At 47.0% G+C, this 288,358-nt stretch overlaps 4 protein-coding genes across 4 annotated transcripts in view; 2 read left to right on the top strand and 2 right to left on the bottom strand.

Annotated features, from left to right (window-relative positions):
* The first annotated feature begins 10,914 nt into the window (after window positions 1-10,914).
* TAF11 (TATA-box binding protein associated factor 11) lies at window positions 10,915-15,911 on the top strand. Its single transcript, XM_038749166.1, has 4 exons — window positions 10,915-11,264; window positions 13,507-13,594; window positions 14,767-14,863; window positions 15,273-15,911. The coding sequence occupies exons 1-4, from the start codon at window positions 11,194-11,196 to the stop codon at window positions 15,401-15,403; spliced, it is 387 nt and encodes a 128-aa protein (XP_038605094.1). The 5' UTR covers window positions 10,915-11,193; the 3' UTR covers window positions 15,404-15,911.
* A 3,371-nt stretch (window positions 15,912-19,282) lies between these two features.
* Window positions 19,283-123,256, bottom strand: UHRF1BP1 (UHRF1 binding protein 1). Its single transcript, XM_038749684.1, has 21 exons — window positions 123,213-123,256; window positions 86,657-86,819; window positions 85,016-85,054; window positions 81,253-81,344; window positions 79,505-79,694; window positions 78,158-78,298; window positions 70,848-71,018; window positions 61,781-61,982; window positions 57,239-57,325; window positions 54,089-54,265; window positions 51,614-51,786; window positions 50,278-50,419; window positions 47,060-47,253; window positions 40,174-41,516; window positions 35,364-35,560; window positions 32,314-32,468; window positions 32,091-32,241; window positions 26,779-27,044; window positions 24,673-24,781; window positions 24,466-24,581; window positions 19,283-19,507 (listed from the first exon to the last, which is right to left on the bottom strand). Exons 1-21 carry the CDS (start codon window positions 123,254-123,256, stop codon window positions 19,382-19,384), a joined length of 4,278 nt encoding a protein of 1,425 aa, XP_038605612.1. The 3' UTR covers window positions 19,283-19,381.
* A 2,464-nt stretch (window positions 123,257-125,720) lies between these two features.
* On the bottom strand, window positions 125,721-157,150 carry SNRPC (small nuclear ribonucleoprotein polypeptide C). Its single transcript, XM_038749358.1, has 6 exons — window positions 157,087-157,150; window positions 150,965-151,007; window positions 137,803-137,911; window positions 136,248-136,337; window positions 129,395-129,544; window positions 125,721-126,055 (listed from the first exon to the last, which is right to left on the bottom strand). The coding sequence occupies exons 1-6, from the start codon at window positions 157,092-157,094 to the stop codon at window positions 125,931-125,933; spliced, it is 525 nt and encodes a 174-aa protein (XP_038605286.1). The 5' UTR covers window positions 157,095-157,150; the 3' UTR covers window positions 125,721-125,930.
* Window positions 157,151-182,666: 25,516 nt separating this feature from the next.
* The window catches only part of ILRUN (inflammation and lipid regulator with UBA-like and NBR1-like domains), a 138,712-nt gene continuing 33,020 nt past the window's right edge, over window positions 182,667-288,358 (top strand). Inside the window, exons 1-4 of the mRNA XM_038749356.1 lie at window positions 182,667-182,824; window positions 241,896-242,050; window positions 249,465-249,662; window positions 267,952-268,283. Of these exons, the coding sequence (XP_038605284.1) occupies window positions 182,667-182,824; window positions 241,896-242,050; window positions 249,465-249,662; window positions 267,952-268,283 (843 nt within the window). The remainder of the gene's footprint in view (window positions 182,825-241,895; window positions 242,051-249,464; window positions 249,663-267,951; window positions 268,284-288,358) is intronic.

Raw genomic sequence — 288,358 nt, forward strand, 5'->3', positions numbered from 1 at the left:
CAAGCCGCTTGACTTCTCTGAGCCTCAGTTCCCTCATCTGTAAAATGGGGATTAAGACTGTGAGGCAACCTGATCGCTTTGTATCTCCCCAAGCGCTTAGAACGGTGCTTTGCACATAGTGAACGCTTAACAAATGCCAACATTATTATTATTATTATTTATTGAGCGCCTCCTGTGTGCAGAGCGCTGGACTGAGCACTTGGGAAGGACAAGTTCATTCATTCAATCGTATTTATTGAGCGCCTCCTGTGTGCAGGGCGCTGGACTGAGCGCTTGGGAAGGACAAGTTCATTCATTCAATCGTATTTATTGAGCGCCTCCTGGGTGCAGAGCGCTGGACTAAACACTTGGATAGTACAATTCATTCATTCAGTTGTATTTATTGAGCGCCTCCTGGGTGCAGAGCGCTGCGCTGAGCGCTTGGACAGTACAATTCATTCATTCAAAGCGTGGCTCGGTGGGAAGAGCCCGGGCTTTGGAGTCAGAGGCCATGGGTTCGAATCCCAGCTCTGCCCCCTGTCTGCTGTGTGACCTTGGGCAAGTCACTTGACTTCTCTGAGCCTCGGTTCCCTCATCTGTAAAATGGGGATTAAGACTGTGAGGCAACCTGATGGCTTTGTATCTCCCCAAGCGCTTAGAACGGTGCTTTGCACGTAGTAAATGCTTAACAAATGCCAACATTATTATTATTGTTATTTATTGAGCGCCTCCTGTGTGCAGAGCGCTGGACTGAGCACTTGGGAAGGACAAGTTCATTCATTCAATCGTATTTATTGAGCGCCTCCTGTGTGCAGGGCGCTGGACTGAGCGCTTGGGAAGGACAAGTTCATTCATTCAATCGTATTTATTGAGCGCCTCCTGGGTGCAGAGCGCTGGACTAAACACTTGGATAGTACAATTCATTCATTCAGTTGTATTTATTGAGCGCCTCCTGGGTGCAGAGCGCTGCGCTGAGCGCTTGGACAGTACAATTCATTCATTCAAAGCGTGGCTCGGTGGAAAGAGCCCGGGCTTTGGAGTCAGAGGCCATGGGTTCGAATCCCAGCTCTGCCCCATGTCTGCTGTGTGACCTTGGGCAAGCCGCTTGACTTCTCTGAGCCTCGGTTCCCTCATCTGTAAAATGGGGATTAAGACTGTGAGGCAACCTGATCGCTTTGTATCTCCCCAAGCGCTTAGAACGGTGCTTTGCACATAGTAAACGCTTAACAAATGCCAACATTATTATTATTATTTATTGAGCGCCTCCTGTGTGCAGAGCGCTGGACTGAGCACTTGGGAAGGACAAGTTCATTCATTCAATCGTATTTATTGAGCACCTCCTGTGTGCAGGGTGCTGGACTAAGTGCTTGGGAAGGACAAGTTCATTCATTCAATCATATTTATTGAGCACCTCCTGTGTGCAGAGCGCTGGACTAAGCGCTTGGATAGTACAATTCATTCATTCAGTTGTATTTATTGAGCGCCTCCTGGGTCCAGAGTGCTGGACCAAGCGCTTGGGAAGGACAAGTTCATTCATTCAATTGCATTTATTGAGCACCTCCTGTGTGCAGAGTGCTAGACTAAGCGCTTGGATAGTACAAGTCATTCATTCAGTTGTATTTATTGAGCGCCTCCTGGGTGCAGGGCGCTGGGCTAGGCGCTTGGATAGTACAATTCATTCATTCAGTTGTATTTATTGAGCGCCTCCTGTGTGCAGGGCACTGGACTAAGCGCTTGGGAAGGACAAGTTCATTCATTCAATCATATTTATTGAGCGCCTCCTGTGTGCAGAGCACTGGACTAAGCGCTTGGATAGTACAATTCATTCATTCAGTTGTATTTATTGAGCACCTCCTGGGTGCAGAGTGCTGGACTGAGCACTTGGGAAGGACAAGTTCATTCATTCAATCGTATTTATTGAGCGCCTCCTGTGTGCAGGGCGCTGGACTAAGCGCTTGGGAAGGACAAGTTCATTCATTCAATCATATTTATTGAGCGCCTCCTGTGTGAAGAGCGCTGGACTAAGCGCTTGGATAGTACAATTCATTCATTCAGTTGTATTTATTGAGCGCCTCCTGGGTGCAGAGCACTGGGCTAAGCGCTTGGGAAGGACAAGTTGGCAACATCTAGAGACGGTCCCTACCCAACATTCATTCATTCATTCATTCATTCATATTTATTAAGTGCCTCCTGTGTGCAAAGCACTGGACTAAGCACTTTGGAAGGACAAGTTGGCAACATCTAGAGACGGTCCCTACCCAACATTCATTCATTCAATCGTATTGAGCGCCTCCTGTGTGCAGAGCACTGGACTAAGCGCTTGGGAAGGACAAGTTCATTCATTCAATCGTATTTATTGAGCACCTACCGTGTGCAGGGCGCTGGACTAAGCGCTTGGGAAGGACAAGTTCATTCATTCAATCGTATTTATTGAGCGCCTCCGGTGTGCAGAGCGCTGGGCTAAGCGCTTGAGAAGGACAGGTTCATTCATTCATTCAATCGTATTTATTGAGCGCCTCCTGGGTGCAGAGTGCTGGACTAAGCGCTTGGGAAGGACAGGTTCATTTATTCATTCAATTGTATTTATTGAGCACCTCCTGTGTGCAGAGCACTGTACTAAGCGCTTGGGAAGGACAAGCTGGCAACATCTAGAGACAGTCCCTACCCAACAGCAGGCTCACAGTCTAGAAGAATCATCATCATCATTAGTCATAACTATTTATTGAGCGCCAACCGGGTGCAGAGCACTGGACTAAGCGCTTGGATAGTACAATTCATTCATTCAATTGTATTCATTCATTCATTCAATCGTATTTATTGAGCACCTCCTGTGTGCAGAGCACTGTACTAAGCGCTTGGGAAGGACAAGTTGGCAACATATAGAGATGGTCCCTACCCAACTAGGGGCTCACCAATACTATTCATTCATTCATTCATTCATTCAATTGTATTTATTGAGCACCTCCTGTGTGCACAGCGCTGGACTAAGCGCTTGGGAAGGACAAGTTGGCAACATACAGAGACGGTCTCTACCCAACAACGGGCTCACCAACATTATTCATTCATTCATTCAATCGTATTTATTGAGCACCTCCTGTGTGCAGAGCACTGTACTAAGCGCTTGGGAAGGACAAGTTGGCAACATAAAGAGACGGTCCCTACCCAACAGCGGGCTCACAGTCTAGAAGAATCATCATCATCATTATTAGTCATAACTATTTACTGAGCGCTGACCGGGTGCAGAACACTGGACTAAGCGCTTGGATAGTACAATTCATTCATTCAATTGTATTTATTCATTCATTCAATCGTATTTATTGAGCGCTTACTGTGTGCAGAGCACTGTACTAAGCGCTTGGGAAGGACAAGTTGGCAACATATAGAGACGGTCCCAACCCAACAGCGGGCTCACAGTCTAGAAGAATCATCATCATCATTATTAGTCATAACTATTTATTGAGCGCTGACCGGGTGCAGAACACTGGACTAAGCGCTTGGATAGTACAATTCATTCATTCATCATCAATTGTATTTATTGAGCACTTACTATGTGCAGAGCACTGTACTAAGCGCTTGGGAAGTACAAGCTGGCAACATATAGAGACAGTCCCTACCCAACAGCGGGCTCACAGTCTAAAAGGGGGAGACAGAGAACAAAACCAAACATACTAACAAAATAAAATAAATAGAATAGATATGTACAAGTAAAATAAATAGAGTAATAAATATGTACAAACAATTAATTAATGAGGTGCAAGGGACGGAAAGAAGTTCAGGTAACACCACAATACATCACCACCAACTGATACCACTGGGCTGACACCTTTCCTTTTTTTTTCAAAGAAGTGAAAAAAAAAATCAGATGTCTGAACATCTTAAAATCCTTAATTACCATTTTACAATATACTGTGATCATGAAATTGAAGCGCACACTCACACATTTCGCAGGTTTTTGTGTGAAAGTCACAAGACTATGTTGATGACTTTAAGGTTCATACGTCTCACACTTTTATTCTTTACAAATGTAAACAGAAAATAGGATTCAACACGGTTAACATGAATTGAAATCTCTAAGATAAATCACGTTTGAAACCCTGGTTCATTCAAAGGCACGGCACTGGATGCAGTCATTCAATTGTATTTATTCATTCATTCAATCGTATTTATTGAGCACCTTCTGTGTGCAGAGCACTGTACTAAGCGCTTGGGAAGGACAAGTTGGCAACATTCAGAGATGGTCCCTACCCAACAGCAGGCTCACCAATACTATTCCCACTGTTGGGTAGGGACTGTCTCTATATGTTGCCAATTTGTACTTCCCAAGCGCTTAGTACAGTGCTCTGCACATAGTAAGCGCTCAATAAATACGATTGATGATGATGATGATTTATTCATCCAATCGTATTTATTGAGCGGTCACTGTGTGCAGAGCACTGGACTAAGCGCTTGGGAAGTCCAAGTTGGCAACATACAGAGACGGTCCCTTCCTAACAACGGCCTACCAATACTATTCATTCATTCATATTTATTGAGCGCTTACTGTGTGCAGAGCACTGTACTAAGCGCTTGGGAAGTACAAGTTGGCAACATCATATAGAGATGGTCCCTACCCAACAACGGGCTCACAGTCTGGAAATTGTATTTATTGAGCGCTTCCTGTGTGCAGAGCACTGTACTAAACGCTTGGGAAGGACAATTTGGCAACAGAGAGAGACGGTCCCTACCCAACAGCGGGCTCACCAATACTATTCATTCATAATAATAATAATGGTATTTGTTAAGCGCTTACTATTCTAAGCGCTGGGGAGGTTACAAGACGATCAGGTTGTCCCACGGGGGGGGGCTCACAGTTTTAATCCCCATTTTACAGATGAGGGAACTGAGGCCCAGAGAAGTTAAGTGACTTTCCCAAAGTCGCACAGTTGGTGGAGCAAGGATTTGAACCCATGACCTCTGACTCCAAAGCCTGTGATCTTTCCACTGAGCCACACTACTTCGTATTCAATAATTCCTTCAATTGTATTTATTGAGCGCTTCCTGTGTGCAGAGCACTGTACTAAACGCTTGGGAAGGACAATTCGGCAACAGAGAGAGACGGTCCCTACCCAACAACGGGCTTACCAATGCTATTCATTCAATCGTATTCATTCATTCAATCGTATTCATTCATTCAATCATATTTATTGAGCACTTCCTGTGTCCAGAGCACTGGACTAAACGCTTGGGAAGGACAATTCAGCAACAGGGAGAAAGGTCCCTACCCAACAACGGGCTCAACAATGCCATTCATTCATTAATAATAATAATAATAGTAATAATAATTTTGGTATTTGCTTAGCGCTTACTATGTGCAAAACAATGAATGAATGAATGAAATGAATGAATGAACTTGTCCTTCCTAAACGCTTAATCCAGTGCTCTGCACACAGTAAGCACTCAATCAATACGATTGAATGAAAGAATGAAATGAATGAATGAACTTGTCCTTCTCAAGCGCTTAGCCCAGTGCTCTGCACACAGTAAGCGCTCAGTAAATATGATTGAATGAATGAATGAATAAACTTGTCCTTCCCAAGCGTTTAGCCCAGTGCTCTGCACACAGTAAGCGCTCAGTATATACAATTGAATGAATGAATGAATGAATGAATGAACTTGTCCTTCCCAAGCGCTTAGTCCAGTGCTCTGCGCACTGTAAGCGCTCGATGCGATTGAATGAATGAATGAAATGAATGAATGAACTTGGACTTCCCAAGCACTTAGTCCAGTGCTCTGCACACATTTAGCGCTCAGTAAATACGATTGAATGAATGAATGAATGAATGAATAAATGAAATGAATGAATGAACTTGGACTTCCCAAGCGCTTAGTCCAGTGCTCTGCACACAGTAAATGCTCAACAAATACGATTGAATGAATGAATGAACTTGTCCTTCCCAAGCGCTTAGTCCAGCGCTCTGCACACAATAAACGCTCAGTAAATACGATTGAATGAATGAATGAATAAATGAGAGGAATGAATGAACTTGTCCTTCCCAAGCGCTTAGTCCAGTGCTCTGCACATAGTAAGTGCTTAGTAAATACGATTGAATGAATAAATGAACTTGTCCTTCCCAAGCACTTAGCCCAGTGCTCTGCACACAGTAAGTGCTTAGTAAATACGATTGAATGAATGAATGAATGAATGAACTTGTCCTTCCCAAGCGCTTAGTCCTTCCCAAGCGCTCAATAAAGCAGCGTGGCTCAGTGGAAAGAGCCCGGGCTTTGGAGTCTGAACTGTCAGCTGTGTGACTTTGGGCAAGTCACTTCACTTCTCTGGGCCTCAGTTCCCTCATCTGTAAAATGGGGATGAAGCCTGTAAGCCCCCCCGTGGGACAACCTGATCACCCTGCAACCTCCCCAGCGCTCAGAACAGTGCTTTGCACATAGTAAGCGCTTAATAAAAATGCCATTATTATTATTATTAGTCCAGTGCTCTGCACACAGTAAGCACTCAGTAAATACGATTAAATGAATGAATGAATGAATGAATGAATGATCTTGTCCTCCCCAAGCGCTTAGTCCAGTGCTCGGCACACAGTAAGCGCTCAATAAATACGATTGAATGAATAATAATAATAGCATTTATTAAGCGCTTACTATGTGCAAAGCGCTGTTCTAAGCGCTGGGGAGGTTACAAGGTGATCAGGTTGTCCCACGGGGGGGCTTACAGGCTTCATCCCCATTTTACAGATGAGGGAACTGAGGCCCAGAGAAGTGAAGCGACTTGCCCAAAGTCACCCAGCTGACAATTGGCGGAGCAGGGATTCGAACCCACGACCTCCAACTCCAAAGCCCGGGCTCTTTCCACTGAGCCACGCTGCTTCTCTGAATGACTGACTGAATGAATGAATGAACTTGTCCTTCCCAAGCGCTCAGTCCAGTGCTCTGCAATCAATCAATCAATCAATCAATCAATATTTATTGAGCGCTTACTGTGTGCAGAGCACTGGACTAAGCGCTTGGGAAGTACAAATTGGCAACATAGAGAGACGGTCCCTACCCCACAGTGGGCTCACAGTCTAAAAGGGGAAGACAGAGAACAAAACCAAACATACTAACAAAATAAAATAAATAGAATAGATATTTCAATAAATACGATTGAAAGAATTTACACCGGTGGTTCGAGGCGATCTATGACTCGTTCTAGATCCGATTGAATGAATGAATGAATGCACCATAAGCGCCCAGTAAATGTGACTGATTGAATGAGTGCGTGAGGGAATGGGTTGGTTCGTTGATCCCCAGCTCCGCCCGCACCCCCCCAGCGGAGCTCGGCGGCTCCGCCAACTGCGCGACAGGGCCCGGGCGGGGACCCGTCGCTGACGTCATCTCCCGGCGCCGGGCGGGGGCGCGCGGCACTTCCGGGGGGCGCGGAGCTTCCGGCGGCGGGCCCTGAGGTGAGGAGAGGAGAAGAGAGGAGGGCTCGTCGTCCTCTTCCTCCTCTCCTCCTCGTCGTCGTCGTCCTCCTCGTCGTCGTCGTCCTCCTCGTCGTCGTCGTCCTCCTCGTCGTCGTCGTCCTCCTCGTCGTCGTCCTCCTCCTCGTCGTCGTCCTCCTCCTCGTCGTCGTCCTCCTCCTCGTCGTCGTCCTCCTCCTCGTCGTCGTCCTCCTCCTCGTCGTCGTCCTCCTCCTCGTCGTCGTCCTCCTCCTCGTCGTCGTCCTCCTCCTCGTCGTCGTCCTCCTCCTCGTCGTCGTCCTCCTCCTCGTCGTCGTCCTCCTCCTCGTCGTCGTCGTCCTCCTCGTCGTCGTCGTCCTCCTCGTCGTCGTCGTCCTCCCCCTCCTCCTCGTCCTCCTCGTCGTCGTCGTCCTCCTCGTCGTCGTCGTCGTCCTCCTCCTCCTCGTCCTCCTCCTCCTCGTCGTCGTCGTCCTCCTTGTCGTCGTCGTCGTCCTCCTCGTCGTCGTCCTCCTCCTCGTCGTCGTCCTCCTCGTCGTCGTCCTCCTCCTCGTCGTCGTCGTCCTCCTCGTCGTCGTCGTCCTCCTCCTCGTCGTCCTCCTTCTCGTCGTCGTCGTCCTCCTCGTCCTCCTCGTCGTCGTCGTCCTCCTCGTCGTCGTCGTCCTCCTCGTCGTCGTCGTCCTCCTCGTCGTCGTCGTCCTCCTCCTCCTCGTCGTCGTCCTCCTCCTCCTCGTCGTCCTCCTCCTCCTCGTCGTCCTCTTCTTCCTCCTCGTCGTCCTCTTCTTCCTCCTCGTCGTCCTCTTCTTCCTCCTCGTCGTCGTCGTCGTCCTCCTCGTCGTCCTCTTCCTCCTCGTCGTCCTCTTCCTCCTCGTCGTCCTCTTCTTCCTCGTCGTCCTCTTCCTCCTCCTCGTCCTCTTCCTCGTCGTCGTCCTCCTCCTCCTCGTCCTCCTCCTCCTCGTCGTCCTCTTCCTCCTCCCCCTCCCCCCCCCCCCCCCCCGCCGCCATGTCGTCTTCCCGCCCGTCGCCCCCCGAGCCCTCCGCGGCCCCCGGCCCGGCCCCCGCCGCCAACCCGGCCCCGGACCCCGGCCCCGACAAGGCGCCCCCCGCCCCGCCCGAGCCGACCCCGCACCAAGGGCAGGTCCGTAAGCACACATCATCATCATCATCATCATAATGATGGCATTTGTTAAGCGCTTACTACGTGCAAAGCACTGTTCTAAGCGCTGGGGGAGATACAAGGTGATCAGGTTGTCATCATCATCGATCGTATTTATTGAGCGCTTACTATGTGCAGAGCACTGGACTAAGCGCTTGGGGGCCCACAGTCTTCATCCCCATTCTACAGATGAGGGAACTGAGGCCCGGAGAAGTGAAGTGACTTGCCCAAAGTCCACAGCTGACTTCATTCATTCTGCCATTCTCCCTCCTCCCCGCCCTTGTACTCATTCATTCGTTCATTCTCCCCCCCCCCCCTTTCATCCATTCATTCTTCCCCTCTCCCCTCTTTTCATTCATTCGTTCAGTCGTATTTATTGAGCGCTTCCTGTGTGCAGAGCACTGGACTGAGCACGTGGGAAGGACAAGTTGGCAATATATAGAGACGGTTCCTACCCAACAGTAGGCTCACAGTCTTTCATTCATTCATTCATTCTACACCCCCCTTCCTCGTCTTTTCATTTATTCGTTCTCCCCCTCCCTCCTCCCCCCTCCATTCATTCATTCTCCCCTCCCCCTCTTTTCATTCATTCTTCCTCCTCCCCCCTTGTACTCATTCATTTATTCTCTCCCCTTCCTCCTCCCCCTCTTTTTATTCATTCATTCATTCATTCTCCCCCTCCCCCCTTCTTTTCTTTCATTCATTCTCCCCCCTTTTATTCATTCATTCTCCCCCTCTCTCATTCATTCATTCTCCCTCCCCCTCTCTCATTCATTCATTCTCCCTCCCCCTCTCTCATTCATTCATTCATTCTCCCCCTTTTCATTCATTCATTCTACCCCCTTCCTCCTCCCCCTCTTTTCATTCATTCATTCATTCATTCATTCTACCCCTTTCCTCCTTCCCCTTTTCATTTATTTATTCTATCCCTTTTCTCCTCCCTGGTTTTCATTTATTCATCCCCCTTCCTCCCCCCTCCTTTCATTCACTCAGTCATTCTCTCCCCTCTTTTCATTTATTCATTCATTCTATTCCCTTCCTCCTCCCCCCTCTTTTCATTCATTCATTCTATTCCCTTCCTCCTCCTCCCCCTCTTTTCATTCATTCATTCATTCATTCTATTCCCTTCCTCCTCCCCCTCTTTTCATTCATTCATTCTATTCCCTTCCTCCTCTCCCCATTTTCATTCATTCATTCATTCTCCCTCCTCCTCTCCTTTCTCCTCTTCCCCCCTTTCCCTTCCTCCACCTCTCACCACCCTCCTCCCTCCAACTCCCCTCCATCCTCACAATCCTCTCTCCTCACCCTGGGCTTCAAGGCTGTCCTTCCCCTCGCCCCCTCCTCCCTCACCTCCCTTCTGTCCTTCTCCAGCCCAGCCCGCACCCTCCGCTCCTTTGCCGCTAACCTCCTCACTGGGCCTCGTTCTCGCCCGTCCCGCCGTCGACCCCCGGCCCACATCATCCCCCGGGCCTGGAATGCCCTCCCTCCGCCCATCCGCCAAGCTCGCTCTCTTCCTCCCTTCAAGGCCCTACTGAGAGCTCACCTCCTCCAGGAGGCCTTCTCACGCTCAGCCCCCTTTTTCCTCTGCTCCTCCTCCTCTCACCAACCTCCTGGCCCCCTCCACCGCCCTCCTCGCCCTGCCCACTGGGGCCTCTGCTAGTCCCCAATTTCCTCCTTCCTCACTGCCAATCTGTCACTCTCTAATATTTATTGAGCCCTTCCTTTGTGCGAAGCACTGTACTAAGCGCTTGGGAGAGTCCAACAGCATGGCACAGTGGCTACAGCACAAGACTGGAAGTCAGAAGGTTGTGGGTTCTCATCCTGGCCCCGCCACTTAGTAGTAATAATGATAATAATGATGGTATTTGTTAAGCGCTTACTGTGTGCCAAGCACTGCTCTAAGCACTGGGGTAGATACAATGTAATCAGGTTGTCCCTCAGTCTTCACACAGTCTTCATCCCCATTTTACAGGTGAGGTCATCGAGGCACAGAGAAGTTAAGTGGCTTGCCTAAAGTCACACAGCTGACAAGTGGCAGAGCTGAGATTAGAACCCATGACCTCTGACTCCCAAGCCCAGGCTCTTGCCACCGAGCCGCTTGTCAGCCGTGTGGCTTTGGGCAAGTCACTTCACTTCTCCAGGCCTCAGTTACCTCATCCGTCAAATGGGGATTGAGACTGGGAGCCCCCACGTGGGACGGGGATTGGGTCCAACCCGATTTGCTTGTCTCTACCCCAGCGCTTAGTACATGCCTGGCACAAAGCAGTTAACAAATAACAAAATCATTATCATTAATTACGAGAGGAGCAAGGATAAGTTGGGGGAGAGAGAGCCGATCGCCTTAAAGCTGATGAAAAATCACCCCATGGCCGTGGATCTCGGGCACACAGAAGCTTTTTCGGTTCTGTGGATTTCATTTTCTCTCCGCGTGCCCCTCCTTGCCCCCTTAGCGCATATACGTGACGTAGGACTGGGTTTTCCCTGGCTCTTCTAATTCGACCTGATCCCCCCCGTCCCCTCGGACCGGATCGTCTTCCTCTGTCTTGGCAGCTTAATAACGAGGAAGGGTCGGAATCCGCCACGGCCGGCGGGGAGGACGCTTCCCTCGAGACTCCTGCCGCCAAGAAGATGAAGATAGACCCCAAAGAGAAGAAAGAGAAAAAGCACAAAGTCGATGAGGATGAGATTCAGAAAATGCAGTGAGTGTTGATTTTCACGTTCGTTTCAGCCTGGCCCAGTGGCCTGGGAGCCAGAGGACCTGGGTTCTAATCCCAGCTCCGCCGCTTGACTGCTGGGTGACCTTGGGGCAAGTCATTTCCTCCGTGCCTCAGTTCCCTCTTCTGTAAAATGGGGATTAAAACTAGGAGCCCCATGGGGGACGGGGACTGGGTATAACCTACCCAGCTTGGGTCTACCTCAGTGCTTCGTACAAAGCTTGGCACATAGTAAGCGCTTAACAAATGCCATCATTATTACGATTATTATTATAGTAAGCACTTGGCAAACACCACTTTAAAAGAAAAGTCTTGATTTGCCTGTAGGAAACTGTTACTCTTGAATAACAATTTTCGTGATGATTTTTAGTTACTGATTTGGCTGCACAAGTCTCCAACTCTTTGCAAGTGCCTAAACGGTTAAGGTGTAAATAGGTATAATTATTCAGCTTTTTATTATTATTTTTTTTTATTCCATCCTTCTTCTTGTCCTTCCACAAGCCAGGAAAGTCTGATTCTACGACAGGTGGCCCAAGCATCCAACAGAAAGTCCCCGTCTAGACTGTGAGCCCGTTGTTGGGTAGGGGCCGTCTGTATATGTCGCCGACTTGGACTTCCCAAGCGCTTAATCCAGTGCTCCGCACACAGTAAGCGCTCAATAAATACGATTGAATGAATTAATTAATGATTGTCAATCTGCAGGAAGCAGCAAGTGGTATTTAACAGGGATTAGTTCTATTCATTATCTTTACTGGTGCACTAATAGCAACTGTGGTATTTAAGTGTTTACTATGTGCTAAGCACTGAGATTGAGAGTTCAGTCAGCCCAGTGCCTGACCCACATAGGGCTCACAAACTAGAGAAGCGGCGTGGCTTACTGGAAAGAGCCTGGGCTGGAGAGTCAGAGGTCGTGGGTTCTAATCCTGGTTCCGCCACTTACCAGCTGTGTGACTTTGGGCAAGCCACTTCACTTCTCTGGGCCTCTGTTCCCTCATCTGTAAAATGGGGATGAAGACTGTGAGCCTCACGTGGGACAATCCGATCACCTTGTATCCCCCCCAGCACTTAGAACAGTGCTTGGCACATAGTAAGCGCTTAACAAATGCCATCCTTATTATTATTACGATTGAATGAATGAATATATTTGTACAGATTTATTACTCTATTTTACTTGTACATATTTACCATAAGCGCTTAACAAATACCAACATTATTATTATTATTATTAATCCCAGTTCCGCCACTTACCAGCTCTGTGACTTTGGGCAAGCCACTTCACCTCTCTGTGCCTCTGTTCCCTCATCTGTAAAATGGGGATGAAGACTGAGCCCCACGTGGGACAACGTGATCACCTTGTATCTCCCTCCAGCGCTCAGAACAGCTTAACAAATACCAAAATTATTATTATAAAGATGGAAGTAGCGTGGCCCAGTGGGGAGAGCCTAGGCTTGGGTGCCAGAGGAAACTGAGGCCCAGAGAAGTTAAGCGACTTGCCCAAGTTTTGACTTGAAAAGCAAATCAAGACTTTAAAAAAAAAAAATGGTGTTTGCCAAGCGCTTCCTGCGTGCCACCCAGCAGGCAAGTGATGGAAGCAGGATTAGAACCCGGGTCCTCCTGTTTCCCAGTCCTGAGTTTTTGTCACTAGGCCACCCTGCTGGGCGGAAGACTTGAACGCAGTCATTCAGTCAGTCGTATTTTTTGAGCGCTTACTGTGTGCAGAGCACTGTACTAAGCGCTCGGGAAGTACAGGTTGGCAACATACGGAGATGGTCCCTACCCAACAACGGCCTTCCTGGGGGAGACCTATCTGACCCAGAAGCTTAGTTGTTTACCTGTCCACGGGTAGGGGCTGGGCAAGGTGTGCTCTGCACACAGTAAGTGCTCAATAAATGCGATCGATGATGATGATGATCTCTCAAGATCCCTTCCAGCTGGATGAATCGGTGACTTGAACTAAGGCGGAGGCCAAGAGGCCTGCTGAGCTGTGGACACGAAGGGTTTTTAACAGGGCTGGCAATCTGTAGCGTGGCTTCAGTCTCACTAGCTCATATCCCCACCTTCCCGCCTGGAGAACCCGATTCCCGACCCCCTCTCTCGATCAGATCGTAAGCCTTTCAAGGGCAGGGTCTAACGTGCCTCCATTGCAGTGCACCCGGAGGATGGAGAGGGCTATAAAGTCGCAATTCATCCGGATTTGCTTTCTCTTCCCCCCAACCTCGCCACCCAGGATCCTCGTTTCCTCCTTCTCCGAGGAGCAGCTAAACCGCTATGAAATGTACCGTCGCTCCGCGTTCCCCAAAGCAGCCATTAAGCGGGTAAGGACGGCCCTCGGGACTTTCCCCCCACTCCGTCTTTGGCTTGGGCTTGACTCCAGAGCCGAGTCTCCGGGAGACAGAGAGTTGAACAGAAAGTAGGGAAGCAGCGTGGCTTAACGGGAAGAACACGGGCTTGGGAGTCAGAGGATGTGGGTTCTAATCCCTGCTCCTCCACTTGTTTGCTGTGTGACCTTGGGCAAGTCATTTAACTTCTCTGAGCCTCAGTTACCTGGAAAATGGGGATGAAGGCTGTGAGCCCCGTGTGGGACAACCTGATTAGCTTGTAATAACGATAGCATTTATTAAGCGCTTACTATGTGCAAAGCACTGTTCTAAGCGCTGGGGAGGTTACAAGGTGATCAGGTTGTCTCACGGGGGGCTCACAGTCTCTATCCTCATTTTCCAGATGAGGGAACTGAGGCACAGAGAAGTTAAGCGACTTGCCCAAAGTCACACAGCTGACAATTGGCGGAGCTGGGATTTGAACCCATGACCTCTGACTCCAGAGCCCGGGCTTGTACCTGCCTCAGCGCTTAGAACAGCGCTTGGCACTTAGTAAGCGCTTAGCAAATACCATAATTACTATTTTGATCGAACAGGTATCTTTGGAGAAATCCACCTCCGGAAAACCCAGTTTCTTCCATTCAGGCAGTTGCGGTTGTGAGGGTCATTTCAACTGTTGCCAACTCGTACTTCCCAAGCGCTTAGTACAGTGCTCTGCACACAGTAAGCGCTCAATAAATACGATTGAGTGAATGAATGAACTGCTGACGTTTTTCATGGCCTCAGAGGAGGTGAACTAAGTCCCTGACAGTGGGCTAAGACAAGAACGTCCTCGATAGGTGCTTAGAGATCCGTTAGCTGGCAGTCCGGCGGGCTTCCGGAAGACGGCAGAGGACCTGCTAAATATAAAGCATCGAACTGGGGGCCGGTGGGGCGGGGTTATATCTCATAGTAACGGGTGGCTTTGCAGATCCCTGAAACGTCTACAAAATCACCCTCATCTAAACCTAACGACCTCAAGTTTGGGGACGTACTTATAATTTTTGAAAAGAACGTGTGACTCTCCACCGGGTGTAGGACTCGAGGGAATCCCTCAATTTCAAAGTGCCCTTAACTGCACAAATCAAGCTAATCTCAAATTTCTGTCTTTTCCTCCCCCCCGCCACAAGTTAATCCAGTCCATCACCGGGACGTCCGTCTCTCAGAACGTCGTCATTGCCATGTCGGGCATTTCCAAAGTCTTTGTCGGGGAGGTGGTAGAGGAAGGTGAGTGAAGGCCTGATGATAAATGTTCACCCCTGTACGCAGTTCCTTTCAAAACGATTAAATTGACCCGAAGCCATGACCCATCTAAAGTTGACCGCGGCAACTGAAGCCCCCCCGAGTCCCTGTGTTTCAGACCTGGCCGGAGGTGGGTTAATTATAAATTGTCCTCTGTTCCCAGAGGTTGCGGTTAACCTGTTGCCTCCTCCGCAAGTTAGTTCCTCAAGAAGTGGCAACGTTCAGCGTGGTTTGAGGGCTCGAAAGAGAATCTGTCGCTCCCCTCGGGGGTACGAATTGAGCACTTACCGCGTGCAGAGCACTGTACTAAGCCCCCGGGGGAGCTTCATACAACGGAGTTGGTAGACACCGTTCCCTGCCCACAAGGAGCTCACCACCTGTCCGTTCTTTTCAGCCCTGGATGTCTGTGAGAAATGGGGAGAACTGCCTCCCCTCCAGCCCAAACACATGCGGGAGGCTGTGCGGAGGCTCAAGTCCCAGGGGCAGATCCCCAACTCCAAACACAAAAAGATCATCTTCCATTAAGCAGACGGCCCAAGGGGACGGACGACAGGCGGACACCGGTGGAGGCGGGAGAGGGTGGGATTTCCTCGGACAGCGGCCCGTCACGGCCCTCCCGGGCTCCCGTTGTCCTAGAATCCGAGCCGGCCCTAGGAGAGGGCAGCCCGTTTCGGACCAGCCGGCCGGCCGAGAGCCACCACCCCGGGTTGCCACTGCGGCCGGACCAAGCTCTGGCAACCTCGGAAACGGAGGCCTCTCTTTCTCGTGGAAAAAGGACTCCCCCGTGGGGCTGTACCTCGTTCGATCTCGTGCCCGCGGGGGACCGAGGCCGGGACCTCGCGTTTCCGATCCCCCCAGGCAATGGGCCCAGGAACACCTCAATGTATGACGTCGGGTAAATGCATTGTGAAATGGCTTCACTGAAGGCGCAAGTAGAGTGAAAAACTATTTTAGTGAAAACCAAGGGTTTTCAGTGTTTGCCCTTCCTGTTCCTAATGCCTATTAAAGTGTTCTCCGACTTGTTCGCGCCGTATTTCGAACGCCCACAGCCTGCCCGTTCCTTGCTGCGCTCGGGTGAGACCGTTTCCCAGGGGGTCCAGAGTGAAAAGAGTAGCCTGGTCGGTTTTCCATGGTTTAAACCACTCTGACTTTTTAAAGGAGGACGGAAGGACTTTAACATTACCCACAGCCAGACCTGCGTTTGGTGTCACTTGATAAATTTAATTTACCGTTTTCCAGGAGGTTCACAGAACCAGTAACAGTAGTGGAACAGACAGTGCAACCTTTAAAAACCTCAAGCCCGACGAGGATGCCATTTCGGGAGGTGTTTTCCATCCTGCCTTGACAATAGACAATAGATGGGCGGGTTTCACGCTCATTAGTCCAACGGGCACTAGCTGGGAGGAGTTTCCCCTCTAGTGTTTAGTGTCCTTGACGGAGGGGCAGTTGCCCCTGCCCAGTCCCAATCCACCACCCAGAGTGGTTCCCCTAACTTCTGACGGTCGTTCTAACAAACATCGAGAGCCAGAAGACAATTGAGCTGGAGAGACACTTAAGTTGACAGCCTGGTTCTCACTGCTCATCACAGCCTCAATGCTTACACCTCTTCAGGAGAGAGGGGCACAGCGTTGGCCTCTTAATCGAAAACAATTCTAGCTGAACCCACGTATTGCAGAAACGGGTAGCCACCATCCCAGAAACGTTCCTCAACGGGGCTGTGCCCCCTTCCCTCTCCTTTAAAGCTTCCAGGAACTAAGTAAGCCAGGAGGGGAGGGAACACCAAGTCTCTCCCAAGTTAGGAAAATGCCTGCCGTCGCAGCGTGAAGTCCAAAAGGGCCGGGCCCAGCGGACAGGTGGAGCTCCGGTGTTCCACCGTTTCGGAGGCAGTAACGCAATCCTGGGCTGCTCCTGGCCCAGTGAGGTGTGAGGAGGAGACGGCACGCAATGCATGAGTCCTCCACCCTTTCCTGACGATTTAGAGAATACCCTGTGGGCCTTGATTTCCCAAGAGGCAGAAAGGAGCCTCTCCCCTGGCCCTGCCCCTCTGAAAGCAGGATGGTAGTTAGCACCTTTGGGCCCAGCCCTCTAATAGCGACCAAGGTGACTGACAGAGAGCAAGGGGCATTATCTCTACCGGGTATCTGGCTCCGGCCCCCGCCCTGCGAGGGAAAAGCAGAACGTGGCCCGATTTAACTTGGGCATTCGAAGCAGCCCCCCTACCCCCTCACCAGGCTTCCCTCTTCAATTAGTCCCCCCTGGGGCACCTGATCTCAAATTGTCTCAAAACACCTGACAACAGAAACCACCCCCTACTTTATGGAGGGGTGAGGCTCTCCAGGGAAGTCTCGTGTGGAGCCAGAAATGACACCAGAAGTCGTTTGCGCCGATCACCCTCCCACTCCGGCAGCATCCAACCGAGCTGCCTAGCAAGAGTCATTCATCACGGCGGTGCGAATTCAGATCTTCACAGCGTTAGAAGCGGGAGAAAAATGTCCGTACCGTTAGCTCCGGGGAGGGTGGCACGTTCCATTTCTCGTTCATTAGGAAGTGAGCCCGGTAGGTCGCCGCAAATCCCAAAAAGAGTCTCAAATTCCAGGCCGTGGCGATAGCAAAGGGCCGGACGTGGGCACCGTGACGGAGGAGCTTTCAGGCTGGTTTTCAGGTTACTCCTTCATAGATGCTGGCATTTCTCACCTTTGGGGTTGTGTTGCTCTGAGGCAGAGTTCCCCAACCCCTAGAAGGAAAGGGAAGGGGAGGAAGCAGGCCGATGGGCGGACGTGGCTCTTTTCTCCGTCTACCTCCTTTCTGAGGAGGCCAGGTGTCTAGCCGGCCCTTCCTATTCCTCCAACACGGCCTTCTTTCTCCCCTTATCCGGGGAGCTGGAGAAGTCGGGGGAGATGGCGGTTCTCCTCAAAGATCTTTCGGCAGAGCTCTTGGAAGGGAAAAAGGGATCTAGACCCCGCCTACACCCCAGATCAAAGGCCAGATCTCTCAAGATCTCTCAAGGATGCCAGGATGAAATCCTGGAGGAGGGTCAGGATTCTGGAAAAGGCCAGGAATAGGAGCCAAGGGAGTCACCCACCTTGCCCTTCCTCCGTCCTCTACACTTCAACCACATCCCCGTGGCCAGGGTGCTCTCCTCCCTGCTGGGACAGTTTCTGGCTCAAGGTAAAGCCTCCTATTGCTTCCTTGGAGGAGAAAGGTGAGGAAAACCCCAGATACGAAAATTCCTCAGAATTGGGAAGAGGGCGCCCGGCCAGGAGAGGCCTCCTAGGCATGGTTAACTTTCCTTTCTACTCCCCAAGGTTACAGGTAAGCGCCGTGCTCCCTGAACAGCAAGGGCTACTGCTTCTCCTGCACTGTTGGGAGGAAGGCTTGGTCTCTGTAGACCGTGGCCGGGGGGTTGGACCTAGTCCAAACGGTGCCAGAAAGAAGCCAGTCACGGTGACCATGTTGTGTTATCAGGGTCGACAGACCAAAACCGAGGATCCGGCCTTCCAAGAGTTGGGCGGGCCAAGGGACGGGACCCGGAAAAAGAGATTAAAGTGCCCGGGAGAAGGAGCAGGCCGAGGGGGTATGGATGTGGGGGCGGTGCGGGGTGATAAGGATGCCAGGATGAAATCCTGGAGGAGGGTCAGGATTCTGGAAAAGGCCAGGAATAGGAGCCAAGGGAGTCACCCACCTTGCCCTTCCTCCATCCTCTACACTTCAACCACATCAGACCCCCGGAATGCTCTGGTTGATCTTGTTCAGTCTGAAAACGCAGAACCGGGTCTGATACTAGAGAAGGGAGGGCATTACCGGGTGGCTACTGCATCCCCGTCGACTCCTCCGGCACCGGGGTACCCAGACGTGGCCCTCGCTCTTCCCGAATCTAATAGCAAAGCGGGCGGTTTGGGCCTTCCCGAGGAAGCCGTTGTTGGGACCAAAGTCGGCCACCCTCCTCAGAGAGGCGGGCGCGGGCTCCCTTTCCCACCGCCCCTTTCCCCGAAGGGCTTCCCGAGCCCCTCCTACGGGGAACTCCACACCCCCCTCCCTGAGGTACCGCTTCCTGGGTAGATCTGCCCGCTCAGCTGGGACGGGTTGCCAGCTCCGCTTGGGCTGGTTTGCGGGAAACTCTGGGTCACGGGATCTTTGGCAGATCTCTCTGGGGAGAAAAACAAGGGTGCAGGAAAGAGGGGATGGTCCCTGCACACCCTCGAGTGACAAGAAAAGAGCGGTTTCTGCGGTGAGACCGAAGGGATGGGTGGGAAGGTAGCCCCACTGTCCAGGGGGATAGAAAACGCTGCCAACAGGTCGAGGAGGAAAACGAAAAGCGCCCGCATGCCCTGTTCGGGACAGCTCCACTCCAAGGCCCTCAGCGCTAGGAGGGAGCGCAATCTGGAGGGGTTGGATCCGTTGTCTCTTGCCAAGAGGCGTCGAATGGGGCCCGCCACACAACGAGCTACCGGTGCTCCGTCCTTCCTCATGTGCCGACGGCTGGAGCTCCCGCTGTCACCCCCGTCAGAGCTGGAAGAGGGGGTTGTACTTCCTGACTTCCTGCAGGAGCTTCTCCTTGTCCTGGTTGGCAGCGGCTAAGGCGTGCTTCGTGGCTTCCAGCTCTTTCCGCAGGGACGGTGGTTCCCTCGCCTGAGAAGAGATCGCCCCAAACGGAAGGTCAGTACGCTTGCCTCTCGGCCCGCCTCACCTCACTCACTCAATCGCATTTATTGGGCGCTTACTGTGTGCAGAGCACTGGACGAAGCGCTTGGGAAGTCCAAGTTGGCAACATCTAGAGACGGTCCCTACCCAACAACGGGCTCACAGTCTAGAAGGGGGAGACGGACAACAAAAGAAAACATGTGGACGGGTGTCAAGTCGTCAGGATAAATAGAAGCTAGATGCACATCATGAACAAAATAAATAGAATAGTAAATATGTACAAGTCAAATAAATGGAGTAACAAATCTATACAGTCAGTCAATCGTATTTATTGAGCGCTGTGTGCAGAGCACTGTACTAAGCGCTTGGGAAGTACAAGTTGGCAACATATAGAGCCAGTCCCTACCCAACAGTGGGCTCACAGTCTAAAAGGGGGAGACAGAGAAAAAAAAAACCAAACATACTAACAAAATAAAATAAATAGAATAGATATGCACAAATAAAATAGAGTAATAAATGTGTACAAACATATATACAGGTGCTGTGGGGAAGGGAAGGAGGTAAGATGGGGAGGATGGAGAGGGGGATGAGGAGCAGAGGAAGGAAGGGGCTCGGTCTGGGAAGGCCTCCTGGAGGAGGTGAGCTCTCAGTAGGACCCTCTCAGGAACAGCAGGGAGCTGAGGACGCTTGAAAGAGACATGGGCTGAGGAAATCCCTCTCCCATCCATCAGTGGTATTCACTGAGTGCTTCCTGTGTGCACAGCACTGTCCTTTGCGCTTGGGAGAGTAATAATTATGGTACTTGTTAAAGCACTTACTCTGTGCCAAGCACTGCTCTACAGTGGGGTACATAAAGGTTAATCAGCTTGGACACAGTCCCTGTCTCACTTGCGGCTCACAGTCTCAATCCCTCAGATGAAGGAACTGAGGCACAGAAAAGCAAAGCAACTTGCCCAAGGTCACACAGCAGACGAGTGGCGGAGCCGGAATTAGAACCCAGGTCCTTCCGACTCCCAGGGCCAGGTTCTTTCAACTAAGCGACACTGCTTCTCCAATATACGAAGCTTTCTCCGATATACAAAGTTGGCAGACAAGTCCTCTGCTTACAAGAGTGGCTACCAATCAACCGACGCATCAGGCAAAAACTCCTCACTCGGCTTCAAGGCTGTCCATCCCCTCGCCCCCTCCTACCTCACCTCCCTTCTCTCCTCCTCCAGCCCAGCCCGCACCCTCCGCTCCTCTGCCACCGCTAACCTCCTCACTCTATTTTATTTGTACATATTCTATTTATTTTATTTTGTTAATATGTTTTGTTTTGTTGTCTGTCTCCCCCTTCTAGACTGTGAGCCCGCTGTTGGGTAGGGACCATCTCTATATGTTGCCAACTTGTACTTCCCAAGTACTTAGTGCAGTGCTCTGCACACAGTAAGCGCTCAATAAATACAATTGAATGAATGAATGGGCCTCGTTCTCGCCCGTCCCGCTGTCGACCCCCGGCCCACGTCCTCCCCCTGGGCCCAGAAAGCCCTCCCTCCGCACATCCTCCAAGCTAGCTCTCTTCCTCCCTTCAAAGCCCTACTGAGAGCTCACCTCCTCCAGGAGGCTTTCCCAGACTGTGCCCCCTCCTTCCTCTCCCCCTCCTTCCCCTCCCCACAGCACCTGTACAGATGTCTGTACAGATTTATTACTCTATTTTACTTGTACATACTTACTATTCTACTTATTTTATTTTGTTAATATGTTTTGTTTTGTTGTCTGTCTCCCCCTTCTAGACTGTGAGCTCGTTGTTGGGTAGGGACCGTCTCTATATGTTGCCAACTTGTACTTCCCAAGCGCTTAGTACAGTGCTCTGCACACAGTAAGCGCTCAATAAATACGATTGAATGAATGAATGAATGAATGAAGAGCCCCGACCAAGCCCTGGTTTCCTCTTCTCCCACTCCCTTCTGTGTCGCCCTTCACGCCTCCCTCAGCCCCGCGGTCCTTATGTACATTGCTGTAATTTATCTGTTTCTAGTCATGCCTGTCTCTCCCTGTAGACTCTACACTCACCATGGGCAGGGGACATGCCTACCGACTGCTACGTTGATATTAATAAAATGAAATAAATTACATGCATGAGTTCTGTGGGGTTGAGGGTGGGGTGACTAAAGGGTACAAATCCAAGGGCAAAGGCGACGTGGAAGGGAGAAGGAGTAGAGGAAATGAGGGTTTTGTCGGGGAAGGCTAAAGATCGGCTTAAACTAATGTCCTGGGGCACATGGTAAGCACTTAACAAGTACCATAATAATAATAATAATAATAATAATATTATATACATAGTTTTGTGTATATATCTATATATGTGTGTGTATATATGATATATATATAGAGAGAGATAGATGTAGATAGATGATAGATAGATAGATAGATGATAGATAGATGATAGGTAGATAGATAGATAGATAGATAGATAGATAATCTCACCCTCTAGTCTATAAATTCACTGTGGGCAGGGAATGTGTGTTATACTGTTGTGTTGTACTCTCCCAAGTACAGTGCCCTGCACACAGTAAGTGCTAAATAAACATGAATGATTGATATATATAATATATATATATATAATATATATGTTTATAGATATATACATGTATGTATTATAGGTGTGTAGCACCTCTATATTATAATATGTAATATATATTATATAGTGCTTGGCACACAGGAAGTGTTTAACAAATACCATCATTATTATATATGATTTTAATATATATACAATAACCAGTCATACAACCACACACATATATGTTTACATACACACACACCCACCCACCCCCACACACATACATTCATTCATTCAATCATATGTATTAAGCACTTACTGTGTGCAGAGCACTGTACTAAGCGCTTGGGAAGTACAAGTAGGCATCATATAGAGACGGTCCCTACCCAACAGCGGGCTCACAGTCGTGTGTGTATGTGTGTGTATATGTATACACACACACACATACACACACACACACACACACACACACATACACATACATACATATATGTATATTGTCTTATTTTATATTTCTTGTCGGTTTTTGTCGCGATAACAGGAAAGCGCCCCCAACCAGTACTGAGTCATTTTGAGCACCACACTGAAAGAGAGTTTACGAAACGGGTGTGAGGACCCAAACGCGTCCACCAATGCCGCCGCTGCCAAGGTCCCGTGTTCCGTGACCAGAGACTGTGCCCATTCTCCCTGCCGGCTGAGTGTGGGCCGCTGGGCCCGGGGCAGGCGGGGCAGTGGGCGAGAGAGCGGGGCCGGCTCGGGGCAAACCATGGCCGCGCCCGCAGAGCAACTCCAGCGCACCTGCTGCCGGCCGTGAGACGACCCTTTCCCCTCGGCCGTGGAGGGGAACGCTCACCCCAAAGTCAGGGGGCCAGAAACGGCGCACTATTTGCATTTTCATGGACGAAAATGCATTTTCAGGGTTCTCAGGTCCACCTCTGGGGACCACGCCAACAAGCGCAGTTTGTTGGAATCCTCTTTTAGCCTGTGAGCCCACTGTTGGGTAGGGACCGTCTCTCTATGTTGCCAACTTGGACTTCCCAAGCGCTTAGTACAGTGCTCTGCACACAGTAAGCGCTCAATAAATACGATTGATGATGATGATGATCCCTTAACAGCGGCTTTCTCCAGGAGGGGGAAGGAGGGCGAATTAAGAGCTGCCCACTGCCCTGCGGAAGAAAGCCGTTCTTCCCAGGACGGTCCTCGGCTGAGTCTCCTTCATTCAGTCACTCATTCAATCAGTCGTATTTATGGAGCGCTTACTGTGTGCAAAGCACTGTAATAATAATAATAATGATGATGACGGCGTTTGTTAAGCGCTTACTATGTGCCCAGCACTGTTCTAAGCGCTGGGGGGACTACAAGGTAATCACAGTCTTAATCCCCATTTTCCAGATGAGGTAACCGAGGTACAGAGAAGTGAAGCGACTTGCCCAAAGTCACACAGCTAAGTGGCGGAGCCGGGATTAGAACCCATGACCTCCGACTCCCAAGCCCGGGCTCGTTCCACTGAACTGAGCGCTTGGGAGAGTACAATAGAAAGACAGGCACATTCCAGCCCACAATCAGCTCACAGTCTAGAGGGGGGAGACAGGCATTAATATAAATGAAGAAATAGATAAATAAATTACAGCTCTCTACATATGTGCTGTGGGGATGAGAGGGAGGATCATCATCATCATCATCATCATCAATCGTATTTATTGAGCGCTTACTATGTGCAGAGCACTGTACTAAGCGCTTGGATGAATGAAGGAGCGAGTGAGAGTTTTCCCAGAGGTCTCCCTCCTTGCCCACCCCCTAGTAATAATAATAATAATAATAATAATGATGGCATTTTTTAAGCGCTTACTATGTGCAAAGCACTGTTCTAAGCGCTGGGGAGGTTACAAGGTGATCAGGTTGCCCCACGGGGGGCTCACAGTCTTCATCCCCATTTTACAGATGAGGGAACTGAGGTACAGAGAAGGGAAGTGACTGGCCCAAAGTCACCCAGCTGACAAGTGGCGGAGCCGGCATTTGAACCCATGACCTCTGACTCCAAAGCCCTTGCTCTTTTCCACTGAGCCACGCTGCTTCTCGTAGTAAGAGAAGTTACTAAGAGAAGTCTCTTAGTAACGAGCTTCCCTAGTAGGCTCGTTATCATCATCATCATCATCAATCGTATTTATTAAGCGCTTACTATGTGCAGAGCACTGTACTAAGCGCTTGGGAAGTACAAATTGGCAACATATAGGGACAGTCCCTACCCAACAGTGGGCTCACATGGGCAGGGAACGGCTCTGCTAACTCGGTTGTATCGCGCTCGCCCGAGCGCCTAGTACAGTGCTCTGCACATGGTAGGCGCTTGATAAATACCACTGATTGGCTGGCTCAGGTGGTCAGCACCTACCCTTCAGGGGTCACCTACCTGAAGCCCGCAATCCACCCCCGCAGACGTCTGGGCCGTCTGTTCCCCGGGGTCTCGGGTCCGCTCCTCTTGGCGCTGACGCCTCTCCGCCGACGACGGCCCGGCCCCGGCAGCGGCTGGAAAACAGCAAGGATTCAGCCGGAAAATTCCCTGGAGGCCCCCGGAGCCCTCGGAAGGAGGAGGGGAAGAGAGGCCGGTTTCACTCACCGGCTAGGTGGAAGACCCCTTCGTCGTCTCGCTCCACCACGATGTGCTCCACGGCCAGGGTGACGGGGACGGGTCCTGGGGATGTGGGATAAATCGGGGGGCCGTCGTCCTGAAAATGCCAAGAGAGCGTGCCGGTTCGATGGGGAAGGAGAACGATTCCTTAGATTTTTACAGCTCCTTTTTCCCTCGGGGTTCAGGCCGCCTCGGTTAATTCCCGTTATCCGAGGTGGCGAGGAGCAGGAACTATTCTCTCCGGAGGCAGGGTGGCCTAGTGGCAAGGACGCAGGCCTGGGATTCGAGGCCCTGGGTTCCCAATCCAGCTCTTCCCCCTGCCTGCTCTGGGACCCTGGGCTTCTCGGTGCCTCAGTTCCCTCCTCTGTAAAATGGGGATGAAATGCCTCTTCATTCATTCATTCATTCAATCGTATTTATTGAGCGCTTACTGTGTGCAGAGCACTGTAGTAAGCGCTTGGGAAGTACAAGTTGGCAACATATAAAGACGGTCCCTACCCAACAGCAGGCTAGAACGGGGAGACAGGACCTGTTCTCCCTTTCCTTTAGACCGTGAGCCCTGTGTGGGACAGGGCTGGTATCCGACCGGATTTTCCCGAATCTGCCCCAGGGCTTAATGCGGTGCTCAGCACGTAGTCAGTACCCGACAGATATCACGATGATTTTTATCGTTATCCTTCTCCGGCGAAACGTGACTGGCCTCCAAATCTCCAAGTCAATGGCAGAGGCTGGGCTAGGATCCGGTTCTCCCAACATCTCAGCCAGGACTCTCGCTCCCGGCCCTTCCCTGCCCCATTCCACCTCACGACCTCCTCTGCGGGCCAAATCTCTCCCCGCCCCAGCAATTCTGTTCTTCCTTTAGGGTGTATTTCCTAATCAAAGCAGAATAGGTACCTTGAATATTCCTCGGAGAACTGGCCCGTTTTAGCATCTGTGCGCTGGGGCACTGACATCCATCGAGAAAATCAAGTTTACTGCCGCTGCACCCTTGGAAAATTTGCCTGCCTTAGCATCTGTGCTCTGGGGCACTGACATCCATCGAGAAAATCAAGTTTACTGCCACTGCACCCTTGGAAAATTTGCCTGCCTTAGCATCTGTGCTCTGGGGCACTGACATCAATAGAGAAAATCAAGTTTACCGCCACTGCACCCGTGGAAAATTTGCCTGCCTTAGCATCTGTGCTCTGGGGCACTGACATCCATCGAGAAAATCAAGTTTACTGCCACTGCACCCGTGGAAAATTTGCCTGCCTTAACATCTGTGTGCTGGGGCACTGACATCGATTGAGAAAATCAAGTTTACTGCCACTGCACCCTTGGAAAATTTGCCTGCCTTAGCATCTGTGCTCTGGGGCACTGACATTGATAGAGAAAATCAAGTTTACTGCCACTGCCCCTGTGGAAAATTTGCCTGCCTCAGCATCTGTGCTCTGGGGCACTGACATCGATCGAGAAAATCAAGTTTACTGCCACTGCACCCGTGGAAAATTTGCCTGCCTTAGCATCTGTGCACTGGGGCACTGACATGGATCGAGAAAATCAAGTTTACTGCCGCTGCACCCTTGGAAAATTTGCCTGCCTTAGCATCTGTGCTCTGGGGCACTGACATCCATCAAGAAAATCAAGTTTACTGCCATTGCACCCGTGGGAAATTTGCCTGTCTTAGCATCTGAGCTCTGGGGCACTGCCTTAGATGGAGAAAACCCAAAGTTTATTGCCAAAATGATGGCTTTGGACCCCTTTTAGACTGTGAGCCCAGTGTTGGGTAGGGACTGTCTCTATATGCTGCCAACTTGTACTTCCCAAGCGCTTAGTACAGTGCTCTGCACACAGTAAGCGCTCAATACGATTGATTGATTTTTCTATTTGTTCATTCAAATGTATTTATTGCGTGTGTCCTGTGTGCAACTATTAAGCGATTGGGAGAGTACGATATAACACTAAACGGACCCATTCCCTACCCACGAGCGTACAGCCTAGAGGGGCGAAGTACAGATATCTAAATAAATTAGAGACATTTGGGCTGTTCGAATCAACCTAGTGTTAATTAGCCAGGGGTAAGGGCTGTGAGAACGGCGGCGGCGGCGTCCTCACCTTCAGGGTGACCCGGGCGTCCAGCAACTCAATGTGCATGGGGATGACCACGGGGATTTCTTCGTCTTCCAGGAAGGGCCCCAGCCCATTGAGGACGGAGGTGAGCAGCTCCACGTCGCAGCCGCGGAGGACCAAGCGTAAGAAGCCGTTCTGGGCAGCCAGGGGCGAGCGGAGGGAGGCCCGGGACCCCACCTCAAATCGCAGGGACACGGACGGTTGGGTCGCGGGGCCCTCCGAGCCTGGGTCTTTCGCCGAGCTTCCATCACCTGCGGGGAAGACGGGAAGGGCTTGGGAAGCGGTCGACCTTGCCGCGGACCTTGCCTAGTGCAGGCCTTAAGCAGCAGGGCGTAGTGGATGGAGGCCTAGGATTCAAAAGGTCACGGGTTCTAATCCCAGCTCCACCTCTTGTCTGCTGTGTGGACTTGGGCAAGTCACTTCTCTGGGCCTCAGTTACCTCATTTGTGAAATAATAATAATAATGATGGCCCACGTCATCCTCCGGTCCTGGAATGCCCTCCCTCTGCCCATCCGCCAAGCTAGCTCTCTTCCTCCCTTCAAAGCCCTACTGAGAGCTCACCTCCTCCAGGAGGCCTTCCCACACTGAGCCCCTTCCTTCCTCCCCCCCTCGTCCCCCTCTCCATCCCCCCATCTTACCTCCTTCCCTTCGCCACAGCACCTGTATATATGTTTATATGTTTGTACGTATTTATTACTCTATTTATTTATTTATTTATTTTGCCTGCTCATATCTATTCTATTTATTTTATTTTTTTGTATGTTTGGTTTTGTTCTCTGTCTCCCCCTTTTAGACTGTGAGCCCACTGTTGGGTAGGGACTGTCTCTATATGTTGACAACTTGTACTTCCCAAGCGCTTAGTACAGTGCTCTGCACACAGTAAGCGCTCAATAAATACGATTGACTGATTGATTGTTAAGCACTTACTATATGCAAAGCACTGTTCTAAGCGCTGGGGGGATACAGGGTGATCAGGTTGTCCCACGTGGGGCTCACAGTCTTCATCCCCATTTTCCAGATGAGGGGACTGAGGCCCAGAGAAGTCAAGTGGCTCGCCCAAGGTCACACAGCTGACAAGTGGCAGAGCTGGGATTCAAACCCATTACCTGTGACTCCCAAGCCCGCGCTCTTTCCACTGAGCCACGCTGCTTCTCTAATGATGATGATGATGATGATGGTATCTGTTAAATGCTTAATGTGCAAAGCACTGTTCTAAGCGCTGGGGAGGGATACAAGGTGATCAGGTGATCAGCCCTTGTGGGGCTCACAGTCTTCATCCCCATTTTCCAGATGAGGTAACTGAGGCCCAGAGAAGTCAAGTGGCTTGCCCAAGGTCACAAAGCTGACAAGTGGCAGGGCCGGGATTAGAACCCATGACCTCCGGCTCCCAAACCCGGGCTATTTCCACTGAGCCACGCTGCTTCTCTAATGGGGACTGAGACTGTGAGCGCCACGTGGGATAGGGATGGGTGTCCAATTCAGTTTGCTTGCATCCACCCCAGCTCTTAGTACAGTGCCTGGCACGTAGCAAGCGCTTAACAAATACCACAAATATTTATTTTATTTTGTTAATATGTTTTGTTTTGTTGTCTGTCTCCCCCTTCTAGACTGTGAGCCCGCTGTTGGGTAGGGACCGTCTCTATATGTTGCCAACTTGGACTTCCCAAGCGCTTAGTCCAGTGCTCTGCACACAGTAAGCGCTCAATAAATACGATTGAATGAATGAATTAATTAATATTAAGTGCGGAAAGTATTTGTGGGGCGCCCCCTGGTGGGCCCAGGCAGTCAAAACAGCTCTGGAAACCCAGGAACCTTGCTTTCCGCAACTCCATAATAATAATAATAATGATGGCGTTTATTAAGCGCTTACTATGTGCCAAGCACTGTTCTAAGCACTGGGGAGGTTATAAGGTGATCAGGTTGTCCCACGTGGGGCTCACAGTCTTCATTCCCGAACCCCGCCTTCAGCTCCAGCAGTCTTGGTCAACAGTCAGTAAGTTAGTCAGTAATAATAATAATAATAATAGCATTTTTTGAGCACTTACTATGTGCAAAGCACTGTTCTAAGCACTGGGAGGATACAAGGTAATCAGGCTGTCCCACGGGGGGCTCACAGTCTTCATCCCCATTTTACAGATGAGGTCACTGAGGCCCAGAGAAGTTAAGTGACTTACCTAGTCAGCCAATCGTATATATTGAGTGCTTACTGTGTGCACAGCACTGTTCTAAGCACTTGGAAAGTACATTTGTTCATTCATTCAATCGTATTTATTATTATTAATAATAATAATAATAATGAGGGTATTTGTTAAGTGCTTACTATGTGCAAGGCACTGTTCTAAGCCCTGGGGGGATACAAGGTGATCAGGTTGTCTCACGGGGGGCTCACAGTCCTCATCCCCATTTTACAGTTGAGGGAACTGAGGCCCAGAGAAGTGGAGTGACTTGCCCAAAGTCACCCAGCTGACAAGTGGCAGTCGGAATTTGAACCCACAACCTCTGACTCCCAAGCCTGAGCTCTTTCCACTGAGCCACGCTGCTTCCCTAACGTGTATTTAAATAGAAGAAATAATAGAATAGAATACTCTATATAAATAGAATAAATAGAATTATACCTAAATAGACATCATTAATTAAATAGAGTGATAAATCTGGCCTGGAATCCCCTCCCTCCACACGTCCGCCAAGCTTGCTCTCTTCCTCCCTTCAAAGCCCTACTGAGAGCTCACCTCCTCCAGGAGGCCTTTCCACACTTAGCCCCCTTTTTCCTCTCCCCCTCCCCATCCCCCCGCCTTACCTCCTCCCCCTCCCCACAGCACCTGTATATTTGTTTGTACAGATTTATTACTCTATTTTACTTGTACATATTTACTATTCTATTTATTTTATTCTGTTAATATGTTTTGTTTTGTCATCTGTCTCCCCCTTCTAGACCGTGAGCCCACTGTTGGGTAGGGACCGTCTCTATATGGTACCAACTTGGACTTCCCAAGCGCTTAGTACAGTGCTCTGCACACAGTAAGCGCTCAATAAATACGATTGAGTGAATCCCCATTTTACAGATGAGGTCACTGAGGCACAGAGAAGTGAAGTGAGGAAGGGCGCAGCGCTAGTTACTGAGGACAGCAGCAACGAGTCACGGCCGCAGAACGGGAAGTGACTTTCCCTTTCGGGGGAGGCCGGGGAAAACCCCCAGGAAACCCCACTTGCCAAAACGGTCACCGAAAGCCACATCCTCCATCTGAGTTTCATTCATTCAATCGTATTTATTGAGCGCTTACTGTGTGCAGAGCACTGGACTAAGCGCTGGGGAAGTCCAAGTTAGCAACATCTAGAGACGGTCCCTACCCAACAGCGGGCTCACGGTCTAGAAGAGGGAGACTGACAACAAAACAAAACACATTGACAAAACAAAATAAATAGAATGAATATGTGCAAGTAAAATAGAGTAATAAATATGTACAAACATATATACATATATATATATATATATATATATATATACAGATACATATATAGATGCACATCATTAACCAAATAGGATAGTAAATATGTTTATTCCATTTGTACATATTTATTCTATTTATTGTACATATTTATTCTATTTATTTTATTTTGTTAATGTTTTGATAGACAAAACAAATTAAAACAAAATAAATAGAATGAATATGTACAAACATATATACATACATATATACAGATATATATAGATGCACATCATTAACCAAATAGGATAGTAAATATGTTTATTCCATTTGTACATATTTATTCTATTTAATTTTGTTAATGTTTTGATAGACAAAACAAAATAAATAGAATGAATATGTACAAGTAAACTAGAGTAATAAATATGTACAAACATATATACATATATATATGCAGATATATATATAGATGCACATCATTAACCAAATAAATAGGATAGTAAATATGTTTATTCCATTTGTACATATTTATTCTATTTATTGTACATATTTATTCTATTTATTTTATTTTGTTAATGTTTTGAGATAGACAAAACAAATTAAAATAAAATAGATAGAATATGTACAAGTAGAATAGAGTAATAAATATGTACAAACATATATACATATATATATATACACAGATATATATATAGACGCACATCATTAACAAAATAAATAGGATGGTAAATATGTTTACTTGTACCTATTTACTATCCTATTTATTTTACTTATATTCATTCATTCAATGGTATTTTTGAGCGCTTCCTGTGTGCCGAGCACTGTACTAAGTGCTTGGGAAATCAATTTGTATGTATTTACTCTATTTATTTTATTTTGTTAATGTTTTGAGGCAGACAACAAAACATATTAAAATAAAATAGAATACGTACAAGTAAAATAGAGTAATAAATATGTGCAAACATATATACATATATATACACAGATATATATATATATATAGACGCACATCATTAACAAAATAAATAGGATAGTAAATATGTTTACTTGTACCTATTTACTATCCTATTTATTTTACTTATATTTATTCATTCATTCATTCAATGGTATTTATTGAGGGGAGAAGAAGGAGGGGGCTCAGTCTGGGAAGGCCTCCTAACCTGGGAAGGTTGTCACATAGGGCTCACCGTTTTAATCCCCTTTTACAGATGAGGTAACTGAGGCACAGAGAAGTGAAGTGACTTGCCCAGTGTCACACAACTGAGAAGTGGCAGAGCTGGGATTAGAACCCACGACCTCTGACTCCCAAGCCCGGGCTCTTTCCACTGAGCCACGCTGACCTAATAATAGTGATGGCATTTATTAAGTGCTTACTTGAGAAGCAGCGTCGCTCAGTGGAAAGAGCCCGGGCTTTGGAGTCAGAGGTCGTGGGTTCGAATCCCGACTCCGCCACATGTCTGCTGTGTGACCTTGGGCAACTCACTTCACTGCTCTGAGCCTCAGTTCCCTCATCTGCAAAATGAGGAGGAAGACTGTGAGCCCCACGTGGGACAACTTGATCCCATTATATCCCCCCAGCGCTTAGAACAGTGCTTGGCACATAGCAAGCGCTTAACAAACGCCACCGTTATTATTATCATTACTACGTGCCAAGCACTGTTCTCAGCGCTGGGGAGGTTACAAGGTGATCAGGTTGTCCCAAAGGGGGGCTCACAGTCTTGATCCCCATTTTCCAGATGAGGGAACTGAGGGCCAGAGAAGTGAAGCGGTGGAGCCGGGATCGGAACTCCAAAGCCCGGGCTCTTTCCACCGAGCCACGCTGCTTCTCAGCGTGTTCCCCGCGTGTTCCTTACGTGTTCCCCGCGTCTCACCCGGGCCTTCTCGCCGCAGGAGCTGCCACAGTCCCACGTTGCCCGGCTGCTCGAGAGCCAGCTCCTCCGCCTGCAGGGCCACAGCTAGGTCCTCGCCTTGGGCGTCGATCGCACAGGTCACTCCCGTTACCTTCAACACCAGCCCCGACACCTGCCGACGACGGGTCACGGTCTGAGCGCTCCCGGCCGGCGCGGAGGCCGAGAGGGGGACGGAGATACTGACCAGCTGAAGGGCGGGATCCTTTCCGCCGCAAGACGCCAGGCTGTCGCCCGCGGGCGACCCTCGGGCCTCGCCGTCCGCCCCGGGGCTCCCTCGGCTCCCGGCGTCGTCCGCCGTCTGATGGAGGATCCCCGAGGGGACGGACTCCAGCCCAGGCTCTGTTAACGGGAGAGAAAAGCCAAGAAATCCAGTCTTTAAGGGCAGCGCCTGAGGTCAGCACCTGTATATATGTTTGTACATATTTGTTACTCTATTTATTCCGGCTGACCTGTATATATGTTTGTACATATTGGTTACTCTATCTATTTATTTCTTTATTCCGGCTGACCTGTGTATATGTTTGTACATATTTGTTACTCTATTATTTATTCCACTTGTACGCATCTATTCTATTTATTTTGTTTTGTTAGTACGTTTGGTTTTGTTCTCTGTCTCCCCCTTTTAGACGGTGAGCCCACTGGTGGGTAGGGGCTGTCTCTGGATGTTGCCAATTTGTACTTCCCAAGCGCTTCGTACGGTGCTCCGCACATAGTAAGCGCTCGATAAATACGACTGATGATGATGATGATGATGAGAAGCAGCGGGGCCTAATAATAATCATTCATTCATTCACTCAATCGAATTTATTGAGCGCTTACTGTGTGCGGAGCACCGGACTAAGCGCTTGGGAAGGACAAGCCGGTAACAGATAGAGCCCAACAATGGGCTCACAGTCTAGAAGGGGGAGACGGACAACAAAACAAGACAGGTAGACAGGTGTCGAAATCGTCAGAACAAATAGAATTATTCGTTATTACTGGAGAAGCAGCGTGGCTCAGTGGGAAGAGCCCGGGCTTTGGAGTCAGGGGTCGTGGGTTCCAATCCCGGCTCCACCCACTGTCATAATAATGATGGTATTTGTTAAGCACTTACTATGTGCAAAGCACTGTTCTAAGTGCTGGGGGGTTACGAGGTGATCCGGTTGTCCCACAGGGGGCTCACAGTTTTAATCCCCATTTTCCAGATGAGGTAACTGAGGCCCTGAGAAGTGAAGTGACTGGCCCAAAGTCACCCAGCTGATGGATGGTGGAGCCGGGATTTGAACCCGTGACCTCTGACTCCAAAGCCCGGGTTCTTTCCGCTGAGCCACGTTGCTTCTCTAGTGGATAGAGCCCGGGCCTGGACGTCGGAAGGACCTGCGTTCTCATCCCGGCTCCGCCGCTCGTCTGCTGCGTGACCCTGGGGAAGTCGCTTCACTTCTTAGTTCCCTCATCTGGAAAATGGGGATTAAGGCTGGGAGCCCCACGTGGGACAGGGACTGCGTCCAACCTGATTAGCTTGGATCTGTCCCAGCGCTTCGTAGAGAGTGTGACACGGAGTAAGCGCTTAACAAATACCACAAAAAAGAGGGGACCCACCCTAGATTCCATCGGGACCCCGCAGGACCCCAGAGAGGGCCGCCACAAGAAATGGACCTCATTCGTGTTTAGCTTTGAGACATTCCCACTCCCCAAATCCTGCCAGGCTGACATCGGAAACTGGGGTCCAGAAGCTGTGCAGGGCATCGACGAGGACCAACCCTCCCTCTCCCCTTCTGTCCCATTCATCCCCCTTCTAGACTGTGAGCCCACTGTTGGATAGGGACTGTCTCTATATGTTGCCAACTTGTACTTCCCAAGTGCTTAGTACAGTGCTCTGCACACAGTAAGCGCCCAATAAATATGATTGAATGAATGAATGAATTCAATTGTATTTCATTCATTTGATCGTATTTGTAATAATAATGGCATTTATTAATAATAATAATAATGGCATTTATTAAGCGCTTACTATGTGCAAAGCACTGTCCTAAGCGCTGGAAAGGTTGCCAGGTGATCAGGTTGTCCCACGGGGCCTCACCGTCTCAATCCCTATTTTCCAGATGAGGGAACGGAGGCCCAGAGAAGTGAAGTGACTTGCCCAAAGTCACCCAGCTGACAGTGGTGGAGCCGGAATTTCAACCCATGACCTCTGACTCCAAAGCCCGGGCTCTTTCCACTGAGCCACGCTGCTTCCAATCAATCAATCAATCGTATTTATTGAGCGCTTACTGTGTGCAGAACACTGTACTTAGCGCTTGGGAAGTACAAGTTGGCAACATTATAGAGACAGTCCCTACCCAACAGTGGGCTCACAGTCTAAAAGCAGCATGGCTCAGTGGAAAGAGCCCGGGCTTTGGAGTCAGAGGTCATGGGTTCAAATCCCAGCTCCGCCAGTTGTCAGCTGTGTGACTTTGGGCAAGTCACTTGACTTCTCTGTGCCTCAGTTCCCTCATCTGTAAAATGGGGATTAAAACTGTGAGCCCCCCGTGGGACAACCTGACCACCTTGTAACCTCCCCAGCGCTTAGAACAGTGCTTTGCATATAGTAAGCACTTAATAAATGCCATTATTATTATTATTATTATTATAAAAGGGGGAGACAGAGAACAAAACCAAACATACTAACAAAATAAAATAAGTAGAATAGATATGTACAAGTAAAATAAATAGAGTAATACATCTGTACAAACATATATACATATATACAGGTGCTGTGGGGAAGGGAAGGAGGTAGAGCGCTTACTGTGTGCAAAGCACTGTACTACGCGCTTGGGAGAGGAACAATGTGACAACAGGCAGACACATTCCTAACAAGCTCACAGTCTAGAGGGGGAGACAGATGTTAATATATTTGTACTTCCCAAGCGCTTAGTACAGTGCTCTGCACATAGTAAGCGCTCAATAAATACGATTGATGATGATGATAAATAAGTAGCTAGATAAAAAAATAATAAATAAAATCTCCCTCCCTCTCCATTACTCCTCCTATCCCCTCCCTCTCTCTCCTTCTCTGTCCCCCCTGCCTCTTCCTCTCTGTCCTTCTCCCCTTCTGTCCATCCTCTGCCTCTCCCTTTCTTTCCTCCTCCTTTTCCCGTTGTGTCCTTCTCCCTCCCTCCCTCTCCTCCCCTCCATCCCATTCTGCTTCTCCCTGTCCCTGCTTCCCTCTCCCCCCCATCTCACTCTACCAACTGTGATTCCCCGAGACGGGATTACCCGCATCCAGCAGCATGACGAAGCCGTCGCTGCCGTCACTGTCCACTGATATCTGGTCTTCGAGGCCACTGCCGTCCAGGGAGAGCCCGTCGAAGGATTGCTGGGACGTCGTCCTCTTTAGGGAGAAAAAGCGGAGCCGGGCCGATCCTCCGATCGCCGGGGCCGCGGCTCCCTCATCCGCCTTGGCCAAAGGGTCCCTGCCGAAAGAAGAGACGGTCCGCCCCGGCTCCCCACGTGGCCCTGGGCTCTACCGGCTGCCAACACCACTGGAACGGCCAACGGACTCCGCCGCGTGTCAGGCTGTGTGACTTTGGGCAAGCCACTTCACTTCTCTGGGCCTCAGTTCCCTCATCTGGAAAATGGGGATTGAGACTGCGAGCCCCACGTGGGACAAGATCACCTTGTATCCTCCCCAGCACTTAGAATAATAATAATAATAATGATGGCATTTGTTAAGCGCTTACTATGTGCAAAGCACTGTTCTAAGCGCCGGGGGGGATACAGTGTGATCAAGTTGTCCCACGTGGGGCTCACAGTCTTAATCCCCATTTTTACAGATGAGGTAACTGAGGCTCAGAGAAGTTAAGTGACTTGCCCAAGGTCACACAGCAGACTTGTGGTGGAACCGGGATTCGAACCCATGACCTCTGTCTGACTCCAAAGCCCGTGCTCTTTCCACTGAGCCACGCTGCTTCTCTATGCAGAGAACAGTGCTTGGCATATACTAAGCACTTAACAAAATGCCATTATTATTATTATTATTATTATTATTACTGGGAACAACACTGAAGCAGTGTGTGGCCTAGCAGATAGAACCCAGGCCCGGGAGTCAGAAGGACCTGTGTTCTAATCCCGTTTCTGCCACTTTTCATTCATTCATTCATTCAATTGTATTTATTGAGCACTTACTGTGTGCAGAGCACTGTACTAAGCGCTTGGGCGGAGAAGCAGCGTGGCTCAGTGGAAAGAGCCCGGGCTTTGGAGTCAGAGGTCATGGGTTCAAATCCTGACTCTGCCAACTGTCAGCTGTGTGACTTTGGGCAAGTCACTTCACTTCTCTGGACCTCTGTTACCTCATCTGAACAATGGGGATTAAAAACTGTGAGCCCCCTGTGGGACAACCTGATCACAAGGTAACCTCCCCAGCACTTAGAACAGTGCTTTGCACTTAGTAAGCACTTAACAAATACCACTATTATTATTATTACAAGTCGGCAACATCTAGAGACGGTCCCTAACCAATAACGGGCTCACAGTCTAGAAGGGGGAGAAAGACAACAAAACAGAACATGGGTGACCATGGGCAAGTCACTTCACTTTTCTGGGCCTCAGTGCCCTCATCCCTAACGTGGGGATGAAGACTGTGAGCCCCCCGTGGGGCGTGGACTGGGTCCAACCTGATTAGCTCATACCCACCCCAGCGCTTAATATGGTGCCTGGCACATAGTAAGTGCTTAACAAATACCATTTTTAAAAACCCATCATTTACTACTGTTTCCTTTCCCCGGTTTCCGAGTTCTTCTTTTCCTACCTCCCAGAGCCTTAAGAGTTCCCATCCACCAGCCTCCCTGCCTCCTCAACTCCCCCACCCCCGGGATCAACATCACCCCTTGAAATCTATTCCTAGCGGAGGCCACACTGAGACTTTGGAGGGGGTCACTCGGGCTCCATCCTATTGGTATGAATAATAAAATAATAATAATAATAATGGCATGTATTAAGCTCTTTCTATGTGCAAAGCACTGTTCTAAGCGCTGGGGAGGTTACAAGGTGATCAGGTTGTCCCACGTGGGGCTCACAGTCTTCATCCCCATTTGACAGATGAGGGAACTGAGGCCCAGAGAAGTGAAGTGACTTGCCCAAAGTCACACAGCTGACAATTGGTGGGGCCAGGATTTGAACCCAAGACCTATGACTCCAAAGCCCAGGCTCTTGCCACTGAGCCACGCTGCTTCTCAAATAATAATGGCATTTATTAAGCACTTACTATGAGCAAAGCACCGTTCTAAGCACTAAGGAGGTTAGAAGGTGATCAGGTTGTCCTAGGGGGGGCTCACAGTTTTCATCCCCATTTTACAGATGAGGTAACCAAGGCACAGAGAAGTTAAGTGGCTTGCCCAACGTCACACAGCTGACAATGTGTGGAGCTGGGATTTGAACCCATGACCTCTGACTCCATTCATTCATTCATTCATTCATTCAATCATATTTACTGAGCGCTTACTGTGTGCAGAGCACTGTACTAAGCGCTTGGGAAGTCCAAGTTGGCAACATATCGAGATGCTCCCTACCCAACGGTGGGCTCACAGTCTAGACGGGGGAGACAGAGAACAAAACAAAACATATTAACAAAATAAAATAAATAGAATAAATATGTACAAGTAAAATAAATAGAGTAATAAAAACGTACAAACATATATACATATAGACAGGTGCTGTGGGGAGGGGAAAGAGGTAAGTGAGGGGGGACTCCAAAGCCCGGGCTCTTTCCACTGAGCCACGCTGCTTCTCTAATACTACTGCATTATAATAATAATAATAATAATGGCATTTGTTAAGCGCTTACTATGTGCAGAGCACTGTTCTAAGCGCTGGGGGGGATACAAGGTGATCAAGTTGCCCCATGTGGGGCTCACAATCTTAATCCCCATTTTACAGATGAGGTAACTGAGGCTCAGAGAAGTCATTATCCTACTGAGATGCTCCGACGCCCTTTCAGGCGAGGATCTGCCCAAACCGTGATCCAGCAAAATCTTCGGGTGGCCTCCGCCCGCTCCCCAAAACCCAAGATCCACCGAGAAGTACCAAAGATGCCCAGAGGCGCTCCTGCATCTCACGCTTGACAATAAGGCAAGACTGTGGATCGAAAAGAAGCAGGAGACAAGCAGCATGGCCTGCTGGACAGAGCCCAAGCTTGGGAGTCGGAAGGACCTGGGCTCTAATTCCCAGCTCCGCCAACTTGGGGACCTTGGGGAAGTCACTTCACTTCTCTGGGCCTCAGTTACCTCATTTGTAAAACTGTGAGCCCCACGTGGACTAACCCGAATGGCTTAGTACAGCGCCTGGCACACAGTAAGCGCTTCACAAATACCACGATTATTACCGTCATGATTATTATTATAGAGGGGCTGGCCCAGTCCCCTGGAGAGGGGCGGACCTATTGGTCCTAAATCGATCCACGCCTGAGCCTCTCCTCAGTTCCCCACTCTCGCCTCTTCTTGCCCGGGAGGAGGACAGGTGGGGCGGTGAGATGACCGGCTTTTGGCCCACGTGTCCTCGTCCCGGCGGACTGCCGGAACCTCCGGAAAATCGGAATGGGTTGCCGGGACATCCGGGCAATCAGAGCCATGCAGAGACCAAGGTACCATACGCACCCCGGCCTGTCACCTCTCTAGACTGTGAGCTCGTTGTGGGTGGAAAACGTGTCCACCGACTGTAATACTGCATCCTCCAAGAGCTTAGCATAGTAAGAGCTCAATAAAGACCACTGACTGATGGATGTGAAATCCAAATTCATTTTTATGGCTATTTGTTAAGTGCTTACTTTGTGCCAGGTATCATACTAGGCTCTGAGGTAGGTACAAGATAACTGGGTTGGACACAATCCCTGTCCTGCTAGGGATCACCGTCAAATCCCCATTTTGCAGGGGAGTTAAGTGAAGCCCAGAGAAGTGAAGTGACTTGCCCCGGGTCACACAGCAGACAAGTGGCGGAGCCGGGATCCGAACCCAGGTCCTCTGGTTCCTGGGCCCGGGCTCTTCCACTGAGTCATGCGGTTTCTCTATCCTCGCTTCTGGGCGGATCCAGACCTCTCAGCAATTATTATTATTACGGCCACTACGGTATTCCTTACTCCGCTTTAAGCACTGGGATAAATACAAGTTAATCCAGCAGATCCAGACCCTGCATAGGGCTCAAAGTCTACATAAGAGTGAGAACAGGCGCTGAATCCCCATTTTACAGGTGAGGAAAGTGAGGCATGGAGAAGTGAAATAATAATGATAATAATAATAATAATGGCATTTGTTAAGCGCTTACTATGTGCAGAGCACTGTTCAAAGCGCTGGCACTGTTCTAAGCGCTGATGGCATTTGTTAAGCGCTTACTATGTGCCGAGGACTGTTCTAAGCGCTGGGGTAGATACAAGGTAATCAGGTTGTCCTACGTGGGGCTCACAGTCCACCCCCATTTTCCAGATGAGGTAACTGAGGCCCAGAGAAGTCAAGTGACTGCCCCGAGTCACACAGCTGATCAGCAGCAGAGTCGGGATTAGAACCCGCGACCTCTAACTCCCAAGCCCGGGCTCTTTCCACTAAGCCACACTGCTTCTCAAGGACTTGCCCAAGGGCACCGAGCAGGCAAGAGAAGGAGCCGGGATCAGAAGCCAGGCCCGGGCTCTTTCCACTAAGGGGAGCAGCGTGGCTCAGTGGAAGGGGCCCGGGCTTTGGAGCCAGAGGTCACGGGTTCAAATCCCAGCTCGGCCAATTGTCAGCTGTGTGACTATGGGCAAGTCACTTCACTTCTCTGGGCCTCAGTTACCTCGTCTGTAAAATGGAGACTAAGACTGTGAGCCCCCCGTGGGACAACCTGATCACCCTGTAACCTCCCCAGCGCTCAGAACAGTGCTTGGCACATAGTAAGCGCTTAATAAATGCCGTCATCAACATCAGCATCACCGGGCCGTGCGCTCCTCGGTTCTCGGGCTCCGCTCGGCCAGATCGGGGTCGGAGGCGGGGCGAGCTACGCCGGGCCGGGTTACCCGACTTGGGCCCGAGAAGGGCTCCGGGGAGTCCGGGGAGGAGCCGCTCACTTGGCCGGAGGCAGCGACAGCATCTTCTGCACGGTGGAGGTCATCCGATCCCTGCTCAGGCTGAAGGCGTCCTTGGTCAGCGACACCGCCTCTCGGGTGAGGTCCACGGTGGCGTGGAAGGCCTCCTTCGTCGCATCCTTAATGTGCAGGGCGCCGGGCAGTTCCGCCTCCAGGTTCTTCAAGGGCCCGGGCTCCGCCTGGCCGTTGGGGACTCGCTCCTTGCCAACGGGAGGGTGGGGGCCGCCGGCCGGGCTGGGGGGCCCCTTCGCCTCCACCGCCCCGGGGCCCCCCCCGGCCAGTCCGTTTTTCTCGGGGGACGGCGGCTTCCCCCGCGAGAGGTCCGGGTTTTCGCCGCCGCCGTCCTCCGGGCGCCTCCCGGGGCTGCCGCCCGAGCCCCGGTCCGAGGAGACGTCGGACTTGGGGTCGCGCTCCTCCGGAGGGGAGAATTCCGAGTCGACGAGGCTGGTGGTCTCCGAGTCCGCGGAGCCGGGCTCGGGGGTCGGGGGCATGAGCAGGGCCACCTCGGCCCCGGGGAACAGGACCCCCAGGCAGGCCGAGCGGGCCTGCGGGGGCTCCCCCGTCACGGCCCGGGTGTCCTGGGCCAGCTGGTCCTGCAGGCTCTGCAGGGCTTCCTTCAGGCGGAGCAGGGCCAGGTACTGATAGTGGTCCAGGTGTCCCCGCACCGCAGCCGGGGAGTGCAGGAGCACGTGGACATCCGCGGCCCGTTCCGCCTCCCCGCCGGTGTCCCCTTCGCCCGGCACGCTCCGGCCCTCCGGAGCTCCCGAGAGGCTCTTCAGGTCCCACTCCGTCTTTGACCTTTGCCGGGGCCCGGGTCCCCGGGCCCGGACGCAGCCGTCCAAGCTGGCCGAGGACGTCAGCCTCCCCTCCGAGGCCGGCGGGGACCGCCGGGCCCGGTCCCAGCGGGTGGGCAGGCAGGCCCACACGGACAGGGGGAACGGAGCCACGAAGTTGACGGCTCGGCTCCCCGCCCCCTCGAAATCCAGGGAGACCCGGGCGAAGCGGACCGACCACAGGTCTTGGGAGGCCGCGGGCCTCGTCGGGGGGAGGGGGCGAGGATGCTGGGCCAGGAGGTCCATCTGGAAGGCGTGGTGCAGGAAGAGCGGGTGAAGGAGGCCGAAGCCGCCCGCCGCCTTGGGGAAGCGGGTGTGGGTGGGGTGGAAGAACTCGACCGCCGCGAAACGGCGGAAGAGGTTCTGGAGCTCCAGGTGGCTGCAGTGTGGGGCGTGGCGGGTGTTGGTGGCCGTCACGGCGGAAGTGGACACGGCCAGGGCCTGGGGACGCTGAGGCCCCGCTTGGGCTCTCTTCTCTAAAGGGATGCTCACCTGCGGGACAGACAGACGGAAACAGTGTGCACACTAGCCATGGGGTGTGGGGGGGAGAGGAAGACAGGAGAGAGAGAGAGAGAGATGAGAGAAAGAGGACAGAAGAAACAGGAGAGAAAGACCACCTTCACAACATCGCTAAAATCCGCCCTTTCCTCTCCATCCAGATCGCTACCATAGTAATACAATCATTCATCCTCTCCCGCCCCGATTACTGCACCCGCCTCCTTGCTGACCGCCCGGCCTCCTGCCTCTCCCCCCCTCCAGTCCATACTTCACTCTGCTGCCTGGATCATTTTTCTACAAAAACATTCAAGACACGTCACCCCACTCCTCAAAAACTCCAGGGGTTGCCCATCCACCTCCACATCAAACTCCTCACCACTGGCTTTAAAGCAGTCCAACACCTTGCCCCCTCTACCTCACCTTGCTACTCTCTTTTTACAACCCAGCCTGCACACTTGGCTCCTCTAATGCCAACCTTCTCACTGGGCCTCGATCCCACCGTCTCGCCGCAGAATGTGAGCCCACTGTTGGGTAGGGACTGTCTCTATATGTTGCCAACTTGGACTTCCCAAGCGCTTAGTACAGTGCTCTGCACACAGTAAGCGCTCAATAAATACAACTGATGATGATGATGATGATGATGACCCCTCGCCCGCATCCTGCCTCTGGCCTGGAATGCCCTCCCTCCTCAAAGCAGACAGTCAGTCTTCCCTCCTTCAAAGCCTTATTGAAGGCACACCTCCTCCAGGAGGCCTTCCCTAAGGCCGCCCCCCCTTCTTTAATAATAATAATAATAATGATGGTATTTATTAAGCGCTTACTATGTGCCAAGCACTGTTCTAAGCGCTGGGGAAGTTACAGGGTGATCCGGTTGTTCCATGGGGGGCTCACAGTTTTAATCCCCATTTTACTGAGGCCCAGAGAAGTGGAGTGACTTGCCCAAAGTCACCCAGCTGACAGTTGGCGGAGCCGGGATTTGAACCCATGACCTCTGACTCCAAAGCCCGGGCTCTTTCCACTGAGCCACGCTGCTTCTTTCACTCCCTTCTGTCACCTCAACTTGTTCCCTCTGTTCTTGCCCCATCCCAGCCCCACAGCACTTATGTCCTTATCTGTCATTTTTTTTATATTAATATCTGTTTCCCCCCCCCAGACTGTAAGATCATTGTGGGCAGGGAATGTGTCTGTTGTTGCATTGTACTCTCCCAAGCATGTAGTCCAGTGCTCTGCACACAGTAAGCGCTCAATAAATATGACTGAATGAATGAATGAAGTAGGAGAGTCCTTTCTGTCCTTCAAAAACTTGGTTGCTTTCCACCAGGCAGAAGCTGAACCCTTGATGTCTGGCAAGAGCGAAACACACAATAATAATAATAATAATATTCAATATATAATGATATACATAATATTCATTCATTCATTCAATTGTATTTATTGAGCGCTTACTGTGTGCAGAGCCCTGTACTAAGCGCTTGGGAAGTCCAAGTTGGCAACATATGGAGACGGTCCCTACCCAACAGTGGGCTCACAGTCTAGAAGGGGGAGACAGACAACAAAACAAAACATATTAACAAAATAAAATAAATAGAATATGTACAAATAAAATAAATACGTACAAATATATATACATATATACAGGTGCTGTGGGGAGGGGAAGGAGGTAAGGTGGGGGAATGGGGATGGAGAGGAGGGGGAGAGGAAGGAGGGACAATATATATAACAATACATAATAATTTATTGTTTATTATTATTATTATTATTGTTAGTTATTATTATTATTAAGGTGTTTGTTAAGCGCTTACTCTGTTCCAGGCACTGTACTAAGCGCTGGATGTGGTGGCTAAAATGCCACCACTAGACTCTAAGCTCATTGTGGGCAAAGACTGTGTCCTTTTTTATGGTATTTGCTCAGGACTTCATTCAACCGTATTTACTGAGCGCTTACTATGTGCAAAGCACGGCCCACAGTGAGCTCACAGTCTTACTATATGCCAGGCACTGTACTAAGCGCTGGGGTAGATACAAGTTAATCAGGGTGGACACAGTCCACGTCCCACCTGGGGCTCCCAGTCTTCACCCCCATTTCACAGATGAGGGAACTGAGGCACAGAGAAGCCAAGTGGCTTGCCCAAGGTCACCCAGCAGACAAGTGGCGGAGCCAGGATTAGAACCCTGGTCCTTTGGACTCCCAAGCCTGTGCTCTATTCATTAGGCCACACTCCTTCTCTGTTACCTTGTCCTCCCCAAAGGGCTTAGCACGGTTCTCTGAGAAGCAGCGTGGCTTAGTGGATCAAGCCAGAGGCACCCACTCAGAAGGACCTGGGTTCTAATCCTGGCTCCGTCACTTCTCTACTGTGTGACATGGGCTAGTCACTTCACTTCTCTGGGCCTCAGTTCCCTCATCTGGAAAATGGTGATTAAGAGTGTGAGCCCCATGTGGGACAGGGACTGCGTCCAACCTAATTAACCTGTATCTATCCCAGTGCTTAGAACACTGTTTGGCACCTAATAAGCGCTTAACAAGTACCCTAATTACAATTCTTATTAATACCCTGCACTACGCCACTGATAACTGGTAGGCCTCCGTTCCCTCATCTGTAAAATGAGGATTAAGACTGTGAGCCCCACGGGGACAACCTTGATTACCTTGTACTCCCCTCAGAGTTTAGAACAGTGCCTTGCATATAGTAAGCACTTAATAAATGCTATCATTATTATTATTATTATTATTAACCTGTATCTATCCCAGTGCTTAGAACACTGTTTGGCACTTAATAATCACTTAACAAGTACCCTAATTATAATTCTTATTATTACCCTGCACTACGCCACTGATAACTGGTAGGCCTCGGTTACCTCATCTGTAAAATGAGGATTAAGACGGTGAGCCCCACGTGGGACAACCTTGATTACCTTGTATCCCCCCCAGTGCTTAGAACAGTGCTTTGCACATAGTAAGCGCTTAATAAATGCTATTATTATTATTATTATTATTAACCTGTATCTATCCCAGCGCTTAGAACACTGTTTGGCACCTAATCAGTGTTTAACAAGTACCCTAATTATAATTCTTATTATTACCCTGCACTACACCACTGATAACTGGTAGGCCTCAGTTGCCTCATCTGTAAAATGAGGATTAAGACTGTGAGCCCCACGTGGGACAACCCTGATTACCTTGTATTCCCCCCCAGCGCTTAGAACAGTGCTTTGCACATAGTAAGTGCTTAATAAATGCTATCATTATTATTATTATTATTATTATTAACCTGTATCTATCCCAGCGCTTAGAACACTGATTGGCACCTAATAAGAACTTAACAAGTACCCCAATTATAATTCTTATTATTACCCTGCACTACCCCACCGATAACTGGTAGGCCTCAGTTACCTCATCTGTAAAATGGGGATTAAGACTGTGAGCCCCATGTGGGACAGGAACTGCGTCCAACCTGATTAACCTGTATCTATCCCAGCGCTTAGAACACTGTTTGGCACCCAATAATCACTTAACAAGTACCCTAATTATAATTCTTATTATTACCCTGCACTACGCCACCGATAACTGGTAGGCCTCCGTTACCTCATCTGTAAAATGAGGATTAAGACTGTGAGCCCCATGTGGGACAACCTTGATGACCTTGTATCCCCACCAGCGCTTAGAACAGTGCTTTGCACATAGTAAGCGCTTAATAAATGCTATTATTATTATTATTAACCTGTATCTATCCCAGTGCTTAGAACACTGTTTGGCACCTAAGAAGCAATTAACAAGTACCCCAATTATAATTCTTATTATTAACCTGCACTACGCCACTGATAACTGGTAGGCCTCACTTGTCTCATCTGTAAAATGAAGATTAAGACTGTGAGCCCCATGTGGGACAGGAACTGCGTCCAACCTGATTAACCTGCATCTATCCCAGCACTTAGAACACTGTTTGGCACCTAATAAGCGCTTAACAAGTACCCTAATTACAATTCTTATTATTACCCTGCACTACGCCACTGATAACTGGTAGGCCTCCGTTACCTCATCTGTAAAATGGGGATTAAGATTGTGAGCCCCACGTGGGACAACCTGATCACCTTGTAAGCTCTCCAGCGCTTAGAACAGTGCTTTGCACATAGTAAGCGCTTAATAAATGCTATCATTTTTATTATTATTGACCTGTATCTATCCCAGTGCTTAGAACACTGTCTGGCACCTAATAAGCACTTAACAAGTACCCTAATTATAAGTCTTATTATTATCCTGCACTACGCCACTGATAACTGGTAGGCCTCCGTTACCTCATCTGTAAAATGGGGATTAAGACTGTGAGCCCCACGTGGGACAACCTGATGGCCTTGCAAGCTCCCCAGAACTTAGAACAGGGCCTTTGCACATAGTAAGCGCTTAATAAATGCTATTATTTATTATTATTATTATTATTATTATTAACCTGTATCTATCCCAGCACTTAGAACACTGTTTGGCACCTAATAAGTGCTTAACAAGAACCCTAATTATAATTCTTATTATAACCCTGCACTACGCCACTGATAACTGGTAGGCCTCCGTTACCTCATCTGTAAAATGGGGATTAAGACTGTGAGCCCCACGTGGGACAACCTGATGGCCTTGTAAGCTCCCCTGAACTTAGAACAGTGCCTTTGCACATAGTAAGCGCTTAATAAATGCTATTATTTATTATTATTATTATTATTAACCTGTATCTATCCCAGCACTTAGAACAGTTTGGCACCTAATAAGTGCTTAACAAGAACCCTAATTATAATTCTTATTATTACCCTGCACTACGCCACTGATAACTGGTAGGCCTCTGTTACCTCATCTGTAAAATGGGGATTAAGACTGTGAGCCCCACGTGGGACAACCTGATGGCCTTGTAAGCTCCCCAGCACTTAGAACAGTGCCTTTGCACATAGTAAGCACTTAATAAATGCTATCATTGTTACTATTATTAACCTGTATCTATCCCAGTGCTTAGAACACTGTTTGGCACCTAATCAGTGTTTAACAAGTACCCTAATTATAATTCTTATTATTACCCTGCACTACGCCACTGATAACTGGTAGGCCTCCGTTACCTCATCTGTAAAATGGGGATTAAGACTGTGAGCCCCATGTGGGACAACCTGATGGCCTTGCAAGCTCCCCAGAACTTAGAACAGGGCCTTTGCACATAGTAAGCGCTTAATAAATGCTATTATTTATTATTATTATTATTATTTTTAACCTGTCTCTATCCCAGCACTTAGAACAGTTTGGCACCTAATAAGTGCTTAACAAGTACCCTAATTATAATTCTTATTATTACCCTGCACTACGCCACTGATAACTGGTAGGGCTCCGTTACCTCATCTGTAAAATGAGGATTAAGATTGTGAGCCCCACGTGGGACAACCTGATCACCTTGTAAGCTCCCCAGCATTTAGAACAGTGCCTTTGCACATAGTAAGAGCTTAATAAATACCATTATTATTATTATTATAAATAAATACCGCCGATGGATTGCTTGAGCCCGTCTTACCTTCACCTGGAAAGCATCCAACCGGGTGTCAAGATGCTCATCCTGCTGGCTTGAGTCCTCCAGCTTGTAAATGGCTTTGAAATGCCTCAGGCTGCGGTAGAGGTCCAAAGAGAAGAGGTTCCCCCAAAGGAGGCTAACGGGGTGCAGGGTGAAGGTTAGGCCGTTCAGCTGCACATACAGGTTGGGGCAGGGAACTAGAAGGCGGGAAAGGGAATACGGAGAGTTCAGAGAGCGAGGAGAGGGGCTGAGCATAGCTGCTTACGGTCATCCTGGTCACCATGCCAAGGGGCTGGACCCTCCCAGGCCTCCCACAGCACCATCAGCCATAAAATCAATCAATCGATCGTATTTACGGAGCACTTACTGCGTGCAGAGCACTGTACTAAGTGCTTGGGAGAGTACCATATAACAATATTATATTCCCTGCCCACAGTGAGCTCACAGTCTAGAGGGGTGGACACACATTAATACACATAAATAAATGACAGATATGTCCATGAGTGCTGAGGGGCTGGGAATGTGTGGGTAGACACACATTAATACACATAAATAAATGACAGATATGTCCATGAGTGCTGAGGGGCTGGGAAGGGGGAACAAATCAATCAATCAATTGTATTTATTGAGCGCTTACTGTGTGCAGAGCACTGTACTAAGCGCTTGGGAAGTACAAGTTGGCAATATATAGAGACAGTCCCTACCCAACAGTGGGCTCACAGTCTAAAAGGGGGAGACAGAGAACAAAACCAAACATACTAACAAAATAAAATAAATAGAATAGATATGTACAAGTAAAATAAATAAATAGAGTAATAAATATGTCAAGTATATATACATATACACAGGTGCTGTGGGGAAGGGAGGGAGGTAAGATGGGAAGGATGGAGAGGGGGACGAGGGGGAGAGGAAGGAAGGGGCTCAGTGTGGGAAGGCCTCCTGGAGGAGGTGAGCTCTCAGTAAGGCCTTGAAGGGAGGAAGAGAGCTAGCTTGGCGGATGGGCAGAGGGAGGGCATTCCAGGCCCGGGGGATGACATGGGCCGGGGGTCGACGTTGGGACAGGCGAGAACGAGGTACGGTGAGGAGATTAGCGGCGGAGGAGCGGAGGGTGCGGGCTGGGCTAGAGAAGGAGAGAAGGGAGGTGAGGTAGGAGGGGGCGAGGGGATGGATGGACAGCCTTGAAGCCCAGGGTGAGGAGTTTCTGCCTGATGCGCAGATTGAAAAAATATGGAACGCTTCACGAATTTGCATGTCAACCTTGCAGCAAGTCTGGGTGACACAGAGGGGAGTGGGAGAAGAAGAAAGGAGGGCTTAGTCAGGGAAGGCCTCTAGACTGGGAGCCCGTTGTTGGGTAGGGACCGTCTCTATATGTTGCCAACTTGTACTTCCCAAGCACTTAGTACAGTGCTCTGCACACAGTAAGCTCAATAAATATGATTGAATGAATGAATAAATGAACAAGCGCTTAGTACAGTGCTCTGCACACAGTAAGTGCTCAACAAATATGACTGAATGAATGAATAAGGCTTTGAAGGTTCCAAATAACCCCTTCAAGAATAGCTTTGTCATTTGTCTGCTTAAAACAATGAACAGGTTTCCAATGATGATGATGGCATTTATTAAGCGCTTACTATGTGCAAAGCAGTGTTCTCAGCGCTGATGAGGTTACATGGTGGTCAGGTTGTCCCACGGGGGGCTCACAGTCTTAGTCCCCATTTTACAGATGAGGTAACTGAGGAGAACTGAAGCGACTTGCCCAAAGTCACACAGCTGACAATTGGCGGAGCTGGGATTTGAACCCATGACTTCTGACTCCAAAGCCTCTTTCCACTGAGCCACGCTGCTTCTCAAGTACCACCCCTCTACCCCCCGCCCCGCAACCACCACCATAGATTCCTGTGCATGGGTTTAAGGCCTATCAACTGACACCTCGCTTCCCACCTCCGTGTTCTTTCCCTCCTTCATCCAAGCATTTGCTCTCCAACTTGTCTAGTCGGATATGAAGAGGGAAGATTTTCCAGGCCAGAGGCAGGACGTGGGTGAAAGGTCAGCGGTGAGATACAGTGAGGACGTTGGTTGACCAAAGTGTGAGGGCTGGGTTGTAACAGGAGAGTAGCGAGGTGGGGTAAGAGGGGGCAAGGAGATGGAGTGATTTAAAGCCGACGAGGACGAGTTTCTGTTTGATGCAGAGGTGGATGGGTAACCAATGGAGGTTCATGAGGAGTGGGGTAAGACGGGCTGAACATTTTTGTAGAAAAATGATCCGGGCAGCAGAGTGAAGTATGGAAGTGAAGTACGTCTCTCCAGTGGGGAGAGACAGGAGGCTGGGAGGTCAGCAAGGAGGATGGGACCATCCTCAAGGTGGGATAGACGAAGTGCGTGGATTAACGTGGTGGCAGTTTGAATGGAAAGGAAAGGGCAGATTTTAGCAATGTAGTGAAAGCTGAACTGATAGGATTTAATGATGGATTGAATAAGTGGGTTGAACGAGAGAGAGGAGTCAAGGATAACGCCAAGGTTACGGGCTTGTGAGACGGGATGGATGGTGGTGCCGTCTACACTGATGGGAAAGGCCGGGGTGGAAAGATAAGGAGTTCTGTTTTAGACACAGCCAGTTTGAGGTGACAGGAGGACATCCGAGTAGGGAAGTCTTGAAGGCAGGAGGGAATGAGAGACTGGAAAGAGGGAGAGAGATCGGGGCTGGAGACGTAGATTTGGGGATCATCCACATAGAGGTGGTAATAATAATGATGGTATTTGTTAAGCGCGTACTATGTGCAAAGCATTTGAAGTCATGTGAGCAAATGAGTTCTCCAAGGGAGTGGGTGAAGATGGAGAATAGGAGGGGACCTAGGACTGAACCTTGAGGGACCCCCACAGTGAGGGGGTGGGAGGCAGAGGAGGAGTCCGTGAAAGAGCCTGAGAATGAGCAGCCAGAGAGATATAGTAGGAGAACCAGGAGAGGACGGTGTCAGGGAAGCCGAGGTTGGATAATGTTTCCTGGAGAAGGGGGTGGTCGACGGTGTCGAAGGCAACCGAGAGGTTGGGGCGGATTAGGACGGAGTAGAGGCCGTTGGATTTGGCAACATGGAGAACATGCCCTCCAGGAGAGTCGTAGCCAGGGCCGTGGGGGTGAAACAGGACGTCACTTGGGACCGCCAGAACCTCGTCGCTCAGAGGGCAGGGTCTGTGAGGCCCCCAACGGCCTCCGCCCCGCTTACCTGGAAATTCCTGATTATCTGGAAAATAATACTCCGTGAACTCGATGTGGATCGCAGAGACCTGGGGAGGAAGGTTGTGGAGTTTTCGGCTGCAGGAGAGGAGGGTGGAGGGCTTCCTGGTGGACTGGCCGGCTGTAGACACCTAAGAGACCGAGAGCCCATTAGCGTGAGGCTCAGGGGGAGAATTCAGTTCCGTTCTGAGAAAGAAAAATGTCCGCCCCTTCCACCTCAGGAGTCTCCTTGTTTAACCTTCCTCGGGACTAGTATAGTGCTTTTGACGATGATGATATGGCAGAGGAGAGAGCAGAGTGGTAGATGAGCAAACTACTAACACCCTACAACCGACGGGGTTGGGAGGGGAGCAGAAACCAGACATCCCGATGCCCGGAAAACCCCAAGCGTGTGCGGAGGGGGCCCCATCTGCCATCCCTCAGGCCCTATTGTCAATCGACCCCTCAGCTGAGTCAACCTCAGAATTCAACAGAAGGGGAACGGGGACCAAAATCTCCACGAGATTCAATCAATCACATTTATTCTGGACTGTGAGCCCACTTTCCAGACTGTGAGTCCACTGTTGGGTATGGACTAGTCTCTATATGTTGCCAACTTGTACTTCCCAAGCGCTTAGTACAGTGCTCTGCACACAGTAAGCGCTCAATAAATACGATTGATTGATTGATTGAGTGCTTACTGCGTGCAGGACGATATACTAAGCGCTTGGGAGAGTACAACGTAACAATCTAACAGACACATTCCCTGCCCATAAGGAGAGCCAGGAATAAGGAAGGCTGTTCTAGAAAAACACCATGAATCCCTAAAGCCTTCCTCAGAATGTCGTTCATTCATTTAGTCATATTTATTGAGCACTTACTGTGTGCAGAGCAATATACTAGGCGCTTGGAAAGTACAATTTGGCACACTTCCCCTCCCAGAGTCCGCCTGGATTTCTCTAGGACTGCTTTAGCCGATCGCTAGCCTCCTCCCCACAGTAATAATAATGGTGGTATTTTTTTCAATCAATCGTATTTATTGAGCGCTTACTGTGTGCAGAGCACTGTACTAAGCGCTTGGGAAGTACAAGTTGGCAACATATAGAGACAGTCCCTACCCAACAGTGGGCTCACAGACTAGAAGACTATATTTGTTAAGTGCTTATGTGCCTAGCACTGTTCTAAGCACTAGGGTAGATACAAGGTAATCAGTTTGTCCCACGGGAGGCTCGCAGTCTTCAACCCCATTTCCCAGATGAGGTGGCGGAGGCGGAATTAGAACCCACGACCTCTGGCTCCCAAGCCCGAGCCCTTTCCACTGAGCCACGCCCTATCCCGCGGCTCACCTGGTAGATGTCCAGGTCGTCCACCCGTACCACGACGCAGCTGGAGCGCAGGCGGCTCCATGCCGGGAGTCGGAGCGGGCCGGGGCCGGGGCCGGGGGCCGGGGCCGGGGCAGCCAGCTGGCTTGTCGGGGGGCTCTTTTCTGGAGGACTCCTCAGCGGGCTGGAGGGAGGGTCTGCCAACAAAATTGGCAGGAGGGAGGAAGAGAGAAAGGGCACGCAGTAAGCCACGTTTCATCATCAATCGTATTTATTGAGCGCTTACTGTGTGCAGAGCACTGTACTAAGCGTTTCAGCATACAGACGCTTTGGAATGGACGCTTCCGGACCGTGAGCCCACTGTTGGGTAGGGACCGTCTCTATATGTCGCCAACTTGGACTTCCCAAGCGCTTAGTACAGTGCTCGGCACACAGTAAGTGCTCAATAAATACGATTGAATGAATGACACACACTCACCCACGCCCCTGTCACCTCAAACTTGCCCTGTCTAAAACGGACCTCCTTATCTTTCCACCCAAACCCCGTCCTCCCCCGGCCTTTTCCATCACTGTAGACGGCACCACCATCTTGTGAGACAGCTTGTGAGAGGCAGCATGGCTCAGTGGCAAGAGCCCGGGCTTTGGAGCCAGGGGTCATGGGTTCGAATCCCGACTCAGCCACATGCCTGCTGTGTGACCTTGGGCAAGTCACTTAAATTCTCAGAGCCTCAGTTCCCCTATCTGTAAAATGGGGATGAGGACTGTAAGCCCCACGTGGGACACCTTGATCACCTTGTATCCCCCCCGGCGCTCAGAACAGTGCTTTGCACATAGTAAGCGCTTAACAAATACCATCAGCATCATCATCACCATCCTTCCCGTCTCACAGCCCCGTAACCGCGGCGTTATCCTCGACGCCTCGCTCTCATTCAATCCACGGATTCTATCCATCATTAAATCCAGTTAGTTCAGTCTTCACAACATTGCTAAAATCTGCCCTTTCCTCTCCATTCAAACTGCCGCCACGTTAATCCAAGCACTTATCCTATCCCCCCACCCCCTCTAGCCTGCTGGAAAAAAGTAAGGAACCTCTTCTCCCGATCCTGGGGAAAAATGGAGCAGGTTAGGACAGGGCGTCAAGCAAAACGGCACCACCGACTAGACCTCCACCGGGCTTGGGCGAACCATCACGGCCCAGTGGAAAGAGCCCGGGCAGAGGGATTCTAATCCCGGCTCTGCCCACCTCTTGCGGTGTGACCCTGGGCACGTCACTCGACCTTTCCGTGCCTCAGTTACCTCATCTGTAAAATGGGGATTAAGACTGGGAGCCCCAGGGGGGACACGGACTGGGTCCAACCTGATTATCTCCTGTCTACCTCAGGACCCGGCACAGAATAAAGGGCTTTAACAAACACCACAATTAAAATTATCAGGTTCTGTGTCCAACCCTCTAATACCAACCCCAGCGCTTAGAACAGTGCTTGACACATAGCAAGCGCTTAATGAATACCATTTAAAAAAAAAACATTACAGGGACTCTCCCCAAGGAGAGTTTATTTATTTATTACTCTATTTTACTTGTACATATCTATTCTATTTATTTTATTTTGTTAATATGTTTGGTTTTGTTCTCTGTCTCCCCCTTCTAGACTGTGAGCCCACTGTTGCCTAGGGACCGTCTCTATATGTTGCCAACTTGTACTTCCCAAGCGCTTAGTACAGTGCTCTGCACACAGTAAGTGCTCAATAAATATGATTGATTGATTGATTGAACACCACAATTAAAATTATTAGGTTCTGTGTCCAACCTTCTAAACTTGTATCGACCCCAGCGCTTAGAACAGTGCTTGACACATAGCAAGCGCTTAATGAATACCATTAAAAAAAACCATTACAGGGACTCTCCCCAAGGAGAGTTTATTTATTTATTACTCTATTTATTTTACTTGTACATATCTATTCTATTTATTTTATTTTGTTAATATGTTTTGTTTCGTTCTCTGTCTCCCCCTTCTAGACTGTGAGCCCACTGCTGGGTAGGGGCCGTCTCTATATGCTGCCAACTTGTACTTCCCAAGTGCTTAGTACAGTGCTCTGCACGCAGTAAGCGCTCAATAAATACGATTGATTGATTGATTGATTGAGCCAGGCAATGTCCTGGTGAGCGTAGAAGCAGCACGGCAGAGTGGCTAGAGCTCGGGCTTGGGAATCAGAAGGTCAAGGGTTCTAATCCCGGCTCGGCCACTTGTCTGCTGTGTGACCTTGGGCAAGTCACCGCACTTCTCTAGGCCTCAGTTACCGCCTCTGGAAAATGGGGATTGAGACTGCGAGCCCCACTTGGGACAGCGGCTGTGTCCAACCCGATTTGCCTGGATCCGTCCCAACGCTCAGTACAGTCCGTGGCACATAGTGCTTAACAAATACCGTAATTATTAGAAATAGTAGCACTGAAGAGAGCTCCTGAGCTGAAGGGAGCTTGCATCGTTCTCTTAGCTGTACCTCGCTTTCTCATGAAAGAGGAATCCAACCCCGGGGGCCAAGCAGTGGGGTGGGTCCTTGCCGCCTCCTCGCTCCACTTCTCCATCCGCTTCTGAAAGTCCAGAACCAACTTCTGGGCCCACTGGGCCCGAGTCTCCATGGCTTCACAGTGTCGCACCCAGTGCTTGCAGCTATCTCCTGCGCAACAAAACGAGGAGCAGCTTTCAGGCCCGGGTCAGGATTCATTCAGTCGTATTTATTGAGCGCTTTATAGTGTGCACAGCACTGTACTACGCGCTTGGGAAAGAATGATATAGCAATAAATAGACACATTCCCTGCCCACAACGAGCTTACGGTCTAGGCCAGCTTTCCCCCATCCCGAGGAAAAGCCCAGAACCCAAGTGCTGGTGGCCTTTCCAGACTCTCCTCCTCCCCATTTCCCCTGCCCTACCTCCTTCCCCTCCCCACAGCACCTGTATATATGTTTGTACAGATTTATTACTCGATTTATTTTACTTGTACATATGTACTGTTCTATTTATCTTGTTAATGATGTGCGTCTAGCTCTACTTCTATTTATTCTGATGACTTGACACCTGTCCGCATGTTTTGTTTTGTTGTCTGTCTCCCCCTTCCAGATGATGAGCCCGTTGTTGGGCAGGAGCCATCTCTATGTGTTGCCAACTTGTACTACTCAAGCGCTTAGTCCAGTGCTCTGCACACAGTAAGCGCTCAATAAATACAACTGAATGAATGAACGAAGGCTGTTGCTCTACTGGAAGCTCATTGTGGGCAGGGAATGTGTCTGTTACCTTGTACTCTCCCACACGCTTAGTACAGCCCTCTGCACACAGTAAGAGCTCAACAAATATGATTAACTGACTCCCCCCTCTAGATTGTAAACCCACCGTGGGCAGGGAATTCTGTTATAATCTACTCACCCAAGCACTTAGTACAGTGTTCTTTACACAGTAAGTGCTCAGTAAATACCAGCGATTGATTGATTGATGGATACTTCACTTCTATTCCACTCCACTCCTCTAGACCGTAAGCTCTGTGTGGGTAAGGTACGTGTCTACCCACTCTGTTATACCTGTACTCTCCAAAGCACTTAATACAGTGAGTCCATTGTTGGGTAGGGACCATCTCTATATGTTGCCAATTTGTACTTCCCAAGCGCTTAGTACAGTGCTCTGCACACAGTAAGCGCTCAATAAATACGATTGAATGAATGAATGAATGAATACAGTGATCTGCACACAGTAAAGTGCTTAATAAATACCACTGATTGACTGATTAATACTTTATTTCTACTCCACTCCACTCCTCTAGACTCAAGGTCCTTGTGGGCTGGGGACATGTCCACCAACTGTATTATACTATACTCTCCCAAGGGCTTCGTACAGTGCTCTGCACAGAGTAAGTGCTCAATAAATAGCACTGATGGATTGATTGATTCATGCTCCCTCGTGCCAGAGCACTGCCAGCCTGTATAAGTTACCCCCTCGTTGCCTGTTGTCCTGTGTGACTTTCCAGACTAACCCCGCCGCTTCACCCCCGCGCACCAGGTCCTCCCAAGGCTCCCTGAAAGTCACGTTACTCCTATCTGGGAGTCAGACCTAGAGCCTTACTCTATTTTACTTGTACATATTTATTGTATTTGTCTTATTTTGTTAATATGTTTGGTTTTGTTGTCTGTCTCCCCCTTCTAGACTGTGAGCCCGCTGGTGGGTAGGGACCATCTCTAGATGTTGCCAACTTGTACTTCCCAAGTGCTTAGTACAGTGCTCTGCACACAGTAAGCGCTCAATAAAAACGATTGAATGAATGAATGAATGACGTTAGCCCTGCCGGAAAACGAATCTAGAACAAGCTGGCTCTCTTCCTCCCTTCAAAGCCCTACTGAGAGCTCACCTCCTCCAGGAGGCCTTCCCACACTGAGCCCCCTTTTCCCATCCCCCCAGCCCTACCTCCATCCCTCCCCACAGCACCTGTATATATGTTTGTACAGATTTATCACTCTATTTATTTTACCTGCACATACTTACTATTCCATTTATTTTGTTAATGATGTGCATTCAGCTTTAATTCTACCTGTTCTGACGACTTGACACCTGTCCACATGTTTTTTGTTGTCTGTCTCCCCCTTCTAGACTGTGCGCCCGTTGTTGGGTAGGGACCGTCTCTCTTATGTTGCCGACTTGGACTTCCCAAGTGCTTAGTACAGTGCTCTGCACACAGTAAGTGCTCAATAAATATGATTGAATCAGTCAATCAATCAATCGTATTCACTGAATGAATGAATGAATGACTGAATCAAACCCAGACAAGCCACTCTCCTCCTGCCTAACCTTAACCCCAGTCATTCTGTGCCCTTCCCAGAAACACCTGCACTGAAACGTCAATCAATCAATCAATCAATCGTATTTATTGAGCGCTTACTGTGTGCAGAGCACTGTACTAAGCACTTGGGAAGTACAAGTTGGCAACATATAGAGACGGTCCCTACCCAACAGCGGGCTCACAGTCTAACTTCCACCTAACCACACAAGGTACCTTCTCGAAAGATAGAGATCCATGACCCTATAGACTTTTCCGAGATAGGGGGACTATCTTTTCTATCCAGCCACGTCTCCGAGCACTGAGTTACGGCGCTTTGCGTCCGTGACGCCTGGAAAACCGTATCTTCCCTTCTGGGTGGGAACTTAACACGTGGCCCACCTCCCTTCGTAGGTTCCTCCCAACTTCTACCGTCTTGGGTGGGTTAGGACCGAGCCCAGAGACTCGACTCTTCCTTCCTCTCCCCCTCGCCCCCCTCTCCATCCCCCGCATCTTACCTCCTTCCCTTCCCCACAGCACCTGTATATATGTCTGTACATATTTATTACTCTATTTATTTATTTATTTTACTTGTACCTATCTATTCTATTTTATTTTGTTAGTATGTTTGCTTTCGTCGTCCGTCTCCCCCTTCTAGACTGTGAGCCCACTGTTGGGTAGGGACTGTCTCGATATGTTGCCAGCTTGTACTTCCCAAGTGCTTAGTCCAGTGCTCTGCACACAGTAAGCGCTCAATAAATACTATTGATTGATTGATTGATTGACTCCATCCCTCCGGGGCCTCCGGCGGGGTCTGATGGGGCTCCTTACCCGTTAAGGCGTCCCCCTACCTGCCCGGTGGAAAGGATAGTAGTCAAAGTCCATCTTCCGGAAGGTGAGCTGCATGGCGCCGCCCGTCACTCGGTTTGCGGAGACACCTGAGGAAAAGAGGCAGGGTGGCGGTTGAGGCCCGGAAAGTTACCCAACCCCTCCTTGCCCCAAATTGAGGTTCTCCCAGGGGCAGACCCAAAGGCCCGGAGTTCAAAGCCGGGAGAGGGAGAGATTTATGGGGGGCAGACAGAACGGCAGCCCTTGATCCTTCTAATAGGGAAGCAGCGTGGCTCAGTGGAAAGAGCCCGGGCTTCGGAGCCAGAGGACATCGGTTCAAATCCCGGCTCCTCCACTTAGCTGGGTGACTTCGGGCACGTCACTTCACTTCTCTGGGCCTCAGTTCCCTCGTCTGGAAAATGGGGATTAAGACTGTGAGCCCCGCGTGGGACAACCTGATCGCTCTGTAAACTCCCCAGTGCTTAGAACAGTGCTTTGCACATAGTAAGCGCTTAATAAATGCCATTATTATTATAATAATAATAATGATGATGGTATCGGTTAAGCACTTACTATGTGTCAGGCACTGTACTAAGCTTTGGGGTGGGCACAAGCAGAGTTGGACACAGTCCCCGTCCCACGAGAAGCTCACCGTCTCAATCCCCATTTTCCAGATGAGGTAACTGAGGCCCAGAGAGGTGAAGTGATTTGCCCAGGGTAACACAGCAGACAACCAATCAATCAATCAATCGTATTTATTGAGCGCTTACTGTGTGCAGAGCACTGTACTAAGCGCTTGGGAAGTCCAAGTTGGCAACATATAGAGACGGTCCCTACCCAACAGTGGGCTCACAGTCTAGCAGAGCTGGAATTAGAACCCATGACCTATGTTATGTTGCCAACCTGTACGTCCCAAGTGCTTAGTACAGTGCTCTGCACACAGTAAGCGCTCAATGAATACGATTGAAAAAAAGAATGACCTTCTAACTCCCCGCCCCGGGCTCTACCCACTGTGCTACGCTGCTGCTAGTGATCCTTAGGACCTCTGGGCTGTAAGTTCCTTGAGGGCAGTAATCGGGTCGGCTAACTCTATTCTACTCAATCAATCAATTGTATTTATTGAGTGCTTACTGTGTGCAGAGCACTGTACTAAGCGCTTGGGAAGTACAAGTTGGCAACATATACTCTACCCAGTACTGAGGACAGTGCTCTGCGCAGAGTAAGTTGTCAATAAATACCAGATTGATCGATAGTAGCCTTGGCACTTGGGTCCGCAATCTGCACCCAGTAAGCCCTCGGGTACTTCCAGGGGTCAGAAGGACCCGGGTTCTAATCCCGGTTCTGCCACGTGTCTGCTGTGCGCCCTTGGGCAAGTCACTTTACTTCTCTGTGCTTCAGTTCCCTCATCTGTACAACGGGGATGAAGATGGGGAGCCCCATGTGGGAAACGGACTGTGCCCAGCCTCATTATCTTGTATCCACCCCAGTGCTTAGAACAGTACCTGGCACATAGTAAGCACTTAACAAATACCATAAAAGTAAATAAATACATAAATAAATAAGAACCACTGATTGACTGAACACAATGATTGTGGGGCTTGTTAAGCACTTATTAAGCAAGCACTTAAGCACTTACTATAATAATAATAATAATAATGATGGCATTTATTAAGCGCTTACTATGTGCAAAGCACTGTTCTAAGTGCTGGGGAGGTTACAAGGTGATCAGGTTGTCCCGTGGGGGGCTCACAGTCTTCACCCCCATTTTCCAGATGAGGGAACTGAGGCCCAGAGAAGTGAAGTGACTTGCCCAAAGTCACTCAGCTGACAAGTGGCGGAGCCGGGATTTGAACCCATGACCTCTGACTCCAAAGCCCGGGCTCTTTCCACTGAGCCACGCTGCTTCTCTACTATACTACTCTCTACTCTACAGTCAGCACTTAGAACAGTGCTTTGCACATAGTAAGCGCTTAACAAATGCCATTATTATTATTATTATTATTACCACATGCCAAGAACTGTACTGAACACTTGAGTAGGTATAAGAGAATCAGGATGGACACGGTTCCTGACCATGTGGGGCCTATAGCCTAAGTAGAAAAGAGTAGGATTTGCTCTCCATTTTACAGATGAGGAAACCAAGGCCCAGAGAAGTTAAGTGACCGGCCTAAGGTTATACAGCAGAAATACGGAGGAGCTGGGATTAGAACCCAAGTCCTCTGATTCCCAGGCCACTGCGCTTTCCCCCATCTTACCTCCTTCCCTTCCCCACAGCACCTGTATATATGTATATATGCTTGTACATATTTATTATTCTATTTATTTATTTTACTTGTACATATCTATTCTATTTATTTTGTTTTGTTAGTATGTTTGGTTTTGTTCTCTGTCTCCCCCTTTTAGACTGTGAGCCCACTGTTGGGTAGGGACTGTCTCTATACGTTGCCAACTTGCACTTCCCAAGCGCTTAGTACAGTGCTCTGCACACAGTAAGCGCTCAATAAATACGATTGAATGGATGAACGAATTTGCTTGTATCCACCCCAGTGCATAGTACAGTTCCTGGTGCAAAGTAAGCGCTGAACAAATACCACTGTTGTTATTATTAAAGTGCCTGGTGCATAGTAAGTGTTTAATCCATCTTTATTTCTATTTATTCCGATGACTAGACTGTGAGCCCACTGTTGGGTAGGGACCGTCTCTATATGTTGCCAACTTGTACGTCCCAAGTGCTTAGTACAGTGCTCTGCACACAGTAAGCGCTCCATAAATACGATTGATTGATTGATTGATTGATTGATTGAACAAATACCACAATTATCACTCAGGAGGCTCAGTCAAATTATTAGAGAAGCAGCGCGGCTTAGTGGAAAGAGCCCGGGCTTTGGAGTCAGAGGTCGTGGGTTCTAATTCCAACTCTGCCACTTGTCTGCTGTGTGACCTTGGGCAAGGCGCTTAACTTCTCTGGGCCTCAGTGACCTCATCTGTAAAATGGAGATTAAGACTGTGAGCCCCACGTGAGACAACCCGCTTACCTTGTATCTACCCCAGCGCTTAGAACAGTGCTCGGCACATAGTAAGCGCTTAACAAATACCATCATTATTAATTATTATAATCAGCCAGATTATTTTGTATCTACCTCAGCATTTAGTACAGCGCTTGGCATATATTCATTCACTCAGGCTCAGGCTCAGTCAAATTATTAGAGAAGCAGCGTGGCTCAGTGGAAAGAAGCTGGGCTTGGGAGTCAGAGGTCGTGGGTTCTAATCCCACCTCGGCCACTTGTCAGCTGTGTGACTTTGGGCAAGTCACTTCACTTCTCTGAGCCTCAGTTCCCTCATCTGTAAAATGGGGATTAAGACTGTGAGCCCCTGGTGGGACAACCTGATCACCTTGTAACCTCCCCAGCGCTTAGAACAGTGCTTTGCGCATAGTAAGCTATTAATAAATGCCATTATTATTATTGTAACCTCCCCAGTGCTTAGAACAGTGCTTTGCACATAGCAAGTGCTTAATAAATGCCATTATTATTATTATTATTATTCTCTGAGCCTCAGTTCCTTCATCTGTAAAATGGGGATTAAGACTGTGAGCCCCAACTGGGGCAACCTGATCAACTTGTAACCTCCCCAGCGCTTAGAACAGTGCTTTGCACACAGTAAGCACTTAATAAATGCCATTATTATTATTGTAACCTCCCCAGTGCTTAGAACAGTGCTTTGCACATAGTAAGCGCTTAATAAATGCCATTATCATTATTATTATTCTCTGAGCCTCAGTTCCTTCATCTGTAAAATGGGGATTAAGACTGTGAGCCCCAACTGGGGCAACCTGATCACCCTGTAACCTCCCCAGCACTTAGAACAGTGCTTTGCACATAGTAAGCGCTTAATAAATGCCATTATTATTATTATTCTTCTCTGAGCCTCAGTTCCTTCATCTATAAAATGGAGATTAAGACTGTGAGCCCTAAGTGGGACAACCTGATCACCTTGTATCCCCCCCAGCGCTTAGAAGAGTGCTTTGCACATAGTAAGCGCTTAACAAATGCCATCATTATTATTATTATTCACTCATACAACCATCATTATTATTATTCACTCATACAACCATCATCATTATTATTATTATTGTTATTCGCTCATACAATCATATTTACTAAGCACTTACTGCATGCACAGCATGAAACTAAGCGCTTGGGCACGTACAATACGGCAATAAAGAGGGACAATCCCTGCCCACAACGAGCTCACAGTCTAGAGGGGACAGCAAGTGCTTAACAAATACCCGCGCTCAACAACCCCACAACCATCTTCATCAATCATATTTATTGAGCACTTACTGTGCACAGAGCACTGCACTAAGCGCTTGGGAAGTACAAGTTGGCAACATATAGAGACGGTCCCTACCCAACAGTGGGCTCAGGCGCTCAGTCAGTCGGCGGCATTTATTTCTTCCCGCGTTTATTTTTACGGTCTTTGGCAGGCGCTCCCACGGACAGCGCTCCCGGGGAGGATTCCTCCCCATCCCAATCCCCGGCGAGACGTCTCGCCCGCTGGCGCACCTGCCTCCTGCGCCTGGCTGTCGTCGCAGATGTGCAGGTCCAGACGGGAGATGATGAGGTGGTAGGAGGACTCCTTCACGTCGAACTTCTCGAAATACTGGCCGAGGCTGCTGCCGGGGCCGCCGCCACCACCACCGCCGCTCTGCCCGCCGGCGAACGCCTGTGCCCAGGACTGCTGGGCACTGGGGGCCGGTGGGGTGAGCTGTAAAGGACGACAGTCTCAGTTCTCACCTCCCTCGTGTGTCTACCGCCCGCCGCCTCGGCGCCCGCCCGGCCTCGAAGGCCAGGGACCCGGTCCTTCCCTTCCCCACAGCACCTGTATATATGTATATATGCTATTACTCTGTTTACTTATTTATTTTACTTGGACATATCTATTTATTTTATTTTGTTAATATGTTTTGGTTTTGTTCCCCACGGCACCCGTATGTATGTATAGATGTTATTCCTCTCTTTATTTATTTATTTATTTTACTTGTACATACCTATTCTATTTATTTTATTTTGTTAGTACGTTTTGGTTTTGTTCCCCACAGCACCCGTATATATGTACAGATGTTATTCCTCTCTTTATTTATTTATTGTACTTGGACATGTCTATCCTATTCAGTTTATTTTGTTAGTATGTTTTGGTTTTGTTCCCCACGGCACCCGTATGTATGTATAGATGTTATTCCTCTCTTTATTTATTTACTTATTTTACTTGTACATATCTATTCTATTTATTTTATTTTGTTAGTATGTTTTGGTTTTGTTCCCCACAGCACCCGTATATATGTACAGACGTTATTTCTCTCTTTATTTATTTATTGTACTTGGACATGTCTATCCTATTCATTTTATTTTGTTAGTATGTTTTGGTTTTGTTCCCCACGGCACCCGTATATATGTACAGATGTTATTCCTCTCTTTATTTATTTATTTATTTTACTTGTACATATCTATTCTATTCATTTTATTTTGTTAGTATGTTTTGGTTTTGTTCCCCACAGCACCCGCATATATGTATAGATGTTATTACTCTATTTATTTATTTATTTATTTATTTTACTTGGACATATCTATCCTATTTATTTTATTTTGTTAGTATGTTTTGGTTTTGTTCCCCACAGCACCCGTATATATGTGTAGATGTTATTCCTCTCTTTATTTATTTATTTATTTATTTTACTTGTACATATCTATTCATTTTATTTTGTTAGTATGTTTTGGTTTTGTTCCCCACAGCACCTGTATATATGTTTGTACATATTTATTACTATATTTATTTATTTTACTTGTACATATCTATTCTATTCATTTTATTTTGTTAGTATGTTTTGGTTTTGTTCCCCACAGCACCCGTATATATGTACAGATGTTATTCCTCTCTTTATTTACTTATTTATTTTACTTGTACATATCTATTCTACTCATTTTATTTTGTTAGTATGTTTTGGTTTTGTTCCCCACAGTACCTGTATATATGTTTGTACAGATTTATTACTATATTTATTTATTTTACTTGGACATATCTATCCTATTTATTTTATTTTGTTAGTACGTTTTGGTTTGTGTTCCCCACAGCACCCGTATATATGTACAGATGTTATTCCTCTCTTTATTTATTTATTTATTTTACTTGTACATATCTATTCTATTGATTTTATTATGTTAGTATGTTTTGGTTTTGTTCCCCACAGCACCTGTATATATGTTTGTACAGATTTATTACTATATTTATTTATTTTACTTGGACATATCTATTCTATTTATTTTATTTTGTTAGTATGTTTTGGTTTTGTTCCCCACAGCACCCGTATATATGTACAGATGTTATTACTCTCATTTATTTATTTATTTTACTTGGACATATCTATTCTATTTATTTTATTTTGTTAGTATGTTTTGGTTTTGTTCCCCACAGCACCCGTATATATGTATAGATGTCATTACTCTATTTATTTATTTTACTTGGACATATCTATCCTATTTATTTTATTTTGTTAGTATGTTTTGGTTTTGTTCCCCACAGCACCCGTATATATGTACAGATGTTATTCCTCTCTTTATTTATTTATTTATTTTACTTGTACATATCTATTCTATTGATTTTATTATGTTAGTATGTTTTGGTTTTGTTCCCCACAGCAACTGTATATGTGTTTGTACATATTTATTACTATATTCATTTATTTTACTTGGACATATCTATCCTATTTATTTTATTTTGTTAGTATGTTTTGCTTTTGTTCCCCACAGCACCCGTATATATGTACAGATGTTATTACTCACTTTATTTATTTTACTTGTACATATCTATTCTACTCATTTTATTTTGTTAGTATGTTTTGGTTTTGTTCCCCACAGCACCTGTATATATGTTTGTACATATTTATTACTCTATTTATTTATTTTACTTGGACATATCTATCCTATTTATTTTATTTTGTTAGTATGTTTTGGTTTTGTTCCCCACAGCACCCGTATATATGTACAGATGTTATTCCTCTCTTTATTTATTTATTTATTTTACTTGTACATATCTATTCTATTCATTTTATTTTGTTAGTATGTTTTGGTTTTGTTCCCCACAGCACCTGTATATGTGTTTGTACATATTTATTACTCTATTTATTTATTTATTTATTTATTTTACTTGGACATATCTATCCTATTTATTTTATTTTGTTAGTATGTTTTGGTTTTGTTCCCCACAGCACCCGTATATATGTACAGATGTTATTCCTCTCTTTATTTATTTGTTTATTTTACTTGTACATATCTATTCTATTCATTTTATTTTGTTAGTATGTTTTGGTTTTGTTCCCCACAGCACCTGTATATGTGTTTGTACATATTTATTACTCTATTTATTTATTTATTTTACTTGGACATATCTATCCTATTTATTTTATTTTGTTAGTATGTTTTGGTTTTGTTCCCCACAGCACCCGTATATATGTACAGATGTTATTCCTCTCTTTATTTATTTGTTTATTTTACTTGTACATATCTATTCTATTGATTTTATTATGTTAGTATGTTTTGGTTTTGTTCCCCACAGCACCCGTATATATGTACAGATGTTATTCCTCTCTTTATTTATTTATTTATTTTACTTGTACATATCTATTCTATTCATTTTATTATGTTAGTATGTTTTGGTTTTGTTCCCCACAGCACCTGTATATATGTTTGTACATATTTATTACTCTATTTATTTATTTATTTATTTTACTTGGACATCTCTATCCTATTTATTTTATTTTGTTAGTATGTTTTGGTTTTGTTCCCCACAGCACCCGTATATATGTACAGATGTTATTCCTCTCTTTATTTATTTGTTTATTTTACTTGTACATATCTATTCTATTCATTTTATTTTGTTAGTATGTTTTGGTTTTGTTCCCCACAGCACCTGTATATATGTTTGTACATATTTATTACTATATTTATTTATTTTACTTGGACATATCTATCCTATTTATTTTATTTTGTTAGTGTGTTTTGGTTTTGTTCCCCACAGCACCCGTATATATGTACAGACGTTATTCCTCTCTTTATTTATTTATTTATTTTACTTGTACATACCTATTCTATTTATTTTATTTTGTTAGTATGTTTTGGTTTTGTTCCCCACAGCACCCGTATATATGTATAGATGTTATTACTCTATTTATTTATTTATTTATTTTACTTGGACATATCTATCCTATTTATTTTATTTCGTTAGTATGTTTTGGTTTTGTTCCCCACAGCACCCGTATATCTGTACAGATGTTATTCCTCTCTTTATTTATCTATTTTACTTGTACATATCTATTCTATTCATTTTATTTTGTTAGTATGTTTTGGTTTTGTTCCCCACAGCGCCTGTATATATGTTTGTACATATTTATTACTATATTCATTTATTTTACTTGGACATATCTATCCTATTTATTTTATTTTGTTAGTACGTTTTGGTTTGTGTTCCCCACAGCACCCGTATATATGTACAGATGTCATTCCTCTCTTTATTTATTTATTTCTTTTACTTATACATATCTATTCTATTCATTTTATTTTGTTAGTATGTTTCGGTTTTGTTCCCCACAGCACCTGTATATATGTTTGTACATATTTATTACTCTATCTATTTATTTATTTATTTTACTTGGACATATCTATTCTATTTATTTTATTTTGTTAGTATGTTTCGGTTTTGTTCCCCACAGCACCCGTATATATGTATAGATGTTATTAGTCTCTTTATTTACTTATTTATTTTACTTGTACATATCTATTCTATTCATTTTATTTTGTTAGTATGTTTTGGTTTTGTTCCCCACAGCACCTGTATATATGTTTGTACATATTTATTACTCTATTTATTTATTTATTTATTTTGCTTGTACATATCCATTCTATTTATTTTATTTTGTTAGTATGTTTTGGTTTTGTTCTCTGTCTCCCCCTTTTTAGACTGTGAGCCCGCTTTTGGGTAGGGACTGTCTCTATATGTTGCCAACTTGGACTTCCCAAGCGCTTAGTACAGTGCTCTGCCCACGGTAAGCGCTCAATAAATACAATTGATTGATTGATTCATTCATTCAATCGTATTTATGGAGCGCTTACTGTGTGCAGAGCACTGTACTAAGCGCTTGGGAAGTACAAGTTGGCAACATATACAGACGGTCCCTGCCCCACAATGGACTCACAGTCTAGAAGGGAGTGATAGGCAACAAAACAATCAATCAATCAATCAATTGTATTTATTGAGTGCTTACTGTGTGCAGAGTCTATTTCCAATCCATTTCAATCTATCTTTATTTCTATTTATTCTGATGACTTGACACCTGTCCACAGGTTTTTTTTGTCGTCTGTCTCCCCCTTCTAGCCTGTGAGCCCGTTGTTGGGTAAGGACCGTCTCTAGATGTTGCCGACTTGTACTTCCCAAGCGCTTAGTAATAATAATAATAATAATAATAATGGCATTTATTAAGCGCTTACTATGTGCAAAGCACTGTTCTAAGCGCTGGGGAGGTTACAAGGTGATCAGGTTGTCCCATGGGGGGCTCACAGTCTTAATCCCCATTTGACAGATGAGGGAACTGAGGCACAGAGAAGTTAAGGGACTTGCCCAAAGTCACACAGCTGACAATTGGCGGAGCCGGGATTTGAACCCATGACCTCTGACTCCAAAGCCCGGGCTCTTTCCACTGAGCCATGCTGCTTCTGTGTGCTCTGCAGAACAGGACAGTGCTCTGCACACCATAAGTGCTCAATAAAAAAAACAGCATGGCTCAGTGGAAAGAGCATGGGCTTTGGAGTCAGAGGCCGTGGGTTCAAATCCCGGCTCCGCCACTTGTCAGCTGTGTGACTTTGGGCAAGTCACTTCACTTCTCTGGGTCTCAGTTCCCTCATCTGTAAAATGGGGATGAAGACTGTGAGCCCCTCGTGGGACAACCTGATTACCTTGTATCTACCCCAGCGCTTAGTGTTCTAAGTGCTTTGCACATAGTAAGCGCTTAACAAATACCAACATTATTATTATTATTATTAATTGAATGAATCCAGGTGCTCTCTCCCTAAAGCTTAGTACCCTGCTTAATATATCCTATTTTGGGACGTCAATCTCGTCTATCTCACTGCCGACCCCTCACCCATGTCCTGCCTCGGACTTGTAACACTCTCCCTCCTCAGATCGCTTTTGATGGTAGAAGCAGCGTAGCTCAGTGGAAAGAGCCCGGGCTTAGGAGTCAGAGGTCATGGGTTCGAATCCCAGCTCCACCAACTGTCAGCTGGGTGACTTTGGGCAAGTCACTTCACTTCTCTGGGCCTCAGTTACCTCATCTGGAAAATGGGGATGAAGACTGGGAGCCCTCCGTGGGACAACCTGATCACCTTGTTACCTCCCCAGCGCTTAGAACAGGGCTTTGTATATAGTAAGCGCTTAATAAATGCCATCATCATCTTCTAGACTGTGAGCCCACTGTTGGGTAGGGACCATCTCTATATGTTGCCAACTTGTACTTCCCAAGCGCTTAGTACAGTGCTCTGCACACAGTAAGCGCCCAACAAATACAACTGAATGAAATACGACAGAATGAATTATTATTATTATTATGGTATTGACACCTGTCTACTTGTTTTGTTTTGCTCTGTCTCCCCCTTTCTAGATTGTGAGCCCGTTGAGGAAGAGGAAAGGAGGGCTTAGTCAGGGAAGGCCTCTTGGAGGAGACGGGCCTTCAATAAGGCTTTGAGGGTGGGGAGAGTCATTTTCTGTCCGATATTCATTCATTCAGTCAGTCAGTCGTATTTATTGAGCGCTTACTGTGTGCAGAGCACTGGACTAAGCGCTTGAGAAGTACAAGTTGGCAACATATAGAGACAGTCCCTACCCAACAGTGGGCTCACAGTCTAAAAGCGTAATAAGTTCTTTATTTATATTAATATCTGCCTCCCCCTCTAGGCTGTAAGCTCATTATGGGCAGGGAAAGTGTCCGTTTAATGTTATACTGTAATGATAATAATGATAATGGCATTTATTAAGCACTTACAATGTGCAAAGCACTGTTCTAAGCACCTGGAGGGGGTACAAGGTAATCAGGTTGTCCCACGGGGGGGCTCACAGGCTTCATCCCCATCTTACAGAGGGGGGAACTGAGGCCCGGAGAAGTGAAGTGACTTGCCCAAAGTCACCCAGCTGACAATTGGCAGAGTGGGATTTGAACCCATGACCTCTGACTCCAAAGCCCGGGCTCTTTCCACTGAGCCACGCTGCTTCTCCCAAGAACTTAATACAGTGCTCTGCACATAGTAAGCACTCAATAAATACAAATGAATGAATTAATTAATGAATCTATCTCCCCCTCTAGGCTGTGAGCTCATTTATGGGCAGGGAAAGTGTCCGTTTAATGTTATACTGTATTCTCCCAAGCGCTCAATACAGTGCTCTGCACACAGTAAGTGCTCAATGAATACAAATAAATGAATGCATTAATGAATTTGTCTCCCCTTCTAGGCTGTAAGCTCATTATGGGCAGGGAAAGTGTCTGTTTAATGTTATACTCTCCCAAGCGCTTAATATAGTGCTCTGCACACAGTAAGCGCTCAATAAACATAAATGAATTGATGAATTAATGAATGTCTCCCTCTCTAGGCTGTAAGCTCATTATGGGCAGGGAAAGTGTCCGTTTAATGTTATACTGTACTCTCCCAAGTGCTTAATACAGTGCTCTGCCCACGGTGAGTGCTCAATAAATACATATGAATTGACAAATTAATTAATCTGTCTCCCCCCTCTAGGCTGTAAGCTCATTATGGGCAGGGAAAGTGTCCGTTTAATGTTATACTGTCCTCTCCCAAGCGCTCAATACAGTGCTCTGCACACAGTGAGCGCTCAATACAAATGAATTGATGAATTAATGAATCTGTCTTCCCCCTCTAGGCTGTAAGCTCATTATGGGCAGGGAAAGTGTCTGTTTAATGTTATAAATACATTTAAAATATATATACGCATATTTATATAAATACATTAATACATTTGTCAATAAATACAAATGAATGAATGAATTAATGAATCTGTCTCTCCCTCTAGACTGTAGCAAGCTCATTATGGGCAGGGAACGTGCCTACCAACCCTGTTATGCTGTATTCTCCCAAGCGCTCAATACAGTGCTCTGCACACAGTGAGCGCTCAATCAATACAAATGAATTGATGAATTAATGAATCTGTCTCCCCCCTCTAGGCTGTAAGCTCATTACGGGCAGGGAAAGTGTCCATTTAATGTTATAAATACATTTAAAATATATATACATATATATATATATATAAATACATTAATACATTTGTCAATAAATACAAATGAATGAATGAATTAATGAATCTGTCTCTCCCTCTAGACTGTAGCAAGCTCATTATGGGCAGGGAAAGTAAGGTCATTATGGGCAGGGAAAGTGTCCGTTCAATATTATAAATACTAATTATATAATTAAATATATAATATATATATAATAATTATATAATTAAATATATAATATATGATATATATTTGTAATTTTTATATTTATAATTAAATATAAATTATAAATACATTCATACATTTGTCAATAAATACAAATGAATGAATGAATGAATCTGTCTCTCCCTCTAGACTGTAGCAAGCTCATTATGGGCAGGGAAAGTAAGCTCATTATGGGCAGGGAAAGTGTCCATTTAATGTTATAAATACATTAAAATATATATTATACATAATATAATATATTATATATTTATAATTTTTATATTTATAATTATATATATATAAATTATAAATACATTAATACATTTGTCAATAAATACAAATGAATGAATGAATGAATCTGTCTCTCCCTCTAGACTGTAGCAAGCTCATTATGGGCAGGGAAAGTAAGCTCATTATGGGCAGGGAAAGTGTCCATTTAATGTTATAAATACATTAAAATATATATTATACATAATATAATATATTATATATTTATAATTTTTATATTTATAATTATATATATATAAATTATAAATACATGAATACATTTGTCAATAAATACAAATGAATGAATGAATGAATCTGTCTCTCCCTCTAGACTGTAGCAAGCTCATTATGGGCAGGGAATGTGCCTACCAACTCTGTTACGCTGTATTCTCCCAAGTGCTTTGTACGTGGTCTGCACCCATTAAGCACTCAATAAATACAATTAATTGATTGATTACTACTACTTCATCATCATCATCATCATCAATCGTATTTATTGAGTGCTTACTGTGTGCAGAGCACTGTACTGAGCGCTTGGGAAGTCCAAGTTGGCAACATATAGAGACGGTCCCTACCCAGCAGTGGGCTCACAGTCTAAAAGGGGGAGACAGAGAACAAAACCAAACATACTAACAAAATAAAATAAATAGAATAGATGCTCCCAGTGAAAACTGGGCCCCCGGGAGCAGGCTGGTGCTGGTTCCAGATGCCAGGCTCCTTTTGGGCTGGGCCAAGCTTAAAGGCGGATGGGGCCGGGTGGCTCTGTCCCTCTGGTCCGGGCCCGGTGACCACCCGCCTCGCGCGGAATCGGCCCGGCAACCTCTACTTACCTGCACGGGTTCCGGGGCCAGGCTCTTCCTCTGCTGGGCGGCTTTCTCCATGGCTTCGCTCAGGGACTCGGCGTACTTCATCATCGCCTTCAGCTGGGAGTCGGTCAGCACCCAAAGGAGGTCATCCAGAAGAAACATCAGCTTGGAAGCCATCACGTTGCAGTCCTTGGTCTGTATTCGTACAGATTCAGTACTCTATTGGACTTGGACCTATTGACTATTCTATTTATTTTTGTTAATGATAATAATAATAATGGCGGCATTTATTAAGCGCTTACTATGGGCAAAGCACTGTTCTAAGCGCTGGGAAGGTTACAAGGTGATCAGGTTGTCGTTCGGGGGGCTCACAGTCTTAATCCCCATTTTACAGGTGAGGGAACTGAGGCACAGAGAAGTGAAGTGACTTGCCCAAAGTCACACAGCTGACAATTGGGGGAGCCGGGGTTTGAACCCATGACCTCGGACTCCAAAGCCCGGGCTCTTTCCACTGAGCCACGCTGTGCACAGAGCTTTAATCCTATTTGTTCTGACGACTTTTGACACCTGTCTACATGTTTTGTTTTGTTGTCTGTCTCCCCCTTCTAGACTGTGAGCCCGTTATTGGGTAGGGACCATCTCTATATGTTGCCGACCTGTACTTCCCAAGCGCTTAGTCCAGTGCTCTGCACACAGTAAGCGCTCAATAAATACGATTGAATGAATGGTCTGTATTTGTACAGATTTAGTACTCTACTTATTTGCCTTGTACCTATTGACTATTCTATTTATTTTGTTAATGATGTGCACAGAGCTTTAATTCTATTTGTTCTGACGACTTTGACACCTGTCTACATGTTTTGTTTTGTTGTCTGTCTCCCCCTTCTAGACTGTGAGCCCACTGTTGGGTAGGGACCGTCTCTATATGTTGCCAACTTGGACTTCCCAAGTGCTTAGTACAGTGCTCTGCACACAGTAAGCGCTCAATACGACTGAATGAATGAATGGTCTGTATTTGTACAGATTCAGTATTCTATTTGACTTGTACCTACTGAATATTCTACTTATTTTGTTCATGATGTGCATAGAGCTTTAATTCGATTTGTTCTGACGATTTTGACACCTGTCTCCACGTTTTGTTTTGTTGTCTGTCTCCCCCTTCTAGACCGGGAGCCCATTGCTGGGTAGGGACCGTGTCTATGTGTTGCCGACTTGTTCATTCATTCATTCATTCATTCAATCGTATTTATTGAGCATTTACTGTGTGCAGAGCACTGTACTAAGCGCTTGGGAAGTACAAGTTGGCAACATATAGAGACAGTCCTTACCCAACAGTGGGCTAACACTCAGTACTTCCCAAGTGCTTAGTACAGTGCTCTGCACATAGTAAGCGCTCAATAAATACGACTGAATGAATGGTCTGTGGAAGCCATGGAGAATGTGGGACCGCCCAGTTCGATTAATAATTAATAATTATGGTACTTTATTATTAGTATTATTATATTTGTTAAGCACTTACTCTGTGCCAGGCACTGTACTAAGCGCTGGGATGGACATGAGCAAATTGGGTTGGACACAGTCCCTTATCCCATGCGGGGCTCACAGTCTCAATCCCCATTTTACAGATGAGGTAATTGAGGCACAAAGGAAGTGAAATGACTTGCCCAGGGTCACACGGCAGGCAAGTGGCTTGTTACGCACTTACTATGTGCCAAGCACTGTTCTAAAACACTGGGGTAGATACAAGCTCATCAGGTTGCCCCACGTGGGGCTCATAGTCATCATCATCATCATCATCAATCGTATTTATTGAGCGCTTACTATGTGCAGAGCACTGTACTAAGCGCTTGGGAAGTACAAATTGGCAACATATAGAGACGGTCCCTACCCAACAGTGGGCTCACAGTCTAAAAGGGGGAGACAGAGAACAAAACCAAACATACTAACAAAATAAAACAAATAGAATAGATATGTACAAGTAAAATAAATAAATAGAGTAATAAATATGTACAAACTTATATACATATATACAGGTGCTGTGGGGAAGGGAAGGAGGTAAGGCGGGGGGGATGGAGAGGGGGACAAGGGGGAGAGGAAGGAAGGGGCTCAGTCTGGGAAGGCCTCCTGGAGGAGGTGAGCTCTCAGTAGGGCCTTGAAGGGAGGAAGAGAGCTAGCTTGGCGGATGGGCAGAGGGAGGAAGGCATTCCAGGCCCGGGGGATGATAGTCTTAATCCCCATTTTACAGAGGAGGTCACTGAGTCCCAGAGAAATTAAGTGACTTGCCCAAGATCACAGAGCAGACAGGTGGCGGAGCCAGGATTAGAACCCAGGTCCTTCTGACTCCCAAGCCCGTGTTCTATCCACTGAGTCACTGTCCCAACTTGTACTTCCCAAGCACTTAGTCCAGTGCTCTGCACACAGTAAGCGCTCAATAAATACGATTGATTGATTGATTGTCCCAGTCCACCAAGGGGTTACTCCTTCCCAACTGGTCTCAGGGCAGAACCCCCATGGGAACCGGTGAAGCCTGGATCCTCCCTTCTTCAAACGTTTAATTCCCTCCTCGCGTCCCCCATCTTTTGTCCCTAATGACCCGGCCATCTACTTTAGTGAAACAACTGAAACCACGAGGTGTGAGCTCCCTAAAATCTCCCCGGCTCCTCTGCGGCCCCTCCATCCTCCTGCCGCTTCTTCAACTCTCCCATCCTTCCCGGCAGTATGTCGAGAGATCTCTTGCCTTCTCTCAAAATCCCCCCCTTCCACCCGCGCGTCCGACACCATCCCTTCGCACCTTATCATCATCATCAATCGTATTTATTGAGCGCTTACTATGTGCAGAGCACTGTACTAAGCGCTTAGCACTGTACAAGCACTTGCCCCCTCCCTTCCTTCCCTGACCGCCGTCTCCAACTGTTCGCTCTCCAATGGCTTCTTCCCCACTGCGTTCGAACGTGCTCATTAATTCTGATGGCATTGTTTAAGCGCTTACTATGTGCCAAGCACTGTTCTAAGCGCTGGGGTAGATAAAAGGTAATCGGGTTGCCCCACGTGGGGTTCACAGTCTTAATCTCCATTTTTCGGATGAGGTAACGGAAGCTTGCCCAAGGTCACACAGCAGAGAAGTGGCAGAGTAGGGATTATTCACTCATTCATTCATTCAATTGTATTTATTGAGCGCTTACTGTGTGCAGAGCACTGTCCTAAGCGCTTGGGAAGTCCAAGTTGGCAACCTATAGAGACAGTCCCTACCCAGCAGCGGGTTCACAGTCTAGAAGCAGCACAGTCTAGAGAAGCAGTGTGGCTCAGTGGAAAGAGCCCGGGCTTTGGAGTCAGAGGTCAGGGGTTCGAATCCCGCCTCTGCCAATTGTCAGCTGTGTGACTTTGGGCAAGTCACTTCACTTCTCTGGGCCTCAGTTCCCTCATCTGTAAAATGGGGATTAAGACTGAGAGCACCCCGTGGGACAACCTGATCACCTTGTAACCTCCCCAGTGCTTAGAACAGTGCTTTGCACATAGTAAGCACTTAATAAATGTCATTATTAGAAGGGGAAGACAGACAACAGAACAAAACCTATGAACTAAATAGAATAAATATGTACAAATAAAATAGAGTAATAAATACAAACATATAGAACCCACATCCTCCCGTATTCTTTCCACTAAGCTATGCTGCTTCTCTAAGCCATGCTGCTCATCAATCAATCAATCAATTGTATTTATTGAGCGCTTACTGTGTGCAGAGCACTGTCCTAATCAATCAATCAATCGTATTTATTGAGTGCTTACTGTGTGCAGAGCACTGTACTAAGCGCTTGGGAAGTACAAGTTGGCAACATATAGAGACAGTCCCTACCCAACAGTGGGCTCACAGTCTAAAAGGGGCTCTAAAAGGGCTCAGAGTCTAAAAGACTGTCCTAAGCGCTTGGGAAGTCCAGGTTGGCAACATCTAGAGACGGTCCCTACCCAACAGTGGGCTCACAGTCTAGAAGGGGGAGACAGAGAACAAAACAAAGCATATTAACAAAATAAAATAAATAGAATAAATATGTACAAGTAAAATAAATAGAGTAATAAATAGGGGTCATGTCTCCTATATCCTAGAAAGACTCTCCCTTGAGCCCACAGCTCCCTCCAGTTATCACCCCATCTCCCTCCTGCCACGCCTCTCCAAGCTCCTTGAGCGAGTTGTCTGCACCTGCTGTCTCCAGTTCCATCCCTCCTCCGATTGTCTCCTTGACCCCCTCCAATCTGGCTTCCATCCCCTTCCCGCCACAGGAACCACCCTCACAAATTTCACCAATGGTCTCCTTCTAACGCCATCTTTATCCTCCTCAACCTCTCTTACCTCCTTCCCTTCCCCACGGCACCTGTATATATGTATATATGTTTGTACATATTTATTACTCTATTTATTTTACTTGTACATATCTATTCTATTTATTTTATTTTGTTGGTATGTTTGGTTTTGTCCTCTGTCTCCCCCTTTTAGACTGTGAGCCCACTGTTGGGTAGGGACTGTCTCTAGATGTTGCCAACTTGGACTTCCCAAGCGCTTAGTACAGTGCTCTGCACACAGTAAGTGCTCAATAAATACGATTGATTGATTGATTGATTGACATTCTCAGCCGCCCCCTTCTCCTGGAAACCTTGGTTTCTTCTCCTATCTCTCCGTTCGTTCATTCTCAGTTTCTTTCTCAGCCTCCTCCTCTGCCTTCCACTCCCTCATTGTGGGAGTCTCTCAACGTTCAGTTCTGGGTCCCCTTCTAGTCTCCATCTTCTAGAATGTAAGCCCGCTGTTGGGTAGGAACCATCTCTATTTTTTGCCAACTTGTACTTCCCAAGCGCTTAGTCCAGTGCTCTGCGCACAGTAAGCGCTCAATAAATACGATCGAATGAATGAATCTACACCCACTCCCTTGGAGAACTCATTCACTCCCATGGCTTCAGCTACCATTTCTATGAGGGTGATTCCCAAATCTATACCTGCAGCGTAAGCAATCAATCAATCAATCGTATTTATTGAGAACTTACTGTGTGCAGAGCACTGTACTAAGCGCTTGGGAAGTACAAGTTGGCAACATATAGAGACAGTCCCTACCCAACAGTGGGCTCACAGTCTAAAAGCAGAGAACTAAGCTCTTGGCAGAGTACAGTATAACACTATAACAGACACGTTCCCTGCCCACAGCGAGCTCTCAGTCTAGAGTTTGAGCTCACAGTCACAAGCAGCATCACTTAGTGGATAATAATAATAATAATAATGGCATTTATTAAGTGCTTATTCTATGCAAAGCACTATTCTAAGTGCTGGGGAGGTTACAAGGTGATCAGGTTGTCCCACGGGGGGGCTCACAGTCCTCATCCCCATTTTACAGATGAGGGAACTGAGGCACAGAGAAGTGAAGTGACTTGCCCAAAGTCACACAGCTCACAATTGGTGGAGCCCGAGTTTGAACCCATGACTTCTGACTCCAAAGCCCGGGCTCTTTCCACTGAGCCACGCTGCTTCTCGGTCCTGGGAGTCAGGTCCACCTGGGTTCTAATCCTGGCTCTGCCACGGGTCTGCCGTGTGGTCTTGGGTGAGTCTCTTAACTTCTCCGGGCCTCAGCTACCTCATCTGGAAAATGGGGATTAAGACTGTGAGCCCACTATTGGGTAGGGACCGTCTCTATATGTTGCCAACTTGTACCTCCCAAGCGCTTAGTCCAGTGCTCTGCACACAGTAAGCGCTCAATAAATACGATTGAATGAATGAATGTGGGACAACCTGATTACCTTGTATCTCCCCCAGCGCTTAGAACAGTGCTCGGCACGTAGTAAGTGCTCACAAATACAATAATAATAATATATTATTATATATTATCGTATATTATATATTATTATTAATAATGATATTAGTAATAATATATTAATTATTAATAATAATGATAATAGTCAGCACTGCCAAAGAGGAGGGAGAGAGATGCCGCAGGCTGCGAGCTCCATGTGGGACAGGAACTGTGTCTGACCTGATCTGGATATCGACCCCAGTGCTCAATACAGCGCTTGGCACATCTCTTCTTCAAACGCCGTCATTTCTGACCCCCAGCGACTCCAGGGTCACCCCTTCTTCAGAAAAACCCCATCTTCTGTCAAAAGGTCGTTCTGGTATGCGTAACCGTGGAGTTTTCTTCAATTCCCCTATTTCCCCCAGGCCTCGCTACTTCCTCAATTTGGGGAGATGGGTTCTCTTTCTCGGTGCTGCTGGCCTTTCAACTCCCTGGTGGCCCTCAGAAAATACTTGAGAAAGATGGTAGCCACATCTTTAAACAGAAAGTCGCTTCTTACTGACCGTCATTGCGGTGCCTATGTAAGTTGGAGGTGGAGATACGGACATGCGAGGAACCTCGGCCCCTTAAAGGTCAGCCTCCCGTTGCCCTGGCTACTGGACTGAGGTCAGTTGCTCTGAGATGCACTCATCTCTTTTTTATGGTATTTGTTAAGCGCTTACTATGTGCCGAGCACTGTTCTAAGCGCTGGGGGGATACAAGGTGATCAGGTTGTCCCACAAGGGGCTCACAGTCTTAATCCCCATCTTACAGATGAGGGAACTAAGGCCCGGAGGAGTGAAGTGACTTGCCCAAGGTCACACAGCAGATAAGTGGAAGAGCTAGGATTAGAACCCAGTTCCTTCTAACTCCCAGGCTCTATCCATTAGGCCACGCAGCTTCACTATCATTATTGTTATGATTACTAAACTTATTAGTATTATAAGAGAAGCAGCGTGGTTCAGTGGAAAGGGCCCGGGCTTTGGAGTCAGAGGTCATGGGTTCAAATCCCAGCTCCGCCAATTGTCAGCTGTGTGACTTTGGGCAAGTCACTTCTCTTTGTAACCTCCCCAGCACTTAGAACAATGCTTTGCACACAGTAAGTGCTTAATAAATGCCATTATTATTATTATTATTATTATTCTCTGTGCCTCAGTTACCTTTTACTCTCAGTTACCCTCAGGTACCCTCAGTTACCCTCAGGTTACCCTCTAAAAGGGTAACCTGAGTTACCCTTTTAGACTGTGAGCCCACTGTTGGGTAGGGACTTTCTCTATACGTTGCCAACTTGTACTTCCCAAGCGCTTAGTACCGTGCTCTGCACACAGTAAGCGCTCAATAAATACGATTGATTGATTGATTGATTGATTGATTACCTCATCTGTAAAATGGGGATTAAGACTGTGAGCCCCCCGAAGGACAACCTGATCACCTTGTAACCTCCCCAGCACTTAGAACAGTGCTTTGCACATAGTAAGCGCTTAATAAATGCCATCGTTATTATTATTATCATTATTAGATACTCACTCTTCTCTTGAGAGCTATCTGGATCCTGCCCTGGTTGGTGATGAGTCTCAAAGGGGTGGTTATTGGCTCCTGATCACCATTGTCCGTGGCATCCGCCTCGATCCGAAGAGTCTGCCACGTTAGTTCCTTAAATGTCAAAACCTACCCAGCGAGAGAGAAAGAGAGAGAAACAGAGAGAGAGAGAGAGAGAGAGAGAGAGAAGGGGGTGGGTGGGGAAGGGAAGAAAACACATTTAATTTTGAGTATATGCCACTGACACCCCGGATGATTAGTCAAGCTGAGATTTAGAACCCCGCCATCACAAGAAAAGAGGATCCTACCCCCTTTCCAATATAAAGAGAAACTGCCTGGAGAAGGCAGGTAGAGGACACTTGAACCCAGAATTAGAGAATCACCAGGGCTCAGTGGAAAGAGCCCGGGCTTTGGAGTCAGAGGTCAGGGGTTCAAATCCCGGCTCCGCCAATTGTCAGCTGTGTGACTTTGGGCAAGTCACCTCACTTCTCTGGGCCTCAGTTACCTCATCTGGAAATTGGGGATGAAGACTGTGAGCCCCCCCGTGGGACAACCGTATCACTTTGTAACATCCCCAGTGCTTAGAACAGTGTTTTGCACATAGTAAGCGCTTAATAAATGCCATCATCAATTATAGAACGGTAACATTGGTGGTGGTGGTCGGGAGGCGGGGGGCGATTTCAATCAATCAATCAATCAATTGTATTTATAGAGCGCTTACTGTGTGCAGAGCACTGTACTAAGCGCTTGGGAAGTCCAAGTTGGCAACATATAGAGACAGTCCCTACCCAACAGTGGGCTCACAGTCTCGAAGGGGGAGACAGAGAACAAAACCGAACATATTAACAAAATAAAATAAATAGAATAGATATGTACAAGTAAAATAAATAGAGTAATAAATATGTACAAACATATATACATATATACAGGTGCTGTGGGGAAGGGAAGGAGGTAAGACGGTGGGGATGGAGAGGGGGACGAGGGGGAGAGGAAGGAGGGGGCTCAGTCTGGGTTTCCTGGAGATGGCGGATCTTAGGGAAAAGAGGGAACAATATCACTACCCCTTCACTGTCGCCTCTACCGCTCTCCCGTACGTCTTTCTACGTCCACACCCGTCCCTCTCCTGGGTGGAATCGAGCCCTTCCCTCTGCGTTCAAATCCCTCTCCTCACAAATACCTCAGTGGATTCACATCCTGCCCTGTCCCCGCAACGCCCGGACTGTCCCCTCTCTTCAGTGGACTCCCCTGTGCCCCCCAAAGCCCCGGCTAGCCCCTCTCCTCGGTAGACTCAGACCCCCCGCCGCCCCCCACCCCCCCGAACGCCCGGGCCGTCACCTCTCCTCGGTGGGGGTCGGTGATGCGCGTGAAGCGGAGGTCACTCTGCTGCCAGCTGGGGTTGACGCTGTAGCCCTGGAGCTGCCAGAGCTCAAAGGAAGCATGGAATGCCTTGGAGTGAATCTTGATGGTGATGGAGTTGACGACGATAAACATGCCCTCCACTACTTTCTCGGCAAAGCCATACTCGCTGCAGGGAGAGAAGGGATGGGGATAACATAGCAAATCATCATCAATCGCATTTATTGAGCGCTTACTGTGTGCACAGCACTGTACTAAGCGCTTGGGAAGTACAAGTTGGCAACACATAGAGACAGTCCCTACCCAACAGTGGGCTCACAGTCTAAAATGCCTAACCAATGCTATTATCACATCATCATTAATCAATCAATCGTATTTATTGAGCGCTTTTACTGTGTGCAGAGCACTGTACTAAGCGCTTGGGAAGTACAAATTGGCAACATATAGAGACAGTCCCTACCCAACAGTGGGCTCACAGTCTAAAAGGGGACATCATTAGTATTATTATTCTTATTATCACCTCGTATATGTTGCCAACTTGTACTTCCCAAGCGCTTAGTACAGTGCTCTGCACACAGTAAGTGCTCAATAAATACAATTGATGATGATGATGATGATCCTCTGGTCTCATCCTCATCCCCACAGCACCTGTATATATGTATACATGTTTGTACATATTTATTACTCTATTTATTTTACTTGTACATATCTATTCTATTTATTTTATTTTGTTAATAGGTTTTGTTTTGTTTTCTGTCTCCCCCTTCTAGACTGTGAGCCCACTATTGGGTAGGGACCGTCTCTATATGTTGCCTACTTGTACTTCCCAAGTGCTTAGTACAGTGCTCTGCACACAGTAATCGCTCAATAAATACGATTGATTGATTGATTGGTCTGTAAGCTCAGTATGGGCAAGAAACATGCCTGCTAATTCTGTTGTACCGAATTCTCCCAAGCGCTTAGTACAGTGCTCTGTACATAGTAAGCATTCATTCATTTGTTCAGATTTACTGAGCGCTTACTGTGTGCAGAGCACTGTACCAAGTGCTCGGAAAGTACAATTTGGCAACAGATAGAGGCGATCCCTACTCAACAATGGGCTCACAGTCTAGATGGGGGAGATAGACAACAAAACCAAACAAGTAGACAGACATCAATAGCATCAAAAGAGATAAATAGAATTATAAATACATATCATTAATAAAATAAATAGAATAATAAATATGTACAAATATGCACAAGTGCTATGGGGAGGGGAAGGGGGTAGAGCAGATGGAGGGAGTCGGGGCGATGGGGAGGGGAGGAGGAGCAGAGGTAAAGGGGGGGCTCAGTCTAGGAAGGCCTCCTGGAGGAGGTGAGCGCTCGGTGGGGCTTTGGAGGGGGGAAGAGAGCTAGTTTGGCGGATGTGCGGAGGGAGGGCATTCCGGGCCAGGGGGAGGACGTGGGCCGGGGGTCGACGGCGGGACGGGCCAGAACGAGGCACGGTGAGGAGGTGAGCGGTGGCAGAGGAGCGGAGGGTGCGGGCTGGGCTGGAGAAGGAGAGAAGGGAGGGGAGGGAGGAGGGGGTGAGGGGATGGATGGACAGCCTTGAAGCCAAAGCTTCCAAGCCTTGAAGCATTCAATTAATACCATGGATTGATTGATCACAGAGAAATCTCCGGAGACGAACAACAAGAAGGCGCAAAGAGAAGGTTAGGTATAACTGGTTGGATATCAGGTCAACTGACCTCTGTCCGGCAGCCAGGGCAATGGGAGACTGCCCATTAGGGGGCCGAGGTTCCTCGCACGTCCTCATCTCCACCTCCACCTTGTCCAGGCACTGCAAAGGACGGTCAGTAAGAAGTGACTAGGTGGGCGACGATTTGCCTACCGCCTCTATCACGTATTTTCTGAGGGCCATCAAGAGGCGGGGCGATGAAGGGCCAGCAGCAACACGAAAGGGAACCCATCTCTCCGAATTGGGGAAGCGGCGCGGCCTGGTGGGAAAGGCCCCGGCCCGGGAATCAGAGGACCTGGGTTCTAATCCCGCCTCCAATTACCTGCCGTGTATTCTCGGGAGAGTCACAACTTCACTGTTCCAGGCTGTAAGCTTGTTGTGGGCAGGGAATGTGTCTGTTATATTATAATAATAATGATGATGATGGTATTTGTTAAGCGCTTACTATGTGCAAAGCACTGTTCTAAGCACTGGGGTAGATATGAGGTGATCAGGTTGTCCCATGTGGGGCTCACAGTCTTAGTCCCTGTTTTCCAGATGAGGTAACTGAGGCCCAGAGAAGTGAAGTGACTTGCCCAAATTCACACAGCTAAGTGGCAGAGCTGGGATTCGAACCCATGACGTCTGACTCCAAAGCCCGTGCTCTTTCCACTGAGCCACAGCTGCTTCTCTACTCTCCCAAGCACTCAGTACAGTGCTCTGCACACAGTAAGCACTCAATAAATACAACTGACTGACTGACTCGGTTCCCTCATTTGTAAAACATCTGTTCTCCCTCTTACTTAGGCTGTGAGCCCTCTGTGGGAACTGATTATCCTGTATCTACCCCAGCGCTTAGTACAGTGCCAGCATTTAGAACAGTGCTTTGCACATAGTAAGCGCTTAATAAATGCCATTATTACTATTATTATTACAGTGGGTTTTTTATGGCATTTAAGTGCTTTCTATGTGTAAAGCACTGTTCTAAGCGCTGGGGAGGATACAGGGTGATCAGGTTGTCCCCTATGGGGCTCACAGTCCCAATCCCCATCACACAGATGAGGTAACTGAGGCACAGAGAAGTGAAGTGACTTGCCCAAGGTCACACAGCTAATAATTGGCAGAGCCGGGATTTGAACCCATGACCTCTGACTCCCAAGCCCATGCTCTTTCCATTGAGCCACACTTCTTCTCTAAATGTTTCCCAGACTGAATCCCCTCCTTCCTCTCCCCCTCTTCCCCTTCCCCCTCCCCCCGCCTTACCTCCTTCCCCTCCCCACAGCACCTGTATATATGTTTGTACGGATTTATTACTCTATTTATTTATTTTATTTGTACATATTTATTCTATTTATTTTATTTTGTTAATATGTTTTCTTTTGTTGTCTGTCTCCCCCTTCTAGACTGTGAGCCCACTGTTGGGTAGGGACCATCTCTATACGTTGCCAACTTGTACTTCCCAAGCACTTAGTCCAGTGCTCTGCACACAGTAAGCGCTTAATAAATACGATTGAATGAATGAATGATTCACCCCTCTGACCCCTTCCAGTTTTCCTGGTAGCGGGGAAGGCTGCCACATGTCTGTTGTGTGACCTTGGGCAAGTCACTTCACTTCTCTGCGCCTCAGTTCCCTCATCTGCAAAATGGGGATTAAGCCTGTGAGCCCCACGTGGGACAACCTGATTACCTTGTATCTCCCCCAGCGCTTAGAACAGTGCTTGGCACACAGTAAGCGCTTAACAAATACCATCATTACTATTATTATGATTACTCAATGTGGTTTTCCTTCATGGGGGGTTGTGTAATGATGCAACCCCCATGTCAGAAGAGAACTGGGACACACAACCTCCCTCGGCCAGGACCGACAATCATTCTCTCCACCTTCAAAGTCTTCCTGAAGGCCCGTCTCCTCCAAGAGACCTGCCCCGACTAAGTCCTCCTTTCCTCTTCTCCCACTTCCTTCTGCGTCGCCCTTGCACTTGGAGACTGTGAGCCCGTTGTTGAATAGGGACCGTCTCTCTATGTTGCCGACTTGTACTTCCCAAGCGCTTAGTACAGTGCTCTGCACACAGTAAGCGCTCAATAAATACGACTGAATGAATGAATTTGCTCTCTTCACTCACCCTTCCCTCAGCCCCACAACACTTACATCCATGTCCGCCACTTATTTATTTATATTAATGTCCGCCTTCCTCTCTAGACTGTAAGCTCATTGTGTGTAGGGAATGCGTCTGCCAATTTTGTTATATTGTTCTCTTCCAAGCGCTTAGTACAGTGCTCTGCACACAGTAAGCGCTCAATAAATACGACTGAATGAATGAATTTGCTCTCTTCACTCACCCTTCCCTCAGCCCCACAACACTTACATCCATGTCCGCCACTTATTTATTTATATTAATGTCCGCCTTCCTCTCTAGACTGTAAGCTCATTGTGTGGAGGGAATGTGTCTGCCCAGTTTGTTATACTGTTCTCTTCCAAGCGCTTAGTACAGTGCTCTACACACAGTAAGCGCTCAATAAATACAACTGAATGAATGAATTTGCTCTCTTCACTCACCCTTCCCTCAGCCCCACAACACTTACGTCCATGTCTGCCACTTATTTATTTATATTAACGTCCGCCTTCCTCTCTAGACTGTAAGCTCATTGTGTGGAGGGAATGTGTCTGCCAATTTTGTGATATTGTTCTCTTCCAAGCACTTAGTACAGTGCTCTTCACACAGTAAGCGCTCAATAAATACGACTGAATGAATGAATTTGCTCTCTTCACTCACCCCCCGTCAGCCCCACAACACTTACGTCCATGTCCGCCACTTATTTATTTATATTAATGTCCGCCTTCCTCTTTAGACTGTAAGCTCATTGTGTGGAGGGAATGTGTCTGCCAATTTTGTCATATTGTTCTCTTCCAAGCACTCAGTACAGTGCTCTTCACACAGTAAGCGCTCAATAAATACGACTGAATGAATGAATTTGCTCTCTTCACTCACCCCTCCCTCAGCCCCACAACACTTACGTCCATGTCCGCCACTTATTTATTTATATTAATGTCCGCCTTCCTCTCTAGACTGTAAGCTCATTGTGTGGAGGGAATGTGTCTGCCAATTTTGTTAGATTGTTCTCTTCCAAGCGCTTAGTCCAGTGCCCTGCACACACTAAGCGCTCAAGAAGTGCCATTGATTGACTGATTAACAGAATCCCAGGGTGAGCATACCATTATAGAGACAGGAACTCTGTGAAGGAAACAGGCCACAGAGGTATTCTCAGAGGCCAGACTTTTCCACTGGCTTCCGGAGGAAAACTACATTTTTCCCTCAGGGCTACATTCTCCTACGCGTGCACAGAATAGCCGAGGCTTGTAAAGTGCACTAGGATTTTCTCAGGATCAAACAGCGGGTCCGAGAACCGGTAAGAGAAGACAGAGTCCTCACTTTCAGACCCTCAGCTCTAAACCCCACGCCAGCCCAGGAAAGTTACACTGGATCCCATCAAACTGGAAGCGGCAACTCTCCCCCATCGCCCAAATCTGACATCCGCGGTCTCGCATTTCCACCGGCCTACAGGACATCTCTACTAGGATTTACTACCGACATCTCAAACTTAACGTGTCCAAAAGCCAGAAATCAGGAAAGATATCCGGGGAGAGAACCGGTTTGGGAGGTGTGTGTGTGGCAATAGAGGGGGGACTGTGGCATCCTTAAAATCCCCCTGCATCTGCCTCTTCCTCCTCCTCCAGTCCTTTCAGGAAACCATTTGTGACTCCCCTTCATCCACCGAGTAAAGGGAACCGTTACCAGGTAAATCGGGTGGGTCTTCAGCTTTGTCCATTGGATCTGAAAAGAAGAAAAAGAGGGATGATCAGCTCTTCTCTAGACTCTGTGCTCGTTGTGGGCCGGGAATGAGGCTGGTATGCTGTTCTACTGTACTGCCACTTGTCAGCTGTGTGACTTTGGGGAAGTCACTTAACTTCTCTGTGCCTCAGTTACCTCATCTGTAAAATGGGGATTGACTGTGAGCCCCCTGTGGGACAACCCGATCACCTTGTAACCTCCCCAGCGCTTAGAACAGTGCTTTGCGCATAGTAAGCGCTTAATAAATATCATTATTACTCTCCCAAACGCTAAGTACTGTGCTCTTCACCCAGTCTTGTCTTGTCTTATGCCGTTGAGTCATTTCCGACCCATAGAGACAGCACGGACACGTCTCTCCCGGAACGCCCGCCCCCCCCCTCTGCAATCGCTCTGGTAGTGGATCCATAGAGTTTTCTTGGTCAAAATCCAGAAGTGATTTACCACTGCAGCCTTCCGCGCAGTAAACTCGAGTCTCCGCCCTCGGCTCTTTCCCAGGCCGCAGCTGCCCAGCACGGGTGAGTCTTGACTTGGAGCAGGTTGCCTTCCGCTCGCTAGCCACTGGCCAAGCAAGGAATGGAGTGGGAAGGCCTCTGCTTGACTCTCCCTCCCCTAGCCGAGACTGGTAGAGGGCTGGAAACTCTCCAGGTGCAACCCTACTTCCTTTTTAGTACAGTGCTAAGTGCTTAGTACAGTGCTCTGCACATAGTAAGCGCTCAATAAATACGACTGATTGATTTCAAATCCCTACTGAGAGCTCACCTCCTCCAAGAGGCCTGTGAGCCCACTGATGGGTAGGGTACTTGTACATATCTATTCTATTTATTTTATTTTGTTAATATGTTTTGTTTTGTTGTCTGTCTCCCCTTCTAGACTGTGAGCCCACTGTTGGGTAGGGACCGTCTCTATATGTTGCCAACTTGTACTTCCCAAGCGCTTAGTACAGTGCTCTGCACACAGTAAGTGCTCAATAAATACGATTGACTGATTCCCAGACTGAGCCCCCTTTTTTCCTCTCCCCCTCCCCATCCTCCCCGCCCTACCTTCTTCCCCTCTCCACAGCACCTGTATAGATGTCTGTACAGATTTATCACTCTATTTATTTTACTTGTACATATTTACTATTATATTTATTTTGTTAATGTTGTGCATTTAGCCTTAATTCTATTTATTCCGATGACTTGACACCTGCCCACGTGTTTTGTTTTGTTGTCCGTCTCCCCCTTCTAGACTGTGAGCCCGTTGTTGAGTAGGGAACCGTCTCTACGTGTCGCCGACTTGTACTTCCCAAGCGCTTAGTGCAGTGCTCTGCACACAGTCGGCGCTCAATAAATACGATTGAATGAATGAATGAACCCTGAGAGGGGATTCCCCCGGTTAAGCACTCAGTAAATATCACTGATTGACTGATCATCAGGGATGCCCTTTGGAAAGGTGACCTGTCTGATTGAGGGCGACTGTGCTGCATTGTATTTGCGCTGTACTCTCCCAAGCGTTTAGTACAGTGCTTGGCACACAGTAAGCGCTCGATAAATACGACTGAGTGAATGAGGGTGACAGAGCCGGCCTGCTGGTCCCCAGACTCACCCGGATGGAGGCCTTGTTGCAGTAAACCCGAGTGATGGCTAACCAGGTGGGCAGCTCTAACACGTTCTGTAGGACCTCTTCATCCAGCTCCAGGTTGGTCAGTTGACCCTCCCCTTTGAGGGTACTCAAGTTAATTTTGTCCGGGGAGAGGTTCTTCGTGAACCTGGAGAAAGGGAAAATCCAGCCATTACGGAAAGGAAGTCTCTGGTGTGGCTTGGTGGATGGCAGATTCCTCATAATAAAAATAATAATAGCATTTATTAAGCACTTACTATGTGCAAAGAACTGGTCTGAGCACTGGGGAGGTTACAAGGCGATCAGGTTGTCCCACAGGGGGCTCACAGTCTTCACCCCCATTTTACAGATGAGGGAACGGAGGCACAGAGAAGTTAAGTGACTTTGCCCAGCGTCACACAAGCTGGCACTTGGTGGAGTCGGGATTTGAACCCACGGCCTCTGACTCCAAAGCCCGGGCTCTTTCCACTGAGCCACGCTGCTTCTCCTCGTGGGGAGGGATTAGGTCTCCTGCTTCTGAGAAACAGTGTGGCCTAGGAGTAGCAGCGCGGCTCAGTGGAAAGAGCCCGGGCTTTGGAGTCAGAGGTCATGGGTTCAAATCCTGGCTCCACCAATGCCAGCTGTGTGATTTTGGGCAAGTCACTTCACTTCTCTGGGCCTCAGTTACCTCATCTGTAAAATGGGGATGATGACTGTGAGCCCCCCGTGGGACAACCTCATCACCTTGTAACCTCCCCAGCGCTTAGAACAGTGCTTTGCACACAGTAAGCGCTTAATAAATGCCATCAAAAGAAAAAAAAAGAGCACGGGCTAGGGGGTCAGGGGAGGTGGGTTCTAATCCCGGCTCCGCCACTCGTCTACCTTGGGCAAGTTGCTTAATTTCTCTGTGTCTCAGTCTCCTCACCTGTAAAATGGGGATTAAGACTGGGAGCCCTATGGGGGACAGGGACTGTGACCAACCTGATTATCTTGTATCCATCCCACCGCTTAGTACAATGCCTGGCACATAGTAAGCACTTAACAAATACCATTACGATGATTATTACCCAACCCACATTCATTCATTCATTCAACTGATTTATTGAGCACTTTCTGTGTGCAAATCACTGTACTAAACGCTTGGGAAGTACAATTCAGCAACAAATAGAGACAATCCCAGCCCACATCATCATCATCATCAATCGTATTTATTGAGCGCTTACTATGTGCAGAGCACTGTACTAAGCGCTTGGGAAGTACAAATTGGCAACATATAGAGACAGTCCCTACCCAACAGTGGGCTCACAGTCTAAAAGGGGGAGACAGAGAACAAAACCAAACATACTAACAAAATAAAATACATACAATAGATATGTACAAATAAAATAAATAGAGTAAAAAATATGTACAAACATATATACATATATATATACAGGTGCTGTGGGGAAGGGAAGGAGGTAAGATGGGGGGGATGGAGAGGGGGACGAGGGGGAGAGGAAGGAAGGGGCTCAGTCTGGGAAGGCCTCCTGGAGGAGGTGAGCTCTCAGCAGGGCAACAACGGGCTCACAGTCTATAAGGGGGAGGCAGACATCAGAACAAGTAAACGGGTAAACACATGATCATTCTGTCATGAAATCAATCAGTCATTGGCATTTTTTGAGCTCTGTACTATATGCTTGGGAGAGTACAACTCCACAGAGTCGGCAGCCACATGCCCTGACCACAGCGAGCTTACGGTCCGTTGTACCTTCACAACGCCTCTAGAACCCGGCCCTTCCCCTCCTTCCAAATGGGCGCCAACCTAGCGTAATCCGCCTTGACTTCTGCCTCAGTTTCCTTGCTGTCCTCCCTGCCTTCTGTCTGTCCCGACTCCAGCCCATGTTTCACTCTGCTGTCTGGATTGTTTATGAAACCCCCCCCTCCAACCACGTCTGCCCCTTCTCAAAAACCTCTGATGGTTTCCGTCTCCGCAGCAAACAGAAAATCCTGTCTCAATGATGTCCCGTTAAAACTCAAGCCACACATTTTCCTCCGCTAATGCCAACCTATTCACCGTACCTCGATCTTGCCAGTTTTGCTGCTGATCCCTTGCCCACGTGGTCCCTCTAGCCTAGAATCATCATTATGGTATTCGTTAAGCGCTTACTATGTGCCAGGAACTGTACTAGGCGCTGACTCACTCCTCCCTCATACCGGACAGACCAACTCTCCACCTTCAAAAGACGCAGAGCTCGGGCCCAGGAGTCAGAAGGACCTGGGTTCATCCATTCATCCATTCAATCGTATTTATTGAGCGCTTACTGTGTGCAGGGCACTGTACTAAGCACTGGCTCCACCACTTGTCTGCTGGGTGACCTGGGGCAAGCCACTTCACCTCTTTGGGCCTCCTTTACCTCATCTGGAAAATGGGGACTAAGTCTGTGAGCCCTATGTGGGACATGGACTGTGTCCAACCTGATCAGAGAAGCAGTGTAGCTCAGTGGGAAGAGCCCGGGCTTTGGAGTCAGAGGTCATGGGTTCAAATCCCGGCTCCGCCAACTGTCAGCTGTGTGACTTTGGGCAAGTCACTTCTCTGTGCCTCAGTTACCTCATCTGTCAAATGGGGATGAAGACTGTGAGCCCCCTGTGGGACAACCTGATCACCTTGTAACCTTCCCAGCGCTTAGAACAGTGCTTTGCACATAGTAAGCGCTTAATAAATGCCATTATTACTATTATTCATTCATTCCATCATATTTATTGAGGGTTTTCTGTGTGCAGGGTTTTATAGCATGAGTTTTCTAGTCCCCGAGCTCACTCTAGCAGAAACATTCCTTTCCCCGGGATCCTCGTGTTACCCTCGCCCTTTCCCTAATAATAATAATAATAATGGCATTTGTTAAGCGCTTACTATGTGCAAAGCACTGTTCTAAGCGCTGAGGGGATACAATGGGATCAAGTTGTCCCACGTGGGGCTCACAGTCTTAATCCTCATTTTACAGATGAGGTAACTGAGGCTCAGAGAAGTTAAGTGACTTGCCCGGGGTCACACAGCAGACATGTGGCGGAGCCGGAATTCGAACCCATGACCTCTGACTCCAAAGCCCGGGCTCTTTCCACTGAGCCACGCTGCTTCGCTGCAGGCCAACCAGGCAAAGGATTGAGAGTGAGCCCCATGTGGGACAGAGACTGCGTCCAACCGGACTGATTTCGTTCATTCATTCAATCAATCGTATTTATTGAGCGCTTACCGTGTGCAGAGCACCGTACTAAGCGCTCGGGAAGTCCAAGTTGGCAAAATATAGAGACGGTCCCTACCCAACAACGGGCTCACAGTCTAGAAGGGGGAGACAGACAACAAAACATGTGGACAGGTGTCGTCAGACTCTACCCCAGTGCTTGGCACAGAGTAATCGCTTAACAAGTACCGTAAGTATTACTGGCCACATTCCCGTCCCAAAATAGACGTGACGAGTTGGCCAACGGAATAGGAATGAGGCCCAAATGGGAGGAGACTGGCAGAGCCACCTAAAGTGTCTTGTTTCCGAAAAGGAGAGACGAAGAGCGGAATGAGAACAGGAGTGGACGACCCGTTCGCCCCGCTGCTCAGACTGTGAGCTCCAAGCGGGACAGGGACTGTGTCCAACCTAACCAATCTGTACCTTCCCCAGCGCTTCGAACAGTTCTTGACACATAATACGCGCTTAACAAATACTGTAAAGAGAAAAAAAAAGCCCAGAGTTTCCGTCAGCTACCCCTCCGTCGAGTAGAGGGGCTTCTCAATCAATCAATCAATCAATCGTATTTATTGAGCGCTTACTATGTGCAGAGCACTGGACTAAGCGCTTGGGAAGTACAAATTGGCATCACATAGAGACAGTCCCTACCCAACAGGGGGCTCACAGTCTAAAAGGGGGAGACAGAGAACAGAACCAAACATACCAACAAAATAAAATAAATAGGATAGAAATGTACAAGTAAAATAAATAAATAAATAAATAAATAGAGTAATGAATATGTACAACCATATATACATATATACAGGTGCTGTGGGGAAGGGAAGGAGGTAAGATGGGGGGATGGAGAGGGGGACGAGGGGGAGAGGAAGGAAGGGGCTCAGTCTGGGAAGGCCTCCTGGAGGAGGTGAGCTCTCAGCAGGGCCTTGAAGGGAGGAAGAGAGCTAGCTTGGCGGATGGGCAGAGGGAGGGCATTCCAGGCCCTGGATTCTCGTTCTCCAGTGTAGGAAAAGTCCTGTTTTAGCCCCCCAAATACGTGCCGGGTCGTTTCGCTAGATTCCTGCTGCCGAAGTCTTCTAGACTGTGAGCCCACTGTTGGGTAGGGACCGTCTCTATATGTCGCCAACTTGTACTTCCCAAGCGCTTAGTACAGTGCTCCGCACACAGTAAGCGCTCAAGAAATACGATTGACTGATTGATTGAAGAACAGAAAGAGCAAAACGCTTCTAATCGGTTTGGATCCAGTTAGGTGAGCAATACAGAATCCTAGCACGTGGCGGGAACTCAATCCAACTTAAAACATCTCCTTCACAGCCAAAGCCGGAGCATCCCACTCTTTTTTTTACGGTATTTGTTAAGCCCTTATACTATGTGCCAAACAATGTCCTAAGCGCTGGGGAAGGTACGAGTGGATTAGGTCGGACACAGTCCCTGGCCCACATGGAGCTCACGGTCTAAGAAGCAGAGTGAACGGGCATTCCCATTTTACAGATGAGGAAGAAGCGCGAGAAGCAGCGTGGCTTAATGGGAAGAGCCCGGGCTTGGGAGTCCGAGGCGTAGGTTCTCATCCCGGCTCCGCCACTTGTCTGCTGTGTGACCTTGGGTAAGCCACTTCACTTCTCTGGGCCTCAGTTCCCTCATCTGGAGAATGGCCATTAATACCGCGAGCCCCCACGTGGGATAACCTGATTATCTCGTATCTACCCCAGCGCTTAGAACAGTGCTTGGTATATAATAATAATAATGATGGCATTTAGTAAGGGCTTACTATGTGCAAAGCACTGCTCTAAGCGCTGGGGAGGTTACAAGATGATCACCTTTTAGACGGTGAGCCCACTGTTCGGTAAGGAATGTCTCTATATGTTGCCAATCTGTACTTCCCAAGCGCTTAGTACAGTGCTCTGCACACAGTAAGCGCTCAATAAATACGATTGATGATGATCAGGTTGTCCCACGGGGGGGCTCACAGTCTTAACAGAAGCAGCGTAGCTCAGTGGAAAGAGCACGGGCTTTGGAGTCAGAGGTCATGGGTTCGAATTCCGGCTCCGCCACGTCTGTTGTGTGACCTTGGGCAAGTCGCTTCACACTTCTCTGAGCCTCAGTTCCCTCATCTGTAAAATAGGGATGAAGACTGTGAGCCCCACGTGGGACAACCTGATCACCTTGTATTCCCCCCCCCCCGCAGTTAAAACAGTGCTTTGCACATAGTAAGTGCTTAACAAATGCCATTATTATTATTAGTATTAATCCCCATTTTCCAGATGAGGTAACTGAGGCCCAGAGAAGTGAAGTGACTTGCCCAAAGTCACCCAGCTGACAGTTGGCAGAGCCGGGATTTGAACCCACGAACTCTGACTCCAAAGCCCGGGCTCTTTCCACTGAGCCACGCTGCTTCTCTTACATAGTAAGCACTTAGAAAATACCATAATTATTATTATTTTTATAAAGAAACTGAGGCACAGAGAAGCTTAGTGACTGGCTCAAGGTCACACAGCAAGCAACTGGCAGGGCTGGGATTAGAATCCAGGTCCTTCCGACTGCGAGGCCCATGCTCTCTCCTCACACCCACGCTGCTTCTCGTTCTGCTCTTCATCTCTCCTTTTTGGAAACAAGACACATTAGTGGCTCTAACAGTCTCCCCCCATTTGGGCCTCACTCCTATTCCATTCGCGAGCTCGTCACATCTATTTTGGGACGGAAATATGTCTAATAATAACCATGGCCCTTGTTAAGCGCTTACTATGCACCAAACACCGTCCTAAGCGCTGGGGGTAGCTACAAGTTAATCAGGTTGGACGCAGTCTCTGCCCCACGTGGAGCTCACAGTCTAAATCTTCATTTTACAGAGGAGGTAACCGAGGCACGGAGAAGTGATGTGACTCGTCCAAGGTCACACAGCAGACACGCGGTAGAGCCGGGGTCAGAGCACAGGTCCTTCTGACTCCGGGCCCACGCCCTATCCACTATCATCTCTATTGTAGTGTATCAATCAATGGTATTTATTAAGCGCTTACTGATTTACTATTCTATTTATTTTGTTAATGATGTGCATATAGCTTTATTTCTATTTGTTCTGACGATTTTGACACCTGTCTCCATGTTTTGTTTTGTCGTCCGTCTCCCCCCTTCTAGACTGTGAGCCCGTTGTTGGGTAGGGACCGTCTCTATACGTTGCCGACTTGGACTTCCCAAGCGCTTAGTACAGTGCTCTGCACACAGCAAGCGCTCAATAAATATGAATGAATGAATGCAGAGCACTGGGCTAAGCGCTTAGGAGAGTACAATACAACAGAATCAGCAGGTACGTTCCCTCTCCACAATGAGCTTACAGTCTAGAATAAGCCTCGTGTATGGAGAAGCAGCGGGGCTCAGTGGAAAGAGCCCGGGCTTTGCAGTCAGAGGTCATGGGTTCAAATCCCGGCTCCGCCAACTGTCAGCTGGGTGACTTTGGGCAAGTCACTTCATTTCTCTGGGCCTCAGTGACCTCATCTGGAAAACGGGGATTAAGACTGTGAGCCCCACATGGGACAACCTGATTACCTTGTAAGCTCCCCAGTGCTTGGAACAGGGCTTTGCACATAGTAAGCGCTTAATAAATGCCATCATTATTATTATTACTCTCCCAAACGCTCTGCACACAATAAGCGCTCAGTAAATATCACTGATTGACTGCAATGGCTTTCTGCCTGGCAAAAGGAAGTCAACTGGATAAAACAGCGGCCAAACTAAGCGAGGAGGACCAGCTTGGGGGGGAAAGCATTACCCATAACTGGGACTGCCGGGGTTATACATAAACAGGTCTCCCTGGGGGATGGGAGGTAACACTCAATCAATCAATCAATCAATTAATCGTATTTATTGAGTGCTTACTGTGTGCAGAGCACTGTACTAAGCGCTTGGGAAGTCCAAGTTGGCAACATCTAGAGACGGTCCCTACCCAACAGTGGGCTCACAGGTTAGAACACTCCTGGGAACATTCCAAACAGTAAAGGGGAAAATGGAAATACACCCTCAAATTTGCTCGGAATCGACCCCTCTGAGGAAACCTATGGCCTCAAACGCAATGGCACATGTATATGGGAGTCAAAATAATAATAACAATAATGATGGCATTTATTAAGTGCTTACTATGTGTTATTTTTTCTCCTTTAATTGGAATCACATGCTCCCTAGAACTAATTGCATCTCCATCTCAATCAATAAATCAGTAGGATTTATTGAGGGACTCCTGTGCGGAGCATTGCATCAAACGCTTGGGAAAGTCTCCAGACTAGAAGCTCGTCTCTGACTGTGAGCCCACTGTTGGGTAGGGACTGTCTCTATATGTTGCCAATTTGTACTTCCCAAGCGCTTAGTACAGTGCTCTGCACATAGTAAGCGCTCAATAAATACGATTGATGATAATAACAATAATAATAATGATAATGGCATTTATTAAGCGCTTACTACATGCAAAGCACTGTTTTAAGCGCTGGGGAGGTTACAAGGAGATCAAGTTGTCCCATGGGGGGGCTCACAGTTGCAATCCCCATTTTATAGGTGAGGTAACTGAGGCACAGAGAGACTGTGAGCCCACTGTTGGGTAGGGACTGTCTCTATATGTTGCCAACTTGTAGTTCCCAAGTGCTTAGTACAGTGCTCTGCACACAGTAAGCGCTCAATAAATACGATTGATTGATTGATTGAAGTGACTTGCCACCTCCGCCATTTGTCTGCTGTGGGACCGTGGGCAAGTCACTTCACTCTCTGTGCCTCGGTTTCCTCATGTCCTTCTAGACTGTGAGCCCGCTGTTGGGTAGGGACCGTCTCTAGATGTTGCCAACTTGGACTTCCCAAGGGTTTGGTACAGTGCTCGGCACACAGTAAGCGCTCAATAAATATGATTGAATGAATGCATGAATGAATTTATAAAATGGGGATTGAGACTGTGAGCCCCATGTGGGACAGAGACTGTGTCCAACCCAATATGCCTGTATTCACCCCAGAGTGTGGTTCAGTGCCTGGTGCATAGAAAGTGCTTAACAAACACTACTGTTATTATTATTATTATTATTATTATTATTATTATTATTATTATTATTATTATTATTATTCTCAGTCTGCCATGGAGAAATGGAAGGCAATGAGCCCAAAACAAAGGTGGTTTGTTTAAATCAATCAATCAATCAATCAATCGTATTTATTGAGCGCTTACTGTGTGCAGAGCACTGGACTAAGCGCTTGGGAATTTCATGTTGGCAACATATAGAGACGGTCCCTACCCAACAGTGGGCTCACAGTCTAAAAGGGGGAGACAGAGAACAAAACCAAACGTACTAACAAAATAAAATAAATAGAATAGATATGTACAAGTAAAATAAATAAATAAATAGAGTAATAAATATGTACAACCATATATACTAACAAAATAAAATAAATAGAATAGATGCGTACAAGTAAAATAAATAAATAAATAAATAAATAGAGTAATAATTATGTACAAACATATATACAGGTGCTGTGGGGAAGGGAAGGAGGTAAGATGGGGGGGAATCCTCAGGTACATTCATTCATTCAGTCGTATTTATTGAGCGCTTACTGTGTGCAGAGCACTGGACTAAGCGCTTGGGAAGTACAAGTTGGCAACATATAGAGACAGTCCCTACCCACCAGTGGGCTCACAGTCTAAAAGGGGGAGACAGAGAACAAAACCAAACATACCAACAAAATAAAATAAATAAATATCTATTGAGCACTTACTGTTCGTTCATCCATTCAGTTGTATTTATTGAGCATTTACTGTGTGCTGAGCACTGACCCAAGTGGTTGGGAGAGTACAATACGACACTAAACAGTGTGCAGAGCACTGTACTAAGCACTTGGGAGAGTACAATATAACAGAGTTGGTACAATATATTCCCTGCCCACAACGAGAAGAATGACCAATTATTATTATGTATATTAATGTCTGTCTCCCCTTCTGATAACAATAATAATAATGATGGTATTTGTTATGCAGTTACTATGTGCCAACCACTGTTTTAAGCACTGGGGAGGTTACAAGGTGATCAGGTTGTCCCACGTGGGGCTCACAGTCTTAATCCCCATTTTACAGATGAGGGAACTGAGGCCCAGACAAGTTAAGTGGCTCGCCCATAGGCCCCCAGCAGACGAGTGGCGGAGGCAGGATTAGAACCCACGTCCTCCGACTCCCAAGCCCGTGCTCTTTCCACTGAGCCACACTGCTTCTCTAGACTCTAGGCTTGCTGTGGGCCGTGAACCAATTAATTAATTTTGAGAGCAGTCACTATACTAAGTGCTTGGCACAATACGATCAGTCAATCAAGCATTCTTATTCAATCGTATTTATTGAGCGCTCACTGTGTGCAGAGCACTGTACTAAGTGCTTATTGAGTGCTTACTGTTTGCAGGGCGCAATATAACAACGAACATTCATTCATTCAATCGTATTTATTAAGCGCTTACTGTGTGCAGAGCACTGAACAGACACATTCCAGCGCTTAGAACAATGCTTGGCACGTAGTAAGCGCTTAACAAATACCGTCATCATCATCGTCATTATTCCCTGCCCACAGCAAGCTTACAGTCTAGAGGGAATGTGTCTACCATCGCTGTTATCATCATCATCATCAATCGCATTTATTGAGCGCTTACTGTGTGCAGAGCACTGTACTAAGCGCTTGGGAAGTACAAGTTTGCAACACATAGAGACAGTCCCTACCCAACAGTGGGCTCACAGTCCATTCTCCTGAGCACTTAGTACAGTGCTCTGCACACAATAATCTTTTCAGTTCTCCCAAGCATACTTTCTAGCTAGGCCCTATTCAGTCAATCAATCAATCAATCAATCGTATTTATTGAGCGCTTACTGTGTGCAGAGCACTGTACTAAGCGCTTGGGAAGTCCAAGTTGGCAACATATAGAGACAGTCCCTACCCAACAGTATATTTATTGAATGCTTATTGTATGCAGAGCACTGTATTAAGCGCTTGGGAGAGTACAATATAATAGAGATGGTATTTTACAATTTTTATGGCATTTTTCAAATGCTTACTATGTGCCAGGCACTGTACTACGTTCTGGGGTCGATACAAGCTAATCAAGTTGGACATGATCCATGACCCACGGGGGGCTCACAGCCTTAATCCCCATTTTAGCAGCGTGGCTCAGTGGAAAGAGCCCGGGCTTTGGAGTCAGAGGTCATGGGTTCGAATCCCGGCTCCTCCAATCGTCAGCTGTGTGACCTCGGGCGAGTCACTTAACTTCTCTGGGCCTCAGTTACCTCATCTGAAAATGGGGATTAAGACTGTGAGCCCCCGTGGGACAACCTGATCACCTTGTAACCTCCCCAGTGCTTAGAACAGCGCTTTGCACATAGTAAGCGCTTAATAAATGCCATCATTATTATTATTATTATTTTACAGATGAAGGAACTGAGGCCCAGAGAAGCGAAGTGACTTGCCTAGGGTCACCCAGCAGACAAGTGGCAGAGCCGGGATTGGGATCCAGTTCGTTCTGAGGCTTAGGCCCGTGCTCTAATAATAATTATGGTATTTGTTAATCAATCAATCAATCATATTTATTGAGCGCTTACTGTGTGCAGAGCACTGTACTAAGCGCTTGGGAAGTACAAGTCGGCAACACATAGAGACGGTCACTACCCAACAGCGGGCTCAGCGTGGCTCAGTGGAAAGAGCCCGGGCTTTGGAGTCAGAGGTGATGAGTTCGAGTCCCAGCTCTGCCAATTGTCAGCTTTGGGTAAGTCACTTCACTTCTCTGTGCCTCAGTTCCCTCATCTGTAAAATGGGGATTAAGACTGTGAGCCCCATGTGGGACAACCTGATCACCTTGTCACCTCCCCAGTGCTTAGAACTGTGCTTTGCACATAGTAAGTGCTTAATAAATGCCATCATTATTATTATAGAGAAGCAGCGTGGCTCAGTGGAAAGAGCCCGGGCTTTGGAGTCAGAGGTTGTGGGTTCAAATCCCGGTTCCGCCACTTGTCAGCCGTGTGACTTTGGGCAAGTCACCTCACTTCTCTGGGCCTCAGTTCCCTCATCTGTCAAATGGGGATGAAGACTGTGAGCCACCCGTGGGCCAACCTGATCACCTTGTATCTTCCCCAGCGCTTAGAACAGTGCATTGCACATAGTGAGCGCTTAATAAATGCCATTATTATTGAGAAGCAGTGTGGCTCAGTGGAAAGAGCCCGGGCTTTGGAGTCAGAGGTCATGGGTTCAAATCCCGGCTCCGCTACTTGTCAGCTGTGTGACTTTGGGCAAGTCACTTCACTTCTCTGGGCCTCAGTTATCTCATCTGTAAAATGGGGCTTAAGACTGTGAGCCCCATGTGGGACAACCTGATCACCTTGGAATCTCCCCAGCGCTTAGAACAGTGCTTTGCAAATAGTAAGCGCTTAATAAATGCCATTAAAAGAAAAATAGAATGGGGAGACAGAGAACAAAACCAAACATACTAACAAAATAAAATAAATAGATAAATAAATAAATAAATAAATGTTAAGCGCTTACTATGTGCCAAGCACTGTTCTAAGCACTGAAAATAATAATAATAATAATGATGATGGCATTTGTTAAGCACTTACTGCGTGCCAAGCACTGTTTTTTAAGCGCTGGGGTAGGTACAAGGTTATCCCTCATGGGGCTCACAGTCTCAATCACATTTATTGAGTGCTTTCTACGTGCAGAGCACTGTACTAAGCGCTTGGAAGAGTTCAGTACCAAAGAATTAGGGGAAACGGTCCCTGCCCAAAAGGGGCACCTTCAAAGTCCTCCTAAAAAGCCACTTCCAAGTTGAAGTCAATCAATCAATCAATCAATCGCATTTATTGAGCGCTTACTGGGTGCAGAGCACTGGACTAAGCGCCTGGGAAGTCCAAGTTGGCAACATAGAGGGACAGGCCCTACCCAACAGTGGGCTCACAGTCTAGAAGCCAAGATCCGCCCTTTCCTCTCCATCCAAACCGCTACCCTGCTAATTCAAGCTCTCATCCTATCCCGTCTGGACTACTGCACTAGCCTTCTCTCTGATCTCCCATCCTCGTGTCTCTCTCCACTTCAATCCATACTTCATGCTGCTGCCCGGATTATCTTTGTCCAGAAACGCTCTGGACATATTACTCCCCTCCTCAAAAACCTCCAATGGCTACCGATCAATCTGCGCATCAGGCAGAAACTCCTCACCCTGGGCTTCAAGGCTGTCCATCCATCCCCTCGCCCCCTCCTACCTCCCCTCCCTTCTCTCCTTCTCCAGCCCAGCCCGCACCCTCCGCTCCTCCACCGCTGATCTCCTCAGCGTACCTCGCTCTCGCCTGTCCCGCCATCGACCCCCGGCCCACGTCATCCCCCGGGCCTGGAATGCCCTCCCTCTGCCCATCCGCCAAGCTAGCTCTCTTCCTCCCTTCAAGGCCCTGCTGAGAGCTCACCTCCTCCAGGAGGCCTTCCCAGATTGAGCCCCTTCTTTCCTCTCCCCCTCGTCCCCCTCTCCATCCCCCCGCCTTACCGCCTTCCCCTCCCCACAGCACCTGTATATATGTATATATGGTTGTACATATTTATTACTCTATTTATTTATTTATTTATTTATTTTACTTGTACATTTCTATCCTACTTATTTTATTTTGTTGGTATGTTTGGTTCTGTTCTCTGTCTCCCCCTTTTAGACTGTGAGCCCACTGTTGGGTAGGGACTGTCTCTATGTGATGCCAATTTGTACTTCCCAAGCGCTTAGTACAGTGCTCTGCACATAGTAAGCGCTCAATAAATACGATTGATTGATTGATTGATAGAAGCCCGAAGTCACCCAGCTGACTATAATATAATCAGTCAATCGTATTTATTGAGCGCTTACCCTCAACAACACCTAACTGCTCTCCATTCAGCAATTTACGTCAACGGTCTCCACAACTGAGAAGGTCAGGGGTTCATGGCTTTTTCAGTCACAGGTAAATATTTTCTAATAGGGTGCATTGGTTCTGTAGACTGTAAGCTCGTTGTGGGCAGGCAATGTGTCTGTTATGGGCCTGGAATGGCCTCCCTCTGCCCATCCGCCAAGCTAGCTCTCTTCCTCCCTTCAAGGCCCTACTGAGAGCTCACCTCCTCCAGGAGGCCTTCCCAGACTGAGCCCCTTCCTTCCTCTCCCCCTCGTTCCCCTCTCCATCCCCCCCATCTTACCTCCTTCCCTTCCCCACAGCACCTGTATATATGGATATATGTTTGTACATATTTGTTACTCTATTTATTTATTTTATTTGTACATATCTATTCTATTTATTTTATTTTGTTAGTATGTTTGGTTTTGTTCTCTGTCTCCCCCTTTTAGACTGTGAGCCCACTGTTGGGTAGGGACTGTCTCTATATGTTGTCAATTTGTACTTCCCAAGCGCTTAGTAGAGTGCTCTGCACATAGTAAGCGCTCAATAAATACGATTGATGATGATATTATTATATTGTACTCTCCCAAGTGCTTCGTACAGTGCTCTGCATGCCGCAAACGCTCAATAAATACTACTGACTGACTGACTGTTGAAAGGGAAATTGATACTAAGGCAATTGTTGTTGTTTTTTTTCTCCCGGCTTCATGTCCTGAATGAGAAGCAGAAGAGGGCACGTGGAAAAGCTAGGTAGAACTAGGTGGGGATAATCATTATATTTGTTATGGTCTTAATAATAATAATAATAATAATGGTATTTGTTAAAAGCTTACTGTGCCAAGCACTGTTCTAAGCACCACGGTAGGTTCAAGGTGATCAGGTTGTCCCAGGTGGGGCGCACAGTCTTAATCCCCGTTTTCCAGATGAGGTAACTGAGACCCAGAGAAGTTAAATGACTTGCCCAAAGTCACACGGCTGATGAGTGGCAGAGCCGGGATTAGAACCCACAACTTCTGACTCCCAAGCCCGGGCTCTTTCCACTAAGCCACGCGGCTTCTCTGTGCTTGTTTTTTTTGAATGGCATTTATTAAGCGCTTACTATGTGCAAAGCGCTGTTCTAAGCACTGGGGAGGTTACAAGGTGATCAGGTTGTCCCACGGGGGGCTCACGGTCTTAATCCCCATTTTCCAGGTGAGGTCACTGAGGCCCAGAGAAGTGAAGTGACTGGCCCAAAGTCACCCAGCTGACAACTGGCAGAGCTGGGATTTGAACCCATGACCTCTGACTCCAAAGCCCACGCTCTTTCCCACTGAGCCACACCACTTCTCCTGTTGTTGTTGGGTAGGAACCATCTCTATGCGTTGACAACTTGGACTTCCCGAGCGCTTAGTACAGTGCTCTGCACACAGTAAGCGCTCAATACAATTGAATGAATGAATGAATGAATGCTTACTATGTCTTTACTATGTGCTAAGCCCTGCATTATGCCCTGGCATAGATCCAAGGTCATCATGTCCCACATAGGGCTCACAATCTAAGTAGGAGAGAGAACAGGCAGTAATAATAATAATAATAATAATAATAATAATAATAATGGCATTTATTAAGCACTTACTATGTGCAAAGCACTGTTCTAAGCACTGGGGAGGTTACAAGGTGATCAGGTTGTCCCACGCGGGGCTCACAGTCTTAATCCCCATTTTACAGATGAGGTAACTGAGGCCCGGAGAAGTGAAGTGACTTGCCCAGAGTCACACAGCTGACAACTGGCAGAGCCAGGATTCGAACCCGTGACCTCTGACTCCAAAGCCCGGGCTCTTTCCACTGAGCCACGCGGCTTCTCTAATGAGCCCCCATTTTACAGATGGGGACTCTGAGGTAGAGAGAAGTGAAGTGACTGGCAAAGGGTCACACAGCAGACAAGGGGCTGAGGCGGGATTAGAACCCAGGTCTTCGGGCTCCTTGGCCGCGCCTCTTTTCACTGGGCCGCACTGCTTCAAGGCCGATCGAGGCCCACCTCCAACTGGTTGTGGGGTGGGATGTCTACTTCTGAGATTCAACGGGGAAGAGAAGCAGCGTGGCTCAGTAGAAAAAGCACGGCCCTGGGTTCTAATCCCGTCAATTGCCCGCTTTTTTCCTTTTTAATGGTATTTATTAAGCATTTGCTATCGGTCAGGCACTGTACTAAGCGCGAGGGTAGACACAAGTTATTTAGGTTGGACACAGGCCATGTCCCATATGGGACTCACAGTCTTAACCCCCATCTAACTGATGAGGTAACTGAGGCCCAGAGAAGTGAAGTGGCTTGCCCAAGGTCACACAGCAGGCAAGACTGTGAGCCCACTGCTGGGTAGGGACCGTCTCTATATGTTGCCAACTTGGACTTCCCAAGCGCTTAGTACAGTGCTCTGCACACAGTAAGCGCTCAATAAATACGATTGATTGATTGAATACGATTGAATGAAGTGGTGGAACCAGGATGATAATAACAATAATAATAATAATGGTGGTATTTATCAAGCGCTTACTATATGCAAAGCACTGTTCTAAGCGCTGGGGGGGATATAAGGTGATCAGGTTGTCCCATGGTTGCTCACAGTCTTAATCCCCATTTTACAGATGAGGCAACTGAGGCACAGAGAAGTTAAGCGGTTTGCCCAAGGTCACACAGCTGACAAGTGGTGGAGCCAGAATTCGAACCCATGACCTCTGACTCCCAAGCCCGCGCTCTTTCCACTGAGCCACGCTGCTTCACCCACATCCTTCTGACACTCAGGGCTATGCTCTAACCACTAGGACACGCTGCTTTTCTGCTGTGTGACCTTGGGCAAGTCACCTGGCTTCCCTGAGCTTGTTTTCTCAGCTGTAAAATGGGCATTAAAACCTGTTTTCCTTCCATGAAGTCATTCACTCAATCGTATTTATTGAGCTCTTACTGTGTGCAGAGCACTGTACTAAGCGCTTGGGAAGTACAAATCGGCAACATATAGAGACGGTCCCTACCCAACAACGGGTTCACAGTCTAGAAGGGGGGAGACAGACAACAAAACAAAACAAGTAGACAGGTACCGTCAAAATAAATAGAATTATAGCTATATACACAGGGATTGTGTCCATCCTGATTAACGCAGATCCACCGCAGACCTTGGAATAATGTTTATCACATAGCAAGCGCTTAACAACTACCACAGTCTTTATTACTTTTACTATTATACCTTAAAAAGCAAGTCAGAAGCAATTTTTTTAAAAAAATAGGCCAACTGACGACTACTACGAAATCATCATAACCACTATTAGAGAAGCAGCGTGGCTCAGTGGACGGAGCCCGGCCTCTGGAGCCAGAGGTCGTGGGTTCAAATCCCGGCTCCGCCACTTGTCAGCTGGGTGGCTTTGGGCAGGTCACTGCACTTCTCTGGGCCTCAGTTCCCTCATCTGGAAAATGGGGATTAAGACTGGGAGCCCCAGAGAAGTGAAGTGACTTGCCCGCGGCCATGCAGCCGGCAAGCGGCGGGGTTGGGATTAGAACCCAGGTCCTTCTTACCCCCAGGTCTGTGTTGCACCCACTGACGCTGCAGGAGATCTCTCCGTGTAGATACAAGTTAGAAGAATTAGAACAGTGCTTTGCACATAGTAAGCGCTTAATAAATGCCATTATTATTATTATTATTAAGAAGGCAGGAAATATTTCTATTCATCATGCAACCGAGCCAGCACCTTTCTTTCCTTTTTTTTTTCATTCCTTCATTCAATCGTACTTATTGAGCGCTTACTGTGTGCAGAGCACTGTACTAAGCGCTTGGGAAGTACAAGTTGGCAACATATAGAGACAGTCCCTACCCAACAATGGGCTCACCAACTAGAAGTATTTGTTAAGTGCTTACTCTGTGCCAGGCACTATTCGAAGCGCTGGGGTAGATACGAGTTAATTTTTTTTTTTTTTTTTTATAATGGTATTTATTAAGCGCTTACTATGTGCAAAGCACTGTTCTAAGCGCTGAGGGGGTTACAAGGTGATCAGGTTGTCCCACAGGGGGCTCACAGTCTTCATCCCCATTTTTACAGATGAGGTAACTGAGGCACAGAGAAGTTAAGTGACTTGCCCAAAGTCACACAGCTGACAATTGGCAGAGCCGGGATTTGAACCCATGACCTCTGACTCCAAAGCCCGCGCTCTTTTCCACTGAGCCATGCTGCTTCTCTGGACCCAATCCATGTCATTCTTTCATTCATTCAATCGTATTTATTGAGCGCTTACTGTGTGCAGAGCACTGTACTAAGCGCTTGGGAAGTACAAGTCGGCAACATAGAGAGATGGTCCCTAATAATAATAATAATTTTGGTATTTGTTAAGCGCTTACTACATGCAAAACACTGTTCTAAGCACTGGGGATGATACAATGATGATGATGATGATGGCATTTGTTAAGCGCTTACTATGTGCAAAGCACTGTTCTAAGTGCTGGTACAGGTGATCAGCCTGTCCCATGTGAGGCTCACAGTCTTAATCCCCATTTTACAGATGAGGTAAATGAGGCACAGAGAAGTGAAGTGACTTGCCCAAAGTCACACAGCTGACAAGCGGCGGAGCCGGGATTTGAACCCATGACCTCTGACTCCCAAGCCCGGGCTCTTTCCACTGAGCCACGCTGCTTCTCTATCTAACGCTGCTTCCCTACCCAACAATGGACTCACAGTCTAGTTGAAGAAGCAGCGTGGCTCAGTGGAAAGAGCCCAGGCTTGGGAGTCAGAGGTCATGGGTTCAAAAGCCCGCTCTGCCAACTGTCAGCTGTGTGACTTTGGGCAAGTCTCTCTGCACATAGTAAGCGCTTAATAAATGCCATTAAAAAAAAAAAAGTCACAACTTCTCTGGGCCTCAGTTACCTTATCTGTAAAATGGGGATGAAGACTGAGAGCCCCCCGTGGGACAACCTGATCACCTTGTAACCTCCCCAGCGCTTAGAACAGTGCTTTGCACAGAGTAAACGCTTAACAAATACCATCATCATCATTATTATTATTATTATTAGAAGGGGGAGACAGACAACAAAAGAAAACAAGGAGGGAGGTGTCAAAACTGTCAGAACAAATAGAATTAAAGCTATATGCACATAATAATAATAATAATAATAATAATAATGATGGCATTTGTTAAGCGCTTACTATGTGCAAAGCACTCTTCTAAGCGCTGGGGGGATACAATGGGATCAAGTTGTCCCACGTGGGGCTCACAGTCTTAATCCTCATTTTACAGATGAGGTAACTGAGGCTCAGAGAAGTGAAGTGACTTGCCCAAGGTCACACAGCAGACATGTGGCAGAGTCAGGATTAGAACCCATGATCTCTGACTCCAAAGCCCGGGCTCTTTCTGCTGAGCCACAGGAAGAGGGCTCAGTTAACATCCTTAACAAAATAAATAGAAGAGTAAATATGTACACTGTGAGCCCATTTTAGACTGTGAGCCCACTGTTGGGTAGGGACTGTCTCTCTATGTTGCCAACTTGTACTTCCCAAGCGCTTAGTACAGTGCTCTGCACACAGTAAGCGCTCAATAAATACGATTGATTGATTGATTGATGTACAAGTAAAATAAATAGAGTGATAAATCTGTACAAATATATGCAAGTGCTGCGGGGAGGGGGGGCTCACAGTCTTCATCCCGATTATACAGATGAGGCAACTGAGGCACAGAGAAGTGAACTAACTTGCCCAAGGTCACCCAAGTCCTTCCGATTCACTAGGCCACGCTCACATTCGGGACCTCTGGTCTCCACGTGCCGAGGGGGACGGACTGCTCAGCTCGGTAGCAGCTCGTGTAAACTTTGCTGCAAAGATATCTCAAAGAGGAACTTCCATTTCTCCGAAAAAGAGGCAAATAGGCATGCCCACCTAGAGTGATGAGGAACCGATTCGAGACCGTCGAGGATTTTATTTTGTTAGTACGTTTGGTTTTGTTCTCTGTCTCCCCCTTTTAGACTGTGAGCCCACTGTTGGGTAGGGACCGTCTCTAGATGTTGCCAACTTGGACTTCCCAAGCGCTTAGTACAGTGCTCTGCACACAGTAAGCGCTCAATAAATACGACGGATGATGATGATCACAGATCAGCCGTGCTTTGGGCCTGTCCTACCAGCCTAAAAGAAGAGAAGCAGCGTGGCTCAGTGGAGAAGAGCACGGGCTTTGGAGTCAGAGGTCATGGGTTCAAACCCCGGCTCCGCCAATTGTCAGCTGTGTGACTTTGGGCAAGTCACTTAACTTCTCTGGGCCTCAGTTACCGCATCTGTAAAATGGGGATTGAGACTGTGAGCCCCACGTGGGACAACCTGATCACCTTGTAACATCCCCAGCGCTTAGAACAGTGCTTTGCACGTAGTAAGCGCTTAATAAATGCCATCATTATTATTATTATTATTATTAAAAGCGAAAAACCCTGTCTGGACTCAGACTGGACGCTCGTTGTTATGTTTTGTTTCGTTGTCTGTCTCCCCCGTCTAGACTGCGAGCCCGCTGTTGGGTAGGGACCGTCTCTAGATGTTGCAAACTTGGACTTCCCAAGCGCTTAGTACAGTGCTCTGCGCATAGTAAGCGCTCAGTAAATACGATTGAATGAATGAATGAAATACTGTCCTCTCCCCAGTGCTTAGTACAGCGCTCTGCACACAGTAAGCGCTCCATAAATACCACTGATTGACAGGTTGTGCATCCACCCAGCCAACACACTGCTAACTTGCAAATGTCAACCCTGCCACGATACTGCTTGGAATCTAAATTAGTCTGCCTCAATACGAACAAACCCAAACCCAAATCGAGAAGTATTTCGCAAGCTGCCTTCCGAGGAAGGGCGGGGGCAGAAAAAGTGATATATTTGGGGAAATAAATCACCAGCTTTCCCACATCCCGCCTCAAAACGATTCTCCATCTATCCATATTTGCAAAGACTTCTACTTGCGGTGATGAAGTCGACCTATCCAAATCTGCTTCTCCCCTTCTCCTCGGCCTCGCGTTTCCTCCTGACTTTGCTGCAAAGATATCTCAAAGAGGAACTTTCATTTCTCTGAAAAAGAGGCAAATCGGCATGCCCGCCCAGAGTAATGAGGAACCGATTCTAGACCGTCGAGGAGCACAGATCAGCGGTGTTTTGGGCCTGTCCTACCAGCCTAAAAGCGAAAAACCCTGTTTGGACTCAGACTGGAAGCTCGTTGTTCTGTTTTGTTTTGTTGTCTGTCTCCCCCTTCTAGCCTGTGAGCCCGCTGTTGGGTAGGGACCGTCTCTAGATGTTGCCGACTTGATATTCACCCTATCTACGGCCCTACAGCATTTACGTATATACTAGTAATTTATTTGAATTTCTGTCTCCCCTTCTAAGCTCGTGGTAGGCCAGGAACCTATCAACTCAGTTGTACTTGCACTCTCCCAAGCGCTTAGTACGGCGCTCTGCAAACAGTAAGCGCTCAATACATTCCCTGATTTATTGATGAATTTATTGATTGATCATCATCATCAATCGTATTTATTGAGCGCTTACTATGTGCAGAGCACTGTACTAAGCGCTTGGGAAGTACAAATTGGCAGCATATAGAGACAGTCCCTACCCAACAGTGGGCTCACAGTCTAAAAGGGGGAGACAGAGAACAAAACCAAACATACTAACAAAATAAAATAAATAGAATAGATATGTACAAATAAAATAAATAGAGTAATAAATATGTACAAACATATTGATGGCACCAGACTCTGCCGCAATGTTCATTCTTGAATAAAGGGAAATTTTTAGAGTTTAAGGTCTCGCGTTTCCTCCTGACTTCAGGCCATCTCTAGTTGGATGACCCGCTGACGCCCCACCCTTAACATGTCCAAAACACAACTCCTCATCTTCCCATCCAAATCCTCTCCTACACCGCTGTTTTTCCCATCACTGTAGAAAACATCACCACCCTAACCCCTCTCCCAAAGCCCGTAACGCTGGCCTTGCCCTCGACTCATCTCATTCAATCTGCCACCAAATCCTGTCAGTTTAGCCTCCACGGCATAATTAAAAATCTGCCCTTTCCTCACCATCCAGACTGTTACCACGTTAAATCCAAGCACTTATCCTTATCCCACCTCTATTATTGCATCAGACTCCTCGCTGACTTTCCTGTCTCCTCTCTTTCCCCCCGCCTATTTTTTATTTTATGGTATTTGTTAAGCGCTTACTCTTTGCCAAGTCCTGGTACTAAATGCTGGGGTAAATACAAGCTAACCGGGTTGGACACATCTCTCTCCTGTCTATACTTTATCCTGCTGCCCGGATTGATTTTCTCAAAAACTATTCAGTGCATGTTTCCCCACTCCTCAAGAACCTTCGATGGTTGCCCATCCACCTCCGCATCAAAAAGAAACTCCTCACCCTCAGCTGGGGGGGACACTCAACCAGCTTGCTTCTTTTCTACCTTATCTTCCTGATTTTCCACGACAACCCAGTCCGCTCACTTTGCTCCTCCAATGATGATGATTTTGCTATTTGTTAAGCGCTTACTAGGTGTCAAGCACAGTTTTATGTGCTGGGGTAGACATAAGGTCATCAGGTTGTCCCCTGTGAGGAACTTGATATTCACCCTAACTTCAGCCCTACAGCATTTACGTATATACTAGTAATTTATTTGAATTTCTGTCTCCCCTTCTAAGCTCGTGGTGGGCCTGGAACCTATCAACTCAGTTGTACTGGACTCTCCCAAGTGCTTAGTACAGCGCTCTGCACACAGTAAGCGCTCAATAAATTCCCTGATTTATTGATGAATTTATTGACTGACGGGCGAAATCGATGGCACCAGACTCTGCCGCAATGTTCATTCATTCATTCAATTCATTCATTCAATCGTATTTATTGAGCGCTTACTGCGTGCAGAGCACTGTACTAAGCGCTTGGGAAGTCCAAGTTGGCAGCATCTAGAGACGGTCCCTACCCAACAGTGGGCTCACAGTCTAGAAGGGGGAGACAGACAACAAAACAAAACAAAACATATTAACAAAATAAAATAAATAGAATATGTACAACTAAAGTAAATAGAGTAATAATAGAGTAGTGTTCATTCTTGAATAAATGGAAATTTTTAGAGTTAAAGAGAGGCACTTGCTTATTCCTCATATAACGTGATAACACCGAGCCCTGTTTGACTTGGTCCTCCTGTAATTCCCGACTGAAAGACACCTTTGGAAGTTGTTCCGTAAAATTAAGTTAAATTTGTGGGCACGAATCCACAGGCAAGAGTTAAATCGATCAGAGGAATGCAGACAAAAAGTAAAAATCTCCAACCAGACACATTAAACCTTCTTACAGGCCCATGTGATAAATTCACGTGATACAGCTGATCCTGACAGGGAGCTTCCTCAATGAACTCTCAGTGTTTTCTTTATTTATTTTTTATTTATTTTATTATTATTATTTTTTTTTTTTTAAGATTTTTTTTGTGTGGTACTTGTTAAGCGCTGACTATGTACCAAGAACTGTACTAAACGCTGGGGTAGATACAAGATAATCAGGTTGGACACAGTCTCTGAACCACGTGAGGTTCACAGTCTAAGATGGAGGGAGGAGGATTGAATCCCCATTTCACAGATGAGGTCACGGAGACACAGAGAAGTTGGGTGACTTGCCCAAGGTCACACAGCAGGCAAAATGTGGAAAGATCGTGGTCTTGGGAGTCAGAGGGCCTGGATTCGAATCCCAGCTCTGCCAAATGCTTGCTGTGTGACCTTGGGCAAGTCACGTAACTTCTCTGTGTCTCAGTTCTCCTGGTCTCTCTCCTACTCAGACTGTGAGCCCCACGTGGGACAGGGACTGTGTCATCATCATCATCAATCGTATTTATTGAGCGCTTACTATGTGCAGAGCACTGTACTAAGCGCTTGGGAAGTACAAATTGGCAACATATAGAGACAGTCCCTACCCAACAGGGGGCTCAGTCTAAAATTGGTGTCAAACCCAATTCACTTGTACCTACCCCAGTGTTTAAAACAATGTTTGTCACATAGAAAGCGCTTAATCTCCCCCTTCTAGACTGTGAGCCCGTTTTTGGGTACGGACCGTCTCTATTTGTTGCCGAATTGTACTTTCCAAGCTCTTAGCGCAGCGCTCTGCACACGGTAAGCGCTCAATAAATACGGTCGAATGAATGAATAAATACCATAAAATAAATAAGAATAAAAAAGTCAAATTACAGATGAGCAATCTAACATATTCAGTCAGAGGGGTTCCATAACTGGACAGCCGACTTCCATGTCATCAGACGTACGATGGTCATGTCTGCTAATTCATTCATTCAATCGTATTTATTGAGCGCTTACTGTGTGCAGAGCACTGTACTAAGCGCTTGGGAAGTACGAGTTGGCAACATATAGAGACGGTCCCTACCTGACAGTGGGCTCACAGTCTAGAAGGGGGAGACGGAGAAACAATGGCATTTACTGAGCGTCTGCGTGCGGCGCATCGCACTAAGCTTTTGGGAAAGTACAACGTGACAGAGTTGGTACACGCTTCCTGCCGACAAGGGGCTTACAGTTGAAAGGGGAAGACAGACCTCAATATAAATAAATTACGGATACGTAAATAAGTGCTGGGGGGGCTGACGGTGAGATGAACATTGGATGCTCCCTGCGACTCGGCCTGGCGATACGATAACATCTCAGAGAAGCAGCGTGACTCAATGGAAAAGAGCCCGGGCTTTGGAGTCAGAGGTCATGGGTTCAAATCCCGGCTCCGCCAAGTGTCAGCTGTGCGCACCCTCCGCTCCTCCACCGCTAATCTCCTCACCGTACCTCGCTCTCGCCCGTCCCGCCATCGACCCCCGGCCCACGTCCTCCCCCGGGCCCGGAATGCCCTCCCTCTGCCCCTCCACCAAGCTAGCTCTCTTCCTCCCTTCAAGGCCCTGCTGAGAGCTCACCTCCTCCAGGAGGCCTTCCCAGACTGAGCCCCTTCCTTCCTCTCCCCCCTCGTCCCCCTCTCCATCCCCCCATCTTACCTCCTTCCCTTCCCCCACAGCACCTGTATATATGTATATATGTTTGTACATATTTATTACTCTATTTATTTATTTATTTTACTTGTACATATCTGTTCTATTTATTTTATTTTGTTAGTATGTTTGGTTTTGTTCTCTGTCTCCCCCTTTTAGACTGTGAGCCCACTGTTGGGTAGGGACTGTCTCTATATGTTGCCAATTTGTACTTCCCAAGTGCTTAGTACAGTGCTCTGCACATAGTAAGCGCTCAATAAATACGATTGATGATGATGATGATGACTTTGGGCAAATCACTTAACTTCTCTGAGCCTCAGTTCCCTCAACTGTAAAATGGGGATGAAGACTGTGAGCCCCCCGTGGGACAATCTGATCACCTTGTACCTCCCCAGCGCTTAGAACAGTGCATTGCACATAGTAAGCGCTTAATAAATGCCATCATTATTATCATTATTATTATTATCTCCCTCTCTCTTAATTTTCCCTTCTTCCCCCACCCACGTGGTGCTTTTGATGACCTTTTCCGTATTTCCCCAGGGGTCCTGGGAGAGTCCCCACCTCTCAACTCTACCCAGGCGCCCAGAGATAGTGTCAAAAGGAGAAGATGTGGCAAAATTGAAAGCGATCTCTTATAAAGTCAAAGCCGGGTAGAAATTTAGCAGTCGATCTCTCGTCGCTTGAAACGCCTTACGTTTGGAAGGGCCTGTGACTATTTCTGGGGGCCAACAGACATAATTACGCGAAGGAAATTGTACTTCCCCACTTAGTAAAGTGCTCTGCACAGCGGCGTGGCTCAGTGGAAAGAGCACAGGCTTGGGAGTCAGAGGTCATTGGTTCGAATCCCGACTCCGCCAATTGTCAGCTGCGTGACCTTGGGCAAGGCACTTAATTTCTCTGGGCCTCAGTTACCTTGTCTGTAAAATGGGGGTTCATTCATTCATTCAATCGTATTTATCATCATCATCATCATCAATCGTATTTATTGAGCGCTTAATATGTGCAGAGCACTGTACTAAGCGCTTGGGAAGTACAAATTGGCAACATATAGAGACAGTCCCTACCCAACATTGGGCTCACAGTCTAGAAGGGGGAGACAGAGAACAAAACCAAACATACTAACAAGATAAAATAAATAGAATAGATATGTACAAGTAAAATAAATAAATAAATAGAGTAATAAATATGAACAAACATATATACATATATACAGGTGCTGTGGGGATGGGAAGGAGGTGGGATGGGGGAGATGGAGAGGGGGACGAGGGGGAGAGAAAGGAAGGGGCTCAGTCTGGGAAGGCCTCCTGGAGGAGGTGAGCTCTCAGCAGGGCCTTACTGTGTGCAGAGCACTGTACTAAGCGCTTGGGAAGTCCAAGTTGGCAACATATAGAGACGGTCCCTACCCAAAAGCGGACTCACAGCCTAGAAGAGTAGGCTCACAGTCTAGTCCAGTCGCCTCTGCCTGGGCCGTATATAGTTCCTTTCTTCCCCTTCCCAAGCCTCAGTTCCCCAAGAGACAGAGGGCCACCTCACCTGGTGCTTTCTGGCTGTAGAGAAGCAGTGTGGCTCAGTGGAAAGAGCCCGGGCTTGGGAGTCAGAAGTCATGGGTTCTAATCCCGACTCCGCCACATGTATTTATTTATTTATTTTATTTGCACAGATTTATTCTATTTATTTTATTTTGTTAATACGTTTTGTTTTGTTCTCTGTCTCCCCCTTCTAGACTGTTGGGTAGGGACTGTCTCTAGATGTTGCCAACTTGGACTTCCCAAGCGCTTAGTACAGTGCTCTGCACACAGTAGGCGCTCAACAGATATGACTGAATGAATGAATGAATGTCTGCTGTGTGACCTTGGGCAAGTCGCTTAACTTCTCTGAGCCACCGTTCCCTCATCCGTAAAATGGGGATTAAGACTGTGAGCCCCACGTGGGACAACCTGATCACCTTGTATCCCCGCAGCGCTTAGAACAGTGCTTTGCACATAGTAAATGCTTAACAAATACTATTATTATTATAGTAAGCGCTCAATCATTACCACGGATTGACTGATTGATTCTTGCCACTGAATGCCCGATCAACTGCTGGGCATATTTTGGTTTTCAATAATTACCCCAGCTCTCACAAACAAAAGCCTGGATTTTTAGCCGCGTGGCCCAGTGGAAAGAGCACGGGCTTGGGAGCCAGAGTTCATGGGTTCTAATCCCTGCTCTGCCACTGGTAAGCTGGGTGACTATGGGCAAGTCACTTCACTTCTCTGGGCCTCAGTAACCTCATCTGGAAAATGGGGATTAAGACTGTGAGCCTCACACGGGACAATCTGATTACCTTGTATCTACCCCACTGCTTAGAACAGTGCTTGGCATATAGCAAGCGCTTAACAAATACCATTATTATTATTACTATTAACTTCTCTGTGCCTCAGTTCCCTCATCTGTAAAATGGGGATTAAGACTGTGAGCCCCATGTGGGACAGTAACTGTGTCCAACTTGACTGACCTATATCTACCCCGGCGCTTAAAACAGTGCTTGTCCCACAGTAACTGCTTAACAAGTACAATAATAATAATCATAATTACGATAAGAACAACAAAGCACTTAGTACAGTGCTCTGCACACAGTTTTACAAAAACCATCATTATTATTAACTTCTCTGTGCCTCAGTTCCCTCATCTGTAAAACGGGGATTAAGACTGTGAACCCCACGTGGGACAACCTGATTATCTTGTCTCTACCCCACCGCTTAGAATGCGTGGCACGTAGCATGAGCTTAACAAATACCATCATTATTATTACTATTAACTTCTCTGTGCCTCAGTTCCCTCATCTGTAAAATGGGGATTAAGACTGTGAGCCCCATGTGGGACAGTAACTGTGTCCAACTTGACTGACCTATATCTACCCCGGCGCTTAAAACAGTGCTTGTCCCACAGTAACTGCTTAACAAGTACAATAATAATAATCATAATTACAGTAAGAACAACAAAGCGCTTAGTACAGTGCTCTGCACACAGTTTTACAAAAACCATCATTATTATTAACTTCTCTGTGCCTCAGTTCCCTCATCTGTAAAACGGGGATTAAGACTGTGAACCCCACGTGGGACAACCTGATTATCTTGTCCCTACTCTACCGCTTAGAACAGTGCTTGGCACGTAGCATGAGCTTAACAAATACCATCATTATTATTATTACTATTAACTTCTCTGTGCCTCAGTTCCCTCATCTGTAAAATGGGGATTAAGACTGTGAGCCCCATGTGGGACAGTAACTGTGTCCAACTTGACTGACCTATCTCTACCCCGGCGCTTAAAACAGTGCTTGTCCCATAGTAACTGCTTAACAAGTACAATAATAATAATCATAATTACAATAAGAACAACAAAGCGCTTAGTCCAGTGCTCTGCACACAGTAAGCGCTCAACAAATACGACTGAATGAATGAACATTATGAAAGAGAGACTCAAGGGAACCACCTCTGGAGATGGAAACTGGGTGTCCCCTCCCATGCTCTAATCAAAATTTTGTGGTAGGTTTTCCCTGCTGTTAGGACTTCCCCTCTCTAGACTGTAAACTTGTTGTGGGCAGGGAATGTGTCTGTTGGTATATTGGATTCTCCCAAGCGCTTAGTACAGTGCTCTGCACACAGTAAGCGCTCAATAAATACGATTGATGATGATGATGCTTTGCACACAGTAAGTGCTCAATAAATATGACTGAATGAATGAATGGGGCATCAGACTTTTGCATATTACTTTCACCCCTGCACTGCGAGTGCAAAGGGACACTTGGAAGTTTGCTTAAAATGCCTTTCTATTTAAACATAAAATGAAGTGGCATTTACGCCACTCGGCCTCTCCAATAACCGTGATGAATCACTTTGAGAAACAGAGATCGTTTCCCAAGTACTGAAAGAAAAAAAGGGCCGCTTGGAAGTTTGCTTAAAATGCCTTTCTATTAAACATGAAATGAAGTGGCATTTACGCCACTCAGCCTCTCCAATAACCGTGATGAATCGCTTTGAGAAACAGAGATCGTTTCCCAAGTACTGAAAGAAAAGAGTCGCTCAATCTTCTGTGCCAGGATTGCTGGGGCCCAGCCAATGCGATGTTAAAAGTCCAGAGCACAGTAAATGACCTTATTCAGGGTTGTAGGGAAGGAAACTCATCAAAATCGATAGCGAACAACTTTTGCTTAACGGCCAGAAATCCCAACTCGACATCACTCGACAACAATACTCAACAACAATCACTCAAGCGCTTAGTACAGTGCTCTGCACATAGTAAGCGCTCAATAAATACGATTGATGAGCAATAAGCATCGGAATCATAAGATTTGAAAGTGGGTATCCAATCTAGCACTCAGAACAGTGCCTGGCACATAGTAAGCACTCGACAAATACCATTTAAAAAAAATGAATAACCTCACCAAGACACCAGCATGTTCTTGGATTTTAAAAACTGCAACATGAACTTGGAATTTAAACATCTGCACCTAATGCCTTCAAATTTACAGGCACAGGGGATAATAATAATAATAATGGCATTTATTAAGCGCTTACTATGTGCAAAGCACTGTTCTAAGCGCTGGGGAGGTTACAAGGTGATCAGGTTGTCCCACGTGGGGCTCACAGTCTTAATCCCCATTTTACAGATGAGGATGAGAACCAAAACGTGGAAGTTAATAGTAGCAAAAACTCCAAACCATCCGATTTAGTTTTCTACTCAACAAACGCAAAATCTCACCCATATAAATGATTGGGAGTCCAATTATGTAAAGCAACCCCATGTGAACAATCTTTGGTGATGCGCACGAAACGTAAAAGGAGCTTTAATATATGGTTTTACTTAACCGGAAATGTTAGAAATTTGGGAAATGACGAGATTTCAAAAACCGGGAGACTGGAAAATGAGACCAGCCCTGGCTGTAGGGCTCACCCATTTAAGGCAATCTGAAAGTCTCCAACCCTTGATCCAATTTGTTTTATTTATCGCTGGCAGACAATAAACAGGCTCTGTCTGTGTCCCTCTCATTCTAGTTCTAATTCCCTATTTGCCTCTGATTAAATGACAGACTTAGTTTCCTTTGGTTTCTTTAATGGACACTCAGCCATTGGCATTATCCAAGCTGCAAAGCCCCACCGTGTTCTCCAATTCTACGGGACAAAGTTTGTCCCAGCCCGGTTTATCGATCGATGGTATTTGTTGAGCACTTACTCTGTGCAGAGCTCTGTACTAAACGCTTGGGAGAGGACACTCGTCCCCCTCTGCATCCCCCCCATCTTACCTCCTTCCCTTCCCCACAGCACCTGTAGATATGTATATATGTTTGTACATATTTATTACTCTATTTATTTCGCTTGTACATATCTATTCTATTTATTTTATTTTGTTAGTATGTATGGTTTTGTTCTCTGGTCTCCCCCTTTTAGACTGTGAGCCCACTGTTGGGTAGGGACTGTCTCTATATGTTGCCAATTTGTACTTCCCAAGTGCTTAGTACAGTGCTCTGCACACAGTAAGCGCTCAATAAATACGATTGATGATGATGAGGAGGACACTACAAAAGACACATTCTCCGCATGCGACGAGTTTCCGGTTTAGAGACGAGCTTACAGTCTGGTTCCTGAATTGTTCGCCCACTTTACTCAATCCTACTTTTCTATCCCATTCCAATAGTTGGTTTCCCCAATCCTTACAACCTAAAAGGATAATCCAGATAAAACTCACGGGGTAGACGGGTTGGCTTTAGTGTAGAAGCCCAGCGTATAAGGAAGGGAAAGATTCTTACTATAACATAGGTGAGAGACTTCTTTTCAGCCTTGCACTTGGATTTGCATCCTTTATTCACCCCTCCCCTAGCTCCACAGCACTAAGTACATATCTGTAATTTACTTCTATTAATATCTGTCTCCCTCTCTAGACTGTAAGCTCACTGGGGGCAGGGAGCATGTCTACCAACTCTGTTATGTTGCATTCTCCCACACAGTAAGCACTCAGTAAATTCAATTGATGGATTGATTTCAGTACAACAGAGTTGGTAGACTCATTTCCCGCCCATAAGGACCTTACGGTTTAGAGGACAAGACAGGCATTAATATAAATAAATAAATTACGGATATGTACGGGCTGAGGGTGAGTTAAAAATCAGGTGCATCAAGGGTGCAGATTCAAGTAGCCCACTGTTGGGTAGGGACTGTCTCTATATGTTGCCAATTTGTACTTCCCAAGCACTTAGTACAGTGCTCTGCACACAGTAAGCGCTCAATAAATACGAATGATGATGAAGTACGTAGGTGATGCAGTTATTTTACCTGTACATATCTATTCTATTTATTTTATTTTGTTAATATATTTGGTTTTGTTCTCTGTCTCCCCCTTCTAGACTGTGAGCCCACTGTTGGGTAGGGACTGTCTCTAAATGTTGCCAACTTAGACTTCCCAAGCGCTTAGTACAGTGCTCTGCACACAGTAAGCGCTCAATAAATACGATTGATTGATTGATTCCCAACTCTCTCATTTTGACAATTTGATGCTTGGAAGGAGTGTGGCCTAGCGGCAAGAGCACAGGCCTTAGAGTCAAAGGAAATGGGTTCAAATCCCGGCTCCGCCGCTTGCCCGCTGGGTGACTTTGGGCAAGTCGCTTCACTTCTCTGGGCCTCCGTTCCCTTACCTGTAAAATGGGGATTCGATACCTGGTCTCTCCTTCCTACTCTGTTGGGTAGGGACCGTCTCTGTATATTACTGTGTGCAGAGCACTGTACTAAGCACTTGGAAAGGACAACTGAGCAACAAATAGAGACAATCACTGCCCAACAACGGGCTCACAGTCTAGAAGGGGGGAGACAGACTTCAAAACAAGTAAACAGGCATCAGTAGCATCGATATAAATAGAATTATAGATACATACACATCATTAATAAAACAAATAGTATAATTCATTCATTCAATCGTAGTTATTGAGTGCTTACGGTGCGCAGAGCACTGTACTAAGCGCTTGGGAAGTACAAGTTGGCAACATATAGAGATGGTCCCTACCCAACAACGGGCTCACAGTAAATATATACATATATTTACTGGGGGGGGGAAAAGAGCACGGGCCTGGGTTCTAAACCCGGCTCTGCCACTGGTCTGCCGTGTGTGACCTCGGGCAAATCACTTCACTTCTCTGGGCTTCAGTTTCCTCATCTGCAAACTGGGGATTAAATCCCAGTCCCGCCTACACCATGTGGGTCGGGAACTGGGACCGACCCGTTTATCCTACTTCCACACCAGCGTTTTGAACAGTTCTTGACACATAGTAAGCGCCTAACGAGTGTCATTATTACTAGTACTACAATATAACAAAGTTGGTAGACACATTCCCAGCCTGAGCCCCCTCCTTCCTCTCCCCCTCCTTCCCCTCCACACCTCCTTCCCTTCCCCACAGCACCTGTACATATGTATACATGTTTGTACGTATTTATTACTCTATTTATTGATTTATTTTACTTGTACCTATTTATTCTGTTAATAAGTTTTGTTTTGTTCTCTGTCTCCCCCTTCTAGACTGTGAGCCCACTGTTGGGTAGGGACCGTCTCTAGATGTTGCCAACTTGGACTTATTTTGTTAGTACGTTTGGTTTTGTTGTCTGTCTCCCCCTTCTAGACTGTGAGCCCACTGTTGGGTAGGGACTGTCTCTCTATGTTGCCAACTTGGACTTCCCAAGCGCTTAGTACAGTGCTCTGCACACAGTAAGCGCTCAATAAATACAATTGATTGGTTGATTGACCTCCCAGACTGAGCCTCTTCCTTCCTCTCCCCCTCCCCATCCCCGCCTTACCTCCTTCCCCTCCCCACAGCACCTGTATATATGTTTGCACATATTTATTACTCTATTTTACTTGTACATATTTATTCTATTCACCTGTATATATGTATATATGGTTGTACATATTTATTACTCTATTTATTTATTTATTTATTTTACTTGTACATATCTATCCTATTTATTTTATTTTGTTGGTATGTTTGGTTTTGTTCTCTGTCTCCCCCTTTTAGACTGTGAGCCCACTGTTGGGTAGGGACTGTATCTATGTGTTGCCAATTTGTACTTCCCAAGCGCTTACTACAGTGCTCTGCACATAGTAAGCGCTCAATAAATACGATTGATGATGATGATGATTTATTTTATTTTGTTAATATGTCTTGCTGTGTTGTCTGTCTCCCCCTTCTAGACCGTGAGCCCGCTGTTGGGTAGGGACCGTCTCTCTATGTTGCCAACTTGTACTTCCCAAGCGCTTAGTACACTGCTCTGCACACAGTAAGCGCTCAATACAAATGAATGAATGAAGGACTGAAAAAAAAAACCAACCACAGGACTTTGCCTGCTCTTTTCGTAGCCTGAAAATTGTTGAACTGCCCCGTGTCATAAAACCCACTTCCCGACAGCCCCCTGGCACCTGGATGATAGGGAGGAGAGCAGCAGTGGGGACAAGGAGACTAGGAGAAGAGTGGGAATGATGCAACCAAAAAGCCAGGGTGGAGTCGTGGAATTTTCAGTGGAGAGACTCTGGGAGTCAGCCTGAAGGATAAACCTGTGGGAAAAGGAGTCTACCGGGCAGCGGTGGCTCACAACTTGCCTACCAGGAAGAGCACGGGCCTGAGTGTCAAAGAAAATGGGTTCTAATCAATCAGATTTATTGAGCGCTTACTGTGTGCAGAGCACTGTACTAAGCGCTTGGGAAGTACAAGTTGGCAACATATAGAGACAGTCCCTACCAGGCAGCATTTTTTGGGAAGGAGGCATCATCCAGAGTAGGTGAGGTATCAAATATTTGAAAAGAAGGGTGGGAGGAGTCCGGGATCCAAAAAGCCAAGAAAGTAGAGGTCTGTAGGGGAAGGGGGGTGATGGAAGCAGAGAAATCTCTAGGCTCAATGTAAAGAGCGTGGGCTTGGGAGTCAGGGGTCATGGGTTCGAATCCCCGCTCAGCCACCTGTCAGCTGCGTGACCCTGGGCAAGCCACTTGACTTCTCTGGGCCTCACCTATTTATTTTATTTTGTTAATATGTTTTGTTTTGTTCCCTGTCACCCCCTTCTAGACTGTGAGCCCACTGTTGGGTAGGGACCGTCTCTATATGTCGCCAACTTGGACTTCCCAAGCGCTTAGTCCAGTGCTCTGCACACAGTAAGCGCTCAATAAATACGATTGAATGAATGAATGAATCAGTAAAATGGGGATTAAGACTGTGTCCCACGTGGGACAACCTGATCACCTTGTATCCTCCCCAGGGCTTAGAACAGTGCTTTGCACATAGTAAGCGCTTAACAAATACCAACATTATTATTAAATCTAAGGCAAAGGGGGTCACAGATGCGGGGGCAACACCTGAGGGGGGTTGAGGTGGAGTTGGAATTTGAGAGGGTGAGGCTGGGGATTGAGGGAGGTGAGAAGGGAGGCTGGGGCCTGAGGGATGGTGATTCATTCATTACTGAGCGCTTACTGTGGGCAGAGCACTGTCCTAAGTGCGTGGGAGAGGAAAGTACAACAACAGACAGTCACAGTCCCTGCCCAAAAGGAGCTTAGTACAAGCGCTTAGTACAGTGCTCTACACATAGTAAGCGCTCAATAAATATGATTGATTGATTGAGCTGATGTGAGGCAGTTGGAGGCTGTGGGGCAGCCAAGTTGGGTGGCTGGGCCTTGAGGGGCAGTGGTGGAGGCTCCTGAGGGGCAGTGGATGGGGGAGGATGCGACCTGGAGCCCATTGTTGGGTAGGGACCGTCTCTTTGTGTTGCCAATTTGTACTTCCCAAGCGCTTAGTCCAGTGCTCTGCACACAGTAAGCGCTCAATAAATACGATTGAATGAATGAATGAATGGAGAGAAGGGAAGGGCGAGGCTGGGCACTGGCAGAGAGGGGAGGCCAGGTCTTGAGGGACGGTGAAGGAGGTCTCTGGGGCCTGAGGGGTGGCCAAGGGAGTCTCCGAGGCATGAAGAGGTGCTGTAAAGGGGGCTCGGGAGCCTGAGGGGTGGCAAATGTGGAAGGGTGGGCTCTGAGGGGCATCAAAAGGGACCGGTGAAAGGGTAAGCCAGGAGTTGAGGGGCGACCGGGCCCTGGGGATGGCCAAACGAGGAGGCTGGGACCTGGGGTAGCGGAGGGAGGAGGCCGGGGCAAGAGGAGTTCAGAAGGAGTCCCTGGGACCTGGGGGATGGCGGAGGAGGAAGGCTTGGCCCTGAGGGGCAGCCAAAGGGTAGGCCGGAGAAGGGGTGGCCAGGCCCTGGGGGCAGCAAAGCGGGGAGGCCAAAGGGGAAGGCTTTGAATAATAATAATAATAATAATAATAATAGTATTTGTTAAGCGCCTATTATGTGCAAAGCACTGTTCTAAGCGCTGGGAGGATACAAGGTGACCAGGTTGTCCCACTTGGGGCTCACAGTCTTAATCTCAATTTTACAGATGAGGGAACTGAGGCCCAGAGAAGTGAATCAATCAATCGTATTTATTGAGTGCTTACTGTGTGCAGAGCACTGTACTAAGCGCTTGGGAAGTCCAAGTCGGCAACATCTAGAGACAGTCCCTACCCAACAGTGGGCTCACAGTCTAAAAGGGGGAGACAGAGAACAAAACCGAACATACTAACAAGATAAAATAAATAGAATAGATATGTACAAGTAAAATAAATAAATAAATGGAGTAATAAAGTGAAGTGAAGTGACTTGCCCAAAGTCACACCGCTGACAATGGGCAGAGCCGGGATTTGAACCCATGACCGCAGCGTGGCTCAGTGAGAAGAGCCCGGGCTTGGGAGTCAGAGGTCGTGGGTTCGAATCCCGGCTCCGCCCCTTGTCAGCTGTGTGACTTGGGCAAGTCGCTTCACTTCTCTGGGCCTCAAGTTCCCTCACCTGTCAAATGGGGTGAGCCCCACGGGGGACAACCTGATCACCTTGTATCTACCCCAGCTCTCAGCACAGTGCTTGGCACATAGTAAGCGCTTAACAAATGCCAACATGATTATTATCATAAAGGCTGGGGCAGCAAACGGAGAGGCCAGACTTTGGGGGACAGAAAAGAGGGGAGGCCGGGGACTGGAGGACGGGTGGAGACGGGGGAGGCTGGGATCTGGGGGATGGATGGAGAAGGGGGGAGGCTGGGATCTGGGAGATGGTCAACGGGGGAGGCTGGGATCTGAGAGACAGAGGGACTGTCTCTGAGAGATCTGAGAGACAGAAGTGGGTGGGGGAGCTCAGGGTCCGGGGGACGGGAAACGGGGGAGGGATGGGGAAGGGGGAGGCTGGGGGATGGCCAAGCGGGGAGGCTGGGGGATGGCAAGGCCGGGAGGCTGGGGGATGGCAAGGCGGGGAGGCTGGGGGATGGCAAGGTGGGGAGGCTGGGGCCTGGGGGATAGCAAAGTGGGGAGGCTGGGGGATGGCAAAGTGGGGAGGCTGGGGCCTGGGGGATGGCAAAGTGGGGAGGCTGGGGGATGGCAAAGCGGGGAGGTTGGGGGATGGCAAAGTGGGGAGGCTGGGGCCTGGGGAATGGTAAAGCGGGGAGGCTGGGGCCTGGAGGATGGCAAAGTGGGGAGGCTGGGGGATGGCAAAGTGGGGAGGCTGGGGCCTGCGGGATGGCAAAATGGGGAGGCTGGGGGATGGCAAAGCCGGGAGGCTGGGGCCTGGGGGATGGTAAAGTGGGGAAGCTGGGGGATGGCAAAGTGGGGACGCTGGGGGATGGCAAATTGGGGACGCTGGGGGATGGCAAAGCAGGGAGGCTGGGGGATGGCAAAGCAGGGAGGCTGGGGGATGGCAAAGCAGGGAGGCTGGGGGATGGCAAAGCGGGGAGGCTGGGGGATGGCAAAGCGGGAGACTTGAGCCTGGGGGATGGTAAAGCGGGGAGGCTGGGACCTGGGGGATGGCAAAGTGGGGAGGCTGGGGGATGGCAAAGCCGGGAGGCTGGGGCCTGGGGGATGGCAAAGCGGGGAGGCTGGGGGCTGAGGGGCAAGGAAGGAGGGAGGCCAGGGTCTGCGGGACGGTAAAGGGGGAGGCCGAGAGCAGGGGGGTGGGGAGGGAGGGAAAGGGGCAGAGAGAGAGAGAGAGAGAGAGGGAGGGAGGGAGGAAGGGAGGAAGAGAGAGAGAGAGGGAGAGGGAGGGAGAGGGACGGGGGAGAGAGAGGAAGAGGGAAGGAGGAAGAGATGAAGGGCAGGAGGGAGGGAGAGAGAGAGAGAGGCCCCTGGGGTCAGAGGGCAGAGAGGAAGAAGTCTCTGGTCAGAGAAGGGAGGGAGGGAGGGAGGGAGGGAGGAAAGACCCCCCCACACACCCCCCGGGCCAGAGGGAGGCCCCTGGGGTCAGAGGGCAGAGGAGGTTGGCAGGAAAGACCCCCGGGGTCAGAGGTCAGAGAAGGGAGGACCCCGGGGCCAGAGGGCAGAGCGGGGGGGAGGGGGTCAGGGGTCAGGGGTCGGGGGTCAGGGCGGGTCGGGCCGGGCCGCTCTCACCGGGACAAGTGCTTGAGGATCTGCTTCTTGATGAGGCCGGCCATGCCGGCTCCGGGACTGCAGGCGCGTGCGCCCCGTGCGCGTGCCCCCCCGTGCGCGCGTGCCCCCCCGTGCGCGCGTGCCCCGCGCTCCGCTCCGGGCTCCGGGCTCCGGGCCTTAGGTCCGCCCCCTCCCGGCGGGGAGCCCCGGTCCTCCACCATCCCAGGCACCCGCGCGGCGCCCCCCGGCGGACACGCGGACACGCCGCCGCCCCACCCACCGCGCCTGTGCCTGCGCCTGAGCCTGCTACTGCGCCAGGCCGCCCCCTAGCGGCCCCTCGGACACGGGCGCGCGGGACGCGGGTGCGCGGGCGCCCCCTCCTGGCTCAGCCCAGCGACGCAGCCCGGACGCCAACGCCCGAGGCCTTCTCACTCATTCGTCCGTTCATTCGTTCGTTCATTCATTCACTTGTTCGTTCGTTCATTCATTCATTCGTTCGTTCGTTCATTCATTCGCTGCCTTAAAAACGTTTTGTCAGGATGCGTTGAGTTCCCTAAAACGTAGGTCATCCCATTAGCTGCCTTAAAAACTTTTTGTCAGGGTAATAATAATAATGATGGCATTTGTTAAGCACTTACTATGTGCAGAGCACTGTTCTAAGCGCTGGGGGGGATACAAGGTGATCAAGTTGTCCCATGTGGGGCTCGCAGTCTTAATCCCCATTTTACAGATGAGGGAACTGAGGCTCAGAGAAGTTAAGTGACTTGCCCTAGGTCACACAGCAGACATGTGGCAGAGTCAGCATTTGAACCCATGACCTCTGACTCCAAAGCCCGGGCTCTTTCCAATGAGCCACGCTGCTTCAGGATGTGTTGAGTTCCCTAAAACGTAGGTCATCCCATTAGCTGCCTCAAAAACTTTTTGTCAGGATGCGTTGAGTTCCCAAAAACCGTAGGCCATCCCATTAGCTGCCTTAAAAACTTTTTGTCAGGATGCGTTGAGTTCCCTAAAACGTAGGTCATCCCATTAGCTGCCTTAAAAACTTTTTTGTCAGGAAGCGTTGAGTTCCCAAAAACGTAGTTCATCCCATTAGCTGCCTTAAAAACTTTTTGTCAGGATGCGTTGAGTTCCCTAAAACGTAGGTCATCCCATTAGCTGCCTTAAAAACGTTTTGTGGGGGTTCCCCAAGGTTCAGTGCTTGGTCCCCTTCTGTTCTCCATCTACACGCACTCCCTTGGTGACCTCATTCGCTCCCACGGCTTCAACTATCATCTCTACGCTGATGACACCCAGATCTACATCTCTGCCCCTGCTCTCTGCCCCTCCCTCCGGGCTCACATCTCCTCCTGCCTTCAGGACATCTCCCTCTGGATGTCCGCCCGCCACCTAAAGCTCAACATGTCGAAGACTGAGCTCCTTGTCTTCCCTCCCAAACCTTGTCCTCTCCCTGACTTTCCCATCTCTGTTGACGGCACTACCATCCTTCCCGTCTCACAAGCCCGCAACCTTGGTGTCATCCTCGACTCCGCTCTCTCGTTCACCCCTTACATCCAAGCCGTCACCAAAACCTGCCGGTCTCAGCTCTGCAACACTGCCAAGATCCACCCTTTCCTCTCCATCCAAACCGCTCCCCTGCTCATTCAAGCTCTCATCCTATCCCGTCTGGACTACAGCATCAGCCTTCTCTCTGATCTCCCATCCTCGTGTCTCTCCCCACTTCAATCCATACTTCACGCTGCTGCCCGGATTATCTTTGTCCAGAAACGCTCTGGGCATGTTACTCCCCTCCTCAAAAATCTCCAGTGGCTACCAATCAATCTGCGCATCAGGCAGAAACTCCTCACCCTGGGCTTCAAGGCTGTCCATCCCCTCCTCGCCCCCTCCTACCTCACCTCCCTTCTGTCCTTCTCCAGCCCAGCCCGCACCCTCAGCTCCTCTGCTGCTAATCTCCTCACCGTACCTCGTTCTCGCCTGTCCCGCCATCGACCCCCGGCCCACGTCATCCCCCGGGCCTGGAATGGCCTCCCTCTGCCCCTCCGCCAAGCTAGCTCTCTTCCTCCCTTCAAGGCCCTGCTGAGAGCTCACCTCCTCCAGGAGGCCTTCCCAGACTGAGCCCCTTCCCTCCTCTCCCCCTCGTCCCCCTCTCCATCCCCCCATCTTACCTCCTTCCCTTCCCCACAGCACCTGTATATATGTATATATGGTTGTACATATTTCTCTGTTTATTTATTTTACTTGTACATTTCTATCCTATTTATTTTATTTTGTTGGTATGTTTGATTCTGTTCTCTGTCTCCCCCTTTTAGACTGTGAGCCCACTGTTGGGTAGGGACTGTCTCTATGTGTTGCCAATTTGTACTTCCCAAGCGCTTAGTACAGTGCTCTGCACATAGTAAGCGCTCAATAAATACGATTGATTGATTGATTGATTGAATAAATACGATTGATTGATTGATTGACATTGAAGTCGGAGAGTTCCCTACTCAGCGTTCCTCGTTCCCCTCGGAGGCCACAAACCAGAATGTCATGTTTTCAGTAGCTAAGCCATTGCTGACACCTTTATTTGGACACCCCCCGGTACAAGTGGGGGTTTTTGGGTTTTTATCCCGCTATTCCCCTTCGACGGGGAAGGGTGGCGGACTCAGCATCCGGGCTGTCGGACCAAACCCCTGCCCCGGGGCGCGGTGGTGGAGAAAAACGAGACGCATAAAAGGGAGACGGACGGGCCGCGCTCTCTTCTTATCTGTCCGGGCGGGTCATTCCCGGCCGGGCGGGCACCATCATGGGCCGGGCTGGAGGTCTCATCATCGGGGGTCCGGGCATCATCGGCATGTGTCCGCCCATGGGTGGCCTCATGCCAGGCGCTGGGAAATCCAAAATAGACGCCGGGTTAGAAAGCTTTCCCTCTTCACACCCCATTTCCCCCCATCTGTCCCCCCCACCGTCAGCTCGTAGTGGGCGGGGGACGTGGTTACCCACTCTGTTCTCCTGTACTCTTCCAAGCGCTTAGTACAGTGCTCTGCACACGGAAAGCACCCATGATGGACCACTTAGTGACTGACATCCTAGGGGACTTGAAGACCCGGGGGGAAAAGTCATCTAGACATCCTGAATCCAAAGGGAGAAGGAGGAAGGAGGAGGGAAGAGTGAGGATCATAAATCTCCAACGGCAGCTTTTTAGAAGGCGCGGGTAACAGCTGCCCCTCGGTCTTCCTTCTCCCATCTTTACCCAGGGGAAAATAATAAATAATAACAATAATTACACCCCCCATCTTACCTCCTTCCCTTCCCCACAGCACCTGTATATATGTTTGTACATATTTGTTACTCTATTTTACTTGTACATATCTATTCTATTTATTTTATTTTGCTAGTATGTTTGGTTTTGTTCTCTGTCTCCCCCTTTTAGACTGTGAGCCCACTGTTGGGTAGGGACCGTCTCTATATGTTGCCAACTTGGACTTCCCAAGCGCTTAGTACAGTGCTCTGCACACAGTAAACGCTCAATAAATACGATTGATGATGATTGATCATTATGGCGTTTGTTAAGGGCTCACACTGTTCTAAGCTTGGGGTGGAAACAAGTTAATCAGGTAGGATACGGTCCCGGACCCACACGGGGCTCAAACTCCCAGTACGAGGAAGATTGGGATTTAATAATAATCACTGTGGTATTTCATTCATTCATTCAATCGTATTTATTGAGCGCTTACTGTGTGCAGAGCACTGTACTAAGCGCTTGGGAAGTCCAAGTTGGCAACATAAAGAGACGGTTCCTACCGAACAGCGGGCTCACAGTCTAGAAGGGTCTAGAAGGTTTTTGTTAAGCACTTACTCTGTGCCAGGCACTGTGCTAAGCACTAGGGTAAATATGAGATAATCGGGTTGGACTCAGTCCATGTCCCACGTGGGGCTCACAGTCTTAATCCCCATTTTACAGACGAGGGAACCGAGGCACACAGAAGGGAAGCGACTTGCCCTCAAGCATACAGAAGACAAGCGGCAGAGCCGGGACTAGAACTCGGATCCTTCTCATTCCCAGACCCAAATGAATCCCCCATTTTATGGATGACGAAACGCAGGCACAGAGAGGTTAAGTGCCTTGCCCAAGGTCACACAGCAGGCAAGGGCCAGAGACGGGACTGGACTCCGATACTAGTAGAGAAGCAGCGTGGCTCAGTGGAAAGAGCCCGGGCTTTGGAGTCAGAAGTCATGGGTTCAAATCCCGACTCCGCCAATTATCAGCTGTGTGACTTTGGGCAAGTCACTTCACTTCTCTGGGCCTCAGTGACCTCATCTGTAAAATGGGGATGAAGACTGTGAGCCCCCCGTGGGACAACCTGATCAGCTTGTAACCTCCCCAGTGCTTAGAACAGTGCTTTGCACACAGTAAGCGCTTAATAAATGCCATCATATACCTGTATATTTGTATCTATGTTTGTACATATTTATTACTCTATTTATTTTACTTGTACATATCTATTCTATTTTATTTTGTTAATATGTTTGGTTTTGTTCCGTCTCCCCCTTCTAGACCGTGAGCCCACTGTTGGGTAGGGACAGTCTCTATATGTTGCCAATTTGTACTTCCCAAGTGCTTAGTGCAGTGCTCTGCACACAGTAAGCGCTCAATAAATACAACTGATTGATTGATCATTATTACCTCTGACTTTCAGGCCCGCCTTCTTTCAACTATGCCCTGGCTGCTCCCGATACATCCCACATCATCATCATCAGTGGGGTTTATTGAGCACTTACTATCATCAATCGTATTTATTGAGCGCTTACTATGTGCAGAGCACTGTACTAAGTGCTTATAATAATGGCATTTATTAAGCGCTATGTGCAGAGCACTGTTCTGAGCGCCGGGGAATTTACAAGGTGATCAGGTTGTCCCCCGTGGGGCTCACAGTGTTAATCCCCATTTTACAGATGAGGTAACTGAGGCCCAGAGAAGTTAAGTGACTTGCCCAGCAGAGGCGGAATTCGAACCCACGACCTCTGCCTCCAAAGCCCGGGCTCTTTCCACTGAGCCACACTGCTGCCGAGCACTGTATTAAGCACTTGGGAGAGGACTGAGGGCTGCCTGGCTCCTCCTGGACTCTCCCAGGTGTTTAACGCGCCGCTTGAGATTCAGTAGGTGTTCACTAAAATGGTGATGGCGATCATGTTTGTTGTGACTCTTCGGATATGGGCAAAAAACAGAATTTTTGGGAGTTCCACGTCTTTAACCCCCAGGTGAAGACTGGCCCCGTCCCCCGTGGGGATCACAGTCTCAATCCCCATTTTATAGATCCGAGAAATGAGGCCCAGAGAAGTGAAGTGACTTGCCTGAAGTCACACGGCAGACGAGTGGCGGAGCTAAGATTAGAACCCATGCTCTATCCACTACGCCACGCTGCTTCCCAGATTGTGGTATTTGTTAAGTGTTTACTATGTGCCAGGCACTGTACTAAACGCTGATACGAGCAGATCGAATTGGACACCGCCAAGTTAGCTCTCTTCCTCCCTTCAAAGCCCGACTGAGAGTTCACCTCCTCCAGAAGGCCTTCCCACACTGAGCCCCCTCCTTCCCCTCCCCACAGCACCTGGATATATGTATGTACATATTTATTACTCTATTTATTTATTCTTTTATTTGTCCACATTTATTCTATTTATTTTATTTTGTTAATATGTCTTGTTTTGTTGGCTGTCTCCCCCTTCTAGACCGTGAGCCCGCTGTTGGGTACGGACCGTCTCTATATGTTGCCGACTTGTACTTCCCAAGCGCTTAGTACAGTGCTCTGCACACAGGAAGCGCTCAATAAATACGATTGAATGAATGAATGAATGACACAGTCCCTGTCCCATGTGGGGCTCACAGTCTCAATCCCCATTTGACTGATGAGGTAACTGAGGCCCAGAGAATCAATCGAATTTATCGAGCGCTTCCTGTGTGCAGAGCACTGTACTAAGCGCTTGGGAAGTACAAGTTAAGTGAGGTGACTCGCCCACAAAGTCACTCGGCTGACAGGTGGTGGAGGCGAAATTAGAACCCGTGACCTTCCGACTCATTCATTCATTCATTCAGTCGTTATTTACTGAGCGCTTACAGTGTGCAGAGCACTGCACTAAGCGCTTGGGAAGTAGATTCCCAGGCCCAGGCTCTATTCGCTACATGACACAGCCACTCGACAGACACTTAAGACAACTGATAATACCTCTTTTGACGATGTGGAGGTTGGCGGGAGTGACGACAAACTTACCAGGCCCCACGGGCATCATTCCAGGAGGGGGGGGACCCATCATTGGCATCATAGGGGGGCCCCCCATATGGGGTGCTGGCATCATACCAGGGCGAGGAGGACCAGCTGAAAGACAAGATTGAGCTTCAGGTTAAACGTCGGACTAATAACAACGGTAATAATCACGACGGGACTTAAGCACTTACTACGTGCCAAGCACTGTTCTAAGCCCTGGGGTAGATTCGTGTTAGTCAGGTGGGACACGGTCCCTGGCCCGCACAGGGTTCACTCGCTTAATCCCTGTTTTAGAGATGAGGGAACTGAGGCCCAGAAGTCACACAGGTCACACAGCAGACAAGCGGCGGAGCTGGCATTAGAACCCATGACCTACTGTCACCCAGGCCCGGGCTCTATCCCCACGGCCGGCTTCCGTCCCCTTCATTCCACGGAAACTGCCCTCTCAAAGGTCACCAATGACCTCCTGCTTGCCAAATCCAACGGCTCCTACTCTGTCCTAATACTCCTCGACCTCTCAGCTGCCTTTGACACTGTGGCCCACCCCCTTCTCCTCAACATGCTATCTGACCTTGGCTTCACAGACTCTGTCCTCTCCTGGTTCTCCTCTTATCTCTCCGGTCGTTCTTTCTCAGTCTCTTTTGCGGGCTCCTCCTCCCCCTCCCATCCCCTTACTGTGGGGGTTCCCCAAGGTTCAGTGCTTGGTCCCCTTCTGTTCTCGATCTACACGCACTCCCTTGGTGACCTCATTCGCTCCCACGGCTTCAACTATCACCTCTACGCTGATGACACCCAGATCTCCATCTCTGCCCCTGCTCTCTCCCCCTCCCTCCGGGCTCGCATCTCCTCCTGCCTTCAGGACATCTCCGTCTGGATGTCCGCCCGCCACCTAAAGCTCAACATGTCGAAGACTGAACTCCTTGTCTTCCCTCCCAAACCTTGTCCTCTCCCTGACTTTCCCATCTCTGTTGACGGCACTACCATCCTTCCCGTCTCACAGGGACTTGGTGTCGTCCTCGACTCCGCTCTCTCGTTCACCCCTCACATCCAAGCCGTCACCAAAACCTGCCGGTCTCAGCTGCGCAACATTGCCAAGATCCGCCCTTTCCTCTCCATCCAAACTGCTACCCTCCTCATTCAAGCTCTCATCCTATCCCGTCTGGACTACTGCACCAGCCTTCTCTCTGATCTCCCATCCTCGTGTCTCTCTCCACTTCAATCCATACTTCACGCTGCTGCCCGGATTATCTTTGTCCAGAAACGCTCTGGACATATTACTCCCCTCCTCAAAAATCTCCAGTGGCTACCAATCAATCTGCGCATCAGGCAGAAACTCCTCACCCTGGGCTTCAAGGCTGTCCATCCATCCCCTCGCCCCCTCCTACCTCACCTCCCTTCTGTCCTTCTCCAGCCCAGCCCGCACCCTCCGCTCCTCCGCCGCTAATCTCCTCACTGTACCTCGCTCTCGCCTGTCCCGCCATCAACCCCCAGCCCACGTCATCCCCCGGGCCTGGAATGGCCTCCCTCTGCCCATCCGCCAAGCACGCTCTCTTCGTCCCTTCAAGGCCCTGCTGAGAGCTCACCTCCTCCAGGAGGCCTTCCCAGACTGAGCCCCTTCCTTCCTCTCCCCCTCGTCCCCCTCTCCATCCCCATCTTACCTCCTTCCCTTCCCCACAGCACCTGTATATATATATGGTTGTACATTTTATTACTCTATTTATTTATTTATTTTACTTGTACATATCTATCCTATTTATTTTATTTTGTTAGTATGTTTGGTTTTGTTCTCTGTCTCCCCCTTTTAGACTGTGAGCCCACTGTTGGGTAGGGACTGTCTCTATATGTTGCCAATTTGTACTTCCCAAGCGCTTAGTACAGTGCTCTGCACATAGTAAGCGCTCAATAAATACGATTGATGATGATGATGATGATGACAGCAGACAAGCGGCAGGGCCGGGATTAGAACCCAGGACCTTCTGTCACCCAGGCCCGGGCTCTATCCCCTCGGCCGAGCTGATGGACCACAACAGCGCTTTCTACTAAGACCTCAGTCTGCCTCAGTGGCATGCCTCTCCACCACCATTGATTCTGGTGCTCTATTTAGAAACAGCGTGGCTCAGTGGAAAGAGCCCGGGCTTTGGAGTCAGAGGTCATGGGTTCAAATCCCGGCTCCGACACATGTCTGCTGTGTGACCTTGGGCAAGTCACTCTACTTCTCTGAGCCTCAGTTCCCTCATCTGGAAAATGGGGATGAAGACTGTGAGCCCCCCGTGGGACAACCTGATCACCTCGTATCCCCCCCCAGCGCTTAGAACAGTGCTTTGCACTTAGTAAGCGCTTAACAAATGCCATTATTATCATTATCTCTTACTCCCCATTATAATCATTAATAATAATAATAATAATAATGGCATTTAAGCGCTTACTATGTGCAAAGCACTGTTCCGAGCGCCGAGACGCCACCGGCTATCGTGGGGCTGAAACGTCAGCCGGAAAACCAGATCCGAGTGAGTTCCCGGCTATCGGAGTGGTGACCGGCGCAGATGATTCATGGCACCAGGAAGTCGTGCGTGCTGACGGAGCCAAGTGGGTCAAGAGAGGTTCGAACGTGCTTAGTACGGTGCTCTGCACATAGTAAGCGCTCAATAAATATCACCGATTTAATGAATTCGCGGTAAGGGGGTTATCAGGGGTTCCGAGGGGGAAGATACAAGCAGGGGCTTCGGGACAGAACAGCTGAAGCTTGAGGATGGATGTCAGGAAGGGCAACCATCAACCAGTTCTTCCAACTCCCCCCATTTCCAGCGTCCGAGACAAAACACTGGACTGCAACGGATCGCTGTCCTGACACGTTATTTAAATTTAAATAAATAATAATATTTAATAAATAATGAATAAATCACACCTACATACTTCTTCCCACGGAGTTTCAGGCCACGAGATACTTAGCCGTTGACTCAATTTAGATGGAAAACTACACCCTTGCCCCCCCCACCGCCTTTTTAAAAATGGTAATTGTGAAGTGCTTACTCTGTGCCAGACACTGTGCCACGCACTGGGGTAGCTAATCAGTCCAAGTCCCACACGGAGCTCACAGTCTTAATCCCCATTTTCCAGATGAGGAACCAGAAGTGGAGAAGGTCACACAGCAGCCTTCTCTTCTATAACTACTTGAAGGCTCTACTTACAGATGCTGTTTTTTTAAAAAATGGTATTTCTTAAGCACTTACTACGTGCCAGGTACTGTACTAAGCGCCGCGGGTAGACATAAGGTAATCGGGTTGGTCGCTTTCCATGTCCCACAGGGGCTCACGTCTTTAACCCCCATTTTCCAGATGAGGAACCAGAAGTGGAGAAGGTCACACAGCAGCCTTCTCTTCTATTACTACTTGGACGCTCTACTTACAGATGCTGTTTTTTTTAAAAATGGTATCTGTTAAGCACCTACTACGTGTCAGGTACTGTACTAAGCGCCAAGGGTAGACATAAGGTAATCGGGTTGGACGCTTTCCGTGTCCCACAAGGGCTCACGTCTTTAATCGCCATTTTACAGATGAGGAACCAGAAGTGGAGAAGGTCACACAGCAGCCTTCTCTTCTATTACTACTTGAACGCTCTACTCACAGATGCTGTTTTTTAAAAAATGGCACGTTAATCAATCAATAGTATTTATTGAGCACTTACTGTGTGCAGAGCACTGGACTAAGCGCTTGGGAAGTACAAGTTGGCAACATATAGAGACAGTCCCTACCCAACAGTGGGCTCACAGTCTAAAAGGGGGAGACAGAGAACAAAACCAAACATACTAACAAAATAAAATAAATAGAATAGATATGTACAGGTAAAATAAATAGAGTAATAAATATGTACAAACATATATACATACATACAGGTGCTGTGGGGAAGGGAAGGAGGTAAGGTGGGGGGGATTGAGAGGGGGAGGAGGGGGAGAGGAAGGAAGGGGCTGAGTGTGGGAAGGCCTCCTGGAGGAGGTGAGCTCTCAGCAGGGCCTTGAAGGGAGGAAGAGAACTAGCTTGGCGGATGGGCAGAGGGATTGGGGGCATTCCAGGCCCGGGGGATGACGTGGGCCGGGGGTCGACGGCGGGACAGGCGAGAACGAGGCCCGGTGAGGAGATTAGCGGCAGAGGAGCAGAGGGTGCGGGCTGGGCAGGAGAAGGAGAGAAGGGAGGTGAGGTAGGAGGGGGCGAGGGGATGGACAGCCTGGAAGCCCAGGGTGAGGAGTTCCTGCCTGATGCGCAGATTGACTGGTAGCCACTGGAGATTTTTGAGGAGGGGAGTAACATGCCCAGAGTGTTTCTGGACAAAGACAATCCGGGCAGCGGCGTGAAGCATGGATTGAAGTAGGGAGAGACAGGAGGATGGGAGATTGGAGAGGAGGCTGATACAGTAATCTAGACGGGATAGGATGAGAGCTTGAATGAGCAGGGGAGCGGTTTGGATGGAGAGGAAAGGGCAGATCTTGGCAATGTTGCGGAGCTGAGACCGGCAGGTTTTGGTGACGGATTGGATGTGAGGGGTGAACGAGAGAGCGGAGTCGAGGATGACACCGAGGTTGCGGGCCTGTGAGGCGGGAAGGATGGTAGTGCCGTCAACAGAGATGGGAAAGTCAGGGAGAGGGCAGGGTTTGGGAGGGAAGACAAGGAGTTCAGTCTTCGACATGTTGAGCTTTAGGTGGCGGGCAGACATCCAGATGGAGATGTCCTGAAGGCAGGAGGAGATGCGAGCCGAGGGTGGGGGAGAGAGCAGGGGCAGAGATGGAGATCTGGGTGTCATCAGCGTAGAGATGATAATGGAAGCCGTGGGAGCGAATGAGGTCACCAAGGGAGTGCGTGTAGATCGAGAACAGAAGGGGACCAAGCACTGAACCTTGGGGAACCCCCACAGTAAGAGGATGGGAGGGGGAGGAGGAGCCTGCAAAAGAGACTGAGAAAGAACGACAGGAGAGATAAGAGGAGAACCAGGAGAGGACGGACAGAGTCTGTGAAGCCAAGGTCAGATAGCGTGTTGAGGAGAAGGGGGTGGTCCACAGTGTCAAAGGCAGCTGAGAGGTCAAGGAGGATTAGGACAGAGTAGGAGCCGTTGGATTTGGCAAGCAGGAGGTCATTGGTGACCTTTGAGAGCGCAGTTTCCGTGGACTGTAGGGGACGGAAGCCAGACTGGAGGGGGTCGAGGAGAGAGTTGGTGTTGAGGAATTCGAGGCAGCGCGTGTAGACGACTCGTTCAAGGAGTTTGGAAAGGAATGGTAGGAGGGAGATGGGGCAATAACTAGAAGGTGAGGTGAGGTCAAGAGAGGTTTTTTTTAGGATGGGAGAGACGTGGGCATGTTTGAAGGCAGAGGGGAAGGAACCAGTGGAGAGTGAGCGGTTGAAGATGGAAGTTAAGGAGGGGAGAAGGGACGGAGCGAGAGATTTCATGAGATGAGAGGGAATGAGGTCAGAAGCACAGGTGGCCGGAGTAGCACTTGAGAGGAGGGAGGACAGCTCCTCTGAGGACACTGCTGGGAAGGATGGGAGAGTAGCAGAGAGTGTTGACAGCCGGGGGGTTGGGGGAGGGGGGGGAGTGACTTTGGGGAGGTCGGACCTGATGGATTTGATTTTGTTAATGAAGTAGGAGGCCAGATCGTTGGGGGTGAGGGAAGGAGGAGGGGAGGAACCAGGGGCCTGAGAAGGGAGTTGAATGTACGGAACAGCAGGCGGGGATGATGGGCATGGGTGTCAATAAGGTGGGTGTCAATGTTAAGCACTTACTACGTGCCAGGTACTGTACTAAGCGCCGAGGGTAGACATAAGGTAATCGGGTTGGACACTTTCCACGTCCCACAAGGGCTCACGTCTTTAATCCCCATTTTACAGATGAGGTAACTGAGGCCCAGAGAAGCGAAGAGACCTGCGCGAGCTGCTCACAGTGGGCACGCGACGGAGCCGGGATTAGAACCCAGGTCCTTTGACTCCCATGCTCTCCCCACTGGGCCACACCGCTTCCAAACTGTCAGTTCGCACACAGGCTCCGCTCTCGTGAGCATATCCTTCCCTCAGCCCTCAGGTGGCCCGGCCGCTGACCGGCAATCGGGCAGGTCCCCTCCATCCGGACGGTTCTGGGTCAATTCACTCATTCAATCGTATTTATTGAGCGCTTACTGTGTGCAGAGCACTGGACTAAGCACTCGGGAAGTCCAAGTTGGCAACATCTAGAGCTGGTCCCTACCCAACAACGGGCTCACAGTCTAGAAGGGGGAGACAGACAACAAAGCATATTACCAAAATAAAATAAATAGAATAAATATGTACAAGTAAAATAGAGTAATAAATATTCATTCATTCATTCAATCGGATTTGTTGAGCGCTTACTGTGTGCAGAGCACTGTACTAAGCACTCGGGAAGTCCAAGTTGGCAACATCTAGAGCCGGTCCCTACCCAACAACGGGCTCACAGTCTAGAAGGGGGAGACAGACAACAAAGCATATTACCAAAATAAAATAAATAGAATAAATATGTACAAGTAAAATAGAGTAATAAATATTCATTCATTCATTCAATCGGATTTGTTGAGCGCTTACTGTGTGCAGAGCACTGTACTAAGCGCTTGGAATGGATCTGAGCAACTCATCCATTTTACCTTCCACCTGTCTGGTGATTCAAAAAGTGACCTCCGTCGGATTCGGAGACGGCTGAACCCAGAGCAAGGCTGCGTGAGCATCTCCGGGAAGATCTTTGGTGGCAAAAGGCACACGGAAGGCGACCACGTCACGCGGTCGAAAAACGGAAAAAGACACAAACGCCAAAGCAAACTTACGGAGACTTGGGGGAGGGGGGATCATGGCCCCGCCTGGAGGAGGAGCAGAGAACGGTGTGGGAGGGATTTTTCCTTGTTGAAATGCAGCCGCTTTGGGGAAAGAGAAGATCAGCGTGTTAATTTAGCATTTCGACCGTGGTTTCTCAATTCCCTTTGTCGCTAACTCCTTTGTAAGACGGTAACCGACACACAGAGCCGAAATCCACACTAATCCTCTACCAACGTTTGGCTCGACTTACTTTAGGGCAATCTCTTGGTTAAGATCAAATCAACTGTGCATCTCAGCACAGGAACACTCTAACTTAGAGCAATTCTTCCTAGAGTAGTAGAAGGTGGCCGACGGATGGAGAAGCGGTTACAACACCTCGTGGGGTGAAAAAAAATGTATAATCCAGGCATATCAACATCAAAGAGTCAACGGTTCCCTCTCTCCCCACACCAAACCCTGTCGCCTACAACTCCCGGCCTTAGGGCTCGGCAAACTCTTTGGCATCGTGAGGGTTTTCTTGCTTCCAACTCCCTGACCCCAGTTTTTAATGGGATCTTCCCAAAGCTGGGACAATTCCTCTTCTCCCCTGGAGATAGTGTGCGAAACACTGAACTCCTGCTCCTTGGAGTTGATCAAAACTCTCTTTGTCTTATGCCGTCGAGTCGTTTCCGACACAAAGCGACAGCACGGACGCCTCTCTCCCAGAACGCCCCGCTCTCCATCGGCAGTCGTTCGATCCATAGTTTTCTTGGGAAAAATTCGGAAGCGGCCATCCGCGCGGTAAACTCGAGTCTCCGCCCTCGAGTCTCTCCCGTGCCGCGGCTGCCCAGCACGGATGAGTTTTGACTTGCTGCGGATTGCTTTCTGCTCGCCGGCCGCTGCCCAAGCTAGGGTTGGAAAGGCCTCTGCTTGACTCTCCCCCCCGTAACCGAGATATGGGTGCGACGCTGAGAGGGGGGAATCAAAACTCACCCGTTTCGGGGGAGAAGAGGAAAATCAGGTGATGGTGAAATGGTAAGGATTACGCCTTCGGTGGGGCGTTACTACGGCCCTCTGGCTTAAGGTCACCGCTCTCAAACTAAAACCCAAATTCCCTGCTCCACCCCCTAAATCAAGCACCGGCGACGTCCTACAAATCTGCAATACTAGAAAGTAGATTCGGAGCCACTGCCAAAGCGACGGTCGCCTGGCTCCTTTGTTCGTAAACTAGGTAGAGGGCACGGTGAACCCGGATGAAAATCTCAATTCTTCCATTTGGAGGGAATTACAGATCTCTTCTTTCGGAGCCTCCCGCGTGACCGGAGGGGAGTTCTCCAGCTTGGAAGGGGTCAGCACAACGGGGGCTTTGTGCCGTTTATAAATCTCGGAGCCATTACCGTGCCAAGATTACGTGACCCTTTGGGCTTCCACAGTACCTGTCTTCAGGCCAAAGAAGCCTACTCACGTAACCCGGACGGTCGAAACGATCCCCGGCCCGACACAAAGGCGGGTTTCTCCTTTGAGCAAATGATCCGGGAGCCCTCCCCGCCTCCGTCGGATCAGCTGAAAAGGAGGAATTCTGCTTACTCGTTTTGTCAATCAGGCTCTGGGCTTGCTCCTCCATCCATTTCTGATAATAGTCCTTCACATTCTCCTTGTGCTTCCGACCGCTGCAGTGGGTCTTCCTCACAGATGGCTGGGGGAATAAACGGACGGCAGAGCATTGGAAAAGAATATTCATTCATTCAGTCATATTTGTTGAGCGCTTACTGTGTGCAGAGCACTGTACTAAGCGCTTGGGAAGTCCAAGTTGGCACCATATAGAGACGGTCCCTACCCAACAGTGGGATCACAGTCTAGAAGGGGGAGACAGACAACAAAGCATATTAACAAAATAAGATCAATAGAATAAATATGTACAAGTAAAATAGAGTAATGGATCAATCAATCAATCAATCGTATGTATTGAGCGCTTACTGTGTGCAGAGCACTGTACTAAGCGCTTGGGAAGTCCAAGTTGGCAACATATAGAGATGGTCCCTACCCAACAGCGGGCTCACAGGCTAGAAGTGGGAGGCACAACAAAGCATATTAACAAAATAAGATCAATAGAATAAATATGTACAAGTAAAATAGAGTAATGGATCAATCAATCAATCGTATTTATTGAGCGCTTACTGTGTGCAGAGCACTGTACTAAGCGCTTGGGAAGTCCAAGTTGGCAACATATAGAGACGGTCCCTACCCAACAGTGGGCTCACAGTAATGAACATGTACTAAGCGCTTGGGAAGTCCAAGTTGGCACCTTATAGAGACGGTCCCTACCCAACAGCGGGCTCACAGTCTAGAAGGGGGAGACAGAGAACAAAACATATTAACAAAATAAAATGAATAGAATAAATATGTACAAGTAAAATAAATAGAGAAATAAATATTAATTAATTAATTCATTCAATCATTTGCTGAGAGCTTACTGTGTGCAGAGCACTGTACTAAGCGCTTGGAAAGTACAAGTTGGCAACATAATAGAGACAGTCCCTACCCAACAGCGGGCTCACAGTCTAGAAGGGGGAGACAGACAACAAAACATATTAACAAAATAAAATGAATAGAATAAATATGTACAAGTAAAATAGAGCAATAAATATTAATTAATTCATTCATTCAATCATATTTGTTGAGCGCTTACTGTGTGCAGAGCACTGTACTAAGCGCTTGGAAAGTACAAGTTGGCAACATAATAGAGACAGCCCCTACCCAACAGCGGGCTCACAGTCTAGAAGGGGGAGACAGACAACAAAACATATTAACAAAATAAAATAAATTCAATAAATATGTACAAGTAAAATAGAGTAATAAATGCGTACAAACATATATACAGGTGCTGTGGGGAGGGGAAGGAGGTAAGGCACGGGGGATGAGGAGGGGGAGAGGATAAATAGAATTACAGCTATATGCACATCATTAATAAAATAGAGTAGTAAATAGGTACAAATAAATATGTAGAAATATCCACCAGGGCTGTGGGGAAGGCAGAAGGAGGTGAGGAAAAGGGGGGCTCAGTCTGGGAAGGCCTCCTGGAGGAGGTGAAGGCTCCCAGTGCTTAGAACGGTGCTTGGCACATAGTAAGTACTTAAGAAATACCGTCTTTATTATTATTAATAATTATTAATTAATATTAATAATTGGAAGCCATGAGGAGCGTATTTGTTGAGCGCTTACTGTATGCAGAGCACTGTACTAAGCGCTTGGGAAGTACTAGTTGACAACATATAGAGACGGTCCCTCCCCAACAACGGGCTCACGCTTAGTACAGTACACAGTAAGTCTACTAAACACAGTAAGTGCTCAATAAATATCACTGACTGACTGACTGTGAGTCCCCTGTTGGGTAGGGACCGTCTCTATATGTTGCCAATTTGGACTTCCCAAGCGCTTAGTACAGTGCTGTGCACATAGTAAGCGCTCAATAAATACGATTGATGATGATTGATGATGACTGATTTAGACACCTTCCCTGTCCATTGGGTGGTTCACAATCTACTACCCACTGAGATACTGGGCCTCAGTTCCCTTCTGGGCCTCAGTTCCCTCACCTGGAAAATGGGGATGAAGACTGTGAGCCCCCCATGGGACACCCTGATCACCCTGGAACCTCCCCAGCGCTTAGAACAGTGCTTTGCACATAGTAAGCGCTTAATAAATGCCATTATTATTATTATCCAAGAATATACTCACACCTGATCCTGAACCTAACCTCCTTTGGTAACGGACCCTATATTCTGTCTATTTTTAGACTGCACTCTCCCAAGCGCTTAGTACAGTGCTCGGGCCACAGTAAGCGCTCAATAAATACCACTGACTGACCGTAGAGTCGCCAGCCCCCTCCCGCCCTGGAAAACGCTCCCTTTAGTTTGCTTTGACCGTTCTAGTCTCAAGCTTAAATAGGCATGCTTTGTCCGGGAGCTTTTCTGGGTATTTTGTTTATTTTTTAATGGTGTTTGCTAAGCACTTACTAGGTGCCGAGCCAGTGCTAAGCGCCAGGGAAGATACCAGTTAATCAGGTTGGACCCAATTCCTGAATCACACGGCGCTCAGTCTTAATTCCCGTTTTTACCCATGAGGTCACTGAGGACCGGCAGAGAAGCGGCGGAGCCGAGATACGTTCATCCGTTCATTCAATCGTATTTATGGAGCGCTTGCTATAATAATAATGGCATTTATTAAGCGCTTACTATGTGCCAAGCACTGCTCTAAGCGCTGGGGAGGTTACAAGGCGATCAGGTTGTCCCACAGGGGGCTCACAGTCTTCATCCCCATTTGACAGATGAGGGAACTGAGGCCCAGAGAAGTGAAGTGACTTTTTTTTTTTAATGGCATTTATTAAGCGCTTACTATGTGCAAAGCACTGTTCTAAGTGCAGGGGAGGTTACAAGGTGATCAGGTTGTCCCACGGGGGGCTCACAGTCTTCATCGCCATTTGACAGATAAGGTAACTGAGGCCCAGAGAAGTGAAGTGACTTGCCCAAAGTCACACAGCTGACAAGTGGTGGAGCCAGGATTTGAACCCATGACCTCTGACTCCAAAGCCCGGGCTCTTTCCACTGAGCCACGCTGCTTCTCTTGAGCCACGCTGCTTCTCTCATACTGTTCTAAGCGCTGGGGAGGTTACAAGGTGATCAGGTTGTCCCCCATGGGGCTCACAGTCTTAATCCCCATTTTACAGATGAGGGAACTGAGGCCCAGAGAAGTGAAGTGACTTGCCCAAAGTCACACAGCTGACAAGTGGCGGAGCCAGGATTTGAACCCACGACCTCTGACTCCAAAGCCCAGGCTCTTTCCACTGAGCCGCTGCTTCTTCTTACTGTGTGCAGAGCACTGTACTAAGCGCTTGGGAAATACAAGTCGGCAACATTCATTCACTCAATCGTATTTATTGAGCGCTTGCAGTGTGCAGAGCACTGTACTAAGCGCTTGGGAAATACAAGTCGGCAACGTTCATTCAATCGTATTCATTAAGCGCTTGCAGTGTGCAGAGCACTGTACTAAGCGCTTGGGAAGTACAAGTCGGCAACATCAGGGACCGTCTCTATATGTTGCCAACTTGTACTTCCCAAGCGCTTAGTACAGTGCTCTGCACACAGTAAGCGCTCAATAAATACGACTGATGATGATGATCTAGAGACGGTCCCTACCCAACAACGGGCTCACGGTCTAGAAGGGGGAGAAAGGCAACAAGACATGGGGGCAGGTGTCATCAGAATAAATAAAAGTAGAGCTACATGCACATCATTAACAAAATAAATAGAACAGTAAATATGTACAAGTCAAATACAGCAATAAATCTGTACAAACGTCTATACAGGTTTTGTGGGGAGGGGAAGGAGGTAGGGCGGGGGGGATGGGGAGGAGGAGAGGAAAAAGGAAAAAGAGGCCTTCCTGGAGGAGGTGAGCTCTCAGTAGGGCTTTGAAGGGAGGAAGAGAGCTAGCTTGGCGGATTTGAGGAGGGAGGGCATTCATTCATTCATTCATTCGTATTTATTGAGCGCTTACTGTGTGCAGAGCACTGGACTAAGCACTTGGGAAGGGAGGAAGAGAGCTAGTTTGGCGGATGGGCGGAGGGAGGGCATTCCATGGGTGCTGAGGAGAGAACAGGGGCCCTGAGGGAAGGGAGGGAGGAAGGGGAGGAGGTGGGGGCCGCCCCTCGTGCCTTCCAATTATTAATATTAATTAATAAATAATAATAATAATAATAATAATAATGAAGATGGTATTCCTTCAGCGCTTACTATATGCCAAGCACCGTTCTAAGCGCTGGGGGCCTTCACCTCCTCTAGGAGGCCTTCCCAGACTGAGGCCCCCTTTTCCTCTCCTCCTCCTGCCCTCCCCACAGCACTTCTGTATATTTCTACATATTTATTACTCTATTTTATTTGTACACATATTTACTACTCTATTTTATTAATGATGTGCATATAGCTATAATTCTATTTATTCTATTTATCCTCTCCCCCTCCCCATCCCCCCCAATTATCCTCTCCCCCTCCCCGCCTTACCTCCTTCCCCTCCCCACAGCACCTGTATATATGTACATATTTATTACTCTATTTATTATAATAATAATGATAATAATGGTATTTGTTAAGCGCTTACTATGTGCAAAGCACTGTTCTAAGCACTGGGGAGGTTACAAGGTGATCAGGTTGTCCCATGGGGGGCTCACATTTTTAATGCCCATTTTACAGATGAGGTAACTGAGGCACAGAGAAGTTAAGTGACTTGCTCAAAGTCACACAGCTGACAGTTGGCAGAGCCAGGATTTGAACCCATGACCTCTGACTCCAAAGCCCATGCTCTTTCCACTGAGCCACGCTGCTTCTCTGTACAAGTATTTTACTTGTACACATTTATTCTATTTATTTTATTTTGTTAATATGTTTTGTTGTCTGTCTCCCCCTTCTAGCCTGTGAGCCCGCTGTTGGGTAGGGACCGTCTCTAGATGCTGCCAACTTGGACTTCCCAAGTGCTCCGTCCAGTGCTCTGCACACAGTAAGCGCTCAACAAATACGATTGAATGAATGAATGAATGAATATTTATTATTCTATTTTACTTGTACATATTTATTCTATTTATTTTATTTTGTTAATATGTTTTGTTTTGTTCTCTGTCTCCCCCTTCTAGACTGTGAGCCGCCGTTGTTGGGTAGGGACCGTCTCTAGATGATGCCAACTTGGCCTTCCCAAGCGCTCCATCCAGTGCTCTGCACACAGTAAGCGCTCAACAAATACGATTGAATGAATGAATGAATAAATACGATTGAATGAATGAATTCCAGGCCAGGGGAAGGACGTGGGCCGGGGGTCGACGGCGGGACAGGCGAGAATGAGGCCCAGTGAGGAGGTGAGCGGCGGCAGAGGAGCGGAAGGTGGATTGATTGATTGATTGATTGATTGATTAAGACCCAGGACTCAATAACAGAGAGTTGGTAGCCCCAAACCCTGTCCACGAGGCTGTCCCACTATACTCCAGCTCACACTTTTCGCTCCCTAAAAGTCCATTTATTCACTGTGCTCATTATCCTCTCTCTTTCCATGTCCACCTGTTGCTCAGTCCCTCCCTGGTAACTCCCCTCCTCCTTCCCATCCTGCATTCATTCATTCATTCAATCGTATTTATTGAGCGCTTACTGCGTGCAGAGCACTGGACTAAGCGCTTGGGAAGGACAAATCAGCACTTGCAGACCCCCGGCTTTCCCCCTTTTCCAAAGGCTTCTCTGCCCACCAGCAGTATCTGAGCGCCGTCTTCGAGGAAACCTTCCCCGAGGAAGCTCTCATCTCCGCCGCCAACGCGAACCCATTTCTCCTCCATCTCCCAGGTGCAATTCCATGCAAGTCTTTAAATCAATCAATCAATCAATCGTATTTATTGAGCGCTTACTGTGTGCAGAACACTGTACTAAGCGCTCGGGAAGTACAAATTGGCAACATATAGAGACAGTCCCTACCCAACAGTGGGCTCACAGTCACAGTCCATTGTTTAGTGCTCATCTCCCTTGGAAGCTCCTTGAGGGCAGGGATTATTTCATTTTACCTCCTTCCCTCCCCCACAGCACGTGTATATATGTATATATATATATCTTTTAGACTGTGAGCCCACTGTTGGGTAGGGACTGCCTCTATATGTTGCCAACTTGTACTTCCCAAGCGCTTACTACAGTGCTCTGCACACAGTAAGTGCTCAATAAATACGATTGATGATGATATATGTTTGCACATATTTATTACTCTATTTATTTTACTTGTACATATTTATTTATTTTATTTTGTCAGTATGTTTGGTTTTGTTCTCTGTCTCCCCCTTTTAGACTGTGAGCCCACTGTTGGGTAGGGACCGTCTCTATATGTTGCCAACCTGTACTTCCCAAGCGCTTAGTACAGTGCTCTGCACACAGTAAACGCTCAATAAATACGATTGATGATGATATATGTTTGTACATATTTATTACTCTATTTATTTTACTTGTACATATCTATTCTATTTATTTTATTTTGTTAGTATGTTTGGTTTTGTTCTCTATCTCCCCCTTCTAGACTGTGAGCCCGCTGGTGGGTAGGGACCGTCTCTATATGTTGCCAACTTGTACTTCCCAAGCGCTTAGTACAGTGCTCTGCACACAGTAAGCGCTCAATAAATACGATTGATTGGATTCTACTAACTCTACCAAACACTTAATTCGTTCACTCATTCCTTCACTCGATCCTATTTACTGAGCAGCTCACCGAGGGCACGGCACTATACTAAGCGCTTGGAAAGCACAGTTCAGCAACAAATAGATTCATTCATTCATTCAATCGTATTTATTGAGCGCTTACTGTGTGCAGAGCACTGGACTAAGTGCTTGGGAAGGACAAGCTGGCCACATATACAGGGCTCTGCACAGAATAAAACCCTCAAATACTATTGAATCAATCAATCAATCAATCGTATTTATTGAGCACTTACTATGTGCAGAGCACTGTACTAAGTGCTTGGGAAGTACAAATTGGCAACACATAGAGACAGTCCCTACCCAACAGTGGGCTCACGGTCTAAAAGGGGGAGACAGAGAACAGAACCAAACATACCAACAAAATAAAATAAATAGGATAGAAATGTACAAGTAAAATAAATAAATAAATAAATAAATAAATAAATAAATAGAGAATAAATATGTACAACCATATATACATATATACAGGTGCCGTGGGGAAGGGAAGGAGGTAAGATGGGGGGATGGAGAGGGGGACGAGGGGGAGCCCATATTGAATGGGCTTTTGGTATGCTCTTACGTTGGCCCAATGACTTATAAGAACCATCAAAGATATTTTTTGAGTGTATACTGTGTGCAGAACGCTAAACTCTTGGAATAGTGGGTAACAGTAATAATAAAAATAATTGTATTTGTTAAGTGCTTACTATGTGTACATAGGTATATACGTTTGTACAGATTTATTACTCTGACTTGTACGTATTTATTCTATTCATTTTATTTCGTTAATATGTTTTGTTTTGTTGTCTGTCTCTCCCTTCTAGACCGTGAGCCCGCTGTTGGGTAGGGACCGTCTCTATATGTTCATCACCTTGTAACCTCCCCAGCGCTTAGAACGGTGCTTTGCACATAGTAAGCGCTTAATAAATGCTATCATTATTATTACTATTATTATTATGTTGCCAACTTGGACTTCCCAAGCGCTTAGTCCAGTGCTCTGCACACAGTAAGCGCTCAATAAATACGACTGAATGAATGAATATGTGCCACGCACTGTTCTAAGCACTGGGGGACACACAAGGTAATCAGGTTGCCCCATGTGGGGCTCACAGTCTTCATCCCCATTTTCCAGATGAGGTAACTGAGGCCCAGAGAAATGAAGGGACTTGCCCAAAGTCACACAGCTAATAATAATAATAATAATAATAATGTTGGTATTTATTAAGCATTTACTATGTGACAAGCACTGTTCTAAGAGCTGGGGTAGATACAAGGTGATCAGGTTGTCCCACGTGGGGCTCACAGTCTTCATCCCCATTTTCCAGATGAGGGAACTGAGGCCCAGAGAAGTGAAGGGACTTGCCCAAAGTCACACAGCTGACAATAATAATAATAATGTTGGTATTTATTAAGCATTTACTATGTGCCAAGCACTGTTCTAAGCGCTGGGATAGATACAAGGTGATCAGGTTGTCCCACGTGGGGCTCACAATCTTAATCCCCATTTTACAGATGGGGTAACTGAGGCCCAGAGAAATGAAGGGAAGTGCCCAAACTCACACAGCTGACAATAATAATAATAATAATGATGTTGGTATTTATTAAGCATTTACTATGTGCCAAGCACTGTTCTAAGCACTGGGGTAGAAACAAGGTGATCAGGTTGTCCCATGTGGGGCTCAGTCTTAATCCCCATTTTACAGATAGGGTAATTGAGGCACAGAGAAGTGAAGAGACTTGCCCAAAGTCACACAGCTGACAATAATAATAATAATAATGTTGGTATTTATTAAAAATTTACTATGTGCCAAGCACTGTTCTAAGCGCTGGGGTAGATACAGGGTGATCAGGTTGTCCCACGTGGGGCTCACAGTCTTCATCCCCATTTTACAGATGGGGTAACTGAGGCCCAGAGAAATGAAGGGACTTGCCCAAAGTCACACAGCTGACAATAACAATAATAATAATGCTGGTATTTATTAAACATTTACTATGTGCCAAGCACTGTTCTAAGCACTGGGGTAGATACAAGGTGATCAGGTTGCCCCACGTGGGGCTCACAGTCTTAATCCCCATTTTACAGACGGGGTAACTGAGGCCCAGAGAAGTGAAGTGACTTGTCCAAAGTCACACAGCCGATAAGTGGCGGGGCCGGGATTAGAACCCATGACCTCGGACTCCCAAGCCCGGGCTCTTTCCACTGAGCCACGCGGCTTCTGCCCACTGCTAGTTTGGAGGGGTTTGTTTACCCCTCTTGTTTAAGCGAAAGAGCCCGGGCTTCTCTAAACAAGTAAACAGGCATCAATACAAATAAAGAGAATTATCATTATTATTATTATTAATCATTTTAATTAATATTGAATATATTATATTACATATCAATAATAAGTAGCATTGCTCAGTGGAAAGAGCCCGGGCTTGGGAGCCAGAGGACATGGGTTCAAATCCTGGCTCCCTCACATGTCACCTGTATATATGTTTGTACATATTTATTACTCTATTTTACTTGTCCATATTTATTCTATTTATTTTATTTTGTTAATATGTTTCGTTTTGTTGTCTGCCTCCCCCTTCTAGACTGTGGGCCCGCTGTTGGGTAGGGACCGTCTTAATCCCCATTTTACAGACGGGGTAACTGAGGCCCAGAGAAGTGAAGTGACTTGCCCAAAGTCACACAGCCGATAAGCGGCGGGGCCGGGATTAGAACCCATGACCTCGGACTCCCAAGCCCGGGCTCCTTCCACTGAGCCACGCGGCTTCTGCCCACTGCTAGTTTGGAGGGGATTGTTTAACCCTCTTGTTTAAGCGATCAGTAGTCCAGATCTCCTAATCCTCAGCCCGACTACGCTTGCACGGCCGGAGGAATAAATATAGTCAATTGAAAGATAATCCTGGGAGGATCCCGCAGCTCTAGTGAATTCCATTTACAAACATCCATTCCGGAACCTATCCCCCACAAAAAACTGGCGTTACTGCTGGAAAAGAAAAAAATAATCACATTTCTTCGGTCTCCCCAAGAAAACTGGAGAAAATTAAAGATTACCGTGGCTAAGCAGCGTGGCTCGGTGGGAAAAGCCCGGGCTTGGGAGTCAGAGGTCGTGGGTTCTAGTCCCGGCTCCGCCACTTATGAGCTGTGTGCCTTTGGGCAAGTCACTTCACTTCTCTGGGCCTCAGTTCCCTCATCTGGAAAATGGGGATGAGGACTGTGAGCCCCACGTGGGACCACCTGATTACCTTGGATCTACCCCAGTGCTTAAAATGGTGCTTGGCACATAGTAAGTGTTTAACAAATATCGTCATTATTATTACTCTGCACATAGTAAGCGCTCAATAAATACGATTGATGATGATGATGATTACTCATCATTTCAAAGGGAAATGGGGACTGCAACGTAGCTAATTATCCTTCCAGATGACTTTCAAAAGAAAGAGTGAAACAATAAGTGATTGCGCGGCACTAGGGATGTAAGTCGAATTTATTGAGGGCTTAACAAATATCGTTATTATTATTACTCATCATCTCAAAGGGAAATGGCGGCTAATTATCATCATCATCATCAATCGTATTTATTGGGCACTTACTGTGTGCGGAGCACTGTACTAAGCGCTTGGGAAGTACAAGTTGGCAACATAATTATCCTTCCAGATGACTTTTAAAAGAAAGAGTGAAACAATACGTGATTGCGCGGCACTAGGGATGTAAGTTGAATTTATTGAGGGCTTACTATGTGCCGAGCACAACGGTGCTCGGCACATAGTAAGCGCTTAATGGCACATAGTAAGCGCTTGACAAATATCGTCATTATTATTACTCATCATCTCAAAGGGAAATGGGGACTGCAGTGTAGCTAATTATCCTTCCAGATGACTTTTAAAAGAAAGAGTGAAACAATAAGTGATTGCGCGGCACTAGGGATGTAAGTCGAATTTATTGAGGGCTTACAATGTGCTGAGCACAACGGTGCTCGGCACATAGTAAGCGCTTAATGGCACATAATAAGCGCTTAAAAAATATCGTCATTATTATTACTCATCATCTCAAAGGGAAATGGGGACTGAAGGGTAGCTAATTATCCTTCCAGATGACTTTTAAAAGAAACAGTGAAACAATACGTGATTGTGCGACACTAGGGATGTAAGCTGAATTTACTGAGGGCTTAACAAATATCGTCATTATTATTCCTCATCATCTCAAATTGGGTAGGGACTGTCTCTATATGTTGCCAACTTGTACTTCCCAAGCGCTTAGTACAGTGCTCTGCCCACAGTAAGTGCTCAATAAATACGATTGATGATGATGATGGGGACTGCAATGTAGCTAATTATCCTTCCAGATGACTTTTAAAAGAAAGTGAAACAATAAGTGATTGCGCGGCACTAGGGATGTAAGTCGAATTTATTGAGGGCTTACTATGTGCTGAGCACAATGGTGCTTGGCACATAGTAAGCGCTGAACAAATATCGTCACTATTATTACTCATCTCAAAGGGAAATGGGGACTGCAATGTAGCTAATTATCCTTCCAGATGACTTTTAAAAGAAAGAGTGAAACAGTAAGTGATTGCACGGCACTAGGGATGTAAGTCAAATTTATTGAGGACTTACAATGTGCCGAGCACAACGGTGTTTGGCACATAGTGAGCGCTTAACAAATATCGTCATTATTATTACTCATCATCTCAAAGGGAAATGGGGACTGCAATGTAGCTAATTAACCTTCCAGATGACTTTTAAAAGAAAGAGTGAAACAGTAAGTGATTGCACGGCACTAGGGATGTAAGTCAAATTTATTGAGGACTTACAATGTGCCGAGCACAACGGTGTTTGGCACATAGTGAGCGCTTAACAAATATCGTCATTATTATTACTCATCATCTCAAAGGGAAATGGGGACTGCAGTGTAGCTAATTATCCTTCCAGATGACTTTTAAAAGAAAGAGTGAAACAATAAGTGATTGCGCGGCACTAGGGATGTACGTCGAATTTATTGAGGGCTTACTATGTGCTGAGCACAACGGTGCTTCACACATAGTAAGCGCTTAATGGCACATAGTAAGCGCTTAACAAAGATCGTCATTATTATTACTCATCATCTCAAAGGGAAATGGGGACTGCAGTGTAGCTAATTATCCTTCCAGATGACTTTTAAAAGAAAGAGTGAAACAATAAGTGATTGCGCGGCACTAGGGATGTAAGTCGAATTTATTGAGGGCTTACAATGTGCTGAGCACAACAGTGTTTGGCACATAGTAAGCGCTTAACAAATATCGCCATTATTTTTACTCATCACCTCAAAGGGAAATGGGGACTGCAATGTAGCTAATTATCCTTCCAGAGGACTTTTAAAAGAGTGAAACAATAAGTGATTGCGCAGCACTAGGGATGTAAGTCGAATTTATTGAGGGCTTACAATGTGCCGAGCACAACAGTGTTCGGCACGTAGTAAGCGCTTAACAAATATCGTCATTATTATTACTCATCATCTCAAAGGGAAATGGGGACTGCAATGTAGCTAATTATCCTTCCAGATGACTTTGAAAAGAAAGAGTGAAACAGTAAGTGATTGCACGGCACTAGGGATGTAAGTCGAACTTATCGAGGGCTTAACAAATATAGTCACTATTATTACTCATCCTCTCAAAGGGAAATGGTGGCTAATTATCCTTCCAGATGACTTTTAAAAGAAAGAGTGAAACAATAAGTGATTGCGTGGCACTAGGGATGTAAGTCGAATTTATGGAGGGCTTGCTATGTGCTGCGCACAACGGTGCTTGGCACATAGTAAGCACTTAACAAATATCGTCATTATTATTACTCATCACCTCAAAGGGAAATGGGGACTGAAGGGTAGCTAATTATCCTTCCAGATGACTTTTAAAAGAAAGTGAAACAATAAGTGATTGCGCGGCACTAGGGATGCAAGTCGAATTTATTGAGGGCTTACTATGTGCAGGGCACAACAGTGCTTGGCACATAGTAAGCGCTTAATGGCACATAGTAAGCGCTTAACAAATATCGTCATTATTATTACTCATCATCTCAAAGGGAAACGGGGACAGCAATGTAGCTAATTATCCTTCCAGATGACTTTTAAAAGAAAGTGAAACAATAAGTGATTGCGCGGCACTAGGGATGTAAGTCAAATTTATTGAGGGCTTAATGGCTTATAGTAAGCGCTTAACAAATATCATCATTATTATTACTCATCATCTCAAAGGGAAATGGGGACTGCAATGTAGCTAATTATCCTTCCAGATGACTTTTAAAAGAAAGAGTGAAACAATAAGTGATTGCGCGGCACTAGGAATATAAATCGAGTTTATTGAGGGCTTACTATGTGCAGAGCAGTGTACTAAGGACTTGGGAGAGTTTCAATACAACAGAATGAGGAGATTCGCTCCCTGCCCACAACGAGCTTACTCTAGATGGGGAGACACCAAGACAGTAACAAAATCAACGATCACTTTGTGTCCCGGAACAAGCGGGAGTCCAATACTTACCGAGTCATGGGTAAGATACGTATCACAGTAGTCACAGTAAAACCTGGGGGAGTGGAAAAAAGAATAATACAACATTAGCAATATCAAGGTGCTACAGTGGTCACCATCGTGTGGTAAACGCTCATTCATTCATTCATAGTTATTGAGCGCTTACTGTGTGCAGAGCACTGTACTAAGCGCTTGGGAAGTCCAAGTTGGCAACATATAGAGATGGTCCTTACCCAACAGCGGGCTCACAGTCTAGAAGACCTAAACTCCAATTAGGAAAGCTCCAAGCTCGTCTTGCCATTCCCCCGGCTCTTTTCGATGCCGGTTTGGAAAAGAGAATTAAGTCCTATTTTGCATAGCGGGCCGCGGAACAACCTGGATAACCTGTATCTACGCAGCGAAGCAGCGTGGCTCAGTGGAAAGAGCCCGGGCTTTGGAGTCAGAGGTCGTGGGTTCAAATCCCGGCTCCGCCACTTGTCAGCTGGGTGACTTTGGGCAAGTCACTTCACTTCTCTGGGCCTCAGTTCCCTCATCTGGAAAATGGGGATGAAGACTGTGAGCCCCCTGTGAGACAACGTGATCACCTTGTAACCTCCCCAGTGCTTAGAACGGTGCTTGGCACATAGTAAGCGCTTAATAAATGCCATTATTATTATTATTATTATTATTATTATTAATAAATCCCGGCTCCACCACTTATCTGCTGAGTGACCTGGGGCAAGTCACTTCTCCGGGCCCCAGGTATCTCATCTGTAAAATGGGGATTAAGACTGGGAGCCCCATGTGGGATGGGAAGCAGTGTGGCTCAGTGGAAAAGAGCCCGGGCTTTGGAGTCAGAGGTCATGGGTTCAAATCCCGGCTCCGCCACTTAGCTGTGTGACTTTGGGCAAGTCACTTCACTTCTGTGGGCCTCAGTTCCCTCATCTGTAAAATGTGGATTAAGACTGTGAGCCCCCCGTGGGACAACCTGATCATCCTGTAACCTCCCCAGCGCTTAGAAGAGTGCTTTGCACATAGTAAGCGCTTAATCAATGCCATTATTATTATTATTGTTATTATTATTATTCTCTGGGCCTCAGTTACCTCATCTGTAAAATGGGGGATTACGACTGTGAGCCCCCCGTGGGACAACCTGATCACCTTGTAACCTCCCCAGCACTTAGAACAGCCCTTTGCACATAGTAAGCGCTTAATAAATGATATTATTATTATTATCACCCCAGCGCTCGGAACAGTGCTTGGCCCATGTAAGCACAAATATAATCACCATTATCAATATTTTAATTATTATTATTGACATATCCCACCAGACGGGCTGCCCATACCCCGCCCCTGGGTGAATTCTCCACCTCCCCCAGACTCATTCATTCATTCAATCATATTTATTGAGCGCTTACTGTGTGCAGAGCACTGTACTAAGCACTTGGGAAGTACAATTCGGCAACAAATAGAGACAATCCCTGCCCACAAAGGATTCACAGTCTAGAAGGGGGGAGACAGACATTAAAAAAAGTAAACAGGCATCAGTAGCATTATTATAAGTAAAAAGAATTATAGATATATACACATCATTAATACAAACGAATAGAATTGTGATAAATTATGAACAGAATTATGATAAATATGTAGATCAGAGGGGGCACGTTCCCTGCCAAAAAGGATTTACAGTCTACAGTGTCAGGCATTAATATAAATAAATTACGGATATGTTCGTTAAGTGCTTTGAGCACAAACCATAACTGACCCCAAACTCCTCACCTGCTTTCTCTCTCATACAATCCCTTTCAGCAATCAATCAATCGTATTTATTGAGCGCTTACTGTGTGCAGGGCACTGTACTAAGCAAACGTGTCCTGTCCTCCCCAGAATCTTCCAATCTTTTGACTCCCCCCCAAATATTCTCAGTTCATCACGCCCCATTTATTCTCCATTCATTCAATCGTATTTATTGAGCGCTGACTGTGCGCCGAGCACTGTACTGAGCGCGTGGGAAGTCCAAGCCGGCAAAATCTAGAGACGGTCCCTACCCAACAACGGGCTCACAGTCTAGAAGGGGGGAGACAGGCAACAAAACAAGTAAACAGGCATCAGTAGCATTATGATAAATAAAAAGAATTATAGATATCATCATCATCATCAATCGTATTTATTGAGCGCTTACTGTGTGCAGAGCACTGTACTAAGCGCTTGGGAAGTACAAATTGGCAACATATAGAGACAGTCCCTACCCAACAGTGGGCTCACAGTCCAAAAGATATATACACATCATTAATACAAACGAATAGAATTATGATTAATGATGAATAGAATTATGACAAATATGTAGATCAGAGGGGGCACGTTCCCTGCCAAAAAGGATTTACAGTCTACAGTGTCAGGCATTAATATAAATAAATTACGGATAAGTTCGTTAAGTGCTTTGAGCACAAACCATAACTGACCCCAAACTCCTCACCTGCCTTCTCTCTCATACCCTCCCTCTCTGCAAACCTGTCCTCCCCTCCCCAGGATCTCCCCATCTTTTGACCCCCCCCCAATATTCACAGTTCATCACGCATCATTAATATAAATGAATAGAATTATGATTAATGATGAATAGGATTATGACAAATATGTAGATCAGAGGGGGCCCGTTCCCTGCCAAAAAGGATTTACAGTCTACAGTGTCAGGCATTAATATAAATAAATTACGGATAAGTTCGTTAAGTGCTTTGAGCACAAACCATAACTGACCCCAAACTCCTCACCTGCCTTCTCTCTCATACCCTCCCTCTCTGCAAACCTGTCCTCCCCTCCCCAGGATCTCCCCATCTTTTGACCCCCCCCAATATTCACAGTTCATCACGCATCATTAATATAAATGAATAGAATTATGATTAATGATGAATAGGATTATGATAAACATGTAGATCAGAGGGGGCCCGTTGCCTGCCAAAAAGAATTTACAGTCTATAGTGTCAGACATTAATATAAATAATATTGTATAGAATAAATATCGCATAATATTTAATATTAAATATACAATAAATACTTAATAAATATATTTTAATAAATATATAATACATATAAAATAAATATATAATAAATGTTATGTAATATAAATATTATATTATATTGTACGGATATGTTAAGTGCTTTGAGCACAAACCATAACTGACCCCAAACTCCTCACCTGCCTTTTCTCTCCTACAATCCCGTTCAGCAAACCTGTCCCGTCCTCCCCAGAATCTTCCGATCTATTGGACCCCCGCTCCAATGGTCTCAGTTCATCACGCTCCATTTATTCTCCATTCGTTCAATCGTATTTATCTGCACACGCGAGGCGTTCAATAAATACGACTGATGGAGGACCCAGTGGATGCACTGAGCACCTCCCTGTGTACTGAGTGCAACCCACCGGCTCCCCCATCCCCAAACCCACTCCTTCATTCCCCCCAGCGCTCAGTACAGTGCTCTGCACATGTGAGGCGTTCAATAAATACGACTGATGGAAAACCAAACGGACGCACTGAGAACCTCCCTGTGTACTGAGCGCAACCCACCGGCTCCCCCGTCCCCAAACGCACTCCTTCCCTCCCCCAGCGCTTAGTACAGTGCTCTGCACACGTGAGGCGTTCAATAAATACGAATGATGGAGGACCAAACGGATGCACTGAGCACCTCCCTGTGTACTGAGCGCAACCCACCGGCTCCCGCGTCCCCAAACCCACTCCTTCATTCCCCCCAGCGCTCAGTACAGTGCTCTGCACACGTGAGGTGTTCAATAAGTACGACTGAGGAAGGACCAAATGGATGCACTGAGCACCTCCCTGTGTATTGAGCGCAACCCACCGGCTCTCCCATCCCCAAACACACTCCTTCCCTCCCCCAGCGCTTAGTACAGTGCTCTGCACACGTGAGGTGTTCAATAAGTACGACTGAGGAAGGACCAAATGGATGCACTGAGCACCTCCCTGTGTACTGAGTGCAACCCACCGGCTCCCCCATCCCCAAACCCACTCCTTCATTCCCCCCAGCGCTTAGTACAGTGCTCTGCACACGTTAGGTGTCCAATAAATACGACTGCTGGAGGACCCAATGGATGCACTGAGCACCTCCCTGTGTACTGAGCGCAACCCACAGGCTCCCCCATCCCCAAACCCACTCCTTCCCTCCCCCAGCGCTTAGTACAGTGCTCTGCACACGTGAGGCATTCAATAAGTACGACTGAGGAAGGACCAAATGGATGCACTGAGCACCTCCCTGTGTACCGGGCGCAACCCACCGGCTCCCCCATCCCCAAACCCACTCCTTTTCTCCCCCTGCGCTTGATACAGTGCTCCGCACACATTAGGCGTTCAATAAATACGACTGATGGAAAACCAGAGGAACTCACTGAGAACCTCCCTGTGTACTGAGCGCAACCCACCGGTTCCCCCATCCCCAAATCCACTCCTTCCCTCCCCCAGCGCTTAGTACAGGGCTCTGCACACGTGAGGTGTTCAATAAGTACGACTGAGGAAGGACCCAATGGATGCACTGAGCACCTCCCTGTGTACTGAGCGCAACCCACCGGCTCCCCCGTCCCCAAACCCACTCCTTCCCTCCCCCAGCGCTTAGTACAGTACTCTGCACACGTGAGGCGTTCAATAAGTACGACTGAGGAAGGACCAAATGGATGCACTTGAGCACCTTCCTGTGTGCTGAGCGCAACCCACCGGCTCCCGCCTCCCCAAACGCACTCCTTCCCTCCCCCAGCGCTTAGTACATTGCTCTGCACACGTAGGCATTCAATAAATACGACTGCTGGAGGACCCAATGGATGCACTGCGCACCTCCCTGTGTATTGAGCGCAACCCACCGGCTCCCCCATCCCCAAACCCACTCCTTCCCTCCCCCAGCGCTTAGTACAGTGCTCTGCACACGTGAGGCGTTCAATAAGTACGACTGAGGAAGGACCCAATGGATGCACTAGGCACCTCCCTGTGTACTGAGTGCAACCCACCGGCTCCCCCATCCCCAAACCCACTCCTTCATTCCCCCCAGCGCTTAGTACAGTGCTCTGCACGCGTTAGGCGTTCAATAAATACGACTGATGTAGGACCCAGTGGATGCACTGAGCACCTCCCTGTGTACTGAGCGCAACCCACCGGCTCCCCCGTCCCCAAGCCCACTCCTCCCCTCCCCCAGCGCTTAGTACAGTGCTCTGCACACGTGAGGCGTTCAATAAGTACGACTGAGGAAGGACCCAATGGATGCACTGAGCACCTGCCTGTGTATTGAGCGCAACCCACCGGCTCCCCCGTCCCCAAACCCACTCCTTCCCTCCCCCAGCGCTTAGTACATTGCTCTGCACACGTAGGCATTCAATAAATACGACTGATGGAGGACCCAATGGATGCACTGAGCACCTCCCTGGGTACTGAGCGCAACCCACCGGCTCCCCCGTCCCCAAACCCACTCCTTCCCTCCCCCAGCGCTTAGTACAGTGCTCTGCACGCGTTAGGCGTTCAATAAATACGACTGATGTAGGACCCAGTGGATGCACTGAGCACCTCCCTGTGTACTGAGCGCAACCCACCGGCTCCCCCGTCCCCAAGCCCACTCCTCCCCTCCCCCAGCGCTTAGTACAGTGCTCTGCACACGTGAGGCGTTCAATAAGTACGACTGAGGAAGGACCCAATGGATGCACTGAGCACCTGCCTGTGTATTGAGCGCAACCCACCGGCTCCCCCGTCCCCAAACCCACTCCTTCCCTCCCCCAGCGCTTAGTACAGTGCTCTGCACACGTTAGGTGTCCAATAAATACGACCGATGGAGGACCCAATGGATGCACTGAGCACCTCCCTGGGTACTGAGCGCAACCCACCGGCTCCCCCGTCCCCAAACCCACTCCTTCCCTCCCCCAGCGCTCAGTACAGTGCTCTGCACACGTGAGGCGTTCAATAAGTACGACTGAGGAAGGACCCAATGGATGCACTGAGCACCTCCTCCCTGTGTACTGAGCGCAACCCCCCGGCTCCCCCATGCCCAGACCCCCTCCCTTCCTCCCCGCAGCGCTTAGCGCAGCGCAGCTCCCGCCGTGGGCGCTCAGTACGTAGGGCAGATTGGATAGGGGGTGATGGCCGCCTCCCTCCCGCTCTAACGGCGCTCACTTGGGCATGGTGCTCTCCGCGGTCCGTCCCCTCCGCTCCTCTCCGCCGGAAGTGACGCACGGACGCAACGTCGCAGGACTTCCAACGACGCCGTCGCGCGTCCCCTGACGTCACCGAGGTTCCCCCCCCCTCCCGGTCCAATCAGGAGGCGACGTCCGCGCTGGCTACGGGGGCCGGCGGGGCTCAGTTGGCGGCGTTCACCCTCCGCTTCGCCGGAATTGGTTTCCGGGCCGATTTGAACGGCCCGGAAGTGACGTCAGCAGCTGCAAAAAGGGGGCGAGGGCCTGGGAATTGCGACTTGTAAACGGCTTCACTCATTCATTCATTCATTCAATCATTCATTCAATCGTATTTATTGAGCGCCTACTGTGTGCAGAGCACTGTACTAAGCGCTTGGCAACATATACAGACGGTCCCTACCCAACAGCGGGCTCACAATCGAGAAGCTTTTATTATTCAGTCATTCCTTATCATCTTCCCTCCTTCCCTTCCCCACAGCCCCTGTATATATGTTTGCACCTATTTATTACTCTATTTATTTTACTTGTACCTATCTATTCTATTTATTTTATTTTGTTAATATGTTCGGTTTTGTTCTCTGCCTCCCCCTTCTAGACTGGGAGCCCATTATTTTAAGTGCTCAGTACAGAGCGGACTAGTGGACAGGGCACAGGTTTAGGAGACGGAAGGACCTGGGTTCTAATCCTGCCGCTTGTCACTTGACTTCTCTGTGCCTCAGTTATCTCACCTGTAAAATGGGGATTAAGACTGTGAGCCCCGTGTGGGACAGGGACTTTGTCCACCTGATTAATTTTCACCTCCTCCAGGAGGCCTTCCCAGACTGAGCCCCTTCCTTCCTCTCCCCCTCGTCCCCCTCTCCATCCCCGCATCTTACCTCCTTCCCTTCCCCACAGCACCTGTATATATGGACATATGTTTGTACATATTTATTACTCTATTCATTTTACTTGTACATATCTATTCTATTTATTTTATTTTGTTAATATATTTGGTTTGGTTCTCTGTCTCCCCTTTTTAGACTGTGAGCCCACTGTTGGGTAGGGACCGTCTCTATATGTTGCCAACTTGGACTTCTCAAGCGCTTAGTACAGTGCTCTGCACACAGTAAACGCTCAATAAATACGATTGACTGATTGATTATTATTCATATTATTCAGTCATTCATTCAGTCGTTCAATCGTATTTATTGAGCGCTTACTGTGTGCAGAGCACTGGACTAAGCGCTTGGAAAGGACAAGTTGGCAACATATACAGACGATCCCTACCCAACAGTGGGCTCACGGTCTAGAAGCTTTTATTATTCAGTCATTCATTATCATTATTATTCATTATTATTCAGTCGTTCATTCAGTCTTTCAATCGTGTTTATTGAGCGCTTACTGTGTGCAGAGCACTGTACAAAGCGCTTGGGAAGGACAAGTTGGAAATATATACAGACGGTCCCTACCGAACAGTGGGCTCACAGTCTAGAAGCTTTTATTATTCAGTCATTCATTATCATTATTATTCATTATTATCCAGTCATTCATTCAGTCGTTCAATCGTATTTATTGAGCGCTTACTGTGTGCAGAGCACTGTACAAAGCGCTTGGGAAGTACATTCAGTCGTTCAATCGTATTTATTGAGCACTTACTGTGTGCAGAGCACTGGACTAAGCGCTTGGGAAGTACATTAAGTCATTCAATCGTATTTATTGAGCGCTTATTGTGTGCAGAGCACTGTACTAAGCGCTTGGGAACTACATTCAGTCGTTCAATCGTATTTATTGAGCGCTTATTGTGTGCAGAGCACTGGACTAAGCGCTTGGGAGAGGACAATTCAGCAATAGAGACAATCCCTGCCCACCCTAGGCAAACAGTCTAGAAGTGAGGAGACAGACATAAGAATAATAATAATGGCATTTATTAAACGCTTACTATGTGCAAAGCACTGTTCTAAGCGCTGGGGAGGATACGAGGTGATCAGGTTGTCCCACTTGGGGCTCCTGGTCTTCATCCCCATTTTCCAGATGAGGTCACTGAGGCCCAGAGAAGTGAAGTGACTTGCCCAAAGTCACCCAACTGACACGTGAGGGAGCCGGGATTAGAACCCATGACCTCTGACTCCAAAGCCCGGGCTCTTTCCACTGAGCCACGTTGCTTATCTAAACAAGTAAACAGGCATCAATACAAAATAAGAGAATTATCATTATTGTTATTATTAATCATTTTAATTGATAATGAATATCTTATATTATATAACAGTAATAAGCAGCGTGGCTCAGTGGAAAGAGCCCGGGCTTCTCTGAACAAGTAAACAGGCATCAATACAAATAAAGAGAATTATCATTATTGTTATTATTATTAATCATTTAATTAATATTGAATATATTATATTATATATCAATAATAAGTAGCGTTGCTCAGTGGAAAGAGCCCGGGCTTGGGAGCCAGAGGACATGGGTTCAAATCCCGGCTCCCTCACATGTCACCTGTATATATGTATATATATTTGTACATATTTATTACTCTATTTTACTTGTACATATTTATTCTATTTATTTTATTTTGTTAATATGCTTTGTTTTGTTGTCTGTCTCCCCCTTCTAGACTGTGAGCCCACTCTTGGGTAGGGACCGTCTCTTTATCTTGCCAACTTGTCCTTCCCAAGCGCTTAGTACAGTGCTCTGCATACAGTAAGCACTCAATAAATACGATTGAATGTTACTGTGTGACCTTGGGCAAGTCACCTCACTTTTCTGGGCCTCAGTTCTCTCATCTGTAAAATGGGGATTAAAAACTGTGGGCCTCCCCACCCCCCGTGGGAAAACCTGGTAACCTCCCCAGCGCTTAGAACAGTGCTTTGCACATAGTAAGCGCTTAACAAATACCATTATTATTAGCAGTATTATTAATATATTATATATACTAACATACTATATAACAAAACATGAATAGCATATTATATTATTCATTATTAATGATAATAGTTAACGATAGCAATAATAATGGTATTTGTTAATAATAACAATAATGATGGTACTTGTTAAGCGCTTACTAAGTGCCAAGCACTGGGGTAGATACAAGGTTATCAGGTTGTCCCACGTGGGGTTCACACTTTTAATCCCCATTTTACAGATGAGGGAACTGAGGCCCAGAGAAGTCAAGTGACTCACCCAAGGTCACACAGCAGACAAGTGGAGGAGGCGGGATTAGAATCCAGGTCCTCTGAGTCCCAAGCCCGGGCTCTTTCCACTGAGCCACGCTGCTTCTCTACTCATGTGATTTAATAATAATAATAATAATAATAATAATAATGGCATTTGTTAAGCGCTTACTACGTGCAAAGCACTGTTCTAAGCACTGGGGAGGGGAAACAAGGTAATGAGGTTGTCCCATGTGGGGCTCACAGTCTTCATCCCCATTTTCCAGATGAGGGAACTGAGGCTCAGAGAAGTTAAGTGACTTGCCCAAGGTCACACAGCAGACTTGTGGCGGAGCCGGGATTCGAACCCATGACCTCTGACTCTAAAGCCCGGGCTCTTTCCACTGAGCCACGCTGCTTCTCTAATTTCTAATTAGATATTAGACTGTGATTTCTAATGCCAGTTCAAGTGGAAGAAAATTCATTCATTCAACCGTATTTATTGAAAGCTTTGCAAAGCACTGTATTAAGCACTTGGGAGAGAAGCAGTGTGGCACCACTTCATTCATTCATTCATTCAATCGTATTTATTGAGCGCTTACTGTGTGCAGCGCATTGTACTAAGCGCTTGGGAAGTCCAAGTGGGCAACATATAGAGACGGTCCCTACCCAACAGTGGGCTCACAGTCTAAAAGGGGGAGACGGAGAATAAAACAAAACATATTAACAAAATAAAACAAATAGAATAAATATGTACAAATAAAATAAATAGAGTAATAAATACGTACAAACATATATACATATATACAGGTGCTCACTTAGCTGGGTGACTTTGGGCAAGTCACTTCACTTCTCTGGGCCTCAGTTACCTCATCTGGAAAATGGGGGTGAAGACTGTGAGCCCCACGTGGGACAACCTAATCACCTTGTATCCCCCCAGCAGTGCTTCGCACATAGTAAGTGCTTAACAAATGCCATTATTATTATTAAAATATAACAATAAACAGAAATTCCCTGCCCACACGAGCTTACAGTCTAGAGCGGAGGAAAAATTCCTGTGAATTTCCGATTTGGAAATGAAAAGCCACCCAAATCTGCGGAAAAAAAAAAAAGACCTGAACTTGTTCTGATCGATCTGATGGCCATTTCACACTTAGTGATCAACTTGTTTACCAGCCAGCAGTTTGTTAGAGGTCTGTTAGACTCCCCCGGCCCCACCCGATGGTGTCAGCTGGATAGTAATGATAATAATAATAATAATACTAATGATGGTAAGGGTGAGTCCCTTTTTTCTGAAATGCTACTACTAATAATACCTGTTAAGTGTTTGCTATGTGCCATTCATTCATTCAATCGTATTTATTGAGCGCTTACTGTGTGCAGAGCACTGGACTAAGCGCTTGGGAAGCCCAAGTTGGCAACATACAGAGACAGTCCCTTCCCAACAGCGGGCTCACAGTGTCTAGGAGTCTAGAGCGGAGGAAAAATTCCCTTTTATTTCCGATTTGGAAATGAAGAGCCACCCAAATCTGCTGAAAAAAAAAGACCTGAACTTGTTCTGATCGATCTGATGGCCATTTCACACTCAGTGATCAACTTGTTTACCAGCCAGCAGTTTGTTAGTGGTCTGTTAGACTCCCCCCGCCCCACCCTATGGTGTCAGCTGGATAGTAATAATAATAATAATAATAATAATAATAATAATAATAATGGTAAGGGTGAGTCCCTTTTTTCTGAAATGCTACTACTAATAATACCTGTTAAGTGTTTGCTATGTGCCATTCATTCATTCAATCGTATTTATTGAGCGCTTACTGTGTGCAGAGCACTGTACTAAGCGCTTGGGAAATCCAAGTTGGCAACATATAGAGACGGTCCCTACCCAACAGCGGGCTCACAGTCTAGAAGGAGAAGACAGAGAACAGAACAAAACATATTAACAGAATAAAATAAATAGAATAAATATGTACAAATAAAATAAATAAATAGATAGAGTAATAAATTCGTACAGACATATATACAGGTGCTCACTTAGCTGGGTGACTTTGGGCAAGTCACTCCACTTCTCTGGGCCTCAGTTACCTCATCTGGAAAATGGGGGTGAAGACTGTGAGCCCCATGTGGGACAACCTAATCACCTTGTATCCCCCCCGCGCTTAGAACAACGCTTCGCACATAGTAAGTGCTTAACAAATGCCATTATTATTATTAAAATATAACAATAAACAGACATTCCCTGCCCACACGAGCTTACAGTCTAGAGCGGAGGAAAAATTCCCTTTTATTTCCGATTTGGAAATGAAGAGCCACCCAAATCTGCTGAAAAAAAAAAAGACCTGAACTTGTTCTGATCGATCTGATGGCCATTTCACACTCAGTGATCAACTTGTTTACCAGCCAACAGTTTGTTAGTGGTCTGTTAGACTCCCCCCGCCCCACCCTATGGTGTCGGCTGGATAGTAATAATAATAATAATAATAATAATAATAATAATAATAATAATAATAATAATAATGGTAAGGGTGAGTCCCTTTTTTCTGAAATGCTACTTACTACTAATAATACCTGTTAAGTGTTTGCTATGTGCCATTCATTCATTCAATCGTATTTATTGAGCGCTTACTGTGTGCAGAGCACTGGACTAAGCGCTTGGGAAGTCCAAGTTGGCACCATATAGAGACGGTCCCTACCCAACAGCGGGCTCACAGTCTAAAAGGGGGAGACAGGGAACAAAACAAAACATATTAACAAAATAAAATAAATAGAATAAATACGTACAAGTATAATAAACAGAGTAATAAATCTGTACAAACATATATACAGGGGCTGTGGGGAGGGGAAGGAGGTAGGGCGGGGGGGGATGAGGAGGGGGAGAGGAAGGAGGGGGTTCAGTCTGAGTTTGGCACTTAATACAGTGCCAAACACTGTATTAAGCTCTGGGGTGGGTGGTAATAATTTTAGTCAATACCACTGCTGATACTTTGAGCCCCTTCTAGACTGTGAGCCCGCTGTTGGGTAGGGACCGTCTCTCTATGTTGCCAACTTGGACTTCCCAAGCGCTTAGTACAGTGCTCTGCACACAGTAGGCGCTCAATAAATACGATTGAATGAATACTTACTCTCTGCCGCCCAAAGAACAGCCCTGAACTTGCCGGAGACCAGATGTCACCGAGTCACGGCGGCAATTCCAGAAGGGAAGCCGCGTGGCCTAGTGGAAAGAGCACGGTCCTAGGAGACAGAGGATCTGGGTTTTAATTCATTCCTTCAATCATATTTATTGAGCGCTTACTGTGTGCAGAGCACTGTACTAAGCACTTTGGAAGTACAAGTTGGCCACATATAGAGACGGTCCGTACCCAACAGCGGGCTCACAGTCTAGAAGGGGGAGATGGACGACAAAATAAAACATGTGGCCAGGTGTCGTCGTCAGAACAAATAGGATTAAAAAGCTAAATTCATTCATTCAATTGTATTTATTGAGCACTTACTGTGTGCAGAGCACTGTACTAAGGGCTTGGGAAGCACAAGTTGGCAACATATAGAGATGGTCCCTACCCAACAGCGGGCTCACAGTCTAGAAGGGGGGGACGGATGACAAAATAAAACATGTGGACAGGTGTCAAGTCGTCAGAACAAATAATTAAAGCTAAAGTCATTCATTCAATCGTATTTACTGAGCGCTTACTGTGTGCAGAGCACTGGACTAAGTGTTTGGGAAGTATAAGTTGGCAACAAATAGAGACGGTCCCTACCCAACAACGGGCTCACAGTCTAGAAGGGGGAGACGGACAACAAAACAAAACGTATTAACAAACTAAAATAAATAGAATAAATATGTACAAATAAGTAAATAGAGTAATAAATACGTACAAATATATATACATATACAGGTGCTGTGGGGAGGGGAAGGAGGTAGGGCGGGGGGATTCATTCAATCAATCGTATTTATTGAGCGCTTACTGTGTGCAGAGCACTGGACTAAGCGCTTGGGAAGCACAAGTTGGCAACATATAGAGACGGTCCCTACCCAACAGTGGGCTCACAGTCTAGAAGGGGGAGACAGACAACAAAACAAAACATATTAACAAAATAAAATAAATAGAATAAATATGTACAAATAAAATAAGTAAATAGAGTAATAAATATGTACAAACATATATACATATATACAGGTGCTGTGGGGAGGGGAAGGAGGTAGGGCGGGGGTATTCATTCATTCAATCATATTTATTGAGCGCTTACTGTGTTCAGAGCACTGTACTAAGCGCTTGGGAAGTCCAAGTTGGCAACATCTAGAGACGGTCCCTACCCAACAATGGGCTCACAGTCCGCAGTGTGGTTCAGTGGAAAGAGCCCAGGCTTTGGAGTCAGAGGTCAGAGGTTCGAATACCGGTTCCGCCATTTGCCAGCTGTGTGACTCTGGGCAAGTCACTTCACTTCTCTGTGCCTCAGTTACCCCATCTGAAAAATGGGGATTAAGACTGCGAGCCCCCCGTGGGACAACCTGCTCACCTTGTAACCTCCCCAGCGCTTAGAACAGTGCTTTGCACATAGTAAGCGCTTAATAAATGCCATTATTATTAGAAGGGGGAGATGGACAACAAAATAAAACACGTGGCCAGGTGTCAAGTCGTCAGAACAAATAGAATTAAAGCTAAGTGCACATCATTAACAAAATAAATCCTGCTCTGCCTCTTGTCTGCTGTGTGACCTTGGGCAAGCCACTTAACCTCCCTGTGCCTCAGTTCTTCAACTGCAAAATGGAAATTCAAGGCCTCTTACTTAGACTGTGAGCCCCGTGGGGGACATGGACCGTGTCCGACCTAATTAGCTTGGATCTACCCTTGGGCTTAGCACAGTGCCTGGCACAAAGTAAGCGCTTAACAGATACCAAAAAAAATTAAATTAATTAAAAATTAAATTAAATTAAATTAGGAAAAGGACAGATTCTCGGTGGAGGTGTCTCTCCTCAAGCCCCTATTCCCTGCCGTTCACAACAGTTGGGATGGTTGAGCGTGGTCGGCCTGCTTTACAAGTCTGCAAACTTCCCTGTCTCTCTGTGGGTGGGAGGAGCCGTCCTGGAAGGCTGAGAGAATAATCATGTTGGTATTTGTTAAGCGCTTACTATGTGCCAAGCACTGTTCTAAGCGCTGGGGTAGATACAAGGTCATCAGGTTGTCCCACATGGGGCACACGGTCCTAATCCCCATTTTACAGAGGAGGTAACTGAGACCCAGACAAGTGAAGTGACTTGCCCAAAGTCACCCAGCTGACAATCAATCAATCAATTGTATTTATTGAGCGCTTACTGTGTGCAGAGCACTGTACTAAGCACTTGGGAAGTACAAGTTGGCAACATAAGTGCTTGGCTCAGTGGAAAAGAGCCCGAGCTTTGGAGTCAGAGGTCAGGGGTTCAAACCCCGGCCCTGCCAATTGTCATTCATTCATTCATTCAATCGTATTTGTTGAGCGCTTACTGTGTGCAGAGCACTGGACTAAGCGCTTGGGAAGTACAAGTTGGCAGCTGTGTGACTTTGGGCAAGTCACTTCACTTCTCTGGGCCTCAGTTCCCTCATCTGTAAAATGGGGATTAAGACTGTGAGCCCCCCGTGGGACAACCTGATTACCTTGTAACCTCCCCAGTGCTTAGAACAATGTTTTGCACATAGTAAGCACTTAATAAATGCCATTATTATTATTATTATAAAGTGGAGGAGCGGGACTAGAACCCATGACCTCTGACTCTCAAGCCCGAGCTCTTTCTACTAAGCCACACTGCTTCTCAAGAGAATAATAATAATGACATTTGTTAAGCGCTTACTATGTGCCAAGCACTGTTCTAAGCACTGGGATAGATACAAGGTGATCAGGTTGTCCCACGGGGGGCTCACGGTCTTCATCCCCATTTTACAGAGGAGGGAACTGAGGCCCAGAGAAGTGAAGTGACTTGCTCAAAGTCACCCAGCTGACAAGTGGCGGAGCCGGGATTAGAACCCATGGCCTCTGAGTCCCAAGCCTGGGCTCTTTCCACTGAGCCACACTGCTTCTCAAGAGATGTGAAGTGAAGCCGAAGATCAATCAATCAATCAATCAATCGTATTGAGCGCTTACTGTGTGCAGAGCACTGTACTAAGCGCTTGGGAAGTCCAAGTCGGCAACATATAGAGACGGTCCCTACCCAACAGTGGGCTCACAGTCTAGAATGGGGAGACAGAGAACAAAACATAACATGTGGACAGGTGTCAAGTCATCCCCAGCGCTTAGAACAGTGCTTTGCACACAGTAAGCACTTAATAAATGCCATCATTATTATTATTATTATATGTTGCCAACTTGCACTTCCCAAGCGCTTAGTACAGTGCTCTGCACATAGCAAGTGCTCAATAAATGTGATTGAATGAATGAATGAATCAATCCAAGCCGCTCCATTCTCAGTCCACGTATCCGCCTTCCGACCTGCCTGGCAGGTATTTCCTAACTGCTGGGACAGACCCAAAGCCTTGATTTGGGTACATATTTACTTGTACATATTTTCTTGTACACATTTACTATCCTATTTATTTTATTTTGTTAATCTGTTTTGTTTTGTTCTCTGCCTCCCCCTTCTAGCCTGTGAGCCCGTTGTTGGGTAGGGACCGTCTCTATATGTGGCCAAGTTGTACTTCCCAAGCGCTTAGTACAGTGCTCTGCACACAGTAAGCGTTCAATAAATATGATTGAATGAATGAATGAATGAATGACCTCAGCCTGGATATGTGGCCAATTTGTACTTCCCAAGTGCTTAGTACAGTGCTCTGCACACAGTAAGCATTCAATAAATACGATTGAATGAATGAATGAATGAATGACCTCAGCCTGGATATGTGGCCAATTTGTACTTCCCAAGCGCTTAGTACAGTGCTCTGCATACAGTAAGCGTTCAATAAATACTATTGAATGAATGAATGAATGAATGACCTCAGCCTGGATATGTGGCCAATTTGTACTTCCCAAGTGCTTAGTACAGTGCTCTGCACACAGTAAGCGCTCAATAAATACGATTGAATGAATGAATGAATGAATGACCTCAGCCTGGAAGATGGCCAGCAGAGGAAATCCCCTTTTTTCTGCCCCTGCTGGGTTGAGGAGAACACAGGGCCTAGTTCCACATGCGCTGATTCCTTGGCCATCCTGTTGTTTCCTTCCAGGGAAGCAGAGGGATCACCCTCGGGAATAGAAAAGATAATAATAATAATAATAATAATAATAATAATAATAATAATAATAATAATAATAATGCAGTAAGCGCTCAATAAATACGATTGAATGAAATGAATGAATGAATAACGGCATTTATTAAGTGCTTACTATGTGCAGAGCACTGTTCTAAGCGCTGGGGGGGATACAAGGTGATCAAGTTGTCCCACGTGGGGCTCACAGTCTTAGTCTTCTAGACTGTGAGCCCACTGTTGGGTAGGGACTGTCTCTATATGTTGCCAACTTGTACTTCCCAAGTGGTCTGCACACAGTAAGCGCTCAATAAATACGATTGATTAATCCCCATTTTACAGATGAGGGAACTGAGGTGCCGAGAAGTGAAGTGACTTACCCAAGGTCACACAGCAGACATGCGGCGGAGTCGGGATACGAACCCCTGACCTTTGACTCCAAAGCCCGGGCTCTTTCCGCTGAGCCGGGGGAAACCCGGGGACTCTGGCGTTCATCCTTTCCTGCGCCGCTTAATTAGGTAGAGTCGTGTGGGCAGCAGCTGGTTTCGCTGCGGCTTCGAGAATCAATCAATCAATCAATCAATCATATTTATTGAGCGCTTACTGTACTAAGCACTTGGGAAGTCCAAGTTGGCAACATATAGAGAGGGTCCCTACCCAACAGCGGGCTCACAGGCTAGAAGGGGGAGACAGACAACAAAACAAAACTTATAAACAAAATGAAATAAATAGGATAGTAAATGTGTACAAGAAAATATGTACAAGTAAATATTCATTCATTCATTCCTTCAGTCGTATTTACCCAACAGTGGGCTCATAGTCTAAAAGGGGGAGACAGAGAACAGAACCAAACATACTAACAAAATAAAATGAATATTAATCAACCAGGGGGCCGCCCAGTCGAGGCAGAAGAACTGGTTTTGTCGGCGAGGCCACAGCGAGCCTGGTTTTGAACGCACGATCGTCCACCCCGCGCTTGACTTTGCCGGGAACACGGTGCCCACGGCCAGTTCCGGGCCATCGCGGGCCTGGGGGTCTCTGCCCACCGTGACGGCTCAGACGGTTCCCCGCCTGGACCGGAACCTCGTTGTGGGCAGAGAACGTGCCCAGCCAACCTTGCTATTATGTAATAACAATAATAAATGATAAGGATGGCATTTGTTAAGCGCTTACTAGGTACCAAGCACTGTTCTAAGCGCTGGGGTAGACACAAGGTCATCAGGGGACTCACGGTCTTCATCCCCTTTTGACGGATGAGGTGACTGGGGCACAATCCCAAATGTCCAACCAACCCTGTTATTTTGTAATAATAACAATAAATGATAGGGATGGCATTTGTTAAGCGCTTACTATGGGCCAAGCACTGTTCTAAGCGCTGGGGTAGACACAAGGTCATCAGGGGACTCACGGTCTTCATCCCCTTTTGACGGATGAGCTGACTGGGGCACAATCCCAAATGTCCAACGAACCCTGTTATTTTGTAATAATAATAATAAATGATAAGGATGGCATTTGTTAAGCACTTACTATGTGCCAAGCACTGTTCTAAGCACTGGGGTAGACACAAGGACATCAGGTTGTCCCACGTGGGGCTCACGGTCTTCGTCCCCATTTGACGGATGAGGTGACTGGGGCACAATCCCAAATGTCCAACCAACCCTGTTAATTTGTAATAATAATAATAAATGGTAAGGATGGCATTTGTTAAGCGCTTACTATGTGCCAAGCACTGTTCTAAGCGCTGGGGTAAACACAAGGTCATCGGGGACTCACGGTCTTCATCCCCTTTTGACGGATGAGGTGACTGGGGCACAACCCCAAATGTCCAACCAACCCTGTTATTTTGTAATAATAACAATAAATGATAAGGGTGGCATTTGTTAAGCGCTTACTATGTGCCAAGCACTGTTCTAAGCGCTGGGGTAAACACAAGGTCATCAGGGGACTCACGGTCTTCATCCCCTTTTGACGGATGAGCTGACTGGGGCACAATCCCAAATGTCCAACCAACCCTGTTATTTTGTAATAATAACAATAAATGATAAGGATGGCATTTGTTAAGCGCTTACTATGTGCCAAGCACTGTTCTAAGCGCTGGGGTAGACACAAGGTCATCAGGGGACTCACGGTCTTCATCCCCTTTTGACAGATGAGGTGACTGGGGCACAATCCCAAATGTCCAACCAACCCTGTTATTTTGTAATAATAATAGTAAATGATAAGGATGGCATTTGTTAAGCGCTTACTATGTGCCAAGCACTGTTCTAAGCGCTGGGGTAAACACAAGGTCATCAGGGGACTCACGGTCTTCATCCCCTTTTGACGGATGAGGTGACTGGGGCACAATCCCAAATGTCCAACCAACCCTGTTATTTTGTAATAATAATAATAAATGATAAGGATGGCATTTGTTAAGCGCTTACTATGTGCCAAGCACTGTTCTAAGCGCTGGGGTAGACACAAGGTCATCAGGGGACTCACGGTCTTCATCCCCTTTTGACGGATGAGGTGACTGGGGCACAATCCCAAATGTCCAACCAACCCTGTTATTTTGTAATAATAATAACAAATGATAAGGATGGCATTTGTTAAGCACTTACTATGTGCCAAGCACTGTTCTAAGCGCTGGGGTAGACACAAGGACATCAGGTTGTCCCACGTGGGGCTCACGGTCTTCGTCCCCATTTGACGGATGAGGTGACTTCATTCTTCCTTCAATCGTATTTATTGAGTGCTTACTGTGTGCAGAGCACTGTACTAAGCGCTTGGGAAGTACAAGTTGGCAACATATAGAGACGGTCCCTACCCAACAGCGGGCTCACAGGCTAGAAGGGGGAGACAGACAACAAAACAAAACGTATTAACAAAATAAATAGGATGGTAAATATGTACAAGTAAATTCATTCATTCATTCAATCGTATTTATTGAGCGCTTACTGTGTGCAGAACACTGGACTAAGCGCTTGGGAAGTCCAAGTTGGCAACATATAGAGATGGTCCCTACCCAACAGCGGGCTCACAGGCTAGAAGGGGGAGACAGACAACAAAACAAAACTTATAAACAAAATAAAATAGAATAGTAAATATGTACAAGAAAATATGTACCAGTAAATATTCATTCATTCATTCCTTCAATCATATTTATTGAGCGCTTACTGTGTGCAGAGCACTGTACTAAGCGCTTGGGAAGTACAAGTTGGCCACATATAGAGACGGTCCCTACCCAACAGCGGGCTCACAGGCTAGAAGGGGGAGACAGGCAACAAAACAAAACATACAAACAAAATAAAATAAATAGGATAGTAAATGTGTACAAGAAAATATGTACAAGTAAATATTCATTCATTCATTCATTCAATCGTATTTATTGAGCACTTACTGTGTGCAGAGCACTGTACTAAGCGCTTGGGAAGTACAAGTGGGCCACATATAGAGATGGTCCCTACCCAACAGTGGGCTCACAGGCTAGAAGGGGGAGACAGACAACAAAACAAAACATATTAACAAAATAAAATAAATAGGATAGTAAATCTGTACAAGAAAATATGTACAAGTAAATATGTACCCAAATCAAGGCTTTGGGTCTGTCCCAGCAGTTAGGAAATACCTGTCAGGCAGGTCGGAAGGCGGATATGTGGACTGAGAATGGAGCGGCTTGGATTGATTCATTCATTCATTCAATCGTATTTATTGAGCGCTTGCTATGTGCAGAGCAATGTACTAAGCGCCTGGGAAGTCCAAGTTGGCAACGTATAGAGACGGTCCCTACCCCAAAACGGGCTCACAGTCTAGAAGAGGGAGACAGACAACAAAACAAAACATATAAACAAAATAAAATAAATAGGATAGTAAATATGCACAAGAAAATATGTACAAGTAAATATTCATTCATTCATTCATTCAATCGTATTTACTGAACGCTTGCTGTGTGCAGATCACTGTACTAAGCGCTTGGGAAGTACAAGTTGGCAACATATAGAGACGGTCCCTACCCAACAGCGGGCTCACAGTCTAGAAGGGGGAGACAGACAACAAAACATAACATGTGGACAGGTGTCAAGTCATCAGAACAAAAAGAATGAAAGCTAAACGCACATCATTAACAAACTAAGTGGAACAGTACATAAGTACAAGTAAATAATAATAATAATAATGGTATTTATTAAGCGCCTACTATGTGCAAAGCACTGTTCTAAGTGCTGGGGGGGGGTTACAAGGTGATCAGGTTGTCCCACAGTCTTACTCCCCATTTTACAGATGAGGTAACTGAGGCCCAGAAAAGTGAAGTGACTTGCCCAAAGTCACACGGCTGACAATGGGCAGAGCGGGGATTTGAACCCATGACCTCTGACTCCAAAACCCGGGCTCTTTCCGCTGAGCCACGCTGCTTCTCCTAAGTAAAACAAATAGAGTAATAAATCTGTACCAACATATATGCAGGGGAATGAATTGATGCGCCCAGGCCTGGGCGAATTCATTCATTCAGTCGTATTTATTGAGCGCTTCCTGTGTGCAGAGCACTGTACTAAGCGCTTGGGAAGTCCAAGTTGGCAACATCTAGAGACGGTCCCTACCCAACAGCGGGCTCGCGGTCTAGAAGCAGCGTGGCTCAGAGGAAAGAGCCCGGGCTTTGGAGTCAGAGGTCATGGGTTCAGATCCCGGCTCCGCCAACGGTCAGCTGTGTGACTTTGGGCAAGTCACTTCACTTCTCTGGGCCTCAGTGACCTCATCTGTAAAATGGGGATTAAAACTGTGAGCTCCCCCTGGGACAACCTGATCACTTTGTATCTCCCCCAGCGCTTAGTACAGTGCTCGGCACACAGTAAGCGCTTAACAAATACCATCATCATCAATCATCAGTCGTATTTATTGAGCGCTTACTGTGTGCAGAGCACTGTCCTGAGCGCTTGGGAAGTACAAATTGGCAACATCTAGAGACAGTCCTTACCCAACAGTGGGCTCACGGTCTAAAAGATTACCTTGTTACCTCCCCAGCGCTTAGAACAGTGCTTTGCACATAGTAAGCGCTTAAATATCGTCATTATTATTATTATTATTATTAGAATGGGGGGCCGGGGGAGGTTGTTTCCGTTCCCGCTCTCCTGATGTCACCCCGGTTGACCCTGTACCTTGGATGGCAAACACCAGTGACTGTTCCATGTTTGAAGACTGAAGTCGGGCAGGGCGGGAGTCCGGCCGCGGTTAACCTTTAATATTCTCTTCACTTGCAGAACCGGGCAGAAACTTTGTCCCCCTCAAAAGCAAGACAAGGACCCCTCTCGCCTTTCCAAAAAGAAAACCACCAAGAATGATTCCTGGAGAGAGGACTTCTTACCTCCTTCCCTTCCCCACAGCACCTGTATATATGTTTGTACATATTTATTACTCTATTTATTTATTTAACTTGTACATATTTATTCTATTTATTTGATTTTGTTAATATGTTTTGTTTTGTTCTCTGTCTCCCCCTTCTACACTGTGAGCCCACTGTTGGGTAGGGACTGTATATGTTGCCGACTTGTACTTTCCAAGCGCTTAGTACAGTGCTCTGCACACAGTAAGCGCTCAATACGATTGATTGATTGATTGATCCATTCCCCTCCCCACAGCACCTGTGTATATGTTTGTACATATTTATTACTCTAGTTATTTATTTGTTTTACTTGTACATATTTATTCTATTTGTTTTATTTTGTTAATATGTTTTGTTTTGTTGTCTGTCTCCCACTTCTAGACTGTGAGCCCACTGTTGGGTAGGGACCGTCTCTATATGTACTTCCCAACTTGTACTTCCCAAGCGCGTAGTACAGTGCTCTGCACACAGTAAGCGCTCAATAAATATGATTGATTGATTGATCCATTCCCCCCCCCACAGCACCTGTATATATGTTTGTACGTAGTTATTACTCTATTTATTTGTTCTCTCTTCCTCCCTTCAAGACCCTACTGAGAGCTCACCTCCTCCAGGAGGCCTTCCCAGACTGAGCCCCTTCCTTCCTCTCCCCCTCGTCCCCCTCTCCATCCCCCCCATCTTACCCCCTTCCCTTCCCCACAGCACCTGTATATATGTACATATGTTTGTACATATTTATTACTCTATTTATTTATTTTACTTGTACATATCTATTCTATTTATTTTATTTTGTTAGTATGTTTGGTTTTGTTCTCTGTCTCCCCCTTTTAGACTGTGAGCCCACTGTTGGATAGGGACTGTCTCTATATGTTGCCAACTTGGACTTCCCAAGCGCTTAGTACAGTGCTCTGCACACAGTAAGTGCTCAATAAATACGATTGATTGATTGTTTTACTTGTACATATTTATTCTATTTGTTTTATTTTGTTAATATGTTTTGTTTTGTTCTCTGCCTCCCCCTTCTAGACTGTGAGCCCACTGTTGGGTAGGGACCGTCTCTATATGTTGCCGACTTGTGCTTCCCAAGCGCTTAGTCCAGTGCTCTGCACACAGTAAGCGCTCAATAAATACGATTGAATGAATGAAGTACAAGTTGGCAACATATAGAGACGGTCCCTACCCAACAGTGGGCTCACATGGGTTCAAATCCCGGTTCTACCGCTTGTCAGCCGTGTGACTTTGGGCAGGTCACTTCACGTCTCCGTGCCTCAGTTACCTCATCTGTAAAATGGGGTTTAAGATTGTGAGCCCCACATGGGACAACCTGATCACCTCTCCAGCGCTTAGAACAGTGCTTTGCACATAGTAAGCGCTTAACAAATACCAAAATTATTATTATTCTTATTATCAGCCCAGGATCTTCCAAAGCAGAGTGGCCTAGTGGATAGAGTATGGACCTGGGAATTGGATTCTAACCCCTGCTGTACCACCTGTCTGCTCTGTGACCTTGCACGTGGCAGAGGTGGGATTTGAACCCAGGTCCACGATCTTTCCACTAGGCCACGTCGTTTCTCTCGCTTTTCCTTTTCCAGCTAGTGACTTCCAAGTCTGTGTTGAGAACAGGAAACGCCAGAAGAAAGTCAGACTGGTTTGTCTCCTTTTCTATTTGATCAAATAAAATCAAGAGAATCAATAAAATCAGGAGAAGCAGCCTGGCTCAGTGGAACGAGTCCGGGCTTTGAAGTCAGAGGTCATGGGTTCAAATCCCGGCTCCACCACTTGTCAGCTGTGTGACTTTGGGCAAGTCACTTCACTTCTCTGGGCCTCAGTTCCCTCAACTGTAAAATGGGGATGAAGACTGTGGGCCCCCCGTGGGACAACCTGATCACCTTGTAACCTCCCCAGCGCTTAGAACAGTGCTTTGCACATAGTAAGCGCTTAATAAATGCCATCATTATTACGATTATTATTATTCTCTGGGCCTCAGTTCCCTCATCTGTCAAATGGGGATTAAGACCGTGAGCCCCACGTGGGACAACCTGATTACCTTGTAACCTCCCAAGCGCTTAGAACAGTGCTTTGCATATAGTAAGTGCTTAATAAATGTCATCATTATCATTATTATTATAAATAAATCAATCTATAGTATTTACTGAGGGCCACTGCGTGCAGAACATTTTTGCTTAGTAATTCTGGGTAGCGGAGTATCTGTCTCTCTGAGTTAAATCTCAGAATTAAATCTCAGAACGGGGCAGCAAGCTACAATCTTTCATTCCCAGGCTACCGATGGGGAAATAGAGATTTCGAGAAGACGATCAATCGATCAATCAATCAATTAATGGTATTTATTGATGGTATTTATTGAGTGCTTACTATGTGCAGGGCACTGTACGAAAGACCAAAGTATAATCGCTTCCAATCCTGATGACAGGTGGATTTTGGAGGACCCAGAATGCTCTGATCTTGCATTCAGGTCACTAGGCCACACTATCAAAAAGCAGCGTGGCTCAGTGGAAAGAGCCCGGGCTTTGGAGTCTGAGGTCATGGGTTCAAATCCCATCTCCCTCACATGTCAGCTGTGTGACTTTGGGCAAATCACTTCACTTCTCTGGGCCTCCAAGTCACCTCATTTGTAAAATGGGGATTAAGACTGTGAGCCCCCCCACAGTGGGACAACCTTATCACCTTGTAACCTCCCCAGCGCTGAGAACAGTGCTTTGCACACACTTAGCGCTTAATAAATGTCATTATTATTATTATTATTAATTCAATCGTGTTTATTGAGTGCTTAGTGCGTGCAGAACACTGTACTAAGCGCTTGGAAATTTCAAATCCAGCGATTAGAACAGTGCTTTGCACATAGTAAGCGCTTAGTAAATGCCATCATTATTAGTATTACAAATCGGCAACAGATAGAGACGGTCCCTACCCAACAACGGGCTCACGGTTTGGAAGGGGGAGACAGACAAAAAACAAAACATATGGACAGGTGTCAAGTCGTCAGAATATATAGAATTACAGCTATATGCACGTCATTAATAAAATAGAGTAGTAAATATGGACAAATAAATATGTAGAAATATCCACAAGTGCTGTGGGGAGGGCAGGAAGAGGTGAGAAAAAGGGGGGCTCAGTCTGGGAAGGCTTCCTAGAGGAGGTGAAGGCCCCCAGCGCTTAGAATGGTGCTTGGCACATAGTAAGCGCTGAAGAAATACCGTCTTTATTATTATTATTATTATTATTATTATTATTAAAACCTCACTCTCGCCTGTCCCGCCGTCGACCCCCGGCCCATGTCCTCCCCCTGGCCTGGAATGCCCTCCCTCCACACATCCACCAAGCTAGCTCTCTTCCTCCCTTCAAAGCCCTACTGAGAGCTCACCTCCTCCAGGAGGCCTTCCCACACTGAGCCCCCTTTTTCCTCTCCTCCTTCCCCTCCCCACAGCATCTGTATGTATGTTTGTACAGATTTATTACGCTATTTATTATACTTGTACATATTTTCTATTCTATTTATTTTATTTGGTCAATATGTTTCGTTTTGTTGTCTGTCTCCCCCTTCTAGACTGTGAGCCCGCTGTTGGGTAGGGGCCGTCTCTATATGTTGCCGACTTGTACTTCCCAAGCGCTTAGTACAGTGCTCTGCACACAGTAAGTGCTCAATAAATACGATTGAATGGGTTCAAATCCCATCTGCCTCACATGTCAGCTGTGTGACTTTGGGCAAATCACTTCACTTTTCTGGGCCTCCAAGTCGCCTCATCTGTAAAATGGCGATTAAGACTGTGATCCCCCCCCCTGCCCCCGTGGGACAACCTGATCACCTTGTAGCCTCCCCAGCGCTTAGAACAGTGTTTTGCACATAGTAAGCCCTTAATAAATGCCATTATTATTATTATTAATTCAATCGTGTTTATTGAGTGCTTACTGTGTGCAGAGCACTGTACTAAGCGCTTGGAAAGTACAAATCCAGCGCTCAGAGCAGTGCTTTGCACATAGTAAGCGCTTAATAAATGCCATCATCATTATTAATAGAATTATTAGATAGAAATGGTCCCTACCCAACAATGGGCTCACGGTCTAGAAGGGGGAGACAGACAACAAAACCAAACGTGTGGACAAGTGTCAAGTCATCAGAATATATAGAATTATAGCTATGTGCACATCATTAATAAAATAGAGTAGTAAATATGTACAAATAAAAGAGAAATAAATATGTAATAATAATAATGGCATTTGTAGAAATATCCACAAGGGTTGTGGGGAGGGCAGGAGGAGGAGAGGAAAAGGGGGGCTCAGTCTGGGAAGGCCTCCTGAAGGAGGTGAAGGCCCAGGAGAGGATAAATAGAATAAATAGAATTATAGCTATATGCACATCATTAAGAAAGTAGAGTAGTAAATATGAACAAATAAAATAGAGTAATAAATACGTAGAAATATACACAAGTGCTGTGGGGAGGGCAGGAGGAGGTGAGGAAAAGGGGGGCTCAGCCTGGGAAGGCCTCCTGGAGGGAGGTGAAGGCCCAGGAGAGGATAAATAGAATAAAAAGAATTATAGCTATATGCACATCATTAAGAAAATAGAGTAGTAAATATGTACAAATAAATATTTAGAAATATACACAAGTGCTGTGGGGAGGGGAGGAGGAGATGAGGAAAAGGGGGGCTCAGTCTGGGAAGGCCTCCTGGAGGATACATAGAATAAACAGAATTATAGCTATATGCACATCATTAATAAAACAGAGTAGTAAATATGAACAAATAAATATGTAGAAATATGTGCACATCATTAATAAAATTGAGTAGTAAATATGTAAACATAAATATGTAGAAATATACACAAGTGCTGTGGGGAGGGCAGGAGGTGGTGAGGAAAAGGGGGGGGGGCTCAGTCTGGGAAGGCCTCCTGGAGGATAAATAGAATAAATAGAATTATAGCTACATGCACATCATTAATAAAATAAAGTGGTAAATATGTACAAATAAATATGTAGAAATGTGTGCACATCATTAATAAAATAGAGTAGTAAATATGTACACATAAATATGTAGAAATATCCGCAAGTGCTGTGGGGAGGGCAGGAGGAGGTGAGGAAAAGGGGGGCTCAGTTTGGGAAGGCCTCCTGAGGGAGGATACATAGAATAAATAGAATTATAGCTATATCATTATCAATCGTATTTATTGAGCGCTTACTATGTGCAGAGCACTGTACTAAGCGCTTGGGAAGTACAAATTGGCAACATATAGAGACAGTCCCTACTCAACAGTGGGCTCACAGTCTAAAAGGAATGATATGCACATCATTCATAAAATAGAGTAGCAAATATGTACAAATAAATATGTAGAACTATGTGCACACCATTAATAAAATAAAGTAGTACATATGTACACATAAATATGTAGAAATATCCCCAAGTGCTGTGGCGAGGGCAGGAGGAGGTGAGGAAAAAGGGGGCTCAGTCTGGGAAGGCCTCCTGAGGGAGGATACATAGAATAAACAGAATTATAGCTATATGCACATCATTAATAAAATAGAGTAGTAAATATGTACAAATGAATATGTAGAAATATGTGCACATCATTAATAAAATAAAGTAGTAAATATGTACAAATAAATATGTAGAAATATACACAAGTGCTGTGGGGAGGGCAGGAGGAGGTGAGGAAAAGGGGGGCTCAATCTGGGAAGGCCTCCTGAGGGAGGATACATAGAATAAATAGAATTATAGCTATATGCACATCATTCCTAAAATAGAGAGGTAAATATGTACAAATAAATATGTAGAACTATTTGCACATCATTAATAAAATAGAGTAGTAAATATGTACACATAAATATGTAGAAATATCCCCACATGCTGTGGGGAGGGCAGGAAGAGGTGAGGAAAAGGGGGGCTCAGTCTGGGAAAGCCTCCTGGAGGATAGATTAAATAGAATTATAGCTATATGCACATCATTAATAAAATAGAGTAGTAAATATGTACAAATATGTAGAAATGTGTGCACATCATTAATAAAATAGAGTAGTAAATATGTACACATAAATATGTAGAAATATCCCCAAGTGCTGTGGGGAGGGCAGGAGGAGGTGAGGAAAAGGGGGGGCTCAGTCTGGGAAGGCCTCCTGAGGGAGGATACATAGAATAAATAGAATTACAGCTATATGCACATCATTAATAAAATATGTACAAATAAATATGTAGAAATATCCCCAAGTGCTGTGGGGAGGGCAGGAGGAGGTGAGGAAAAGGGGGGCTCAGCCTGGGAAGGCCTCCTGAGGGAGGATACATAGAATAAATAGAATTATAGCTATATGCACATTATTAATAAAATATGTACAAATAAATATGTAGAAATATCCCCAAGTGCTGTGGGGAGGGCAGGAGGAGGTGAGGAAAAGGGGGGCTCAGTTTGGGAAGACCTCCTGGAGGATACATAGAATAAATAGAATTATAGCTATATGCACATCACTAATAAAATAGAGTAGTAAATATGTACAAATATGTAGAAATGTGTGCACATCATTAATAAAATAGAGTAGTAAATATGTACACATAAAAATGTAGAAATATCCACAAGTGCTGTGGGGAGGGCAGGAGGAGGTGAGGAAAAGGGGGGGCCTGGGAAGGCCTCCTGAGGGAGGATACATAGAATAAATAGAATTATAGCTATATGCACATCACTAATAAAATATGTACAAATAAATATGTAGAAATATACATAAGTGCTGTGGGGAGGGCAGGAGGAGGTGAGGAAAAGGGGGGCTCAGTCTGGGAAGGTCTCCTGGAGGATACATAGAATAAATAGAATTATAGCTATATGCACATCATTAAGAAAATAAAGTGGTAAATATGTACAAATAAATATATAGAAATATCCACAAGTGCTGTGGGGAGGGCAGGAGGAGGTGAGGAAAAGGTGGGCTCAGTCTGGGAAGGCCTCCTGGAGGATACATAGAATAAATAGAATTATAGCTATATGCACATTATTAATAAAATAGAGTAGTAAATATGTAGAAATAAATATGTAGAAATGTGCGCACATTAATAAAATATAGTAAATATGTACACATAAATATGTAGAAATATCCACAAGTGCTGTGGGAAGGGCAGGAGGAGGTGAGGAAAAGGGGGGGGCTCAGTCTGGGAAGGCCTCCGGGAGGATAAATAGAATAAATAGAATTATAGCTATATGCACATCATTAATAAAAAAGAGTAGTAAATATGTACAAATAAATATGTAGAAATATCCACAAGTGCTGTGGGGAGGGCAGGAGGAGGTGAGGAAAAGGGGGGCTCAGTCTGGGAAGGCCTCCTGAGGGAGGATACATAGAATGAATAGAATTATAACTATATGCACATTATTAATAGAGTAGTAAATATGTAGAAATGTGTGCACATCATTAATAAAATAGAGTAGTAAATATGTACACATAAATATGTAGAAACATCCCCAAGTGCTGTGGGGAGGGCAGGAGGAGGTGAGGAAAAGGGGGGCTCAGTCTGGGAAGGCCTCCTGAGGGAGGATACATAGAATAAATAGAATTACAGCTATATGCACATCACTAATAAAATAAAGTGGTAAATATGCACAAATAAATATATAGAAATATACAGAAGTGCTGTGGGGAGGGCAGGAGGAGGTGAAGAAACGGGGGGCTCAGTCTGGGAAAGCCTCCTGGAGAATAAATAGATTAAATAGAATTATAGCTATATGCACATCATTAATAAAATTGTGTAGTAAATATGTACAAATATGTAGAAATGTGTGCACATCGTTAATAAAATAGAGTAGCAAATATGTACACATAAATATGTAGAAATATCCCCAAGTGCTGTGGGGAGGGCAGGAGGAGGTGAGGAAAAGGGGGGCTCAGTCTGGGAAGGCCTCCTGAAGGAGGATATATAGAATAAATAGAATTATAGCTATGTGCATATCATTAATAAAATAGAGTGGTAAATATGTACACATAAATATGTAGAAATATCCACAAGTGCTGTGGGGAGGGCAGGAGGAGGTGAGGAAAAGGGGGGCTCAGTCTGGGAAGGCCTCCTGAGGGAGGATACATAGAATAAATAGAATTACAGCTATATGCACATCATTAATAAAATAAAGTGGTAAATATGTACAAATAAATATATAGAAATATACAGAAGTGCTTTGGGGAGGGCAGGAGGAGGTGAGGAAAAGGGGGGCTCAGTCTGGGAAAGCCTCCTGGAGGATAAATAGATTAAATAGAATTATAGCTATAAGCATATCATTAATAAAATTGAGTAGTAACTACGTACAAATAGATATGTAGAAATATGTGCTCATCATTAATAAAATAAAGTAGTAAATATGTACAAATAAATATGTAGACGTATACAGAAGTGCTGTGGGGAGGGCAGGAGGAGGTGAGGAAAAGGGGGGCTCAGTGTGGGAAGGCCTCCTGGAGGATACATAGAATAAATAGAATTATAGCTACATGCACATCATCAATTAGAGTAGTAAATATGTACAAATGTGTGCACATCATTAATAAAATAGAGTAGTAAATATGTACACATAAATATGTAGAAATATCCACAAGTGCTGTGGGGAGGGCAGGAGGAGGTGAGGAAAAAGGGGGGCTCAGTCTGGGAAGGCCTCCTGAAGGAGGATACATAGAATAAATAGAATTATCGCTACATGCACATTATTAATAGAGTAGTAAATATGTAGAAATGTGTGCACATCATTAATAAAATCGAGTAGTAAATATGTACACATAAATATGTAGAAATATCCCCAAGTGCTGTGGGGAGGGCAGGAGGTGAGGAAAAGGGGGGCTCAGTCTGGGAAGGCCTCCTGAAGGAGGATACATAGAATAAATAGAATTATCGCTACATGCACATTATTAACAGAGTAGTAAATATGTAGAAATGTGTGCACATCATTAATAAAATAGAGTAGTAAATATGTATACATAAATATGTAGAAATATTCACAAGTGCTGTGGGGAGGGCAGGAGGAGGTGAGGGAAAGGGGGGCTCAGTCTGGGAAGGCCTCCTGAGGGAGGATACATAGAATAAATAGAATTATACCTATATGCACATTATTAATAGAGTAGTAAATAAGTAGAAATGTGTGCACATCATTAATAAAATCGAGTAGTAAATATGTATACATAAATATGTAGAAATATCCCCAAGTGCTGTGGGGAGGGCAGGAGGAAGTGAGGAAAAGGGGGGCTCAGTTTGGGAAGGCCTCCTGAGGGAGGATACATAGAATAAATAGAATTACAGCTATATGCACATCATCAATAAAATAGACAAGTATGTAGAAATGTGTTTACATCATTAATAAAATAGAGTAGTAAATATGTACACATAAATATGTAGAAATATCCCCAAGTGCTGTGGGGAGGGCAGGAGGAGGTGAGGAAAAGGGGGGGCTCAGTCTGGGAAGCGCTGGAATTGCTGAAGAAATACCGTCTTCATCAAACTTATGAATAATGTTATTAATGAATATTAATAATTTAAGCCACGAGGCCCCTCCCTTTTCCTCAGGGCCCCTGTTCTCCTCAGGGCCGCCCGCCGCGGTGACGTCACGCGCCGCCCGGCCGCGCGCCCCGTGACGTCACTGAGGGGGGCGGGGCCGGCGGGCGGCGCCTGCGCAGTGGGGGCGGTGAGTTCTTCCCCGCCCCTCTCTCTCCCCCCCCCCATTCTCTCTGTCTCTCTCTCTGTCTGTGTCTCTCTCTGCCTGTCTCTGTCTCTGTCTCTTCCCTCCCTTTCCCCCCCCAACCCCACGCCAAGGCGAGGCCCGGGGCCTGCCTCCCAGCAGCAGCAGCATCAGGAGGAGGAGGAGGAGGAGGAGGAAGAAGGGGTCGGGGGGTCGACCCGTCCCCCCGCCATGGAGGGGATGGACGTCGACCTGGACCCGGAGCTGATGCAGAAGTTCAGCTGCCTGGGCACCACCGACAAGGACGTGCTCATCTCCGAGTTCCAGCGGCTGCTGGGCTTCCAACTCAACCCGGCCGGCTGCGCCTTCTTCCTGGACATGACCAACTGGTGAGCCCATCTCCCAGAAGCCTCCGGGGCCCTCCCAGAGGCCCTTGCGGCCCCCCGCGGCCTAGGCCTGGGCCCGACCTGCTGAGGCGGGGGGCAGCCGAAAAATGGAGGGTGGGGGGCAGACCCAATTCGGTGGTGAATCCGAATCGTGAGGCAAAAGGGGCAGGGAAGTCAAGTCAACCTCCCCCCCTGCCCTCTCCCTGCCAGTTGCCCCCTGGAGAGAGGGGGCATGGGTCATCAGCAGGAGGGCAACCGAAAAATGGAGAGTGGGGGGCAGACCCAGCCACAACTTACCCCGCCTTACCTCCTTCCCTTCCCCACAGCACCTGTATATATGTTTGCACATATTTACTACTCTATTTTGCTTGTACGTATTTAGTCTATTTTATTCTGTTAATATGTTTTGTTCTCCGTCTCCCCCCTCCTCGACTGTGAGCCCACTGTCGGGTAGGGACTGTCTCTAGATGTTGCCAACTTGGACTTCCCAAGCGCTTAGTACAATGCTCTGCACACAGTAAGCGCTCAGTAATCTCCCCCTTTTACTGTCTCTGTATGTTGCCTGCTTGTCCTTCCCAAGCGCTTAGTACAGTGCTCTGCACACAGGAAGCACTCAATAAATACGATTGATTGATTGATTGATTGAATGAATGAGTGAACTGGACGGTGAATCCGAATCATGAGGCAAAAGAGGCGGGAAAGTCAAGTCAACCTCCCCCCCTGCCCTCTCCCTGCCAGTTGCCCCCTGAAGAGAGGGGGCATGGGGCGTCAGCAGGAGGGCAACCGAAAAATGGAGAGTGGGGGGCAGACCCAGCTACAACCTACCCCCGCCTTACCTCCTTCCCTTCCCCACAGCACCTGTATATATGTTTGCACATATTTACTACTCTATTTTGCTTGTACATACTTAGTCTATTTTATTCTGTTAATATGTTTTGTTCTCTGTCCCCCCCCTTCTAGACTGTGAGCCCACTGTCGGGTAGGGACCGTCTCTAGATGTTGCCAACTTGGACTTCCCAAGCGCTTAGTACAATGCTCTGCACACAGTAAGCGCTCAGTAATCCCCCCCCTTTTAGACTGTGAGCCCACTGTTGGGTAGGGATTGTCTCTATATGTTGCCTACTTGTCCTTCCCAAGCGCTTAGTATAGTGCTCTGCACACAGTAAGCGCTCAATAAATACGATTGATTGATTGAATGAATGAGTGAACTGGACGGTGAATCCGAATCATGAGGCAAAAGAGGCGGGAAAGTCAAGTCAACCTCCCCCCCTGCCCTCTCCCTGCCAGTTGCCCCCTGGAGAGAGGGGGCATGGGCCGTCAGCAGGAGGGCAACCGAAAAATGGAGAGTGGGGGGCAGACCCAGCCACAACCTACCCCCGCCTTACCTCCTTCCCTTCCCCACAGCCCCTGTATATATGTTTGCACATATTTACTACTCTATTTTGCTTGTACATATTTAGTCTATTTATTTTATTCTGTTAATATATTTTGTTTTGTTCTCTGTTCCCCCCCCCCCCCCCTTCTAGCCTGTGAGCCCACTGTTGGGTAGGGACCGTCTCTAGATGTTGCCAACTTGGACTTCCCAAGTGCTTAGTCCAGTGCCTTCCCCACAGCACCTGTATATATGTTTGTACATATTTATTACTCTATTCATTTGCCTTGTACATATTTAGTCCATTTATTTTATTCTGTTAATATGTTTTGTTCTCTGTCTCCCCCCTTCTAGACTGTGAGCCCGCTGTTGGGTAGGGACTGTCTCTAGATGTTGCCAACTTGGACTTCCCAAGCGCTTAGTACAATGCTCTGCACACAGTAAGCGCTCAGTAATCTCCCCCTTTTAGACTGTGAGCCCACTGTTGGGTAGGGATTGTCTCTGTATGTTGCCTACTTGTCCTTCCCAAGCGCTTAGTACAGTGCTCTGCACACAGGAAGCGCTCAATAAATACGATTGATTGATTGATTGATTGATTGAATGAATGTGTGAACTGGACGGTGAATCCGAATCATGAGGCAAAAGAGGCGGGAAAGTCAAGTCAACTTCACCCCCTGCCCTCTCCCTGCCAGTTGCCCCCTGGAGAGAGGGGGCATGGGCCGTCAGCAGGGGTGAGGGGAAGGACAGACTGCCTTGGAATAATAATAATAATAATAATGATGGCATTTATTAAGCACTTACTCTGTGCAAAGCACCGTTCTAAGCACTAGCGTGGTTACAAGACTGTTTATTGATGGCATTTATTAAGCACTTACTATGTGCAAGGAACTGTTCTAAGCGCTGGGGAGTTTACAAGGTGATCAGGTTGTCCCACGGGGGCTCACAGTCTTCATCCCCATTTGACAGATGAGGTAACCGAGGCCCAGAATAGTGAAGTGACTTGCCCAGAGTCACACAGCTGACAATTGGCAGAGCTGGGATTTGAACCCATGACCTCTGACTCCAAAGCCCGGGCTCTTTCCACTGAGCCACGCTAGACTGTTTATTTTGTTAATATATTTTGTTTTGTTCTCTGGCCCCCCCTTCTAGACTGTGAGCCCGCTGTTGGGTAGGGACCGTCTCTAGATGTTGCCAACTTGGACTTCCCAAGTGCTTAGTCCAGTGCTCCGCACACAGTAAGCGCTCAGTAAATACGATTGAATGAATGAGTGAACTGGATGGTGAATCCGAATCATGAGGCAAAAGAGGCGGGAAAGTCAAGTCAACTTCACCCCCTGCCCTCTCCCTGCCAGTTGCCCCCTGGAGAGAGGGGGCATGGGCCGTCAGCAGGGGTGAGGGGAAGGACAGACTGCCTTGGAATAATAATAATAATAATAATAATGGCATTTATTAAGTACTTACTATGTGCAAAGCACCGTTCTAAGCGCTAGGGTGGTTACAAGACTGTTTAATGATGGTATTTATTAAGCACTTACTATGCGCAAAGCACCGTTCTAAGCGCTAGGGTGGTTACAAGAGTGTTTAATGATGGCATTTATTAAGCGCTTACTATGTGCAAAGCACCATTCTAAGTGCTAGGGTGGTTACAAGACTGTTTAATGATGGCATTTAATAAGCACTTACTATGTGCAAAGCACTGTTTTAAGCGCTGGGGAGTTTACAAGGTGATCAGGTTGTCCCACGGGGGCTCACAGTCTTCCTCCCCATTTTATAGATGGGGTAACTGAGGCACAGAGATGTTAAGTGACTTGCCCAAAGTCACACAGCTGACAATTGGCAGAGCTGGGATTCGAACCCATGACCTCTGACTCCAAAGCCCAGGCTCTTTCCACTGAGCCACGCTAGACTGTTTATTTTGTTAGTATATTTTGTTTTGTTCTCTGTCTCCCCCTTCTAGACTGTGAGCCCACTGTTGGATAGGCACCGTCTCTATATGTTGCCAGCTTGGACTTCCCAAGCGCTTAGTACAGTGCCCTGCACACAGTAAGCACTCAATAAGTATGATTGAATGAAGGAATGAATACAAGCAACGTGGCTCAGTGGAAAAAGCACCGGCGTTGGAGTCAGAGGTCATGGGTTCAAATCCTGGCTCCGCCACTTGTCAGCTGGGTGACTTTGGGCAAGTCACTTCACTTCTCTGGGCCTCAGTTACCTCATCTGGAAAATGGGGATTAAAACTGTGTGCCCCCTGTTGGGACAGCCTGGTCACCTTGTAACCTCCCCAGCGCTTAGAACAGTGCTTTGCACATAGTAAGTGCTTAATAAATGCCATCATCATCATCTGTAAAATGGGGATTAAAACTGTGAGCCCCCTGTTGGGACACCCTGATCACCTTGTAACCTCCCCAGCGCTTAAAACAGTGCTTTGCACATAGTAAGCGCTTAATAAATGCCATTATTATTATTATTACAAGGAGATCAGGTTGTCCCAACGGGGGGCTCACAGTCTTCATCCCCATTTGACAGATGAGGGAACTGAGGCCCAGAGGAGTGAAGTGACTTGCCCAAAGTCACCCAGCTGACAAGTGGTGGAGCCGGGATTTGAACCCATGACCTCTGACTCCAAAGCCCGGGCTCTTTTCCACTGAGCCACGCTGCTTCTCAAAGTTTATGGAGTTGGCTTCCTCCTTAGCCAAACTCCATAGCCCAGCTTTGTGAGCCCGCTGTTGGGTAGGGACCGTCTCTAGATGTTGCCAACTTGTACTTCCCAAGCGCCTAGTACAGTGCCCTGCACACAATAAGCGCTCAATAAATACGATTGAATGAATGAAGGCTCCCCCTCCCCGTCCCCTGCTTTGTTTCCTTTGGCATCACTCCCACCCTTCACGTCCCACCCCCCTTCCCTTCGAAGGATTTTGTGGGTTTTTTTGTGGGGGGGAATGTTATTTCATTCAGTCGCATTTATTGAGCGCTTATACTATGTGCAGAGCGCTTAAGTATGGTTTTTGCTAAGCGCTTACTAGGTGCCAACCGCTGTTCTAAGCGCCGGGGGAGAGACAAGGTCATCAGGCTGTCCCACGTGGGGCTCCCAGTCTTCATCCCCATTTGCAGGTGAGGGAACTGAGGCCCAGAGAAGTGGAGTGGGTTGCCCAAGGTCACACAGCAGACAAGTGGCTCAGTGGAAAGAGCACAGGCTTTGGAGTCAGGGGTCATGGGTTCAAATGCCGGCTCCGCCACTTGTCAGCTGTGTGACTTTGGGCAAGTCACTTCTCTGGGCCTCAGTTCCCTCATCTGGAAAATGGGGATGAAGACTGTGAGCCCTCCGTGGGACAATCTGATCGCCTTGTAACCTCCCCAGTGCTTAGAGCAGTGCTTTGCACATAGTAAGCGCTTAATAAATGCCATCATCATCATCATCATCATTATTATTATTATTATTATTAAGTGGCAGAGTTGGGATTGGAACCCATGTCCTCTGACTCCCAAGCCAGTGCTCTTTCCACTAAGCCACGCTGCTTCTCCATGTTATTTGTTAAGCGCTTACCACGTACCAGGCACTGTACTAAACGCTGGAGTCCGAGGACGTGGGTTCTAATCCCAGCTCCGCCACCTGTCTGCTGGGTGACCTTGGGCAAGCCACTCAGCTTCTCTGAACCTCAGTGATCTCATCTGGAAAGTGGGGATTAAGACCGTGAGCCCCACGGGGGGCAACCCGATTACCTTGGATCCACCACAGCGCTTAGAACAGTGCTTGGCACATAGTAAGCACTTAATAGATGCCATAGTTGTTATAGAAGCTACTCAGGTTGGTCGCAGACCACGTCTCACCTGGGGCTCATGGTCTTAAGCCTCATTTTACAGATGAGGGAACTGAGGCACGGACGAGAGAAGCAGTGCGGCCTTGTGGTTAGAGCACGGCCCTGGGAGTCAGAAGGACCTGGGTTCTAATCCTGGCTCTGCCATTTGTTGGCGGCGTAAGCTTGGGCAAGTCACCTTTTCCGTGGGCCTCAGTTCCCACATCTGTAAAGTGGGGATTAAATAATAATAGTAATGAAATAAGACTGAGAGTCCCATGTGGGCATGGGTTCAAATCCCGGCCCCGCCAGCTGTCAGCTGTGTGACTTCGGGCAAGTCACTTCACTTTTCTGTGCCTCAGTTCCCTCATCTGTAAAATGAGGATTGACTGTGAGACCCCCGTGGGACAACCTGATCACCTTGTAACCTCCCCAGCGCTTAGAACAGTGCTTTGCACATAGTAAGCGCTTAATAAATGTCATCATTATTATTGTCACATTATTATTATTCTCTGTGCCTCAGTTACCTCATCTGTAAAATGGGGATTAAGACTGTGAGCCCCTTGTGGGACAACCTGACCCCATGTAACCTCCCCAGCGCTTAGAACAGTGCTTTGCACATAGTAAGCGCTTAATAAATGCCATCATTATTATTATTATTATTATTGTCACATTATTATTATTCTCTGTGCCTCAGTTACCTCATCTGTGAAATGGGGATTAAGACTGTGAGCCCCCAGTGGGACAACCTGATCCCCTTGTAACCTCCCCAGTGCTTAGAGCAGTGCTTTGCACATAGTAAGTGCTTAATAAATGCCATCATCATTATTATTATTATTGTCACATTATTATTATTCTCTGTGCCTCAGTTCCCTCATCTGTAAAATGGGGATTAAGACTGTGAGCCCCTTGTGGGACAACCTGATCCCCATGTAACCTCCCCAGCACTTAGAACCGTGCTTTGCACATAGTAAGCGCTTAATAAATGCCATCATTATTATTATTATTGTCACATTATTATTATTCTCTGTGCCTCAGTTACCTCATCTGTAAAATGGGGATTAAGACTGTGAGCCCCCAGTGGGACAACCTGATCACCTTGTAACCTCGCCAGCGCTTAGAACAGTGCTTTGCACATAGTAAGCGCTTAATAAATGCCATTATTATAATAAACACCATCATTATTATTATTATTATATATCTTAAAGTCACATCTGCTCATTTTACTCTCTAGGGCCCGCGTGTCCTCTGCGCGGGCATCGGGCAGCTGAGGCGCGTCACCAAGCCCGAATATTTTTATTTTTCCCCCCGGCCCGTCTCGTTCATTATCCGAAATATCTCCAGTTGCCACCGCTCGATCCGAAGAACCGGGAGTTTTTGCAGAAAGGGGAAGGAACGCCCGCTGCTTCGGATCCCGACCCAACGCTGCCCTTTTAGAAATTCCTGGCCTTGGGAATAGCGTTAAATGGGAAGATCCCGCTTTTTAGACCGTAGAGACCCGCCTTGCGCCCGGATGCGTGAGAGCCATTTTTGAGAGCGAATGGTCCCCAATTCCACGGACGGCCGGTCCCAGGAACATCAAAACAGCAGCTAGTTGTACAGTAATCATCATCATCAATCGTATTTATTGAGCGCTTACTGTGTGCAGAGCACTGTACTAATTGTGGCATTTGTTAAGCGCTTACTCTGTGCGCCAAGTACTGTATTAAGCACCCTCATCATCATCATCAATCGTATTTATTGAGCGCTTACTGTGTACAACCATGTACTGTACTACTTAGTTGTACAGTAATAATTGTGGCATTTGTTAAGCACTTACTGTGTGCGCCAAATACTGTACTAAGCACCATCATCATCAATCGTATTTATTGAGTGCTTACTGTGTGCAACCATGTATTGTACTACTTAGTTGTACAGTAATAATTGTGGCATTTGTTAAGCACTTACTGTGTGCGCCAAGTACTGTACTAAGCACCATCATCGTCATCATCAATTGCATTTGTTGAGCGCTTACTGTGTGCAACCATGTACTGTACTACTTAGTTGTACAGTAATAATTGTGGTATTTGTTAAGCGCTTACTCTGTGCGCCAAGTACTGTACTAAGCACCATCATCATCAGCATCAATTGTATTTATTGAGCACTTACTGTGTGCAACCATGTACTGTACTGTTTAGTTGTACAGTAATAATTGTGGCATTTGTTAAGCGCTTACTGTGTGTGCCAAGTACTGTACTAAGCACCATTATCATCAATCATATTTATTGAGCGCTTAACTGTGTGCAACCATGTACTGTACTACTTAGTTGTACAGTAATAATTGTCGCATTTGTTAAGCGTTTACTCTGTGCGCCAAGTACTGTACTAAGCACCATCATCATCATCATCAATCGTATTTATTGAGCGCTTACTGTGTGCAACCATGTACTGTACTACTTAGTTGTACAGTAATAATTGTGGTATTTGTTAAGCGCTTACTGTGTGCGCCAAGTACTGTACTAAGCACCATGTACTGTACTACTTAGTTGTACAGTAATAATTGTGGTATTTGTTAAGTGCTTACTGTGTGCACCAAATACTGTACTAAGCACCATGTACTGTACTACTTAGTTGTACAGTAATAACTGTGGTATTAAGTAATTACTCTGTGCGCCAAGTACTGTACTAAGCACATATACTGTACTACTTAGTTGTACAGTAATAATTGTGGTATTTGTTAAGTGCTTACTGCGTGCGCCCAGTACTGTACTAAGCACCATGTACTGTACTACTTAGTTGTACAGTAATAATTGTGATATTTGTTAAGCACTTACTCTGTGCGCCAAGTATTGTACTAAGCACCATGTACTGTTCTACTTAGTTGTACAGTAATAATTGTGGTACTTGTTAAGCGCTTACTCTGTGCGCCAAGTACTCTACTAAGCGCCACGTACTGTACTAAGTACTACTGTACTGAGTCATTTGCTTGGCTCAGTGGAAAGAGCCCGGGCTTTGGAGTCCGAGGTGAGGGATTCAAATCCCGGCTCCGCCAATTGTCAGCTGGGTGACTTTGGGCAAGTCACTTGTACTAAGTCCTACTGTACTTAGCTTTACAGTAATAATTGTGGTATTTTTTAAGCGCTTATTGTGTGCGCCAAGTACTGTACTAAGCACCATGTACTGTACTACTTTAGTTGTACAGTAATAATCGTGGTATTTGTTAAGCGCTTAATCTGTGCGCCAAGTACTGCACTAAGCACCATGTACTGTACTAATTAGTTGTACAGTAATAATTGTGGTATTTGTTAAGCACTTACTCTGTGCGCCAAGTACTGGACTAAGCACCATGTACTGTACTACTTAGTTGTACAGTAATAATTGTGGTATTTGTTAAGCACTTACTATATGCGCCAAGTACTGTACTAAGCATCACGTACTGTACTAAGTACTACTGTACTGAGTCATTTGCTTGGCTCGGTGGAAAGAGCCCGGGCTTTGGAGTCCGAGGTGAGGGATTCAAATCCCGGCTCCGCCAATTGTCAGCTGGGTGACTTTGGGCAAGTCACTTGTACTAGGTCCTACTGTACTTAGCTTTACAGTAATAATTGTGGTATTTGTTAAGCACTTACTCTGTGCACCAAGTACTGTACTAAGCACCAGATACTGTACTAAGTACTACTGTACTGAGTCATTTGCTTGGGTCAGTGGAAAGAGCCTGGGCTTTGGAGTCCGAGGTGAGGGATTCAAATCCCGGCTCCGCCAATTGTCAGCTGGGTGACTTTGGGCAAGTCACTTGTACTAAGTCCTACTGTACTTAGCTTTACAGTAATAATTGTGGTATTTGTTAAGCGCTTACTCTGTGCACCAAGTACTGTACTAAGCACCACGTACTGTACTAAGTACTACTGTACTGAGTCAGTTGCTTGGGTCAGTGGAAAGAGCCCGGGCTTTGGAGTCCGAGGTGAGGGATTCAAATCCCGGCTCCGCCAATTGTCAGCTGGGTGACTTTGGGCAAGTCACTTGTACTAAGTCCTACTGTACTTAGCTTTACAGTAATAATTGTATTTTTTAAGCGCTTACTCTGTGTGCCAAGTACTGTACTAAGCGCCACGTACTGTACTAAGTACTACTGTACTGAGTCATTTGCTTGGCTCGGTGGAAAGAGCCCGGGCTTTGGAGTCCGAGGTGAGGGATTCAAATCCCGGCTCCGCCAATTGTCAGCTGGGTGACTTTGGACAAGTCACTTGTACTAGGTCCTACTGTACTTAGCTTTACAGTAATAATTGTGGTATTTGTTAAGCGCTTACTCTGTGCGCCAAGTACTGTACTAAGCGCCACGTACTGTACTAAGTACTACTGGACTGAGTCATTTGCTTGGGTCAGTGGAAAGAGCCCGGGCTCTGGAGTCCGAGGTGAGGGATTCAAATCCCGGCTCCGCCAATTGTCAGCTGGATGACTTTGGGCAAGTCACTTCTCTGTGACTCAGTTACCTCATCTGGAAAACGGGGGTTAAAACTGTGAGCCCCCCCGTGGGACAACCCGATCACCTTGTAACCTCCCCAGCAAAGCACATAGTAAGCGCTTAATAAATGCCATTATTACTATTACTAAGTGCCAGAATAGATACAAGATCAGGTCTCGCAGGAGGGAGAACAGGTATTGAACCCCCGTTTGGCCGGTGAGGAAACCGAGGCTCAGAGAGGTTGAAGTGATTTGCCCAAGGTCTCTCAGCAAACAGGACGTGAAGTCGGGATTAGAACCCGGGTCCTCTGACTCCCAAGTCCGGGCTCTTTCCACTGGGCCACGCTGCTTCTTGCGGAGGGGGGGGGAAAAAGGGACAAGAAGGGGAGAAGGTGGCGTTGTCATCACCTGGAGTGTTTGTGATCGGTAGAAATTCCCGTGGTCACAGCTTAGAGGATGTTAAAAGTTTTGAAGAAGAGTTGTTTGGTGTGTGGTGTTGCCAACTTGTACTTCCCAAGCGCTTAGTACGGTGCTCTGCACACAGTAAGCGCTCAATAAATACGATTGATGATGATGATGATGATGGTGTTTCCCTTCTTCCCCTCCCCATAAGCAGTGCTGCTACTTGTTTCTCTTGAACAGACTAGTTCGGCAAAAGAGTAGCCAGGCAAATTGTTGACTTGTTGACTTATAACAAGTAATATATTATAGACTTATATTAGACTTATAGACTTATATTAGACTTATAGACTTATATTAGACATATAACAGCGCTTAGAACAGTGCCCCAGCGCTTAGAACAGTGCTCCAGCGCTTAGAACAGTGCTTTGCACATAGTAAGCGCTTAACAAATACCAACATTATTTATAATGTGACTTGTTTCACAGAGATCTTTCCTCTGGACCGTAAGCTCGTTGAGGGCAGGGAGCGTGCCTGACAACTCTGGATCATACTCTCCCGAGTGCTCTGCACGTAGCATGCACTCAATAAATACGATTAATTGCTTTTCCTGCCCCATCTCTCCCCTACCCGTGTTAATAATATCCTTTAAGCCCTTTAGAAAGTCCTTATGGTTCATTCATTCATTCAATCGTGTTTATTGAGCGCTTACTGTGTGCAGAGCACTGGACTAAGCGCTTGGGAAGTACAAGTTGGCACCATATAGAGATGGTCCCGTAATATCCTTTAAGCCCTTTAGAAAGTCCTTATGGTTCATTCATTCATTCAGGCGTATTTATTGAGCGCTTACAGTGTGCAGAGCACCGTACTAAGCGCTTGGGAAGTCCAAGTTGGCAACATCTAGAGACGGTCCCTACCCAACAGTGGGCTCACAGTCTAGAAGTCTTCCGCAATAGTCATTATTACTATAAAGCCTTATTTTCCAGTGCGTTTTATGAGCTTGCAGTGTGTGTGTGTATTTATCAACGAGGATTTTGTTTAGATATTACGAAAGATGACTAGGTTGGGTTCTAAAATTCTTATACGCTTGGGTGGGTTTTTTTTAATTCCACAAACACTTCTGTGTGTAGTATTTTGAACCCAGGATTGTCTTGAGGGTGAGCATTTTTTTGCCAGTGTTTAAACCTATCCGGGCGGCTGGATATTCCCGCTCAAGGATGGTAGAGTCCAAACCAGGTCTAAATTCTGAGTATCCCAGGAGACGTGCACAAAATAAACAGCAGAAACGGTGACAAGTCAGCCCAAATCTTGGAATCTGTAGTGATTTTTTTAAAGTAGCAGTGGATCTCTAGGAGTGACTAGGGTTTCTCAGAAATTGGTTTTTTTTTAAAAAAAAAATAGCACTACTGAGGTGTTACACTTCTTAGAATTGTAGAATTTAAAGCTGGAAGGGGATTTAGAAGGTCATCTAATAGTCGGAGTAATAATGGTATTAATTGAGGAAAGCAGCCTGGGCCCGGGAGTTAGAGGACCTGGGTTCTAATTCTGCCTCTGACACGTGCCTGCTGTGTGACCTCGGGTAAGTCACGTAACTTCTTGGTGCCTCAGTTTCCTCACGTGTAAAATGGGGATTCAGTTCTGAGACTGGGAGCCCCGTGTGGAACAGGAATGGCGTCCTACCCAACTATCGCGTTTCTTCCCCAGTGCTTAGAAGAGTCCTTGACATACGTGGAAAAGTACAACAGAAATCAAGTCTGATGTGGTTTCCATCAATCAATCAATCAATCGTATTTATTGAGCGCTTACTGTGTGCAGAGCACTGTACTAAGCGCTTGGGAAGTACAAGTTGGCAGCATATCATCATCATCATCATCAATCGTATTTATTGAGCGCTTACTATGTGCAGAGCACTGTACTAAGCGCTTGGGAAGTACAAGTTGGCAACATATCATCATCATTATCATCAATCGTACTTATTGAGCGCTTACTATTTGCAGAGCACTGTACTAAGCGCTTGGGAAGTACAAATTGGCAACATATAGAGACAGTCCCTACCCAACAGTGGGCTCACAGTCTAAAAGGGGAAGACAGAGAACAAAACCGAACATACTAACAAAATAAAATAAATAGGATAGATATGTACAAGTAAAATAACATATATTTTACTTGTGTATATATATATATATTTTTTTTTTATTTATATATAAAATAACATATAGAGACAACGGATCTCCTCCTAGAGGCCTTCCCTGCTTAAGCCCTCATTTCCTCTTCTCCCTCTCCCTTTAACGTCACTCTTTCGCATAGATTTTCACCCTCTATTCACCCCTCCCTCAGCCCCAAAACACTTATGTACCTATTGTACATATCTTACATACATTAGAGAAGCAGCGTGGCTCAGTGGACAGAGCCCGGGCTTGGCAGTCCGAGGTCATGGGTTCTAATCCCGGCTCCGTCACTTATCAGCTGTGTGACTTTGGGCATGTCACTTCACTTCCCTGGGCCTCAGTCACCTCATCTGGAAAATGGGGATTCAGTCCGTGAGCCCCACGTGGGACAATTGGATTACCTTGTATCTCCCCCAGCGCTTAGAACAGTGCTTGGCACGTAGTAAGCGCTTAAATACCAAAATAATTATTGTGTCTTTAATTTACATTAATGTCTCCCCCCATAGACTGCTCATTGTGAGCAGGGACCATGGGTGCCGATTCTGTTATAGCGATCCTTCCCAAGGGTTTAGTACAGTGCTCTGCACACAGTAAGCGCTCAATAAATACTACTGATCAATTGTTTGGTCGCTCACAAGGCTCTTTCCCTCAAATGGCCAAGGAATGAAAAGGACTGAAAGTCAGGAGCCTGGTGTGATAATCCCGGCTCTGCCACTGGCCTACTGGGTGACCGGCTGGGCAACTTCTTTGCGCTTTGGTCTCCTCATCTGTAACACGGGAATAAAATACCCATTCTCCTTTCCTTTTATCATCATCATCATCATCAATCGTATTTATTGATTTAGTCTCTTTTAGTCTCTGAGCCCCTTGGGGGACAAGGACTGTGGCCAGACTGGGTTATTTTATATCTACCCCAAGCTAAATACGGTAATCTCCACAAAGTAAGTGCCCAATAAATACCAGTGATTGATTAATAAGTAGCATAATGATTATATATAAAATATTTACAAATAGTGTGAGCAGGCGGGAGATCAAGAACTGGCTAGGAAACAGAGCGAATATGCCGGGATAAAAATTACAGTTAATGGAATTTATTGAATATACAAAGGTGCCGAGGCTTGTCTGTTGGGTTGATATGACTCAGGGGGCTGGGAATTAATTGAGAGGGCTTAAATAAATAATCATAATGGCATTTATTAGGCGCTTACTATATGCAAAGCACTATTCTAAGCGTTGGGGAGGTTACAAGGTGATCAGGTTGTCCCACGGTGGGGGGCTCACAGTCTTAATCCCCATTTTACAGATGAGGGAACTGAGGTACAGAGAAGTGAAGTGACTTGCCCAAGGTCACACAGCAGACATGTGGCGGAGCCGGAATTCGAACCCATGACCTCGGACTCCAAAGCCCGGGCTCTTTCCACTGAGCCACGCTGCTTCTCTTACTGGAAGAGGTGGACTTTTGGCTGTGGAGATGGGGAGGACCGACGTTTGGTGGGGGGTTTCCCGAATGGGAGCGTAGAGATACGAGCAAGGGAATCGGTGTGAGAGAAAGTTATTTTGCTAGTACATATTTATTCTATTTATTTTATTTTGTTAATATGATTTGGTGTCTGTCTCCCCCTTCTAGACTGTGAGCCCGCTGCTGGGTAGGGACCGTCTCTAGATGTTGCCAACTTGGACTTCCCAAGGGCTTAGTCCAGTGCTCTGCACACAGTAAGCGCTCAATAAATACGATTGAATGAATGAATGAAGCGAGTTGGGAGTGGAGTACAATTATTCATTCAACCGTATATTTTGTGTGATTACTGTGTGCAGAGCACAGTACTAAACTCTTGGGAGAGTACGATATAACAATAAACAGGCCTTCCCAGACTGAGCCCCCTCCTTCCTCTCCCTCTCCTCCTCCCCCCGGCTTTACCTCCTTCCCCTCCCCACAGTATCTGTATATATGTTTGTACGTATTTATTACTCTATTTTATTTGTACATATTTATTCTATTTATTTTATTTTGTTAATATGTTCTGTTTTGTTCTCTGTCTCCCCCTTCTAGACTGTGAGCCCACTGTTTTGTAGGGACCGTCTCTATATGTTGCCGACTTGTACTTCCCAAGCGCTTAGTCCAGTGCTCTGCACACAGTAAGCGCTCAATAAATACGATTGAATGAATGAATAAACAGACCCATTCCCTGCCCACAACGGGCTTCTATTGTCAATTATAGGCATGCCATAGAATTTTTTGAAGTAAAGATAAACAAAATGTGTGACACACTTCCATGTTGACTATACTATGTTGACAGTGGATTGAGATATTATATAGCCATTTCCAAATGGATAATCAGACATCCCTCCACTGGAGAAGAGGGAGAAATTGGAGCTTGGCTTGGGAGGAGCAGAAGAGTGCAAACTGGGAAGCAGTGGTTAAATCAATCAATCAATCGTATTTATTGAGCGCTTACTGTGTGCAGAGCACTGTACTAAGCGCTTGGGAAGTACAAGTTGGCAACATTTAGAGACAGTCCCTACCCAACAGTGGGCTCACAGTCTAAAAGTGGGCTCACAGTCTAAAAGAGACCTGATATATTCATTCATCCATTCAATCGTATTTATTGAGCGCTTACTGTGTGCAGAGCACTGTACTAAGCGCTTGGGAAGTCCAAGTTGGCAACATCTAGAGACGGTCCCTACCCAACAGTGGGCTCACAGTCTAGAAGGGGGAGATTTCCTTGGTCTTGGAAATTCCTATTAAGGACCTAGCCAACTCTTTAAAATAAACACAATTTTCAGCTACATGATTTTAGTTCCAATATGAGATCAATCAGTCATATTTATTGAGCACTTACTGCACGCAGAGCACTGTACTGAGCGCTTGGGAGAGTGCATTCTGACGGAGGTGAATGTTCCCTGCCCACAGGGAACTTGGATTCTAGACGGGAAGACAGACAATAATATAAATAAATTACAGATGTGTACATAAGTGCCTTGGGGCTGAGCGGGAGGGATGAGTACAGCGTGCAAATCCTAGCGCCGAGGCGACGCAGAAGGGAGTGGGAGAAGAGGAAAGAGGAGAGTCTGGCAGATGTGAAGAGGGAAGGCGTCAACGGCCAGATAAATGAGATCGGGGTACAGTGAGTAGGTTGGCATTAGAGTATATATGTATATATGTTTGTACATATTTATTACTCTATTTATTTATTTTACTTGTACGTATTTATTCTATTTATTTTATTTTGTTAGTATGATTGGTTTTATTCTCTGTCTCCCCCTTTTAGACTGTGAGCCCACTGTTGGGTAGGGACCGTCTCTATATGTTGCCAATTTGTACTTCCCAAGCGCTTAGTACAGTGCTCTGCACACAGTAAGCGCTCAATAAATGCGATTGATGATGATGATGATGATCAGAGGCGGGCTGGCTTGTAGTAGAAAATCAGAGAGGCAAGGTAGGAGGGGGCGAAGTGATTCTGTGCTTTAAGGCCGACGGTAAGGAGTTTCTGTTGGACGCGGAGGTGGAACGGAGAAATCTAGCGGAGAGCCCTGAAACCATAAGCGAGGAATTTTTGTTCGATGCGAAGGGCGATGGCCAACCATTTGAGGTTCTGAAGGAGTGGGAAGTTGCGGGCCGAGCGATGCTGCGAGAAGATAATTTGTTCGGAAGTACCTGCGTGGAGCGTGGACTGAAGCAGGAAAAGGCCGGTGGCAGGAAACTAGCGAGGAGGCTCCAACTGGCTTGAGCCAGGGTGGTGACGTTGTTAAGTGCTTACGGCGAGTCCAGCACCGTCCTAAGCGCTGGGGCAGATGCAAGAAAATCGGGTTGGGCGAACCCCCTGGCCCACATGGGGCTCACAGTCTAGAAGGGAGGGAGAACGGATATTTATTTATTTATTTTACTTGTGCATATCTATTCTATTTATTTTATTTTGTTAGTATGTTCGGTTTTGTTCTCTGTCTCCCCCTTTTAGACTGTGAGCCCACTGTTGGGTAGGGACTGTCTCTATATGTTGCCAATTTGTACCTCCCAAGCGCTTAGTACAGTGCTCTGCGCACAGTAAGCGCTCAATAAATACGATTGATGATGATGATGATGATTAGAGGCGGGCTGGCTTGTAGTAGAAAATCAGAGAGGCATGTTAGGAGGGGGCGAAGTGATTTTGTGCTTTAAGGCCGATGGTAAGGAGTTTCTGTTGGACGCGGAGGTGGAATGGAGAAATCTAGCGGAGAGCCCTGAAACCATAAGCGAGAAATTTTTGTTCGATGCGAAGGGCGATGGCTAACCATTTGAGGTTCTGAAGGAGTGGGAAGTTGCGGGCCGAGCGATGCGGCGAGAAGATAATTTGTTCGGAAGTACCTGCGTGGAGCGTGGACTGAAGCAGGAAAAGGCCGGTGGCAGGAAACTAGCGAGGAGGCTCCAACTGGCTTGAGCCAGGGTGGTGGTGGTGTTAAGTGCTTACGGCGAGTCAAGCACCGTCCTAAGCGCTGGGGCAGATGCAAGAAAATCGGGTTGGGCGAACCCCCTGGCCCACATGGGGCTCACAGTCTAGAAGGGAGGGAGAACGGATATTTATTTATTTATTTTACTTGTGCATATCTATTCTATTTATTTTATTTTGTTAGTATGTTCGGTTTTGTTCTCTGTCTCCCCCTTTTAGACTGTGAGCCCACTGTTGGGTAGGGACTGTCTCTATATGTTGCCAATTTGTACCTCCCAAGCGCTTAGTACAGTGCTCTGCACATAGTAAGCGCTCAATAAATACAATTGATGATGATGATGATGATTAGAGAGGGGCTGGCTTGTAGTAGAAAATCAGAGAGGCAAGGTAGGAGGGGGCGAAGTGGTTCTGTGCTTTAAGGCCGACGGTAAGGAGTTTCTGTGGACGCGGAGGTGGAACGGAGAAATCCAGTGGAGAGCCCTGAAACCATTAGCGAGGAATTTTTGTTCGATGCGAAGGGCGATGGCTAACCATTTGAGGTTCTGAAGGAGTGGGAAGTTGCAGGTCAAGCGATGCTGCGAGAAGATAATTTGTTCGGAAGTACCTGCGTGGAGCGTGGACTGAAGCAGGAAAAGGCCGGTGGCAGGAAACTAGCGAGGAGGCTCCAACTGGCTTGAGCCACGGTGGTGATGTTGTTAAGTGCTTACGACGAGTCCAGCACCGTCCTAAGCGCTGGGGCAGATGCAAGAAAATCGGGTTGGGCGAACCCCCTGTCCCAAGTGGGGCTCACAGTCTAGAAGGGAGGGAGAACGGATATTTATTTATTTATTTTACTTGTACATATCTATTCTATTTATTTTATTTTGTTAGTATGTTTGGTTTTGTTCTCTGTCTCCCCCTTTTAGACTGTGAGCCCACTGTTGGGTAGGGACTGTCTCTAGATGTTGCCAATTTGTACTTCCCAAGCGCTTAGTTCGGTGCTCTGCACACAGTAAGCGCTCAATAAATACGATTGATTGATTAGTACAGTGCTCTGCACATAGTAAGTGCTCAATAAATACGATTGATGATGATGATGATGATGATATTCGGTCCCCATTTTGCAGAGGAAGAAAGTGAGGCACAGATAAATTGATTGGCCCAAAGTTGCACAGAAAGAGGCCGACTGGGGCAAAGTTTTGGACGAAGAATTGGCTCGGGTGACTTTCTCCGGACATAGCTAGGCCTGCCTTCAAGTCTGGCGTCTAACCTATTCTTAGGGCAGTAAGGGGTGAACGATTTGTAAGGCCTGCCTTCAAGTCCGTCATCTAACCTGTTTTTAAGGCAGTAAGGAGTGAACGATTTGTAAGGCCTGCCTTCAAGTCCATCGTCTAATCTGTCAATCAACCAACCAATCAATCATATTTATTGAGCGCTTACTATGTGCAGAGGCAGTAAGGAGTGAACGATTTGTAAGATCGAGTCCCGCACAGGCAGAAATCCCCGGGGCCTTGGCCAGCTCCATTGAGACTCCGGAGTCTAGACTGTAAGCTCACTGTGAGCAGGGGATGTACCTATGTTGTACTCTCCCAAGTACTAAGTACAGAGCTCTGCACACAGTTGGCGCTCAGTAAATCCGATTGATGGAGTGGAAGGGAGCCAACACCTGCTCTTTTTCCTGGGACTTGGAATAATTAATAATTGCGGCATTGGTTAGGTGCTTACAATGTGCCAGGCACTGTACTAAGCGCTGGGGTAGCTGCAAGATAATTGGGTTGGACACAGTCCCTGTCCCACTTGGGACTCACTGGCTTAAACCCCATTTTTACAGGTGAGGGAGCCCAGAGGAGTGAAGTGATTTGCCCAAGGTCACACAGCAGACAAGGGGCAGAGCTGGGCCAGCGCTTAGAACAGTGCTTTGCACATAGTAAGCGCTTAATAAATGCCATTATTATTATTATTAGAAGGTTGGCAACCTACAAGGAACAGCCATGTGCCACCATCATCAATCGTATTTATTGAGCGCTTACTATGTGCAGAGCACTGTACTAAGCGCTTAGGAGCCTCTGCTCACCAGCCTAAGACCAGCCTGAACCCGGGCCCCGCCATTCTGTGGCCAGTCCTTTATCCTGTGGTTTTATTTTCGTTTAGTTATCCTCAATATGAGAATTCTTCTTTATATCTAGCTGAAGTCTCCTGTTGCAATTTAAACGGATTCCCCCCGCGCGACGGCCGCCCACCCCCCAAATTTTTTTCCCGGAGAGTAATATTTTCTTTGTGATGTAGTTGGAGAATGTTTATCATCCCATAATGGATGCTTTCTGACACGCCTGGACACATTCGATATAGAATTTCGTCAATTTTAGGATCGTCTATTTCGTGGCTCAGTGGAAAGAGCCCGGGCTTTGGAGTCCGAGGTCATGGGTTCAAATCCCGGCTCTGCCAATTGTCAGCTGTGTGACTTGGGCAAGTCACTTCACTTCTCTGTGCCTCAGTTACCTCACCTGTAAAATGGGGATGAAGACTGTGAGCCCCATGTGGGACAACCTGATCACCTGGTAACCTCCCCAGCGCTTAGAACAGTGCTTTGCACACAGTAAGTGCTTAATCATCATCAATCTTATTTATTGAGCGCTTACTGTGTGCAGAGCACTGTACTAAGCGCTTGGGAAGTACAAATTGGCAACGTATAGAGACAGTCCCTACCCAACAGTGGGCTCACAGTCTAAAAGGGGGAGACAGAGAACAAAACCAAACATATTAACAAAATAAAATAAATAGAATAGATGCCCATAATAAGTGCCATTATTATTATTATTATTTGTCTCTGTTTCTTAGCAACCTCCCCCTCCCCAGAGTATATAAGGGCTAAGTCTTTATTATTCATTCATTCAGTCAGTCATATTTATTGAGCGCTTACTGTGTGCATAGCACCGGACGAAGTGCTTGGCAAAGTTCAGTACAACAGTAAACAGTGACATTCCCTGCCCACAACGAGCTTACAGTCTAGAGAGGGAGGGGGAAACAGACCTCAATACAAATAAATAAAATCACAGATATATGAATGTAAGTGTTTATTAGGGTTCTGCACTCATTCATTCAATCAGTCATATTTATTGAGCACTTACTGTGTGCAGAGCACTGTACTAAGCGCTTGGGAAGTACAAGTTGGCAACATATAGAGACGGTCCCTACCCAACAGTGGGCTCATGCTCCTTTTGGTCCCCTCAAATTCTTTTAGCTGCTCTTCCTTTAGGCAAAAATGAGTTGTAGCGTGGCTCAGTGGAAAAAGCCCGGGCTTTGGAGGCAGAGGGCGTGGATTTGAATCTCGGCTCCACCACAAGTCTGCTGTGTGACCTTGGGCAAGTCACTTAACTTCTCTGAGCCTCAGTTACCTCATCTGTAAAAATGGGGATTAAGACTGTGGGACAACTTGATCTTGTATCCCCCCCCAGCGCCTAGAACAGTGCTTTGCACGTAGTAAGCGCTTAACAAATGCCATGATTATTATTATTATTATTATTGTAAGCCTGTTTGAAAAGCATCAATCAATCAATGGTATTTATTGAGCACCTCCTGGGTGCAGAGCACTGTACTAAGCGCTCCGGAGAGTACAGTACAGCAGTTTGAAGACAAGTTCCCTGCCCATGATAAGCTGGCGGGCTGGAGAGAGACAAGTCATTCAGCTTCATTGAGAAGCAGCGCGGCTCAGTGGAAAGAGCCCGGGCTTGGGTCATGGGTTCAAATCCCAGCTCCACCGCTTGTCAGCTGTGTGACTTTGGGCAAGTCACTTCACTTCTCCACGCCGCAGTTACCTCATCTGGAAAATGGGGCTGAAGACTGTGAGCCCCACTGGACAACATTCATTCATTCATTCATTCATTCAGTCGCATTTATTGAGCGCTTACTGTGTGCAGAGCACCGTACTAAGCGCTTGGGAAGTACAATTTGGCAACATATAGAGACGGTCCCTACCCAACAGCGGGCTCACAGTCTAGAAGGGGGAGACAATTGGTAGCTGTGCTGTGCCCAGTCAGTATTTTACTGAGCTGGCCGCCAGGAAGTTGTGACCACTGAACTGCCTGACTCGCACACCCTTAGTAGTAATAATAATAATAATAATAATAATAATAATAATAATAATGGCATTTGTTAAGCACCTACTATGTGCACAGCACTGTTCTAAGCGCTGGACAGAGGCAGGAACTTCCTGGAGCCCCAGAGCAGTGAAGAAGCCATGGCCCAAGATCTCCGCGTCCATGGCCCAACATTCAGCTTTCTTAAATTTCTCTTCCTTTCCCGCCACGGGGTTTCACTGTTTCCCTTAACACTTGAAGCCGTAGGGGCAGAGCTAATTAATAATCTTTTTTTCTGGTATCTATTAAGCACTTACTATGTGCCAGGGACTGTACTAAACGCTGGAGTAGATAGCAGCGAGGCTGAGTGGAAAGAGCACGTTATTGGGAGTCAGAGAGGCCATGGGTTCTAATCCCGGCTCCGCCACATGGCTGCTGTGTGACCTTGGGCAAGTCACTTCAGTTCTCTGAGCCTCAGTTACCTCATCTGTAAAATGAGGATTAAGACTGTGAGCCCCACGTGGGACAACCTGATCACCTTGCAACCCCCCCCCCCCAGTGCTTAGAACAGTGCTTTGCACATAGTAAGCATTTAACAAATGCCATCATTATTATTATTATTATCATACAAGCTAATCAAGTCGGACACAGTCCCTGCCCCACATGGGACTCATAATTTTAATCTCCTTTTTACGGGTGAGGGAACTGAGACACTGGGAACTGAGATAAGTTAAGTGGCTTGCCCGAGGTCACACAGCAGTGTGGCTCAGTGGAAAGAGCCTGGGCTTTGGAGTCAGAGGTCATGGGTTCAAATACTCGCTCTGCTACTTGTCAGCTGTGTGACTTTGGGCAAGTCACTTCACTTCTCTGTACCTCAGTTACCTCGTCTGTAAAATGGGGATGAAGACTGTGAGCCCCCCGTGGGACAACCTGATCACCTTGTAACCTCCCCAGCGCTTAGAACAGTGCTTTTCGCATAGTAAGCGCTTAATAAATGCTATTATTATTATTATTAAAATGGGGATGAAGACTGTGAGCTCCCTGTGGGACAACCTGATCACCTTGTAACCTTCCCAGCGCTTGAAACAGTGCTTTGCACATAGTAAGTGCTTAATAAATGCCATTATTATTAATATAATTATAATCAATCAGTGGTATTTATTGAGCACCTACTAGGTGCAGAGCATTGTTCCGGACTATAATAATAGTAATAATAATTGCATTTATTAAGTGCTTACTGTGTGCAAAGCACTGTTCTAAGCTCTGGGGAGGTTACAAGGTGATCAGGTTGTCCCACGGGGGAGCTCACAGTCTTCGTCCCCATTTTCCAGATGAGGGAACTGAGGCCCAGAGAAGTGAAGTGACTTGCCCAAAGTCACACAGCTGACAGTCGGCGGAGGCGGGATTTGAACCCAAGACCTCTGACTCCGAACAGGGCAGACGAGCAGAGGAGCGGGGATCAGAACCTAAGTCCTTCCGATCCCCAGGCTCGTGCTCTATCCACTAGGCTTCACTGCTCCTGGCTGATTCTGGCCAGAATAAAGGCGCAGCATTCAGCTGACTTAAATTTCCCTTCCTTTTCTCTCCAAGGTGTCATCACAGATGCAGCATGCCCATCTGCCACTGGTTTGTTTTGTGACCCTGGGCGAGTCACGTCACTTCTCGATGTCTCAGTCACCTCGTCTGTGAAATGGGGATTAAGACTGTGAGCCCCACTGGGTTTAAGAGTGCTGCTTCTAAATGACATTTCCCAAACTCAAAGGGCATATCCACTCCGAAGAGGAGAATTAAAAATGGGCTGCCTAGCAGCTAACTGTATAGTGTTTATGTTCCTGGTTTGAATCAGAAGCTTAAAAATATTACCGTCAGGCATGCCGGCGTTACAAAATTTCCCTTATAACTCAAAAACAGGGTCATTTGGGTTCTTTGGCAAAGTCCCACTGGACTGCGTCCAACCTGATTAGTTTGTATCTATCCCAGTGGCACATAATAAGTACTTAACGAATACCGTAAAAAAAAAAAAAGTGTTTTTCTCAAAACACTTGAAGCCCTAGGGACAGCCAATTAACCAATCAATTGTACGCATTGAGGGCCTATTGAGTGCAAAGTCCGAGAGAACCACAAAAACAAGATTCAAGTTCACTGCCCTTAAACCTACCAGTGGGGAAGGGACAAAAAAATTACAAATAACGGGAGCACTAAGAAGAGCATAAATGTTGAGAATGGCTTAGAAGGAGCCTTTGAAATCATCGTAGTAGCATTTATAGTATTATAATTTATAGCATTTATAGCAATTATAGCATTTATAGCGTAGTCTTTTAGACTGTGAGCCCACTGTTGGGTAGGGACTGTCTCTATACGTTGCCAACTTGTACTTCCCAAGCGCTTAGTACAGTGCTCTGCACACAGTAAGCGCTCAATAAATACGATTGATTATTGAGAGCCCAAGAAGTGCAATACACTGAAATACTGCCCGGTTCTGTACCATTTCCACAGTTAAAACCCGCGTGGGTTCATTTTCAGTTTGGCTCATCAAACCTATCTTATTAGGTGCTTACAGAGCAGTGTGGCTTAGTGGAAAGAGCCCGGGTTTAGGAGTCGGTGGTCATGAATTCTAATCCTGACTCCACCACAGGTCAGCTGTGTGACTCTGGGCAAATCACTTCACTTCTCTGTGCCTCAGTTCCCTCATCTGTTAAGTGGGGATTAAGACTGTGACCTCCACGTGGGACAACCTGATGACCTCGTCTCCACCCCGGCGCTTAGAACAGTGCCAGTAAGCGCTTCGTGGCTCAGTGGAAAGAGCTCGGACTTTGGAGTCAGAGGTCGCGGGTTCAGATCCCAGCTCCGCCACTTGTCAGCTGCGTGGCTTTGGGCAAGTCACTTCACTTCTCTGGGCCTCAGTTCCCTCATCTGGAAAATGGGGATAAGACTGTGAGCCCCCCGTGGGACAATCTGTTCACCTTGTAACCTCCCCAGCGCTTAGAAAAGTGCTTTTACAGCGCAGTGCTTTGCACATAGTAAGTGCCATTAAAAAAAAACCAAATGCCACCATTATTATTATTATTATTGTTAGACCTATCATTTCCCCAGGGTTTGGTAGGTACATCCCATATTTGGGGAAATTGATTTCTTCTGACTGTAAGCTCCTTGTGGGCAGGGAACATGTCTCCCACATTTGTTGTATTGTATTATTGTAATAATAACATTATTATTATTATTATTATTATTATTATTATTACTCTCCCAAGTGTCTAGTACAGTGCTGTGCACATAGTAAGTGTGATGGATTGAGTGATTCCGAAGTTACATGAGAGTTTACTGTGGTTTCAACCTTCTCCCCCCGACATTTTAAGAAAGCCAGCAGAAAACAATGAGATCCCCCTCCTTCCTTTCTGAAGGCGCTGAGTGGATTGACCAAAAGAAAAGTTGGGAGGAGACACGGGAAAGCCTTAATAATCCGAGAATTGGTTGTACGTAACGTTAGCCCGGAGATCTAAGATCTATGTGAGTCACGTCAGTACATAATAATAATAATGATAGCATTTATTAAGCGCTTACTATGCGCAAAGCACTGTTCTAAGCGCTGGGGAGCTTACAAGGTGATGAGGTTGTCCCACGGAGGGGTCACAGTGTTAATCCCCATTTTACAGCTGAGGGAACTGAGGCCCAGAGAAGTGAAGTGACTTGCCCAAAGTCACCCAGCTGACAAGTGGGATTCGAACCCATGCCTTCTGACTCCAAAGCCCGGGCTCTGTCCACTGAGCCATGCTGCTTCCCTGCACTCTTGTAGTGGTGTAGGATATTTCTAAAAGAAGATGTGGTCCTCGTTTGCTTTCAGTCAGTCCATGTATGGTATTTATTGAGCACTTACTATGCGCTGAGCACTGTAATAGGCGCTTGGGAGAGAACAATGCAACAGACGTGTTCCCTGGCCACAAGAAGCTCACAGTCTAGAAGGGGAGGTAGATATTGAAATAAAGTACTTATAGGGGCATGGGAAACTGTAAGCGCTTAGCGCTTTGCATCATCATCATCATCAATCGTATTGAGCGCTTACTATGTGCAGAGCACTGTACTAAGTGCTTCGGAAGTACAAATTGGCAACATATAGAGACAGTCCCTACCCAACATTGGGCTCACAGTCTAAAAGCACACGGTAAGCCCTCAATAAATACGATTGATTGATTGTAAGGATACGTACATAAATGCTGTGGGCCCTGGGGGGGGAATATAATAATAATAATAGTAATGTTGGCATTTGTTAAGCGCTTACTATGTGCAAAGCACTGTTCTAAGCGCTTGGGGGGATACAAAGTGATCAGGTTGTCCCACGTGGGGCTCACAGTCTTAATCCCCATTTTCCAGATGAGGTAATCTGAGGCTCAGAGAAGTTAAGTGACTTGCCCAAGGTCACACAGCAGACACGTGGCGGAGCCGGGATTCGAACCCATGCCCTCCGACTCCAAAGCCCGGGCTCTTCCCACTGAGCCACGCTGAATATCATCATCAATCGTATTTATTGAGCGCTTACTATGTGCAGAGCAGAGGAGTTTATGATCCAGTAGAGATGAGCAAACACACATGATTATATAATCATCTAAAAATACCACAGTGTAAGTCACCTCGTAAGGAGGCACGGGAGTTGAGTGAGTTTGCAGCCGAGAAAGTCTCTCGGGGGAGGAGATGATGCGGGCAGATTTCAAGCCGGCAAACCAGCAGTCGTCCAGTTGCCAGGCGTCGAGGGTCTAGAAATAGAAAATGCTGCCGAGAGGAAGAGGCAGGAGGCAGGTGAGAGGGTGAAAGATGACTCGAAGGTTGTGAGGGTGGCGGCGGCCGAAAGGAAAGTTGAGGGGGGTGGGGTTGGAGGGAAGATTCATTCATTCACTCAATCGTATTTATTCATTCAATCGTATTCATTCATTCAATCGTATTTATTGAGCGCCTACTGTGTGCAGAGCACTGGACTAAGCGCTTGGGAAGGACAAGTTGGTGACATCTAGAGACGGTCCCTGCCCAACATTCATTCATCCATTCAGTCTTATTGAGCGCTTACCGTGTGCAGAGCACCGTACTAAGCGCTTGGGAAGTAGAAGTTGGCAACACATAGAGACGGTCCCTACCCTACAGCGGGCTGAGTTGATTTTTTTTTGACATTTTAAGTGCGAGGTGGCAGAAGGGGGTGGTGTGGATCTGTGTGGGCCGGCGGACAAATCATGAATCCTCACCGTACCTCGTTCTCGCCTGTCCCGCCATCGACCCCCAGCCCACGTCATCCCCCGGGCCTGGAACGCCCTCCCTCTGCCCATCCGCCAAGCTAGCTCTCTTCCTCCCTTCAAGGCCCTACTGAGAGCTCACCTCCTCCAGGAGGCCTTCCCACACTCAGCCCCTTCCTTCCTCTCCCGCTCGTCCCCCTCTCCATCCCCCCCATCTTACCTCCTTCCCTTCCCCACAGCACCTGTATATATGTATATATGTTTGTACATATTTATTACTCTATTTTACTTGTACCTATCTATTCTATTTATTTTATTTTGTTAGTATGTTTGGTTTTGTCTCCCCCTTTTAGACGGTGAGTCCACTGTTGGGTAGGGACTGTCTCTATATGTTGCCAATTTGTACTTCCCAAGCACTTAGTACAGTGCTCTGCACACAGTAAGCGCTCAATAAATACGATTGATGATGATAATGATGATGAACCCCGTCAGATGGATTCGTGTCCTGGTGTGGCCTGTGTGGGACTTAAAGACACGACAACCACTTTCTGATTATCATATACTGGGAAATCAGTTAATTGATGGTATTTATTGAGTGCATATTATAATAATAATAATAATAATGATGGCATTTATTAAGCGCTTACTATGTGCAGAGCACTTTTCTCAGCACTGGGGAGGTTACAAGGTGATCAGGTTGTCCCATGGGGGCGTTCACAATCTTAATCCCCATTTTACAGATGAGGCCCAGAGAAGTGAAGTGACTTCCCCAAAGTCAATCAATCAATCAATGGTATTTATTGAGCGCTTACTGTGTGCAGAGCACTGTACTAAGCGCTTGGGAAGTACAAGTTGGCAGCATATAGAGACAGTCCCTACCCAACAGTGGGCTCACAGTCTAGAAGGGGGAGACAGAGAACAAAACCAAACATATTAACAAAATATAATAAATAGAATAGATATGTACAAGTAATAGTAATAATAATAATAATAATGTTGGCATTTGTTAAGCGCTTACTATGTGCAAAGCACTGTTCTAAGCACTTGGGGGATACAAAGTGATCAGGTTGTCCCATGTGGGGCTCACAGTCTTAATCCCCATTTTACAGATGAGGTAACTGAGGCTCAGAGAAGTTAAGTGACTTGCCCAAGGTGTCACAGCAGACATGTGGCGGAGCCGGGATTCGAACCCATGACCTCTGAATCCAAAGCCCGTGCTCTTTCCACTGAGCCACGCTGCTTTCTAAGTAAAATAGAGTAATAAATATATACAAACATATATACATCTGACACAGCTGACAATTGGCAGAGGCAGGATTTGAACCCATGACCTCTGACTCCAAAGCCCGGGCTCTTTTCACGGAGCCACGCTGCTTCTCTAGTGCAGCACACTGAACTAAGCACTTGGGAAAGTACAATATAACGGTATTTATAACAGCGTGGGCCTCGGAGTCAGAGGACCTGGGATCTATTCCCGGCTACACGACTGTATCTGCTGTGTGACCTTGGGCAAATCAATCGATCGATCATATTTATTGAGCGCTTACTGTGTGCAAAGCACTGTACTAAGCGCTTGGGAAGTACAAGTTGGCAACATATAGAGACAGTCCCTACCCAACAGTGGGCTCACAGTCTAAAAGGGGGAACTGCTCTGTGCCTCAGTTACCTCATTGGTAAAATGGGGATTAAAGGTTTGCGCCGCATGCGGGACATGGACTGTGTATCTTGTATCTTCTCCTGTGCTTAGTACAGTATCTGGCACTGTAATCGATACCGTTTAAAAAAAAAAAAAGAGAGAAGAGTCGGTAGACGTGATCCCTGCCCACAAGGAACTTACAGTCTGCGTGTGGAGACGGACGTTAAAATCAATTATACGTTGGGGTAGTCAGTAGAGTGTGAGGACATTTACATAAATCAATCAATCATATTTATTGAGCGCTTACTGTGTGCAGAGCATTGTACTAAGCGCTTGGGAAGTACAAGTTGGCAACATAAATGCTATGGAGCTGGGGTATCAAAGTGCTTAATAATAATAATAATAATGATGGCATTTATTAAGCGCTTACTATGTGCATAGCACTGTTCTAAGCGCTGGGGAGGTTACAAGGTGATCGGGTTGTCCCACGGGGGGCTCACAGTCTTAATCCCCATTTGACAGATGAGGGAACTGAGGCCCGGAGAAGTGAAGTGACTTGCCCAAAGTCACATAGCTGACAATTGGCGGAGCCAGGATTTGAACCCATGACCTCCGACTCCAAGAAAGAAAAGAAAAGACAGAGAGGCATTTGTTAAGCACTTACTATGTGCAAAGCACTGTGCAAAGCACTGTGGGGTGATACAAGGTGATCAAGTTGCCCCGTGTGGGGCTCACAGTCTTCATCCCCATTTTACAGATGAGGGAACTGAGGCTCAGAGAAGTTAAGTGACTTGCCCAAGGTCACACAGCAGACGTGGTGGAGCCAGGATTCGAACCCGTGACCTCTGACTCCAAAGCCCGGGCTCTTTCCACCGAGCCTCGCTGCTTAAGGGAAAGAATAATATGTAAGGTCCACGAAGGCAGCGATCGTGCCTGCTAACTCTGTTGAACTCTCCCAGGTGTTTAGTACAGTGCTCTGCAGCGTGAGCGCTCAGTAAATGCCGTTGGTATGCTTGGAGGGGAGCTTGGCCTAAACCATCCTAGGTGAATGTAAATTCAGTAATTTGGTTGTGTAAAATCATCCCCAGGTTGTAAAGGCTACTTCGAAAAGCAAGTTAAAAGGGAATAGATCTCAGTTCTCGTCATCTTACTTTTCAGCGTTTAATATTGTAATATATTTATAGGCAAATTTAATGAAGGGTATGAGATTTAGGATTGCTAATAGGTTTTGTGCTATCAAAAGGTAATGCAATTTTCAGTTCTATCAAGAATGAAATGCTATTTGCAGTATAAATGGCATTATTGTGGTTTCTGATACTAAAGTTGTGGAATTTACCGTGTTCTCTTGCCTTGTGATGGGTCTTTTTATTACACAATTCTCATTTAAATGAATTTTGGTGGTGGTGGTGGGGGGGGATAGAATTCGACTCTTATTTTCTGTGCAAAGTTGGCTTCAATTTATATGGATTCAGACTGGCATTTCTCAAAAGTGTCCCCCCCGCCACTCGGCTACATCTCCGAAGCTTTGCCTTCCTACTGTATTTCCTTGAGGAAGAGAGTGAAGGAGTGTCGGACTAGTAATAATAATAATGATGGCTTTTATTAAGCGCTTACTATGTGCAAAGCACTGTTCTAAGCGCTGGGGAGGTCACGAGGTGATCAGGTTGTCCCACGGGGGGCTCACAGTCTTCATCCCCATTTTACAGGTGAGGGAACTGAGGCACAGAGAAGTGAAGTGAGCCCACTGTTGGGTAGGGACTGTCTCTATGTGATGCCAATTTGTACTTCCCAAGCGCTTAGTACAGTGCTCTGCACATAGTAAGCGCTCAATAAATACGATTGATTGATTGATTGATTGAAGTGACGTGCCCAAAGTCACACAGCTGACAATTGGCGGAGCCGGGATTTGAACCCCTGACCTCTGACTCCATCGTTCAGCTTATCAACATAACCAAGCATATCAACAGCATTTACTGAGCGCTCACACTGCAGGGCACTGTACTAAACACCTGGGAGAGTTCAGTAGAGTTAGTAGGCACGACCGCTGCCTGACCTTGTAACAATAATAATAATGATGACATTTATTAAGCGCTTACTATGTGCAAAGCCCTGTTCTAAGCACTGGGGAGGTTACAAGGGGATCCGGTTGTCCCACGGGGAGCTCACAGTTTTAATCCCCATTCTACAGATGAGGTAACTGAGGCACAGAGCAGTTAAGCGAGTTGTCCAGAGTCACACAGCTGACAATTGGCAGAGCCGGGATTTGAACCCATGACCTCTCATTCCAAAGCCCGGGCTCTTTCCACTGAGCCACGCTGCTTCGATTACTTTGAAGACGCACTCACCCGACTCCTTGGATTCATTCATTCATTGATTCAATCGTATTTATTGAGCGCTTACTGTGTGCAGAGCACTGTACTAAGCGCTTGGGAAGTACAAGTCGGCAACATAGAGAGACGGTCCCTACCCAACAGCGGGCTCACAGTCTAGAAGATTCTGCCCTTTGCTCCTTCCTTGTGAATTCATTCAGCTCACTACTTTTGACTTGCACCTCGAAACGTATCCCCGGCTTTTACTGGGTAGAATGGCGTTCAGTCCATTCAGTCGTATTTATTGAGCGCTTACTGTGTGCAGAGCGCTGCACTAAGCGCTTGGGCCCACTGTTGGGTAGGGACTGTCTCTATATGTTGCCAACTTGTACTTCCCAAGCACTTAGTACAGTGCTCTGCACACAGTCAGCGTTGAATAAATACGATTGATTGATTGATTGAGAGTACAGCGTTTAGAACAGTGCTTTGCACTTAGTAAGCGCTTAATAAATGCCATTATTATTATTATTATTATTTTTAGAATGAATGAATTCCCCCCTGCCTTACCTCCTTCCCCTCTCCACAGCATCTGTATATATGTATATATCATCATCAATCGTATTTATTGAGCGCTTACTATGTGCAGAGTACTGTACTAAGCGCTTGGGAAGTATGTATATATGTATATATGTTTGTACATATTTATTACTCTATTTTACTTGTACATATTTATTGTATTTGTCTTATTTTGTTAATATGTTTGGTTTTGTTCTCTGTCTCCCCCTTCTAGACTGTGAGCCCGCTGTTGGGTAGGGACCGTCTCTATATGTTGCCAACTTGGACTTCCCAAGCGCTTAGTACAGTGCTCTGCACGCAGTCAGCGCTCAATAAATACGATTGATTGATTGATTGAGAGTACAGCGCTTAGAACAGTGCTTTGCACATAGTAAGCGCTTAATAAATGCCATTATTATTATTAGAATGAATGACTCCCCCCTGCCTTACCTCCTTCCCCTCTCCACAGCACCTGTATATATGTATATGTGCTTGTACATATTTATCACTCTATTTTACTTGTACATATTTATTGTATTTGTCTTATTTTGTTAATATGTTTTGTTTTGCTGTCTGTCTCCTCCTTCTAGACTGTGAGCCCGCTGTTGGGTAGGGACCGTCTCTATCTGTTGCCAACTTGGACTTCCCAAGCGCTTAGTACAGTGCTCTGCACACAGTAAGCGCTCAATAAATACGATTGAATGAATGAATGAATGAGAAATTATATTCGTTAGACTTTCACCTACTGTAAATAGTCTGAGCTGGAGTCACACCTACTTATATGTATTCTGAGCCAAGTAATTGGCATGGTATCATAATAAAATAAGTCATTTTGCTAAAGCCTGATTTCATGCCTCATGGGATCAAGGTAATGATGATTCTGTGGTAAATGTTAATATGATCTGTAATTCTATTTATTTTGATGCTATTGACGCCTGTCTACTTGTTTTGTTTCGTTGTCCGTCTCCCCCTTCTCGACTGTGAGCCTATTGTTGGGTAGGGATTGTCTCTATCTGTTGCCGAGTTGGACTTTCCAAGCGCTTAGTCCAGTGCTCTGCACACAGTAAGCGCTCAATGAATACGATTGAATGAATGAATGTATTCTGAGCCAAGTAATTGGCATGGTATCATAATAAAATAAGTCATTTTGCTAAAGCCTGATTTCATCCCTCATGGGATCACGGTAATGATGATTCTGCGGTAAATGTTAATATGATCTGTAATTCCATTTATTTTGATGCTATTGACGCCTGTCTACTTGTTTTGTTTGGTTGTCTGCCTCCCCCTTCTCGACTGTGAGCCCGTTGTTGGGTAGGGATTGTCTCTGTCTGTTGCCGAATTGGACTTTCCAAGCGCTTAGTCCAGTGCTCTGCACACAGTAAGCGCTCAATAAATACAATTGAACGAACGAATGAATAAATACAGCGATAAACACATCCCCTGCCCACAACGAGCTCAGCGTCTAGAGGATGGGTTTAGACACAGTAGAGAGGCGGGTGAATTCATCACTGTTTAGAGCAAGGTGACCCTGTCTTCAGGAAAGTGAGGCGTCATTGATTGTCGTATTTATTGAGCGCTTACTGTGTGCAGAGCACCGTACTAAGCGCTTGGGAAGTCCAAGTTGGCAACATATAGAGATGGTCCCCACCCGACAGCGGGCTCACAGTCTAGAAGGGGGAGACAGACAACAAAACAAAACAAGTGGACAGGCGTCAGTAGCATCAAAATAAGTAGAATTACAGATCATATTAACATGGTCATCTCGCCATCTGGTTCTGAATCCCCAGGACTTTCCTCACCCTCTCCCATCTCCGCCAGGCCACTTGAATTCCACAGTTAATAATAATAATAATAATAACGATGGCATTTATTAAGCGCTTACTATGTGCAAAGCACTGTTCTAAGCGCTGGGGAGGTTACAAGGTGATCAGGCTGCCCCACGGGGGGCTCCCAGTCTTCATCCCCATTTTCCAGATGAGGGAACTGAGGCCCAGAGAAGTGAAGACTTGCTTCACTTCACTTCACTTCTCTGGGCCTCATCTGGAAAACGGGGATTAGGACTGTGAGCCCCTTGGGACAACCTGATCACTTTGTAACCTCCCCAGCGTTTAGAACACAGCTTTAGAAAGTCACACGGCTGGCAATTGGCAGAGTTGGGATTTGAACCCACGACCTCCGACTCCAAAGCCCGGGCTCTTTCCACGGAGACGCCCCGGATTTGCAGTTTGCCGTCGGTGCCGCCCTTCAGTGTTGCCAGCTCAATTTTTGGAAACCTGGCTGGTCGCGGTGACGCTGCGGCGACGCCGACTTCCTGCCCTTCTGTTCGATGACAGGAAACTCCGGGAAGGCACTCGGCCCGGCGTGAGCTCATCTAAACCGTTTCCCTGATGTCTCTGGGTTCTGTAAATCGAGCTTCCCTGGGGATCCTCGAAGGCGACCAACTATGTTTGTACTTATTTATTTATTTTACCTGTACTTATCTATTCTATTCCTTTTACTTTGTAAAATAAAGGTCGCCCAGCAGAGAAGTGGGAGAGCTGGGATTAGAACCCAAGTCCTTCCGACTCCGAGGCCTGTTCTCTATCCCCTAGGCCATGCTGCTTCTCAATCAATCAATCAATCAATCATATTTATTGAGCGCTTACTGTGTGCAGAGCACTGTACTAAGCGCTCAGGAAGTCCAAGTTGGCAACATATAGAGACAGTCCCTACCCAGCAGTGGGCTCACAGTCTAAAAGAGCACATCCCCTCCACGAGGCCTTCCGTGCCCTCCACTCTTCTCCCATTCCCTTCCCGAGTTATTCACCCCTCCCTCCACCCCACATCACTCGTGGCTCAGTGGAAAGAGCCCGGGCTTTGGAGTCGGAGGTCATGGGTTCAAATCCCAGCTCCACCAATTGTCAGCTGTGTGGCTTTGGGCAAGTCACTTCACTTCTCTGAGCCTCAGTTCCCTCATCTGTCAAATGGGGATGAAGACTGTGAGCCCCACGTGGGACAACCTGATCACCTTGTATCACCCCAGTGCTTAGAACAGTGCTTGTCACATAGTAAGCGCTTAACAAATGCCATCGTTATTATTATTATATCCATAATTTATTTATTTATGCTAATGTCTGGTCCCTCTCTAGACTTTAAGCTCCTTGTGGGCAGATAATGTGGCTGCCAACTCTGTTGTAGTGTACTCTCCCAAGCACTGAGAATGGTATTCTGCTCACAGTAAGTGCTTAACAGAAAATAATAATGACGGCATTTGTTAAGTGCTTACTATAGAGAAGCAGCGTGGCTCAGTGGAAAGAGCCCGGGCTTTGGAGTCGGAGGTCATGGGTTCAAATCCCGGCTCCTCCAACTGTCGGCTGTGTGACTTTGGGCAAGTCACTTCACTTCTCTGTGCCTCAGTTATCTCATCTGCCAAATGGGGATTAAGACTGTGAGCCCCCCGTGGGTCAACCTGATCAGCTTGTAACCTCCCCAGCGCTTAGAACAGTGCTTTGCACATAGTAAGCGCTTAATAAATGCCATTATTATTATTATTATTATTATAAGTGAAGCATTGTTCTAAGTACTGTGGGGGGATACACGGTGATCAGGTTGTCCCACGTGGGGCTCACAGTCCTACTCCCCATTTTACAGATGAGGTAACTGAGGCTCAGATAAGTTAAGTGACTTGCCCAAGGTCTCACAGCACTGATTGACAGGAGGCCAGTAATTAATGCACCGGATTGGCATTCAAAAGCATCTAATGACCGTAGAGTTAGTGAACTTCGAAAATGGTTCGGAGCTTTTTGGAGTATGGTAAAAAAAAAAAAAAATTGATTAGACCATAGGGTTAGGAGTCTAGGCTTCTCTGGGCTGCAGACACTCTCCCAAGCGCTTAGTACAGTGCTCGGTACACAGTAAGTGCTCAGTAAATACGATTGAATGAATGAATGAATTACTCTATTTTACTTGTACATATTTATTCTATTTATTTTACTTTAATATGTTTTGTTGTCTGTCTCCCCCTTCTAGACTGTGAGCCCGCTGTTGGGTAGGGACTGTCTCTATACGTTACCAACTTGTACTTCCCAAGCGCCTAGTACAGTGCTCTGCACACAGTAAGCGCTTAATACTTCTGTGGGCCTCAGTTACCTCCTCTGTAAAATGGGGATGAAGGCTGTGAGCCCCGCGTGGGACAACCTGATCACCTTGTATCCACCCCAGCTCTTAGAACAGCGCTTTGCGCACAGCAAGCGCTTAAGAAATGCCATTATTATTATTATTACTGTTATAACTTTTATCTACCCCAACGCTTAGAATGGCGTTTGACACATAATAAGCACTTAACAAATACCAGCAAAAGTATCGTAATAAAATAAGTCATTTTGCTAAAGCCCGATTTCATGCCTCATGGGATCAAGGTAATGATGATTCTGCGGTAAATGTTAATATGATCTGTAATTCTATTTATTTTGATGCTATTGACGCCTGTCTACTTGTTTTGTTTTGTTGTCTGTCTCCCCCTTCAAGACTGTGAGCCCATTGTTGGGTAGGGATTGTCTCTATCTGTTGCCGAATTGGACTTTCCAAGCGCTTAGTACAGTGCTTTGCACACAGTAAGTGCTCAATAAATATGATTGAATGAATGAAATACGATTGAATGAATGAATGAATGTGGCTGAATGAATGAAAGCACGGTTCTTGTTGTTGTGATTTAGCCAACCCATTCTAGCAGTGAAGCTTTTCCACTTTTGTTGTTCTTCCCCTTTTTTTTTTTTTCCCAATTGGAAGCTGTTGAAGAGAGAGATTATCTAATTCGTTGTTTGGTAGTTTCCCAAGTGCCATGTGGACGGCTTCACACTTAGGTACATATCTGTAATTTATTTATATTAATGTCTTCCTCTCTAGACTGTAAGCTCATTGTGGCCAGGGAATGTGTGTTGTGTTGTTATATTGTACTCTCCCATGTGCTTAATATAGTGCTCTGCACACAGTAAGCGTTCAGTAAATACAGAGCAGCAGCGTGGCTCAGTGGAAAGAGCCCGGGCTTTGGAGTTAGAGGTCATGGGTTCAAATCCCGGCTCCGCCAATTGTCAGCTGGGTGACTTGGGGCAAGTCACTTCTTCTCTGGGCCTCAGTGACCTCATCTGTAAAATGGGGATTTAGACTGTGAGCCCCCCGTGGGACAACCTGATCACCTTGTAACCTCCCCAGCGCTTACAACGGTGTTTTGCACATAGTGAGCGCTTAATAAATGCCATCATTATTATTGCTGTTATTCTCTGTGCCTCAGTTACCTCATCTGTAAAATGGGGATTTAGACTGTGAGCCCCCCGTGGGACAACCTGATCACCTTGTAACCTCCCCAGAGCTTACAACGGTGTTTTGCACATAGTGAGCGCTTAATAAATGCCATCATTATTATTGCTATTATTCTCTGTGCCTCAGTTACCTCATCTGTAAACTGGGGATTAAGACTGTGAGCCCCCTGTGGGACAACCTGATCACCTTGTAACCTCCCTAGTGCTTAGAACAGTGCTTTGCACATAGGAAGCGCTTAATAAATGCCATTATTATTATTATTATTATTACGGACTCATTAGTGGCCACTCAGCAAATAAGAAATAATGACCATGTCAGTCTTTTTTTTAATTTTAATTCTATTTTGCGGTGATCCTGAGTCCCACAGACACCGTTGAGCACACCCCATTTCTACACCTTCTATCAATCATTAGGCTTTGCTCATTTCCTGCTCTGTTGGTTGTAATTTCTCCGTCCTGCCCTTTGAACTGTCAAAGCGAAGGACACAGCACTCCAATTTTACACCGCTCCGGGTCTAAGTCCTAAGCCTTTATCGTCGGTAGATTTCGAGAGCAAACATTTTGTAAGGAAAGTTTTTAGTCGCTGAAAGAATTAAAGTCGAGGAAAACCCCTCTGCGTTCCTGAAGGAAAGTTGTAGGAAATAATATTCTAGACTGTGAGCCCGCTGTTGGGTAGGGACCGTCTCTATGTGGTGCCGACTTGTACTTCCCAAGCGCTTAGTACAGTGCTCTGCACACAGTAAGCGCTCAATAAATACGATTGATTGATTGATTTAGCACGTAATATGGGGTAAGCAGTGGGTTAGATGCAATTTCATCTGGCTAAACACCGTCCCTGTTCCAGTGGGGCTCCCATCTAAGTAGGAGGGAGAACAGGTATCGACCCCCCGTGCATGCTGTTGGGGGAACTGAGGCCCAGAGAAGTTAGGTGACTTACCCAGGGTCACACAGCAAGCAAGTGGCAGAGCGGGGATTAGCACCCAGGTCCTCCGACTCCCAGGCGTCCTCATTCCACTAGCCACGCTGCTTCTCCAAGAATAAGTACAATTATTAAAGGGATAATTTTTCCAGGAGAAGGCAAGGAAGGTCAGTAGCCGTGGGTGGGCATCCTCCTCCCCATCCCCCCCACCCTACCTCCTTCCCCTCCCCACAGCACTTGTATATATTTGTACAGATTGATTGCTCTATTTTACTTGTACATATTTACTATTCCATTAATTTTGTTAATGATGTGCTCATAGCTTTAATTCGATCTGTTCTATTTTGACACCTGTCCTTACAGTTAGTATGTTTGATTTTGTTCTCCGTCTCCCCCTTCTAGACTGTGAGCCCACTGTTGGGTAGGGACCGTCTCTATATGGTGCCAACTTGTACTTCCCAGTCGCTTAGTCCAGTGCTCTGCACAAAGTAAGCGCTCAATAAATACGATTGATTGATTGATTGATTGATCTGTTCTGACGATTTTGACCCCTGTCTCCATGTTTTGTTTAGTCGTCCGTCTCCCCCTTAGAGACTGCGAGCCCGTTGTTGGGTAGGGACCGTCCCTAGACATTGCTGACTTGTCCTTCCCAAGCGCTTAGTGCAGTGCTCTGCACACCGTAAGCGCTCAATAAATGCGACTGAATGAATGAATGGGCTGCGGCGTAAAATGGAAAGGAAACATTTATTTTCCCCAGCTTTTTAGAGCCCTTCAGCTCTTCACGCGCCCGAAAGAGACAAATGCAATTTTTTGCTGTGTCTGCTCCCCAATCGGCATTGTGGAAAACACAAGAGCTCGATTTGGTGATTCATTCATTGATTCTTTCAATCGTATTTGTTGAGAGCTTAATGTGTGCGGAGCACTGTACTACTACTACTAATAATAATAATGGTATTTGTTCAGCGCTTACTATGTGCAAAGCACTGTTCTAAGCGCTGGGGGCTTATAGGGTGATCAAGTGGCGGAGTCGGGATTTGAAGCCATAAGAATAATAATAATGGCATATATTAAGCACTTACTATGTGCAAATCACCGTTCTAAGTGCTGGAGAGGTTACAAGGTGATCAGGTTGTCCCAAGGGGGGCTCACAATCTTAATCCCCATTTTCCAGATGAGGGAACTGAGGCCCAGAGAAGTGAAGTGACTTGCCCAAGGTTACACAGCTGACAATTGGCAGAGCAGGGATTTGAACCCACGACCTCTGACTCCAAAGCCCGGGCTCTTTCCACTGAGCCACGCTGCTTCTGAAGTGCTTGGGGGAGTGTAATATAACAATAAACAGTCACATTCCCTGCCCACAACGAGTTTACAGTCTAGAGGCGGGGAGACAGATATCAATAAAAATAAATCAATGATAGCTATGCACATCAAGCGCTTAGTACAGTGCTCAAGCGCTTAGTACAGTGCTCAAGCGCTTAGTACAGTGCTCTGCACATAGTAAGCGCTCAATAAATACGATTGATGATGATAAGTTGCTGTGGGGCTGGGAAGGGGGATGAACAAAGGAAGCAAGGCACGGAGATGTAGAAGGTAGTGGGAGAATCGGAGAAAGACAGAGGGGCTGAGGTTCTTCTTAAAAAAAAAAAAGAGAAGCAGCGTGGCTCAGTGGAAAGAGCCCGGGCTTTGGAGTCAGAGGTCATGGGTTCAAATCCCGGCTCCGCCACTTGTCGGCTGTGTGGCTTTGGGCAAGTCACTTCACTTCTCTGGGCCTCAGTGACCTCATCTGTAAAATGGGGATTAAGACTGTGAGCCCCCTGTGGGACAACCTGATCACCTTGTAACCTCTCCAGCGCTTAGAACAGTGATTTGCACATAGTAAGTGCTTAATATATGCCATTATTATCATTATTATTATTATGGCTTCAAATCCCAGCTCCGCTACCTGTCAGCTTGTGACTTTGGGCAAGTCACTTCACTTCTCTGTGCCTCAGTGACCTCATCTGTAAAATGGGGATTAAGACTGTGAGCCCCCTGTGGGACAACCTGATCACCGTGTAACCTCTCCAGCGCTTAGAACGGTGATTTGCACTTAGTAAGTGCTTAATATATGCCATTATCATTATTATTATTATGGCTTCAAATCCCGGCTCCGCCGCTTGTCAGCTGTGTGACTTTGGGCAAGTCACTTCACTTCTCTGGGCCTCAGTGACCTCATCTGTAAAATGGGGGTTAAGACTGTGAGCCCCCCGTGGGACAACCTGATCACCTTGTAACCACCCCAGCGCTTATAGTAAGCGCTTAATAGATGCCATCATTATTATTATATTATTATTATTATTCCCCCACCTCTCCCGATGACAGATGGCCCCGGATCCGGCGGGATTTCGGGGCCAGGGCGGCAAGACCGCCAGCTCGCCGGCCGGGCTGCTGGGGACCCTGAGGGGCCGTGGCTTTTCCTGGCTCTTTCTCCTACTCCTCTTCCCCGTTTTCCTCACCATTGCCAAGGAAAACCTCATACGGTTCCAGGAAGTGTGGTCAAGCGCGAGGAATTGCCCTTTTCTCGGATAGGAAATCGGTCTGTGAAGGATTGGTCGGAAGCGCTCGTACTTTCCATGGGCTTAGTACCTCATCGTCATCATCAATCGTATTTATTGAGCGCTTACTGTGTGCAGAGCACTGTACTAAGCGCTTGGGAAGTACAAATTGGCAACATATAGAGACAGTCCCTACCCAACAGTGGGCTCACAGTCTAAAAGGGGGAGACAGAGAACAAAACCAAACATACTAACAAAATAAAATAAATAGAATAGATATGTACAAGTAAAATAAATAGAGTAATAAATCTGTACAAACATATATAGATATATACAGGTGCTGTGGGGAAGGGAAGGAGGTAAGATGGGGGGGATGGAGAGGGGGACGAGGGGGAGAGGAGGGAAGGGGCTCAGTCTGGGAAGGCCTCCTGGAGGTACAGTGCTCTGCACACGGTAAGCGCTCACTAAATACGACTGAATGAATGAATCTCTGGTGTTTTCATTCATTCAGTCGTATTTAGTGAGCGCTTACCGTGTGCAGAGCACTGTACTAAGCGCTTGGAAAGGACAGTTCAAGCAACAGACTGTCTCTATTTGAGCCCACAGCAGGCTCACAGCAGCGTGGCTCAGCAACAGATCGTCTCTCTTTGAGCCCACAACAGGCTCACAGCAGCGCGGCTCAGTGGGAAGGGCACGGGCTTTGGAGTCAGAGGTCGTGGGTTCGAATCCCGGCTCCATCTGCCGCGTGACCTTGGGCAAGTCACTTCACTTCTCTGGGCCTCAGCTCCCTCATCTGTAAAATGAGGATTAAGACTGTGAGCCCCACGTGGGACAACCTGAACACCTTGCATCACCCCAGCGCTTAGAACAGTGCTTTGCACATAGTAAGTGCTTAACAAATGCCATTATTATTATTATAGCAAGATAGAGATTTTCCATCATTATAATAATGATAATGATAGCATTTATTAAGCGCTTACTATGTGCAAAGCACATGGTTCTAACCGTTGTCATTCACCCGAGGGCCGTAACTGTGCAAATTCAAGGCTAAAGTTCAGCACCACAAGATACTGTATTTATGGGAGAAGAATTTACTTTATCAGCATCGTCATCATTAATGGTGTTTGAGTACCTTATTGTGTGCAAGAGCACTGTACTGAGCGCTTGGGACAGTACAATACAAAAGAGTTGGTAGACACTCTCCCTGCCCACAATGACCTTACAGTCTAGCGGGGGAGACAGGCATTAATAGAGAGAACTATTCCAGCTCGTGACCTTGGGCAAATCCCTTCACTTCTCTGTGCCTCGGTTCCCTCATCTGTCAAATGGGGATTAAGACTGTGAGGCCCACGTGGGATAGGGACCGTGTCCAACCCAATCACCTTATATCTATCCCAGAGCGTAGTACGGTGTCTGGCACATAGTAAGCGCTTAACAAATACCACAGTTATGCAAGGTGATACAAGGTGATCAGGTTGTCCCACGTGGGGCTCACAGTCTTCATCCCCATTTTCCAGATGAGGGAACTGAGGCCCAGAGAAGTGAAGCGACTTGCCCAGAGTCGCCCAGCTGACAAGTGGCGGAGCCAGGATTTGAACCCACGACCTCTGACTCCAAAGCCTGGGCTCTTTCCACTGAGCCACGCTGCTTCTCTGAACAAGTTGTGATCAAGCTCTAAAGTAATAGCACCGTTTCCTGTCCTTCGATGGCTTTTTGTCAGTCAATCAGTCAATCAATCGTATTTATTGAACGCTTACTGTGTGCAGAGCACTGTACTAAGCGCTTGGGAAGTCCAAGTTGGCAGCGTATAGAGACGGTCCCGACCCAACAGTGGGCTCACAGTCTAGTTTACGTTTCCTTGTTTTCCCCATTGCCTTGTGATCTCTAAGACGAGAGAGTGGATTTTATACTTTGAGTTCCTCAAGTGCCCAGGACGGTGGTTTTCACACAAAGGCCGCCCACCCGATAGGACGTCAGCTGGGCTCTCCTTCCTCTGCCTCCCCACCAGAAGAAGGGGCAGTGTCCCCATTCATTGAATTCAGTCATATTTATTGAGCGCCTACTGTGTGCAGAGCACTGTACTAAGCGCTTGGGTAGTATAAGTCGGCAACAGACAGAGACGGTCCCTACCCAACAGCGGGTTCACAGTCTAGAAGCGGGGAGACAGACAACAAAACAAAACATATTAACAAAATAAAATAAATAGAATAAATATGCACAAATAAAATAAATAGAGTAATGAATACGTACACACATAAGTGCTTAACAAATACCATAAAGCAAAGTGTGGGAGAATTGAAGGAACACGGGTAAAGTAAAATGCTAGCAGAGAAGTGAAAACCAACCATCATAGGAATAGTGAGAAAGTGACACCACCCAAAAAAACACCCCACCCCGCAATGAGAGAGAAGCAGCGTGGCTCAGTGGAAAGAGCCCGGGCTTTGGAGTCAGAGGTCATGGGTTCAAATCCCGCCTCTGCCAATTGTCAGCTGGGTGATTTTGGGCAAGTCACTTCACTTCTCTGGGCCTGAGTTACCTCATCTGGAAAATGGAGATTAAGACTGTGAGCCCCGTGGGACAACCCGACCACCTTGTAACCTTCCCAGCACTTTGAACAGTGCTGGGCACATAGTAATCGCTTAATAAATGCCATTATTATTATTATTATTATTATTCTGACTCCCAGGACTACGCTTTCCATGTGGCTTCTGCTGCTTCCCTCCCTTCGGAGGCTCTTTGTTCCTGGTCCCTAAGCACTGCAGAATCAATCAATCAATCCATCGTATTTATTGAGCGCTTACTGTGTGCAAAGCACTGTACTAAGCGCTTGGGAAGTCCAAGTTGGCAACATATAGAGACAGTCCCTACCCAACAGTGGGTTCACAGTCTAAAAGAATCTAGCTAACCTCCTGCTTTGGAGTTCTTTCTGTTTTCTTCGTGGACATTTTTGTGTCGTTTTCCTCCCTTCTCCTTAATCCCCTCCTCCTCCTCCCTGTTGGTCTTTCCTTCTCTTAGACTGTGAGCCCACTGTCGGGTAGGGACCGTCTCTAGATGTTGCCAACTTGGACTTCCCAAGCGCGTAGTACGGTGCTCTGCACACAGTAAGCGCTCAATCAATACGATTGATTGATTGATTGATTGGTTCCCCCCTCCCCAGGCTTGCTGCTGCTAACCCATCTGCCCCTTTCCCCCTTCCATGCGGTAACTGGCTTCGGCGGAGCCTTATCGATGGGCCGGGACCGAAGCCCAGGGCAGGGCCTTTCCTTCTCCGTTCGGAGAACTGAGGAGAACGGAGAACGGAGGAGAACGAAGGTGCCGGAGGAGGGTGACCCGTGACACTGCCGGTTTGCGATCCGAATGGAACCGGCAGGGAAGAGCCAAATAATCAGAGGGAGAGGGGCGTTATTCAACCCACGGAGGCAATCCGTCCCCAGGTCCTGTTGCCTGGACCTTCACAGCATCGCTAAAGTCCGCCCTTTCCTCACCTTCCAAACTGCTTGTTTTCGGGACCAAGCACGTAGCCTAGCCTGCCTTGATTTGTGAAGCGGCGTGGTTTAATCAATCAATCAATCAATCAATCAATCAATCGTATTTATTGAGCGCTTACAGTGTGCAGAGAACTGTGCTAAGCGCTTGGGAAGTCCAAGTTGGCAACATATAAAGACGGTCCCTACCCAACAAATGCCATCATTACCTATTTATTTGCTGTTTATTTATTATTTGTGCATCAGACTACCTGCTGACCTCCCCGTTTCCTGTCTCTCCCCACTCCAGTCCATACTTCACTCTGCTGCCCACATCGTTTTTCTAAAAATGCACCCCTCAGCAGCCTCCAGTGGTTGCCCACCCAACCTCACATCAACCCGAAACTCCTTACCGTTCATTTATTCATTCAGTCGTATTTATTGAGCTCTTACTGTGTGCAGAGCACTGTACTAAGCGCTTGGGAAGGACAAATTGACTTTAAAGCACTGTCCGCTTACCCCCTCCCGTCACCCAGCTGATTTCCCACTACAACCCAGCCCGCTCACTTCACTCCTAATTCATTCAGTCGTATTTATTGAGTGCTTACTGTGTGCAGAGCACTGTACTAAGCGCTTAATGCCAGCGTACCCACTGTACCTCCATCTTGACCGTCTCACCCCCCCCGACCCCTCTTGCCCTCCTTCTGCCTCCGGCCTGGAACTTTTATATCCAGCAGATCATCACCCATTCCTTCATTCATTCAGTCAGTCATTTATTGAGCGCTTACTGTGTGCAGAGCACTGTACTAAGCGCTTACCCACAAGGAGCCTACAGTCTAGGCAGGGCAACAGAGATTAAAATAAATTACTTATGGTGGAATGGGCAACTGGAAGGATGTACACGTAAGTGCTGCGGGGTGGGTGACTTTCAAGTCCCTCTGGAGAAGTGCTTAGTACAGTGCTCTGCACACAGTAATAATAATAATAATAATAATAATAATAATAATGGCATTTATTAAGCGCTTACTATGTGCAAAGCACTGTTCTAAGGGCTGGGGTGGTTACAAGGCAATCGGGTTGTCCCACAGGGGGCTCACAGTCTTAATCCCGATTTTCCAGATGAGGTAAGTGAGGCCCAGAGAAGTGAAGTGACTTGCCCAAAGTCACACAGCTGACAATTGGCAGAGCCGGGATTTGAACCCACGACCTCTGACTCCAAAGCCCGAGCTCTTTCCAACTTGTGCTTCCCAAGCGCTTAGTACAGTGCTCTGCACACAGTAAGCACTCAATAAATACGATTGATTGATTGATTGAAGTGACTTGCCCAAAGTCACACAGCTGACAATTGGCAGAGCCGGGATTTGAACCCGTGACCTCTGACTCCAAAGCCTGGGCTCTTTCCAGCTTGTGCTTCCCAAGCGCTTAGTACAGTGCTCTGCACACAGTAAGTGCTCAAAAATATGATTGATTGATTGATTGATTTCCACTGAGCCACGCTGCTTCTTGGAAGCCTCAATAAATAGGATCGAGTGAATGAGAACAAGCGCCTGTATATATGTATATATGTTTGTACATATTTATTACTCTATTTAATTTGTACATATCTATTCTATTTATTTTATTTTGTTAGTATGGTTTTGTTCTCTGTCTCCCCCTTTTAGACTGTGAGCCCACTGTTGGGTAGGGACCGTCTCTAGATGTTGCCAACTTGGACTTCCCAAGCGCTTAGTACAGTGCTCTGCACACAGTAAGTGCTCAATAAATACGATTGATTGATTGATTGACAGGATGCTTCTGGTTGGGTTTTACTTTATTTTGTTTACTTTATTTACTTCATTTTGTTAATATGTTTGGTTTTGTTCGATTCTGTTGATTGATCGGCGATGTAGAAGGGGACGAATGATGAGGCGTTAAGGGAAAATCACAAACCCGCTCCAGGGATTCCTTGGAAGATCTAAATTTCTTTTTTTTTCACCAGAAATTTGTAAGGGAAATGAGGTGCCATTAGAGAAACTGAGAACTAGGGACATTACCCCATAATCCTGCTAAATTAGAATGTGTGTCAGTTTGTTCTCCCATCCTCTTCCCGCTGTCCAACTCTTGTTATTTCAAAGCCGCTGAAGTCTGATTCACTGAAATCAAGTTCATAACCAAGCGGAAAATCCATGTTCAGAATTTGAGTACCTCTGTAAATTGATTTTTTCCCCCCCTTAATCTGAAATATGTTGATTTTCTGACTTATTAGCACCTCCTTACCATTAATAGAGTCAAGTATTAACTCCAGCCGTGCTATTCCTGATTACTGTGTCCTCAGGGTTTCCGTTTCTGACCTGCTTGGAGAAGTTCAGCCGTTAATAGTGGCTGAAGAAGACTGGGAAGTAATTAAAATTAAAAGATCGATATAAAACTCAGCCAGGAAGAGGAAATACGATGAAGAGCCGCAGGCCTTTCCTTAGCTCTTGAGGCTTCTGAGGGCCACGGTCAGATTGTATGGCGAATTCGCCTTTTCTGTGTTCTTCCCTTGTTGAATTTTGAATAATAATAAAATATAATAATCATCATCAATCATCAAACATATTTATTTAGCGCTTACTGTGTGCAGAGCACTGTACTAAGCGCTTGGGAAGTACAATATAATAAGTTTGGTATTTGTTAAGCGCTTACTGCGTGCAAAACACCGTTCTAAGCGCTGGGGAGGATACAAGGTGATCAGGTTGTCCCCATGTGAGGCTCATGATCTTAATTCCCATTTTACAGATGAGGGAACTGAGGCACAGAGAAGTGAAGTGACTTGCCCAAAGTCACACAGATGACAATAATAATAATAATGATGGCATTTATTAAGCACTTACTATGTGCAAAGCACTGTTCTAAGCGCTGGGGAGGATACAAGGTGATCAGGTTGTCCCATGTGGGGCTCAACAATCTTAATTCCCATTTTACAGATGAGGCAACTGAGGTACAGAGAAGTGAAGTGACCTGCCCTAAGTCACACAGCTGACAATAATAATAATGATGATGGCATTTATTAAGCGCTTACTATGTGCAAAGCACCGTTCTAAGCGCTGGGGTAGATACAAGGTGATCAAGTTGTCCCACGGGGGGCTCACAGACTTAATCCCCATTTTCCAGATGAGGGAACCGAGGCACAGAGAAGTTAAGTGACATGCCCAAAGTCACACAGCTGACAAGCGGCGGGGCCGGGATTTGAACCCATGACCTCGGACTCCAAAGCCCGGGCTCTTTCCACTACAACACCGCTTTATAGCAAAGTAACTATAAAGGCAGTTGGACAGTCAGCTGTTTGGGGAGCAAATTGGTGTTCAGTCATTTTTCCATTCCGAACCTGAGTGGCTTCTCTGCCTCCTTCAGTTTCCCTTTTCCTTCGTTCGCCATCCTTTCCTTTGCTGATATTTGCGGTGCAGATAATAATAACAATAACAATAATAATAATAATAATAATGATAGCATTTATTAAGCCCTTACTATGTGCAAAGCACTGTTCTAAGCGCTGGGGAGGTTACAAGCTGGTGAGGTTGTCCCAAGTGGGGCTCACAGTCTTCATCCCCGTTTTCCAGATGAGGGAACTGAGGCCCAGGGAAGTTAAGTGACATGCCCAAAGTCACACAGCTGACAAGCGGCGGGGCCAGGATTTGAACCCATGACCTCTGACTCCAAAGCCCGGGCTCTTTCCACTACAACACCGCTTTATAGCAAAGTAACTATAAAGGCAGTTGGACAGTCAGCTGTTTGGGGAGCAAACTGGTGTTCAGTCATCTTTCCATTCCGAACCTGAGTGGCTTCTCTGCCTCCTTCAGTTTCCCTTTTCCTTCGTTCGCCATCCTTTCCTTTGCTGATATTTGCGGTGCAGATAATAATAATAATAATAGCATTTATTAAGCACTTACTATGTGCAAAGCACTGTTCTAAGCGCTGGGGAGGTTACAAGCTGATGAGGTTGTCCCAGGTGGGGCTCACAGTCTTCATCCCCGTTTTCCAGATGAGGGAACCGAGGCCCAGAGAAGTGAAGTGACATGCCCAAAGTCACACAGCTGACAAGCGGCGGGTCCGGGATTTGAACCCATGACCTCTGACTCCAAAGCCCGGGCTCTTTCCACTACAACAGCGCTTTATATCAAAGTAACTATAAAGGCAGTTGGACAGTCAGCTGTTTGAGGAGCAAATTGGTGTTCAGTCACTTTTCCGTTCTGAACCTGAGTGGCTTCTCTGCCTCCTTCAGTTTCCCTTTCCCTTCGTTCGTCATCCTTTCCTTTGGTGATGTTCAAAGCACTGTTCTAAGCGCTAGCGAGGTTACAAGGTGATCAGATGGTCCCACTGGGGGCTCGCAGTCTTCATCCCCATTTTCCAGATGAGGGAACTGAGGCCCAGAGAAGTGAAGTGACTTGCCCAGAGTCACGCAGCTGACAATTGGCGGAGCTGGGATTTGAACCCGTGACTTCTGACTCCAAAGCCCGGGCTCTTTCCACTGAGCCACGCTGCTTGCCTAGTGAGATGCAGTGAGGCCTGGGAGCCGGAGGTCCTGGGTTTGAATCCCGGCTCCACCACCTGTCTGTCGGGTGACCTCGGGCAAATCACTTCACTTCTCCCGGTCTCGGTTCCCTCATCTGCAGAATGGGGATGCAGTACCTGTCCGGCCTCCTATTTAGCCTGCAAACCCCATGTGGGATCTAATGGAAAAGGCCGCGTGGCTCAGTGGAAAGAGCACGGGCTCGGGAGTACAGTGCTTAGAACAGTGCTTTGCACATAGTAAGCACTTAATAAATGCCATTATTATTATTATTATTAGAATGAATGAATCCCCCCGCCTTGCCTCCTTCCCCTCTCCACAGCACCTGTATATATGTATATATGTTTGTACATATTTATTACTCTATTTTACTTGTACATATCTATTGTATTTGTCTTATTTTGTTAATATGTTTAGTTTTGTTGTCTGTCTCCCCCTTCTAGACTGTGAGCCCGCTGTTGGGTAGGGACTGTCTCTCTATGTTGCCAACTTGGACTTCCCAAGTGCTTAGTACAGTGCTCTGCACACAGTAAGCGCTCAATAAATACGATTGAATGAATGAATGAATGAGTCAGAGGTCATGGGTTCTAATCCCCGCTCTGCCGCTTGTCAGCTGTGTGACTTTAGGCAAGTCACTTCACTTCTCTGGGCCTCAGTTCCCTCATCTGGAAAATGGGGATGAAGACTGTGAGCCCCACGTGGGACAACCCGATCACCTTGTATCTCCCCAGCGCTTAGAACAGTGCTTGGCACATAGTAAGCGCTTAACAGATATTATTATTAAGGATCTTGGATCTACCCCAGTGCTCAGTACAGTGCTTGGCACATAGTAAGTGTTTAATAACTAGCACAACCAAGTACTTTGTTGTCCACTTGCGTTTTGAGGAGCGTCCCTGTGGAAGGACTCCACATTATTCCTGTGCCTCGGATTGACTACAATAATATATTAAACTTTGACAAGCTATCTGGAAGTTCTGTTCATATTTAATCGTACTTATTGAGCGCTTACTGTGTGCAGAGCACTACGATTCAAGTAGTGGCCCCAAGCCCTGTTTCATCAGAGGATGGCTTGCCTGTTAAAAGGAGTTGGACGTATAAGATCCAGGACGTAATTCAGCTAACCTCAGACTCTTTGTAGGAAAATATTCCAAGTTTTAGTCACTGCAATCTTAAAAAGGCCATCAAGGATCCGGAGAAGGCCTCAGGAAGAGAGACCAAAAAATCAGTCAGTGGTTTATTTTTAATTTTTCGAATTTGTAATAGTAGTTGTTAGGCACTTACCGCGTGCCAGGCGTGGTACTAAGCTCTGGGGTAATTAACAAACTAATCTATTCTAATTCTATTCTAAACTAATCTATAAATATTCTATTTATTTTATTTTGTTAGTATGTTTGGTTTTGTTCTCTGTCTCCCCCTTTTAGACTGTGAGCCCACTGTTGGGTAGGGACTGTCTCTATATGTTGCCAATTTGTACTTCCCAAGTGCTTAGTACAGTGCTCTGCACATAGTAAGCGCTCAGTAAATGCGATTGATGATGATGATAATCAGGTTCGACGATGAACTCTCCCAAGCGGTTAGTGCAGTGCTGTGCACAGAGTCAGCGCTCAGTAAATACCATCGATCGATTATTTGATGCTGCCTGTGGTCTCTCCAAGCCCAAACTCTCTGTGATCCACGGCCCGGTGCAGAATGCTCTGTGGGAAGGGCATTCGGGAGCTGAGAAACGTTAGCTGAGCACTTTTGAACATAGCTGTAGTTTATTTATTTCTGTTAATATCCATCTCCTCCTTTATAATAATGGTGGCGTTTATTAAGCGCTTACTACGTGGTCTCTCTGAGCCCAAACTCTCTGTGATCCACGGCCCGGTGCGGAATCCTCTGTGGGGAGGACATTCCGGGAGCTGAGAAATGTTAGCTGAGCACTTTTGAACATAGCTGTAGTTTTATTTATTTCTATTAATATCCATCTCCTCCTTTATAATAATGATGGCATTTATTGAGCGCTTACTACATGGTCTCTCTCAGCCCAAACTCTCTGTGATCCCCGGCCCGGTGCGGAATCCTCTGTGGGGAGGGCATTCGGGAGCTGAGAAACGTTAGCTGAGCACTTTTGAACATAGCTGTAGTTTATTTATTTCTGTTAATATCCATCTCCTCCTTTATAATAATGGTGGCGTTTATTAAGCGCTTACTACGTGGTCTCTCTGAGCCCAAACTCTCTGTGATCCACGGCCCGGTGCGGAATCCTCTGTGGGGAGGACATTCCGGGAGCTGAGAAATGTTAGCTGAGCACTTTTGAACATAGCTGTAGTTTTATTTATTTCTATTAATATCCATCTCCTCCTTTATAATAATGATGGCATTTATTGAGCGCTTACTACATGGTCTCTCTCAGCCCAAACTCTCTGTGATCCCCGGCCCGGTGCGGAATCCTCTGTGGGGAGGGCATTCGGGAGCTGAGAAATGTTAGCTGAGCACTTTTGAACATAGCTGTAGTTTATTTATTTCTGTTAATATCCATCTCCTCCTTTATAATAATGATGGCGTTTATTGAGCGCTTACTACATGGTCTCTCTGAGCCCAAACTCTCTGTGATCCACGGCCCGGTGCGGAATCCTCTGTGGGGAGGGCCTTCCGGGAGCTGAGAAATGTTAGCTGAGCACTTTTGAACATAGCTGTAGTTTGTTTATTTCTATTAATATCCATCTCCTCCTTTATAATAATGATGGCGTTTATTGAGCGCTTACTACATGGTCTCTCTGAGCCCAAACTCTCTGTGATCCACGGCCTGGTGCGGAATCCTCTTTGGGGAGGGCATTCCGGGAGCTGAGAAATGTTAGCTGAGCACTTTTGAACATAGCTGTAGTTTGTTTATTTCTATTAATATCCATCTCCTCCTTTATAATAATGATGGCGTTTATTGAGCGCTTACTACATGGTCTCTCTGAGCCCAAACTCTCTGTGATCCACGGCCCGGTGCGGAATCCTCTTTGGGGAGGGCATTCCGGGAGCTGAGAAATGTTAGCTGAGCACTTTTGAACATAGCTGTAGTTTGTTTATTTCTGTTAATATCCATCTCCAGCACTTAGAACAGTGCTTTGCACATAGTAAGCGCTTAATAAATGCCATAATAATAATAATAATAATTATATTAATTAATTAATAATATAATAATAATTATTATTATAATGATGGCATTTATTAAGCGTGTACTACATGGTCTCTCTGAGTCCAAACTCTCTGTGATCCACGGCCAGGTGCAGAATCCTCTGTGGGGAGGGCATTCCGGGAGCGGAGAAATGTTAGCTGAGCACTTTTGAACATAGCTGTAGTTTATTTATTTCTATTAATATCCGTCTCCTCCTTTATAATAATGATGGCATTTATTAAGTGCTTACTATGTGCTGGGGCGGTTACAAGGTGATCAGGCAGTCCCACAGGGGGCTCGCAGTCTTAATCCCCATTTTACAGACGAGGTAACTGAGGCACAGAGAAGTGTGCCCAAAGTCACACAGCTGACAACTGGCGGAGCCGGGATTTATCATATAAATCCTTTATAATAATGATGGCATTTATTAAGCGCTTACTATGTGCAAAGCACTGTTCTAAGCACAGGGGAGGTTACAAGGTGATCAGGCAGTCCCACAGGGGGCTCGCAGCCTTAATCCCCATTTTACAGGTGAGGTAACCGAGGCACAGAGAAGTGTGCCCAAAGTCACACAGCTGACAATTGGCGGAGCCAGGATTTATAATATAAATCCTTTATAATAATGATGGCATTTATTAAGCGCTTACTAGGTGCAAAGCACTGTTCTAAGCGCTGGGGAGGTTACAAGGTGATCAGGCAGTCCCACAGGGGGCTCGCAGACTTAATCCCCATTTTACAGATGAGGGAACTGAGGCACAGAGAAGTGTGCCCAAAGTCACACAGCTGACAATTGGCGGAGCCGGGATTTATAATATAAATCCTTTATAATAATGAGGGCATTTCTTAAGCGCTTACTACGTGCAAAGCACTGTTCTAAGCACTGGGGAGGTTCCAAGGTGATCAGGCAGTCCCACAGGGGGCTCACAGTCTTAATCCCCATTTTACAGGTGAGGTAACTGAGGCACAGAGGTGTGTGCCCAAAGTCACACAGCTGATAGTTGGCAGAGCTAGGATTTGAACCCATGACCTCTGACTCCAAAGCCCGGGCTCTTTTCCACTGAGCCACGCTGCTTCTATATAAGAAGCTTTGGACTATAAGCTTCTTGTGGGCAGGATACGTGTCTCCCCACTCTGTTATAACGTACTCTCCCAAGCACTAACTACAGCACTCTGCGCGGAGTAAGGGCTCAAAAAATGCGATTGATTAAGCCTTTTTTTTTAAGGATATTTAAGTGCTTACTATGTGCCTTGCTCTTAACTGCTTAAATGCTCCCCCTCTCCATCCCCCCCATCTTACCTCCTTCCCTTTCCCACAGCACCTGTATATATGTATATATGTCTGTACATATTTATTACTCTATTTATTTATTTAATTTACTTGTACATATCTATTCTATTTATTTTATTTTGTTAGTATATTTGGTTTTGTTCTCCGTCTCCCCCTTCTAGACTGTGAGCCCACTGTTGGGTAGGGACCGTCTCTATATGTTGCCAACTTGTACTTCCCAAGCGCTTAGTACAGTGCTCTGCATACAGTAAGTGCTCGATAAATATGATTGATTGATTGATTGATTGATTGACTCAGTGGAAAAAGCCTGGGCTTTGGAGTCAGAGGTCATCATCATCATCATCATCAATTGTATTTATTGAGCGCTTACTGTGTGCAGAGCACTGTACTAAGCGCTTGGGAAGTCCAAGTTGGCAACATATAGAGACAGTCCCTACCCAACAGTGGGCTCACAGTCTAAAAGGGGAAGACAGAGAACAAAACCAAACATACTAACAAAATAAAATAAATAGAATAGATATATACAAGTAAAATAAATAGAGTAACAAATATGTACAAACATATATAATAATAGTGATAGCATTTATTAAGCGCTTATTATGTGCAAAGCACTGTTCTAAGGGCTGGGGGGATACAAGGTGATCAGGTTGTCCCACGGGGGGCTCACAGTCTTTATCCCTATTTTACAGATGAGGGAACTGAGGCCCAGAGAAGTGAAGTGACTTGCCCAAAGTCACACAGCTGACAATTCGCAGAGCTGGGATTTCAACCCATGACCTCTGACTCCAAAGCCCGGGCTCTTTCCACTGAGCCACGCTGCTCCAGGTCAAGGGTTCAAATCCCGGCTCCACCACTCATCAGCTGTGTGACTTTGGGCAAGTCACTTCACTTCTCTGGGCCTCAGTTCCCTCATCTGGAAAATGGGGATGAAGACTGTGAGCCCCACGTGGGACAACCTGATCACCTTGTAAATTCCCCAGCGCTTAGAACAGTGCTCTGCACATGGTAAGCGCTTAATAAATGCCATTTAAAAAAAAAAAAACAAAAAACAAAAAACTAAGCACCGGAGTTGATAAAAGCTAATTAGGTACGACACAGTCCCTGCCCCACATGGGACTCACAGGCTTAGTCCCCATTGTACGGAGGGGGAACTGAGGCACAGAGAAGTCAAATGACCTGCTTGAGGTCACACAACCAGACAGGCGGCGGAGCTGGGAATTTGATCCAGATCCTCCGACTCCCAAGACCGTGCTTTCCCGACTAGGACGCCCCCGCTTCTCTAAATGTCCCTTATTTTCTTTCAGCTGTTCACTTTTTAATTCTGTTTTTTAAACCTAGAAGCCGTTTGGGAGCAACGTAGAAGCCGACCTTTCCGCGGGGAAGGAGGACGGCGAAGGGCCTTTCTCTCCCTTCACTTCGCACCATCTTTATTTGGTGTTGAGTTCCCTCTTGGCTATAATAAGCCCAGTATGTTGACCTAATCGGGAATTCACGATAATGTGTCTCGCTATTATTGCCACCACCCTCTAGGAAGGCAGTGACCCTATTTAGTGGTTCTATCGCTGCTTTAGAGCAGCAGCGTGACTCAGTGGAAGGACCCCGGGCTTGGGAGTCAGAGGTCATGGGTTCTAATCCTGGCTCCGCCACTTGTCAGCCGGGTGACTTTAGGCAAGTCACTTCACTTCTCTGTGCCTCGGTTACCTCATCTGTAAAAGCCACCACCCTGTAGGAAGCCAGTGACCCTATTTAGTGGCTCTATCGCTGCTTTAGAGCAGCAGCGTGACTCAGTGGAAAGACCCAGGGCTTGGGAGTCAGAGGTCATGGGTTCTAATCCCGGCTCCGCCGCTTGTCACTTTGGGCGAGTCACTTTTAACTTCTCTGTGCCTCGGTTACCTCATCTGTAAAATGGGGATTAAGACTGTGAGCCCCACGTGGGACAACCTGATCACCTTGCAACCTCCCCAGCGCTTAGAACAGTGCTCGGCACATAGTAAGCGCTTAACAAATGCTATTATATTATTATTATTACTATCGGTGGCCTTGTTGGACCTAGCCTCATGTGGCATCGGGCCAGTGTGAGCTTGACAGCACTATCTGGATCAATCAATCAATCAATCGTATTGATTGAGTGCTTACTGTGTGCAGAGCACTGTACTAAGCGCTTGGGAAGTACAAGTTGGCAACATATAGAGACGGTCCCTCCCCAACAGTGGGCTCACAGTCTAAAAGGGATAAAGCAGTGGCCTGCTGGGCAAAGTTTGCTTTCCTCCTTGACCTTCAGGAGGGAGTTTGCTTCGTCAGCCTTCACCCCCGTTTTCCACCGAGCTGCCTTGCCCCTCCTTTCGTTTTCGTTTTAGGGTGGCGTCCACAGTTGACATTTTTTTATCATCTCCGATTTACTGAGCTGATTCCACCAGAAGCCGGGTTAAGAGGCAGCACTGTTCGCTCAGACCGGCGGGACGGAGCTAGGGGGGTCTGGAGTAGGGGGAGATGCCCCTCCTTTCGTTTTCGTTTTAGGGTGGCGTCCACAGTTGACATTTTTTTATCATCTCCGATTTACTGAGCTGATTCCACCAGAAGCCGGGTTAAGAGGCAGCACTGTTCGCTCAGACCGGTGGGACGGAGCTAGGGGGGTCCGGAGTAGGGGGAGAGTTCGTTCCTCAGGCTGGGCAGCAAGGTGGCATTTCAGCTGGTCGCCCTGTTGGGCGCTTAGCTTGCTCCACTGGTCTCGCAATCCTTTCATAGCCGTAGGGCCAAGGGCTGAAATCTGAGCCGGGCTGAAAGGAGTTGGCAGGCGGCCGGGATGCGCAAATAGCTTCTTACCCTCCGAAGCCCGTGTTGCAGCCAAGTGCACAGAAAAGAACAGTCCCGCCGGCTGCTTACCGGAGAAGTCCAACAGGAGAAGCGTCTTTTTTCTTCTCCTTATCATTATTGCGTTTGTCAAGCGCTCACCATGTGCCAGGGGCTGTACTAAGTGCCGGGGTGGACATAAGCCGAGCGGGTTGGACAAAGTCCCTGTCCCACGTGGGGCTCACCGTCTCGATCCCCATTTTATTTTATTTTACTTGCACATATCTATTCTGTTTATTTTATTTTGTTAGTACGTTTGGTTTTGTTCTCAGTCTCCCCCTTTTAGACTGTGAGCCCACTGTTGGGTAGGGACTGTTTCTAGATGTTGCCAACTTGGACTTCCCAAGCGCTTAGTACACAGTAAGCGCTCAATAAATACGATTGATGATGATGATGATGAGCCGGGCTGAAGGGAGTCGGCAGGCGGCCGGGATGCGCAAATAGCTTCTTACCCTCCGAAGCCCCACGTTGCAGCCAAGCGCACAGAAAAGAACAGTCCCACCGGCCGCTTACCAGAGAATTCCAACAGGAGAAGCGTCTTTTTTCTTCTCCTTATCATTATTGCATTTGTCAAGCGCTTACCGTGTGTGCCAGGCACCGTACTAAGCGCCGGGGCGGATATCAGCCGAGCGGGTTGGACACAGTCCCCGTCCCACATGGGGCTCACCGTCTCGATCCCCATTTTATTTTATTTTACTTGCACATATCTATTCTGTTTATTTTATTTTGTTAGTACGTTTGGTTTTGTTCTCTGTCTCCCCCTCCTTTTAGACTGTGAGCCCGCTGTTGGGTAGGGACTGTCTCTAGATGTTGCCAACTTGGACTTCCCAAGCGCTTAGTACAGTGTTCTGCGCACAGTAAGTGCTCAATAAATACTATTGATGATGATGATGATGATGATGAGCCGGGCTGAAGGGAGTTGGCAGGCGGCCGGGATGCGCTAATAGCTTCTTACCCTCCAAAGCCCACATTGCAGCCAAGCGCACAGAAAAGAACAGTCCCGCTGGCCGCTTACCGGAGAAGTCCAACAGGAGAAGCGTCTTTTTTCTTCTCCTTATCATTATTGCGTTTGTCAAGCGCTCACCATGTGCCAGGCACTGTACTAAGCGCCGGGGTGGATATAAGCCGAGCGGGTTGGACACAGTCCCCGTCCCACATGGGGCTCACCGTCTCGATCCCCATTTTATTTTATTTTACTTGTACATATCTAGTCTGTTTATTTTATTTTGTCGGGAGTCGGGACTCCCGGAGTCCCGGAGTCGGGATTATTATTTTTATTATTATTATTATTATTATAAGTGGCGGAGCCAGAATTAGGAGCAGGGTGCCTAGTGGATAGAGTCAGGAGAACCTGGGTTCTGGTGCTGACTTTTGGATACTGTTTCATTATATTCATAAATATAATGCAATCTGCTCAGCCCGCCTCTTGGCAATGGAGGGGTTTATATATAGACAGCCAACCCTGATTTGGCGTGTAGCCTGATTTGGGGGGCGGGGAGGGGGCTCGATGGTGTCAAAAAAAACCTAGTTTCAATAGGCCAAGAAGTGAAGTCATTATCAAAGAGAATTCTTGGAGCTCTGCTGCTCGCCGGTGGGCAACCTGATCACCTTGTAACCCCCCCACAGCGCTTAGAACAGTGCTTCATTCATTCATTCATTCCGTCGTATTTATGGAGCGCTTATTGTGGGCAGAGCACTGTACTAAGCGCTTGGGAAGTTGGGAAGCAGCCTGGCTCAGCTCCAAGAGCCCGGGCTTTGAAGTCAGAGGTCGTCGGTTCAAATCCCGGCTCTGCCGCTTGGCAGCTGTGTGACTTTGGGCACGTCACTTCACTTCTCTGGGCCTCAGTTGCCTCGTCTGTAAAATGGGGACTAAGACGGTGAGCCCCCCGTGGGACAACCTGGTCACCTTGTAAATTCCCCAGCGCTTAGAACGGTGCTTTGCACATAGTAAGCGCTTAATAAATGCCATCATTATTATTATTAACGCTGAAAGGGCTAGTTGACTGGCTAATGCAGACTCAGAGGGTGGTGAGAAGAGATATGATGGTGACTCTGTAACGGGGTTCATTTTTATTAATAGATGGACCAAAAAGCACAAAAAAAAGAAAAACAAGCCATCAGTACTACCATCTATTAGCTAACAAATATTCTCGATGGGCAACAAGTGTGGTTTGGAAGGGCTTTTCCTGGTTTGGCTGTTCAAATTGCAAAAGGGGCATGGTTTCAAACTCCCCTCTCCTAAAGAGGACTTCACTCACCTGTAATAGGTAAATTCAGTCCTGAAGAAACCACGTTTTGGTTTGAGGAGAGGCAGTTAAATACATCCAGACAACTTGCCAATTTGTACCTCCCAAGTGCTTAGTACAGTGCTCTGCACATAGTAAGCGCTCAATAAATACGATTGATGATGATGATGATGATGATTATAACGGCTACATGAAAAAATCAGCGATTTCCCTCCCCCAGGGCTCTTTCTGCCATCTCAGTGTCCTTTGTCTCATTGGCATTGACTGGATAATTTGCCCGCTGGGTGGTTGAGGTAATTGTGGGCTCTATTTATCTGACTTTGGGTGGGTACCATCCCCTTTTAGGCAGGAAACTAAAACACTCAATCAATCAATCAGTCGTATTTATTGAGCGCTTAGTGTGCAGAACCTTATTTCCACAGTAGGTAGGGATTCAATCTCTCCCCTCACCCGCGTCCTGCATCCCGCGTGTACCTTGGACACGCTCTCCGGTGGTAGAGTTTTAGACAGTGAGCCCACTGTTGGGTAGGGACTGTCTCTATATGTTGCCAATTTGTACTTCCCAAGCGCTTAGTACAGTGCTCTGCACACAGTGAGCGCTCAATAAATACGATTGATGACGATGATGATGGTGGTAGGGAGGCTTCCTGTCGGTGACACGAGTTGCTGTTGTATAAGGGACCTTGGGCCTTTAAAGGACACCAGGGTTTGCAAGCCAGTGACTCACCCAGTCACACCGGTTTGGTAGCCTTAGAAAATCTTACCATCTCCCGCCAGTCCGTCAGGGGTATTTTTTGAGTGCTTAATGTGTGCAGATCGGCGTACTAAGCGCTTGGGAGAGTATTAAGCTCGGTCATGGGTTCAAATCCCGGCCCCGCCACTCGTCAGCTGTGTGACTTTGGGCAAGTCACCTCACTTTTCAATCAATCAATCAGTCGTATTGAGCGCTTACTGTGTGCAGAGCACTGGACTAAGCGCTTGGGAAGTACAAGTTGGCAACATGTAGAGACGGTCCCTACCCAACAGTGGGCTCACAGTCTAGAAGGGGGAGACAGAGAACAAAACCAAACATACTAACAAAATAAAATAAATAGAATGGATATGCACAAGCAAAATAAATAAATAAATAGATTCAATGCCTCAGTTCCCTCATCTGTAAAATGGGGATTAAGACTGTGAGCCCCATGTGGGACAACCTGATCACCCTGTATCCTCCCCAGCGCATAGAACAGTGCTTTGCACATAGTAAGCGCTTAAGAGCTTTGGAAAGAGCTTTGGAATCAGAGGTCATGGGTTCAAATCCCAGCCCTGCCACTTAGCTGTGTGACTTGGGCAAGTCATTTCACTTCTCTGGGCCTCAGTTCCCTCATCTGTAAAATGGGGATTAAGACTGTGAGCCCCATGTGGGACAGAACAGTGCTTTGCACATAGTAAGTGCTTAAGAGCTTTGGAAAGAGCTTTGGAGTCAGAGGTCATGGGTTCAAATCCCGGCTCCGCCACTTGTCAGCTGTGTGACTTTGGGCAAGTCACTTCACTTCTCTGGGCCTCAGTTCCCTCATCCGTAAAATGGGGATTAAGACTGTGAGCCCCACTCGGGACAACCTGATCACCTTGCATCCTCCCCAGTGCATAGAACAGTGCTTTGCACATAGTAAGCGCTTAACAAATGCCATCATTATTATTATTACAGCGCAACTGAGTTGGCGGAACGTTCCCCGCCTACAACGAGATTTCGGTCCAGAGGGGGAGGCAGACATTAATATAAATAAATAACTTATAGGTCAGTCGGTGGCGTTTATTGAAGCAGCGTGGCTCAGTGGAAAGAGCACGGGCTTTGGAGTCAGAGGTCAGGGGTTCAAATCCCGGCTCTGCCACTTGTCAGCTGTGTGACTTTGGGCAAGTCACTTCACTTCTCTGGGCCTCAGTTCCCTCTTTTGTAAAATGGGGATGAAGACTGTGAGCCCCCCATGGGACAACCTGATCACCTTGTGTGCTTTGCACATAGTAGGCGCTTAGTAAATGCCATTGTTATCATTATTATTATTATAACTGTGGTGCAGAGCCGTGTACTGAGTGCTCGGGAGGGTAAAATGCAACAGAGTTGGTAGATACGTTCCCTCCCCATCACGAGCTTCCGGGCTAGAAGGGGATCTGTAGCCAAGTGCCGTGGGGTGAATATCGATGTGCTTTTACCTTTAAATACTGTACTTGGGAAGGGAGCATATTCATTCTTTTCGACTGTGAGCCCACTGTTGGGTAGGGACTGTCCCTATGTGTTGCCAACTTGTACTTTCCAAGCGCTTAGTACAGTGCTCTGCACACAGTAAGCGCTCAATAAATACGATTGATTCATTCATTCATTCATTCGGTGGGCCTGGAAGAGGCTAGAGTGGTCTGGATTGAATTCTGTTACTTTCTCTCTTCCTTTGCAGGAACTTGCAAGCAGCTATCGGAGCCTACTATGACTTTGAGAGCCCCAATATCACCGTACCCTCTATGTCCTTCGTTGAGGATGTTACCATAGGAGAAGGGGAATCGATCCCCCCCGACACACAATTTACCAAAACGTGGCGGATACAAAACTCTGGTAAATGTCAGGCCGGGGAAGCCTCTCTTTCCCCGGCTTTTGTTTTCTTTGAGTTTAGGAAGGCAGAGTTTAGAGTGTAAACTGAAACCCCGCGGTGATGTGACTCTTGCGGGGAAGGTGGGTGGGGAGAGGGTGGCTCTGAAACGCGGTGCAGAATTTTCTTTCACTGACCCCGTGCTGTGCAGCAGATTGGGGAGGGGTGGGAGGGTCTCGTTCCCGGTTTCTAGTCCCCAAGCCAGCGGACAAGGTCCACTTAAAACCCATTTGGAGGGCCAAACAGAGAAAATGGGAGGAAGACAAGGTCTCCGGGAGAAGGGTGGTTCATCATAGCGTACTGCTGCTTTCCATTTAAGCTCTGCCCTGACCCATCTCCCATCTCTTTTAGACTGTGAGCCCACTGTCGGGTAGGGACTGTCTCTATATGTTGCCAACTTGGACTTCCCAAGCGCTTAGTACAGTGCTCTGCACACAGTAAGCGCTCAATAAATGCGATTGATTGATTGATCTCCTGGGCATTTGAAGCGCTTAGTACAGTGCTCGGCACACAGTAAGCGCTCAGTAAATGCAATTGAATGAATGAATTTCCGCTGTATTGAAAGGCCGCACCATTCTTGAAGGTTGTAAGTAATTGGGAAGATTTTGGCTTCTTCCCCCTCATCTAAGAGCAGCTGCCCCTCTGAAGGGTTGTAACTTTCTAAATCATAATCATCACTCCGGGCTCCCGGGACCTACATCCTACATGTTTGCTTGGAAATGATGGCAACCTGGTAATCATCCCATGAAAATGTAATAAAACTTGGGCGAAGTGGGGTTTTTTTTTAATGTTATTTAAACACTTACTAGGTGCCAGGCTTAATACAAGCTAATCAGGCTGGGCACAGTCCGTGTCTCACATGGGACTCACATCCTCACTTTATAGATGAGGGAACTGAGGCATAGGGAAGGGAAGTGACTTCCCCAAGGTCACCCAGCGGACAGGTGCTGGAGCCCCGGGGATTAGATCCCACGAACTACTGACTCCGAGAGCCGTGCTGTATCCACGGGGCCGTGCTGCTTCTCCGTTCCACACACCTTGAAGTCTGGACGCCCAGATTTGCCAGGAAAACCCGGCTGATAGCGTTCAGGGCGAAGCGAGTCCTTCTTACAGCTTCGCGGAGCTGAATGGGCCTCCCCGCAGAAACGGCTTAACTTCCAAATGTGAGGTGCCACTGTTTATAGTGCCGACGAAAACTTGCCCTGTGAGGGCAGTTTAATTTCTCTTCACTCAGTTACCCAAGACACCCCTAACGGGCCCTGTCGGCCCCCCGATTCCCTTTCCACCGGCAGCGCGGGGAGGAGGCGGAGCTGTCAAGAAAGCCGTCTGAGCCGCCTGGGGTGATGAGAGAAGCATTTGATCCATGTGACAGACAAGAGAACACGATCGAGATATGATCAGTGCTTAGTGCAGCACCTGGCACGTTGTGACAAATACCATTAAAAAAAAAAATACACACGAGCCCCCTGCCAGAGCGACAGCTTAAGGAAGGTCTAGGGAGATAACCTCGGGAGATACGGAACGACACGAGATTTGGTAAGGTGCAAATTTGTCCTAACCTGGACTCCCCTATAGTGGGAAATGTCTTGGAGGCCATGGCGGACTAAATGCTCATTCTCAACTGTCTCCCTTCACCTTTTCTAAAATCTAAAAGTTAAATTTTATGTCTGTTTCGGTGAGAAGGCTCAATGGACTTGATCGTAATGGAACAAATTGGATTAACCCAACTTTGCAAATGGTTCCCAAACAACCCTAGAACATTTCTCTGGTCTTTCGACCTCTCTTGGGGTATTTGCACTGACCAGGCATTAGGAACCTGAGCTAGAACGGGGCCAGGGCTGCAAAAAAGGGGAGCAAAGTGGGACGAGCATATTTCTTGAAATTGTTACTTGATTTCAGCCTGATTTTTCTTTCTGCTTTACCCCAATGTCTGTTTTAGCCCTCCCAGTCTTCCTACCTGGGAGCAGGGAATGCCAGAAATGCCCCAAAGGTGTTTTATTATTATTTTTGTGTGTGTGTGGATTCTCCTAATATTTCATTTTGAAATGTCCCCCGATACTAGCTGGATTTTTGTTTAGACACCTGATTCATTCATTCATTCAATCGTATTTATTGAGCGCTTACTGTGTGCAGAGCACTGTACTAAGCGCTTGGGAAGTACAAGTTGGTAACATCTAGAGACGGTCCCTACCCAACAGTGGGCTCACAGTCTAGAAGGGGGAGACAGAGAACAAAACAAAACATATTAACAGAATAAAATAAATAGAATAAATATGTACAAGTGTCCCCTGATTACCCTCGCCCGTTCCATCCCTCCTCCTTTCCCTGGAGCAAAGCTCTTCTGTAAGGGGTATTCTTTTTTTTTTTAAATCTTTTCTCCAAAAGTTGGATTTCACATATCAAATTAAGTAGAAATCCTCATTTATTTACTCGCCCCCAAGCTTCTATGTGTTTCCTGCAGAATTTTCATTTTATAAATTACCTGGAATTCCGTCTTAAGGATTCATTTTTAAGAGCATATGATTTTGCAGGATTATTCCTGATATTGGCAGGGGGGAGTGGCGTAAAAACAGAAGGAAGCCAAAAGAGGGAATGTGCCCATTTCTCTGCCTTTTTTAGTTTAACTGAAAAAAGGAAAACAGCATTGTCATAGAATGTCAAGTGGGGAGCCAGAACTCCTGGATTCTGTTCTTTCATTCTCACTCGGAATAAGAGCTGGGAGAAAATTGGCAACATGAATGTAATTATTAGCTTAAAAGGATCCCAGGACTGGGCAATAAATGCCTCTGTTATTAAAAAATCTCTGATAATTGTAAAAGAGGCGCAGTAAGGGAATGTATTGCCTCAAGAAGCCTAGTGCAAACAGGGTATCCCACCCCCACTCCTTTCAAGTAGGGAGTGCAAGAGCAGATTTGCTAGAAATACCGAGTATGTCATGGTGGTTATTGAGAGATTAGGTGTAGAAAAGCATTTTGAGACCCAAGCATGTTGCTTTGTAAATAGAAACTGGCCTCCTGCCATCATCCTATTTGGGCCTGTGTTGATTTTGGGGTAGAATACTATGGTAACAAAGATTGGTGGGTGGTGGGGGGGACAGGACGGGTTTATGTGTGTCTTTACAGTCTAGTTCAGTAAATGTCCAGAAGAACTACAGAAATATTAACGTTTACGATGTCTCTCCATACCCCTGTTTTCGGTTCCCCAGACGTTCAGATACACACCTGTTGAGAAGGATTAAAAACCGCAGCAAACTTAGAAATGCCCCACTGTCCCCAGAGCCTTCTCTTTAGGAAGTAGTCATCATACTTCTGGAAAACTAAAGCCCGTGGTCTTTCTCAATTTCATCCACCCACGCTGCAGAAACATTCCCCTTGGCATCCAAATTCATAATGACGCCGCCCACTCTGTGCCACCTTAGAGGATATTGGAAGTTCAGAAAAGTAAGGGGGAAAGCTTTAAAAGTTAATACCCAGGGGTTGAAACAAAGCTGGAGGAGGGCACAAATCTGTTTTTTCTCACTCCTAATTTCTATACCATTGCCATTTATTACTATGGCCTGCCCTGTTAGCCCTTTAGGGGAGCTTAGGTTGAGCAGGCTGTAGAGTTTCACCGACTCTGCGCATTTATTTTACCAGATGGGAAGGAGAAGGGTCTGAGCTCCAGCTGAACAAATCTATCAATCGCTACTCTTTGCCTCGAAAAAGGGTTTTTATTACAGACCCGAGGCATCCAACGACCCCAAGTAGGCAACACCCTGTGCATTTTCACATTTTAATCGCTTTTTCCAGGAAGTTAGTGGACTCAGACGTCCTGCACCGGCTAGGTAATGATCTTTTCTTGGACTGGGGCCAGGTGGCTCCTCAGTGCCGATTGTGGATCTCAGGTGGCCTGAAAGTTAAGGCGAATCTTTCATTTGTCCCCGGGCGCAGCGGAAGGTGTTTTTCAAGCAAGCCCTGGGATGATTGAAATCCTCCCACCCATCATTCAACCACACCGAAAGCCAAGGTGCGCCCGCACCACTCGGCCTCCCCGCGTGCCCCGTTGTCGAACCCAGCGCACGACGGTCACAGGTCAGAACCTGGAAAACTGAAATAAGTTGCCTCCGAAATTCAGAGGCGGAGAGCGGGGAGCGCTCCAGGCTCACTCGACCTCCGCAGCCGTGGGCGCAACCCCCCTCGCCCCTCATCATCATCATCAATCGTATTTATTGAGCGCTTACTGTGTGCAGAGCACTGTACTAAGCGCTTGGGAAGTACAATTTGGCAACATATAGAGACAGTCCCTACCCAGTAGTGGGCTTAAGTTGTTGATGCCACAGAGGAAGTCGGATGGCCGGCTCTTTCTTCCTGGTAACAAATAAGTACTACCTGACTAATGACTGGAAAACATCTCACCCGACTGCTCGTTCTCAACTCAATTAAAGGCCCAGATGATACCCCGCGAAGCACCTCAAGGATCTATATTGTGGACGCGGTAAACAAATCAGCTCCTCATGTCATGAGGGCCCTTTAAACACTTATTAGTCTTTCATATGACTCATTGCCGCTGGCCATTAGCAAAGCGTGGCACTCGTCAATTTCTGTGGCGGTTTTGCTCATTTTCCCCCCCACCGACCGTCTCCGTGCCAAATTACTCCCTGGAGGAGTTCGAGAGGGGAGACACTGTGAGATTGAACAGAATAATAATAATAATAATAATAGTGACATTTATTAAGCAGTTACTATGTGCAAAGCACTGTTTTAAGCGCTGAGGTGGTTACAAGGTGATCAGATTATCCCACGGGGGGCTCGCAGTCTTAACCCCCATTTTACAGATGAAGGAACTGAGGCACAGAGAAGTTGTGACTTGCCCAAAGTCACACAGCAGGCAATTGGCGGAGCCAGGATTTTAACCCGTGACCTCTGACTCCAAAGCCCGGGCTCTTTCCACTGGTCCACCGATCCCCAGGCACTAGCTGGGCGATTATTTTGGGGGAGCCTCTAATTGAGAACATTTTCCCCCACAAATCTCCAACTCGGGGACCTCTCAGCCTCACGTTCGGGGTCTCCTGGAAGGCACCTTTATATCATTTGTCCCTTACACTCAGTTCTGCCGCCGTAATCCTCGTGTTTTGGGTAGAACGCCGTGGGGCGTAAGCCTGCTTGGATTCAGCTCAACGCAGTGTCGGAAGAAGTGCTTCGTGTACCTCGAGTCAGAGATGGGGAGCACAGTGGTAATAATAGAGAAGCAGCGTGGCTCAGTGGAAAGAGCTCGGGCTTTGGAGTCCGAGGTCATGGGTTCAAATCCCGGCTCTGCCAATTAGCTGTGGGCAAGTCACTTCACTTCTCTGGGCCTCAGTTACCTCATCTGTAAAATAGGGATCAAGACTGTGAGCCCCCCATGGGACAACCTGATCACCTTGTAAACTCCCCAGTGCTTAGAACAGTGCTTTGCACATAGTAAGTGCTTAATAAATGCCATTATTATTATTATTATTATCTGTAAAATGGGGATGAAGACTGTGAGCCCCCCATGGGACAACCTGATCACCTTGTATCCTCCCCAGCGCTTAGAACAGTGCTTTGCACATAGTAAGCGCTTAATAAATGCCGTCGTTAGTATTAGTCTTAATAATGTTAATAACTGTAGTATTTATTAAGCACTTACTGTGTGCCAGGCACTGTACTAAGCCGGGGGGTGGATACAAGCAAATTGGGTTGAACACAGTCCTCGTCCCATGTGGGACGCACAGTCTCAATCCCCATTTTCCAGATGAGGTAACTGAGGTCCAGAGAAGCGAAGTGACTTGCCTAAGGTCACACAGCGGACAGGTGGTGGAGCCGGGATTAGAACCCACGGCCTTCCAACTCCGCGGCCCCTGCTCTTTCCCCTACACCACGCTGCTTCCCAAGGAGGCCGGTGTTCTTCAGTGCACAGCTTTTCAAGCGTTTTGGGAGAACTGAGCATATTTTGTTCAAATCCACCCTGAAAGAGCCGAATTTTTTTCACGCCAAGGCCGCACACCTGAGAAGTGAAAACCAGCACTCACCCGCCATGTGCCATCTGTGTCTCCCTCACAGCCCTGCCACTATTTTCACCTCTCACGGTCTATCTTTAGAGCGTGTAGTCTGGCAGCTTGAGGGATATTCAGTCCGAAGCGTTGCGTGGCACCTGGGCTCCCCCAGCAAAAAACGGATTTTGAATTCCTCAGTGGCTGCGGGAAAAATCTGCTGCTGCTGCCTTTCGGGCTTATGCCAGTAGACTTCCGCATCCACTGGAGAGAGGAGACGGTCCACACCGAAGAGATACATTATCAAAAGCCTTTCTCCGCTGTCAGTCGCCCTTCTTTCGGGGATAATTCTGGTTAATAGAAACCAAATCCCTTGCACGATCCCTGGAATTCCTCATACCAGCCCAGCCGCTGGTCATCCGCAGCGACTGCCAACCCGTGCCGACAATCAGTCGATCGGCGATCGATCCCCAGCGATGGCCAGCCCTCACCATCCTCACACCCTCTCCGGGCAACCATTGCGGCACCCGGGACGGACTCGGCTGGCCCTCGGCTAACGTTGGTTATTTATTTATTTTATTTATTTATTTTACTTGTACATATCTATCCTATTCATTTTGTTTTGTTGGTATGTTTGGTTTTGTTCTCTGTCTCCCCCTTTCAGACTGTGAGCCCACTGTTGGGTAGGGACTGTCTCTATGTGTTGCCAATTTGTACTTCCCAAGCGCTTAGTACAGTGCTCTGCACATAGTAAGCGCTCAATAAATACGATTGATGATGATGGCCCCGGATCCCCGTGTGCGGGATCTGTTTACGGAGAGCCGAAACCAGAGAGAAGTCAAGGAAATTGGAAGAATAATTTAAACGGAAGCGCACGGAAGATTTTGATGAGAAGGTTGGGGAGGTAGCAGGGCCCGCAGACTTTGTCGGCTTAAAAGAGGAAAGGGAAAAGGAACAAACTCACCCACCATAAAGGCGGCGGGATGCAGGAGGAGCGAAAACACGCGTAAAGTGGATGGACCCTTCCCCTCGCCATCAGGACCCTTCTGTGGGTTACCGCTGGGTTCTGCCGCGTCCACGCGGATGCGATTGTTTCCCAAGGTCATTTGGATGTTCACTTCTTTAATGACTCTTAATCCCCGCTGTTTTGGGGTCTCCTGCCAATCTAGGGCTGTGGTGCTGGATGTGTAGAAAGCAGCCAAGTAAATCAGCCCTGTCACCGCAAGCTCCCGGGCCCGTTAGGAGGGAAACGGTTCAAGCGAACGTGCGCATTTCGTAGCTTCACACCCCCCTCCTCCCCGCCGCCTTCACCCCCGACCCTCCCAAAGTCCGAGCCGCCTGATCGGGCGGCAACCAAGTTCCTAACACGTTTCTCTTCTGTTTGATCTCAGGGACCGAGGCCTGGCCTCCGGGGGTTTGTCTTAAGTATGTCGGGGGAGACCAGTTTGGCCACGTGAACATGGTTATGGTCAGATCACTAGAGCCCCAGGAGATTGCAGATGTCAGCGTCCAGATGTGCAGCCCCAGCTCAGCAGGAATGTATCAGGGACAGTGGCGAATGTGCACTGGCACGGGACTCTATTACGGAGGTGAGTCGATCACTGGATCACCGGATCACCCTTCATTCATTCAGCCGTATTTACCGAGCGCTTACTATGTGCAGAGCACTGGACTAAGTTCACCGCGATGAGGACCTAACGGGTGTTCGTGTTTCCGGGGCTCCCACGTGCAGTAGAAGTAACCTGTCACTACGCAGCATCACTTAATCGCAAAACAATTGGTTGAAATGTTTCCGTTTAATTTTTGGCGGGATCAGTGCGGAAATGCCGTCTCTCCCCCTCTATACTGTAAACTCCTGCGTGTCTCTGTTAGATTGTACTTGCCCTTCGGGGCAGGCAACGTGTCTCTTTTAGATTGTAATAATAATAATGATGGCATTTCTTAAGCGCTTACTGTGTGCAAAGCACTGTTCTAAGTGCTGATTGTAGTCATTCATTCAGTCGTATTTATTGAGCGCTTACTGTGTGCAGAGCACTGGGCTAAGCGCTTGGGAAGTACAAGTTGGCAACATATAGAGATGGTCCCTACCCAACAGTGGGCTCACAGTCTAGAAGGGGGAGACAGACAACAAAACAACAGACAACAGGTGTCAAGTCAGCAGAATAAATAGATTGTACTGTCCTAAGCATACAGTACAACACTCCGCACACAGTAAGCGCTCACTAAATACCATCGATTGATTGATAAACACTCTCTTTGACCTAGCTAAAAGCGATTTACTATCTACAGTCGTTTCTCCTATAACGTGGTTCCTGAAATTTTTATTACAGGAAAACGGCATCATAGTTACCATTTGAGTCCGTGGAAATGAATGGATTAGGGGGTGGCCTTAACTTTGTTACATTTAAAGCTAAATTTGTTTATTGTAAATTTGTTAACTTTGTTCAATTTCACAGTTTTGCCCCTACTTACGGTTGGGAGAGGGGAACAAAGAGAATATTTTTTCGTTTCAGAATGTGTTCATTCTCTGCTTTCACTTGCAGAAGGCTCGCCTTTTTTTTTTTTCCGTATAGCTGATCCGCACAAGCTATTTGAATTCGCGTCTTTAAATCCAGAATTGTTTTAGCGACTCAGCTTTGCAGTCATTTGAGAGTCAGTGAGAACAGCAGCTTGTTTCATTCATTCATTCAATCGTATTTATTGAGCGCTTACTGTGTGCAGAGCACTGTACTAAGCGCTTGGGAAGTACAAGTTGGCAACATATAGAGACGGTCCCTACCCAACAGCGGGCTCACTGTTTAGAAGCGGGAGACAGACAACAAAACATATTAACAAAATAAAATAAATAGAATATGTACAAATAAAATAGAGTAATAAATACGTACAAACATATATACATGTATACAGGTGCTTCCACAATTGCTAGTCGGGATCAAGATCATTTTCCCCAGTCCTTCAGCCTTTTCCGGGCACTACTAGTTGGAGCCAAGCTGGGAATGGCACGGAGATATCTGCAGAAGATATCTACTTCGTTGTGTGGAAAAACCTCTTCTAGAGCACGGGCCCGGAAGTCGGGAGAACCTGGGTTCTAATCCCGGCTTGCCGGCTCTGTGACCTTAGGCAAGTCACTTCACTTCCCTGCGCCTCAGTTACCTCATCTGTAAAATGGGGATTGATACTGGGCTCTACCACGTGGGACAGAGACTGTGTCCAACCCGATTCATTCATTGTCGTATTTATTGAGCAACCCGATTCATTCGTTCAGTGGTATTTATTGAGCGCTCACTGTGCGCAGAGCACTGGACTAAGCGCTTGGGAAGTCCAAGTCGGCAACATCTAGAGACGGTCCCTACCCAACAACGGGCTCCCAGTCTAAGAGGGGGAGACAGGCAACAAAACAAAACATGTGGACAGGTGAAAAGTCATCAGAATAAATAGAAGTAAAGCTAGATGCACATCATTAACAAAAGAAATAGAATAGTAAATATGGACAAGTAAAATAAATACTTCCTCCTTCTTCTCCCCCTCCTCCCCATCCCCCCTGCCTTACCTCCTTCCCCTCCCCACAGCACCTGTACATATGTATATATGTTTGTACGGATTTATTACTCTATTTTATTTGTACATATTTATTCTATTTATTTTGTTACTATGTTTGTTCTCTGTCTCCCCCTTCTAGCCTGTGAGCCCACTGTTGGGTAGGGACCGTCTCTAGACGTTGCCAACTTGGACTTCCCAAGCGCTTAGTACAGTGCTCTGCACACAGTAAGGGCTCAATAAATACGATTGAATCAGAATAAATAGAAGTAAAGCTAGATGCACGTCAACAAAATAAATAGATTAGTAAATATGTACAAGGAAAGTAAATCGAGTAATAAATCTGTACAAACATATATACAGGTGCTGTGGGGAGGGGAAGGAGGTAGGGCAGGGGGGATGGGGAGGGGGAGAGGAAAGAGGGGGCTCAGTCTGGGAAGACATCCTGGAGGAGGTGAAGTTAAATTTGCTTGTAATCACCCCAGCGCTTAGTACAGTGCCTGGATATAGTAAGCGCTTAACAGTCACCATTATTATTATTATTGTTGTTATTTATTATTATTATTTGCTCAGCGCTTAGAACAGTGCTTTGCACATAGGAAGCGCTTAATAAATGCCATCATTATGCAGTGCTCTGCCTATAGTGAGTGCTCAAAAAACACCACCGATTGATTGACTGTCCCAATGAGCCACTTGCAGAACGCGTCCATGTTGCTGAAAAGCTTTCGATTCCGTCCCCGCTCCCCGCCGACACCCCCGACGCCTCCCCTTTCCTTAAACTAACCCTTCTCTGCCACTTCTCAGCTGTGTGCCCTTGGGCATGTCACTCAACTTCTCTGTGCCTCGGTTCCCTCATCTGTAAAATGGGGATTCAGTGGGTGAGCCCCACGTGAGACAACCTGATTACCTTGGATCTACCCCAGCGCTTAGAACAGTGCTTGGCACATAGTCAGCGCTGAAGAAATACCAACGTTGTTATTATTTTCCGGAGGCCCCTGCGCCATCCATCTGTCGTTCCGCCTCCATCCCCCTGGTCTGTCCGAACTGCTCCGAAGGGTTGCATTCACATCCCCTTCTCCAGCTCCGTCCCGGCCCCCCTTCGCAGCCAGGTTTTCTCCCCCATCACCCCACTGCGGTTGCCCTCTCCAAGGTCATCAGTGCCTTCATTCATTCATTCAATCGTATTTATTGAGCGCTTACTGTGTGCAGAGCACTGTACTAAGCGCTTGGGAGGTCCAGGTTGCCAACATAGAGAGATGGTCCCTACCCAACAGCGGGCTCACAGTCTAGAAGGGGGCGACAGACAACAAAACATATCAACAAAATAAAAGAAATAGAATAAATATGTGCAAATAGAATAAATAGAGTAATAAATCCGTGCAAATATATATACATATATACAGGTGCTGTGGGGAGGGGAAGGAGGTGAGGCCGGGGAGAGGAAGGAGGGGGCTGCTTGCCTACTCCATCTCAGTGGAAAGATCCTGGGCTTTGGAGTCAGAGGCCATGGGTTCAAATCCCGGCTCCGCCACCTGTCAGCTGTGAGACTTTGGGCAAGTCGCTTCACTTCTCTGGGCCTCAGTTCCCTCATCTGGAAAATGGGGATGAAGACTGGGAGCCCCCCGTGGGTAACAACCTGATCGCCTTGTATCTTCCCCAGTGCTTAGAACAGTGCTTTGCACATAGTAAGCACTTAATAAATGCCATCATTATTATTATTATTATTATAATTCTCCTCGACCGCGCGGTTGCCTGGGACGTGGGGACCACCCGCTTCTCCTAGTAGCCCTTTCCAACCCCGGTTTTTCTGTCGCAGTCCTCTCCCCCTACTTCTCCCTGGCCGCTCCTTCTCATCATTAGAGAAGCAGCGTGGCTCAGTGGAAAGAGCCCGGGCTTTGGAGTCAGAGGTCACGGGTTCAAATCAATCAATCAATCAATCGTATTTATTGAGCGCTTACTGTGTGCAGAGCACTGTACTAAGCGCTTGGAAAGTACAAGTTGGCAACATATACAGTCCCTACCCAACAGTGGGCTCACAGTCTAGAAGGGGGAAGTGTGAACAGTGTGAGAAACGCATCTGGGGGAAGTAGATTTTTGTTTGGTTTTTGTTCTCTGCTTTTTATCTTCCAGCTTGATCTTCCTAGTGCATTCTACGTTCTTTAATTATTGCTCAGAACGTGGGAGTAAGTGTATTTTTAGAAACATGTCATTAGCTTCGTAGTCCGAGTGGGGAATTTTAGCAAGGGATGATCCCCTGGAGAAGAAAATTGCCTTTTGATGGTTTCTGTAGTCTTGAACCAACCGTGACACGCTCTCGTAAGGATTCTTCCTGGACGGTGAGCCTGTTCTTTATTTCAGGGAGAAATTAAGCTGCCCAGAATTCATTCATTCATTCAGTCAGTCAATCTCATTTTTTACTTGGAAAAGGGAACCCAACTGCTAGGTCGGAAACTTTCCAACCAAGAGAAGGGAGGCTTCTCTGAGGAGAGAACATAAGGTTTCAACATAAGGTTGAAAAACTCCTCACCCTGGGCTTCAAGGCCGTCCATCCCCTCGCCCCCCTCCTACCTCACCTCCCTTCTCTCTGTCCTTCTCCAGCCCAGCCCGCACCCTCCGCTCCTCTGCCGCTGCTAATCTCCTCACTGTGCCTCGTTCTGGCCTGTCCCGCCGTCGACCCCCTGCCCACGTCCTTCCCCTGGCCCGGAATGCCCTCCCTCCCAAAATCCGCCAAGCTAGCTCTCTTCCTCCCTTCAAGGCCCTACTGAGAGCTCACCTCCTCCAGGAGGCCTTCCCAGACTGAGCCCCTTCCTTCCTCTCCCCCTCGTCCCCCCTCCATCCCCCCATCTTACCTCCTTCCCTTCCCTACAGCACCTGTATATATGTATATATGTTTGTACATATTTATTACTCTATTTATTTATTTATTTTACTTGTACATATCTATTCTATTTATTTTATTTTGTTAATTTGTTTGGTTTTGTTCTCTGTCTCCCCCCTTTTAGACTGTGACCCCACTGTTGGGTAGGGACTGTCTCTATATGTTGCCAACTTGGACTTCCCAAGCATTTAGTACAGTGCTCTGCACACAGTAAGCGCTCAATAAATACGATTGATTGATTGTTGGGTAGGGGCCGTCTCTATATATTGCCAACTTGGACTTCCCAAGCGCTCAGTCCAGTGCTCTGCACACAGTAAGCGCTCAATAAATACGATTGAATGAATGAATGAATGAATGGTCGACTCACTTGCAGAGGGTTGAGGTTTCACAGAATCATATAATAATACTAATAACAATAATAATGATGGCATTTGTTAAGCGCTTACTATGTGCAAAGCACCGTTCTAAGCCCGGGGGAGGATGCAAGGTGATCAGATTGTCCCAAGTGGGGCTCACAGTCTTCATCCCCATTTTACAGATGAGGCCCAGAGAAGCGAAGTGACTTGCCCAAAGTCACACAGCTGACAGCCGGCAGAGTCGGGATTTGAACCCATGACGTCTGACTCCCAAGCCCGGGCTCTTTCCATTGAGCCACGCTGTAGCTGAAAGGGACCTTGACGGATCATCTGGTCTAACCCTCTGCCTTCAACCTTCAATGGTTGTCTGTTCTTTCCTGAAAGATCTCTCAGGATAATAACACTAACTGAGGTATTTGTTAAGCGCCTACTGTGTATCAAACACTGTCTTAAGCCCTGGGGTAGACATAAGAGCAGAAGGGCTCACATGAGGCTCACAGTCTCTGTAGGAGGGATAACGGTGTTGAATCTCTCCCCCTTTTAGACTGTGAGCCCACTGTTGGGTAGGGACTGTCTCGATATGTTGCCAATTTGTACTTCCCAAGCGCTTAGTACAGTGCTCTGCACATAGTAAGCGCTCAATAAATACGATTGATGATGGTTGATGATGATGAATCTCCATTTTACAGATGAGGCACGAGGCCCAGAGAACCCAAGTGACTTGCCTAAGGTCACACAGCAGACGAGGGCAGAGCCGGGACTAGAACCCAGCTCTTCGGACTCCCAAGCCTGGGCTCTTTCCCACTAGGCCACGCTGCTTCTCAGGATAAAAACCTAGCCACTTCTCTCGGGCACTCATTCCTCTGTTTCATCACCCCGATAAACAAGAAGTTCTTCCTCAAGTTCAACCGGAAAGCTCTCCTGCTTTAATTTAATCCCATTTCCTCATATTTTGTTCTCAGCGCAGCACCCTTCCCATAAAACTTCTTCAAGCCATCCGTTTCCTCATTTTCTCTAGTCTGAACGATCCCAATTCCTTTAACCTTTGCTCATTAGACCTCTTTTCCAACTCTAATATAAACTTTGGACCCCCCTTTCCCGATTCCTCCGCGCCTCTCTCTCATCTGTCTCACCACCAATCCCTTTCATTCATGCATTCATTCATTCAATCGTATTTATTGACCGCTTACTGTGTGCAGAGCACTGTACTAAGCGTTTGGGAAGTCCAAGTTGGCAACATATAGAGACGGTCCCTACCCAACAGTGGGCTCACGGTCTAGAAGACTTTCCCACATCTTCCCTCTGACCGGGAACTCCTTCCCTCTCCGTATTCATCAGACCACCCCTCTCCCCAACAACGGGCTCACGGTCTAGAAGGGGGAGATGGAGAACAAAACCAAACATATTAACAAAATAAAATAAATAGAATAGGTATGTACAAGTAAAATAAATAGAGTAGAAAATACATACAAACATATGTACAGGTCACACCTCCAAGAGGCCTTCCCCAATTAAGTCCTCTTTTCCCCGGCTCCCCTCTCCCATCTGTATCATTTACGTACTTTTCATTCATTCATTCATTCATTCATTCAATCATATTTACAGAGCGCTTACTGTGTGCAGAACACTGTACTAAGCGCTTGGGAAGTACAAATCGGCAACAGATAGAGACGGTCCCTGCCCAACAGTGGGCTCACAGTCTAGAAGGGGGAGACAGAGAACAAAACCAAACATTAACAAAATGAAATAAATAGATATGTACAAGTAAAATAAATAGAGTAATAAATAGGTACAAACATATATACATGTCACACCTCCTCCAAGAGGCCTTCCCCGATTAAGTCCTCTTTCCCCCGGCTCCCCTCTCCCATCTGCATCATTTACGCACTTGACTCTGTGACCTTTGGGCAGTTGATATTCATCCCACCCTCACCCCCAAAGGACTTTTCATTCATTCATTGTCAGTCATATTTACTGAGCACTTACTGTGTGCAGAGCACTGTACTAAGCGCTTGGGAAGTCCAAGTTGGCAACATATAGAGACGTTCCCTACCCAACAGTGGGCTCACAGTCTAGAAGGGGGAGACAGAGAACAAAACCAAACATTAACAAAATGAAATAAATGGAATAGATATGTACAAGTAAAATAACTAGAGTAATAAATAGGTACAAACATATATACATATATACAGGTCACACCTCTTCCAAGAGGCCTTCCCCGATTAAGTCCTCTTTTCCCCGGCTCCCCTCTCCCATCTGCATCATTTACGCACTTGACTCTGTGACCTTTGGGCAGTTGATATGCATCCCACCCTCACCCCCAAAGGACTTTTCATTCATTCATTGTCAGTCATATTTACTGAGCACTTACTGTGTGCAGAGCACTGTACTAAGCGCTTGGGAAGTCCAAGTTGGCAACATATAGAGACGGTCCCTACCCAACAACTGGCTCACAATCTAGAAGGGGGAGATAGGCAACAAAAGAAAACACGTGGACAGGTGTCAAGTCATCAGCAGCGTGGCCGAGTGGCTAGAGCACGGGCGTGAGAGTCAGAGGTCATGGGTTCTAATCCCAGCTCCGCCACTTGCCCGCTGTGTGACCTTGGGCGAGTCACTTCACTTCTCTGTGCCTCCGTTTTCTCATCTGTAATATGGGGATCAAGACTGTGAGCCCCATGTGGGACAGGGGCTGTGTCCAATCTACCCCAGCGCTTAGAACAGTAGGGACCGTCTCTATATGTTGCCAACTTGTACTTCCCAAGCGCTTAGTACAGTGCTCTGCACACAGTAAGCGCTCAATAAATACGATTGAATGAATGAATGGCACATGGTCAGCGCTTAACAAATACAGTCCTCTAGACAGCTCGTCGTGGGCCGGGAATGGGTTTGTTTATTGTTGTACTGTAATAATGATGGCATTTATTACTTGTTTACATATCTGTAAATCATAAGAGAAGCAGCGTGGCTCAGTGGAAAGAGCCCGGGCTTTGGAGTCAGAGGTCATGGGTTCTAATCCCAGCTCAGCCACTTGTCTGCTGTGTGACCTTGGGGAAGTCACTTCACTTCTCTGGGCCTCAGTTCCCTCATCTGGAAAATGGGGGTGAAGACAGTGAGCCCCCCGTGGGACAACCTGATCACCTTGTAACCTCCCCAGCGCTTAGAACAGTGCTTTGCATATAGTAAGCGCTTAATAAATGTCATTATTATTATTATTATTATTATTATTATTATTTTCATCAGTGTGGGATAGATTGTCCATGTGGGTATTTTCCCTGGCCAGGTGAGGACCTTCCGAAGCGGGTTTATCTGTAAATCGCAGCTTCTGTTTCCAAGCGAGCTGGCAAACCTGGGAATGGATGCAGAGAAGCAGCGTGGCTCAGTGGAAAGAGCCCGGGCTTGGGAGTCAGCGGTCGTGGGTTCTAATCCCGGCTCTGCCACTTATTGGCCGTGTGACTTTGGGCAAGTCACTTCACTTCTCTGGGCCTCAGTTACCTCATCTGTATAATGGGGATGAAGACTGTGAGCCCCCAAGGGACAACCTGATCACCTTGTAACCTCCCCAGCACTTAGAACAGTGGTTTGCACATAGTAAGCGCTTAATAAATGCCATCATTATTAGTATTATTATTCTCAGTGACCTCATTCGTAAAATGGGGATCAAGATTGTGAGCCTCAAGTGGGACAACCTAATAATCTTGTATCTATCCCAGCGCTTAGGACAGTGCTTTGCACATAGTAAGCGCTTAATAAATGCCATCATTATTATTATTATTCTCAGTGACCTCATCTGTAAAATCAGGATCCAGATAGTGAGCCTCAAGTGGGACAACCTAATAACCTTATATCTATCCCAGCGCTTAGAACAGTGCTTGGCACATAGTAAGTGCTTAACAAATACCAACATTATTGTTATTATTATTCTCAGTGACCTCATCTGTAAAATGGGGATCAAGATTGTGAGCCTCAAGTGGGACAGCCTAATAACCTTGTATCTATCCCAGTGCTTAGAACAGTGCTTGGCACATAGTAAGTGCTTAACAAATACTATTATTATTATAATTATTATTATTATTATTATTCTCAGTGACCTCATCTGTAAAATGGGGATCAAGATTGTGAGCCTCAAGTGGGACAGCCTAATAACCTTGTATCTATCCCAGTGCTTAGAACAGTGCTTGGCACATAGTAAGTGCTTAACAAATACCAACATTATTATTATTATTCTCAGTGACCTCATCTGTAAAATGGGGATCAAGATTGTGAGCCTCAAGTGGGACAACCTAATAACCTTGTATCTATCCCAGCGCTTAGAACAGTGCTTGGCACATAGTAAGTGCTTAACAAATACCAACATTATTATTATTATTATTCTCAGTGACCTCATCTGTAAAATGGGGATCAAGATTGTGAGCCTCAAGTGGGACAGCCTAATAACCTTCTATCTATCCCAGTGCTTAGAACAGTGCTTGGCACATAGTAAGTGCTTAACAAATACCATTATTATTATTATTATTATTATTATTCTCAGTGACCTCATCTGTAAAATGGGGGTCAAGATTGTGAGCCTCAAGTGGGACAGCCTGTATCTATCCCAGTGCTTAGAACAGTGCTTGGCACATAGTAAGTGCTTAACAAATACCATTATTATTATTATTATTATTATTATTATTATCGGTGACCTCATCTGTAAAACGGGAATCAAGATTGTGAGCCTCAAGTGGGACAACCTAATAGCCTTGTATCTATCCCGGCTCTTAGAATAGTGCTTGGCACACAGTAAGCGCTAACAAATTGTAAGTGATAGTAAGCGATAACATTATTATCATTATCATTATCATTATTATTATTATTATTATTATTATTATTATTATTATTATTATTATTATTATTATTATTTTATGCAGACGCCCAGCCCCTCCGTTCCTCTCTGGGGAAGGAAGCCGAGCAGTTCCAAAAGTGAACAGCAGAGGTCACCACTTGCCCACTTTTGATGGCCTGAGAGGCCAGTACAGTTCCCTGCAAGTTCATTCATCCATTCATTCATTCATTCATTCAGTCGTATTTATTGAGCGCCTACCGTGTGCAGAGCACTGTACTAAGCGCTTGGGAAGTCCAGGTCGGCTACATCTAGAGACGGTCCCTCTCCAACAACGGGCTCACAGGCTAGAAACTCTGATCACCATCAGCCACAAACTGGGCTTTTGTAGTATTCTTTTTTTTGGGGGGGGTATTTAAGCGCTTACTGTGCGCAAAGCACTGTCCTAAGCGCTGGGGAGGTTACAAAGTAAGCACTTAATGCCATTATTATTATTATTATTATTATCGTTATTAATAATAATCCCGGCTCCACTGCTTATCTGCCGAGTGACCTGGGGCAAGTCACTTCTCCGGGCCCCTGGTAGCTCATCTGTAAAATGGGTATTAAGACTGGGAGCCCCATGTGGGACGGGAAGCAGCGTGGCTCAGTGGAAAGAGCCCGGGCTTTGGAGTCAGAGATCATGGGTTCAAATCCCGGCTCCGCCAAATGTCAGCTGTGTGACTGGCTCCACTACTTTCATTCAATCGTATTTGTTGAGCGCTTACTGTGTGCAGAGCACTGTACTAAAGCACTTGGCAGCTGTGTGACTTTGGGCAAGTCACATCTCTGGGCCTCAGTTTTCTCACCTGTAAAATGGGGATGAAGACTGTGAGTCCCCCGTAGGACAACCTGATCACCTTGTAACCTCCCCAGTGCTTCCAACAGTGCTTTGCACATCGTAAGCGCTTAATAAATGCCATTATTATTATTAGTAGTAGTATTAGCTTGCATCTACCCACCCCAGTGCGTAGTGCCTGGCACACTGAAAGCACTTAAATACCATTTTAAAAAAAGGTGGCGGGAGCTTTGCGGGGGAGTCTTCGGACCTTCCGCGGAGTAACGGAATACAAAGCTTGAGAAGCATCGAGTCGCTGTAAATTGGGAAGAAAGGCAACATAAATGTGGTTTGTTGGTTGCTTTTCCTTCTCTCTCCCCTTTCTCCTCCTTCCTCACCCTTTCCTGTTTTAGTTTTCGGTTCTGTTTAATCCCATTTTAGGCTTACGTGCTGTCTGCCTTTATGGTTAATCAGATTTGGCTTTTCAGGGTTCCTTCCTTTCCCTCTTCTTAATGAACTGCCTAGGGGGTCGGGCGGCTTTTTATAAGCCAGAAGCGGGGCTGGTTGGATTTGCCTCGAAATACAGAGTTCGCTAAGGGAGAAGAAACCCCCAGGTTCGGTGAGGCCTAACCATTGGGCTTCAAAGGACTGCACAGCACCTGAATATATGTATATATGTTTGTACATATTTATTACTCTATTTATTTATTTATTTTACTTGTAATAATAATAATAATAATAACGATGGCATTTATTAAGCGCTTACTATGTGCGGAGCACCGTTCTAAGCGCTGGGGAGGTTACAAGGTGATCAGGTTGTCCCCCGCGGGGCTCGCGGTCAATCCCCATTTTCCAGATGAGGTAACTGAGGCCCAGAGAAGTGAAGTGACTTGCCCAAAGTCACACAGCTGACAATTGGCGGAGCCGGGATTTGAACCCATGACCTCTGACTCCAAAGCCCGGGCTCTTTCCTACTGAGCCACGCTGCTTCTCATATCTATTCTGTTTTATTTTGTAGTATGTTTGGTTTTGTCTCCCCCTTTTAGACTGTGAGCCCACTGTTGGGTAGGGGCTGTCTCTAGATGTTGCCAATTTGTACTTCCCAATCGCTTAGTACAGTGCTCTGCACACAGTAAGCGCTCAATAAATACGATTGATGATGATGCCCCTTTTCCTGCCCCAGGCCCCCTTAGCCTTCCTGCCTGCCTGGGAACTCCCAGACACCCAATAATAATAATAATGATTGTGGTATTTCATCCAATCATATTTATCGAGTGCTTACTGCGTGCAGAGCACTGTACTAAGCGCTTGGGAGAGTACAGTACAGAGAGGCAGCGTGGCCCAGTGGAAAGAGCACAGGCTTTGGAGTCCGAGGTCCTGGGTTCAAATCCCGGCGCCGCCACCTGTCAGCTGTGTGACTTTGGGCAAGTCACTTCACTTCTCTGGGCCTCAGTTCCCTCGTCTGGGAAATGGGGATGAAGACCGTGAGCCCCCCGTGGGACAACCTGATCACCTTGTAACCTCCCCAGCGCTTAGAACGGTGCTTAATAAATGCCATCATTATTAGAGTACAACGATAAACAAACCCATTCCCTGCCCACAACGAGCTGACTGTCTAGAGGACTGTATTTGTTAAGCGCTTACCATGTGCCATTCATTCATTCAGTCGTATTTACTGAGCGCTTACTGTGTGCAGAACACTGTACTAAGCGCTTGGGAGAGTACAGTACAGAGAGTACAGAGAAGCAGCGTGGCTCAGTGGAAAGAGCACAGGCTTTGGAGTCCGAGGTCCTGGGTTCAAATCCTGGCGCCGCCACCTGTCAGCTGTGTGACTTTGGGCAAGTCACTTCACTTCTCTGGGCCTCAGTTCCCTCGTCTGGGAAATGGGGATGAAGACCGTGAGCCCCCCGTGGGACAACCTCATCACCTTGTAACCTCCCCAGCGCTCTTAGAATGGTGCTTAATAAATGCCATCATTATTATTAGAGCACAACAATAAACAAACCCATTCCCTGCCCACGACGAGCTGTCTAGAGGACTGTATTTGGTAAGCACTTACCATGTGCCATTCATTCATTCAGTCGTATTTACTGAGCGCTTACTGTGTGCAGAACACTGTACTAAGCGCTTGGGAGAGTACAGTACAGAGAGTACAGAGAAGCAGCGTGGCTCAGTGGAAAGAGCACAGGCTTTGGAGTCCGAGGTCGTGGGTTCAAATCCCGGCGCCGCCAACTGTCCGCTGTGTGACTTTGGGCAAGTCACTTCACTTCTCTGGGCCTCAGTGACCTCATCTGTAAAACGGGGATGAAGACCATGAGCCCCCTGTGGGACAACCTGATCACCTTGTAACCTCCCCAGCACTTAGAACAGTGCTTAATAAATGCCATCATTATTAGAGTACAACAATAAACAAACCCATTCCCTGCCCACGACGAGCTGACTCTGTAGAGAACTGTATTTGTTAAGCACTTACCATGTGCCATTCATTCATTCAGTCGTATTTATTGGGCGCTTACTGTGTGCAGAACACTGTACTAAGCGCTTGGGAGAGTACAGTACAAAGATTACAGAGAAGCAGCGTGGCTCAGTGGAAAGAGCACAGGCTTTGGAGTCCGAGGTCGTGGGTTCAAATCCCGGCGCCGCCAACTGTCCGCTGTGTGACTTTGGGCAAGTCACTTCACTTCTCTGGGCCTCAGTTCCCTCGTCTGGGAAATGGGGATGAAGACCGTGAGCCCCCCATGGGACAAACTGATTGCCTTGTAACCTCCCCAGCGCTTAGAACGGTGCTTAATAAATGCCATCATTATTAGAGTACAACGATAAACAAACCCATTCCCTGCCCACGACGAGCTGACTGTCTAGAGGACTGTATTTGGTAAGCACTTACCATGTGCCATTCATTCATTCAGTCGTATTTATTGGGCGCTTACTGTGTGCAGAGCACTGTACTAAGCGCTTGGGAAGTACAAGTTGGCCACATATAGAGACGGTCCCTACTGTTCTCAGCGCTGGGGTAGATACAAGCAAATCAGATTGGACACAGCCGCTGTCCCACACGGGGCTCACAGTCTTAACCCCCATATTACAGATGAGATAACTGAGGCACAGAGAAGTGAAGCGACTCGCCCAAGGTCACACAGCGGGCAAGTGGCGGAGCTGGGATTAGAACCCAGGTCCCTCTGACTTTCACGCCCGTGCTGTATCCACTCGGCCACGCTGTTCATTCATTCATTCATTCAATCGCATTTATTGAGCGCTTACTGTGTGCAGAGCACTGGACTAAGCGCTTGGGAAGTACAAGTTGTTGATGACACCCGTCCACATGTACTTCCCAAGCGCTTAGTACAGTGCTCTGCACATAGTAAGCGCTCAATAAATACAATTGATGATGATGATTATGTTTTGTTTTGTTGCCTGTCTCCCCCTTCTAGACTGTGAGCCCATTGTTGGGTAGGGAACGTCTCTATATGTTCCCAACTTATACTTCCCGAGCGCTTAGTACAGTGCTGTGCACACAGTAAGCGCTCAATAAATACGATTGAATGAATGAATGTCAGTTTGGGTTTAGTTTTTGTTGGGGTTTGTTTTTTTTTCAGATTTGCAGTAAGGTGGGCAGAGTGGTTAGTAAACTTGATTTACACCCCAGTGCAGAGTCAGCCAGTCTGGCGGATTTATTGAGCGCTTACCGTGTGCTGGGCACTGTACTAAGCGCTTGGGAGAGTACACTGCAACACACCCAGAACTTAAAACTCAACTCGGCTCACTCAGAACGTTTTCATGATATTATTTATTTAGCCATATGTACGGGGGGCGAAGCAGCGAGTGAAGAGCGTCGGTTTCCCTAGGGAGGTGGAATGACTGAACTCAGAAAATTGCTTATTGGATTTAAGAATCACCCCCGGGTCTGAGGTCTCAGAGAAGCAGCGTGGCTCAGTGGAAAGAGCCCAGGCTTTGGAGTCACAGGTCATGGGTTCGAATCCCGGCTCCGCCACATGTCTGCTGTGTGACCTTGGGCAAGTCACTTCTCTGAGCCTCAGTTCCCTCATCTGTAAAATGGGGATTAAGACTGTGAGCCCCACGTGGGACAACCTGATCACTTTGTATCCCCCCCCCAAGCGCTTAGAACAGTGCTTTGCACATATTAAGCGCTTAACAAATGCCAACATTATTATTATTATTAGGTCACATGGGAACCTAAGACGCCAAACCACCAGAAGTTGGTCACCTTGGAAAACTGAATCATTTAATACTTTCTGCCCCATGGCCTCTGATTTTTGTCTGGGGTGGCTGTTTTTGTGGTGTTTTTTTTAATGGTATTCGTTAAGCGCTTACTATGTACCAGGCACTGTACTAAGGGCTGGGATCGGTACAAGCTGTTCAGGTTGGACACAGACCATGTCCCACGTGGGGCTCCCGGTCTTAATCCCCATTTTATAGGTAAGATAACTGAAGCCCAGAGAAGTTGTTACTTGCCCAAGGTCACACAGCATCCAGGTGGCGGAGCGGGATTAGAACCCAGGTCTTCTGATTCCCAGGCCTGGGCTCTTTCCCACTAATAATAATAATGGTATTTATTAAGTGCTTACTATGTGCAAAGCACTGTTCTAAGCGCTAGGGAGGTTACAAGGTGATCAGGTTGTCCCACGGGGGGGCTTACAGTCTTCATCCCCATTTTACAGATGAGGGAACTGAGGCCCAGAGAAGTGAAGTGACTTGCCCAAAGTCACACAGCTGACAATTGGCGGAGCTGGGATTTGAACCCATGACCTCTGACTCCAAAGCCCGGGCTCTTTCCACTGAGCCACGCTGCTTCTCTGTGTGTACCAGGCACTGTACTAAGTGCTGGGATAGACACAAGCTATTCAGCGCTTAGAGCAGTGCCCAGCGCTTAGAACAGTGCTTAATAATAATAATGATAGCATTTATTAAGTGCTTACTATGTGCAAAGCACTGTTCTAAGCACTAGGGAGGTTTCAAGGTGATCAGGTTGTCCCACGGGGGGCTCACCGTCTTCATCCCCGTTTTACAGATGAGGTAACTGAGGCCCAGAGAAGTGAAGTGACTTGCCCAAAGTCACACAGCTGACAATTAGCGGAGCCGGGATTTGAACCCATGACCTCTGACTCCAAAGCCCGGGCTCTTTCCACTGAGCCACGCTGCTTCTCTCTGTGTACCAGGCACTGTACTAAGTGCTGGGATAGACACAAGCTATTCAGCGCTTAGAGCAGTGCCCAGCGCTTAGAAAAGTGCCTAATAATAATAATAATGATAGCATTTATTAAGCGCTTACTATGTGCAAAGCACTGTTCTAAGCGCTAGGGAGGTTACAAGGTGATCAGGTTGTCCCACGGGGGGCTCACGGTCTTCATCCCCATTTTACAGATGAGGTAACTGAGGCACAGAGAAGTGAAAGTAAGCGCTTAACAAATACCATCATTATTATTATTCGGGTTGGACACAGACCACAGTCCCACATGGGGCTCCCGGTCTTAATCCCCATTTTAGAGGTAAGATAACTGAAGCCCAGAGAAGTTACTTGCCCAAGGTCACACAGCACCCAGGTGGCGGAGCTGGATTATTCATTCATTCAGTCCGCTATTGATTTTATTTTGTTGGTATGTTTGGTTTTGTTCTCTGTCTCCCCCTTTTAGACTGTGAGCCCACTGCTGGGTAGGGACCGTCTCTAGATGTTGCCAACTTGGACTTCCCAAGCGCTTAGTACAGTGCTCTGCACACAGTAAGCGCTCAATAAATACGATTGATGATGATGATTCAGTTGTATTTATTGAGCGCTTACTGTGTGCAGAGCACTGGACTAAGCGCTCGGGAAGTCCAAGTTGGCAACATATAGAGACGGGCCCTACCCAACAGTGGGCTCACAGGATTAGTACCCAGGTCTTCGAAAGAGCACGAGCTTGGGAGTCAGAGGTCATGGGTTCTAATCCCGGCTCCGCCACATGTCTGCTGGGTGACCTTGAGCAAGTCACTTCACTTCTCTGAGCTTCAGTTCCCTCATCTGTAAAACGGGGATGAAGACTGTGAGCCCCCCCGTGGGACAACCTGATCACCTTGTATCCCCCCCAGTGCTTAGAACAGTGCTTGGCACATAGTAAGCGCTTAACAGGTTGCCATCATTATTATTATTTGGACTCCCAGGCCTGGGCTCTTTCCCACGAGGTCACGCCGCTTCTCAGTTTTACCCTAAAGGACGGAGAAGCAGCGTGGCTCAGTGGAAAGAGCCCGGGCTTTGGAGTCAGAGGTCATGGGTTCAAATCCCGGCTCCGCCACTTGTCAGCTGGGTGACTTTGGGCAAGTCACTTCACTTCTCTGGGCCTTAGTTACCTCATCTGTAAAATGGGGATGAAGACTGGGAGCCCCATGTGGGACAACCTGATCACCTTGTAATCTCCCCAGCGCTTAGAACGGTGCTTTGCACATAGTAAGTGCTTAATAAATGCCATTATTATTATTATTTCCAAAACATGTGGCCTCCTGCCCCGTCGTCTTTATCTAGCAGCTCTGGAAACGGGGCCGGGGGCGGGACCCCAACATTCATTCATTCAGTCGTATTTATTGAGAGCCTACTGTGTGCGGAGCACTGTACTGAGCGCTTGGGAAGTCCAAGTTGGCAACATACAGAGGCGGTCCCTACCCAACGGCGGGCTCGCAGTCTAGAAGGGCTTCGGAGTCACAGGTTGTGAGTTTGAATCCCGGCTCCGCCACATCCGCTGTGTGACCTTGGGCAAGTCACTTAACTTCTCGGAGCCTCAGCTACCTCATCTGGAAAACGGGGATGCCAACTGTGAGCCCCGTGCGGGACAACCTGATCACCTTGTATCCCCCCCAGCGCTTAGAACAGTGCTTTGCACATAGTAAGCGCTTAATAAATGCCATTATTATTATTATTTCCAAAACGCATAGCCTCCTGCCCCATCGTCTTTATCTAGCAGCTCTGGAAACGGGGCCGGGGGCGGGACCCCAACATTCATTCATTCAGTCGTATTTATTGAGCGCCTACTGTGTGCGGAGCACTGTACTGAGCGCTTGGGAAGTCCAAGTTGGCAACACACAGAGGCGGTCCCTACCCAACGGCGGGCTCGCAGTCTGGAAGGGCTTCGGAGTCACAGGTCGTGAGTTCGAATCCCGGCTCCGCCACATCCGCTGTGTGACCCTGGGCAAGTCAGTTAACTTCTCGGAGCCTCAGCTACCCCATCTGGAAAACGGGGGTGCCGACTGTGAGCCCCATGCGGGACAACCTGATTACCTTGTATCCCCCCCAGCGCTTAGAACAGCGCTTTGCACATAGTAAGCGCTTAATAGATGCCATTATAGAAGGGGGAGGCAGAGAACGAAACGGAACATAGTAAAAGAAATGAAATAAATAGGATAAATGCGTCCAAATCCTCCGCCCCCGCGGGGCCGGGGGGTTTCAGCGGCCGGCCCGCGGCTGACCGGACGGCTCTTCCCGTTTCAGATGTCATCTGGGTGATCCTCAGCGTGGAGGTGGGAGGACTTTTAGGAGTGACGCAGCAGCTGTCGTCCTTCGAGACGGAGTTCAACACGCAGCCGCACCGCAAGGTGGAGGGAAACTTTAACCCGTTCGCCTCCCCGCAGAAGAACCGGCAACCGGACGAAAACACCGTCAAGGACCCCGGGGGATCCGGGGCCGGCCCGCTCAGCAAAGACACGTGGGCCCCTCCCGCGCCCGACCAAATTGAACAAGATCAGGATGGACTGTCACAAAACTCTGTAAACCTCTCCCCCAGCCGTCACTCAAACAACCTATCGGTAGTGACTTACAGTAAGGTAGGTGCCCTAGGGGAAAAAGAGAAGGGGTAGGCGACGGGGGCTTTTCCCGGGAGAATCCTCCGTTGCGAGCCGGGAGCTTCGGCTGCCACGTCCGATCGTCCGAAGAGTTTCTTTAAGACTGTTTAACTTCCGCTCGCCCCTTTACGTCTCTAACACAAAGCGCCCGCCCTCCCCTCCCCGTAAAAAGGAAAGAAACCGCGTGTCCTCAAAACTTCGCTGCGTTGGCTTTATTTCCCCCACCCGCCCCCCCGTTTTTTGTTTTTTTTTAAATGAGACCGCCTCTCGTTTGGGTGACATAACCCTCGTTCGGCGTTCAGTAAGTCGAAATAGCGCTAGCTGGGCGTCCCGTTTTCCCGTAGGCCGTGAAGAGGTGTTTCAGGATGACTCGGGGTTTGCCCCTGTTTGTTTTTCAAAGGGAAGCGATCGGCTCCGCGCTTCCGTTCTGGCGACCGCCTTGGGCCTAGTCAGGCGCTTCATTTAATCCTGTTCGCAAGCGCTCTCCTGTCTTTTAGGGTTAGTCTCTGCCATTAGACGTTGCCAGCCCGCCCGCCCCTCCGCCGATCACCCTTTAACCCGAGTGGCATTTTGACTTGATTTAGCTTTCCCGTGTGTGGGGTCGAGAAGCGGGAAAAGACCACCAGATTCTTAGGACTTTTAAATCCTCTTCTTGCTGTAAGAAGCTCTTCTTAGGTGTTTCGCCTTCTCGTCCTGTGTCTCTTTTGGTAGTTGATTAAAACTCTTTTCATCATAGTTTTACTGTCCTCCAAGCTCTGTTGGGATGGTGACACCCAGTTGTTGGTTTAATAAAGCCCTCTGTCTCGTCGGGATCCTCCTCATCGATCGTATTTTTTGAGCGCTTACTATGGGCAGAGCACAGTTCGAAGCACTCGGGAGAGTGCAGTACAACTGTTCTCTGCCCACAGATGATAATAATGATGATAGCATTAGTTAAGCGCTTACTATGTGCAAAGCACTGTTCTAAGCGCTGGGGAGGTTACAAGGTGATCAGGTTGTCCCAAGGGGGGCTCACAGTCTTCATCCCCATTTGACAGATGAGGCCCAGAGAAGTGAAGTGACTTGCCCAAAGTCACACAGCTACGTGGCGGAGCCGGAATTTGAACCCATGACGTCTGACTACCGTCAATAGTCTTCAGTGTTCCCAGTAAATTAATAATGATGGCATTTATTAAGCACTTACTATGTGCACATGTGGCCTAGTAAGTAGAACACAGGTTTGGGAGTAAGAAGGACTTAAGTTCTTATCCCGGCTCTGCCACTTGGCTGCTGTGTGATCTTAGGCAAGTCGCTTAACTTCTCTGTGCCTCAGCTCCCTCATCTGTGAAATGGGGATTAAGACATGGAGCCCCGTGTATCCAACCGGATGAGCTCGTATCTTCCCCAGCGCTTAGTGCAGTGCCTGGCATGTAGTAAGCGCATAACAATTACCATTAAAAAAAAAAAAGACCTGCCGGGCCCTTTTAAAAAGCAAGGCAACGAATCCTCGTTAGAATAGATAGATCCCATAAACACACATATTATCTATTAAACCGATTAATCTCGTGCCACAATGGACTCAGTTAACAGAAATGAAGTGAATAATTCGGAGTAGTTCATTTGGGGTGAGAGTTGCTGGGTCACAATAATTTCAGTACTTTCGATTTTCTAGCCAAAAGTTTAAATCTGATTAAAAAAAAAAAACATAAGCACCATTGGTCATTTTAGCCTTTCGCCAATATGTTCGTATTCGCACACGGCCTGGTAGGAGAGACCGTTAGAAAACGTGCAGTGATAATTGGTATTTTAGCTAATTATCGGTGGTATTGAGAGGCCCAAGGCTCGGAAAATCTTGTGGCTGCAGGCGAAAGCCGAGGCGCGTTAGTAGAGGTGTGACGTGTGTGCGTTGAGGCCAGAAATGACTCCGCTCTCCTTTCCTTCCTGGTAGAAATGATTGTTAAATCCCTAGCTCCAGCATCTCCAGAAAGCCGTCGACCAGCGTGATTCTGGCAGCAAGCTGCCCTCGCATCAACCGTGTAGTCTAAAGAACAGTCTCACTTTTAAAAGTGGGCAACTCGGAGCCGGAGGAAGGTCGTTGGGAGGTGCGGGTCGGGTAATCAGTCACTCAGGGGCATATACTGAGCGCTTATTGTGTGCAGAGCACTGGACTAAGCCCTTGGAGAACTACAGTTTAACAGAGTTAACAAGGAGCTTGCAGTCTGTAGGGAGGTTGGCCCAGTGTTACCTAGAGAGTCCGCCCTCGAGATTGCGAGCCACCTTGTTGGACCGTTAATTGTGAGAAAACAAAAATTCAGTCGGTCAGGTTGGATTAGCCGTAAGAAGAAGGATGGGGCTGTCGAAGTGGACCCAAAGTCCGGCTGATTGAGGCTGGAATTTCTCTCCCCAGCCCCGCCGTATCATCTGTATCTCCAATAGCAAAGCACCGCGCTAGGCACTGTGGAATTTTTTTTAAAAAATAAGAAGATACAGCCCATGCCCTTGGGGAGCTTATTACCACTCGCCGACGCTTGTGTGTCTTTTAACGAACAGTATAGAATTGGCAGTTGTTCAACAAGTTAACAAGAAACATTGCTTCCATTTTTACCTTGGACTGAAAAGAGATGACAGTCACAGCCTGCCGATTTTTGGGAGTGGGTCCTTACGTCCTAGCGCAGTCTTTTATGGGCAGACCAGGCCGTGTCAAAAAGATTCAGGCCGCACCAAAAAGATTCTGTTGTTCCTGGTAATTAATACTCAAATGCATGGATTTGCCAAAGCCCCCGTGGGTTCTTCCAGGTTAGATGATGTTGCTGGTGTGAATAAAGTTGGAAAAGAACAGAGGTCCTGGAGAGTAAACCAAGGAAAAGGCTTAGTACAGTGCTTTGCGCACAGTAAGCGCTCAATAAATACGATTGAATGAATGGAAAGGATCACCTCAGTGGATCGTCAACAGAGGAGAGGGTTTGATAAAGACCGCAATGGAGTTTGGGGAGGCCGCTGAGATTTCAGATTTTGAGTAGGGTGCGGGACAGAAAATGTCTCAATACCCGCCTTGTCAATTAGTCATATTTACGGAGCGCTTAGTGGGTGCGGTGTACTGAGAAGCAGAGTGGCTCAGTGGAAAGAGCCTGGGCTTGGGAGCCAGAGGTCATGGGTTCTAATCCCGGCTCTGCCGTTTGTCAGCTGGGTGACTTTGGGCAAGTCACTTCACTTCTCTGTGCCTCAGTAAACTGGGGATTAAGACTGGGAGCCCCACGTGGGACAACCTGATCACCTTGTATCCCCCCCAGTGCTTAGAACAGTGCTTTGCACATAGTAAGTGCTTAACAAATGCCATCATCATTATTATTATTATTATTACTTCTGTACTAAGCACTTGGGAGAGTACAATATGACTGATCCGTACATAATTGCTGTGGGGCTGGGAGGGGGAATGAATAAAAGGAGCAAGTCAAGGGGATACAGAAGGGAGTGGAAGAAAAGGAAAAGAAGGCTTAGTCAGGGAAGACCTATTGGAGGAGATCAATCGTATTTATTGAGCGCTTACTGTGTGCAGAGCACTGTACTAAGCGCTTAGTACAGTGAAGGAGATGGGCCTTCAATAAGGTTTTGAAAGTGGGAAAAGTCATTGCAGTAGGATATGGAGAGGGAGGGCATTCCAGGCCGGAGGCAGGACGTCGGCGAGAGGTCGGCGGAGAGATAGATGAGGTGGAAGGACAGGGAGTAGGTGGACATTAGAGGAGTCAGAGAGGAGCGAGGTGAGGCGGGAGGTGATTGAGTACTTTAAAGCTGATGATAAGGAGTTTCTGTTTGATGCAGAGGTGGATGGGCAACCACTGGAGCTTGTCGAGGTGTGGGGAGACACGGACTGAACGTTTTTGTAGAGAAATGATCCGGGCAGCAGAGTGAATTATGTATTGGAGTAGGGAGAGACAGGAGGCGGGGAGGTCAGCATGGAGGCCGATGCAGTAATCAAGACAGGTTAGGATAGAGAAGCAGCTGTGTCTTAGTGGAAAGAGCACGGGCTTTGGAGTCAGAAGTCATGGGTTCGAATCCCAGCTCTGCCACTTGTCAGCTGTGTGACTTTGGGCAAGTCACTTCACTTCTCCGTGCCTCAGTTGCCTCATCTGTAAAATGGGGACTAAGACTGTGAGCCCTACGTGGGACAACCTGATCACCTTGTATCTACCCCAGTGCTTAGAACTGTGCTTTGCACATAGCACTTAACAAATACCATCATTATTATTATTATTATAAGTGCTTGGATTGACGTGGTGGCAGTTTGGATGGAGAGGGAAGGCTGGATTTTAGTGATGTGAAGGTTGAGCTGACAGGATTGAGTAATGGATTGGATATGTGGGTTGATTGAGAGAGATGAGTCAAGGAGAACGCCAAGGTTTGTGAGACAGGAAGGATGGTGGTGCCGTCTACACTGATGGGAAAGCCAGGGGAAGGACACGTTTTGGGTGGGAAGATAAGGAGTTCTGTTGTAGGCATGGTAAGTTTGAAGTGTCGGTAGGACATCCTAGTAGAGATGTCTTGAAGGCAGGAAGAAATGCAAAACTACAGAGAGGGAGAGAGATGAGGGCTGGAGATTTGGGAATCATCCATATAGAGCTGGTAAGTTGAAGCCATGGGAGCGAATGAATTCTCCAGTGGTGTTGATCTTGATGGAGAATAGAAGGGGGCACAGAACTGAATCTTGAAGGAAACCCACAGTTAGGGGGTGGGAGGCAGAAGAGGAGCCCGTGAAAGAGACTGAAAATGAGCGGCCAAAGAGATGGGAGGAGAGCCAGGAGAGGACAGTGTCAGTGAAGCCGAGGTTGGAGAATGTTTCCAGGGGAAGGACATGGTCAGCAGTGTCGAAGGCACCTTAGAAGTCAAGGGGGATTGGGATGGAGTGGAGGCTGTGGAATTTGGCAAGAAGGAGATCAGTTGTGACCTTTGAGAGGGTGGTTTCTGTGGAGTGAGGGGACAGCAGCCAGATCGGAGGGGGTCGAGGAGAGGAACTTGAGGCAGGAGTTTGGAGAGGAATGGTAGGAGGGAGATGGGGCAAGAACGGGAGGGAGCCGTGGGGTCAAGGGAGGGCCTCTTTAGGACAGAAGGCACATGGGCATGTTTGAAGCCACTGGAGAGCCAACAGGTGAAGATGGCGGTCAGGAAAGGAAGGGAGGGGGCAAGCGCTTTGATAAGGTGCGGAGGGACGGGGCCAGATGTGCAGGTGGAAGGGGTGGATTTTGAGAAAAGGCAGGAGATGTTCTCAAGATGCTGCTGGGAAAGGTGGGAGAGTTGAAGAAGGGGCAGGAGGAGGGAGGGGCAGGGGAGATTTTAGTGAAGTCACTCCTGATGGTTTCAATTTTCTCAATAAAGTCGGTGGCCAGGTCACTACCAGATACAAGAAGGGGCTGGGATAGGGATAGTTGGGGGATTGAGGGACTACTTGAGGGGTACAGAGCCTGGAGTCGGGGGTTCCTGGTATCACTGGGGGTCAGAGGAGGGAATCAATCAATCGTATTTATTGAGTGCTTACTGTGTGCAGAGCACTGTACTAAGCGCTTGGGAAGTACAATTTGGCAACATATAGTGACAGTCCCTACCCAACAGTGGGCTAACAGTCTAAAAGGGGGAGACAGAGAACAAAACCAAACATACTAACAAAATAAAATAAATGGAATAGGTATGTACAAGTAAAATAAACAGAGTAATAAATATGTACAAACATATATACAGGTGCTGTGGGGAAGGGAAGGAGGTAAGATGGGGGGGATGGAAAGGGGGTGAGGGGGAGAGGAAGGAAGGGGCTCAGTCTGGGAAGGCCTCCTGGAGGAGGTGAGCTCTCAGCAGGGCCTTGAAGGGAGGAAGAGAGCTAGCTTGGCGGATGGGCAGAGGGAGGCCATTCCAGGCCCGGGGGATGACGTGGGCCGGGGGTCGATGGCGGGACAGGCGAGAACGAGGCCTAACGGTGAGGAGATTAGCGGTGGCAGAGGAGCGGAGGGTGCGGGCTGGGCTGGAGAAGGACAGAAGGGAGGTGAGGTAGGAGGGGGCGAGGGGATGGATGGACAGCCTTGAAGCCCAGGGGGAGGAGTTTCTGCCTGATGCGCTGATTGATTGGTAGCCACTGGAGATTTTTGAGGAGGGGAGTAACATGCCCAGAGCGTTTCTGGACAAAGATAATCCGGGCAGCAGCGTGAAGTATGGATTGAAGTGGAGAGAAACACGAGGATGGGAGATCAGAGAGAAGGCTGATGCAGTAGTCCAGACGGGATAGGATGAGAGCTTGAACGAGCAGGGGAGCGGTTGGGATGGAGAGGAAAGGGCGGATCTTGGCGATGTTGCGGAGCTGAGACCGGCAGGTTTTGGTGACGGCTTGGATGTGAGGGGTGAATGAGAGAGCGGAGTCGAGGATGACACCAAGGTTGCGGGCTTGTGAGACGGGAAGGATGGCAGTGCCGTCAACAGAGATGGGAAAGTCAGGGAGAGGGCAGGGTTTGGGAGGGAAGACAAGGAGTTCAGTCTTGAACGGTTGGCGGAGCCGGGATTTGAATCCATGACCTTTGACTCCAAAACCCAGGCTCTTTCCAGTGAGCCACACTGCTTCTTTTATCTGTCCCACACATTTAATATAGTGTGCTATACTGTGAGCCGGCTTCTATTTTACTTGTACATATTTATTCTATTTATTTTATTTTGTTAATATGTTTTGTTGTCTGTCTCCCCCATCTAGGTTGCCAACTTGTACTTCCCAAGCTCTTAGTACAGTGCCCTGCCCACAGGAAGCGCTCAATAAATACGGTTGAATGAATGAATGAATGCTCTGCACACAGTTAAACACCCAATAAGTGCCATTTATTGCTTGGTTGCAGTTCAGTATGACTCACCTTGATGATGGTTCTCATTGCGGTATCCAGTATTTTCTGTGTCTCAATCAATTAATCAATCGTATTTATTGAGCGCTTACTGTGTGCAGAGCACCGTACTAAGCGCTTGGGAAGTACAAGTCGGCAACACATAGAGACAGTCCCTGTCCCAAAACACTGTGCTAAATGCTGGAGTGAGGGAAATATAATTAGCGGGGTCCCTGTCCCATATGGGGCTAGCGATCTAAGAGGTAGGGAGAGCCGGGATCTTATCCCCATTTTAAAGATGGGAAAAGTGAGGCTAAGGAGGGAGAAGTTCATTCATTCATTCATTCATTCATTCATTCAATCGTATTTACTGAGCGCTTACTGTGTGCAGAGCACTGGACTAAGCGCTTGGGAAGGACAAGTTGGCAACATATAGAGACGGTCCCTACCCAACAGCGGGCTCACAGTCTCAAAGGGGGAGACAGAGAACAAAACAAAACATATTAACAGAATAAAATAAATAGAATAAATATGTGCAAGTAAAATAAATAGAGGAATAAATCCATACAAACAAATATACATCTATACAGGTGCTGTGAGGAAGGGAAGAAGGTAAGGTGGGGGGATGGAGGGAGAGAGGAAGGAGGGGGCTCAGTCTGGGAAGGCCTCCTGGAGGAGGTGAGCTCTCAGTAGGGCCTTGAAGGGATTGACGTGCCCACTTCTTGGGCAAGAAGTGACTTGCCCAAGACCTCCCAGCAAGCCAGGGACGGAACTGGGAGTAGAACTCAAGGCTCCTGGTGTCCAGTCCCTCGCATTTGCCATGAAGCCATTCCACCTTGCATATTTATTGAGCGCTTATTATGTGCAGAACACTGTATTTAAGCGCTTGGGAGAGTACAATATGTTAGAATTAGCAGGCGTATTCCCTGCCCATAAGAGCTTACAGGCGGGCCTGTGGTGGCAATCAATCAATCAATCGTATTTATTGAGCGCTTCCTGTGTGCAGAGCACTGTACTAAGCGCTTGGGAAGTCCAAGTTGGCAACATATAGAGACAGCCCCTACCCAACAGTGGGCTCACAGTCTAGAGGAGGCAGCGGCTTTGTAACTCCTGCCTCTTGGTGTGTCCCTTCTAGTTGACTGTACGATTTTTTTTTTTAATGGCATTTGTTAAGCGCTTACTATGTGCAAAGCACTGTTCTAAGTGCTGGGGAGGATACAGGGTGATCAGGTTGTCCCATGTGGGGCTCACAGTCTTCATCCCCATTTTACAGATGAGGTAAGTGAGGCCCAGAGAAGTTAAGTGACTTGCCCAAGATCACACAGCTGACATGTGGCTGAGTCGGGATTCAAACCCATGACCTCTGACTCCAAAGCCCGGGCTCTTTCCACTGAGCCACGCTGCTTCTCGATTGATTGATTGATTGATTGATAGTTGACCTGGAAGTTTCCACTACTGAGTTGATCCTTCTCTTCCTCCTTCCCTCTCCCTCCCTCTTCCTCTCTCCTCCCCCCCATCTTCTGCCCCTCCTCCCTCCCGCTTCATTCTGTCATTAGGCTGAGGACCAATCAATCAGTCAGTCATATTTATTGAGCGCTTACTGTGTGCAGAGCACTGTACTAAGCGCTTGGGAAGTACCCTGGGACCCTCCAGCCTGGCAACGTGGAGGGAAAGTGGAAACCCCCCAAATCCCTTAGAGGACAACATGGTGGCACTGCAGTGGGCGGGGGCTGCCTCTGATGGAGCCCCACATGGGACAGCGACTGTGTCATTCATTCATTCATTCATTGTCAGTCATATTTACTGAGCACTTACTGTGTACAGAGCACTGTACTAAGCGCTTGGGAAGTACAAGTTGGCAACATAGAGAGATAGTCCCTACTCAACAGTGGGCTCACAATCTAGAAGGGGGAGACAGAGAACAAAACCAAACATATTAACAGAATAAAATAGAATAAATATCCAGCCTGGCAACGGGGTAACGTAGAGGGAAAGCGGAAAACCCCCAAATCAATCAATCAATCAATCGTATTTATTGAGTGCTTACTGTGTGCAGAGCACTGGACTAAGCGCTTGGGAAGTCTAAGTTGGCAACATAGAGAGACGGCCCCTACCCAACAGTGGGCTCACAGTCTAGAAGGGGGAGACAGACAACAAAACAAAGCATATTAACAGAATAAAATAAATAGAATAAATATCCAGCCTGGCAACGGGGTAATGTGGAGGGAAAGCGGAAAACCCCCAAATCAATCAATCAATCAATCAATCGATCAATCGTATTTATTGAGTGCTTACTGTGTGCAGAGCACTGGACTAAGCGCTTGGGAAGTCCAAGTTGGCAGCATAGAGAGACGGTCCCTACCCAACAGTGGGCTCACAGTCTAGAAGGGGGAGACAGAGAACAAAACAAAGCATATTAACAGAATAAAATAAATAGAATAAATATCCAGCCTGACAACGGGGTAACGTGGAGGGAAAGTGGAAACCCCCCAAATCCCTTAGAGGACAACATGGTGGCACTGCAGTGGGCGGGGGCTGCCTCTGATGGAGCCCCACACGGGACAGGGACTGCGTCATTCATTCATTTATTCATTCAATCGTATTTATTTTCATTCATTCATTCAATCGTATTTATTGAGCGCTTACTGTGTGCAGAGCACTGGACTAAACGCTTGGGAAGGACAAGTTGGCAACATACAGAGACGGTCCCTACCCAACAGCGGGCTCACAGGCTAGAATACTAGAAACAGATATACTTTCTCCAGAATGTCCAGTCCTCTGTCATAATCCGCAACCTTTCTAACGGTTCTTCCATTATCGCTATTACGGTCTCTCTCCCTGTAGCTGCTGGTCTGCCTCTTCCTCATTTTCTTTGGAGTTTTCCTTGCATTAGCGTCTTCTCCAGAGAATTAGGCCTCCTGGTTATGTGTCTCAAATATGCTGGTCGAATTCAAGTCCTTTGGCGTTCCAAAGACCGCTTTGGTTTAATTTGCTCTAAGATCCATTTGTTTGTCTTTCGGGCAGTCCGTGGTATTCGCAAAAGCCTTCTCCAACGCCACATTTCAGAAGAATCGGTGTTCTTTCTATCCTGTTTTTTCCCGTCCAGCTCTCGGATCCATACACTGTCACGGGAAACACCATCGTGTTGACAGTTTGTATTTTTGTGGCAACGTTACATCAGCACATTTCATGACTTTTCCCAGGCTCTTCATAGCAGATCTTCCTAACGTTACTCTTCAGCCTAATTCTTGGCTACTACTTCCTTTATTATTTATTACTGATCCCAGGAGAGAAAAACTGTCAACTGTTTCAATCTCCTCTCCGTCCAGTTCAGATGTGTGAGGCTTTGAAGGAGTGGAGAGTGATCGTCTGCCACATGTGAAGGGGGAAAGAGTTCGAGGCCAGATGCGGGATGTGGGCCAGGGGTCAGCAGTGAGATTATGTTGCCAACTTGTACTTCCCAAGCGCTTAGTACAGTGCTCTGCACACAGTAAGCGCTCAATAAATACGATTGAATAAGTGCTCAATAAATATGATTGAATGAATGAATGAATAGATAAGATCAGGGCTCTGTGTGTAGGTTGGCATTAGAGGAGCTAAGTTTGCAGGCTGGGTTGGAATAGGTCGGAGAAGCAGCGTGGCTCAGTGGAAAGAGCCCCGGCTTTGGAGTCAGAGGTCATGGGTTCAAATCCCGGCTCCGCCAATTGTCAGCTGTGTGACTTTGGACAAGTCACTTCACTTCTCTGGGCCTCAGTTCCCTCATCTGGACAATGGGGATGAAGACTGGAAGCCCCCCGGGAGACAACCTGATCACCTTGTATTCATTCATTCATTCAATCGTATTTATTGAGCGCTTACTGTTTGCAGAGCACTGTACTAAGCGCTTGGGAAGTACAAGTCGGCAACATATAGAGACGGTCCCTACCCAACAGTGGGCTCACAGTCTTGTATCCTCCCCAGCACTTAGAACAGTTCTCTGCACATAGTAAGTGCTTAATAAATGCCAGGTGACAATCTGATCACTTTGTAGCCTCCCCAATCAATCAATCAATCGTATTTATTGAGCGCTTACTGTGTGCAGAGCACTGTACTAAGCGCTTGGGAAGTACAGGTTGGCAACATATAGAGACAGTCCCTACCCAACAGTGGGCTCACAGTCTAGAAGGGGGAGACAGAGAACAAAACAAAACATATTAACAAAATAAAATAAATAGAATATGTACAAGTAAAATAAATAAATAACTAAAGTAATAAATATGTAAAAACATATATACAGGTGCTGTGGTGAAGGGAAGGAGGTAAGGCGGGGGGGTGGAGAGGGGGAGGAGGGGGAGAAGAAGGAGGGGGCTCAGTGTGGGAAGGCCTCCTGGAGGAGGTGAGCTCTCAGTGGGGCCTTGAAGGGAGGAAGAGAGCGTTAGATAGAGAAGCAGCGCGGCTCAGTGGAAAGAGCCCGGGCTTGGGAGTCGGAGGTCACGGGTTCAAATCCCAGCTCCGCCACTCGTCAGCTGTGTGACTTTGGGCAGGTCACTTCACTTCCCTGGGCCTCAGTTCCCTCATCTGGAAAGTGGGGATTAAGATTGTGAGCCTCACGTGGGACAGCCTGATCACCTTGTACCCTCCCCAGTGCGTAGAACAGTGCTTTGCACATAGTACATGCTTAACAAATACCAAAATTATTATTATTATTATGGAGAGTGGTGCTTATACAGGACATAGGTTGTTAATTAAGCAGTTAATAGTGGCATTTATTAGGCGCTTACTATGTGCAAAGCGCTGTTCTAAGCGCTGGATAATAATGTTGGCATTGTTGCCCCAGCGTGGGGCTTGCCCCCTGTGAAAGGGTGGCTAAAAGGAACTTTCTCTGGAAAAATTCTGGGAATTTTTGGGAATTTCTGGGAAATTCTGTCTGGGAATGACATCAGCTCCCTGGTGTGACTTCTAATAAGGGGCTTAGAATTGGGCGATGTTTAAGGCCCACTAGGCTTCCTGGCTGAGTCCCAATCAATCAATCAATCAATCAATCAATTGTATTTATTAAGCGCTTACTGTGTGCAGAGCACTGTACTAAGCGCTTGGGAAGTACAAGCTGGCAATGTATTCCCAAGCTCTGATTGGGGCAAGGGCTAGTCGACAGACCACCCATCTGACTCCCCCCAACCCCGAGGAGGGAAAGGGAACCAGGCCCTCCCAAATGCTTAGCACATAATAAGTACTGAAAAAATATCATTCTTTGATCGATTGAATCCATTAAATACCATTGATTTGAAAAGCAGGGTGACCTAGTGGATAGACCGTGAGTCTGGAGGTCGGGAGGACCTGGGTTCTAATCTCGGCTCTGCCGCTTGTCTCCTGCGTGGCCTCGGGGCAAGCCACCTAACTTCTCTGTGCCTCAGTTCCCTCATCTGTAAAATGGGGATTAGGACTGTGAGCCCTTTGCTGAACCAGGACTGCGTCCAATCCAATTCCCTTATAGCTACCCCAGCGCTTAGTACAATGCCCAGCAAATAGTAAGTGCTTGACATCATCATCATCATCAATCGTATTTATTGAGCGCTTACTGTGTGCAGAGCACTGTACTAAGCGCTTGGGAAGTCCAAGTTGGCAACATAGAGAGACGGTCCCTACCCAACTGTGGGCTCACAGTCTAAAAGGGGGAGACAGAGAACAAAACCAAACATCCTAACAAAATAAAATAGGTAGAATAGATATGCACAAATAAATTAATTAAATAAATAAAAAAGTAGAGTAATCATCAATCATCAATCGTATTTATTGAGCGCTAACTATGTGCAGAGCACTGTACTAAGCGCTTGGGAAGTACAAATTGGCAACATATAGAGACAGTCCCTACCCAACAGTGGGCTCACAGTCTAAAAGGGGGAGACAGAACAAAACCCAACATACTAACAAAATAAAATAAATAGAATAGATATGTACAAGTAGAATAAATAAATAAATAAATAGAATAATAAATCTGTACAAACATATATCCATATATACAGGTGCTGTGGGGAAGGGAAGGAGGTAAGGCGGGGGGGATGGAGAGGGGGACGAGGGGATGAGGGAAGGCCAACCGACCATCAGCAGTGAGGATCACAATGAGTAAAACGCTTCCGGAACTCTTGTTTCCGACCCTCGTCTCTGGCAGCGTGGCTTAGTGGAAAGAGCCCGGGCTTGGGAGTCAGAGGTTGTAAATACTGTAAATAATAATAATAATAATAATAATAATAAATAATAATGATATTTACAGTAATTGTGCAGGAAATGTCAGTATAACCTCTGTTATATTGTACTCTCCAATGTGCTTAGTACCGTACTCTGCACATTGTAAGCATTCAATAAATAGGGTTGATTGCTTGTTTTATAATAGTTATGGTATTTGTTAAGCATTTACTCTGGGTTATACATAGGAATAAATTCAGGATAATTATTTTTGTTATTATTTTAATTTTGGTATTGGTTAAGTCCTATGTGCTAAGCACTGTACTAAGTATTAGGATAGATAAAAGATAATCAATACAGACAAGCGGTGTGACCTAGAGGATAAAGCATGGGTTGTGGGTTCCAATCCCGGCTCCGCCACTTGTCAGCTGTGTGCCTTTGGACAAATCACTTAAACTTCTCTGTGCCTTTGGACAAATCACTTAATAACAATAATAATAATAATAATGGCATTTATTAAGCGCTTACTATGTGCAGAGCACTGTTCTAAGCACTGGGGGGGATACAAGGTGATCAAGTTGTCCCACATGGGGCTCACAGTCTTCATCCCCATTTTACAGATGAGGTAACTGAGGCCCAGAGAAGTCAAGTGACTTGCCCAAGGTCACACAGCAGACACATGGCGGAGCCGGGATTCGAACCCATGACCTCTGACTCCAAAGCCCGGGCTCTTTCCACTAGAGCCACGCTGCTTCTCTAACCTTAACCTTCTCTGTGCCTCAGTTACCTCATCTGTCAAATGGGGATGAAGACTGTGAGCCCCACGTGGGACAACCTGATTACCGTGTATCTTCCCCAGGGCTTAGAACAGTGCTTGGCACATAGTAAGCGCTTAACAAATACCATCATCATCATCATCACACCTCAGACACGTGTCCTTCCCCAACCCCCGTGATACCGGCCCTCTTTTTCTTCCCCTGACTCCAGAAGTCCAGGGGGGAGGATAGAGCACGGTCCTGGGAGAAAGAAGGACCTGGGTTTTAATCCTGGCTCCGCCCCTTGTCTGCTCTGTGACCCTGGGCAAGTCACTCAGCTTCTCTGTGCCTCAGTTACCTCATCTGTAAAAATGGGAACGAAGACTCCATTCATTCATTCATTCAGTTGTATTTATTGAGCGCTTACTGTGTGCAGAGCACTGGACTAAGCGCTTGGGAAGTATAAGTTGGCAACATCTAGAGACGGTCCCTACCCAACAGTGGGCTCACAGTCTAGAAGGGGGAGACAGACAACAAAACAAAACATGTGGACAGGTGTCAAGTCATCAAAATAAATAGAAGTAAAGCTAGATGCACATCATTAGAGAAGCAGCATGGCTCAATGGAAAGAGCCCGGGCTTTGGAGTCAGAGGTCATGGGTTCAAATCCCGGCTCCGCCAACTGTCAGCTGTGTGACTTTGGGCAAGTCACTTCACATCCCTGGGCCTCAGTTATCTCATCCGGAAAATGGGGATGAAGACTGTGAGCCCCCCTTGGGATAACCTGATTGCTTTGTAACCTCCCCAGTGCTTAGAACAGTGCTTTGCACATAGTAAGCGCTTAATAAATGCCATCATTATTATTATTATTATTAGAGAAGCAGCATGGCTCAGTGGAAAGAGCCTGGGCTTTGGAGTCAGAGGTCATGGGTTCAAATCCCGGCTCCGCCAACTGTCAGCTGTGTGACTTTGGGCAAGTCACGTCACTTCTCTGGGACTCAGTTATCTCATCTGGAAAATGGGGATGAAGACTGGGAGCCCCCCATGGGACAACCTGATCACCTTGTAACCTCCCCAGTGCTTAGAACAGTGCTTTGCACATAGTAAGCGCTTAGTAAATGCCATTATTATTATTATTATTATTATTAGAGAAGCAGCATGGCTCAGTGGAAAGAGCCCGGGCTTTGGAGTCAGAGGTCATGGGTTCAAATCTCGGCTCCGCCAACTGTCAGCTGTGTGACTTTGGGCAAGTCACTTCACTTCCCTGGGCCTCAGTTATCTCATCCGGAAAATGGGGATGAAGACTGTGAGCCCCCCATGGGATAACCTGATCGCTTTGTCACCTCCCCAGCGCTTAGAACAGTGCTTTGCACATAGTAAGCAATTAATAAATGCCATCATTATTGTTATTATTATTATTAGAGAAGCAGCATGGCTCAGTGGAAAGAGCCTTGGCTTTGGAGTCAGAGGTCATGGGTTCAAATCCCAGCTCCGCCAACTGTCAGCTGTGTGACTTTGGGCAAGTCACTTCACTTCTCTTGGCCTCAGTTATCTCATCTGGAAAATGGGGATGAAGATTGTGAGCCCCCCTTGGGATAACCCGATCGCTTTGTAACCTCCCCAGTGCTTAGAACAGTGCTTTGCACATAGTAAGCGCTTAATAAATGCCATCATTATTATTATTATTATTAGAGAAGCAGCATGGCTCAGTGGAAAGAGCCTTGGCTTTGGAGTCAGAGGTCATGGGTTCAAATCCCAGCTCCGCCAACTGTCAGCTGTGTGACTTTGGGCAAGTCACTTCACTTCTCTCGGCCTCAGTTATCTCATCTGGAAAATGGGGATGAAGACTGTGAGCCCCCCTTGGGATAACCCGATCGCTTTGTAACCTCCCCAGTGCTTAGAACAGTGCTTTGCACATAGTAAGTGCTTAATAAATGCCATCATTATTATTATTATTATTATTATTAGAGAAGCAGCATGGCTCAGTGGAAAGAGCCTGGGCTTTGGAGTCAGAGGTCATGGGTTCAAATTCCGGCTCCGCCAACTGTCAGCTGTGTGACTTTGGGCAAATCACTTCACATCCCTGGGCCTCAGTTATCTCATCTGGATAATAGGAGTGAAGACTGTGAGCCCCCCGTGGGACAACCTGATCGCCTTGTAACCTCCCCAGCTCTTAGAACAGTGCTCTGCACATAGTAAGCGCTTAATAAATGCCATCATCATCATTATTACTATCATTAACAAAATAAATAGATGAGGAATACCCCAGTTATGATCATTATTACTCTTACTGAAGAAACAGATGGGCTGCAAGGCAGGGAACAGGGTTCTCCGCGGCGTCTAGATGAGCGTGAGTCGCCAGGGTTGGCCGGGGAGCATTCCAGGATTGCTTCGTGCCTCCCGCTTTACGAGGGCTGGGCGGAGATCATCATCATCAATCGTATTTATTGAGCGCTTACTATGTGCAGAGCACTGTACTAAGCGCTTGGGAAATACAAATTGGCAACACATAGAGACAGTCCCTACCCAACAGTGGGCTCACAGTCTAAAAGAACAACAACAACAACAACAACAAAAGCTCTCCCGGTGCATAAACTAACCAGGTGTAGAGTTTCCGTTTGAACCAACACAACTTAAAAAAGCCCAGAGAAACAGCGTGGTTCAGTGGAAAGAGCCCGGGCTTCGGGGTCACAGGTCATGGGTTCAAATCTAGCCTCTGCCAACTGTCAGCTGGGTGACTTTGGGCAAGTCACTTCACTTCCCTGGGCCTCCGTCACCTCATCTGGAAAATGGGGATGAAGACTGTGAGCGCCCCATGGGACAACCTGCTCATCTTGTGACCTCCCCAGTGCTTAGAACAGTGCTTTGCACATAGTAAGCGCTTAAGAAATGCCATCATTATTGTTATTACTGGTGCATAAACTAACCGGGGACAGCGTCTCTAACAGATACAATTAAAAAACCAAACCGAAACCCAGCTATAGCAGAGCAGGAACTAACCCAGCGGCGTAGAGTCAGTCACTGACCGACTGACCGACGGTTACAGCAGACGAGGGGAAGACGGGATGGCAACAGAATAACAGAATGGCCCGTCTCTCCCTGTCAGGAACCGGACACCCCTGCCCCACGGTCGGATCCCCCCGCACCCCCCGACCACGACACGCTATTAATGAGGATGAGCTCCGGCACACAGTAAGCGCTCAATAAATACGATCGATGATCGCCCTACGTGGGAAACGTGGGAACGGCCGGTGCGTTTCCATCCCCAGAGCCCGGAGTTCCCACCTCCGTCATCAATCTGGCGGGTGGCTTTTGTTAGAAATCCACCGGCCGGATTGTCAGCTCAATTGGAGCCGGCCTAGCCCAGGTGAGCGCCCTGATCCCGGGTCAGCGAAGCCTCGAAGCGGGTTTTAATTAACCCTTGACGTTGCCTCGAGCTCCGCCGCCGGGCCCCGGCAGCCGTTGGGCGGGCATCGGCTTTGTTGACGCAAGGTTAATCGCCTTTGCCCCATGAATCCCGCTGTTGTGACTCATCGAGGAAGACCAGAATAGCTTCTATTTGGAGAGGATTAGTGTCATGAAAAGCAATTTAGGGAGGTTGAGGACTAGAAAAGGGAAGTGACCTATTAAAATTGAATCACCCTTTGTCTGCTTTCCTTGCCATGTGGCCGTGGAAGTTGGAGGCCTTCGGGCTCGAGAGGGCTCCGGCTGCTCAAAGATGGGGTCTTGAGGAAGGAACATCCGAGAAAATCAGACAGCGAGGCCGGCTCTGGCCCTCGGTAAGGCGGCCCTTAACAGCCGAGGCAACTGCTTACCTTGGCAGGAGACAGTTCGTGCCGAAGAGGGGTAGAAAGGAATGCTTGGTCAACTTATTTTCCTACGTGAACTTTTTTTTTTTTCTTCATAGAAAGAAAAAAGCCCTCTGGGTAGGTCAATAATTGCTCTTCCCACTACTGGATTACAGTCTCGTTATTGTTGTAATGTCTCCATTTGGGCTCACCTCAAATTAAATCCTTCGCTGTCTTCAAATGATCGTTGGTAATTCCATGTTTTGGAAGGATCGTCTTGTTCCGTCCCACCTTCGCCGCAGCCGGAAGGGGACCGACGGAGACCCGCACTGGTTTCTGGTTGAGGCATCACCCGGCTTTTTCTGCATCAAAACCCACTAGACTGAAAGCTCCTTGAAGGCAGCGATCGTGTCTACCGACTCTGCTGTACCTTCCCAGGCGCTCAGTACAGTGCTCTGCCCAGAGTAAGCTTTCAATAAGCACCGTTGGTTGATTGATTAATAACTAATAACTGTGGGATTTGTTAAGCTCTTACTATGTGTCGGGCACTGTACTAAGTTCTGGGGTAGATTCAAGATCGATCAATCAGTCGTATTTATTGAGCGCTTACTGTGTGCAGAGCACTGCACTAAGTTCTGGGGTAGATTCAAGATCGATCAATCAATCAGTCGTATTTATTGAGCGCTTACTGTGTGCAGAGCACTGCACTAAGCGCTTGGGAAGTACAAGTTGGCAACATATAGAGACAGTCATGATTGGGTTGCATACAGTCTGTCCCACGTGGGCCTCCCAGACTTAATCCCCTTTTTACAGATGAGGGAACTGAGGCCCAGAGAAGTGAAGTGACTTGCCCGGGGTCACACAGCAGACAAGTGTTGGAGCCGGGATTAGAACCCAGATCCTTCTGACTCCCAAGCCCCTGCTCTAGCCACTAGACCAGGCTGTTTCCGGACTGACACCTAATTCTGCATTCCAGTGTCCTCAGTTCATACAAATGCCATCATTATTATTATTATTATTATTATTATTATTATTATTATTATACATGTTAAGTCATCTGACTGGAGGGTTATTCAGTCCATCCTGTAGGAACTGGAAATCGGAGTGGTTGACTTTCTCTTCCTGATCCTTTCTGAGGATTTTCTTGGCAAACGGAGTAAATGTGGATCTTTGGGGGTGGCGCCGGTGGTTTTGGGCTGATTTAGGGACTCACTGAATGGAAAGCTACTTGCGGGCAAGGGAACGCGTCGGCCGACTCTGTGGTACTCTCCCAGACGTTCAGTACAGTGCTCTGTACATGGGAGGTGCTCAACTGCCACTGACGATGAAAGCAGCACTGTCCCCCTTAAGGTCACTCGCTCTAGCCCAGATGGCAAGGTGTTGCCGTCTGGAACCGGCCCGTTGGCTAGGTGACGTGACCTGACCAAAATCATCATCAATCTTATTTATTGAGCGCTTACTGTGTGCAGAGCACTGTACTAAGCGCTTGGGAAGTACAAATTGGCAACATATAGAGACCTCAGCATTGCCGGCCACTCTTCTTACCTCTTAGTCTCAGAAAGCGGAGGGGGGCCGGACAGCAAGGACGGGATGGGACTGTCTCTATATGTTGCCAATTTGTACTTCCCAAGCACTTAGTACAGTGCTCTGCACATAGTAAGCGCTCAATAAATACGATTGATGATGATGATGATGATGACGAGGGGGAACTCTACCCACCGCTCTTCGTTCCCCGCTCCCACCAGAGTACGCGGCCCATCTAAGAGAAGCAGCGTGGCTCAGGGGAAAGAGCCCGGGCTTTGGAGTCAGAGGTCGTGGGTTCAAATCCCGGCTTCGCCAACTGTCAGCTGGGTGACTTTGGGCAAGTCACTTCACTTCTCTGGGCCTCAGTTCCCTCCTCTGTCAAATGGGGATGAAGACTGTGAGCCCCCCCGTGGGACAACCTGATCACCTTGTAACCCCCCAGTGCTTAGAACAGTGCTTTGCACATAGTAAGCACTTAATAAATGCTATCATTATTATTATCTAAGGAACCTAGAGTCTCTTCCCAGTGGGAGACTGTTTACTAGTAATTGTGGTATCCGTTAAGCACTTACTATGTGCCAAGCACTACTAATAATGATGGTATTTGTTCTAAGCACTGGGGGGGATTCAAAGTGATCATGTTGTCCCACATGGGGCTCACAGTCTTAATCCCCATTTTACAGATGAGGGAACTGCGGCACAGAGAAGTGAAGTGACTTGCCCAGAGTCACGCAGCTGACAGTTGGCGGAGCCGGGATTTGAACCCATCACCTTTGACTCCAAAGCCCGGGCTCTTTCCACTGAGCCACGCTGCTTCCATGCCCTTGCCCACACTACTAAGGGTTGGGATTGAAAAAAGATTATTATAATGGTGCTTGTTAAGTGCTTACCATGTGCCAAGCACTGTTCTAAGCAATGGGGTAGATCATCATCATCATCATCATCAATCGTATTTATTGAGCGCTTACTATGTGCAGAGCACTGTACTAAGCACTTGGGAAGTAC

The sequence above is a fragment of the Tachyglossus aculeatus genome, chromosome 7, assembly GCF_015852505.1.
Source record: "Tachyglossus aculeatus isolate mTacAcu1 chromosome 7, mTacAcu1.pri, whole genome shotgun sequence".
NCBI classification, from domain to species: Eukaryota; Metazoa; Chordata; class Mammalia; order Monotremata; family Tachyglossidae; genus Tachyglossus; species Tachyglossus aculeatus.

What these genes read in the sequence shown, in the direction of transcription:
- TAF11 (XM_038749166.1), top strand. Translation starts at nt 11,194, where the DNA reads ATGAAGATAGACCCCAAAGAGAAGAAAGAGAAAAAGCACAAAGTCGAT. An exon ending in CCAAAGCAGCCATTAAGCGG is followed by an intron (nt 13,595 to 14,766) that starts GTAAGGACGGCC and finishes CCCCGCCACAAG; the next exon opens with TTAATCCAGTCCATCACCGG. An exon ending in CGGGGAGGTGGTAGAGGAAG is followed by an intron (nt 14,864 to 15,272) that starts GTGAGTGAAGGC and finishes CGTTCTTTTCAG; the next exon opens with CCCTGGATGTCTGTGAGAAA.
- SNRPC (XM_038749358.1), bottom strand. An exon ending in CGTATCTTACCCATGACTCG is followed by an intron (nt 137,912 to 150,964) that starts GTAAGTATTGGA and finishes TTATTCCCCCAG; the next exon opens with CCATCTGTGAGGAAGACCCA. An exon ending in CCCCCCTCCCCCAAGTCTCC is followed by an intron (nt 129,545 to 136,247) that starts GTAAGTTTGCTT and finishes CTTGTCTTTCAG; the next exon opens with CTGGTCCTCCTCGCCCTGGT.
- UHRF1BP1 (XM_038749684.1), bottom strand. Translation starts at nt 123,256, where the DNA reads ATGGCCGGCCTCATCAAGAAGCAGATCCTCAAGCACTTGTCCCG. An exon ending in ATCCTCAAGCACTTGTCCCG is followed by an intron (nt 86,820 to 123,212) that starts GTGAGAGCGGCC and finishes CCCTTTCTCCAG; the next exon opens with GTTCACGAAGAACCTCTCCC. An exon ending in AGGATCCCGCCCTTCAGCTG is followed by an intron (nt 32,242 to 32,313) that starts GTCAGTATCTCC and finishes CGTCGTCGGCAG; the next exon opens with GTGTCGGGGCTGGTGTTGAA.